Source organism: Triturus cristatus, chromosome 4_1 (genome assembly GCF_964204655.1).
Source record: "Triturus cristatus chromosome 4_1, aTriCri1.1, whole genome shotgun sequence".
NCBI lineage: Eukaryota > Metazoa > Chordata > Amphibia > Caudata > Salamandridae > Triturus > Triturus cristatus.
The window spans coordinates 195,533,503-195,821,860 of NC_140585.1; the positions used below are offsets into that span (position 1 = coordinate 195,533,503).

The 288,358-nt window shown below is 45.4% G+C and overlaps 1 protein-coding gene across 3 annotated transcripts; it reads left to right on the forward strand.

Annotated features, from left to right (window-relative positions):
- Window positions 1-14,669: 14,669 nt before the first annotated feature.
- Window positions 14,670-222,676, forward strand: LOC146854004 (glycine N-acyltransferase-like). Of its 3 annotated transcripts, XM_085651870.1 has the most exons (7): window positions 14,675-14,837; window positions 30,047-30,174; window positions 56,284-56,397; window positions 63,616-63,723; window positions 67,692-67,818; window positions 78,268-78,448; window positions 220,984-222,676. In XM_085651870.1, the coding sequence occupies exons 3-7, from the start codon at window positions 56,317-56,319 to the stop codon at window positions 221,504-221,506; spliced, it is 1,020 nt and encodes a 339-aa protein (XP_085507996.1). In that variant the 5' UTR covers window positions 14,675-14,837; window positions 30,047-30,174; window positions 56,284-56,316; the 3' UTR covers window positions 221,507-222,676. The 3 variants fall into 3 exon arrangements, with proteins under 3 accessions (XP_085507995.1, XP_085507996.1, XP_085507997.1); XM_085651869.1 differs by lacking the exon at window positions 30,047-30,174 and having other exon boundaries at window positions 14,670-14,837; XM_085651871.1 differs by lacking the exons at window positions 14,675-14,837; window positions 30,047-30,174; window positions 56,284-56,397; window positions 63,616-63,723 and adding an exon at window positions 66,062-66,275.
- The last annotated feature ends 65,682 nt before the right edge of the window (window positions 222,677-288,358 follow it).

Below are 288,358 nucleotides of genomic sequence, written 5' to 3' on the forward strand. Positions count from 1 at the left end.
TCTGAGTCATAGTCCCTTACACATTTTCATTTTTGTAGCTTGTTATCCCCCTCAAAGTCACAAAGCCTTTTTTATGGCCTTTTTCAAATTTACAACCAAGTCTAGACTCTCTTAACCCTGTAGTTTTTCAATCTCTTTACTGCCTCTCGATAATGCTTTCATGCATATTTAATCAGGATGCCCAGCAGGTGTTTGGAGTAGCTCCCAGTGCTCTGTGTTTACTCCACAAACATTTTGAAATTATCATTTTGTTGCGATGGTAACAGAAAAATAATCAGTCCTACCAGGATTCTTCTGACTTCCACATATTTTTATTATGTGATTGCCATACTGGGATTTCTTATCTCTGTGTTTTTTCTAGTCATTTGACTTTTTGTTGTGTTGACATGCTGTTGGTTGATGTCTCAAGGGGTGGTGTGTTACCTGCCTGATGCTTCTTCAAACATGTTGATGACAGGTCACACTGCTCTCACCTCAGCCTATTGTCTGGAGCATATCTAGAAAAAGGAGCGACCCGGTGTCCCACAGAACCTGGGTATAAAGTTTATCAAGAAAAATGGGTTCTGTAGGGTGTACAACGTGTTATTTATATGCGTACAAAGTATCGCACACTAGAACTAATCATAAGACATATAGAACGCCACGCCTATACATACATCTATCTTGTTTACGAATAATCACGAAAAGACATTAAATGCATATCCACTCATTTATATCAAAATTAATTCATTCGAATACATATTGGTGAAAAATGGTGCTCTTGTGACATATGTGCTTAAGTAAGTGAACAATTTGTGTAATATATACAGAGTGGTTCAGGGAATATATACAGGGAAAAAGACAAATTATTTATACAGAGGCCAGCATATTAACCATGAGCCCTGGTTGCTAATGATGCTTTTCTTATACAGGGCCGTGGTTTGTCTGAGCCTAGGTGTATCGTCGACGTTTCAACCCAGAAGGTGCTCCTTTCGGTAGTCACAACGGGTCTTTATCAGGACTGTGTGTGGGAGTGGGGTGCCTTGAAGGGCCTAAGGATAAGAGGTAAATGAGTAAAGGCGTGAAATTGCTTTGAGGGGCGAGATGCAGGAGAGGCTGGGTTGAACCACTCATCCAGTCCGGAAGCGATTAATAGCTGTTAGTGTCCCAAAGGTACACTTCTCTCACGGATGCGTCAATAGGTGAATGGCTGTGAATGAAACGGAATAGTATGGGGTAAGGTATAGTAATTATACGCAGCGCCGTGAGTCAAGGCTAGGTGACGGCTTACATGCCCAAGTGGCAACGTGCTGTGAACCAGAAAACAGTTGATTGAGCACCGCAGCACCCTATAGAACCTATTGTCTGGAGCAAGCATGATAGGCATCAGGAACCTCAGCACTGTCTCGGTATGAACAACAGAAAGGATATGTGAGGGAATGGCACCCGAAAGAATCATAAAAGGAATGGGGCTAAGATATAAAGATGGGACCTAGGAGAGGAACGGGTATAAGGCTCTAAAAACACCTCTACAAAGTGAGCAATATAAGAGATCAAAATCAGCAAGCTACTTCCACCTTGACAACACCGCTTGGTCCCACTGTAACTAAGTAGATGCAAATCTACTACACATGCTGTGGGCCTGTCTTACATCAGACTGGCAAGTGTACACCATACATCGATCCACCTGCATGATGTGCCCCTCGCTGCATATTTGGAAAGTCTGTCTTCTGGGCCTACAACACAGTTATAAAAAAAATATAGCGCTGCCTTCCCATTGCATATTTAATTTTTTTAATAGTCCCTAGTAAAATGCACTACACATCCCCAGGGCCTGTAGATTAAATGCTACTAGTGGGCTTCAGCACTTATTGTGCTAACCACTTAAGTAGCCCTCTACACACAGCTAAGGCCTGCCATTGCAAAGCCTATGTGTGCAGTTTACATTGCCATTTCAACCTGGCAAGATAAACTTATGCCAGGTACAAACCTTCCATTTTTACACATATAAGCCATCCCTAAGGTAGGCCTTGGACAACCCAGTGGGCAAGGTACAATGCATGTAAAAGACAAGATATATAGTTTTAGGTTTTACATGTCCTACTAGTAAACAACTCCCAAATTCATTTTTTACTACCGCACAGCCTACCTCTGTCACATGAAAACATTCTGATTACCTTATTCCATTATCTAAGTGTAATTTCCAATTGTGAAGAGAGAGACCTTCCAAGTATGGTGTCTCTGGAATTTCAATTTGAAATCCAAACTTATGGTGAAGTCAGATTTTAATTTACAGTTCTGAAAATGGCACCTTTAGAAATTTGGCATTTTCTTACTTTTCTTTCACCTGCCTGTCTCTGATCACATGTCTGAGGAGGGTGACAATTGGGCTTTGTGTATTCCTCCTAGACTTACACTCACAGTGAGAGTTGAGGGGTGGTTAATGGGCCATCCTGGACAGGATGGGAGTAAGGGACCAGACCCAGCCTCAATTACATCTGAATAGGCTGTGTCCAGTCCCCACACAAATTACTACAGAATCCCCTGTATGAGACTGGAACCAGAGAAGAAAGGGAGGACCTCTGTGCACTACAAAGGCATGTCTTTGAAGTCTCCCCCACTTCAAAGGCACAAGTACTCAACTTCAGACACCACCACTTTGTTACACTTCTGAACCTGAGAAGACTCTACCAGGAGGAAGGCCTGCTGTGCTGCTGTAGGACTGCCACTCTTCAGAACTGCTGATTTGCTGGACTCCTGCCTTGCTGTCCTTCTGCTGCCTGCTGCTCCCTTGCCTGGGTGAGAAGGACATGACCTACATCACTTGAGCCCAGAGTGACTCCTAGCACTAGCTGGCTGGCCTCATGGCCTGAAGTCTCAGGGACATAGAAGACCTCAAACTTACCTACTTTTGCACCTGGACTCTGCCATCTGTGAGTCTGCTCTGCCGATATACATCCACTGTTGAACCTACACATCTCTGCTGCTGAATGCAAAAGAAGGGTTTAAAACTGTGCGGTATGCGATGGCACCTAATCGTGTACGTATATATGTATAGATGATATTAATATCGTACGGTGCTACAGGCGAAGGGATAGCGTTAAAGCCCTCAAACAGACACAAGGCCCTTAGGTTAGTGGTACAGATGCACGTGCACACATTATCATGAAATGCAGAACTAGTACTGCGTAATTTAAGTTCACAAGCTTAAAGCAAAACACTCTTATCAACAAGCGAAAAAAATAATACAATCGCAGAACACTCCGGGTATCTCGTGTCCTTCGTGTTTATTGGAGATCGAAATGCCCAGCCAACATGTGTTTCGTCAAGGTGTAAACCCACGACTTCTTCAGGGCTCCAGGGCTAATACTCGCAATAAATTGATCGCTCTGCCGGTTATACTTCCGTCCCGGCTGATGTGGGAATGTAATATATTCCCAGGGTCAAATCCAGTATACAGGGACTTAGGAATAAACAGTCCGATGTTACTCAGAGTAGTAAAATGTAGAGTTACAGCCCACAAAAGAGAAAAAAGCCAATTTAGGCTCGGTCCAGGTTGAGTTATTCTCCTGGATATCCGTAAGCAAACAGCCGAGTATGCTGCTCAATCTTGCGACTCACGGCGGAAACCGGAAGTGAGTATTAGCCCTGGTGCGCTGAAGAAGGAGATACCTGGAGTGTTCTGCGATTGTATTATTTTTTTCGCTTGTTGATAAGAGTGTTTTGCTTTAAGCTTGTGAACTTAAACTACGCAGTACTAGTTCTGCATTTCATGATAATGTGGGTATGGGCATCTGTACCACATCTCTGCTGCTGCTGCGCAGATCAGAACCAATGCATGGCCTCTGCTGCACGTATCAGAATTGGTGTATCAAACTGATGCATTGCCTTCAAAATCACACTTTGTGACGTGCATCCTAATGCAAGGTCCTTACATCTCCATTGATCACGGCTTCGACAACAACGCCTTAACCTCTACATCTCAGCTCATTGGAGTCAATGCATCAAAGATGCCGTGCGTATCAGGACCAGGGCATCATCACCACTGCGCCGATTGGCACTGACACATCGCCTCGATTGTACCACGTATCCTCAATGTCAACGCACCTAGGGTTAAGATATTTTGGTTCAGCGAGCCCCACTGGTCCCTTTATCTGTACTCGGCCTGAACGTTTGACTTCCTGTGCAACCCAAATAGAGCTTTTTGCTTTTAGGCACAATTTGTGCCTAAAAATGTGAAATACAATATCACAAGTTATTTATCGAATTAAGATATGTTTTTCTAAGCTGGTGAGGAATCTTTTTGTGAGGTTTTCACAGTTTTACTGTTCGAGGAGTTGCACAAATACTTTATGCATTGCCTCTAAGTTAAGCCTGACTGATCAGTGCCAAGCTACCAGAGTGTTAGCACAGGTTAATTTAGACTTTGGCTGTTTCTTACCCTGATTAGGATTTTGGTTGCTGCTTGACTAGGTCTCATACCCCTATCAATTTACAACCCAATTTCTAAAACAATGTAACCCAGAATGAAGAAACCAGAAAAGCCAAAGTGCACGTTTAATTTTCTTCATGTTGTTGTTACCTTTTCTGGGACATTGCTTCTCATTCACTGATGCTGTCAAAAATAATTCTTTCCATTCATTTGTATTGTTAAATTGCACCCAGAACCTTGCAAGGTGAAACATGTGGCAGTGTTCTTCCAGACACAAAGTAGAGGATTATTCTTACGGTTGACATTTGGTCAAATGTAATTGTACACAGCATATTATTTCTCCAAGACTGGAAACTGTCTCTTTTGCAAAATGGGAGGATTCTTCATTTTGTGTGTGAACTGTATGAAATGGCCAGTGTATTAGTGTTTTTATTGCAGTGTTCACCTGCCTGTCTGCCTGCATATTATTTTCTTTTTAACCTGTACCTTGCTGCTTTGTACCAGCTATGTCTTTTGTCAGTTTATACTACAGCTAAACAAAAACTCTATGGAAATGTACATATGCAATATATACAACGAAAAGGTGGGTATCAGATGTTTACTATTCCCAGACAGCTGGTTTCACTGATTTCTCCGAAGATCGCATTTCAGAGATGCAATGCCAGCAGACGTAGAAACTTTGGGGCATATCAACAACAACCGGCGATAATTATCGCTAAGCGCACTTAGCGCTAGAATAATTATCGCCGGCTAGCGTTGATTTTTATCGCTGAGATAGCGTGCTATTAGCAACGCTTATCTCAATAGCGATAAAAATCCTCACGCTAAGTGGCTAACGTGAGATTATCGCTGGACAGATAGGGACAGACAAATTTAGCCATGATATCCTCCTTCCATAGGATATCATGGCTAAGTCAGAAAAATACCAGACCTAAAAAAGCAGCGTTAACCACGGTTAGCGCTGCTTTTTTTGTCTCTAACAGGGTTAGCGATATTCTTGATAATAGGAGAAATGTCACTTAGTGACATTTCTCCTATTATTTTACTCTGGAACGCCCCCTTTGCATCTCATTAGAGATGCAAGGGGAAGTGTAGAGTAAATGGGTGCTAACATGCAAATTTGCATGTTAGCACCCTGTTGTTGATAGGGTGCTAGTTTTATCTCTGCTTTTTTGGCTTTTAAAGCCAAAAAAGCAGAGATAAAGCCCTTGTTGATATGCCCCTTTATGTGTCAAAGTACAAACATCTCTAAGAGACAGATATGCACTGTCGCACCTAACAAGTGACTGCCCGCATTCAGTAAGATTTTAAAACAAGCATTTGCAATGCAATAGGTCTCGCATTTGGGTAAGTTACCACTCTTGGCCGTGAAAATGACAATGTTTTTACCTTTGTCTTCATTTTCAATGGAATAATAATATTTGCATAGCGCTACTGCCATTTGTATGACTATCGCTGGAGAACCTGAAAATCGGTTATGAGGTAAGGGAGACAAGAGTGATATGTTGCCTGGGGAAAAAAAAGGTGACAAAATGCTTGTAAAAAGCAAACATTTATTGTTAATGCAAGACTAAGTAAGGCATGTGAAATGTTAGCAGAAACAGTAAGCTCTTTACAAGGAAACAATTTAGGGGCATATCAACAACAGCCGGCGATAATTATCTCTAAGCGCACTTAGCGCTAGGATAATTATCGCCGGCTAGCGTGAATTTTTATCGCTGAGATAGCGTGCTATTAGCAACGCTTATCTCAATAGCGATAAAAATCCTTACGCTAACAGGCTAACGTGAGATTATCGCTGGAAACCCAGCGATAATCTTACGTTACCTTGTTGATAGGGACAGGCAAACTTAGCCATGATATCCTCATGCCATAGGATATCATGGCTAAGTCAGAAAAATACCAGATGTAAAAAAGCAGCGTTAACCGCGGTTAGCGCTGCTTTTTTTGTCTCTAACAGGATTAGCGACATTCTTGATAATAGGAGAAATGTCGCTTAGCGACATTTCTCCTATTACTTTACTCTGGAACGCCCCCTTTGCATCTCATTAGAGATGCAAGGGGAAGCGTAGAGTAAAAGGGTGCTAACATGCAAATTTGCATGTTAGCACCCTGTTGTTGATAGGGCGCTAGTTTTATCTCTTCTTTTTTGGCTTTTAAAGCCAAAAAAGGAGAGATAAAGCCCTTGTTGATATGCCCCATAGCTCCTTAGATAGTTTCAGAGCATAAAACACATCACGAGTAAAGCGATCAGGCCACCTTGTGTTCACGGCTAACGAGATGGTTGCAACACTGGAGTAGATTGATGGGAAATAAAACGTTTTCCAATCAGTCCAGTCACTCTGAAAGGCTAAAAAAGAAAAGGAAGAGTCAGTGAAAAGAAGATTCAAGAGTGCAGGGGTGGAAGACTAAATTCTGTCGTAGGCGATTGGTTTGCTCCTTTATTCCAGTGTTGTATTTATCTCATGTCCAGCTCCTGCCCTCTTGGTTAACATAGCGTCCTTAAGCAGACAAGCTCAGAAGTGGCAGTACTCGTTGCAGGCAGGGATGGCAAGTCCATTTGTCTGCTCGCCCTTTGCTCGCACGCTGCCTGCATTGAGCACTTCATCCCATGAGTTAAATAGCACTTGTCTAAAAGAACAGCTTTGCTCAAGTCTCTCGTTGCCTTTTCACCATGCACAAATCCGACACTCGGGAAGAATGTGAAAGCATTTCTTCGCGGCTCTGGCAGTTCACATGCTACAGTCCATGCCCTTAAGTATTTATTTACCTGCAGTGACAGAGCATTTACAAACTGCAAATGCCCACACACGCTACTCTTTTGAAAATACAAGTGCTAAAGCTGCGAAGCCCGTACCTTGTAGGTGCCCGCAGGACCTGTGCATGGGGGTGTTGGGAGCGAGAGAGGGGTCGGGCTGAGCAGCAAATGGAAATGTTTTAACACTGTACTTTTTAAAAATATAGATGCCGCGGTGAAGCCCATACCTTGTATGGGGCCCGAGGGACCCGTGCGGAGTGGGGGGAGTGGGGGTAGGGGGTGTTGGGAGTGAGGGAGGAGGTCAGGCAGACCAGGCAATGGCTGTGGGAGGAGGATTGAGGAAGCGTTGCCACTTGATTGAGAAAGGCTCAGTTTATGCTCAGAGGGTGGGGGAGGGCTCATAATGAGAAGCAGGAGTGGGGAAGCAAAAGCAGCTTCAAGGAACATGCCGCGCCTTGCAAAAGGCGGCATGGCTTCAAAAAGTTTGTTTACCCACGCTTCTGGTGTTCACCCGAGTTATAAATAAAGCACTGAATGCATTCTGGGTAGAATAAAATGCTTTTTTTTAAAAGCAGGCGTGGTGTTAAAGATTAAGCATGTGTGTGTTTGGTAAAAACAAATAAAATGTTTCAGCTACGCGATGGGCCCTCGCGTCATGCTGCTTCTTTTGCATGTTGGAAGCTGTATAACTTTAGGCATGCCTGCTGGTATATAAAAAAACATAACTGCGGTTGCCGGAGAGAGTGCCCTGTCTACAACAGCTGGTAGGAGAAGAAAGTAGTTTCAGCAAATAGTGTTCACCAACTAGATAAAGGAGTCAATGTAACAACACAAATAAAAGGTCAAGAGGAATGAAATGCAATGATTTTGACAGGACAGTAAAAGGAGCCGATTGAAAAGAAGGGCTAAAAATGAACAGACTGTGTCCTGGACATCAATATCTGAAAGCTGATTGAGAAGAATGTCTAAGATATGGTGTCAAATGCAGCTGAGAGTTCTAAAAGAATAAGGGCAGCAGCAGCTCCAACATCTAGAACCATTCAGATGTAAATAATAATGTTTCTGTGCTTAAATGTGGTTGCAACCCAGAGTACAAGAAATTTAATAAATAATGTCCTCAATGTAGGACAATAATTGAAGGTTAACAATTTTTCAGTGATTTTGGCGACTAGCGGAAACAAGGAAAATGGCCAATATTTAGACAGCGTAGATGGCTCTGCATTTGTTTTTTACAACAATGGTGCTATTGATGCTTTTTTCCCCCAATGGTCTAGGGCAGTACCGGAAATCAGGACGGAGTTACATAAGGATGCTAGGAAAGGCGATAGAGTAGGTGCAACCCTTTTGATAAGCTTAGCAGGGAAACAGTTTAAAGGGGAAACAAAATTAATTGAGTTGAGATTAGCTGTCATCATATTTTGAATAATCAGAGCAAAGGAGGATTATTTAGGGCATATGTTGTTCGCACCGAGTAGAAATATTAGGACAGGTAGAACAAGAGCTACTGAGATCGGGGCTTACTGAACAAATAAGCGTTACTATCTTGTCATGGAAATAATCAGACTGCTGAAAAAACTCCCGACGGCGGTATGGCACAGGAAGAAACAGCCAAATGGACTAACCATCTAAAAACAGAACAAGACAAGCCCGGCTTCTAAAGTGGTGCGGACGCGAGCGCCCGCCGCGCGAAAGTGAAAGTAAATTTGTCATATGTTTACAATTACGGCGAGACGCGACAGAGCGTGGCGCACGCGCTTGGCGGGGGCGGGGAGCGCATTCCAGGCGGGGGAGCGGACCCTTTGAAGTATGATGCCGAGGCTGTGGCTACACGTGCACGCACCAGTGGGCTGAAGCGCTTCCCCAAACGGATTGCATGGCGGCACGATGCACGTGATTGTGCGCGTGCTCGCCATGCAATCCACTTTTGGGAGCACTTTGAAATGCCTCTCTTACTAGAGTCTCACATAGCGATTGCGTAAACGCAATAGCTAGGCGATACCTAAAAATCACCCATAGTAAGAATTGCATACAAAGAGACTGTATGGCTTCCATAACAATTTACACAACCCAATAGGACCTGAAACTAGTGAAAGAGTGACTAGAAACTAGTGAAAGGGTGTAGAGTTGATTGGAGTAGCTTGTTAGTTTTGAGTATAATATATACATAATAATTCAACCAGGCAAACACTTTTATTTTAGTAGGCTAGACTGGACACTGGAGAGCTACTTACAGGTACCGGAGGGCTACCCGTAGCTCACAAGCTACTCATTGGAGAAGCCTGGACTAGACCAACTGCCCTTGCTTGTAAAATAAAAGCATTTTATCCATGCTTAGAAGTCAAGCTCCACATTTTATATTTAAAATGGATGCTGGTCAAGCTTCATCCTAAATATTTAAGTCCAACCCTTCACACAAAAACAATGCAAAGGAGTTGTTTTGCAAGATGATAAAGCACAAGAGTAACACCTTACAAACATTTTAATGGGGGTGGCGAGGCACTTCTTCGCAAAAGTCTAATAGTTGTATGCCGTTCACAGGCTCAACATCGTCTTCTAGCCAATGACACCCAGCTCATCCTCTCACTCACCAAAGAACACAAGACCACCAGTCACAACTTCCAAGAAAGGATGAAAGCTATTGCAACCTGGATGAACAACAGCTGTCTGAAACTCAACTCAGAGAAAACAGAAGTCCTCATCCTTGGCTCCACCCCTCCACATGGGACGACACCTGGTGTCCCCCCTGCCCTTGGAAACCCAGCCACCCTGACAGACCATGCATATAATCTCTGTATCATACTGGACTCATCTTTCACTACGAATCGCCAGTTCAATGCCGTCTCCTCTGTATACTTCAACACCCTCCGCATACTCTGTAAAACATTCAAATGGATACCCTCCAATTCCAGAAAAACGATCACACACACCCTCATAATCAGCAGACTGGACTAAGGCAATGCACTCTATGCCGGAATCAACAAAAAATTCCTCCGCAAACTCCAGACCATCCAAAACCCCGCAGCTAGACTAATCCTCAACATCCCACGGCACAACCACATCACCTAACACCTCCATGACCTCCATTGGCTCCCCGTCGAGAGAAGAATACCTTTCAAGCTGCTCATGCACGCCTACAAGGCCATCCACAACATAGGACCTCAATATCTAATCAACCGTCTCTCCTTACATGCCCCTTAGAGAAACCTCCGCTCTGTCGGCCTCCCCTCGCCATCCTCACAAGCTTCTACAGGACCAGAGTGGGTGAAAGGTCTTTCTTCTACCTCGCAGACAAGACCTAGAACATCCCCCTTAACTTCTGGCAAAGCATGACTGTGCGCCAACTCAGAAAAGACTTCAAGACCTGGCTCTTCGAATGATCCAACAGAGCTGCTCAAACCCAGCGCCTAAAAACCCTAATAGGTGAGTAGTGAGCTCTACAAATCCCTGATTGATTGATTGACATTAAGAAACACACGTTTTTTATACTGTAATAAACAAGCAGCATGATTTCTATTAAAAACGTTAAAAAAAAGCAAGTCTCTACTATCGTCTCAACCCATTTGTTTCCTCTATTGACAAGCGAGGGACGATCATTTCTTGGAATGTGGCTGGCCTTCAGAAACTGATTAAAAACGACTTGGCCCTAGATTACCTTCAAAGCAGCGATATAAGCTGTCTCCAGGAGACATGGGCAACGTCTACTACAGCTCTTTCCGGGTACTTTGAAATCCATGACCGGCTTCAAGATGCAACATTTTTGGGCGGCCAATGGGCGGCATCTCTGTTTACATCAATCATTCCCGAAGGTTGCAAGTAATCACACTTGCACCTCCCTCACCTGGAATCCAAGTATTACTTATCAATAGAATAAAAAATCATTATAAACTGTTTCGATTGCTATTATTCAACTGCTATGTCAATCTAGTTTTGCATCAGAGAAACCAAGCACTCGATGATCAGGCAGCCATCACTGGAGATCTTCTCATTAAATACCCCTATCATAATCCACTTGTAGTCGGGGACTTTAATAATAGAAGCTTGACAAGACAGGAAAGGAAAATAAACAACCCAAAGAGGTCGCTGTATTACAAGCCTTATTTGACGTCTTTTCTATATCATCCGCTCATAATCTCAAGGAAGCAAAGGATCAAACATGGGCCCCGCTTCCAACATACAGGAATATCTCTACAATTGATTATCTATTCATTGGCAGTACACTAGCTTTACATCTGAATGACTTTGATATTGACAATCGAGTAGAGAGTGACCACAGGCCCCTTAGAGCATCTTTCAGTCTTTCCACTGCTGTATCTTGCAAATTCATACCTGTAGGCAAATCAACGGGCGACGAATGCGATAAAGTCCCGCGCAGAATAAAATGGACCACCAATCTCGGCACAAAATTGTCCGCATGGACAACTAAAAATGAACAATTAAAAACTGCTTTTGGTTGGCAAGCTCTCTTAGACTACTGGCCCATTCTCCTGATGGACCTGCATCGGACGCTGGGGGGAACATTGGACGCTCAACAAAAACAGTGGCCAAACGATCTAAACCAGCACCCAAATAAGGAAACATCGGAAAGCAAATGGAAGCATAAAAATCCCCCAAATGCAAGACAAAGAGGGTAAAAAGCGTTGCAGGGTGCCGTAATTGGATCACTTCGAGCTGTCTATAAGAAACACGCATGGGAACAACGCGCTAAATGAATAGAGGATGCCTGGCTCAAAATTAGTATTAGTATTATTGGCCAGTCTAAGGAGAATGGGGTACCCAAGAACGTCTGGGTGAATCACATCAATCAGCTCTACAGCAGTGGGACAGGGGAGCTGTCAGCCCTCTACCCGCCTCAAGCACCAAATCATGAAAACATCCAGGGTCCAGGAATCTCTGAAGCCGAAGTGATCAAGATCATTAGTCGCATGAGGAATGATGGCGCGCCAGGGCCAGATGGACTACCTGCTACAGTTTTTAAATCAAATCGATCCTTCTGGGCAGAGCTCCTTATACCGCTCTTTAAACAAGCCTTTCTGACAGCTACAATTCCATCCACCTGGCAGGGCTCAATATTACATCCACTTTACAAAAAGGGTAACCGCTCAAATCCGACCAATTATAGGCTAATAGCTTTATTGGACATAAAAGCTAAGGCCTATGCTCGTGTCTTGCTGACAGAACTCGAAAACTGGGTTACAGAACCTAGCTTCCTCCCCAGTACTCAGTCAGGCTTTAGATCAGGCTGCTCCACGACAGATAATATAATAGCGGTGTCCTACCTGTCGTGGAGAGCCACTTTGGCCAATCATCTACCTCTATTCTGCTGTGTTGTCGACTTCAGTGCAGCTTTCGATAGAGTCAATCGAGGGACGTTATAGAACAAATTAAATTCCTGGGGGATACCGTCCACACTTCTCTCTGCACTGATATCACTGCATCAGAAAACCTGGGTGAGGATTAAAACAAGTTCCACAACAGTATCTGCAAAATTGCAAAAAAAAATGCTTTATAACAAGGCTGCGTATTAGCCCCACTACTTTTTAATCTTTATACCGCCGACTTGCCTAAAGAATTGGCAGGTGCAACTTTGGTCGCCTCAAAACTGGGTGGCATACGACTACAGCTCATGCAATATGCTGACGACATTATTATTATGGACCACCCAAAAACAGGTCTACAAAGAGCGCTCACTGACCTTAATACATACAATATAAAAAACAATCTTTTGATGAATGTCAAAAACTAAAGTCATAATCTTTGGGAAATATCAAAAAAAGAAAATCCTGTCTTGGCGATCAGGTGGTCTACATAAAGCGACCTGCACTAGCTATAATTAACTAGGAGTTTGGTTTAACGAAAGAGCAAATCAAGTAGCCCATCTCAAACATCTTCAGCCCAAGGGAGCAGGAGTTATACATAGTCTGAGGCGTTTGAATCGGCATTTGGACAGCCGAGTCAATCTTAAGGGTCATACGCGCCAAACTGCTCCCGGCAGTGTCTTATGGTCACCTGGCTTTCCCTGGTAAAATGGATTCATTTTTAGTGAACTATCAAATATTGGCCTATAAGATAATGTTTTCGGCTCCCCAGCATGCAAGGAGGGCGAGGCTGAGACTTGAGCTGGGCCTGGCAAGTGCAGATCTTCACTGTTTAGGAGACTTAATTAAATTCTACATCTACACTCTGCGTGCACCAACTCAATCCATGAAAGAACAATTGCAATCCGTGTTCACAGACGAACACTCTTTTTGGCACAGACAGCTGCACTTGGCCATTTCCACATTGAAGATTGAAATCATAAACTTCTCTAATCCAATTATTCCCCTGTCAACGTGGAAAAAATGATAAAAAGCCAAATTACTCTAGTGTCATTTGAGAGAGACATTGCTCGGCTTTCGAAAAAACCACTCCTTACAGCTCTGGATGCCTCGTATACTAAGGGGAAAACTCAACCATATTTTAATTACTCTCTCCAATCACAGACTCATAATAAAATTATTTATATGGGGCTGTTAGCCCTTCCAGTTCATGACTTTAACCCGCTGTGGGCTCGGAGGAATGGTCAGAGAACTTGTAGGCTCTGCAATTATCCACATGAGTCCTGGCTACATCTGCTATGTTGTTGCCCCCATCTTGCCAATGATCGCCGACGTCTATTGGTCCCAGTCTATCGGGAAAAGTTACTGAGACATTGCAGGGAAGCATCTGATTTGTGCTTCAGTAATATTTCAGCCCAAGTTCTAGCAAGGGCTGGGAAGTTTGTTAACATTATTTTAATTGCACTGCACAATGCCCAGCACTAAGAAAGAGACACGTTCTATTCTCATTGCACAAATGAACATTGATGAAAGTTAACTATCAGTAATAAGTATTGTGACACTTTTTGTTACTGTCTTTCATACTATACACTTCCCTTTTGTACTAAACGGCTAATAGTGATATATTGCCATCAACCTGAAATGCTGCTTTTGGAACTGACATTTATTTCGAATTGCCAGATTTTAGAAATGTGTATTAAATTTTTAAATCTTAAATTTTATCAAGTATCAATATGATGTTTGTATGTTACCGTTTTAATTAACTGTATAATAAAAGTACTCATGACAAGCGCGATCGATTGTAATTGCCAATGTTTGTTACAAGCGTTTCAAGAATTGCACTTTATTTTTACATTTTCCTCAGCTTTCTCTCAGTTTGTCCACATACACAGAGCCTATTTAAATGCCCTTTAATCAAAACAATTATAAGGAGAAAGAGTGAAGACAAATCACAATTTTTCCTTACAATTTCTTGATGAAAAGCACATTTTAGCAGACTAAATGAGGCCCTCAGTTACAACGTTTCATGGCCTTTTGTTTCATACAACAAAAATCTAAGGAAGCCAAGGACACTCGCCCCGAAGCTGTTCAAGTGTTTGTCAAGAAATATAATTAATCTCTCACGGCGCCTGCTGCATGCTGAGTCAACGAGGACTCTGTGCTGAATTCATAATGTGTCCCGCGCCTCTTGCGCCCTCCCAGGGTGCGACACTCGCTCCTCCAAGGCCTCAGTTCTCAACACCTCAAAGTGAAGAGGCCACGGCCGGGCCTTGAGGCCGGGGAAGGAAGCGGCTGCTTGTAAACAAAGGGGCCGGGGAGTCCATCGGTGCTCAGACGACTCAAGATATCAAAGGTCGGTGATCAGATATATTGAAAATACAATAATCCATTTTGCCCCAGATCTTTCACCCGTTTCATTATCCCTTCCTCCCTTCTACAGGTTCCACCCGCTCTCTCTTCCCTCCATGCATTTCCTATCTCCTACTTCTATTTCCCCCGTCCCCATTTCTCTTTTCCTTTCTTTCCATCTTTGCTACCTTCCTTACTTTGGTTTGCACATCTCCATCAAGTTTCTCTGGCTCTTACTCTAATTCTCTCTGCTTTGTATTTTTGGACTCGTTTACCTGTTCGCCCTTTCCTTTGTCTCCCACTATGTATATTTCCTTATGTCTTTTTTCCTAGCTCCCTGCCGTCCAGCCTCCCGCTTTCCTATCTCTCGCATCCTCTCATCATTTTGTCTCTCATTGCACCTTTTGTCTCTCTCCCTCTTTTTTCTCGTCATATCTCTCTTATGTCGACACCTGTCTTGATTTTTGTATCTTTCTCTTTTCTTGTCTTTTTTCTTTCCTCCATTCCTTTTAGAGAAGGTGATGGTACAGTTTTGCGTCAGAATTTGCATCACTGCACAAGTAAACCAACTTTTGACAGAATATAGGGTTGGCTTTTGCATAGTGGATGTTTGGAGCAAATTAAATATGAAATTTGGGGGCATATTTATTAGGACGGCGATAAATAAACGCAAAGCGCGCTTAGCGCTTGTTTATTTATCGCCGTCTATCACAGGAATTTATCGCCCTGGTAACGCATTATTAACAACGCGTTACTCCAGGGCGATAATATTCCAGGGAAATGGGCCAACATCGCTGGAGAACCAGCGATGTTGCACCCAAAACGGAGAAAGCCTTGGTGATACGACCCTGTGGTCGTATCACCATAATCCACCTCCCATGTTAGCTATGCCTTAGTTAGGAATTTAACAGACGTTAAATTCCTGCGTTAAGGCATAGTTAACGGGATTTAAAATATCTCTAGCCCTCGTTGATGATATCATGAAGCTGGGCTAGCGATATTTTCCCACGGTGTTTTGTCAGGCACGCCTCCTTTGCATCTCATTGGAGATGCAAAGCGAGGCATGAACTAAACGGGAGCTGAAACAAGGAAACACGCGCTAGCGTGTCCTTGCAAATATTGCGATATAATTATCGCCGCTTCTCGGTCCAAAACAGCCGCAAAAGCGGCGATAATTATGTCACCAGCCCTTGATGATATGCCCCTCGGACTTTTAGAGTTTCAAAAAGTGACCATAGTGCTGGGCTTCATATCAATCTTTGAAGCACTCATTTTTTAGGTCGAGCCACCAGCGCTTGCTCTGCAGGATGATCTGTTGTATTTATTTTGTGAGGTCCGAATCCTCCCGCGCTTTGGATTGGCTTTTATTTGTGTTCTTTAAAAATCGTAGCGACTGGTGGATTCATGTCCTACCTTTTCTGGCAAGTTTACTCCCATGGAGTATTGCCTCAGGAATGAGCAGGGACACACACGCTGCTTGCCTGTATTTATCTACTTATTTAACTTTGATGAGATATTTGTTTGAGGGGAAAGCTGACAGCAGTGTACCGTAACTCCCTTAAACGGAGGGCCCACACTATTGGAGTGCTGGACATTGTAACTATTGGGGAATTTCGCTTTATATTTAAACAGCGTGGGAAGGCAAACAGTCTTCATATGCAAGGTGCTGCTAGTGTCCGGCACTATGGGGCATATTAGCAAGAACCTCGTTAAAATTTCGTTTAAAATGCACATCTAACCTGGGCTTCTATTGGAATTCTATAACGCATATTAGCAAGCCCATTATCACCGTTTTAGCGGCAGTTTCCTGCCGCTAAAACGGCGATAATTTTAATGAGGTTCTTGCTAATATGCCCCATTGTTTCTTGGCTGGGCACATGTTGTGTGATAAAGACACATTTCAAATGTCCTGTGTCACTCGCTGAACATGCGCTAGTACTGGGACATTACTTTTTGTTTCCTTATTTGGAAATACTTACCAACATGTTGGGTCTGCCAATCGGCTATCCCTGCAAGGCTGATTAGAAGCCTCCTAAATTCGAAGGTTGACATTGTCCTGGGGAGAAACTGTAAAATTACCATAACTGCAGTATAAGCACAGGAGTTTTCTGCCTTTTGCGATGGCCCCTCCTCCTTTCTGGTTATTGTTTCCCTGCCTCTTTTCGTGTTTTTTTCTCTCTCCCTTTCTATGTTTGCGGGAGGCTTCCTGAGAGAAGCTGGGTGGCAGAGCGAGGTACGAATCCCCCTCAAGAAATCGGAGGATCACAGCACGGTCCGTACCATGCTGCTGATCATGGAGCTGAGGACACCGGTTCAAGTTCCGGCGTCAGCTCAACACCTCTTGGTTAGTATGTGACATGCAGATGGACTGTGGTTTTGCCGTAATTTTCGGGATTGGTTGGGTCAATAATTTTCGGGCTGGTCATTGCTTTTATTGTAGACTTTAGGCCAAAAATCCAACAGATGAAAACAAGAGGCCATGGTGTAATTTAACAGTTTGGCAGATAAATCATGATACATTTGGCACCTCTTCGTGGACAGGTAGAACTGTTGCCTGGCCTGGCATTCTGTTTGCACTGTTCTAGTCGGACTCCGTGCCAAAGTAAAGGTGCATTACAGGCTTCAAGGAGGGTGCAACCATTGGCAGAGTTCATGAGCCGTTGTTCTCCAAGGGCAGTGGTTTACTTCTCTGTGGCATTTCCGGGGTAAACGTAACACGTCCTCCATCCATTTTAGCCTTGGATGGCTGGAATATCATGGTGCGCATGAGACTTGCATAGGAAACTGTGCATTAACTCACTGCAGGAGGGACCATGTTCCTATGGCACATACTTTGCAGTTGGAGCAAATCCTTCCTCCCTTGTGTTTCATGGTCGATCCATTGCTCTTCATCAGTCTGAGGATACAGTGAGCTGAGGTTTCCTTTGTCCTCTTCATGGGAGAAGCTGTGAGGCAGGGAATTCCACCTGTGGCATTAAATGACACAGCATCGACCAGAGGCTTACATAGGGTATTTGCGATCCAAACCTCTGAATTTATGAGATAAAATGATCATCTAAAATAATTTGGAATTTCTCTCTTCTAATCTACCCATCTATACCATGAGGCCTGCAAACTGTGGCACTTGTTTTTCCTTAAAAGTCTGTTGAATCATTTTGTATGAGCAGGTGTGCGACTCTTTTCGTCAGAGTGAGACTCAAACCCAGTAAAAAACACTTTTTCAGAGACACTGTTTGTAGAGTGAGTAATTTAGTTCCTGAGGAAACCTGCTTATCTCAGAGGCAGTGTGTGAAGCATTTGTGGACACATACAGTAATACAGTGAAAACACTACAAATGAACACCACACCAGTTTAGAAAAATAGGTAATCTTTATCTGAACCAAACAGGACCAAACAACAAAATCCACAATACAGTATTAAAAATATGACTTTCAAAAGATAGAAACAGTTCTGTCCATAGCAAACTATGGATGCAACACTTTCAACACAAAGTATCTTGGATGCATCACAGTCACAAACAAAAACAACCACAGGGAAGGTGATGCATTCGTTCCTTATGCCCAGGAAGGGTGATGCATGGGTTCCTTACTTCAGGGGAGGTGATGTGTCGGTTCCTTACTGCCATGCGGGGAGGTGATGCGTCTGTTCCTTACTGACGGGGAGGTGATGCATCGGTTTCTTACTGTGGGGGAGGTGATGCGTCAGTTTCTTCCTGGTGTTCCTGGTGACTTGGCGCCCAAGTGTGATGTGTTGCGCTGCTTTGCGAGGCTTTGCTTCGTCCGGCGTCGATGCTGGGGGCTGCGTGGCAAGGCTTTGCATCACTTGGCGGGACTCGGTGCGGGTTTGTGTCGCCCTGCGCCGGTCCAAAGATGCTTTGCTCCGGTTCTTGCAGAGATCAGCTGCAAAACCCACTTCTGAGGCCTTTACATTTGCAGGAGGCACCTCAGGTAAGGGTAGGACTCACAGATGCAGCACCAGCAAAGTTGCAGTAAGTCTTATGTGTCCCTGAGACTCCTTAACGGGAGGCAAGCTCAATTTCAAGCCCTTGGAGATCTTTTCCTCAAGCAGGTGACAAAGCAAACAGCATAGTTCTTTTCTCCTTTCCTTGGCAGCAAGCAGCCACCACAGTTCACCACCAGACAGCAAACAGCACAGGGGCAGCATTCCTCCTCAGCTTAACGGCTCTTCTCCTTGGCAAAGGTTCCTCTTGATTTTCCAGAAGTGATCTTAAAGTCTGGGGTTTGGGTACCTCTTTTTATACACTAAAATCCTTTGTTCTCTAAAGGCAGAGAGTATCTGTACCCAGCCAAAACCAGTTCTGTGGGGCACTTTGCAAGTGCACAACAGCCTCCTTTGTCACTGAGAGCCCTAGCTTCAGATACACCACAGGGGGGTGGATCCATCATTCTGGAAGGCAGGCACAGCCCTAATCAAGTGAAGATGCTACTCCTCCCACCACTCCAAATGCAGACCAAGCCTATTCAGCCCTGCCCTGACCCGTCAGACTTCTGGAGCCACAGCCCTCCTCCAGCCCCTGTCATCCAAAAGCCAGACATGCAATACAGAATCCTAGCAGAGGCACACTGGATGGATAGGCAAGAAAATGCCCACTGTAGGAGAGTAGGGTCTGCTATCCTATGGTCACCCCAAATTTTTGCTTTTTGCTTCACTGGTTTTTGACATATTGAGGCTGTGGGCCTGCCAATCAGACCCCCAGCCTGCTGTTCTCTCTACTAAATTAAAACTATGCACCCTAGGTGCATAACCAATTGGAAGTGGATCACCCTGTCAGCCCCTGTACCAGTGTACACTAGGTACCCAGGGCATTGGTGTACCCAAGGCCTGCCAGGGGCTGAAGCATGTATTATGCCACCCCAGGCTTGGCCTAACAATTTGACACAACTGGCTGATCACTCAGCTGGGGTAAGTTGGTGTAACCACCTCTTACTTAGGTGTAGTATACCTATACCTAACCTTAAATGGGACACATGGTAACCTATAAGTCACTCCTATGGCAGGCCTTAACAATCCTGAAGGCAGAGTGCTTGGTTCCATGTGAGATGGTGCTCTGGCATGAGCTGAGCCTGTCTGCAGTGGTCGGAACAACTTCCTTCTACTGTTTCCAGATATCGTCATACCATATACTCTTAAGTGCATTATGAACCTCGCGGTTAAATGCTATCTTTGGTTTGGCTTTATCAAAACATGTCGAGTAAGGTGTCATACGAATTGGAATACTAACCCCTCACCAATTCTGGCGACGGGGTTAGCATTCCACCCTTCTAGAGGGACACGACATGTACAGTACCTGAAACCCGGGTAAAATCAGACATAGCCTCAGCTCCACAAAATGGAGGCTGCCACCACAGACACAAGTCTGCCCTCCTGCTGCTGGGAGTCCTTCCAGCTTGGGAGGTGTGGACAAAGGGTTTCCTGCCAGGGGAGGTGCGTGCACCACCCCAGACAGGATTTTGTGTATTGGTCAGGTAGGGCTTGAAAGAAACCAGACATGCCTGTGGCTCACAAGGAGCCTCGGTGCATATGCCAGTTCAAACCGGTCCTGGGGCACACCAGTCCCGGGCCTGGGGCGAGCTGGACAAAGGACTGGGGGTGTAACCACCCCCCTTCCTGGTCCCACCCATAGGGAGGGACCTAGCAGGTAGTCCGGCCCCTAGAATCCGCTTAAAGGTAGGAGCTGTGTCCTAAGACTTCAGACATCCTGGAATCAACTTAACACTAAGAAGAAGACGGGAACTTCGACATTCTGCTGCACAGAAGACTGAAGGAAATCTCCCCTGTGGTCAGGGAGTGACCACCTTGCTAACGCAAGCACCATCCAGCGAATCAACGTCTGCTTTGCCGCTGCCTCCCGCCGGAGCCCGAGCCCAGAGACTGACAAGACCTGGACCTCCAGACCTCTCACCGCCCGATCCACAGTCCCTGAAAAGAGGACACCCGTGGAGGCACCGAGACACGTGGAGCCAGCCATCTTGAAACAACCACGACAAGCTGACAAGTGCAACAACCGAGGCTCCCTCCAAGTTGTGCTTTGGGATCTGAGAAGCCCAACACCCGAGCAGCATCTGCACCAAAGGTGAGCCCTCCAGCATCTCCACGATCTGCGTGGGGCCCTTCTGCATTTTGCCACTCGACGCGCCTAACCGGTTGCTGGCCCGCTGGCTAGTAGCCATCTTGGCGACGAACTTCACGAAATACACCGCTGGTCTGGTTGCTCCAGACTGGCCCTTGCTCCCCTCCAAAGGAGCAGTCTCTCTGACCTTGCTGGTCAGAACCATCAGCTTATTTCATCTCCTACAACAATTGCTTTTGCCAAGGCTTGTTTGCTTTGATCAAGTTGCCGACACCGCCGACAGCGAGAGCCTGCGTGGGACAGCTCGTGAACCGACTCCTGGACGTCGTTGACCTCCAGGGACCACGTGGCTGCAGAGACAAGCTACACCTTTCTTCCTGTTTGCACCCAACATTGCCTGGTACCCACCTGGTGCCACGCCGGTCACTGGCTAGTGACTGTGAACACTGTCCCCTCTGCTTACAGGTCTTCAACATCTCCGATCCACTCTTGGATCCACTGCATCTCTCCCGGACCGACCGCCTGCAGCATCTTTGTCTTCAAGCTCCACGGAACAGATAGAAGAAACCCGACGCACTTCGAGGCCTATGCACCCGCTTCCTGTGGGTGAGGTAAAGCTGGCACACCTGTGCCCAAGTGTAGTATTACATCTCTAGTGCCTGTGTTCCAAATCTTGAGTTCCTAGTCCATCCGGAAGATCCTCTTTGCAGTAACTTTGTACTTTTTACGCACCCATTGAAACCTATGGGAGCACGCGTGTGACTATTTGCTCTGCACACGCCACCCGTGGACCTCCTGGTCACTAACTGAAGTTAGCTCCTTATAGGCCCAGCGATTCTAGAGGCCCTAGGCCTTTTCCCTTTTCTGTTCGTGGTACTTATACCACTATTTTAGTATATAGTTTGAGCGGCCACCAGGGCCTATCCATATAAAGTGCAACTTCTGTGTATTCTACTGTAATCTTGTTTGACGATTTGTGCTCCTGTGCTCATAAAGAGACTAGGGGTTACTTTGAGGAATAAATACATATATATTTTGAATATATATCTGTGTGGTGTCCTTTCATTGGTATAAAAGGGGGTTGCATTTGGTAAAACAGCTGGCTTAACACGCTTCACGAGTTTAGCCTCAAAGACTGCTTAGCCTACGCTACCACTAGGGCAGCTAGTCCGAAAAGGTTGACTTACAACCACACCATAAGGGTTGCTTGGCATGGTACAAGGTGATCACTTTAACTAGTGAGCATCATATACCAGGCCAACTTCTCACACCCACTTTCTAAAAGTGGTATTTTCAAACACAGAATGTAAAAATCACCCTCACTAAAACATGCATCTTAACATTCTAAGTTCAGACATACTAAACTTTATTTTACTATCTAGTTCCTAGGGTCAGTTATGTTCATAAGATGTTATAAATTAACCCCCCATTCTGGCCTATGGGAGCAGATAGCCTTGAAATAGTGGAAAACAAAAGTGGCTGTATTTCACTATCAGGACTTGCCACACACATCAGGGCATGTCCTACCTTTCACATACAATGCACTCTGCCTACAGGGGTACCTTGGGCCTACCTTAGGAGTGACTAACATGTAGAAAAGGGAAGGTTTAGGGACTGGCAAGTGTGTACACTTGCCAAGTCTATATGGCAGTTCCAGGCTGCACACAGGCTCTGCAATGGCAGGCATGAGCCACATTTTACAAGCTGCATCGGTGGGTGGCACAATCAGTGCAGCAAGCCCACCAGCAGCATTTGATTTACAGGCTCTGGACACACATAGTGCACTGTACTAGGGTCTGATAAATAAATCACATAGCCAATCATGGAAACACTAACCCTTAACACAATTTACAAAAGAGAGCATATGCACTTTAGCACTGATCAGCAGTGGTAAAGTGCCCAGAGTCATAAAACCACCAACAACAGGTCAGAAACAAATACAGGAGGAAGGCAAAAGGTTCTGGGATGACACTGCAAAAAGGGCCAAGTCCAACAGCAGGGTACTCTGCTGCAATAAGCAGGCAAATTAAATGCATGTTTAGCGAAGAACTACACATGGAACAAGACCTGTTGATAGGGGTACCACCCTTCAATGACTGCGGGTTAGCCTCCGTTTAATATAGGGCCTGAGTCTGTGTGGGTGCAGCCTATGAGGGGGAATTTCATAGACCCCCAGGGCCAGAATGGTGGTCGGTGTCAGGTACGAGGAGGCGGGTGTCTGCCACTAGCAACCCCTATAGCCAGTGCTAGGATGGTACAGGAGCCCATGGCCATGTCAGCCTGTAATGACCAGGCTCCCACCGCAAATGGCAGAGAGGCCCCCAGTTTCCCATTTTTTGGATTTATCTGCAGTTGGTCTTGTGGAGCACTCCTCATAGAGTCCCTATCAGTTCCTCTATTGACTGTTATGGGCATGGCACATGTCAAATAAGTTTGTGGAATCTCATGTAGAGCATGGTGTATGCCAACAATATTCAGGTGTCAGCCAGCAGGAGGCATGACCGCGGGGGCTTCAAGGGTTTTTTCCATAAATTCAGGCAGTGCAGCCTTTCCTCAATCCAGGCAGTTCAGGCCTTGGCATCCCCTCAACACCACACAGATATACCTGCAAGTGTTTATGGAGTCCGCCATGCCACAGAAGATCACACAGGGCAACCATGTTCCCAGAATGCCACGGTTTGTGGCACATCCCATGCAGCCCTCAGATCAACTGTGAGGCACTTTGATCGAAAGTAAGTCCAGGCAAATCCTCCTGCAAGGGGCAAGGAGGGTTATTTCCCCAAGAGAGAGTGACTGCAGTAAGTACGGAGGGTGATAACTTATTCACACAAGGCCTAGTGCTTTAGGGATAATCAGATCCTCTGGTGGTCACTGTTATTTAGGATACGTTTGTTCCCAGTCTTCCCACCAGTGGCAATGTTGTCTATTGGTTCTAAAGCACAGGAAGATGCAGATAGTGCAGTAAGCCATCATTGTTTCACACAGGTCCAGGTTCTTAAGCAATAATCCTCTTATAAGAAACCAGTTGTCAATTTTGTCCTGTCAGGGTTATCCGGCAACCTTATAAAAATATCATTTCTCTAGCCTATGTACAATACAAATGGTGTTACCAGATGCTGGTAAAAAATGTAAATTTTTTCCACTTGTTAGCCCCAAATATTATTTAGCATGTATATGTGCTGCAAATGTAGGGCTCGAGGTTGCACTGGAAGTTTTGTTTTCTGTTTACTGGACCCCCAGGTAAGGTGGCCCTTCTACCCCGGCTGCCTGCTTAACAATACTGTGTGTATGTGAGTGAAAAAAAATATATATATATATATGTATATATTATCTACTGGCGGTCGGCAGTAGATAGTTATAGTTAGGACCTAGTTTCCAAAGCGTTTTTTGTTTTCCCAATAACTTTGGCGCCGGATGACGAATCTTCGCGAAATTTTCAAAACTCATGGGGCGCTCTGATCAGCTCCGGTCTTGAAAGTTTCGGGGTGATTCGGCAAGCGAGGGGCAAGAAAAAAGGGGGTTCCAAAACATGTTTTCTCCATGTTATTTCCCATAGGAGACTTTAGACACGGCTACAGCCCGAACTCCTGAACGGAATTACACCAAATTTGGCAAAAAGGTAGCCCTTGTTTCAGCAAGAACTCTTTTTGTTAAATGGTGTAAATCCATGCAGTAGTTCCTGAGAAATAAAAAAAAAAATAGGTCACAAAATCAATTTCCTATAGGAAACTTTAGACACGGCTACAGCTTGAACTGCTGAACAGAATTACACTAAATTTGGCATAAAGGTAGCCGTGGTTTCAGAAAGAACTCTTTTTCTTAAATGGTGTAAATCTGTCCAGTAGTTGCTGAGAAAATAAAAAAATAAAAGTTTGATATATAGAGGTGTGGTGGATCCGCGGACCCTCCTGATCACAAGCTTCATTCTAATTAGCTGTCAACACACCAAACCAGGAAGTGTTGGCAGCCATCCAGTGCCTCAGTAGAACAGAGTTAGAAGAAAACAGGAAAACAAAGATGGAAAAAAACAGAAAAGGGGGCAGGGTAGAAACACCCTGACCCCCTAGCACTGCTCAGGGGGTCCCACAAGGACCCCCAGGGCCAAAAAAATCATTTTTTTTTTTTAAACGGCAGAATGCACGATGGGTACGCAGATCCGGACGAAAATGTTTAAAAAAACAAGGGGAAGGCTTCATCGCCTCGTTAATTGTAAGCCCCCAGGTGGGCCAGGTCCCAGGGGGATTTTGGAAAAGAAAAGTGGGGGCCCCCGCAGCCCCGGGGACCGCCAACTCCCCGGGGCTCTCTTCTTTAAATTAAAAATACCTGTGTGGGGGCTCGAGCCTCCCCACATGCCCCGGGGACCACCACCTCCCCGGGGCACTAACTGTTCAAATGTGAGGGTCCATTTTGGACCCCCGAACCCCGGGACCACCACCACCCCGGGGCTTTGGAAAAGTTGGGAGGGGGGGCTGTACAGCCCCACTCCTGGAGCCTTCGATGGCCCTGGGGACTGCCACCCCCCAGGGTCGGCTCCTGCAGTGTCCCAGGGTGCCCGGCACTGAGACACTGCAGTTTGCTACGGTAGGGCGGGAGCACATGTTCTGCCCTACCGTGGCAAACTCTGGTTTGGATTTTGGAAGAGAGAGCAGGGAAACCTGCTCTCTCTTCCAAAATCCAAAGCAGATTGCTTTTCCGCACGGGGAGCTGCATGTCAGCAGCTCCACATGTGGAAAAGCAATGCCGGCTTCCACAGGATGCAGGGAGCTGGCGGGACCGTGGGTGTATTGGAGTTACGCCCATGGACTCCAACGAAGTGACTAGGCCCCATGGTATGGGGTCCCCGGGGTGCATAAAAATTACTGGTAGGGGCCGGATTGTTTTTTTTAAATAAAAATTTGGAGTTGTGTCCCCAGCGCAGCGCTCAGCGTGGCCCCCTGGTGTGAACGCGAGGGGTGCGTGACTTCCAGTGTGGACCCTGGCGTGAACATGAGGGGTGGGTGACTCCCAGCGCTGTCCCCTGGTGTGAACGCGAGGGGTGCGTGACTCCCAGCGAGGCCCCCTGGTGTGAACGTGAGGAGTGTACAACTCCCAGCGCAGCCCCCTGGTGTGAATGCGAGGGGTGCGTGACTCCCAGCGCGGCCCCTGGTGTGAACGCAAGGGGTGCACGACTCCCAGCATGGCCCCTGGTGTGAACGCGAGGGGTGCGTGACTCCCAGCGAGGCCCCCTGGTGTGAACGTGAGGAGTGTACAACTCCCAGCGCAGCCCCCTGGTGTGAATGCGAGGGGTGCGTGACTCCCAGCGCGGCCCCTGGTGTGAACGCAAGGGGTGCACGACTCCCAGCATGGCCCCTGGTGTGAACGCGAGGGGTGCGTGACACCCAGCGCAGACCCTGGTGTGAACACGAGGGGTGCGTGACTCCTAGTGCTGTCCCCTGGTGTGAACGCGAGGGGTGCGCGACTCCCAGCAAGGCCCCCTGGTGTGAACGTGAGGGGTGCACAACTCCCAGCGCAACCCCCTGGTGTGAATGCGAGGGGTGCGTGACTCCCAGCATGGCCCCCTGGTGTGAACGCGAGGGGTGCGCGACTCCTAATCACACTGGGTGCACGACTCCCAGCACAAATTTTTTTGATTTTTTCATTATAAACCTATATTATATGTTAGCATGTTGGGTGGTTCTAAAAAGAGCCCTTGTGTTTATTGGGAGATTTTTGTAGCTACATGTAAGTGCCGATGCAGAGTCTTAAGTTGTTGAGAAGGACTCGGTTTCCCTTATCTGTGAAGTGTACACCATCACTCCGGTAGATATCATCCATATCAAAACGCAGATTGTTATTGTAAATGGACCCCATACTATGGTCCCTGAGATAAGCAGAAACAGCTTTATTAACATTTTTTCTGGAAAATGGCATTTTAGTAAAAGGGGTGAAGATGTCAGTTGAAAAGTGTTATTATCTATGACCAATGGAAATTCGTTTTTCAATTTGAAAATCTTTGGGAAGCAATGCCATATGTGGGTTATGTGTATATGTATGGAAAATTAGAGGGAAACTTTGCCAATACTGGTTTTACTTTGGAAAGTGTGGTTTTCTATGTTGACTGTGTGTAAAAGAAAATCCTGTCTGAGTGTGTGAGATTTTTCATTCAATAGATTTACTTAAAAGGTGAGTTATATATTTTTGAGGTTTAGATTTGACATTATTATAAAATTGTGTTGTTTGAAATATATTATTAAAAGTATAGATGTAAATTAGGATTATATTTTTTGTACTTGAGGTTTGTTTAAAAAACAGCTGTACAGTAATATTTATATATTTAAATATATTGAAAGGTATAATTGAATAATGCCTCTTATTTATTATTAATTGGTTAAATATGCACTAAAAAAATGTATTTTCAAAAATGTTAATATAAGGTATACTTTATTTGGCATGATTATTTCTTCTCTGTAAAAAGGTACAGTTTAATAATATTGCATTATTATAGATAGTTTGGTAAAATGAGGTACAACTATGCTGTTTCCAAAATGATCATCAAAGGTATTAATATTTATGATTCTGGTATTAGTTTGTACAGTTTGAGTGGTTTTAGAAATCCTCATAAAATAGATGTTGTTTATTACTCTTTTTCATTAAGTCTGTTGAGAGGTATAGCTTGATGATGTTGCATATTTCTAAATTCAATGATCAATATATAGCTCAATAGAAAGGCAGTACATTTTACTCTTTCTGGTATGTAGTAGTTATATACTTAAGTACATAGTATGTTATGGCTCATGTATTTGTTTAGATTGTACTTATAGTTGTATGTATATTTACTGAATTAATGAGAGGTGTATGACAGATTAGAGGATTGCAAAGGTAGTGAATATGTGATTTTGTAAGTACATGAGTAGTGATTTAGTGGTTCTATATTGTCTAATATTGTAGCCAAGCATTAAGACATGCAGTCTTACAGTCAAATGTACACAATCTATGCAGTCCACTAACCCAATGCAGACTACTGATTCACTCCTGCAATAATTAAGTTAGTAGGCATGCAGATCAGCAATCACAGTGTCACTCTCTGTCCACTCCTCCTATCATCCTGACAGAACCATGACCCTATCTAATCTCTGTGCCAAAACACAAACACATAAAGTCACCCTGCTGTCATCTACGAGCACTCTTACTATACAGTCACTGTCCATGCACTTGTACAATGCCTCAGGCATTAAGACATGCAGTGCTACAGTCCAATCTACACAATATATCCAGTCCCCTAACCCCATGCAGATTACTGATTCACTCCTTCAGTAATATAGGTAGTAGCCATGCAGATCAGCAATCACAGTGTCACTCTCTGTCCACTCCTCCTATCATCCTGACAGAAACATGACCTTATCTAAACACTGTGCAGAAACACAAGCACTTATAAACTCATCTTCCTGTGAACTACCAGCACTCTAACAATCCAGTCACTGTCCATGCACTTGTAGAATGCCTCAGGCATTAAAACATGCACTGCTACAGTCACATGTACACAATATATGCAGTTCCCTAACCCCATGCAGACTACTGATTCACACCTAGAAATATCCAAGTAGTAACCATATAGTTCAGCAAACACACTGTCACTCTCTGTCCACTCCTCCTATCATCCTGACAAAACCAAGACTTTATTTGATATCTGTGCCAAAACACAAGCCCTTATAAACTCACCCTGCTGTCAACTACCAGCACTCTAACTATCCAGTCACTGTCTATGCACTCGTACAATGCCTCCGGCATTAAGACACGCAGCGCTACAGTCAAATGTACACAATCTATGCACTCCCCTATCCCCATGCAGACTACTGATTCACTCCTTCAAAAATCCAGGTAGTAGCCATGGAGTTCAGTAATCACAGTGTGACTCGCTGTCCACTCCTCTTATTATCCTGACAGAAACATGACCTTATGTAATCTATGTGCCAAAACACAAGCCATTATAAACTCATCCTGCTGTCAACTACCAGCACTCTAACTATCCAGTCACTGTCCATGCACTTGTGCCATGACTCAGGCATTAAGACATTCAGCGCTACAGTCAAATGTACACAATCTATGCAGTCCCCTAACCCCATGCAGACTACTGATTCACTACTGCAATAATCCAGGTAGTAGCCATGGAGTTCAGCAATCACAGTGTGACTCTCTGTCCGCTCCTCCTATCATCCTGACAAAACCAAGACTTTATTTAATATCTGTGCCAAAACACAAGCACTTATAAACTCACCGTGCTGTGAACTACCAGCACTCTCAGCATCCAGTCACTATCCATACACTTGTACAATGCCTCAGGCATTAAGACATGCAGCGCTACAGTCAAATGTACACAATATATGCAGTCCCCTAACCCCATGCAGACTACTGATTCACTCCTGCAAAAATCCAGGTGGTAGCCATGCAGATCAGCAATCACAGTGTCACTCTCTGCCCACTCCTCCTATCATCCTGACAGAACCATGAACTTATCTAATCACTATGCAGAAACACAAGCACTTATAAACTCACCCTGCTGTCAACTACCAGCACTCTAACTACCCAGTCATTGTCCATACATTTGTACAATTCCTCAGTCATTAAGACATGCAGCGCTACAGTCAAATGTACACAATCTATGCAGTCCCCTAACCCCATAGAGAATACCGATTCACACCTAGAAACATCCAGGTAGTAGCTATTAAGTTCAGCAATCACAATGTTACTCTCTGCCCACTTCCATTATCATCCTGACAGAACCATGTCCTTATCTAATCACTGTAAAAAACACAAGCATTAATAATTTGTCCTTTCTCTTTTGATGCTGTACTGTAATCATCCAGTCAGTAGCTATGTACTTATGCAATGACTCAGGTACTAATACTTACAGTGTTACAATAATCTATCCAATATTGATGCAGTCCTTTATACACGTAAATTCTACTTTTTCACCTATTCAGTGCTACAATTATACAATTAGTACCTATATATTGTAGTAAATGGATAGTGATTTAAAAACAGTGTTTAAATGGATTTTATGTAGAACATGTTTGTTTACTACAACAATAGCATATTTTATAGATATATTTTAATGATATTATATGTATAATTTTTTTAACAGATATTGTTCATCATCATTACGAAAAACAGAAAAGAGGAAACAACAAAAAAAGGTCTATTATTTGAAGAAAACACAACAGCAAGAACTAGATGAAAAACAATTTGTGAGGAAAAAGAAACATTCTTCTGGTAAGAGAACAAAAGAATTTAGTATAAAACTTTCAAAGGCTAAAAACAGTGTGCACAATGTGGAAAGTAGAAAGACTTTCCCAACAATAAAGAAGAATAAAAAGAAAAAAGGAGAAGTTAATGGAAAATTGCATTCCCAAGAAACAATCTATGGTAAAAGCAGAAGGAATCAGTTTGAAGAAATAAGAAAGAGAATGTTTTACAATAGAGTTGTCTTTAATTTGTTGAAAGATGTGAAGACATAAAAAAAATCAGCATTTTATAAACAGAGAAACAGATTGAAACTATTGTTGAGAAGGCTTTTGATTTAAAAAGGAAATTATCCATTTTAGTTTTAAACAGAATTTGATCACTAGATAAACCAATACATTTTATGAAGGCTAATAGTAAAAAGAAGAGAGTAATTAAAAGAACAAACTTTTGTGATTTTTTTTGGGTGAATGGAAACACAGTTCTAGTTCAGAACCTTTTTACAATGAAGAAAGCTATTTTCAAACCACTACTTTACTGCATGCAGTTGATACCTCTGGTCGTGCTAATGAGGTTAAAAACGGTTGTCCAATTGAAAAAGAAAAGATGGCTCCCAGAAATGTAGAAGAAGTGATAGCTGATGAAGTTCTAGGGAGACATACTAAAGCCCCAGTGTATACTTGGGATTGTAGTAGTAAATGCAGTATACAACAGGAATCTATTGACATTTTACGGAATTTCTTACGAGAGTATAGTAAAAAAAAGTGTTTAAAAAAAGATTAAGATGTTGCAAGGACCAAGGGGCATATGTATCAAACTCCCATTTAGCGAATCCCAATTTGCGATATTTTGCGATTAGCGAATTGAGATTCGCAAAGCGGGATGTAAAAAATAAATCACAAATATTTTGCGATTTCTTAAAAATCGCAAAGTATTCTTAGAAACCTCATTTGCGATTACTTAATAGCGAAATTCGCAAATTAAGAAATCGCAAAAATGGGAATCTGCAATCCAGGTGCAGCCTGATGACATCACAAACAGGAAACTGGAGTGATTTCCTGCACCTGCTCACCTGAGCCACACCCAGAGGCTGCTTGGAGAGTGTGAGGAGGCATCCCAGGAGAGAGCAACCAGCAATGGCTTCCAACAAACAACAGGAGGGCAAGGAAGCAGAGAAGAGGAAGAGGAAGCACAAGTTTTCAGAAAAGGAGCAGGAGGTCCTCATTGAGGAGATGGTGTGCAGCCATGAGCTCCTTTTTGGCAAGAAGGCACTGCGTGTCCCAGAGTCGAGGAAAAGGAAAATTTGGCTGGACATCCAAAGTAAGGTGAATGCAGTGGGAGTGACCAATCGTACCATTGAAGAATTGCGCAAGCGATGGTATGACATGCGCCAGAGGTCGAAGGAGAGGGTGGCAGCCAGACTAAAGGACGCAAATCAGACTGGAGGAGGACCATCCACAGCAGAACAGCCAACACCCCACGAGGAGCTTGTTGAGTCCACTCTCCTGCCTGAGAGCGTCGGTGGTGTGGCTGACATAGACAGCTCTGACCCTGCATCCAGCAGCCAAGGTAAGATGCATGCAAAATCAATCTGCACTCATCCCCATCCCATGCACACTTCCCCAAATGCGCATAGTAACCTCACAAAATGTCATTCCAGTCCAAGTCTTACAGCACACCCAGCAATGCATCATGGGACTTGTAGTACTATGTCTGACAGTGTGTCCATGAGACAAAGGAAATCTAATGCAACATGTGGGTTGAGGATAAGTGAATGATACAGTGTCAGAGGTTAGCCAAAACAAACTGTAGGAACTTTATTGATTGCCAATTGCAGACAAAGACACAAACTCATGTAGTCCCCTTTACATCCACAGCACAATCCAGGGCACGTGAAGACAGCGCAGAGGGAGAGGAGCCTGCACTGCCTGAGGACTCCAGTGACGAGACTGAGCAGATTCCAATCCAGCGCAGGAAGCGCGCACATGTGCCCTCACTGCCTCCATTTGAGGACGAATTACCGCCCACAGGGGATGACAGTGACAGGAGAGAGGGGAGTCAGGGTGTGTCACACATGCCCATTCAGGACACACCAAGGCCAAGGATTCGAACACAGGACACACGCAGGTCAAGGCCCAGGAGCAGCACTGCGACTGAAGCCGAAGAATCCGTCTTCTCAGGCCTGGAACATAGCATGCTGCAGGAACAGTGTCTGCAAAGCAAATCAGGTCAATCAATAGGCAGCTATGCCGTATCCACAAGGACCAGAAAAACATGGGGGAGGGCATCATGGCCATGGCAGGTGCCATCCGTGACCTATGTGACCCTTTGACACTTTGAGGCACAACCAGGCCGCCAGTGATAGGGCTGGCCGACGTGCCAATGCACGCCTTCACAACTATACAAAGGCCGTGAACCGCCTCAGCACCACCACCAGCACCCTCACACGCAGAAGCGTGACTATGGAGGTCGAAATGGCGCACTGCTGCCAGGATATAGCCTGAGGACTTGCACAGATCACCACTGCTGTGGAGCAGCTGCAGACGGGCAACGCAGGTGGCAGCGCACTCATGGCCTCTGCCGAGAGTGAAGACACCTCCAGTAGGAGCAGCATCACTCCTACATTGCCAGGGGACAGACAACGCAGTGCCAGACAGGGTGCAGGACAAGGGAACACCATGGGGGGCACTCAGCCTGGACGCCAAACACCACCAATGCGTCACCGAAGGAGGTGAACTGTGCGGCGACACTTAAAGCAAACAGGGTGAAGTAACCCTACTATGCTGTGTGCACAGTTACTTGTGCCTTACCTGCACTGTGTGCATAACATGTGCTGGGGACAGCTACAATTTTCATAATTGTGAAGTGTGAATAAACACTGCATACATTATCAAGCTATTTTTGTCTCATGTCATCATTGCTCACCTAGAAGTAGTTTTGTGTGATCTCAGTCCGTCTCTGGCGTCCAGCAGCTGCCCCGACTCCAGATGCAGGTCTGGCAGGGGGAGCAGGGCGCTCGTCATCCGATGTGTCTGTATCGGTCACATCAATTGTGGTGCCTTTCCTCATTGCCATGTTATGTAGCATTGCACAGCTTGCCACGATTTTACAGCAGGTCTCAGGGCTGTATTGCAGTGAGCCTCCACTTTTATGCAGGCACCGGAAGCGGCTCTTCAGGATTCCAAAGGTACGCCCAATGACGCTGCGTGTAGATCTGTGAGCCCTGTTGTAGCTCCTCTCACTTGCATTTGCAGGATCCAGATATGGGGTCAGGATGAAGTCCCGCACTGCATAGGCACTGTCACCTGCAGGGATAGAAACAATAGGTAAGTCAATGCCCCCCCCTCCCTCAAGCGATGTAGTGGATGTATTGATGTGTGCCATGTTTTTACCTAGCAGGTATCCCTCCCCAAACTCTCCAGCAGTCAGACGTCTGTGTATTCCACTGTGTCTAAAGATGAAAGAGTCATGTGTACTGCCGGGGTATTTGGGGACAATGTCAGTGATGATATACTTTGCGTTGCACACCATGTGTATATTGAGGGAATGGTAGCATTTCCGGTTTCTGTAGACATATTCAGTTGCTGATGGGAGTGTGATGGCCACATGGGTCCCATCGATGCAGCCAATGACGTGGGGGAAATGTGCAATCTGGTAGAAGTCAAGTTTTGTTTGTTGTAATGCCTGTTGGGTGGTGGGGAAGTATATGTGCTGTGAGAGCCTCTGTATGTGCTGTGAGAGCCTCTGTAGCATTGCATCCAGAAAGGCATGTAAGAAGCATGAAAGTGCACTCTGTGACACCCCACCAACCTCCGCTATTACCCGTTGAAAACTCCCTGACGCCAGGAGGTGCAGGGAGCACAGGACCTGCACATGTGTGGGAATTGTTTGTGTCCTGCGTGTAGGGTGTTCCAAGTAGGGTTTCAGCTCCTCAATCAGGTCCATTATGGTCTGTGGGTGCAGTCTGTACTTGTCATAGATGTCCTCTTCAGTGTGCTGGAACAGAGTGATGCGCAGCCTGAATATACATTCCTGTCTCATTCTCCTCTGTGCAAGAGCCCGAATACGCAGCCTCCTGGCTATCACAAACATTGCTGCCATTGTGGTTGGGTCTGTTGCATTGTGGGGTGGTTTAAGTACCTTGCACCAGTTTACCACCTGCATGCGATTGGTGTTAATTGCGATTTCTTAATTTGCGAATTTCGTGAAATCGCAATTAGCGACTTTTTCATACATTTGCTAGCGAATTCTTATATTGCGATATCCTTATTGCGAATTTCGCTAAGTCAAAAAAATCGCTATTTAAGAAATCGCAAACATATTCGCAATTTTTCAGTTTCGCAGCCTAAGAAATCGCTAATTTAGCGATTTCTTAATTTTTCCTAGGAATGTGTGTCATACATATGAAATTGCGAAAATTTAGTCGCAAACGCTGTTTTTTGCGATTCGCAGCGTTTGCGACTAAATTTTGGTTTCATACATATGCCCCTACATCCTTGCAGAGTGAGAAACAATATTGGTTTGCAAGTTCATTCTCTGGCTTGCCTTTCTAGAAAAGTATGTCAAAGTGTTTTTCATAATTTTAGAATGTTAGCAGTACATCATTCTCAAATGTGGAAGTTAGTCAGAAGATTGTATTACGCAAAAAGTCCAGTAATATTTTTAAATGACTTAAACAGTGCTCCTTTGCATGGGTCAATATCAGATGTAAAAAAAGTTAGTGTTGAAATAGAGTTTTTGTTACTTTGGTCCTGAAGAAGAGAGTAGACAAAGTGAGACATTGATAGAAGTAGGTGTTGAAGAAAATGTGGAAAATAGTGGTACAGAGAAGTTTGAAGAAAAAATTACAGTTTAAGGTAATTTCGTGTGAAAGGCCAAATTGTACTTTTATTTGCTGTTGACGAACTCACTATAAAAATCATACTAGAAAAGTTGATCTGTATTTAAAAAGTGAAAGAGAAAATAATGATAAGTGCAAGGAATTTGCAACCTATTTGTTGGTAGAGGATTGCTTTGATTTGGGTACTGATCAATGTATTTGTAAATATTGTTATAACAAATTAGATGATAATAAAATGCCAGCTAGAGCTGTTCATAATATTCTAGAGTTGGTAACTATTCCTCCAGAACTGATAGATTTAAACACGTATGAGTCTTTTCTGGTTCAATCTGTGCACCCGTTTCAGGCTATTGTTCGTATGGAGCCTAAAACAGGTAAATTGCCTCCTATAGATTTACAGAGAGTATTAAAAGGAAGAGTTGTATATTTACCTCTAGATTTAAAGAAAAATATTGAAACTATTGGTGTAGAGAAAGAAGAAAGTGAACCACTAATTATTTTAGTTAATGGTGTTCCTACTAAGAGTAAGAAAATCTGGCAGGAATTAGTGGATGTCAGGAAAGTGCAAAAGGCAACCTTGTATCTTATACAAAACAATGATTACTAAAAAAAAATTTATGTGGAAGAAGAAGAAATACTTTTAGGAGAAGATACTGAAATGTCAAATGGTCAAATTGAGAAAGTGGACATGTCCAAAACTGAACAAATGTATGAACATTATAGTGTACATCCACTTCAGTCGAAAGAAGTGATGGGAAATACTTTTGAATTATTCCAAATGAAGAAAGCGAAGGGGACTCCCATGAGTGTTTGGGAAAAAAGTTTGGAAGTTCATTGTTTTTCCCAGCTGTTCCCAACTGGAAAAGGTGGACAATACGATCAGTACAGATTCCTGCATCAGAATATCGGACAACAAGATTGTATGCAGAAGATCAAAGACTTCGACAATGTATCCCATATATATTTCATCTTTTGTTTGAGAGTGACTTGCCTGGACTTTCATTTATAGTCAACCACATATTAAAAACAGGAGTACATCTTCAAAATGTAGCTGCAAAGGAATTTATGGATAAAGTACATCAGAGAGATGATCATTTAGAATCTCAACTGATTAATTTGATGGCTTGTCAGCGTAGTACTAATTAGTATTGGTAATGTCGTCATGGAGAACTTAAATGCATGCTAAGGAACTTAGGAACTCCTATGTGGTTTGTTACCCTAAGCTTGGGCTGATTTACTTGAATTTCTTCAAGAAGCGAATTCAAATATTAAAAACATTGAATTCAAGACTCCTGGAGAATTGTGTTCTTTGGATCCTGTAAATGTATGCAGATATCTCAATCATAGGTTTGAAGCTATGATGTCGTTTTGTTGCGGTCCGCACCTCCCGCAACCTCCTAGGGATGCCACTATGCTAAGGTTAGTGTTTCAGGGTTAATGGCAGAGCTGTGGTGTTCGGGCAGTGTAGGGATCGTGCTGGGGGTGGTGTTTCAGGGTTTAGGGCAGTGCAGTGGTGTTCGGGTAGTGTAGGGGGTAGTGCAGGTGGTGGTGTTTCAGGGTTTAGGGCAGTGCAGTGGTGTTCGGGCAGTGTAGGGGGTCTTGCTGGGGGTGATGGTTCAGGGATTAGGGCAGTGCAGTGGTGTTCGGGCAGTGGAGGGGGTCTTTCTGGGGGTGGTGTTTCAGGGTTTAGGGCAGTGCAGGGGTGTTCGGGCAGTGTAGGGGGTAGTGCAGGTGGTGGTGTTTCAGGGTTTAGGGCAGTGCAGTGGTGTTCGGGCAGTGTAGGGGTCGTGCGGGGGTGGTGTTTCAGGGTTTAGGGCAGTGCAGTGGTGGTGTTTGGGCAGTGTAGGGGGTCATGCTGGGGGTGGTGTTTCAGGGTGAAGGGCAGTAGAGTGGTGTTCGGGCAGTGTAGGGAGTCATACTGGGGCTAGTATTTCGGGGTTTAGGGCAGAGCAGTGGTGTTCGGGCAGTGTAGGGGGTCATGCTGGGGGTAGTGTTTCAGGGTTTAGGGCAGTGCAGTATTGTTCGGTCAGTGTAGGGGATCGTGCTGGGTGTAGTGTTTCAGGGTTTAGGGCAGAGCAGTGGTGTTTGGGCAGTGTAGGGGTCATGCTGGGGGTGGTGTTTCAGAGTTTAGGGCAGTGCAGTTTTGTTCGGGCAGTGTAGGGGGTCTTGCTGGGGGTGATGTTTCAGGGTTTAGAGCAGTACAGTGGTGTTCGGGCAGTGGAGGGGGTCTTTCTGGGGGTGGTTTTTCAGGGTTTAGGACAGTGCAGTGGTGTTAGGGCAGTGTAGGGGGTCTTGCTGGGGGTGATGTTTCAGGGTTTAGGGCAGGGCAGTGGTGTTCGGCAGTGTAGGGGATAGTGCAGGTGGTGGTGTTTCAGGGTTTAGGGCAGTGAGGTGGTGTTTGGGCAGTGTAGGGGGTAGTGCTGGTGGTGCTGTTTCAGGGTTTGGGCAGTGGTTTTCGGGCGGTGTAGGGGGTCTTGCTAGGGTGGTGTTTCAGGGTTTAGGGCAGTGCAGTGGTGTTCGGGCAGTGTAGGGGGTCATGCTGGGGCTGGTGTTTCAGGGTTTAGGGCAGTGCAGTGGTGTTTGGGCAGGGTAGGTGTCTTGCTGGGGGTGGTGTTTCAGGGTTTAGGGCAGTGCAGTGGGGTTCAGGGACTGTAGGGGGTCATGCTGGGGCTGGTGTTTCAGGGTTTAGGGCAGTGCAGTGGTGTTCGGGCAGGGAAGGGAGTCGAGCTGGGGCTGGTGTTTCAGTGCTTTTGGGAGAGCAGTGGTGTTCGGGCAGTTTAGGGGGTCATGCTGAGCGTGGTGTTTCAGGGTTTAGGGCAGTGCAATGGTGTTTGGGCAGTGTAGGGGTTCTTGCTGGGAGTGGTGTTTCAGGGTTTAGGACAGTGCTGTGGTTTTCGGGCAGTTTAGGTGGTCTTGCTGGGGGTGGTTTTTCAGGGTTTAGGGCATTGGTGTTTGGGCAATGTAGGGGGTATGCGGGTGTGGTGTTTCAGGGTTTAGGGCAGTGCAGGGGGGGTTTGGGGACTGTAGGGGGTCATGCTGGGGCTGGTGATTCAGGGTTTAGGGCAGTGCAGTGGTGTTCGGGCAGGGTAGGGAGTCGTGCTGGGGCTGGTGTTTCAGTGCTTTGGGCAGAGCAGTGGTGTTCGGGCAGTTTAGAGGGTCGTGCTGGGCGTGGTGTTTCAGGGTTTAGGGCAGTGCAGTGGTTTTCGGGTAGTGTAGGGGGTCTTGCTGAGGCTGGTGTTTCAGGGTTTAGGGCAGTGCAGTGGTGTTCTGGCAGGGTGGGGGGTCATGCGGGGGGGGGGGTGTTTCAAGTTAAGGGCAGTGCAGTGGTGTTCAGACAGTGTAGGGGTTGTGCTGGGGCTAGTGTATCAGGGTTTAGGGCAGTGCAGTGGTGTTCAGGCAGTGTAGGGATCGTGCTGGGGTTAGTGTTTCAGGGTTTAGGGCAGTGCAGTGGTGTTCGGGCAGTGTAGGGGTTGTGCTGGGTGTGGTGTTTCAGGGTTTAGGGCAGAGCAGTGATGTTCAGGCAGTGTAGAGGTCATGCTGGGGGTGGTGTTTCAGGGTTTAGGTCAGTGCAGTGGTGTTCGGACAGTGTAGGGGGTCGTTCAGGGGATGGTGTTTCAGAGTTTAGGGCAGTACAGTTTTCTTCAGGCAGTGTAGGGGATCTTGATGGGGATGGTGTTTCAGGGTTTAGGGCAGTGCAATGGTGTTCGGGCAGTGTAGGGGTCGTGCTGGGTGTAGTGTTTCAGGGTTTAGGGCAGAGCAGTGGTGTTTGGGCAGTGTAGGGGTTGTGATGGGGGTGGTGTTTCAGAGTTTAGAGCAGTGCAGTTTTGTTCGGGCAGTGTAGGGGGTCTTGCTGGGGGTGATGTTTCAGGGTTTAGAGCAGTACAGTGGTGTTCGGGCAGTGGAGGGCGTCTTTCTTGGGGTGGTGTTTCAGGGTTTAGGGCAGTGCAGTTGTGTTAGGGCAGTGTAGGGGGTCTTGCTGGGGGTGGTGTTTCAGGGTTTAGGGCAGGGCAGTGGTGTTCGGCAGTGTAGGGGGTAGTGCAGGTGGGGGTGTTTCAGGGTTTAGGGCAGTGAGGTGGTGTTTGGGCAGTGTAGGGGGTAGTGCTGGTGGTGCTGTTTCAGGGTTTGGGCAGTGGTTTTCGGGCAGTGTAGGGAGTCTTGCTGGGGTGGTGTTTCAGGGTTTAGGGCAGTGCAGTGGGGTTCGGGGACTGTAGGGGGTCATGCTGGGGCTGGTGTTTCAGGGTTTAGGGCAGTGCAGTGGTGTTCGGGCAGGGTAGGGAGTCGGTCTGGGGCTGGTGTTTCAGTGCTTTGGGCAGAGCAGTGGTGTTCGGGCAGTTTAGGGGGTTGTGCTGGGCGTGGTGTTTCAGGGTTTAGGGCAGTGCAATGGTGTTCAGCCAGTGTAGGGGTTCTTGCTGGCAGTGGTGTTTCAGGGTTTAGGACAGTGCTGTGGTTTTCGGGCAGTTTAGGGGGTCTTGTTGGGGGTGGTTTTTCAGGGTTTAGGGCATTGGTGTTTGGGCAATGTAGGGGGTCATGCGGTGTGATGTTTCAGGGTTTAGGGCAGTACATGGGGTTCGGGGACTGTAGGGGGTCATGCTGGGGCTGGTGTTTCAGGGTTTAGGGCAGTGCAGTGGTGTTCGGGCAGGGTAGGGAGTCGTGCTGGGGCTGGTGTTTCAGTGCTTTGGGCAGAGCAGTGGTGTTCGGGCAGTTTAGGGGTCGTGCTGGGCGTGGTGTTTCAGGGTTTAGGACAGTGCCTTGGTGTTTGGGCAGTGTAGGGGTTCTTGCTGGGAGTGGTGTTTCAGGGTTTAGGGCAGTGCTGTGGTTTTCGGGCAGTGTAGGGGGTCTTGCTGGGGGTGGTGTTTCAGGGTTTAGGGCAGTGGTGTTTGGGCAATGTAGGGGGTCATGCGGGGTGTGGTGTTTCAGGGTTTAGGGCAGTGCAGTGGTGTTCTGGCAGGGTGGGGGGTCATGCGGTGGGTGGTGTTTCAAGTTAAGGGCAGTGCAGTGGTGTTCAGACAGTGTAGGGGTTGTGCTGGGGATAGCGTTTCAGGGTTTAGGGCAGTGCAGTGGTGTTCAGGCAGTGTAGAGATCGTGCTGGGGTTAGTGTTTCAGGGTTTAGGGCAGTGCAGTGGTGTTCGGGCAGTGTAGGGGTCGTGCTGTGTGTGGTGTTTCAGGGTTTAGGGCAAAGCAGTGGTGTTCAGGCAGTGTAGGGGTCATGCTGGGGGTGGTGTTTCAGGATTTAGGGCAGTGCAGTGGTGTTCGGGCAGTGTAGGGGGTCGTTCAGGGGGTGGTGTTTCAGAGTTTAGGGCAGTGCAGTTTTCTTCAGGCAGTGTAGGGGATCTTGATGGGGATGGTGTTTCAGGGTTTAGGGCAGTGCAGTGGTGTTCGGACAGTGTAGGGTGTCTTGCTGGGGGTGGTGTTTCAGAGTTTAGGGCAGTACAGTGGTGTTCGGGCAGTGTAGGGTGTCGTGCTGGGGGTGGTGTTTCAGGGTTTAGGGCAGTGCAGTGGTGTTCGGGCAGTGTAGGGGGTCATGCTGGGGGTAGTGTTTCAGGGTTTAGGGCAGTGCAGTGGTGTTCGGACAGTGTAGGGTGTCTTGCTGGGGGTGGTGTTTCAGAGTTTAGGGCAGTACAGTGGTGTTCGGGCAGTGTAGGGTGTCGTGCTGGGGGTGGTGTTTCAGGGTTTAGGGCAGTGCAGTGGTGTTCGGGCAGTGTAGGGGGTCATGCTGGGGGTAGTGTTTCAGGGTTTAGGGCAGTGCAGTGGTGTTTGGGCAGTGTAGGGGGTCATGCTGGGATAGTGTTTCAGGGTTTAGGGCAGTGCAGTGGTGTTCACGCAGTGTAGGGGTCGTGCTGGGGTAGTGTTTTAGGGTTTGGGGCAGTGCGGTGGTGTTTGTGTAGTGAGTAGCGCATGTGCTGCGTCACTAGGCAAGACCTAAAAAGCATTGCACCAAGATGGCTGCCAACACTTCCTGGATTGAAGTGTTGGCAGCCAATTAGAGCCAAGCTTGTGCTTGTGTAGTTAGGTCCCGCCCAGAGATATATATATAGGTTTTTTTCCTGTAATATCTTGAAAACTACTGAACGGATTTGCACCATTTAAAAAAAAAAGGTTGCTTTATTATCCAAGCACTACATTTGTTCCAAATTTGGTGTAATTCTGTTCAGCAGTTTCAGCTGTAACTATGTCTAAAGTTTCCAACGGGAAATTGATTTTTTGACCTCTATTTTTTTTAATTTCTCAAGAACTACTGAACGGATTTACACCATTTAAAAAAAAGGTCTCTTTCTTACCTTTTTGCCAAATTTGGTGCAGCTCAAAAAGCTTTTTTTACATATATAAAAATGAAGTCGCATATCAAACACAGTCCTACGCATTTTGTAAATGAACCCATTTGTATATTTACTAGTAAAAAATATAGTGAAATTAATAATTTTTGTATATTTTAAGGGTAGAAGTGAACAACTAGAGTAATAAAATGAACATTGAGGTATGCTAAAGGCAATTTAAAAATGAAATTGTGGTATTTTGTGGGTTTGCGAAACTATAGCGCACACTACCAGGTCTACCATATAATTTTCGTAACATGCATTTAAGTTTACCATGACGTCAATACCAATATTCATTGGTGCTACGTTGGCATGCCATCAAATTATTTAACTGAGATTCTACATTTTAATCTCTTTCTGAACTTTGTCCATGAACTCTTTTGCAGAAACATGTTGAAGATGAACTTGTGTTCTAAATATATGGAATACTGCATATGAAAGTGCAAATAAATCACTTTCAAGCAGAAGATTAAATATATATGGAATGCACTACCGAAATATTGGATTGTCACAATACTTTCTTGTTGTTCTGCATTCTGAAGCTGAAATCTGTACAGCTTGCTCATCAAATCGTCCACCTTCAATATCTGTGGAAAACAACAAGCTTCTAAAGTTTTTTACAATACACTCATAGGAACTCCCTTTGCTTCTTTCATTTGAAATAATTCAATACTGTTTCCTTTGATTTCTTTCAAATATAGAGAATGTATAGTATAATGTTCATAAATCTCTTCACTCCTAGATTTGTCCACTGTTTCAATTTGGCCACTTGAGATTACTGTTTCATCTTGTAAGCATATTACTTGTTCATCAAAATTTACATTCTTATAATAAATATTATTCTGTACCAGGTATAATGTAGCCTTTCGAAGTTTATTAACAACTACAATCTCATGCCAGATTTTCAACTCTTTGTTGGTACACCATTTACTAGAATAACTACTGGGTCATGTTCCTCTATGTTAGACCTGTCAGCCCTTTGGGTGGTCCCTCCTCATCATTATTTATTTTGTCCCACTTTTGCCTCAAACCCTGTTTGAATTTTTTCCTTTTTGGGAACCACCAGACTTTTTAGTGTTGCTGCAGATTCAGGGAGCCATTTTAGCTACCCCTGAAACTTCTGTCTGAGGGCCTGGAGCACAAGATGGTGGCCACCTGTGACATCACCAGCATCCACTGGAACCTACCAGCACCTTCCAGAACATTCCAGGAGGTTCCAGAACTCTGTGACAGTTGGAGACCGTTTAGAATGTTGGGAGGATAAGAGAGGCAGTTGGCAGTTGGAGCTGGCAGTTGGCACCTGACTGGTGAAGAGAGAGGAGCACAACAGTGAAGGAGGAAGGAGTGAAGCAGCAGGGGTGGAAACTTGTGCCTGGAGTGGGGTCCATAAACCCACCCTTGATACTTGTCCCTACTGATGGATCCCAGCCTATAGCCCTGTGTGGGAAGAAGACAGAAGAAACTTATCCTAAGGACCTGGACAGCAGGAACAGGCCTTAGAACCAAGAAAACAGCAAGATTCTGACCTGAGAACTGGTTTCCCTGGAGTCCGGCGTCGAGTAGCCTGAAGACCTGGAGCCCGAGGTGGAGAAGCGGCGCTGACTGAAGTAGCAGACGTCGTACCCGGAGCCGCCTGAGGTCGTGAGAGGGCGCCGACGGAGGTCGTGAGGAATACCAGAGGTCGAGGAGGAAGTGAACCGAGGTCGAGCGAGCGGCGTCATCGGAGGAGTGAAGTCCGCCCTCCGGAGTCGTCGGAGACCGAGGTAGAGGAGCACCGGAGGTCGGGAGTGAGGATCGCACTCCGGAGTCGCCCGGAGCCTGTGAGGAGGAGCACCGGAGGTCGGGGGTGAGGATCGCACCCCGGAGTCGCCGGAAGTCGACATCGAGGCCAGGCCGGCCGACGTCATCGGAGCCGAGAGCGCCATCGGACCGGAGCCGCCCGAAGTCGACATCGTGAAGAGACTGCCTGACGCCGTCGAATCGGAGGTCGAGATCGAACCGAGGCCACCGACATCGGACCGGAACCGCCTGCCGGCGTCGTCAAAGAACTGACATTGTGCCGAGGCCGCCGAGACCGAACCGGAACCGCCTCACGGCGTCGACACGACTCCAGCGGCGTCGGAACATCAGAAAAAGGGCAGTAAGTGGAGTAGAGGGCGCCTAAGGCCCTGTGGAGACCTGAGAGACTACTCTAAGGGGCTAGGGAGGTGCTGAAACCAACCTGACTGTGCCTGGGGTGAACTGGGACTAACCTAGAGAGGTTGTGTGGAGAGAGAAAGCCAGGGCACTGGTATTCCCCCCTTTGATCTACCTCAGTTTAGGCCTCAGCCTTGTCCCAGCCAGGGAGTAGCCCCCCTCAAGCCTTCCACAACCCTACAAGCTGTGCCTGGGCCAAATCTGCCCTTAAGAATTGAAGTGTCATCTGATTACATGAGAGTTGCTGTATACTTTTAATTATTTATTGGGGGTACTGTATTTATTGAATTTTTACCTATTTATTGCTGCACTATATTTATAGGTCCACAGGACTTGATGGTGTACAATATTTATTGGTACAGTATTTATTGCCTCAAAGTATTTAATTGTCTGTATATATTGCACTTGTATTTATGCCCTGTTATTTATGATCACCCCTATTTATTTCATCAAACAGCCAATATTTATTTGACCTGCACTAATTGAAACTTGTATATTGTGATTGACCTATTTATTTTTCCAATCAGCAACTAAGAGAAAAAGATAAAGAAAGAATATTTTCATAATTTTTACGGTGTAGAGTCGTTTTTGGAACGGATGCACGCATGGTTATTGTATGGGTATATTGTATGCTTAGCACTGTGCCTGTTTCCTGACCACTCGAGCCAAGCTACCACAGTGTGTCCGGAAGACCACCACCACCCTTTCTAGTGTGGGAGTGGTTTTCCAACATAAATTGGTGTTCAGTGGTGGGATAGAGCTGTGCCTACATATACTCAACAATAACTGTGGGTAGTCCATAGGCCTACACCGGGAGTTTTCTCACAGCGGCCTTCCTAATTGTGGGTTTTTGTTTTTTCCAAATTTACTCTGGTGGTGGGAGGAGGTATTATTAAAGGTACCCCCCTGCATTGTTACTGCACAAAACCTGTCCTCTAACCTGAGTGGGCAAGATGGAGTTTGTACTAGAGAATCTAGAAACGTACACTGTGGCCCAACTCAGGGAGTTTTGCCAGCGGGAGGGGGTGTACTGTCCCCCAGGAGCAAAGAAGGGTGCACTCCAAACCAGCTTAAGGGCTTGGGGGGAGGCACGCCGAGAAAGCAAGGCTGAGGAGGAAGACAGGGATGGAGAGCCTGACCCCGAGGGGGCTGAGATGTACCAACCTGAGGTGGGGAACCTGTCAGCAGGGCCCAGGACACTTTCTAGGAAGGGCAGCACTGTCTCTAGCGGGGGCTTATCCAGCGTGGAGTTAGCAGATCGGAGAGAGAAAAGACAGCTCACATGGGATTTAGCAAAGCTGGAGAAGGAGAAGGAGGAACAGAGGTTGGCTCATGAGACGGAGAAAGAGAGGATGGCTCATGAGATAAGACTGAAAGAGATAGAGCTTCAGATCCTAAGAATTGGGGCACCAACTGTTCCTAATGGTGGCAGCCAAATCCAAGAGTCCACCAGGGAACCCAAACCTTACCTGCCAAAGGACATAGTAGCTAGCTATGGGGCGGGTGACGACATCGCCAAGTGGCTAGCAGCCTATGAGGTCTCGTTGAGGGCCCATGGGGTTCCAGTGAAGTACTGGGGAGGGGGATTGTATAAGTACATGCCTCCAGCTGGTAGGGATGCTTTATTGGCCCTCGAAGAGGATGAGCAGACCCACTACCCCGCCATGAAACTGGCGCTCCTCAGAAAGTTTGGACTAACACCTGAAAAGTACAGACAGAAGTTCAGGGGTAGTCACAAGCTGGGCACACAGAATTGGGTGGACTTCCTGGACTATGCAAAGAAGGCACTGGAAGGTTGGATTCAGGGCAGTGAAGTAAGGAACTACGAGGAGCTGTTTGACCTAGTACTGAAGGAACACCTACTCGAGAAATGTTTCCCTGAACTGCGGCAACACCTGGTGGATAGCAAGCTGACCAGCCCCCGGAAGCTTGCTGAGGAGGCGGACATTTGGGCTAGTACCCGGGTGTCCACAAGGGGGACTGGAGGGGATACTCAAAAGGCCGGACAGGGCGCCCCCCAGAAGAAAGAAGGAGGGGAAAAGAAAAAGGAGTTCTCCAAAGGCCCCCAAAATAACTTCCAAGGGAAGGGAACAGGATTCACCTCTAAGGCTAACCCACCCAGAAACCCTAATCCTGGCCAGAGTCAGCAGCCAAGGGTTGTCCATTGCTATGAGTGCGGTGGCGTTGGACACTATAAAGGAGATCCGAAGTGTCAGAAACGATCACCCCCTCCCACTGGAGGAAAGCCCCCCGGAGTAGCTAGTGTAGTGCTCGGGGAGGAGATGCCCTTAACTAAGGGAAGGGAGTGGGCGGGTGTCACTCTAGTGTCCCTGGGAGAACGGGAGATGGTTCCTAAGATCCAGGTGCCCGCAAATACCGCAAAGTATGGGCAGTGGATCACCATCAACGGCCAAAGAGGGGAGGCTCTGAGAGACACAGGAGCCAGTATGACTATGGTGCGTAGCCAGCTGGTGTCTCCAGAGCAGGTAATTCCCGATGTACTCCACCCAGCCGCGATGGCTGACGGCAGAACAGGTCACTATCCCGTGGCCGAGGTTCCCTTTGAATGGGGGGGGGTTGCAGGTTCACTTCGAGTTGCCGTAAGCCCTGCCGTGCCAGTCGATTGTCTGCTGGGCAATGACATGGAGCACAACGCTTGGAAGGAGGTGGAATACCGGACTCACACCGAGATGCTGGGTACACCTGACTGGGCCTGTGTTAGCACAAGGTCCGCGACTACCCGAAGAGGGAGTTCATTCCGGCTGGAGCCTGGAACAAAGGCCCAGCCAGCTGCCAGTCAAGGGAAGAACCGAGGACAGGAGGAGCCTGCCTCGGCGTCTCCACCCCGTAGGACGGATAGGCCACCGGAGGTGGTGGGCCAGGAGTCTGCGGAGGGGGACGTTACCAACCTGGAGGACTTACCCATCCCGGCCGAGTGGCACGTGGAGGGAGGCCCGTCCAGGGAGGAATTCTGCCAGGGCCAGAGGGAGTGCCCTACCCTTGAGGGGCTGAGGCGACAGGCCGAAGCCCAGGCAGCAGGGAACGTTGAAGGGAACTACAGTGTTTACTGGGAGGATGGCCTCCTCTACAGTGAACCCAAGGCACCCCTACATGGATCGTCACGAGCCTTGGTAGTTCCTCAACGTTATCGAGCCTTCCTTCTGGAGTTGGCTCACGAGATACCATTGGCAGGACACCTGGGGCAAGACAAGACCTTCGCCCGTCTTGTCCCACACTTTTATTGGCCTCAGATGAAAGTGTCGTCCGATACCTACTGCCGGACATGTGTGTCTTGCCAAGCCAGTGGGAAAACAGGGGTGAAGCTGAAAGCTCCCCTGGAACCACTTCCTGTCGTTAGCACCCCCTTTGAAAGGGTGGGCATCGACATTGTGGGTCCATTAGATCCACCAACTACAGCTGGTCACAGGTTTATCCTGGTTCTGGTGGATCATGCCACACGGTACCCAGAGGCAATACCTCTGAGGACCATAACAGCACCTGTTGTGGCAAGGGCCCTGATGGGAATCTTTACCCGAGTGGGTTTTCCCAAGGAAGTTGTGTCCGACAGGGGGACCAACTTCATGTCAGCGTATATGCGGGCAATGTGGAAGGAGTGTGGAGTGACCTACCGGTTCACGACTCCTTACCACCCCCAGACCAATGGTCTGGTGGAGAGGTTTAATAAAACCTTGAAAGGCATGATCAGAAGTCTGCCTGAAAGCCTGCGGAGGAAATGGGACGTCCTCCTACCCTGTTTACTTTTTTCCTACAGGGAAGTGCCACAGAAGGGAGTGGGCTTCAGCCCCTTCGAGCTTCTGTATGGGCACCCTGTACGTGGACCTCTTAACCTGGTGAGAGACGGATGGGAAAGAACTCCCAGAAAGCTTCCCCAGGATGTGGTGAGCTACATGCTGGCCTTCCGGAGCCAAATGGCTAAGTTGTGGAAGCAAGCCTCTGACAACTTGGAAGCCAGCCAAGCAGTGATGAAGGCGTGGTATGACCACAACGCTCACCCGGTGGAGTTGGAGCCTGGCCAGAAGGTGTGGGTGATCGAACCAGGAGAGCTTAGTGCCCTCCAGGATCGCTGGTCAGGACCCTTTGAGGTGTTGGAGAAGAAGGGTAAGGCTACCTACTTGGTGGACCTGAAGACCCCTCGTCAGCCCCTGCGGGTGCTGCATGCCAACCGCCTCAAACCCCACCACGAGAGGCCCGAAGTCATCTTGATGATGGTGACTGACGGAGGAGAGGACGTGGAAAGCGAGCCTCTCCCTGATCTGTTTGCGTCTCAGGAAAAGGATGGGTCGGTGGAGGGAGTGATTCTCTCCCCATCTCTAACTCCTGAACAGCAGGAGGACTGTCGCCAGGCCCTGGGGCAGTACTCTGCGTTGTTCTCCCTTGTCCCGGGTAGGACTCACCTGTGCGTCCATGACGTGGACACAGGAGACAGCCCACCTGTGAAGTCCAAGATCTACCGGATGTCAGACAAGGTGAAGGCCAGCATTCATAGTGAAGTCACTAAGATGCTGGAGCTAGGAGTGATTGAACCTTCTAGCAGCCCCTGGTCCAGTCCAGTGGTGTTAGTACCGAAAGCTGCACCACCGGGTGCCCAACCAGAACTGAGGTTCTGTGTGGACTACCGGGGACTGAATTCAGTGACAAAAACTGATGCTCATCCGATCCCTAGGGCGGATGAATTGATTGACCGGCTGGGAGCTGCCCAATATTTAAGTACCTTTGACCTTACTTCAGGGTACTGGCAGATCTCTTTGACTGATGGAGCAAGGGAAAGGTCAGCCTTCTCCACGCCCAATGGCCACTACCAGTTCTGTGTGATGCCCTTTGGGCTCAAGAACGCACCTGCCACGTTTCAGCGCCTGGTAAACCAGATCCTCACCGGAATGGAGAGTTTCTCTGCTGCTTATCTGGATGACATAGCCGTCTTCAGTAACAGCTGGGAGGATCACTTGCGTCACCTGCAAGCTGTTCTCCAGGCCCTGAGACAAGCTGGATTGACGATCAAGGCCAGCAAGTGCCAGATCGGGCAGGGGTCGGTAGTGTACCTTGGACACTTGGTGGGTAGGGGAACGGTGCAACCCCTCCAGGCGAAGATCGAGGCCATCATGGCCTGGGAACCCCCCAAGACACAGACTGAGGTCCGAGCATTTTTGGGCCTCACGGGATACTATCGCCGCTTCGTGAAGGGGTACGGTACCATCGTAGCCCCTCTCACGGAGCTCACGTCCAAGAAACAACCTCGACGGGTAGTCTGGACGGAGGCTTGTCAGCAAGCCTTTGAGAAATTGAAGAAAGCCATGTGCGAGGCCCCGGTCTTAAGGGCCCCAGACTTTTCCAAGGAGTTCATTGTCCAGACAGATGCATCAGAACATGGCATTGGGGCAGTGTTATCGCAACTCAACGAAGAGGGTCTGGATCAACCCGTGGTCTTCCTATCCCGGAGACTACTTCCCAGGGAACAGAAGTGGAGTGCAATAGAGCGTGAAGCCTTTGCAGTGGTATGGGCTCTGAAGAAGTTGCGGCCATACCTGTTTGGCTCGCACTTCCTTGTTCAGACCGACCACAGACCCCTTCGTTGGCTGATGCAAATGAAGGGGGAGAATCCCAAGTTGTTGAGGTGGTCTATTTCCCTACAGGGGATGGACTTTCAGGTGGAACATCGGCCTGGAGTGGACCACGCCAATGCAGACGGTCTCTCAAGGTATTTCCGCCTTAGTGATGAGAACTCCCAAGGGGTTGGGTAGCTCTCCCCACTTTCAGCTGGGGGGGACGCGTGTTAGACCTGTCAGCCCTTTGGGTGGTCCCTCCTCATCATTATTTATTTTGTCCCACTTTTGCCTCAAACCCTGTTTGAATTTTTTCCTTTTTGGGAACCACCAGACTTTTTAGTGTTGCTGCAGATTCAGGGAGCCATTTTAGCTACCCCTGAAACTTCTGTCTGAGGGCCTGGAGCACAAGATGGTGGCCACCTGTGACATCACCAGCATCCACTGGAACCTACCAGCACCTTCCAGAACATTCCAGGAGGTTCCAGAACTCTGTGACAGTTGGAGACCGTTTAGAATGTTGGGAGGATAAGAGAGGCAGTTGGCAGTTGGAGCTGGCAGTTGGCACCTGACTGGTGAAGAGAGAGGAGCACAACAGTGAAGGAGGAAGGAGTGAAGCAGCAGGGGTGGAAACTTGTGCCTGGAGTGGGGTCCATAAACCCACCCTTGATACTTGTCCCTACTGATGGATCCCAGCCTATAGCCCTGTGTGGGAAGAAGACAGAAGAAACTTATCCTAAGGACCTGGACAGCAGGAACAGGCCTTAGAACCAAGAAAACAGCAAGATTCTGACCTGAGAACTGGTTTCCCTGGAGTCCGGCGTCGAGTAGCCTGAAGACCTGGAGCCCGAGGTGGAGAAGCGGCGCTGACTGAAGTAGCAGACGTCGTACCCGGAGCCGCCTGAGGTCGTGAGAGGGCGCCGACGGAGGTCGTGAGGAATACCAGAGGTCGAGGAGGAAGTGAACCGAGGTCGAGCGAGCGGCGTCATCGGAGGAGTGAAGTCCGCCCTCCGGAGTCGTCGGAGACCGAGGTAGAGGAGCACCGGAGGTCGGGAGTGAGGATCGCACTCCGGAGTCGCCCGGAGCCTGTGAGGAGGAGCACCGGAGGTCGGGGGTGAGGATCGCACCCCGGAGTCGCCGGAAGTCGACATCGAGGCCAGGCCGGCCGACGTCATCGGAGCCGAGAGCGCCATCGGACCGGAGCCGCCCGAAGTCGACATCGTGAAGAGACTGCCTGACGCCGTCGAATCGGAGGTCGAGATCGAACCGAGGCCACCGACATCGGACCGGAACCGCCTGCCGGCGTCGTCAAAGAACTGACATTGTGCCGAGGCCGCCGAGACCGAACCGGAACCGCCTCACGGCGTCGACACGACTCCAGCGGCGTCGGAACATCAGAAAAAGGGCAGTAAGTGGAGTAGAGGGCGCCTAAGGCCCTGTGGAGACCTGAGAGACTACTCTAAGGGGCTAGGGAGGTGCTGAAACCAACCTGACTGTGCCTGGGGTGAACTGGGACTAACCTAGAGAGGTTGTGTGGAGAGAGAAAGCCAGGGCACTGGTATTCCCCCCTTTGATCTACCTCAGTTTAGGCCTCAGCCTTGTCCCAGCCAGGGAGTAGCCCCCCTCAAGCCTTCCACAACCCTACAAGCTGTGCCTGGGCCAAATCTGCCCTTAAGAATTGAAGTGTCATCTGATTACATGAGAGTTGCTGTATACTTTTAATTATTTATTGGGGGTACTGTATTTATTGAATTTTTACCTATTTATTGCTGCACTATATTTATAGGTCCACAGGACTTGATGGTGTACAATATTTATTGGTACAGTATTTATTGCCTCAAAGTATTTAATTGTCTGTATATATTGCACTTGTATTTATGCCCTGTTATTTATGATCACCCCTATTTATTTCATCAAACAGCCAATATTTATTTGACCTGCACTAATTGAAACTTGTATATTGTGATTGACCTATTTATTTTTCCAATCAGCAACTAAGAGAAAAAGATAAAGAAAGAATATTTTCATAATTTTTACGGTGTAGAGTCGTTTTTGGAACGGATGCACGCATGGTTATTGTATGGGTATATTGTATGCTTAGCACTGTGCCTGTTTCCTGACCACTCGAGCCAAGCTACCACAGTGTGTTCGGGGAGGCCACCACCACCCTGCGGAGTGGGAGTGGGCGTTTCCAACACTCTATTTCTACACCAACAGTTTCAATGCTTTTTTTTAATCTAAAGGTAAGTACACAACTCTTCTTTGAGACCTTTCTGTAGATCTGTTGGTGGCAGCTTACCTGTTTTAGGCTCCATATGAACTATGGACTGAAATAGATAGAAAGATTGAATAAGAATAGACTCATATACATTTAAATCTGCCAGTTCCTGAGGAATAGGTACCAACTCTAAGTTGGTATATACTGCTCTAACTGGCATTTTGTTTCCTTCTAATTTCTTGTAACAGTACTTACAAATAACTTGTTCACTAGACAAGTCAAACTGACCTTCTACAAACAAAGATGCAATTGCTGCCACTTATCATTGTTTTCTTTTTCACTTTTTAAATATAAATCAACATTCCCAGTTTGACTTCTATAGTGAGTACATCGACAACAAATACAAATATAGTTTGATTTTGTAGACAAAACTGTGTTAAACTTTGTAAATCTTTGAAATAATACTAATGTCGTTCTCGTGTTCTTCAACACAGCCACTTATCAAATTCTCAGTTTCTTTACACTCCTCTTCTGAACCCAAAAACAAAACTGTATGTCATCACAAACTTTCTGCAACATTGGTTATAGTTCAACCTATGGTTTATATGGATCTAGTCCTTGTAAGATCTTAATCTTCTGTTTAAGACTTTTGTGGGCATGTTCTCGTAAAAAAAAATCTTAATATGTCAATAGAATCCTGTCAAATACTTCAAGTACTGCTACAATCCCAGTTATATACAGGAGCTTGTGTACACCTCCCTTGAACTACTTCAGCTATTACTTCTTCCACATTCCCAGAAAACATTTTTTCCTTTGGAATACGAGAACCATCTTTCACCTCATATCATCGACCACTACTATCAACTGCATGTACTAATGTGTTCTGTTGAAAATAGATTGCTTCATTAATAAAAAGCTCAGTACTGGAAGTGTACTACATTTCACCAGTAAAAGTTTTACAAAAATTACTTCTATTAACAAGTCTTTTTCTTTTGCTTTTCTCCCTCATAAATGCCATTGTTTTATCCAATGTTCTCATTGTCTTCAATATTAATATAAATAATTGTTGTTTTATTTCAAAATCCTTATCTATTACACTTTCAATCTGTTGCTTTTTCTTATAAGCTGCTGAACTTTTTTTATATTTTTCACAATGTTTTAATACATTTTGAATTACTTTTCTTCTAAACATTCTTCTTCTTATATTCCTATACTCTTTTTCTGCCTTCTTGTGAGATGCATTGTTTTTAAATATTTTGAACTTCTTTCAGCATGACAATTTTTGTTTTGTTTCTCCTTTGTTGTAAAACTTTTCTTTTTCTTCTCAACATATTCCACATTTTTCAACCTCAGAAAAAGTGTTTTAAGAAACTGTTTAGTTCTCTTACCAGAAGAGTTTCTTTCCTGTACAACCTTCTAAGAATCATCTAATTTCCTCTTTTCACTTTTCCTTAAGTAGTACTGTTTTTTTGTTCTCCTCTCTTTTTCATGTTTTCTTGCCATCTTTCATTTCTTTTTCCCAAACAAGGTAAATATCTAAAAAACAAAGATTTTCAATAGTGTGTTAATTCAATTAATAATTTAGAAATAATTATATATTATTATTCATAATAATCAATAAGCAGTTGCTTACAAATACATTGGGATTCTCTCCATAACATATAAAAAAATATGTACAATACCTTACTATGCACATTAGCACAGCTGTAAATGGTTGAAACTCTTGAAGAAAACATTTATAAATACTGTACACTTTTATTTTCAAAATGAGTGTACCAGAAGATGTATGCATTACTTTTTGGTCATTCTACAAGGTACTAAGATTTCAAACTCAATATTTCAATGCTTCTATGATCCCTACCTAGGTAAATGATCTGGACTTCCGTGACTGAAGGCTGTAGTAAGACAGAAAACATCTGTCCAGCTGAATCTTAACCTACATAGTTTTTAAGTTAGAGTCACATGCTGCCCAACACATGTCAGAATACAGGTAGAAATAGACATACACCTCAGTCATGATAGCACACAGATATTCTAACTTGACAGAGTGCACTTTCTGTTCAAATCAGACACCTACATTTATATGGCCTACTTCAAGTGTACATTTCTAGACACTCATATGAACTACCATAAAGAATCATTCATCTGCCAACATATTTTAACCCTAACTCTTGCAGCTTCATTATTCACTGTTTACTCACAATGTTAGTCCTAGACAAATATGAAAGACCAACTCTTCTGATATCACTGTTGATTCTCAAGGCATTAGTATGTATGTCTCTGCCTTTATGTAGTGACATGATACATCAAAAGAAGTATACAAATACTAGAATACCTTTATTTAACATCTGAAGCTCTCTAAATTGGTGTGGAAAAGGATTATGTTTTGCTTTCCCCTCCTTATACAGGTCAGGGGGGTATTGAACTCTGTATTGTGAGTTCTTTAGCAGCAAGATTGCACATTAATTTTGATACATATTTAATGCAATTTTACTGCTGGTTTGGGTAACATTTCATGTCAAAGAGGAGAGGTATATAGTGATAAAGTGATTAACAAAAGCTCCATAGTAACACATTCAAAAGGGCTGCGCAGGCAAGTTCATGAGAGCCAATTAAAGAATACTGGGGAGAATATGGCACCCCACAAGGTTTATGTCACAACACACATTACTAGCAGAAAGCCCACCATAGTGCGGCAAAGTGAGGAGATAGAAGTGTGGAGGTAAATTAGAGATCACCATCATTGATAAACCAGGTCTGCCCCTGAGTCAATGCAAAGACAAAACAAGCATTTGCAATGCAATCGGTCTCGCCTTTGGGACCTTATATGTATTTAGCTATACAGCACATTAGCCTGGGTGCTGAAACATCTAATGTTCTTTAACATGGAGGGAAAGTAAGCACCAAACTGCGTGACACGTATGGGAACACATGGAGAGAAATATTGCTTTTAAGCAGGAAATTGTATAGTCCAAAGCACTGTTTTAATATAAAATCAGTACCTCCGGTAGTCATATCACTGAAAATTAAGCCTGGGCGAAGCACTACGCTACGCTCGCGTAGTTTGCGAAGTTCGCGCTACTTCGCACTACGCAAACTGCATGTAGCACAGTGCGAACACGCGTAGCGTAGTGTTGCGTAGTGCTGCGGTCATTTTTTGCTTGCTCGCAGTCCTCAACGTCAAGTTGGCGACCGCGAGCAAGCAAAATGACATCCCGGCGAGACTTTTTCCTTGTTCGCGATCAGCAACATCAAGTTGGCGATCGCGAGCATGGAAAATAAACCTCCCGGCGAGATTCCCAACGCGAGGAGGTCAGGTTTCTCATTGCGAGGGGTCGCGTATGCTCGCGACCGCTCGCGATGAGAAACCACCAGTTCGCGTTGAGAAAGCTGCCGCTCGAGTAAAAATCTACTCGAGCAGCAGAAAACTACAGCTCGCACTGTGCAAGATGCCATTTTCAATGATTGCACAGTGCCGGTTGCTTGTCCGCACTGTGCAATCATTGAAAACAACATCTTGCACAGTGCGAACATGTTACTACGCAGTTCGCGAAGTGCTACGCGTAGCTCGCAAAGTGCGAACTTCACTTTGCGTAGCTCCGCGAAGTGCTACTTCGCGAACTACGCCCACCCCTACTGAAAATACAAGATTTGAAAAAAATATTATTGTCTACGGCTACTCGTGGAAGACAAATTCTATGGACTGGAATCTAGAGAATGTTAAAGTGATTGTGGTATTTTACTGACCTGTGCTGGTCATTTTCTATCAAGACAGTTAAATAGAGGCAGTTGAAGAGAAAAAAAGACCCTAAGCAGAAGCAGACAAGTCCTAAGGCTGATCTCCAGAGCCCATAATGTACATACACATATAAGTATATACTAAAGTATATACAAGAGGTCTTGAATGCTTGACCCAAAAACAAAACTAAGCAAACCCTGTCTGTCTCCCCAAGAGTCTTTTTGAGAGTTATTCCCTTTTTTACATTGAATATCGATGTTTACACCTCCATTTCCTGCCTGGATTCATCTACAGACACATTTGTATCTCCTCTCACTGGAAAAGTATGTCTGGAAAAGTATGTCTGTTGAAGAACCTGGTACAAGATGACTGGGTGCTCCAACGACCATGTTGATGGATGGGAGGGCTCCAACAGACATGTGAAGCTCCAACATAAAAGATGATTGAACAAACCACTACCATCTTACAAGGCATCCTGTCCCACCTGCATATTCAGCTGGAAAATAGCAAACTCTGATCACTTGAATTCAAGTGTAGAATACTGTAAGGCCTATTAATGAACCATTTTGCTTGTTGGACCATAGATTTAGTCTTTAAATTAAATGTACAGCTGCACCTATGTATGGAGTAGGATGTAACAATGTACATAGTAAAATGATAATAACTTCTTCTTATTATCATCATTTTATTTTTATTTTGCACTGTTCAAAGAGCAGTGGGGTGATGTTCCTCCGCCTTAGTGGAGAAGCTGCCACTGTGTAATCTCACTCTGAATCACCCTCTTGACAGTTGATGAGTCAATACCAGAGAGCTATCTTCACTGTTTCATGCTGAACAATATGGCTGAGGTGAAGCCTTGGCCATTCTAGGATGCTACAGAAATACCAAAATAAAATCAAGAAAAAGCTGCTCTCCTCTATGCCCTGCCAAAATTGACAGACTACTTAGCTACAAAACTCACTTTCAAAGTACAGTGAGATAAAGAATATTCTGACTAAATCCATAATGCATCATAATTTAAACTTCCATCTCTTGACTTACAGTCTAAATATAGTGACAAAACCATACCATTCCTCAGTTGCGAAACCACTTAAAATTAACGTGGTCTGTATCATGATGGGTTAAACAACAGTGGTCCCCATAGGGGGAAGCTATTTAGCTTTGTAAAAAATTTGATGGAAGTCCACATATTGTATTGTACTTAGAGTAAATAGGGTCTGAATTTCACATATTTACGTTGGTCTTTAGTGATCTGTCTAAATATTTTTCAGAAACCTTCATTCTGCTGCATTGGTTCCTGAACCATGATGCTGGTTTTAGAGCGCTCTGAGGATCGAAAGAAGCTAGAGGAACTACTGGCCCAAAGTGTCCCTGAGTCTATGAAGGTAAGGCTTTGTTCTCTATTGCTGAACATCCATTTCACTATCATTGAACAGTCAAACAAGTTACCAGATAAGAGCTAGTAGAGTGCAAGGAGACTATGAGGAAGATTGCAGGAAGAAGAAGAAACATCTAGGCTGAGTTGGTGGAAGGGAAAAGGTATCAAGTGAAAAAAGATATTAAGTGAAAGAGAAATACGGCAAGTTGAAAACATGGCCTTAGAAAAGCAGCAAGAGAGCCAGGATAGCCAGAAGGAGGAGATGGCAAGCTGGAAGAAGTAACGCAGTCAAGACGGGAGGCATGGATATTGATACGCTCAAATGCAGTGGGCTAGCGGGAGTGACTTCCATAAACGTTTGACCCCTTATGTTAAAGTAATGTTGATCACGTGCTCTATACTTGGCCCATAAAGGGCCTTATTTTAGCTACACGTCAGCAGGTGAATGAAATTGAAAACTATCTTCTATTCCTTTTGGATGTAAGTTAACACTGAAGTAGGTAATTTCTGTACCTCATAAAAGTTCCTATCCATGCTGCTAATATGTTTGTGAAACACTCAATGAATTCCTTTTAAGGTCTTGCCTATGCAGCGCACATGTGCTGCATAGGCAAACAGACCTTTTGGAATGGCTTCGGCTTTTCAGCCAAAAACGTGCACACGTTCCATTGCCTTCAATGGCAACGCGAGCATGTCTGGGGATTCACTTGCGGGAGCGAGCGGCTGGTGCCATATGTTATCCATTATCTCGGCGCCAGCCGCTCGCTCCCGCAAGTGAATTGCGCAGGCTCCCTCTTCTCTCCCCTCCCCCTGCTGCCACGCGAGGCACGCGCTTTTTTTAACTTTTTTAACTTGAAACTGAGCACCTCGCCGCTTCACGGACACCGAGCTCGGTTTATTGATATATTTCTTAACTTTAGCACTGAGCGCAGCACCCACTTCAAGGACACCGCGCTCAGTGTTGATGTTAAGAAATATATAAAGAAACCGAGCGCGGTGTCCGTGAAGCGGTGCCGCGCTCAGTTTTAAACTTAAGCATTTGCAATGCAATCGGACCGATTACATTGCAAATGCTTGTTCATTCTTACCTTTTACAAGTCCATGCAGACCAGTTCACCTGGCTTAAAGCAGACAATAACAACCAATCGGATACTGGTACTCTGCGATTCAGTAGCGGTGAATTTTTTTGTACAGATAAATTCCTGCAGCTTCACCGTACATCTCACCTCGTATCGATTCAGTATTCGGTTGCATCTACCAATGCTTTAATTACTTATGGTAATAATTGCATTACTCCCAGCACGTTTTCAACATAATTAATTACCCCCCCTCCCGCCCTGGTAGAGCCAGGCCAACTGCATGTTATGCCTAATGGCCAGAGCTGCCCACCTTGGAGCTGGGGTACCAGGTTCGAGCTTGGCGTCCGCTCAACACACTGTGATTCTGGGCAAATCACGTAATCTCCCCGTGCCACCCAAAACATGAAACAGGAGGTCGCAGGGGGCCTTTTCAACTTTTTGGGAAAGAACTAGGTGGGTCCGTGAGATGCGGCGATCTCACTTTTTCGTTAATTAGGGGTGAAAACTGTACTTATTTCTTTTCTTTAGGCTGCCTCATTCCTAGATCCATGACGTACTGCGTCGCAAGGATAGCGGAGGGGTGAATGCTCCTACAGCAAAGATCTGGGTGCGGCAGGTTTTCGCTTTTCAGAGAAAGCTAAAAAGCAGAGTTCAGACATGGCAACGGTAACACTTATAAATTACAGTGGCAACATCCCGTGGCACTGCAGCAACACGCTCTATCCAAAAAACGAACTATTTTTACTTTTGAATTTATACACCGTGGTGTCGACTGCAGTAAGACATTTACTCTCTTCCACTTTCTCTTAAATCCTCTTCATTATCTGGAGCCGCTCCCAAACTCTTCCAATTCTGATAACGCCATCAGTATTACTACGTACTAATTTTACCACAAGCTGCTCAGCAGCTTCCGGTCACAGACGTCACTCGCAGCGGCAGCTGGCTGTCACTCGGAAGGGCTACCAGCACTCTCAGCTGCCTGTCAGCATTTACCTGAGAGCTCTGTGCAGCTTTCTCTGTTCTGTTAGCCAATTAAACAACTGTTTGCACTTGTATGGAACCCGCTTCAAAGCCACAACCTCTTGCCTGCTTTACTCTCCACAGGCGCTTGGGCACTGCACCCTCCAACAGCTGTGTTTTAAATAGCGCCGTGTCAACAGTGGGAGGAGACGGGCTTCCACCCCTGCGGGGAGAGATCCAGGCCCAAGGTCCAGCACACAAAACACTTAACCCACGAGGCACTTTCATCTGGCTGAACACTACAGGGCAGAAGTGATGAAACATTAGAAGATCGGAGATGGGACCTCCAGTGCAAAAGGGACAACGCAACAGATGATAAAGGACAGCCCCTACTACAAACAGGGACGCCTTCTCCTCCATCTCTATCTGTTGTGATAGTAACATTCTGTCATGATGACATCAATGGGGTGGAGGGATTCTGACAGCTTTAGCATGCTATTTTTTGCTGCAGTTTTATATAGCGCAAACTCGACCTGAAGAGTTTGGAGCGCTTTAAATGAGCAACAGTTAAGTTTCACAAGGATACATTCATTTTTGAATAGGCGCAGGGAGATTAAGTGATTTGCCCAAAATCACAGGACGTTAAGCCGACCCCGATAATGGAACCTTCCCCATGTCCAATGTCGGCAGCTCTGACCGTTAAGTCACATGCTGCTCCCGCCACTTGTATGTCAATTTTTGTTTCTAGCTCAAATGGATGTAAGTCACGTAAAACGCAGCGGCACGCGTTGATGCGCTGTGGAAACCCCTTCGCAAATGTTTGCTGGTCACACCTTTCTTTGGCTTATTGCTGTTTTTGAGTATAACTTGTGAGGTTACACCTTTCACCGCATAATGTTGACGTGTAAAAATGACATAATATGCCGCATTATGCCATATAATTTCTTTTCTTGCTACATAATTTTGTAAACTGCTGCATAATTTGGTCCTCTCCGCCGCATACTTCCAGTGGTCCTGTCTATGCCTCCCTTATTTTCTTTGTTACTCTCATAAACTGTCTTTCTATACTCAACCCAGTTCCCCTTCGCCTTCTCCAGGAACTATGGTTTTCCTGTATGCCAGCCCTATAGAGTGGCATAGGAAGGAGGGTATGGGCCGCCCTGAGTGTTATTATTGAGGGGGGTGACAAAATGGCAAAAATATGTGTTTTAAACACATATTTTTGCCATTTTGTCAATCCGGGGGTGAGAAGAAATCACTGAAGGGGTGACAAAGTGGCAAAAATATGTGTTTTAAACCAGGGGTGACAAGAAATTGTCCACACCGGGTACCACCTGACCTTGCTACGCCACTGTCCCTATATCTTAATACTTCTACCCCCTGCCTATAATCTAGTAGAGCAAACTCCTCTATACACTAGTACAGCTTTATTACCTATACACTGGTGTCAGTCCGCCCAATAACTCCTGCTCTCTTGACCTTTCTTGAGCGGTTCTTATCCCTTGATCCATTTTTTATAATGTCTCAAAAATCTGCAATTCGGTATTGCTGTGGTCATAATACGCCCCACGTCTCATTACACTCCCTAAGCTGCGAAGGACCCTGTGCCTCCGTAAACGTGGATATTTACTTGCTCTTTTCATTTTAAGGTACTTTAATCCTAAATAGGAAACACAGAGCAGAACACAACAGAAATTACACAAGCATAGCCAAGAAATACAGCAGGAGGAAGCATAAAGAGAAGTGCTTAATTTGAGCACTCTTCTCTTCATTCCTTAGCCTCTATATCCCGGTGCTACTGCATCTGCTGCACCAAATGAAGCTACTCCCCTGTCCAGAAAGGTTGACCAGGCTCCTCCCTTGTCCAACAATCCCAGCAGTATTGGGTATATTTTACGTCACCTTCCACCACGGGTTGCCCGTCACCACCCTGGCTCTAGGCAACCTCATCCTTTTTCTCCTCCCATTTCTTCCCTTCCTTTTCGTGCACTTCTTTTTTCTTTCTGTCTGTCTCTCCCACCTCTCTTTCCCTCTCTTGCTCCCTCTCTCCCCCTCTCTCGCTCTCTCTATCTCCCCCTCTCTCTCTTTCGCACTCTTTCTCTTTCCCTTTCTCTCTCTATCCCTCCCACCCCCTGCTGGCAACTGTACGTTCATGCTGCCTCTGCTGGTTAATCAGATGTTGCTGGTTGCCCTCTGAGTTCACATCTCTTGCAAAGTGCAGAGAGACGTGTTTCCTTATTTTGTCATTATGAATAGATTTTTATTTTTTGATGGAACGGTTTAATTACGGAATATGTTTGAGCTTGGTTAGAATGTGCTTGTTTGTTTGTAAGTCTGGCCCAACAAACAACGCGTCAGGTCGCTAACAAGGCATCACAAGTGCACATCAAATGCGGAGTCTGCATCTTATGGCATAGACCCAATGGGTACCCACTTGAATACCACTATCATCGTAGGGGTTACTTCTGTGTCTGACTCTGTAGTCCGTTTAGGTGCACCATGTCTCCGGCAGCCATGTGTGTGACAGCGTTGGTTACTATGGCAAAGATCGGCCATTTATACCACATGCACGTGCTCTGCCCAGCTGCTACCAGCTAACAAGCATTGGCATAGCCAATAGGTCTCGCCTTTGGGACCTTATAAGTATTTAGTTATGCAGCACAATATCCTTACTGCGACAACTTTAACTGTTGCATGGCTAAACACTTATAAGGTCCCAAAGGCGAGACCTATTGGCTATGCCAATGCTTGTTTATATAGCAACACAATGCTATTGTTAGATAAACTTGATTTGCATATACATTTGCAGCAGACAATCAAATCAAGCCTTTACACTACAAAGATATGTGCTGCTACAACGTTCTGATAGTGAATTGAATCAGAGGGACCGTATTGCGGACATAGTGCACAATCCCACTCTGCAGCATGGAGCACAGGCTGTGACATTGCATTTATCACAACCAAGCCCCTGTCCGCAGTGCAGTTGCAAATCTGTGCTGCAATGGGGACATGAAGACGGATCGGTTATTTCAAGATGCTGGTCCACCTTTCACGGTACAGGCAGCAGCACAACCTGCTTTTGAAGTGGGCTGAGGTCCCTCTCCAGAGGGGTGCAGGGAATGATTGCACTAGTCCGCAGGGAAATGTTTGTGGGGTATATGGAACTGTATTAATCCACATACAAATGGCGCCTAGGGAGGAATGAGGCACACAGATTGCATGCCACCTCAATCTGGCACAGAGTCAGTGCTCCTGTGCACCTATGTCTATAATACTTTAATACAACAGTAGCAGCCCAAATACCTGTATGCAGGTGTATTATATTATAAATGTGCAATAGCGATTAGAACGAGAACAATCACATTTAAAATTAAGTATTAATCGGAAGATCAATGGATAACAATAGCTAGGAGACCACAATTAAATGTATTAAAAAATCGGGGGGCATATTAACAAGGAACAGGGAAAATTAACTCTAAGGGCGCTTAGCGTTATTTTTTTTAACGCCCACTATTGCTGGATTATATCTCCTGGTTATCACGTTATTAACAAAGCTAACCGCCTAGGCGATAAAAAATCCAGTGATAGCGGCATTTTGGGAGATTATCGCTGGTAATGCAGCGATAAAACTACAAGGATAGGGATATCCTTGTTGATAGCCCATGGTGGACTTAGCCATGTAATCCACCTCCCATTGGATTACATGGCTAAGTTTGAAAATTATCAGACGTAAAAAAGCAGCGTTAACCGTGGTTAGCGCTGCTTTTTTTGTCTCTAACAGGGTTAGCGTGAAGCTTGATAATAGGAGAAATGTCGCTTAGCGACATTTCTCCTATTATTTTGCTCTGGAACGCCCACTTTGCATCTCATTAGAGATGCAAAGGGAAGCGTAGTGAAAAAGGGTGCTAACATGCGATTTTGCATGTTAGCACCCTGTTGTTGATAGGGCGATATTTTTATCTCCAGCCCTTGTTAATATGCCCCATATATTTTTACAATGGTAGTTACCGTCCGGTACATATGTGCTGATTCTTCAGGTGATTACACAGTGAATGCAAAATAAAGAGTGTAATAGTGCGTATGAACGAACAAACAACAGTGGAGCCTGTAAATATTTTCTATAGTAAGTAAAATAATTCAACTCTAAGTGGTACACTCTCCCTAAGATTCACAAAGATGCCAAACACACTCCAGGAAGGACACTTGTATCTGGCAGTGGTCAGTTCTTGAGCTCCTGGGAAGGTATATTGATTGCTTTATCAAAGAGTTTGTGTCAGCCACTGGAGGTTATGCACTTATCAGTGGCAACATGATCAATTAGATTGAAGAAGTGGATTTTGACAGTGAAACTGAGCTATTAGTGTGCTTGGATATCAATGTTGATGACCTCATTTATACTGAATTCTGGATGTGATTGGTCTCAGTCTAACTACAATCGTTCCATGCCGAACCTCTGTTGCACATTTATGCATTTGTAATATGGCACAGACAACACAATGAGGAAATGCACCCCTGAGATAGCTTTGGCACATGAAGCAAGGGTGTGATCTGTATCACAGAAGGAGCCATGCAAGCATTAGCAGGCCTTTATTAAAAACCAAAGTGCCCATAGGGCCATTTTACTTGAAGTCCCCTTGGGGAATTTAGGGGTGGAACGGGCATGTGCCCCTGCTTCCTGCACCCCTTGGCACTTTAGTTTTACCGAATGGGCTGCACACGCGTGAATGTTGCCTTCTCTAAGGCAGTCGATGACAGAGCTCCGTATTACAGATAAAGGCAAAGAGTCAGTCTGGAGGCCACCTCTGTGTGATTCAGTGAGGTGTTCCACAGTCAGCAGTGACCTCTCCGAGTGTGCCCCTTGAAAAGGGGGAAAGTGTCTCTCAACCTTTCACTAATGCATTTTCCAAGTGCAGAGGTGTGTTCACAGCTGCGCTTGGGACAGCACACTTGTTGTAATACAGTGCAATGTCCCACTCTGCTCCAAATGTACAGACTTAAGTGTGCACCACTGCATAGAGTGACAGTATGCCAGTCCATACTGTGGGCAAAGTGCATCTATCCACATGAACTGTCTTCTAGCTCTTGAAATATGTTTTAGAGCTATTTACTATGATTTCGTTTTTTCTATTCCTCCAATGTCTATGAGATAAACTTATTGTATTTACCCTTTTTTCTCTCTATTCCAGGTCTATGGCTCGCTTTTCTATATAAACCGCGGTAACCCTTTAAATATGGAGGTTCTGGTGGATTCCTGGCCTGACTTTAAAACTGTGATTTGCAAAAAACGGCCAGAGGTGAGTAAAAGGATAGAGCTTCTTATGAGTAGGGCCTCACAGTGCCTATTTGTGTTTTAAACATTTATTAGATATGCATTATTGAGAGCTGGTGCCTGTCCCTGTGTGGTAGGTAGTACAGTACACGACCATCAGGCATCTCCTTGCTAGACAATGTGACATGTTTGGACCCCTTAGCTACAACATGGATGACAGAAAACATCATATAGGTACAACATTTTTGGCAGTCTCAATACGGTGTTCTAGGTCAATGGCTGTGACTGATCGCTTCCATCAGACTGGCCCTCAGAGTGATGTCTGATGGTTACTGGGATGTTGTTCCTGATCCTGGGCACATCAATGCAAAAGGCCTGCTGTGTTTTATTTTATTTTGCATGCTTCGTAGTCTGCAGTCAGATGGTGTCCTGGCGGCAGGAGTGCTAAGACCCATTACAGATGGTGAACCTGTCTGCAAGATAAGCGGGTGTGCTGGCCGTGAAGGCTTTATAAATGATGCAGCTGGTTTTGAAGATGATGCTGGCCGGCAAGGGAAACTAATGGATCTCTTGCAGGATAGGTGTGATGTGATCATATATCTTCAAGCCCTGGATGAGGCATGCTATGGCGTGTAGGATATCCTTTGTGGGTGGAAGTGTGGAGTTTAGAAGGCCATGTAGCATGGCGTTACTATCACCCACATGCAACAGTACAAGGGCTTGAAGAGCAGTTCTGAAGCAGAAGAGCCATCCCTTGATGTAGGAGGGGAAGCTCTTGGGAGACTCCTGTCGCTCCCACCCGGCTCTATGGTCCAGGGCATAAGGAGGGAGTTCAGCCTCACAGGTGAAACCTGTTGGCTTTAAGGTCCTTCAATAGACTTTTGGAGGATGACGAATTGGTGAAGATATCCAAACCTTGCTGGGATGAGATTCCAGGCAGTGAAAGAAGGTGGGCAAGGGAAGTAAGGAATAGACTAAGTTGTATTAAGAACCTACATTTCAATCGTGGCACAACTACGTCCTGGTCCCCTTTTCCATGGAAACAAGTATTGAAAGAGTCTGCAACAAAGGTGGCCGGGAATCTTGACCGGGCCTATCTGAGTTAGAAGCCTTCTATCAGTTTTTCCCTATCACCTCTAGGCCAGGACAGTCACCTGATCCCCGCCCACGGAATGACATTTCAAGGGAAAGAGGGCGATGTATTCCGCGTCACTCAGCCTGCTCTTGTTCGGCCAGGGTCCAGGATACCAGCGGCCTCGGCCCCTGCCCCCTGGTGCGACATGTTCTTTACTGCATATATTGATGGACTGTGTTTTTTATCTTTCCAATCACATTGCGAATTCCAGTGGGTGGATGGGTTGGCCGGACAGGCTTAAAATCAATTTGACACTTTAACTGTTTATGTGTATTATGTGTTTTAGAATGTTTGATGAACAATTGTCCAAATAAAAGTATTTTTCTACCCACCATTTTGCTTTTCACGGGCTCACCCCTGGCATAGGTGGAATAGGAGGAACATATTCTGTGATCGCTACAACGGGAGGCAAACTCATGATCTGGCCAGGGGCTTAAATGCATTTGTTGTACCAGACCTCAGTGTACATTGTGGCAGTCTTGGTAGGCCAGAACTGGCCCGTCTTTGCAAGTGTTATTTCATCCACAAATGTTCCATATCCGTGAGTTAATGTGAACTGAACAAGACTGCTTATTCCATGGCACAGTTGGTGGACTGCTCAACCAGCAGCCTTGTGCATTCATGAGGGATTGCTGTCTGGGACAACAACTGGTCTTACTGGTGTGGTGTATCTAGTAATATGTCAGTCCCTTTTCTCACTGGGCAGGCACTGTTCAAGTTCTCTACTATGGATACATCTGTAAAAGGGCACCAGCCACATAATTCCTTTAAGAGAGTTTCCACATGTGATTCGATTGTTTTTTTTTCCTGCCACTGTCAATATGTGAAAAATGTGTCTCCAGATATTCATCTTGGCTTTACCTCAGACAGTTCTCTAATCAACTTGGTCAGCAGTGAGTCATGTGATGTTACTAAGTACTCCATCTCAGAGATCGTGTGTTAAGCCATATCAATTGTTTTAGCCTGCCTGTCCATTCTTCCACTTGGTCGACGCACATTATAAGGAAGTCTATTTTCCCATCAATCATAGAGAGGCTTTATTTTCATCTCAAGGAGTAGGACCTTGATATTCTGTCTAGCGGTGTCACCAGTGGATTCATTTGTTTTGTTGTGGATCTTGGGTTGTTGATCTGGAAGGTTCTATATTTTCTTAAACTGAATGCAATGTAGACTGCCTTTGGCCTCCGTTTTCCATAGCTGCATGTGTTTCTTTGTTTCTCTTTTGCAGTTCAGTCTTCAGCCACCTGATCCTGGTTGCGGGGTAGAGTTATCTCATCCAGGGGTACATGCAATATCCACCCCTGCTGCTGTAGATCCCAGGAAGGTCCAGTAATGCCACTGCAGCTTTGTATGAACAATTGACACACTCGTAGGAGTAGAACTGTTCACTCAGCAGATGGCTGTGACAGCAATCTTCGTCACGCATTAGCAATCAGGAACTGGTATGTGTGTCCAATGCTGCGTCTAATTTATGTGAAGTGCGGTGAGGTGGAAAAGCCTGCTGGACTAGCATGCAATCTACCCAGCCAAGTGTGCAGCATCCTGCCAGGGCAGCCACCACCTGGGCTGCCGACCAAGGATCAGCTGTTGAGTATAGTATCTCCCCTCCCTAGTCTGCACTGGTCTTTCTTTGGTCCAAGCATTACCATGCCTTTGCTCTACCATTTATAAGGGCCCAGCACTCACTAGCCACTTACAGAGTGCAATGCTTCTCCAGGCCCGGGCAGATGCAAAGCCACCTCTGGAGTGACCTCTCCTTCGCCAGCACCTCCTAGGCCAGCCGTAAGTCATCTGCATGGAAATTGCCCTGGAGCCAGCTTTCTCAATCCCCTCCACATGTGCAGTGCAGTGTAAGGTCCTCTCTATTCCCCAGAAGAATGTCCTCCAGTCTGTGTAGTGCAGTTCAGCTCAGCATAAGCCTGCCGATCCACTCCTGCCACGAGTATACCTCTCCACCAGCAGCAGGTCTATTGCTTAATGTAGCAGAGTTGGCAACCCCCTTGTGGCATTTTTATGTCCATAGCTGTTGTGCTGGCCAGACATTATCACTGAAGATCATTTTCAGTGTGCCATCCTGATGATTTGAATGGATTTTCAGCTAAATCAGGGAGCTTGAATCTATGCAGCCATCTTGGGCTGCATTCCTCAAGCAGCTCTTCACTACCCACTCTTTAATGCCCCTAGATTTTAACATGCTTGTTACAATAAATATGACAAGCCTATTGCCTTTATTGTAATTTGCCAAAATAACAAGATCAGGCTTATAGCATTCATCATTGGCAGTGCACCACACTCAACACAGTTCTCTTATATTGAACACAAGCTTTTCCACAAGGCAAAAAGTGCCAGTGAAAGGACACAAGTTCTGCTCAGTCAAATGTTGTAATCATGAAAAGCAACATGTGTCATTTACAAAATGGCCTATTTGTAACCATCCCATCTAACTGCCACAAGTGCAAGAAAGGAACATGTATCCACATATCTGTTCGATGCAGTGCAGAAATGCAGTGCATCATAATTCACAATTGTCAGCTGCCAAGAAAACATTTATGGTCCTCTATCTTTGCTGCTATGTCATAATCATTTCAGAATTTCTGCACCAAAGGGTCAGCTTCTAGCATATCTTTCTTCCACTTTTCCAGTTCTCTAGTTTTTTGTTGTTGTAATTTTAACTAGAAAATGGCAAACTTACTGAACACCCTTTCTTGGAAGGCAACTGCTTATTGGTTGATGCACAAAGTGTCGGTAGCTCCATCGCCGTTGGGGTTGGAGACTCAAAACTTGAAAGTTGATGTTCTCAGGCGCACAGCAGGTGTCAATCACTAAATGCCATTTGTGGTTTTCCAATGTTTGTTTAGGAAATGATGTATGATACTAACATCTACATAAACACCTACAATGTCTTCACCAAAGATCCAGAGAACTTTAGGGCAATGCTATGGACCACTGATGTCATCAACTGGAATCAATGCCTGCTGATACAAGGTAAGTGGAGCTGAACTTGTTAAACTGGATATTATGGACTGCAACGACTATATTGGACATAAATATGTTTTAAGTAACGACCTTAAAAACTGATGTACGTACAATGGATAAATATAAATAGAAATATTAGAAAATGAAAAGAAACAATTTTCACAAACTGTGTCCTGTGCACCACATTCTATTTCCTGTGCTTCCAATATGTATGGATTTTGAAATACCCATCCTGAAGCTCCAAGATCATTAGGTAATTCTGGAGAATTATAAAGGCGTAATGCAGTGTTAACATATGAAAAGTTTTTTTTAAATAACTTCTTTAGGTCAGTAAAGAATGAGGAATAATGATTTCTCCTGGATTTTGGGACCATATTTACCACTCCTTTGAGAAGAAGGAGGAGAATGTCCCATTGACGTTCGCTCAAGTGAAGATGACATTCCTTTTGGGTGGACAGACAGTGGTTTTCTGTAGAAACTCCAGTGTAGGACCTGAATGTACAATATGCCTCAACCGATTTAGGGATTAAAAAGGGAAATTCTGCCCCTTATCCTTTGAGATGAGTTTGCTGGATGGGGTTAGCTGTGAGGAGTTAAGCTTGTTTTGGTTTCCCTCAAGGGATGCATGTGAGGTGCTCCTTTTTCATGCAGAAGATCTACCATATTCTTGTTGTTGGTTCCCATTGAGTGCATAGACCTGGGCTAACCTGAGTTGCTTAGGGGAAAATATGGCCTGCCTGGACCTCATACGGATTGAAGCTTCTCCAGTAAGTCTGGAATCTTCGTGAGACACAAAACATTGTTAAGCCAGGACAACAATACTGCAAGACACCCAGTGATTTTGTCATATCTGAATAGGTTTTAATATTCTACAAGCCATTATTGTGTAAATGAGCCTTTTTAGGGGCCCACCGGTGCAGGGTTCACCCTATCTGTCCACGAGTCCTTAAACCACCAAAGAAGTTGGCACTGAAGCTGAAATATTAAATAACAAGTTTAATAATCTCAAATGAGTGGGACTACGTCAATACGGTACCCTCAGGCCACTGTAGAAGGTAGTCCAAGGAGTACAGAAACCAGGGGTCTTCTATATGCATTAGTTGCATTGTCAGCATGAGACCAAGGGGAGGTACTGGCACATACAAGAATAGTTATTGACTAACATGGGCACACAAATATGTCTTGGTCAGCAAAGTGGGAGGTGAGACATTTCTGTTTGCATCAGTTAAATCAGCCTGACATTTACAAACTAAGACAGGTGCATTCTGGCAGCTACAGGCCTTTCTGAGCATGCGCAAGACTCTGACTCAGTACTGAAGGAGTTAACTATAGTTGATGACTCAAGCAAAATACAAGGGCAGGCAACAGTGAAGACGGAAGAAGCACGTGGGTAGCACATGGCTAACTAAAATGGCTAGCCCATAGCCCATATGATGAAGTATGACACCTAGCTTGCTGGGTGTGTGAGGGCTCTAGTCTCGAAGAGGGGTCTCTCCCTCTCTACCTCTCACCTTGAATCACAGGACTCACACTGTGATTCTGCATATAGAACCTAGTTCACTTTTGACCTTTTGTGTCTTGTTCACCCTTAGGAACTGCATACCCTTCTTTAATACATAACTAAAATGGCTGCCACAACCAAAATGTCTTCAGCTCATGCTAACGGTTATTTCTGTTAGTTTCCACATTATCAGCAAGCATTCCAAGCAGTGCATCTATTATTTTGTTTGGACTTCTGAACAGAAATCTTTAACCCTTAATCACCAGTCACTTAAAATGGCTGCTCTAGCCAAAAAACTGTGATTTAAACATCCATTGCAATGCCAACTATTGTGTCTGTTCATTTTGCACTCTCTTTGATGACGGCTTTATCAGTCTTACTCTTTTCCCTTTGGAATTAGCTTCATTAGTGGAGAGGTGTCACTCCTTCGACCCGACCAAGACCAGCGCCAGGGACCCTGGATTTCCGACCATCCATCGCTACGACCCAGCTGCTTTCCATGCACTCAACCCCGGAAGGAACAACAACTGCCAGCTGTCTCTGCCGAGCACCACCCATGACCAGTTCTCCTGCTCAACCTGCCAACATTCCTTTACCATCCACAGCACCCCCACAACCTCTGCACCCATGCCAGATGTCCACATCAAAGAAGCACTGAAATGCATCCTCCGCAATGTACGCTCCCTGCACAGACACGCCATGGAGATATGAGACCTCCTCAACACCATCTCGCCAGACGTCGCCTTCTTCACGGACACCTAGACAAACGCTGCCTCCTCCTGACATCACCACTGCCACCGCCTTTCCCAACAGCTACAAGATCCAGAGGAAGGACCACCCCGACCGCCTAGGAGGAAGACTAGCCATCACACACAAGAGTGCCCTCCAACTCTCCACCTCCAGCACGAGTGGCTCCCTTTCCAACACCGAACACCTCCACTTCCAGATCCATACCGGCCCCAGAACCACGCTATGGGTCAACCTCGCTTACAGACCCCCTGGGCCCTGCGCCCCTTTCACCACCACCATTGCCGCCCTCACCGCACCCCACGCCATCACCTCCATGGACTGCGCACTCATCAGAGACCTGGACTTCCACCTCAACAACAGCAGTGACCCTGGCTCCACTGCCCTCCTGGACAACCTTGCCAACCTCGGTCTGAAGCAGCTCGTCACCACCTCCACCCACAAAGCCGGACATATCCCAGACCCCATCTTCGTAGGAGGGTCAAACATCCTCTTCAGCCACACCTTGCTGCCACTCTAGACAGACCACCACTGTGTACACACCTCCTTCAGCACCACCACCGCACACAAGCCCACCCCACATCTGCCATGAAGGAACTGAAGCAAGGTCACAGGGGAGCACTGTCTCCCACCGCACTCTTGCCAGATTCCACGACACCGACAAACAGCGAACCGTCCTCGACTGCATGCGCTCCTTTCTTGCTGGCAGAATCCAAAGGATTCCTCTCCCTACCCACAGAGATCAACTGCGGAGTACCCCAAGGATCATCTCTCAGCCCCACACTCTTTAATATCTACATGCCCCCCTCGCCACCATAATCAGACAGCATGGGCTCAGTAGAGTATCCTATGCTGATGACAACCAGCTCCTCCTCTCCCTCACAAAGAACCCCGAAGACACCAGACTCAGCTTCCAGGAAGGTATGAAAGACGCAGTAGCCTGGATGTGCAACAGCTGCCTTAAGCTGAATTTGGAGAAGACAGAGGTCCTCATCCTTGGACCCTCCCCCACCACTTGGAACAACTCCTGGAGGTCCCCAACCTTCGGAATCCAACCCACCCCGACGGACCATGACCGAAACCTCGGTATAATACTGGATTCCTCCCTCAGCATGACTCACCGGATCAACCCAATCGCCTCCACCTGTTACAACTCCCTCCACATCCTCCGCAAGACTTTCAAGTGGATCTCCCTGAAGCCAGAAAGACCGTCACTCACGCACTCATCACTAGCAGACTGGACTATGGAAATGCCCTCAATGCGGTAAGCAACAAATCTCTGCTTCACAAGCTCTAGACCATCCAGAACACCGCAGCCAGACTCGCTGTCGGCACCCCACGACATGAGCACATGACCTGCAAGACCTCCACTGGCTCCCCGTCGAGAAGAGAGTAACTCAAGCTACTCACCCACACCTACAGATCTCTACACAACATCAGACCCCAATACCTCAACAAAAGAATCTCTTTCCATGGACCCAAAAGAAGCCTCTGCTCCGCCGACCTCACCCTAGCCGAAACCCCGCCCATCCGCAGAACCAGACCAGGTAGAAGAGCCTTCTCCGACGTCACAGCCAAGGCCTGGAATGAGCTCCCAGTCAACGTCCACGCTCCCCTACCCTGCACACCTTCAAGAAGAGCCTCAAGGGCTGGATTATCAGCTGACCCAGAACTGCACCCTCCCCCCCAGTGCCTTGAGACCCTCACGGGTTAGTAGAGCACTTTGATAGCCCCCTGATTGATTGATTGATGTCATGACACATCTTGAGATCTTAATGGCCCAAAATTGCCATGGTATGTGCAACTTTGCTTGATGTTGTCACCATGTAACCCACTTTACAGTCAAAATTATCCAAGCACATGCCATCCCTATCTTGAGTGCAGATGATGGTATGATTGGGTTCTTTGATCTGCAATGGTCCACAAACATGATAACAGAATCTCATTTGGAATGGCACGTGAGGCAGGCAGGGGCAGAGTTTGAGGTCCTGTACTTCTTTTCTAAATGGGTCACCACCAATGAAATCGTGGCTAGCATTTCATCAGTTTTACACCTTCTGACCAAACAAAGTACAGTATAGGTATGGACCTAATAGCTTTACTCAGCTACTCATTCAAGTCCCACATGAAGCATTACTGCTCCAGTGAGAGGCTTTTGGAGATTGACTTTTTTTAGCCTGTATTTCCTTCAGTGCATGGAAATGGGGTATGTTGTCCAGATGCGAGTCTGAGTGAACGTGCGATTTTGTCACCTTCCTATGGTATGATATATACATTCAGATCCTCATTACCTCCATCATCTGGTAGTTCACCTTCTTCTTCCAAATCAGAAAACACTGAATCCAATTAATCCTCATTTCCCATCTCCTTGGCAGTTGGTGACACCAGTGGTGGAGTGGAGGTGAAGGGGTGGAGGTGGCAGAGAAGGCATTGAAAGCAGCGGTTGTAGAGGAGGTGAGGCATACAGGTTGGCCGTTGGGCTGCTACTGAGGGAGCAGTCTTTGAAAGGTGTCCATCATCTGTTGTAAGGTTGGCAGAAATGCAACAGAAATCTGCATTTATGAAAGTCTGTGACTGACAGCCATACTCCCTGTAAGGATCCTCTTCATATAATAATACTCCATAAAACTCTAGGACATAACGCACAACCAACTGCATAAGGTCATAGGGAGTCTCAGAGGAGTCCTGGGTGCTGAAATGCCTTTTTAATTCAGAATCCAGAATTTGGGTGGCAAGGCTTGCAGTCGCCTTTATAGATGAAAAAGTGAATGGTATAGAAAAGACCACCTGATGGTGATGTTGCAGACAGGGACGATGGTGGAGGGGTAAGTGTATACGGGGTTGAAGTTGATTACAGGAGTAGACATATCCTTGGTGTTGTTGTTGATGGCGGTCTTGTCAACAAAGGTGCTGTTGCCGTCGACAAAGTCCTGGTTGTTGACATCGACAATGATCTCTTCATAGACATCAATGATACCTGTCTCATAGATTTAAATGGGTGTGCCGACGATGACTGCATTTTTTCTAGGTCATGGGAGATGACAGGGAAGCCACCGTGGGTCTTGAATTAAGTCAGGACATCAAGAGAGCTGGATTTTCATGCAGCGTTTTGTGTAGGCTTGTGTTCCTCCTTTCTAGATCATTTCTCTGAACAAACTCCAATCTTTTTGTGAGGGGTCTGCATGTACCACAGGTTTCTGCTTTAGTGCCGTCTTATTCAAAGTGCTTGGAGGAGCACATTGTACACAATATTCTTCAGATGAGGGGTAAAACTTTGCCGCATGAAGCCTTGTGCGTTGGATATAGGAAATGTATGCATTGCTCATGTAGGTCATCTGTGTAGATCTTTCTCAGGCCATAGGTAGAGCAGAATTTGAAGAGGTTTTTTTTCTCTCCGACAGTCATGATGACAGTTTATGAAAGAGAAGAGCTGACCCTGGTCCCAAAAGCCACAAAATTAGATTTCTGGAAAAGTCACCCCAAAAACTGAAAGCTGAAGGGGCTGGTTAAGTTCCTGGGCAGACCATACAAATATTAGGACAAGGTCAGTGAAAGGTTAGAGAATTGTTACAATTCGCTCCCTGCCCTCTTGTACCAACCACTAGGCGGCCTACTTGTGAGACTTTCCAGTGCTCAAATAAGCTTCCAGACCTCTGAAATTCTCATTCATTCCAGATCCATTCTGACTTTTGTGGAAGTCAGTTTGCTCTTGCTAAAAACTCCAATACCTATTATTCCCTACTCATTGCTTCACCTCCACCCATGCCAAGCATGGGAGGAGGAATTTGGCAAACCTGTGGCTGGCAGGTGTTAACCTGCTCACACCTAAGGCAAATGATCATAGTGACCTCTTTTAAACCCCAGTTTCCTTCAGTCCAGTGCTGATCATTGTGACAGTGCTCCTGTTTCCCGAGCTTTTGATTTGCTTGTTTCTATAGTTCCTAAGCAATAGCTCATCCTTATTTCATGATTCCTGAGTTTTCGCTGATTCCTAGTTCCTTGAAGTAGCACTGTCTGCAGTGCTACCTTGATTCCTGATTTATGAGCCAGCAATATTTTAGTATATCCTTGACTTTTGAACATACTCTCATTTTGTGGTTACCTTTTCCCCAGTCCCTTCTTTTCTTTCCCTTTACCTTAGTTCCAGTTTCCTTTTTGCTACCTTGCTGTTTCTCCTGTCTAATCATCCAGTTCCCTTATATGGTTTGTGGCTGTGTATTTTGTTCTACACCCTTGCTGTTTCTGCCTTACATGTTCCTGTCTGATCACCATGATGCTTTGGCACAAATGACAACCTAATTAGTGTTTATTTTCCACATTTAGTATTGTATTTGAGTTACTTTTACAACATCTCTATAGGTATCAGCTCCACATACCCTTCCTTTGCATGCACATCCTATATGTCCGTATATGCACCAGTATCTGTAACAGCATTGTTGGTGAGGAGCGTTCTGAGCTTCAGTCTTATCATGTGTTGTTCCCAAGAGCTTTACCCACATTCCGATTATTGTTAATGTTGTTATATGTATATTTATATATATGTGTTGCAAGTCTGGCCTGGGTGTTAGTAAGTCTGAATTACCACTTGACTGCCTGTTCTATCTGAGCTTTGACTTTCTTGTTTCCTTGTGCCAGGATCCCCCTTTCTCTCTGACTTCCTGTGTGATGTTGGGCGGCACTGTATCGAAGATTCTGTTTACTTTTTCTCCTCTTCCACCAGTCCTTGTCAGATTTCTTGACAATAAGACCCTTCTCAGGGACTCCCTTGCACATGATATGCAGAAGAATTCTAAGAATATAAGCTATGGTGGCCTCCAGCATGAGTAGGAAAGCTTAACTTTTCCACCTAATTGGTCAAAGATCGCAGTGTTTCAAATGAGGTGAGTGTGCTACTGAACAAATGCTGTTGCTAAGGCTTATAACCACTTTAACCCGTTGCATGCTTATGACGAGCTGAGCTCGTCATGAGTCACAGTGGATCTGTGCTCATGACGAGCTGAGCTCGTCCTAACGGCCGCGGCCCGCCCACGCGCGATTAATTCCCCGCCTGCGCGGGAGAATTAATCAGTGGGCGGGGTCAAGACAAGCTCGGCTCGTCATGAGCACAGCTCCACTGTGAGCCATGACGAGCTGAGCTCGTCACGAGCATAGCGCTGCCGCGGCACCCCCCCTGCACCGCAGGGGAATTACCCCCGCAGGGAAGGGGTTAACATTACTTACTACTATTTATAATTACCAGGGATTTCCAGCACAATGATGGGGAACGAGGTTTGCAAATATTTGAAAGATTCAATGATGAGAACCAGCCTGTTATATAGCAGAATGCACTGCTAACATTTTCACACCTCCATATTGCTTACATGACATTAACTCAAACACATTTACGTTTCCATGTATTCATATTTACATACCACAAACTTAAGCTGTTATGCAACAGAGAGCTGTACATTAAATTAAATTTTGGGGGACGATTGTAGATCGTGTAAATTAGGCGGGGATTATACAAAGTTTTACAAACACATTTTACCCACATGTAGGCATAGGGAGATTAGGTGATTTGCCCTGTATCACATGATGTTGTGCCTAGCATCAAGGCTTGCATTCAAACCTGGCCCCCGGTTCCAGAGGCAGCATCTGGAATTAGAAATCCTGGTAGGATAATGCACGTCTAATGCCCAGTAAAAAAATAGGAACATTTACTGGAAAAGGCAAATAATATTCTGCTGTCCTAGATCCAAGCCAGCATAAAAATGTAAAAATCACGCGAGCTACTGAGCATCAGAAAAATAATAGCGAAGATGGGAATGCAATTATTAGTTGGACAAACTGTACAGTTGAGGTCTATACTATAGTGAAAAACATACATGTCCAAGCCCAAGTGGAAGAAATACATTTTATAAAGTGTCACACAGGTTTATCTTGAGAACTTAAACATGTCCCAGAGAATTCTGAAGACCTAAATGTTGTAAATCAAGGCCCACATTTACTAAAGTTTGTGTGATTGCAGTACAAAGGTTAGTCTCTATCTACTTTCCATTGTAAAGCCTGTGTTGTGCCTTACAAGCGACTGCACAAACTTCTGTAAAGTTGAGGATGAGACTCTGTTACTTATTATGTAGGAAATTAATGCTGTAGCCTTGTTTTACAGGAGTCAACTCCAGAGTGTTGGGATTGGGGTTAATATCCAAGTTTTACTTTTCTTTAGGGATTAGCACTAGTTACAATTTGCTCATGTCCAGATAGTAAACAGGCACCCACTCACATATTGCCAATGAGTATTGACCTTGAGTAAAGCATTCCTTTATGATGTCTACAGAAACAGGAGGCAGCTATTTTCTTGCACATTGTTTGTCAGAATGGTGTGCTCATGTACTGACTCTTCATTGTGGATGATAAGCTAGTCCCACAAACACGAGGTAGCATCTTGAAAATACAATAACAGAGTTACAACGCAAGTATGATCTGTACATGAACCTGCAGCATGAAACAACTATCTGAGAGCTGAGCAAATAAAAGGAGAAAATCAATGACGAAACATCGTGCCAACAAAAGATCACGAATGGAAAGGTGAAAGGACCCATATGAAAGGCAATTTAATTGGCTACAGTATTGGTTTCTGGAGTATGAGTTGTGTCTGTGCTATGAGAGGACAGCCATGCAAGAAACTGACTCAAAATATCTTTGGGTCGGGAGGTCAGAGGCAGGAGCTCCCAATAGCTATTGAAATGTTCTTGGCAAAATGTAACATCTAATATCCAAGAAGTGGTGGTGGTGTTTGCCCCAGTGCATCGCCACGCGCCGCTTGGCCAGGAGTAGTAGCAAAGCCAGCAACTTATGCTGCCCGGGTGTGACAGCTTTAACATAGCCCAAGAGACACAATTGTGGGGTTGGAGAAAGTTGAATGGCAAGAATTTCGTTAATAAAACAAAATATGTCCGACCAATATTTCCCTATTCCCGGACAGCACCAAGCCATGTGCAAAAAGGAGGCATCTGGAGCTGCACATCTCCAACAGTTCACCTCGGGCCATAAACCCATCCGACAGAGCTGCAGTGGTGTCCTATATATACAATGTAATTATTTAAAGTGTATGAGGCAGAGTCTGTAGTTAGGGGAGAGCATTTCCAATTGCCCACAGCAGAACTGCCATTGTGTTTCTGTCAAGGGGTCTAGCAGCTCCTTGTTCCACCCAGCGAGGGCACAAGTGTTTATTGTCGAGGAGGAGCGTTGCATGCTGTTGTAAAGTTTAGTAACCAGTTTGTTTGGCAATCAACTCCAGGGTTGGGAGAGGAGGAGGGGGCGCCGGGAAAGTATCATGTAAGGTGCGACAGGCTCCTCTGATCGAATAAAACAGCAATAGATCAGAAAAGTTAGTGTGACCGCCTGGAGAGGACGCAGGAGGGGCAAGGAACGAGTCACCAGGATATAAATTGTTAAATGTCTCCCATCCAAGAGCATGAGCGCGTGAACTGCTACCCCTGTTGTCCATCACCAGGATTTGTGGGTGGTGTGCGAGTGGGATAGAAAGGGCGTAAAGAACTGAGAGGTGAGCACAATTACATAACTTGTCCCAAACCCATCTCAAGGTATAATAGTTTGATGACGCTTGAAGGGATGATATAGGGCCACCGTCAGTGGCAGCGGATCCACAATTTGGGCTTCCACCGCAACATGTGGCTGGAAGGGAGTTGGAAACAACCAGTGGTGGATGAATTGGACATGTGAGCAGAAGGTATAAATTTCCAAATCAGGAGCACCAAGGCCGCCTTGCGTTAGTGGCTGAGTGGGGACCTCCCAGGCGATGCGGGGTTGTTTTCCGTCCCAGACTAAGGAGATCATAGAGGATCTAAGAGATTTCAAGAACGATTGTGTAAGCTGCAGGGGGAGATTAATGAATAAATATAAAAATATGGGGAGTACAATCTGTTTTGCTATAGCAATACGGCCGGTCAGGGAAATGGGGAGCCTGGACCAGATCGTGATCCTCTCTTCCAGCCAGGACATCAGGTGACCAAAATTTTTCTCCCAAAGCACCTAGCTAGTTCCACATTTTCAGATACATTATAGTTATTGATGTCCTTGCTGTTTTTGAGCAAAGGGCTTGTTGGCTTGATATGTTTATGGTGCAAGAACTTAGAGTAATTGTTGAATATATTTACACTTAATATGAATAATTACTTCATTTCAGTATCATTATTATTTATTTCTAGGACTACAGCAGTGCCTAAATGATGTGATTGTGAGCATTGCTGAATCTAAAGGACTGGAGGTGGAAAGTGAGCCAGGAGTCCTTTTTGTCAGGAAGATACATGCAGGAGTCTGTGAGAAGAGTCCAAAGGTAAACTTGGAAGAGGAGTCCTCTGCAAAAACCAGCAGTCACCTCAAAGCAAGGTGAGTGTATCATGACAACAAGATATGATAGGTGCAGAATGTTACATCAATCTGAGTGATCAATTCCAGTGCTAGCACAGAGGTAAAAACAGAAATGTGTAGGTCCTGGAAGCTGTTGCACTGTTTTTTTCATAACCCACTTCTGGGTTATAAGCTATAGAAAAGGGCCTTCTTCTAAAATATAAGCATTTGATGAATGCCCTTAAGACTGATGCAACTAATTCAAACCAAAGGCGTATGAGAATAATGATATCACTGTGCAATTATATTGATTTATTGTTTACATGGCGCATCATACCACCGTTTTTCTATTCTCTAAGCACTGTAAATTACTGGAGTTACTACTACCCATTTCAATAGTCTTCTAAATATCTTGAAGCTGCTTGATTGACCTGGGAAGCTTGGAAGTTTGAGTTAGTCTTGCTGGAATTCACACATGGAGTAAAAATACAAGAACATGAGTTCAAATGACTGAGGACTGTCTGCTTATGATGGTGGTGTTCAAATGTACTGTGTTGTCTGCAGCTGTGTCTGTAGTCCTGACTGCATAAAGTGTTTATCTAACAGCACCCAAATGCTAAATACTGACAACCACAAAGTGTCCTTATAACATGTTGCATGGTGATTGGTGTTTTTTTTTTGCGATTGACACTGTGTATGTACAGGGCCGCAACCTGTCATCCAATTCCAGTCTGCTTTTCACAAAAAAGCACAGGATTTTCTGACTAGCCTCTGGGTGCATGTTAACTATATGCTTTGTAAAAGTCCTTGAAGCTGTGGTCTATACTCTCAAGCTCTGTCCAATGCCTTTATCTACCAGAGCAAACACTCCCTCCTTAATAACTATCTTCTACTCTCTGAGTATGTACAGGGCCGCAACCTGTCATCCAATTCCAGTCTGCTTTTCACAAAAATGCACAGGATTTTCTGACTAGCCTCTGGGTGCATGTTAACTATATGCTTTGTAAAAGTCCTTGAAGCTGTGGTCTATACTCTCAAGCTCTGTCCAATGCCTTTATCTACCAGAGCAAACACTCCCTCCTTAATAACTATCTTCTACTCTCTGAAAGATCTAGGGCCCCTCCTGAGGCCAAAATAAAAAAAAAAACAGTGATTTTTGCTGCAATCCTGCGGGAGCGCAGCAAAAACATAAAAGAAAAGTAAATGGTGGCCTGGTAGCCATCATTTTATTTATATATATATATATATATATATATATATATTATCTACTGGCGGTCGCCAGTAGATAGTTATAGTTAGGACCGAGTTCCCATAGGAAATCTGAAAATTCTATTTTGAATACCTTTGGCACCGGTTGACTTATCTTTGTGAAATTTTCAAAACTAATGGGGCGCTCCGCTCAGCTCCTACCCTGAAAGTCTCGGGGTGATTCGTCAAGCGGGGGCTGAGAAAAAAGGAGGGTCCCAAAACGCGTTTTCCCCATGCATTTTCCCATAGGACCTTTAGTCGAAGGTACAGCCCGAACGGCTGAACAGAATTATTTGAAATTTGGCAAAGAGGTAGTCCTCAGGTCAGGCACGTGTCTTTTGCATATATGGTGTCAATCTGTTCAGTAGTTCCTGAGAAAATTGCAGTTAAAAGTACATAAATATCTATATGTGCGCACCAAATGTCTGCGAGCGTAATTCTGATTGGTGGTTAGATGTCAGTCAACATTCCAATCGGTCGAAATCAGGAAGTGTCGGACGCCATTTTATGTGTGACAGTGAAAAATAAAGGTGGAGAACGTGAAAAGGGGGCAGGGTAGAGAGTTCCTGACCCCTTAGCCTTTGTCAGGGGGTCCCTAAAGGACCCCGAAGGGTGAAATAAACATTTTATTTTTTTTCAAAAAATCGCGGGGTGCGCGCACGGTGCGCGCACCACCCAGCCACCATTTTGAGTTTTAGAGGCAGAAGAGAGCTAAAAACACAAGTGGAGAATGTGAAAAGGGGGCAGGGTAGAGAGTCCCTGACACCCTAGGCCTTCTCGGGGGGACCATGAAAGACCCCTAAGGTCCCCCCCCCCCAAAAAAAATGTATAATTATTGCGCGGTGCGCGCACGGTGCGCGCACGGCGGCAAAAAATTCATTAAAAAAATAGAATTAAAAATCAAGTTCAAGTGTTTAGATGTTGGTTGGCTCTAAAAAGAGCCGTTGTGTTCATTGAGTGTTTTTTTGTACCTACAAGTAAGTACCGATGCAGAGTCTAAAGTTCAAGAGGAAGACTCTGTTCCCTTTATCTGTGAAATGTACACCGTCTCCTCTATAAATGCCTTGCATGTTGTAAAGCAAGTTGTTGTGGTATAAAGAACCCATACCATAGTCTCTGAGGAAAGCAGAAACAGACTTATTGATGTGCTTTTTTGCTTTCTCAATCTGCGGACAATATTGGTTGGACCAGTTCCACTTTTGCCTTTGGCATATATTAGAATATACAAAGGTAGTTTGTGGAAAAAGTGACATCAATTGCACAAAGGTGTCCTTAACAAGCATTTCCAGACCTACCCCAGTTAAAGTGCCTAGGTCATTTCCACCACAGTGCACAATTATAAGGTCAGACTGTGGGAGATGTAGAAAGGATTTCACCAAAGGCATTAATTGGTGCCACTTTAACCCTCTCTGACCAATCCATTTAATGTCTACATTTGGCAAAGCAAGGTCTTTCGCAATACCTCTTTTTTCCGCATACTTTTCACTCCAGTAGACATAGCCATGGCCTACAATCCACACTGTGAACATCTTTCAATGAGATCTGGATGCACTCAGAAGGTGTCTTTCAGTAGAATGGCAATATGAAAAGAAAGATAGTTGTACAATGGCGGCTTACATACTTTTTTTTTAATAAAAAGAACTCATTGGCTGTTTCAGACCTTTCAACACTAAAAACTAGGCTGTATGTTTAAATTTTTAAAAGCATGTTTTGTATTGGTTCAGAAAAATGTGTTCCCACAGAAGATTACTTTGGATATGCTGTTAGGTTTGAAAAGTCAAGCACTCTTGCTCTTTGGATTAGAAACATTGTGTGCTGAACTTCTGACCTCTCTGCTCACACCAGTGTTCCATGATCTGTTGCTATGGTAGCAGGCAGAAGTCATGTTGGGGGTAGGAATCATTTGGAAAGGGTTGAAATTTGCAACCAATAGAAATGTGTGTTTCCATTTAAAAAAATGTGGGAAGCAATGTGATTTGAAGTTAACATGTATATGTGTGAAAAAAGAGAGGGACATTTTGCCATTTAGTGGTTCTGGTGAGAGGAATACAGCTCAGAGATTCTGGCTCTGATAATCGGCTGTATGAGTGGCACATTTCTTTCTCAACTAACTACTTTTAAAGGTGAGTTATGAATTTGAGAGGGGATGTATGTGGTATATTTTGATATAAATAATAGAAATTTGTTTCTTCTTTTAAAGTTGTGTTTTAAATTTTATGTTTTGGAAGATATTTAACTGCCTTGAACTTGTAAGATATTATGGAGTATGTCTTCACCATAAGTTAAGGTGTACTGGTATCACCCAGGAATACTGTTTTGTGCCTAGAATCACATCATGAGTCTGTGTGCACACAGGAATTGTTGTCAGAGATTTAATTTGTGTTGCTCTTGTTCTGTAAGACTTGCACTCGTAGGAAAAGGGCAGCTTGTTTTCTTGAACTGTGATGGTTAGCATTCAGCACAAATCACTATCTCACAGATGAGAGGCAAATGCTAACACATTTGAAAACAACAGGGTAGATTTTCCTTCCACTCCTGCAATGGGTGAGGTAGTTCCTACATGTTCAAAACTCCAATTAACCCTTACCACAGGTGATCTTACATACATCTCTGCAGTCTTCATGCAGTTGTGCAAGCGTCCATGCAGATCTCTCTTGCACCTGACAATACACAGTCTCCAGAAACACACTCTTAGCACACAGCCAGCTGCTTCTCCTGCACTTCCATGCTTACTATTCAGCACTGTGTGGTATTTCAGATAGCAGTGTGTAACGCTAACACATTCAACATCACCAAGGCTCATTTCCTTTGCTCTAGTCTAATCACTCACCCAGGTTCCACATGGTCATGGTCTCAAGTAGCTGTTAGGACATGTGCTCTTTTCTGCCTCTCTAAACTATAAGGAAAATGTGTCAGGCTGTTACAGTAATTATCACTTGCTCTACCACAGTAGTAAATGCGCTTTGAAATTGCCAATCAAATATCGTTTTCTGCCTAGAATCACACCACGAGTCTGTGTGCACACAGGAATTGTTGTCAGAGATTTAATTTGTGTTGCTCTTGTTCTGAAAGACTTGCACTCGTAGGAAAGGGGCAGCTTGTGTTCTTGAACTGTGATGGTTAGCATACAGCACACATCACCATCTCACAGATGAGAGGCAAATGCTAACACATTTGAAAACAACAGGGTAGATTTTCCTTGCAGTACTGTAATGAGTGAGGCAGTTCCTACATGTTCATAAGCCCAATTAACCCTTACCACATGTGCTCTTACATACATCTCTGCAGTCTTCATGCAGTTGTGCAAGCGTCCATGCAGATCTCTCTTGCACCTGACAATACACAGTCTCCTGAAACACACTCTTAGCACACAGGCAGATGTTTCCCCTGCACTCCCATGCTTACTATTCAGCACTGTGTGGTATTTCAGATAGCAGTGCGTAACGCTGACACACTCAACATCACCAAGGCTCATTTTCTTTGCTCTAGTCTAATCACTCACCCAGGTTCCACATGCTCATGGTCTCAAGTAGCTGTTAGGACATGTGCTCTTTTCTGCCTCTCTAAACTATAAGGAAAATGTGTCCGGCTGGTGCAGTAATTATCACTTGCTCTACCACAGTAGTAAATGTGCTTTGAAATTGCCAATCAAATATCGTTTTCTGCCTAGAATCACACCATGAGTCTGTGTGCACACAGCAATTGTTGTCAGAGATTTAATTTGTGTTGCTCTTGTTCTGTAAGACTTGCACTCGTAGGAAAGGGGCAGTTCATATGATAGGATTTGAAAAGCTAAAAAAAAATATAGTAATATATTTAAATTACATTAAGGTATTTTGTTTTTTAGTTTCCTTTAGGTATTGCTAAACAACACTGAAATAAATTAAACATGCCTATAAAATCAAGAAAGAGAAAAGAACAGCAAAAACATCTATCTGAGGACCACCCCAAGCACAGTTATAAGCAAAAATACAATCCCAACCAAAAGCCCTGCAAAGCATTATGGGACAAGATTAGCAGTGGGCAGTGAATATTATAGTATCCAATATCAAAATAATTCTACACAGAGCTGCAGTTCAACTAGTCGTTACTAGATGTCCCTCCCGAGTCAAATGCAAAAGCATTGAAATTATTGTTACATCAAGCTGCAGTTCCACTCGTCGTTAGTAGATGTCCCTCACGAGTCGACATGAGTCAAATGCAAAAGTTTCATGAAAGGGTTTCAACGCTTTTGCATTTGACTCGTGAGGGACATCTAGTAACGACTAGTGAAACTGCAGCTTGATGTAATAATAATTTCAATGGTTTTGCATTTGACTCGTGAGGGACATCTAGTAACGACTAGTTGAACTGCAGCTCTTTGTAGAATTATTTTGATATTGGACACTATAATATTCACTGCCCACTGCTAGCCTCGTCCCATAATGCTTTGCAGGGCCTTTGGCTGGGATTGTATTTTTGCCCATAACTGTGCTTGGGGTGGTCCTAGGAGGAAGGGACCACCACGGAATTGATCACCAGCATGATATGCTCTTTGTGTTCAAGGCTTCAGCTTGGTCCTCTCCATAGGTTAGGGGGGACCCCAAAATCATCACCTCTCTCATTGCCTAACATTTTTTATTCACAGTTCACGTGTGTGAATTGGTTATAAGATTTCTAGCATGTAAAATTGCTGTAGCAAAGCATTTGTGAGTTATGTTGTTATTACTGCTACGCTATGTGTTGGAGCACAGATTTCTACTGTGCTACGTCCATTTTGCGTAGTGCGTAGTACTGCAAACTTTGCATGCTCTGTCAGTGAAGCGTAGTAATATGCCCAGGCTTACTAATTAAATCAAAAAGGAAAAGAGTAGTAAATAAAAGATTACTTTCGTAATGTGTTCTTAGGAGAATAGAAGCATAGTTCAAATACTGAACCATTTTTTAGTGAAGAGAGTTATCTTCAAAGTAATAGTTTGCTGCATGCAGTTGACACCAGTGGTCGAACTTATGAAGTTAAAGATGGTTGTGTAATGGAAAAGGAGAAAATGGTTCCAAGAAATGAGGAAGAAGTGTTAGCTGATGAGGTTATGGGGAAACGTCCTAAAGCCCCAGTGTACACTTGGAATTGTAGTAGTATTTGTACTGTACAAAAAGAATCTATTTGATAAATTACGTGACTTTCTAAGAGAATATAGTTTAAAAAGTGTTAAACAGAAGATTAAGATGCTTCAAAGACTAGATCCATGCAGAGTGAGAAAGAATACTGGTTTGCAAGGACATTCTCTGGCTTGTCTTTCTAGGAAAGTTTGTCAAAGTGTTTTTCACCATTTTAGGATGCTGGCAGTACATCATACTGAAATGAGAAAGTTTGTGAGAAGATTGTATTTTGCTAAAAGTCCAGCACTAAAGTTAAATGAGCTGAATAGTGCTCTGTTGCGTGGATCTCTATCAGATGTAGAGAAGGTTACTGATGATATTCAGTTTTGTTACTTTGGTCCAGAACAAGAAAGTGCAGGAAATGACACAGTTATTGAAGAAAATGTGGAAGAGAATGTAGAACCTACTGTTAGTAAAAATTTTGAAGATCAAATGACAAAATTTACTATCATCTCTAATGAAAGACCAAATATTACTTGTATTTGTTGCCGGAGAAGCCATTATAAAACTCAAACAAGGAATGTTGATCTCTATAAAAAAAGTGAAAAAGAAAATAATTATGAGTGGAAGGATTTTGCTACATATTTGTTTCTGGAAAATTGTTTTGATTTGGGTGAAGATCAGCGTATTTGTAAATACTGTTATAACAAGTTAGAAGAAAACAAAATGCCAGCTAGAGCTGTACATAATAATTTAGAATTGGTTGATATTCCTGCAGAACTTAGTGATTTAAATACGTATGAGTCTATACTCATTCAATATGTCCATCCGTTTCAGACTATAGTTCGTGTGGAGCCCAAAACAGGTAAATTACCTCCTTCAGATTTACAAAGAGGTTTAAAAGGAAGAGTTGTCTATTTGCCATTATATTTGAAAAAAAATATTGAAACAATTGATGCAAATAGTTTGGAAACTGAACCATTAGTTATTCTGGTTAATGGTGTACCTACAAAGAATAAGAACATTTGGCAGGAGCTAGTAGATGTAAGAAAAGTACAAAGAGCAAATGTATATTTGAAAAGAAATAATAAGTACTATGAATCAATTTATATGGATGAAGATGAAGAAGTTTTACTAGCAGACACAGGAATACCAACTGGGCAAATTGAAAAAGTGGATAAGTCAAAAGAAGAAGAAATTTATGAACATTTCAGCATACATCCTCTTCATTCTAAAGAAGTTATGGGAAACACTATTGATCTGTTTCAGATGAAAAAAGCAAAAGGAACTCCCGTGAGTGTATGGGAGGAGAGCTTGGAAGCTCGTTGTTTTCCCCAGCTGTTTCCTACAGGAAAAGGTGGACGATATGATGAACGCCCAGTACAGATTACTTCTTCTGAGTATCGGACTACAAGATTATATGCAGAAGATCCAAGATTTCGTCAAAGTATTCCTTATTTGTTCCATCTTTTATTTGAAAGTGACTTGTCTGCACTATCTTATGCAGTAAATCACATTTTAAAAACTGGAGTACATCTACATAATGTGTCTGCAAAGGATTTTATGAACAAAGTGCAACAGCAAGATGATCATTTGGAATCTCAATTGATTAATCTGATGGCTTGTCAGCGTGGAACTAATGAATATTGGTACCGACGCCATGGAGAATTGAAATTTATGTTACAGAATTTAGGAACTCCTACATGGTTCCTTACCCTAAGCTGTACCGAGTACGCTTGGGATGATTTACTGGATTTTCTTCGAGAGGCAAATTCAAATATTGAAAACATCCAATACAAGACAGCAGGAGAATTGTGCTCATTGGATCCGGTTAATGTTTGCAGATATTTCAATCATAGATTTGAGGCTATGATGTCCTTCATCTGCAATAAAAAAAATCCACCTCTTGGAGAAGTTGTGGATTTCTTTTGGAGAAAATAGTACCAAGCAAGAGGCGCTCCTCATATTCATATGCTGTTGTGGATCAAGGATGCCCCAAAATTTGGAACAGATTCTGATGATGCAGTTGTATCTTTCATTGAAGAATATGCAACATGTGCTATACCTAAAAGCACAGAAGAAAAAAACTTAAAAGAGCAAGTTTTACGTTTCCAAAGTCATCGGTGTGGAAAATACTGTCGACAAAAGTAAAAGAGTAAAGATAAATTCTACACAAAATGTCGATTTGGATTTCCACGACCTGTTCTTTCAAAAGGAAGAGTAAACATTTTATGTCAGCTGTGCGACATACCATTACAAGAAAATCTCAAAAAAATACCTACAACCTAAGAAGAAAAGAAGAGTCAAAATATATAAATGACTACAACCCAGTCATTTTATCCATGTGGAATGCTAACATGGATATTCAGTATGTAGCTGACAATTCTATTGCTGTTGCTCGGTATGTCACATCTTACATCACTAAATCTGAGAAAACGGAATTGAAAGAAATATGGGAAGAGATTTCTCACGAGACGACTGTCAGTAAAAAGCTATACAGTTTCAGTTTAAAGATGTTATCGCATCGAGAAATTGGGTCATACAAATGCTCAGATAGGTTATCATCTGCAAGTCTGTAATCCAAATCCAGAAGAATAATTTCGGTAAGTTTAGGCCTTGCAGGAATGCAAAATCGGGTACTGAAATCTATTCAAGAAATTGAATATTTAGCAGAGAACGAACCAGAAAGTACAGACATTTTGAAAACAAATATGTTGGACACATTTTACCCAAACAGAAGTCATCATCTTGAGAACATGTGTCTCTATGAAGTGCTGCAGAACTACATTTTTACACGGAATGCCACAGAAGACATCAACAATGGAAAATATAAAGTCATTGGTGAGGAAGGATGTTTGGTGAAACAAACAAAAGGAAGTTTGATTAATCACAGGAAGCTGAGTTGCGACACTACTGACAAAAAGGAATTTTACTACTTAGCACTTCTGCAGCTGTTTAAACCATGGCGTTCAGAGGATGAATTACTTGGAGATTTTCAGAGCTATGAAGATTCCTTTAATGCATGTAAAGATAGCATAGAATGCAGTACTTTCACAAATTATGTACAAATGTTAAATGAAGAAATTGAACAAGAAGCTACAATTGCAGCTGAAGTAGCTAGAGACAGTTCTCAAGACAGTCAAAGTTCTGGTACGCTCAGTCAAGATCCCCTAGGACAACCAATCGTAGAAAATGAAGCTGCAATAGCCATGACTGAAGTGGAAACAGCTATGAATCAAGCTCAGGAAGATTTAATAGACTTACCAAATTTGGAACAACAACAGAATGATGAACAACAACAAATTTATGAAGAAGTCACAAAACAAATTGATCATGGATTACTACATGAAAATAAAGAGTGCTCATGCACATCATTTGAACCAATCAGAATGTATGTGAGTGGACAAGCTGGAACTGGAAAAAGTTTCTTAATTAAAGTAATTAGAAGCTACCTACAGAAAAAAACTGGTTCAACGTTGTCTTGTGTTGTTACTGCTCCAACTGGGTTAGCAGCATATAACATAAGAGGAATTACCTTACATCGTTTGCTAATGTTACCAGTAGAGCATGAGAACAAAATAGAATACCACAAGCTAACAGGAGAAGCATGTTTTGAAGTTTCAAGAGTGTTGAAGAAAATGAAAGTTCTCATTATTGATGAGGTAAGCATGGTATCAAACTTAATGCTTGCCTTTGTGCATTTAAGAATGCAGCAAATTCTAAGGACAGACTATGACGTGTTATTTGGAGGAAAAAATGTTATAGTTTTTGGGGATCTACTGCAGCTCACTCCAGTTAAAGGACAACCAGTATTTAATACTCTTGCACATGAAGACACGAAAAAGTCATTAGGAAGTATAGGTAATGTGAATATTTGGTCATACTTTGAGTAGAAAGAACTCATTACCAATATGCGTCAAGCAAATGATGATGATTATGCAAGTATTCTCAAAGATATCAGAATTGGACTACTCACAGAACATGGCAGAAAAGCTTTACAGAGTCGATTGCTATGTAATTTGTTTCCAACAGAACAAATAGTTCCAGAGAAAATATACAAGAAAATTGCAGAAAAAAATACTGTAATCTGCTTAATGCCAACAATACATGAATGCTCTATATTCAATGAAGAACTTTTGAAATTGGAAAATGAAGAGATTATGAAAATGGAAGCCGTGGATAAAATACAGCATGAAGGAATAACTATTATATTGACAGGCAGATTGAAAACTAAATTGGATTCTCTAGAGAAAAACATATCGAAAACAGCTGGTTTAGAAAAGAATCTTTATGTATGTATGAACTGTCGAGTAATTTTAAGACGTAATTTGAATGTAGAAAAAGGTTTAGTGAATGGAGCCATGGGTAAAGTTGTGGGTTTTGTTAATTACCAGAAAAAAGATGGAATTGAATTTTTAAAAATAAAATTTGATCAGATTGAAGAGGTTAAAGACATTAGTCGTTGTACAGTTCGTTTTTTGCTTGTGAAAGACTTATATGTACGTAGGAAGCAGTTTCCATTTTCTCTAGCATATGCTGTAACTATTCACAAATCTCAAGGATTAACTGTAGATAGTTCTTTTGTAAACATTGGACCTAGTGTGTTTAAAGAAGGTATGGCATATGTTGATTTGTCACGAGTGAAAAAATTATCTGGTTTATTCATGATAGACTTTGATGACTCAAAAGTTAGTGCTGATGCAAATTGTGTAAAGTAGTATAATAGATTAAGAAGCAGCTATGCTCCTCATTTAGGTCAGTATCCTGTGTTTGAAAAACGTGTTGTTTGTCGGAAAAGGAGAATTGAGAATATCTGTAATGAGGATGTACAGAAGAGAAAACAAAAAGAGAGTGATGTGATTGCAAGCAAAAAGAAAAAGGACAATGTTGAAGAGGATGTTGGTTGTCATTTTGAAAATAGCTCTGGTGTCAACTGCTACGCTAATGTAGTGCTGAATGTTGTATTTTATCTTGAAAGTTTGCAAGAGCAGATAATACTAAATCATGAAAAAAGATTTTGTTCTCTGCTGAGTTTCCTTTATGAGAAGTTGAGTAATGATAAAACTAAAATAGAAAGTGCTTCTGATGTTAGAAATCTTTTAGATGTATGTTCTGGATGTACACAGTTTACACAAAATGTCCAGCAAGATGCACAGGAATTCTTAATGTATATGCTTATGGTACTGGAAGATGAAGGGGTAGAAATAGAAAATATGTTTGGTCTCTCATAAATGGGAACATTGTTGTGAAAACTGTATGAACACATGCAGCACTAATGTTGATTGTGAAAGGTTCATACATTTAACATTACCAGAGAGTAAATCAGTGACTTTTAGTAAATTAGTTAAAGATGCAAATCACAACATGGAATGTTCTCAATGTAAATCAGAAATGTTATCAACGTTATTTTTAAAGAAATATGGACAGTATACAATTTTAATGATGCAACGTTGTAGAGCTGATGGAACAAAATTGGACACTTTAATAAAGAAGTTTGTAGGAAATCAATTATCAATATCAGGAAAGACTTTTGTTGCAGTTGTAATAATTTTCCATGATGGACCTTCTATAACTTCTGGTCATTACACAGTTTATCTAAAATATGAAAAAGGCTGGACACTGTGTAATGATTCTCAATTGATTTTCAAGCAACGTTTGACTGCAGAATTACCAAATTCCTACTTAATTTTTCTAAAACCAAAATTTTAGATACAAATTGCAGAATCTGAAGAAACCATTATTTCGATTTTATAGGATTACCATTGGATATTTCACCTAAAAAAGATTTAAAAATTACCATTTGGCCTCATGGAAAGGTAAATGTTTCTATTGTGGACTTCTTTGACAGATAATATTTTGGTGTATGTGCTTAAGCAACAAGATTTACAGACGTTATTTATTGCAAATAGTTATTGTTCTTAGAAGATATTTTTAATATATATGTTACATTTCTATCAAGGTATGTTTTACTGAGGATAGATTCAGGGCTTTTTTAAACAATCTTTCAGATTGTTTATTTTTTTGCCCGCTGTTAAGTGATGAATACAATTGATATCACTATTTTCAGTGAAATTCAATATATTCTGAAAACAGCAAAAAAAGGGCAAAAAACTTACTTTGTTAAATATGAAAATATGTGTACTGTATTCTAAAATGTATTGTTAAATATTACTACTTTTTTTCTTTTTTTTCAGATCTAGAAAGAAAATTTAGGAAATTGAATCCATTTTTCTTGTAATTAAAAAAACCCATTTATTTCTAATTAAGTTATTTTGTTGGTCAGGTAAGTTTAAAATATCTGTATTTCTCACCCCTTCACTTTCATGCTCCCTTTTCTTCACTTCTCCTCACTCTGCTTTTCTCATTCCCCTTCCCTCTCTCTTCTTCCTTTACTGCTCTTTCGTAACTCCCTCACTCCTTCTCTACTACTCCCCTAGGTTTACTGCCTCCATCACTATTTTTTCAACCATGTTTCTCTCCCTGTCTCCATATGTCATTCTAACTGCCTTACTCCTTTTCAGTTCCTTGCTCTCTGTCTCTGTTTCTGTCTCTCTCCCTTTGTCTGTCTTACCCTTAATTTCCTTAACATCTCTGTTTCTACCACTCCTCCTCTCTCCATCACTCATTTTCCATCTATGTTAATTTTTTTAATCTTCTCCGTCATTCTCCTTCCCTCACCTTCCCTAACTGTCACTATCCTTCACTCATAGTCACTCCTATTCTCCTACTTCACTTACTCCTGTCTGTATCTCACACCCCTTCACCTTTTCGCATTCTTTCCTTCACTCTCCCTCACTCTCCTTTGCTCATTGAAATCCTGATTCCCTTTCTCTCACTCCAGATTCCTAAATCCCTCCATCCCCTCACTCCCCATCTCTCACTTTCCCTTACCCCCTTTTCTAATCCTCATACCCCTTATCTCACCATCACTCCACTTCTCTTACTTTCAATCCCTTTACCCTGCTGTACTTCATCCGCTTCATCTGTTACTCCCTTTTCCTATCTCCGTCCCTTACTCCCCTTTTCTCATTCCCCCTCCATCACTCTCCATTACTCACTGCCATTCCCTTACTCATTCAGTCTTTCACTTCCCTTTCATGACTGATCATACTTTCCTTTTCTCACTCATTCTGTCTGTCCTTTCCTCCTCTTCACTCAGTCATTTCAATCATTTCAATCATTCATGTATGCACTACACATTCATTCAATAAAATTACAACACAGTATATTAGGAATATAGCTCTTCTTGGAGAAGTGAAGTGAGTTCTGAAAATAACTGTTTTTTTTGTCTTCTTTGTTTTGTATTTTTTTTTTAGTTTTTTAACAATTTTGTATTTTTTTTTATTTTTTTAGAGCACCAAAAAAAACTGGTAATGAAAAACTGTTCAACAGGAACAAAAACAATAAATGAAAAAAATTATGGGCTGGAGCATGTGTGCTGCTGTACTTTGTTTTCGATCAAGTTAATACTGCTCTCAGCGTAGCAAATAACAGCATTGCACACATTACAATGTATGTGCACCTTCTGGAAAAGTGGGCGGATGTCCAGTGACCTGGTACACGGAGAATCTGCGGCCGCAGATGATGTGCTCGGCTGAGCAGGTGGAGGGTTGTCTCTTAGGGCTCTAGTTGACTCTCGAGCATAAGGTACAGGATGCACTGTCTTGAAGTGTCTCAACATTGAACAAATACTAAACGAGTATTTCTTGGTGGGATCTCCTCTGGATAACACACTTCCACAAAGAGTGCATGTCACCTTCGGGGCATTGACCTTCTTTTGGCCCTCTGGAAAGGTGAAGAATTTCCAGATAAAAGAGTCTTTTTGTTTGGTCTTCCTTGGTGGTACCACAAAGGTCTCCTCCTCACTCCCTGAAGTAGACTGCTGTTCTGCCATTTTCAAGTAAAATTGTACTTGAATAGCTGTTCAGCTCCTTGTCCCAGGAAATAAGAAGAAATAGTGAGAGGAGTGGGTGTGGTGTTTGAAGATTCTGGAACAGAAACTACTATGAACCAATGAAAAGTGTTGTTTCGTAATCACATGACTTGCCGTGCGCGCACGGTGCTCGCACGTATTCGCGCACGGTGCACGCACGCATCAGAAATTAATTACTTTTAATCCGATTTCTAAAACATGAAAAGGAGGCAGGGAAGACACTCCCTGACCCCCTAGACCTTCTCAGGGGGTCCCTAAAGGACCTCGTAAATAAAAAAAAAAAACATTTTGTTTAATAAAAACAATTGCCGGTGTGCGCACGGTGCGCGCACTGTGAAAACCCCTTAAAAAATTTTTTTTTAACTGTTTATAAGTTTATAGAAGATATTAACTATGCAGTTCAACTTTATCCAAATTAAAAAAAAAGAGCTGAGCCATTCCATATTACAGGATACAGTCAATCTATAACTATATACATAGGTAGTTTATTGTAAAATAAATATATAAAAAATATAATAATACATACATAAATTAGCATTTAAAAAACCTTACAAATTCACTAAAAAACCATAGGTTTCACACACGTTATAGTTAGAAATTAGCATTTAAAAAACCTTGCAAATTCACTGAAAAAACCATAGGTTTCACACACGTTATAGTTAGGAATTAGCATTTAAAAAACCTTGCAAATTCACTGAAAAAACCATAGGTTTCACACACGTTATAGTTAGGAATTAGCATTTAAAAAACCTTGCAAATTCACTGAAAAAACCATAGGTTTCTCACGTGTTATAGTTAGCTGGACATTTCACAAGTACAAAACCATTGAAATTCCCCCGGTATAGTTAGTTCAGCTAACAATAACTCGCGCGACCGCAATCCACTGCTGATGACGTCACATATTACATCACTCATGACATGGTCAGTGACATCACTCATGACATCACTGATGACATCTCAAATGACATCACTGATGACATCTTTGATGACATCATCCAGTGAATATGTGTCTTTCTGAAAAATAAATATTTTTTATATATGTATATCTAAAGGTTAATGGAAGAATAAATGGGTAAATAAGTGTCTAAATGGATGTTTTTTTTTTAATTAATTGTATAACTGACTTATTAACAGTATCTTAGTGAATACAAGTATTAGTGAGTAATGTTTAAATATTCAAATATCTGTATCAGTGTCTCATTTTATGTATAAGTGGCTGCATGGGTTGGTGAGTAGCTACATGAGTGTGTATATGGGTTATTAGTTTGTTTTTAGAGCATCAGTATGAGTGTCTGTATGGTTCAGTGGGGGATGTTACTTAGCGTATAGATGCATGAATGAGTGACTCACTGTTTGTATGTGTTTTGAAGACAGTATGTGAGCAGAACAGTATGGGTGGATGAGTGTGTGTATGGGTGAGTAAGAGAGTGAATGACTGTCTCAATAGTGTCTTTATGAGTAAGTCCATATGTTTTAAACTAGTATATGTGAGTATTGATGTATATAAGTGAGGATATATGAGAGTGAGAGATTGGAAGAGTTCCTGTATAAATATGTATGTGTTTCTATAAGTGATTGTTTAAGAGAGTAAGTATGTGTACGTTTCTGTAGAAGTAAGTGTAGTGGTGTGTGTATAGCTGCATATGCAAGTAAATGGATGTTTATTTGCATGTGTGAGTATGTGTGTGAGTAACTCTATGTATGAGTGTAGGTGTGTAACAGGATGTAGAGGTGTATGAGTACATATGATGACTGAGTACATGTATGAGTGACTATATATAAGTGTTGATGAATGAGTGGATCCGTACGCAGATTTTGGAATTACTGAATAGGTTGTTCTAACTGGTATTGGTATCTCTATAGTTTTCAAAACTTTAGTTTGTATTTTTCAATGTGTGTATCAAAGTTTATATTAGGATAAGAGGAGGTCTGCCACTCTTCCACAAGGATGATGTCATCAGTGATGTCTTTTGAGATGTCATAAGTGATGTCATGAGTGATGTCACTGACCATGTCATGAGTGATGTAATATGTGACGTCATCAGCAGTGGATTGCGGTCGCGCGAGTTATAGTTAGCTGAACTAACTATAACGGGGGAACTTCAATGGTTTTGTACGAGTGAAATGTCCAGCCAACTATAACATGTGTGAAACCTATGGTTTTTTCAGTGAATTTGCAAGGTTTTTTAAATGCTAATTCCTAACTATAACGTGTGTGAAACCTATGGTTTTTTCAGTGAATATATATATATATATGTATATATTATCTACTGGCGGTCGCCAGTAGATAGTTATAGTTAGGACCGTGTTTCCATAGGAAATCCGCAACATTCTATTTGGAATAACTTTGGCGCCGGCCGACGAATCCTCGCAAAATTTTCAAAACTAATGGGGCGCTACGCTCCGCTCCTACCCTGAAAGTCTCGGGGGGATTCGTCAAGCGGGGGCTGAGAAAAAAGGGGGGTCCCAAAACACGTTTTCCCCATGCATTTTCCCATAGGACCTTTAGTCCGAGCTACAGCCCGAACGGCTGAACAGAATTACTTGAAATTTGGCAGAGAGGTAGTCCTCAGGTCAAGGATGTGCCTTTTGTAGGTCTGGTGTAAATCTGTTCAGTAGGTCCTGAGAAAATAGCATTTAAATCAATATATATATCTGTAAGCGTTCTCCGTGCGCTTACCGTAAGCTTACCGTACGCGTACGGTGCCGTGCGCGAGCTCAATTCTGATTGGTGGTTACATGACTGTAAACATTCGAATCGGTCGAAATCAGGAAGTGTCGGCCGCCATTTTCTGTATCTCGCACTGAGAAACAAAGGTGGGGAACGTGAAAAGGGGACAAAGAAGAGAGTTGCAGACCCCCTAGTGTTTGTCAGGGGGTCCAAGAAGGACCCAAAAGTACGAAAAATACATTTAATAATTTTTAAAAAAAATCGCGGAGTGCGCGTACCGTACGCGCACGGGAAAAAAAATAAAAAAAAAAATAAAGAAGTAACAATCACATTTATTAAATAAATTAAAGGATCCACAAGGGAGAAAAAAACAGATGTTACTGTGTAAAAAAGAGGCGAGGCGCGCACGGCATGGACTGCGCAACGTGGGCGCTCGGTGTGCGAAGTGCACCGAGCGCCCACAGCGCGCGCACGGTGCGCGAAGCGCACCGTGCGCGCAGGGTGTGCGCACAGTGAAAAACCAGAAAAAAAAATACAAAATAAATACATAACTTAGCATTTAAAAAACCGTACAAATTCACTGAAAAAACCATAGGTTTCACACTTGTTATAGTTAGGAATTATCATTTACAAAACCTTGCAAATTCACTTAAAAAACCATAGGTATCACACATGTTATAGTTAGCTGTACATTTCACTCGTAAAAAACCAATGAAATTCCACGTTATAGTTAGATCAGGTAACTATAACTTGCGCGACCGCAATCCACAATGTGTAATTTCAGATGTCATCATTGATGTCATGAGTGATGTCACTGACCATGTCATGAGTGATGTAATATGTGACGTCATCAGCAGTTTATTGTGGGCGCGCAAGTTATAGTTACCTGATCTAACTATAACGTGGAATTTCATTGGTTTTTTACGAGTGAAATGTACAGCTAACTATAACATGTGTGAAACCTATGGTTTTTTAAGTGAATTTATATATATATATATATATATATATATATATATATATTCACTGAAAAAACCATAGGTTTCACACATGTTATAGTTAGCTGGACATTTTACTGATAAAAAACCAATGAAATTCCCCCGTTATAGTTACTGTAGGCAACTATAACTCACGCGACCGTAATCCTCTGCTGATGACATATGTGTCTTTATGAAAAAAAAATATTTGTAATATATGTATAGCTAAAATTTAATGGAAGAAGATATGGGCAAATAAGTGTCTAAATACAGTATTAGCATCAGCAGAGGATTGCGGTCGCGTGAGTTATAGTTGCCTACAGTAACTATAACGGGGGAATTTCATTGGTTTTTTATCAGTAAAATGTCCAGCTAACTATAACATGTGTGAAACCTATGGTTTTTTCAGTGAATTAGCAAGGTTTTTTAAATGCTATTTCCTAACTATAACGTGTGTGAAACCTATGGTTTTTTCAGTGAATTTGTACGGTTTTTTAAATGCTAAGTTACTTTACGCCATTTGTGGCGTGCGCGCCCACTTAACGCAGTTCGTTCCGTGCACGGTTTTTATCAACTTTAATAAGCCCTGTACATTTGGTGGCCTTCGGCCACCAAAAGCACAGGGGGTGAGGTCAATGTGGATAGTGTTTTTTTTATTTCGATTTTATAATTTCATGTTGCCAAAATTACGTTTTTTTCTCTATTAATAAGCCCTGCACATTTGGTGGCCTGCGGCCACCAGAAGCACAGGGGGTGGGGTAAGTGTGGATAGTGTTTTTTTTATTTTTATTTTTTTACCGTAAGCGTACGGTAAGCTTACGGTAAGCGTACGGTAAGCGTACGGTAAGCGTACCCCGCGAAATTGCCGAAAAAAAAATAAAACCGTTTTTGCTCTTGGGGGATGTTTGGGGACTCCCTCAACATGACTATGTGGGAGGGAGTTGTCAAAACAGCCCCGTAACATGTTTTTGGCCATCATGTTTGATAAACAACACTCAGTGCGAGAGACAAAATGGCGGACGCCGCTTCCTGGTTTCGGCCGATTCGAATGTTTACTAAGATCTAAGAGCCAATCAGAATCGCGCTCGCGCACGCCACCGTAAGCTTACGGTAAGCGTACGGTAAGCGTACGGTAAGCGTACCGTAAGCGGGCTCAGATATATATATTGATTTAAAGGCTATTTTCTCAGAATCTACTGAACAGATTTACACCAAACCTACAAAAGGCACTTCCTTGACCTAGGGACTACCTCTCTGCCAAATTTCTAGTAATTCTGTTCAGCCGTTCGGGCTGTAGCTCGTTCTAAAGGTCCTATGGAAAAATGCATGGGAAAAACGCGTTTTGGGACCCCCCTTTTATCTCAGCCCCCGCTTGACGAATCCCCCCGAGACTTTCAGGGTAGGAGCGGAGCGTAGCGCCCCACCTATTTTGAGAAATTCGCGAGGATTCGTCGACCGGCGCCAAAGTTATTCAAAATAGAATGTTGAGGTTTTCCTATGGAAACGTGGTCCTAACTATAACTACCTACTGGCGACCGCCAGTAGGTAATATATATATATATATATATATATATATTAAGTAAGTAAATCTTTATTCGGTTATAAAAACATTAATAACCATAAAAGTACATTAAACACATATTAAACACAATTTACACAATGTAAAAAAGGAAGTGGGGTATGGATAAAATTTACTTTATCCGAGATTTACTCTGTGTTTAAATATACATTTTAAAAATGTGCTAACAACTTTCGAAATCAGAACAGAATTCAGAAATTGCAAATATAGCATAGCGGGATGACATCTTCTGAAGCCAAGAGTTTTCAACAAGGGGATTAGCCATAACTTGCGATGTTCAGTATAATATTTGCAAAACAAAACGGTGTGCATCGTTGATTGTTCAGACATATCGTCACAGGGCCACACCGTTAAACTCTCATCCCAATTGTGTCCTTTAGGAAAGGCTACAAGCCTGTGGAAAATATTTAATCTGAATCGTGCCAGCAAAAAACGCTCAAATTGTGACTCAACGTATGTCAGATATGGTTCCATTTCCAAGGTGGTTGTTACTACCAAGGAATGTTGAACTGATGGTTTATTTATTTCCTTGCTCAACCGCAGTTCTTCCATGTGACTCAGAGCCCTTATTTTTAGATCTTTCTTTGGGATCTAAGCAATTAATTCGGGGTTAGAATAGTATTTAACCAACCCCAGGTCTGCAAGGAGTTTTTTCACGTATGACAACCACTCAATTTTCCCCACACGTTCCAAAGACATACAGTCCGCCATATATATATATATATATATATCTCCAAAACAAGAGTTGCGTCTGTGAGAATGACCGCCTTGGAGAAAATGCCTCTCTAGTGAGATCTGCAGCTGCTAGATTCTGCTTAAATCTCGCTGGCTCAACGCGTTTCAGAAAAGCCGGAAAGGAAAGAACAACAACCAGAGTAAGTTTACCTGCATGATTTTATTTATTTGCACCTCAGTGGGCGTGTCCTCCCTCATCGCGGGCATTCTGGTATTTGCAGTCCTTTACTCAAATGAAACCCATGTGGGTGTTGTTGTGTGCCCCAAATGTCAACAATATTTCCATATGGACACAAGACAGTAATGTAGTGCTGCCAGTAAAAGTCACTCAAAGTGGGCTAACTCCATGCCTGTTGCACAGCGCCAGACCCTCCTGGCTCTGCAGGTCCGCATCGCGCAGCGGGTCACACTCGCGGCTTAGGCTTCACCGCTACGTATCCAAAACAAGAGTTGCCTCTGTGAGAATGACTGTCTTGGAGAAAATGCCTCTATATATATATATATATATATATATATATACATATAGACATATTATCTACTGGCGGTCGCCAGTAGATAGTTATAGTTAGGACCGTGTTTCCATAGGAAATCTGAAAATTCTATTTTGAATAACTTTGGCGCCGATTGACGAATCCTCGCGAATTTTTCAAAATAGGTGGGGCGCTCCGCTCTGCTCCTACCCTGAAAGTCTCGGGGTGATTAGTCAAGCGGGGGCCGAGAAAAAAGGGGGGTCCCAAAACACGTTTTCCCCATGCATTTTTCATAGGACCTTTAGTCGAAGGTACAGCCCGAACGGCTGAACAGAATTACGTGAAATTTGGCAAAGAGGTAGCCATAAGGTCAAGGAAGTGTAAATCTGTTCAGTATTTCCTGAGAAAATAGCATTTAAAACCATATCAATATCTATACGCGCGCACCGTGCGCGCACTGTGCGCACACCCTGCCGTGCGCGAGCGCAATTCTGATTGGTTGTTAGATGTCAGTAAACATTCGAATCGGTCGAAATCAGGAAGTGGCGGCCGCCATTTTGTCTCTCGCAGTCTGAGGCAGTGAAAAACAAAGGTGGAGAACGTGAAAAGGGGGCAGGGTGGACAGTTCCTGACCCCCTAGCCTTTGTCAGGGGGTCACTGAAGGACGCCCAAGGATGAAAAAAACATTCATTTTTTGTCTTAAATGCGCGTGGTGCACGCACGGAGTGCGCACGGTGCGTGCACGGCACGCACAACGCTTCGTGGGCGCTCGGTGCGCGAAGCGCACCGAGTGCCCACAGCGCGCGCACGGTGAAAAACCTGAAAAAAAACTTACCATTTAAAAAAACGTACAAATTCACTTAAAAAACCATAGGTTTCACACACGTTATAGTTAGGAATTAGCATTTAAAAAACCTTGCAAATTCACTTAAAAAACCATAGGTTTCACACATGTTATAGTTAGCTGGACATTTCCCTCGTAAAAAACCAATGAAATTCCCCCGTTATAGTTAGTGCAGGCAACTATAACTCACGCGACCGCAATCCTCTGCTGATGACGTCAGATATTACGTCACTGATTACATATGTGTCTTTCTGAAAAATAAATATTTGTAATATATGTATAGCTAAAGATAAATGGAAGAAGACATGGGTAAATAGGTGTCTAAATACAGTGATGTAATATCTGACGTCATCAGCAGAGGATTGCGGCCAACAAGCCCACCAGGTACCTCCAGTAAGCGCCATGGAGCTGCGTCGCAGAGTGTTGTAAAAAGGGGCGTGGCCTCTGAACACCTCTCTGCAACCCAGCTCCCTGGTGCATACTGGAGGTACCTGGTGGACTAGTTGGCCCCCAGGGGACCTCAGGATTGAGGAGGAATTAAGTCCCCAACTTAAAACGCGCCACAGGGTGTGTTTGCACACATATCACCTGAGTCCCCGCCCCCTTCCTTCACCATTGTGCAAATATTCCTCTAAAATCAGCCGAACTACGAATTCCGATTTACTCACCTGTTATCAGGAGAGAACCCAGTGCAGCATCTTTTAGCCCAGCACTGACCCTGAAAAGTAATTCAAAGCGTACTTACCAGCAACTTCTATTTCCTTCCATAGGAATCCATTGTGTGGTTTTCAGCAGAAAAGTTTCTGTGTCCATTTTTGAAACGTACAAATATTCCTCTTAAATCAGCCGAACTACGAATTCCGATTTACTCATCTGTTATCAGGAGAGAACCCATCACTCATCTTTTAGCCCAGCACTGACCCTGGAAAGTAATTCTAAGCATACTTACCAGTAACTTGTATTTCCTTCCATAGGAATCCATTGTGTGGTTTTCACCAGAAAAGTTTCTGTCTATTTTCACAAACTAAAAATATTCCTAAAAAATCGTCTGTATGACTTAAACACATTCTTTCAACTGCTTAGAGGAGATTCACCAGTGCTGGATCCAGGATCCACCACTGAGTAAGAAAAAGTAATGATAACACTACTTACCTACTAAGTAAATTTTCTGGCATAGGATAACATTGGTGATTCTATGTGAAAAAATGTCTGTGTCAACTTTTAAAATACAATAATATTCCTTAAAAATCACTACTGTAATCAAAACGCTTTCACTCAACTGTTTACAGGAGATGTCCAAGGACTGAATCTAGGATCCAGTCCTGTGGTTAGAAAAATAATCCATAAAGTAACTAATTGCAGTTGACTAGAAATTCACATTGAGCTCATTGTTGCATTGTGTTTGAAATTGTGTTGCCTATTGCAACAACTGTAACTAATGTACTTAAAAGTCTATTGCCTATTTGCAAAGTATTTAAACTAAAGTAATTCATTCTGAGAAAGTATATTTTGTATTGTAATGTATAATGTAATTATAATGTAATTTAAAAAAAATCTAAAAATAAATAGTTTAAAAAATGTAGTAAATCAGTATAAAAAAAATCAGTATAACAATTAATACATTAAAAAAGGTCATTTACAAAACCTTTGAAATTCACTGAAAAAATCATAGGTTTCAGGCCTGATATAGTTTGGAATTAGCATTTAAAAAACCTTTGAAATTCACTGAAAAAAACATAGGTTTCAGGCCTGATATAGTTAGGAATTAGCATTTAAAAAACCTTAGAAATTCACTGAAAAAACAGTAGGTTTTAGGGGTATTATAGTTAGCTGGACATTTCACTCGAACAAAACCATTGAAATACCTCCGATATAGTTAGTTGTACCGCAATCCACTGCTGATGATGTCACATATTATATCACTCATGACATGGTCAGTGACATCACTGATGACATGACTGATGCCATCATCCACGTGACAATCAGATACACCTCATCATACACTAGTATAACCTTTCATCACTCACTGTAAAATACAGAGTGCCAGATTTAAAAACATTGACACACCAATACAAGTTTCTAAACACCCACTCAGTGATTCCTAGATCTATACACACATCTAATCACTTACTTATAGATTCACTCATACATGCTGTCAATGATCAATAGAACAGTCTCAAATAAACTTATACATCTATATCGACATTACACACCAGCACACATCCTAATCACTTAGGAAGTCATCCTACTCACTTATGCAAACAATGGATCATACTTACTTTTACTTAGCTATGCACTTATAAAAACACCACTTCATCTAGTCATATAGATAATAACTCATACTTAGTGTGTTATAAAAACACTATTACAAGTATACAGTTATCCATACAGTCACTCATACAATCACTGAGTCTTATCTATACTTATTTCTATACAACAACTGACACATACACTGGCTTTTATTTTTCTAGTTTGTTGGACATGTACCATTGAGACATATATTGGCTCATCGCCACACCCATAACGATATTCACTCACCCAAACAACTGTTATAACATGTAGTTTTAACTTTATATACCTACTGAATCAACTATTCACACATCTTTGGGCAGTCACACACCCCCCACTGAACCACATACACATTCACTCTCCCATACAAATACTCAGTTAACGAATCAATAACTAATATAGACTTTCACGTAGCTAGTAACCAACTGGTGCAGCAGTTTACACAACAACTGACAAAGTGATACAGATATTCACACAGTTTAGTCACTATCCAATATATTTAGTGAGACACTACAAATTAGTCAAGTAAACAGTCAATCACACTGCTACTAAATCCTCCATCCAGATATTTATATTTATATTTCCACTCATTCTTCAATGCAGATTGCTATATATGTAATACATATTTAACTAACGAACCAAACCACATTCACTGGATGATGTCATCAGTGATGTCATTTGAGATGTCATCAGTGATGTCACTGACCATGTCATGAATGATGTAATATGTGACATCATCAGCAGTGGATTGCGGCCGTGTGAGATGTAGTTAGTACAATTAACTGTATCGGAGGATTTTCAATGGTTTTCTTCGAGTGAAATGTCCAGCTAACTATAACACCCCTAAAACCTATTGTTTTTTCAGTGAATTTCTAAGGTTTTTTAAATGCTAATTCCTAACTATATCAGGCCTGAAACCTATGTTTTTTTCAGTGAATATATATATATATCTATATATATATATATATATATAAAATATATATATATATTCACTGAAAAAAACATAGGTTTCAGGCCTGATATAGTTAGGAATTAGCATTTAAAAAACCTTAGAAATTCACTGAAAAAAACATAGGTTTCAGGGGCGTTATAGTTAGCTGGATTTTTCACTTGTACAAACCATTGAATTTCCCCCGTTATAGTTAGTTCAGCTAACTATAACTCGCGCGCCCGCAATGCACTGCTGATGACGTCACATATTACATCACTCATGACATGGTCAGTGACATCACTCATGACATCACTGATGACATCTCAAATGACATCACTGATGACATCATCCAGTGAATGTGTGTTTTTCTGAAAATTACGTATGTTTTATATATGTATATCTCAAGGTCGATGGAAGAATAAATGGGTATATAAGTGTCTAAATGGATGATTTGTTTTTGAAAAATTGATTGTATAACTGACTGATTAAGTGTATCTTAGTGAATACATGGCTTAGTGAGTAATGTTTAAATGTGTAAATATCTGTATCAGTCTCTCACTTTGTGTATAAGTGGCTGCATGGGTTGGTGAGTAGCTACATGAGTGTCTATATAGGTTATTAGTTGGTTTTTTGAGTATCAGTATGAGTGTCTGAGTGTCTGTATGGTTCAGTGGGAGTATTACGTAGTGCATAGGTGCATGAATGAGTGACTCACTGTATGTGTTGAAGACAGCATGTGTGCAGGACTGTATGGGTGGATGAGTGTGTGCATGGGTGTGTTAGTGAGTGATAGACTGTCTCAATAGTGTCTTTATGAGTAACTACATATGTTTTAATCTAGTATATGTGACTATTGGTTTATATAAGTGAGTATATGTGAGAGTGAGAGATTGAAAGAGTTCCTGTATGAATAAGTATGTGTTTCTATAAGTGATTGTTTAAAAGACTAAGTATGTGTAAGTTTCTGTAGAAGTAAGTGTGGTGGTGTGTGTATAACTGTATATGCAAGTAAATTGATGTTTGATTCCTTATTAGCATGAGTGACTATGTGTGTGAGTAACTCTATGGATGAGTGGCGTTGTGTAACAGGATGTATAGGTGTGTGAGTACTTATGATGAGTGAGTACATGTATGAGTGAAAGTATAGGACTGTTGGTGAATGAGTGGATGTGTATGTGGATCTTAGAATTACTGAATAGGTTGTTGTAACTGGTATTGGTATGTCCATTGTTTTGAACATTGTAGTTTTTATTTTTAAATGTGTGTATCAAAGGTTATATTAGGGGAAGAGGAGGTCTGCCACTCTATCACAAGGATGATGTCCTCAGTGATGTCATTAGTGATGTCATTTGAGATGTCATCAGTGATGTCATGAGTGATGTCACTGACCATGTCATGAGTGATGTAATATGTGAAGTCATCAGCAGTGCATTGCGGGCGCGCGAGTTATAGTTAGCTGAACTAACTATAACGGGGGAATTTCAATGGTTTTGAACGAGTGAAAAGTCCAGCTAACTATAACGCCCCTGAAACCTATGGTTTTTTTCAGTGAATTTCTAAGGTTTTTTAAATGCTAATTCCTAATGATAACGTGTCTGAAACCTATGGTTTATTCAGTGAATTTCAAAGGTTTTTTAAATGCTAATTTCTAACTATGCCTACAGAGATAGGACATGTGAAGAAAGAAGAAAAAATGCACAGAAAGAAAAAAAAGAAATGCAGAAAGAAGCAACAGAAGTCCTCAAAGACGAAGAAAAGTGCAGGAAGAAGGATAACGTGCAGAAAGAACAAACAGAAGAGCAGAAAGAAGCCTTGTTGCAAAATCATCCTTTACCCTCAACTTTTTCAGACGGATACTGGTGGTAACTGAGTCTGACTAACCAGTCCTAGAGCCAGTGCTATGTTGAAAGACACTCAGAATAAAGTCAAAACACCTACATACACTAGGGAACACTATGCGTTGGGGTCCCCCTGTGATCAGCATGACCTCCTCTGTAAGCCCCTAGTATATAATAGGGCAGGGGATTAAAACTACCTCTTAAAATGCGCCACAGGGCGTGTTTGCACACGTCACCTCAGGCCCCGTCCTCTCACTTCCCCACTGTGTAAACACGCCCTGTGGCCGTTTTAAGTTGAGAGATTAAGTCCCCTTGAATCCTGAGGGTCCCTAGGGTCCAACTAGACCACTAGGTACCTCCAGTAAGCGCCACAGAGCTGCGTAGCAGAGAGATGTAAAAAGGGGCACGGCCTAGACCACCTCTCTGCAACGCAGCGGAGTGGTGCTTACTGGAAGCACCTGGTGGGCTAGTTGGCCCCCAGGGTCCCTCAGGATTGAAGGGGAATTATATCCCCAACTTAAAACGCGCCACAGGGCTTGTTTGCACACGTTAACTCAGGCCCCGTCCCCTCCCTTCACCACTGTGTAATCACGCCCTGTGGCCGTTTTTAGTTGGGAGATTAAGTTAATTTGAATCCTGAGGGTCCCTAGGGTCCAACTAGCCCACTAGGTACCTCCAGTATGTGCCACAGAGCTGCGTTGCAGAGAGGTGTAAAAAGTGGCACGGTCTGGACCACCTCTCTGCATCGGAGCTCAGTGGCGCTTACTGGAAGCACCTGGTGGGCTAGTTAGCCACTAGGGGCCCTCAGGATTGAAGGGGAATTATTTCCCCAACTTAAAACGCGCCATAGGGCGTGTTTGCACACGTCACCTCAGGCCCCGTCCACTTCCTTCCCCACTGTGTAAACATGCCCTGTGGCCGTTTTTTAAGTTGGGAGATTAAGTCCCCTTGAATCCTGAGGATCCCTAGGGGCAAAATAGCCCACTAGGTACGTCCAGTAAGCGCCATTGCAGAGAGGTGTAAAAATGGGCACGGCCTGCACCACCTCTCTGCAACGCAGAGCAGTGGCACTTACTGGAAGCACCTGGTGGGCTAGTTGGCCCCCAGGGTCCCTCAGGATTGAAAGGGAATTATTTCCCCAACTTAAAACGCGCCACAGGGTGTGTTTGCACACGTCACCTCAGGCCCTGTCCCCTCCCTTCACCACTGTGTAAACGCGCCCTGTGGCCGTTCTAAGTTGAGAGATTAAGTCCCCTTGAATCCTAAGGGTCCCTAGGGTCAAACTAGCCCACTAGGTACCTCCAGTAAGCGCCACAGAGCTGTGTTGCATAGAGGTGTAAAAAGGGGCGTGGCCTCAGAACACCTGTCTGCAACACAGCTCCCTGGCGCACACTGGAGATACCTGTTGGGCTAGTTGGCCCTCAGGGACCCTCAGAATTGAAGGGGAATTAATTCCCCAACTTACAACTGGCCAGGGGGCGCGTTTGCAAAGTGCTGCTAGGTGGAGGCGTGGCCTCCAGCGCGATGCCGGTCTTTTATTTATTTAATTTTTTTAAGAAGAAGGGCTGTGTGGCCCCCCTTCTTTTTCTAATTTACTGGCCCTGGGGACCCCATCCCCCAGGGCCTGCACTCTAATTTTTTTTGTTGAAAAAAATAAATGTGGCCCTCCCAAGGCCTTAATTGGCCCCGGGGACCCCAACCCCCGGGTCATGGCCTTTTTTTTATTTAAATTCTTTAGGAGGGGGCTGCGTTGCCCCCCTCCTCAGGCCACTTATGGCTCTGGGGACCCCATCCCCCGGGGCCGGCCTTTGTTTTTTATTATTTTAAAAATATATATATTTATAGAAACACCTATGACATGCTGGATAAACCGTATGTACCTATCACCATGACGATTTGCGTGATATTCATTAAAAGGCGACTATGCATAGAATGAATCCACATGGAATGTATTTACACCGCTAGTGAAGCTCTGACGTGTCTGACACCCTACCGTGCCTAATCCCGGCACCCCCGCCGGTGGGTACTCTCCAAGTAGACACCCTTGTCGTTTATTTATACAAACATGGGTAGCTATTGACGGGCATATTTAATATACACGCACACCAAGCCATTCAAAGGGGATTCGACAAAAATTCGACCAAACTATGCAAGAAACCCCGCTCACGGTTAATGAAAAACACATCCACCGCCGGATGTGTAATACTTTTTATTTTACTCTCTGGAAAGGAGACAAACCTCACTTGAGAGTCACAGCATGCTCCTGGCTGAGCCCAATGCTGTGTTACACCCACCAGTGCCCGCCGATTGCCTCACACCTCTGTGTTGTATTCCGCCAGCTAGTGCGTATGCTATGACACTCTCTAGCCCATGTGCACTGTAACACCACCCCGTGAATATTTCATGCCACACTTGCCTTCGCACGGGTTATATTGCCCCATCTAACGTGCCTTCCTCGATGTGTATGTTATAACACACAGCGCTATGCCATACATATTACAATCTGGGATCCATATCTTTGTCACAGTGCATATGCAACGTTACACTCCCCAGCACATATTTTATATTACAACTTTAGAGACTAGTTATGTTACACAACACTGCCCTGTGCATATTACACTCCAAGGCGCATATCGCATAGCACGCGCTAGTGGCTGTGCTATCTCTCGCTCTCCAATGAATCTGTCATTGAGCACAATGTATTGCAAATTATATTTCACGCCCCGGTTCATCTTATATCACACTTTTTGGTGCATAGTTTATACCATATACTACATCATTTTCAATCGTGCTCTCAGGACCATGTTCTATATAACACTGCGTCCACCTACCCTTTTCACGGGCATTACATTTTGCGATGGGGGTGGAGGGTCAGGGGGTGTTTCTGCCAAGTGAGCCCGGAGTCACAGTCACAAACGTCCTCTTCTTCCTGAATAAAAGTGAGATTATGCTGCATATTTGTTCATATTTTAAGTAGTTCGCACAGACACACATTTTAAAAACAATAAAGTTCCTAATACCCACCTTCTCTGAACAGATAGCTTGCTGCCCCATCCACCTCCTCCCTATCTTCTGTTGTCTGAATCCATGGACTAGCCTCCTCCCTCCTGCCATGCATGGTCTGATGTGCTGCCACTGCCTTCCATTTAGCATGATGTACCAGTCCACTCCTCCTGCCCTCCATTGCCCAATTCTATGCCCTGCTTAGCCTCTGTGCTTAGCTTGCTGCCCCTATTCTCCTTCCCCCTGCCCTCTGATGTCTTTGTGCATGCTCCTGCTCCATCCTTTTTGCCCACCATGTTCCATGGACCTGCCACTCCTATCTACTCTGAGTGTTCTGTTGAGCTGCCACTCCCCTCCCACCTGCCTAGCATTGTCAGATGACTGTAACCTGTCCCTGCCACCTCCACCTTGCCTGTCCACATGCCATGCCCATATCCCCTTCCTCCTGTCCTCCATGGTCCATTTTACTGCCACACCCTTCTGCCCTCCCTGGTCTGTTGTGCTGCAACTGCTCCTCCTGCCTGCCCCGCGCGGTCTGTTGTGAGGCCCCTTCCCCTGAACTTTATTGTCTGTGCCCAGGTCCTGACCCTCCCTTCTATCCTCCATGGTCCTTTGTGGATGCCCCTGCACCCTCCTTCTTGCCCATCATAGCCCTTGTGCTGCCACTAACTCTCCCGCTTGCCATGCATGGTCTTCTGTGCTGCCATGGCCCCTCCCACCTTCCCTGTGTGGTCAGCTAGCTGCCCCTGACCCCTTCCCAGCTTCCCTCCATGGTCTGTGTGTATGCCATCATAGTCTCATTGTTGCTCTCCATGATGCGTCTTGTTTCTAGTGCCCATCCTGCCTGACCTCCATGGTCATCTTGCTGCTCCTGCCCTGCCACCTTGCCCCCAGCCCTCTGTTTCCATGTGCAGACCCCCATTTCCCTCCCACCTGGCTTGTCTGTTCCATTGTAATGCCCCCGATCCGTCCCTCCTGCCCTTTATGGTCTGTTATGCTGCAGCTTTCTCTCCTGTCTGTCCATTATGGTCAGCTAGCTACCATTGCCTCTTTCCCATCTGTTCTCTGTTGTCCATGTGCATGGTCCTGTCCCCTCCCTATTGCTTTCTATGGATTGTTGTGCTGCACTCCCGTCCCGCATGCACTGTGTGGTGTATTGTGCTGCTGCAAACCCTGATGCCTGCCCTGTAGGGTCAGTTTTGTGCACCTCTCCATGTCCCTCCTGTCCTCTGTTATCCGAGTCCATGTCCCTACCCCAATTCCTCCTGCATACCATGATTCAATGTACCATACTTGAGAACATTTTGAACTTGGTAAGAGGGAGATTTTGAAAAAAAACTGGGGTATTGATTTTCCCCTTTGAGTTACATTGACAAAGAGGAGATTGTAGACAGGAGACAGATCAAATAAAGCCCATTTGAGCTTAAAAACATTGGACGTTTCCTGGCTGAAACGGGTCTGTTGGCATGTATGGTTGTACTACCACTGCCTCTTCCTTCTGCCCACAATGGTCTATTATATTGCCACAGCCTCTCTTGCCAGTCCTGTATTGTTGGTTTGTTGCCCCTGCCCCCCTTTCCACTGCCCTCCATAGCCTGTTGTGCTGCCACTGCCCTTCCTGCCTGCCCAGTGTGGTCAAACTGTTGCCTCTGCACTCTCCTACCTGCCTTCAATTTTCAGAGTCCGTGCCCCTGGCCTCTGCCTCTCAACAGTATCGCAATGAACAACTAGATTGCTAACATTCTATATTTATTACAAAAGTGTGGAACGCCTGACGTCATCTTGATGTAATCAAAACTGTAATACCTAGAGTATTTCCTTTAGAAATTACATATATGAGAGGGTCTTATTTGCATCAAAATTATGGTTAGTACTCTAAAAAACTAAAATGAGGACATATTTTCTGAGTTTTCAAATAGCGACAAAGAACTTTTAAATTATTTGTAATCTTTATGTTTTTTTATCCAGTTGACCACTTGATTAAATGTTGCACCTTGGCGAGAGGATGTGGTGTTACTTCCAGAGCTGCAGACTTTGCAACTGGGGAACCAGGTTGGAGTTTCTGCTTCAGCTCAATATTCTGTGATTGTGGTCAAATCACTTAATCTCCCCATGTCTACAACCAAAATGAATTTGATCTTGTGTGATGTAACCAATGCTCATGTAAAGCATTCCAATACCTGACAAGTCTGCACTATATAAAACTGCAAATACACAACAAATAAGTGTTTTGCGCACTTCTGTCATTGGGCTACATGTGGGCTACATCTGGGTGATATTTGTGCTGCATTTAGGTTTTTTTGTGTCTGGTGGCCATCTTGGGAGATTTATTTGTTATGAAGTTTCCTAAGTTCCTCATTTACTGCAGTCTCCTCAGTGGGAATACTTTCAGTTTTTTATTTTGGTTCCATCAAGAAGGCATTCAGATGTGTACCACATTTGCCATAAATTCTGAATGTTCGCACTCTAGTTGCTCGTTAGATCACTGTAGTAAAACTACTGCTCACCAGGGAAGTGTTCTGCTGGTATTCAAAGTGCATGTTTCAGTCTGCATGTCAGAATTTGTTTATGAAATAGAAGAGGATTTGAGAAGTCAAAATGTGCCCTAATTTTTCTTTCTGCAGAACTAATCATAATTTCTATGGCAAAATGAACCCCCTCATTTTGTTCCTTTGTAAATTAAATGTTTTAAGTGTTACCACTTTATTCCAATCAAGATGGCTTCAGGTGTGCCATACTTTTATCATAAGTAAGACTGTTAGCGCTCTAGTTGTTCGTTAGAACACTCTGGGACATTCTGTCATTGGGCTATACTTGGGCTACATCTGGGTGATATTTGGGCTACATTTGGGCTCTTTTGTCTCTGGTGGCCATCTTGGGAGATTTATTTGTTATGAAGTTTCCTAATTTCCTCATTTACTGCAGTCTCCTCAGTAGGAAATACTTTCAGTTTTTTACTTGGTTCCATCAAGAAGGCATTCAGATGTGTCACACATTTGCCATAAATTCTGAATGTTAGCACTCTAGTTGCTCATTAGATCACTGTAGTAAAGCTACTGCTCACCAGGGAATTCTGCTGCTGGTTTTCAAAGTGCATGTTTCAGTCTGCATGTCAGAATTTTTCTATGACATAGAAGAGGATTTGAGAAGTCAAAATGTGCCCTAATTTTTCTTTCTGCATTACTAATCATAATTTCTATAGTAAAATGAATCCCCTCATTGTGTTCCTTTGTAAATTAAATGTTTTAAGTGTTACCACTTTATTCCATTCAAGATGGCTTCAGGTGTGCCATACTTTTGTCATAAGTAAGACTGTTAGCGCTCTAGTTGTTCGTTAGAACACTCTGGGACATTCTGTCATTGGGCTATACTTGGGCTACATCTGGGTGATATTTGTGCTGCATTTAGTTTTTTTTGTCTCTGGTGGCCATCTTGGGAGATTTATTTGTTATGAAGTTTCCTAATTTCCTCATTTACTGCAGTCTCCTCAGTAGGAAATACTTTCAGTTTTTTACTTTGGTTCCATCAAGAAGGCATTCAGATGTGTCACACATTTGCCATAAATTCTGAATGTTAGCACTCTAGTTGCTCATTAGATCACTGTAGTAAAGCTACTGCTCACCAGGCAAGTCTGCTGCTGGTATTGAAAGTGCATGTTTCAGTCTGCATGTCAGAATTTTTTTATAAAATAGAAGAGGATTTAAGAAGTCAAAATGTGCCATCATTTTTTTTTCTGCAGCACTAATCATAATTTCTATGGCAAAATGAACCCCCTCATTTTGTTCCTTTGTAAATTAAATGTTTTAAGTGTTACCACTTTATTCCAATCAAGATGGCTTCAGGTGTGCCATACTTTTGTCATAAGTAAGACTGTTAGCGCTCTAGTTGTTCGTTAGAACACTCTGGGACATTCTGTCATTGGGCTATACTTGGGCTACATTTGGGTGATATTTGGGCTACATTTGGGCTCTTTTGTCTCTGGTGGCCATTTTGGGAGATTTATTTGTTATGAAGTTTCCTAATTTCTTCATTTACTACAGTCTCCTCAGTAGGAAACACTGTCAGTGTTTTACTTTGATTCCATCAAGAAGGCATTCAGATGTGGCACACATTTGCCATAAATTCAGATTGTTAGCACTCTAGTTGCTTATTAGATCACTGTAGTAAAGCTACTGCTCACCAGGGAACACTGCTGCTGGTATTGAAAGTGAATGTTTCAGTCTGCATGTCAGAATTTTTTAATGAAATAGCAGAGGATTTGAGAAGTCACTCAAAATGTGCCCTAAGTTTTTCTTTCTGCAGCACTAATCATACTTTCTATGGCAAAATGAACCCCCTCATTTTGTTCCTTTTTAAATTAAATGTTTTAAGAGTTACCACTTTATTCCAATCAAGATGGCTTCAGGTGTGCCATACGTTTGTCATAAGTAGGACTGTTAGCGCTCTAGTTGTTCTTTAGAACACTCTTGGAAGCTGCAGTAGAACACAAAGGAATCAACTGACAGTCTCTGCCCTTGTTGGATGTACATGTTTTACTGAGAATGTCAGACTTCATTCTCACATGACTGAGAAAGATAATGTGAATTTACAGAAAATATGCTCTCAGTTTAGCTTATGGATCACCTTCCAAACCTCTGTGGGAAAAGCATGAGAAAATAGTTTTCTCTCAAACATGATTCATGATATCACATCAGAAGGCTTTTTCACATGGTAAAATCACCTTAGAACACACCACAATTCCTAAAATGAGTATGGTACCATCAACAAATGATTTATAATGTAACTAAAGTCTTAAAACCTTCTATTAACTGCAATGCTTTTTAATGAGGTGCTATCATGTATATTGGTCCCAAGATGGCTGCCAACACTTCTTGTATGAAGTACTGACAGCCAATCAGATCTCACGATGAGACGTGTGGTTAAGCTCCGCCCAGATATATCTATCTTTTTAACTCTAATTTTCTCAGGAACTACTGAACGGATTTACACCATTTAAGCAAAAGGCACGAGTCTGAACTAAGGACTACTTCTTTGCCAAATTTGGTGTAATTCCGTTCAGCAGTACGGGAAAATACATGGGGAAACTGCGTTTTGGGACCCCCCTTTTTTCTCGGCCCCCGCTTCACGAATCACCATGAAATTTTCAGGATGCTGCCCTGGGGTCCACCACCTCCCTGGGGCATTCATTAATTATGGTTTGGGGGCCTCATGGGCCACCCCAAGCCCTGGGGGCTTTAATTTCCTTAATGTAGTTTGAGGGACTCCTGTCCCCCACACTACCCTGGGGCCACCATCTTCCCAGCGCATTAATTAATTAAATTGAGGCGGTCCGTTGCCGCCCCCTGGCCCTGGGAACCACCACCTCCCCAGGGCTGCACAGAAGATGGGAGGGGGCTTTGCAGCCCCCCTCCAAGAGCCCTCCTAGGCCCTGGGGCCTGACACCCTCCAGGATCGGCTCCAGCAATGTCCCGGTGTATCCACCCCGAGACATTGCAGTTTGGTATGTCATGCAGGAACACTGCTCCCACCATGCCATAGTAAACTTCTGCTTAGCTTCATGGAAGCAAGAGCAGAAAAACTGCTCTCGCTTCCATGAAGCGAAGCAGAATTGCTTTTGGGCAAAGGGAGCATCATGTTAGCATTTACCTTTTTCCAAAAGCCATGCTGGCTCCCGCAGAAGGCGGAGAGCCGGCAGGGACTGCGGAGACATTGGGGCTCCACCCTCGGTCCACAACATTGTGGCCATGCCCCGGGGGATGGGGTTCCCAGGACCCAAAATGGCCCAGGTAGGTGAGCCATGCAGGCTTCCCCATAATAAAAAAAATAACAAAAAGAATTGGGCAAGCCCCAGTGCATGGGGTCCCTGAACCAAAAATGGCCCAGTAGGGGGCAGCCAAGTGGCCCCTCTCCCTTTTTTACATATATATTTTTTTTAAATGGCAGGGCCCCAGGAGATGTGGTCCCTGGGGCCGACATCGGGTAGTGGAACTGGGAGGCATTAATTATATTGTATTTTCTCTTGTGATGAGAGTTGCGACCCTGTAGCGGTTCTCAGTGCGGCCCCCAGTGTAAAGTCGCGGTAGATTCACGGATCCACCTTAAATAAATAATGTAATAGTATATCATTCAGAAGGTAGTGTGGCATTTGTGATTTTCTTATAGAGCTTGTGAGATTAAAGTAAATAATCACATTAAATTTGTTAGAGTTAGAAATGATATAAAAATAAAAAATGTAAAGTGCATTGCAAATTCCCGGTGGGTTCGCAAATCCAGAAAATATTTAGAAAGAGTATGTATGTTGAAAAATAAATAAGATTCACTGTTGGGTTATAGGGTGACTCTAAAAATAGCCGTTGTTTTCATTATGACTTTGTTGGAGCAACATGTAAGTGCGGATGCACAGCCTAAGGTTGTTGAGAAACACTCAGTTCCACTCATCTGTGAAGTGAACTCCATCACTTCTGTAGATGTCATGCATATCAAACCTTAGATTGTTGTAATAGATATAGCCCCTCCTATGGTCTCTGAGGTAAGCAGAAATAGTTTTATTGACATTCTACCTAGCTTTCTAAATCTGTGGACAGAATTGATTTTACCAATTCCATTTCTTTGGCATTTATTAGAGTATTTAGAGTTTGAGGCAAAAGCAACATCAATTGTGCAAAGGTATCCTTCATTAAGATTTAAAGCCCGACCCCAGTCAATGTGCCTCGGTCATTGCCACCACAGTGCACAATCATGAGGTCAGGGGATTGGAGAAAAATGTTTCAACCAAAAGCATAAATTTGTGCCACTTTAATCCTCTCTGTGCAATCCATTTAATATCCACATTTGGAAACTTAGGTCTTTGTTAATACCTCTGTGTTAACACAAGGATACCTTTGTGTTCAGCATACCTTTTGCACCAGAAAACATAGCTGTAGCCTACAATCCATACTGCAAGCATTTTGAAGGGATGTCTGGAAGGAATCAAAAGATGTCTTTAGCTGAGGTAGTCATTTGGAAGAGTGAGAGGTGTCTAAAATGGTGGAGAACATGCTGCTTTTGAGAAAACCAATAACTGATTGGCTGTTCACTAACATTGTGAACTCAGAAATAGGATGCATGTTACCCCATGTGCCTCTTTCTGCACCCCTCTTCCCTCTTCCTGCACTCCTCTTGGCTCTTTCTGCACCTCTGTTGCTTCTTTCTGCACTTCTTTTGTTTCTTTCTGCACATTTCTTGCTTCTTTATGAAGCCCTCTTGCCTCTTTCTCCACCCCTCTTCCCCTTTTTCATCTCAGTTGCTTCCATCTGCACTTCACTTGCCTTTTTCTCCACCCCTCATCCCTCTTTCTGCACCTCTGTTTCTTCTTTCTGCACTTCTTGCGCTTCTTTCTGCACCCCAGTCCCTTCTTTCTGTAACCCTTGAGCATCTTTTGGCACCCCTTTTCCCTCTTTCTGCTCCCCTTTTCCTCTTTCTGCACCTCTGTTCCTTCTTTCTGCACTTCTTTGGTTTCTTTCGGCAACTCTTCTGCTCTTCACAAAGATACCAACATGTACGACTTCTACATGCCCTACGATCCCATATTCAGAGCGGTACGTCTATTCCGGAATACTCCCCGATGGAAGATAGGTTGTTGCTTGACCCCATAACAGAGAAACCCACATCTACGATTTATCGTAAATTAATAAACAAAATACCTGACTCCCTGATCACTCTTAGGGTAGCTTGGGCCAAAGATCTTGGAAGTATAGATGATGAAGACTTTCAAGATGCGTTGCAGAGTCCTAGAGAGATTGCAATCCGTGCAAGGTTCTGACTGGTGCAGCTAAAAATCCTACACCATATCTACTACCCCCGCACACACTTATATGCATGGCGCAGGAGTCAATCGGCATCATGCGTAAGGGGCTGTCAACAAGAGGGCACCTTCTTTCATATCCTATGGGAGTGTCCAGAGATCACCCCCTTCTGGATGAAGGGCACCGACATCTTGTCTAGTGTAGTAGGAGTGACGGTTCCGATGGAGCCAAAGTGGCTTCTATTGATGATTAGAGGGGACTCTGACTGGTCCAGGTATGTAGAAATATGGTTGGCCCTGGCAACGGGAGGGTCCCTGGTAGCCTAGTTGGCCCCCAGGGACCCTCACTAGCAACAGAGACTTAATTCCCCAACACAGAGCATGACAGGAGGCGTGTTTGCAGAGCCATGCAGAGAGGGGACGGGGCCTCCGGCAAGATGACAGGTTCTTTTTAAAAAAATATATATTTTATGGGAGGGGGCCGCATTGCCCCCTTCCCTGTACCACTTTTGGCTGCGGGGGCCCCATCCTCCGGGGCACGCTAAGCCTTTTTTTTATTTTGGAGTCGTCCCACGTAGCCCCCCCTCCTGATACCAATTCAGGCCCCAGAGACCCCCATCCCCGGGGCCAGGCCTTCTTTTAAAAAAAAGAATTGTAAAAAGGGAGGGGGCAGTGTGGCCCCATTCCCCGGGGCTTGGCCATTACTTTTTTTTTTTAAACGGAGGGGGGGGCCAAGCGCCCCCCTCATGGGCCATTTCGGCCCCAAAGACCCCATCTCCCGGGGCTTGGCCATTCCTTTTTTTTTTTATAAACTGAGGGGAGCCCCAGTGCCCCTGCGGTTTCAGCGAGCTCCCCGCCTCCTGCGGGAGCCAGCATTGCTTTTGGACAAGGGGCGCTGCAAACATGCCATGCCATAGCAAACGAAAATGTCCTGGGGGTGGGTCCTAATAGGCATTGCCTATTGGAAGGGAGGGTTCCTAATGGGAGTAAGGGGGCACAGGAGGGTGGGGTGCAATGGGAGAAAAATAAAAATAAAAAAACCTTGTCTCACTTGAAGTATTTAACCACTTGGTTGACTGATCTGGGTCAGGGATTTGTAGGCAGATGGCAGGCGTTGTGACAAAACAAACAAGGATGAGTTTTATCTCTTGGAACATAAATGGGTTGAGATGCCCAAGGAGGCAAAGATTGATAATGAAATACTTGGAGCTCTCTGAGGCACAGGTTTGCCTCCTACAAGAGACGCACTTGACCTCTGGGGAATCTAAACAATTATTTTCCGGTATGCCTTGGGTTAAAAGTTATTGCTCCTCCGAACAAACAATAAATAGCCGTGGAGTCGCAATTTTGATTAAGCAGGGGCTAGCTTGTTCTATAAAATCGACACAGACAGATCAATCTGGGAGGTGGATCATTGCACAATTGGACCTTGGAGGTACAGATTTAATATGTGCTTCCTTTTATGGCCCAAATGTGGATGACCCATCCACTATCTCTAAGTTGCAGTCGCAGTTGATCTTGGAAACCCCTCCTATGATTGTGGGGGGCGATTTTAATGTCCTCTGAGATCCCCTTAAAGACAGGTCAAATCAGGGGCATCATATAAGGGCTCGTGCAATGAAGAATTTGATTCACGACTTGGAGTTGGTGGACGCCTGGAGGGGGAAGATGGGAGACCTAGCCGGTTTCACGTTTCATAGCAAAAAATATTATCATTCATCCAGGATTGATTACCTTTTAGTCAGCAGGAATCTCCTGGATATAACATCTGCGGTCTCCATACTTCCAAGTCATCTCTCGGATCACGCCCCAATCTTGTTTTCGAATAAAAAAAAAACAAATATAACTCAAACAAGATAGACGCTTAACAGGGCTAAGTTAGTAGACCCAGAAATTATTCAGGCCACTAGAATTTCTTCTTTAGAGTTTTTTTATCTAAATATCGGCTCCACGGCCATCGAAGTTTTTGGGATGCCTTTAAGGCCAACCTGAGGGGTCAACTCCATGGCCTCATAAGCTCCAAAAATCGAGCTGAAGCCCGGGAATCAAGACTTAGTGAGGAAAAAATTAAACAGTTAGAAGTTGAAAGCCTCTTGTTAATAGGAGGGAGTCCAGCCAGGTTGGGCAAAGTGCAGGAGGATCTTGAGCGGGCTAAGCAAGAGTTTAGAGGGAAGTTAGATGAGAAGTGTAAGGCTCAATGGCTTAATAAGAATATGGAAAACTATGAATACGGGGAGAAAGCAGATGCTCTGCTGGCCTGGAAGGCCAGAACTGATCGCTCCAAAAACAACATTAGCGAGCTAGTGATAAAAAACAGCAGGGATAAATCTACTTGCATGGAGGATATACAGAATTGCCTCCTCACTTTATTCTCAGATCTCTATAAAGAGAACTTAACCCCTTCAAAACAACAAATACGGGCTTGGTTGAGCAGTAAATCACTACCTTCTTTAACACAGACTAGTCGTGACCTCCTCGACGCCCCGATTTTGTTGGAAGAGATAAAAACTCAAATTAAGCAATTTAAAAATATTAAAGCATCAGGTATGGATGCTCTGCCAAATGAAGTCTACAAACTTCTGTCAGATGAATTAACTCCAGCTTTGGGAACTTTGTTTCATTCAACCTATAGTTTAACAGGTAAAATCCCTAGCTCTTGGAAGGAAGCAACCATCGTCTTAATACTTAAACCTGGGAAAGGCCCTTTAAAAGCAGACTCATATCGCCCGATCTCCCTGCTGAATGCCGATTATAAGATCTTTACGGGTATTTTAGCAGGGAGATTGGCTAAGTTGGTTCCTGGATTAGTTAACATCGACCAGAAAGGCTTTATAACTGGGCGCCATATCCAGGAACAGACGCAGCTGCTTATAGGTAATATTGACCTGGCCATAATAAGATGAGACCCCTTGGCAGTGATCGCTTTAGATGCTGCCAAAGCGTTCGACAGGGTATGTTGGGCCTACCTCTGAGAGGTATTGGAAGTAATGGGTTTTGGTCCCATATTTATAAAAACTTTGAGGAGATGTTACCAGGGAGCGTCAGCAAAAATCTTGATTAATGGATTGCTTACTTCCAGCTTCGAAATTCAGAGGGGGACTAGGCAGGGTTGCCCTATCTCGCCCCTGTTATTTGACCTATACATAGAGCCGCTGGCTCAGGCCATTAGATCAGAAGAGCTAATTCCTCCCTTTAAATCTCAGCAGCATCAATCTAAAATAGCCTTATACGCTGATGATATAATCCTATATACCAGCAACCCATAAGTGACAATCTCGCGGGTTGGAACCCTATTGGAAGAGTTTGGCCTGATTTCTGGTTATCAAGCTAACTCCTCCAAGACGGAGGTGATGTTCTGGAATAATGATCAAGGGGGGATCAACCAGTAAAGAGTTCAAATATTTGGGCATCAATATTGTTAAAGATCTTGAGAAAATCCCCCTCATTAATTTGAAAAAAATCATTAAGGAGATAGATCGTCTTTTTGCAGGGTGGAGGAACCTTCCCTTGACTATCTACGGGAAGGTTAACCTAGTGAAAATGATCATCCTCCCGAAGCTGACCTATTTGTTTAATGCAGTCCCCCTGACTTTCCCCCAACAGTCTATTTCTAAGGTTCAAAGTAAGATCGGGAGCTTTGTTTGGGGGGACAAGGGAGTAAGGCTGTCGTGGAAGGAATTGAGGTGCAGATTAGTCAAAGGCGGGTTAGCTCTTCTAGACATCAGCTGGTATTTAGTTGCATTCCAATTTAAAGCTACACGGATGCTTCTGTCTAAACCAGTGGTAAAGGCTTGGGGAGTGTTGCTTAGTGAATTTGCAATAAATGAAGGCGGGGGAGGTGCAGAGGGGTTTCTTTATAAGTTTGGGTCCCCCAAGTTTTTTAAAAGAGTGTGTTTGAAGGTTCTTAAGACTGCATTAGAAACGTGGTTTAAAGTGAGAACCAGATGTGTGATCGCTTACTACTCCGACTTTGCCCCTATATGGGATTCCCCGGGGACTCCACTTTGTCTCCAGCATGGTCTAGCTGGCCCCATTAAGAGAGCAGGAGTTTTTATATGGTCGGACTTGGGCGATACAAGTGGTATTCATCCGTGGGAACTACTGAGAGCCAGGATTGGGCCCGGGTTTTCCAAGTTTAAGTTTTTACAACTCAAATCCTGGTTTGAGGCAGACATTAGGGGTATAAGGAGTAATTGGGATACAGAGGTCTTGTTTCAAACTGTTCAGTCGTTGAAGAAAGAAATTTCTATCTGGTACATAAAGCTAGTAGACGCTGATGACCTAGGTATCCCACCACAGACATCGGTCTGGAACCAATCCCCATTTGAATCTGGTATTGGTGATCTCTTAGAACCATCTTTAAAATTACTGTACAAGTTTACTAAATCAGCTAGTATAAAGAAAAATAATTTTTTGTGACCAATCGCATCTACTATACGCCAACCAGAATAGCCAAATTCGCCCCATTCCCTGAACCAGGGGTTGGAGACTACCTGTGTAAAAAAATTTAAGTTAACATCGTGGTTAATGGATCCTTAGTTTTTTTCGCTAATGATGGATTCTCCACCTCGGACCTGGTACATACTCATAGAGGGTTCTTATGTTTTATATTGTTGGCCCGTAGGGAGATATGCATAAAATGGAAAGATCCCTTTCCCCCGAAAACAGAGGGCTGGCTTAAATCTGCACTTGCAATGGCTCGTCTTGATCCTGTTGGAACCAGTGATAGCCCAATGAGTTTCTGACAACCTCTTACCAGTATGGGACGAGATTTGAGACTGTTTTGACATCTATGGCTAAACTCATCCGGTCCTATGATTACACCATAACCCAAAAAGGGGTTGGTCGGGCGACCTAAGCAAGTGCATGAAGTCGGAGGGTGCCCAGTCCGATAACGACGGCTTTTTAAGTTCTGCAGTATGCTTATTAGTGAGATGAGGACAAAAAAAAAACACAATAAAAAACAACATGGAAGGTTTTGAACTTCAGAGCGGTTAGATTTGATATACCCACTCTTATTTACACAATAGTAGAGAAAGCATTGAACTTTGTCAGGGGTAGACTGTTAGACCTGGCACCATTGGCGTGGGTTTCCCTTCCATCTTTCACTTTTTTCTCCTCTGTGTTTGCTGGTGTTAGATGCTCTGGGCGCTGTGCCACTGCCATTATTGCCACAGTGCGAATGCTCCCTAGTGTAAAATGATTGTCTAGATTGGTATTCCCCTAACCCCAGCTGACCCAGGGAACATATTTGAAGAATCAAATTTGGTATGCCTGAGCTCAGAATATTAGAGTGCGCCTTTTGGTGGGGATTATTTTTATATTCTGTCCCTTGGAGTGCCACTTTTGAGAAGTGGGTATTTTCTTGCCTAAGTCTTCCCGCGTGCTCCGCTGTTATGTGTATTGGTTATCTGGTTTTGGAGGGACAGGGCAGGCTGAGCCCGACCTGGAATGAACAGATAGATCTGCAGTTGGAGTATGCGGAGGGGTGACCCTTTGATCTGAGCAGGGCTGTGCCTGGCAAGGTGAATGATGGCTCCACCTCCCAATGTGCGTCTGATGGCAGACCCCCTCTTCCTGAAAGGCAGGATGCTGCCTCGTAAATAAAGTGCTCCAGGATGACCCCGAACTGGTTCTGGCTGGGTTCAGTGACTTGTGAATTTTGAGAACAAAGACTTTTGGGGTATAAATATCTGTGCTAAAACCCCTACTCTGTGTGTCACTTCTGGATGTCAAGACGAACCTCTGTCCGTGTAACGAGAGGGAAAGGACTTTGAAACTTCTATCTATCTTGCTGAAGCAACTGCCCAAGGGCCTGAATTGAGCTTGCCTCCTGCCGAAGTCTCAGGGACTTTAGACTTCACCCATCAGCCTTCCGAATTCCCATTGAGGGGGATTTTGCTCACAGGTGAGGTTTCTGTAGAGAATTCCAGAGCCTCTGGGTCTACTGTGGGGAACGCAGGCTGAGAATCATCGCTATCGCTATCGCTATTGTGGGCCACTGCAGCTGAGGAGCTGTTGCCGCTGAGAGCCCGCATTTGCCGTGCTACGAAAATCATCGCTATCGCTATTATGGGCCACTGCAGCTGAGGAGTTGTTGCCGCTGAGAGCCTGAATTTGCCTGTGCTACGAAAATCATCGCTATTGCTATTGTGGGCCGCTGCAGCAGAGGAGCTGTTGCCGCTGAGAGCCCGCATTTGCTCATGCTACGAAAATCAGTGCTATCGCTATTGTGGGTCGCTGCAGCTGAGGAGCTGTTGCCGCTGAGAGCCCGCATTTGTCTGTGCTACGAGAATCAACGCTATCGCGGGCCGTCGCAGCTGAGGAACTGTGCCGCTGAGTGTCCGCCTTCTATCACTGTCTCAGGATCATCGTGAACGCATGCCACGGACCGCCGCAGCTGGGGGCTGTGGCCGCTGCAAGTCCACCCATCATCATTGCGGCTTCCTCACGAAGCTGCGTGCCGTGCCCCCTTTCAACTTCAGGTACATCACCGGGTCGCGTAGACCCCGGCCCTGAACTAAAGTCATTTCACCCGCTTTTGATTGCTTTTTAAGAGACTCTGGGGCATATTTACAAGGCGGCAATAGAAAATTATCGCCGCTTTCGCAGCCGTTTTCGGCCGAAAAGCTACGATAATTTTTTTGCCTAATTATCAAGGTCACGCTAACGTGTGAAACCTTGCATTAGCGCACCTATTCTTAACGCCCAGCTTTGCATCTCTAATGAGATGCAAAGTGGGTGTTCCTGACCTGACATGACAGGAAAAATGTCGCTATGCGACATTTCTCCTATCATTAGGCCCCACGCTATGAAGCATAGCGGCAAGAAAAGTAGCGATAACCCCTGTTATCGCTAATTTCCTTACACCTGCTTCAGGACTGACTTAGCCATGATATCCTATGGAAAGTGGATATCATGGCTAAGTTTGTGAGTCCCTATCAACAAGCTATCGCCACATTTCGTGAGATTATCGCTGGGTTTCCAGCAATAATCCCATGTTAGGCAGTTAGCGCTAGGATTTTTATCGCTTTTGAGATAAGCGTTGCTAATAGCACGCTATCTCAGCGATAAATTATCCTAGCGCCAAGTGCGCTTAGCGATAATTATCACCGGTTGTTGCTGATATGCCCCTCTATATTTACGTGCATTGTGGCTTCTTGATAATTTCTGAGCCGTGTTTTAAGTCTATATAAAGATACCTATTTTTCGATACCTACTGGTGTAGTGTCCCTTTGTAGTGTCGTCACTGCGTTATTGTGTATGGTCATAAATCCTTCACACACTGCCTCTGAGATAGGCCTATCTGCTCGTGCTACGTTACCACAGGGTTGAGCAGGGGTTGTCAAAGGGTGTAGCCCCCTTACTATGACTTAGGAAGAAGGGTCCCTTTTTGGACATTGGCGCCAGCCACTGCCAACTAGAGATCCCTATTTCTAACATAGACTTACTATTAGCACTCCATCCCAAGCAACAGTAGCGAAAGTGTTGGACTTCGGAGATGTTAGATTTACTATTACCTATTAACACTCTAGTCTAAGCAACAGTAGGTAAAGATTTGGACTTCAAAAGGGTTTTTATTTGCATTCCCCAGGCCACTATCTGTAATAGTATCATAAGTGCTGAACTTTGGAGGGGTTAGATTTACTATTCCAACTCAACTGTATGCAACAGTTATGTTGTTAGGCTATGTTTAAGCCTCCTAAATGTGACTCATTATCACACTATCACAACCAACTTCATAGGCTACCTGTGATCGTTTTTAAAGCTTTGATGTTTGCACAATTGTGTCCCTGTAAAGACAGTAAAACAGAGTATCTTAATGAGGCATGTCCTGGACACACACACCATCCACATGATGTATCCAAACAAAATCAGGATGTAATAACTGACATCAAATTGTAAAGGCCCTTCACAATACAGAACACAAACGCCTTGCCTAACAGTAATATCTGCAGAAAGTGGAGACCTGGAAGGCAACAGGGTCGGGACACTGTCAGAGCAATGCCTACCATACACTCACCATAGGCACAGGAAATGTATCATTTGAGTACACAACCTTGAAGGGTATTGGCCTACAGTGGCATGCCACCTGCGGCAAGGGTGTGATTGCAACTAGTCAACCAGATCTATAGAAGGCACAGACATGGGTCCACCACAATCAAGTCAAATACAATTGTACCATTACTTTGCATACATATGTGTGCCAAAGACCACTGCCATGTAGGCAAAGTCAATTTGTATCCAGGTGTGTTGATGAGACAGTAGTCTTTCAGCCCATTACATACAAATGCAGCATGCTTCTCAAAAACGTGTTGTCCTTTGCCACAGTTGCACTATGTTGACATCTATAGGCAGAAACAATGAGGAAGTGTAACTTCAAAAGCAAAGGTTTGTGACTTCATGTCACACTCCTTGACAAAACTAATGTAGACATTGACACCTAGCCAATGTAGTCATAAGAATGTATACCACAACCTAACCAAGTGCTCATACTCAATGAACCACATGCAATCCATGCCATACTACCATCATTGTATACTTACACCACTAATTTCACATGATACAGTTAACTACAAATCAATTTTGGGGATACAGAAATCTGTAAACAAAGATTGGAGCATGCTTTATACAGCATAAAGTGACATTTTTATGAATAGAAAAAGGCCAGTGACCAGTCCAAATGAATCCTGCCCATGATTTGCAAAGTTCTCGGCCAACATTGCTTGCCTGCCCTTCTCTTGCAAAGGTATACCTCCCAATGGAGGGGCATCTAGGGGGTAGGCCATGTACCAAGGGGACAAGACTAAGGAGGAGAGGTATGGGTTTTAGGAGGGATGGAATCAGGAGGGGGGTGGGCCACCTGCAGTGGTGGTGTCAGATTAAGGGGGGTGGGTCAACAGCAGTGAGAGGGTTAGATGGAGGGGGTAGGTCAACTGCAGTGGGAGGGTCAGATGGAGGGGAGGTGGAACAACTGCAATGGGAGGGCTAGATGGAGGGGGGACTGGGCTTCACAAGTTTGGAGGCATTGTAATGGGTAAGGGTCTGCAAGGGAACAGGGAGGGCAGGTGATTTCATGGGGCGGATTTCTTTGGTGTGGAGGTACTGGGCTGGGATGTGGAAGTCAGGGTTTCAGGAGGGTGTTGGGACTTATTGGATGGGGTGATTTTCTTTTGGGAGAAGTTTTGGAGGGTGTTGTTTCTTGGGTGTCTTGGGTGGGTAGGAGGTGGAGGCTGAAGTGAATGGCATGGGCGGCTTGTTTTTTATTTCTTTTTGGGAGGGGGTGGGTTAGTTTTGATAGGGAAGAAGTCAAGGGAAAAGAGGAGTTTCTGGGCAGAGTCAGAACGAGGAAAGGCAGGGGTAGGGGTTGCGGTGGCAGAGGGTTGTGAGGTCTGTGGCATGTTTGTGGGTGCTGGTGTGGTGTCTGCTATCATGTCTGTGGTGATGAGTGTGACGTCTGTCTTGTGAGTTTGCATGAATGTGCGTTTGCCCTTCTGTCTGAATGTTTGTGTGCTGCGTGTGGCTGTTGAGGTAGATGTATGCCTGAGTTTGTGTGTGCTTTGGTCAGGGAGGGTAGTCAGGACTGTAGATGGGAAAGAGGCAGGAGGGGGTGGGACAGCTGGAGCTAGGAAACTGCTGCCATCAAAGTGGAGGCTAGAGCCTGATTGGATCTCTCTATGGCAGTCTTGCCTGAGTAAATGCCCTCCAGGAATCATACCATTTGTGTGAGGTGATTAGTATGCACCTGGGGGAGATTCAGCACTGCTGTCTGCCTCACAGAGATCTGCCTCAGGATATCAGTGGCCTCCACATTTATGGCAGCAGTGAAGACAGATGCAGGGGGTATGTGCCTGGTGCAAAGGGGACGCCTCCCCTTCAAGGGGAGTGGCCATGCACAATTAGCTGTGGAGCAGCTGGGAGGGTGGAGATGGTAGGGGGTGGTGGACTCTGATGTATAGGATCCAGTCCCTGGGTCACCCACCACCACATGGGAGTCCTCACTGGAGCTTGAGCTCGTCATCAAGCAGACAGATGTTACGTCTGAAGTGCCCTCAGTGAGGCTCCCCTCACTCCCCATGACACTGGTTCCCTCTAGCTCAATTTCAGCACCAGAACCACTCTGGCTAGCTGCTTCCCCAAGTGCTGTGGCGCTGTCTCCTCCACTGGCTGGTTCAGATACTGTGAACAAGAAGTAAAATGAATGACATGTGTCGTCCATATGTCCTTGGCACATAAGTTTCATCGAAACTCTTCAAAGATTACACAACTACATCTATTGGACTTGTGGGGGGAATATTTGATACTGTTCCATAAATACCACATGTTAATACTCAAGTAAACCTATGCACCCTCACACATGATGATGCAAGCGACATTGTGTATGGCTAAATCAATTCCCACTAGGGGTGGGCGGAATTTGCGAAATTCACTTTTGCAAACTATCGCGAAAATGTTAAAAATCTCTGCAAATACACGGAAATATCGTGAAGACGCAGAAGCTTTTTCCCGCCCGTTTGCGGTATTTTCTACGTGAACGCGGCTCGCCAACTTACCCATGTGGTTGCTCACGGGCGCGAGATCTCAATCATCTCATACTCTTGCGGTGCATGATCGTGAGAAGAAAGACGTGATCGCGCGACGAATGACGTGATGCGGGTGCGAACTTTCGCGAGTCAGCGCAAATGGCTACCAACAATCCAACATCTCGTGGAGAACGCGACCGGATCAGGAAAACTTGTCAGCGAACGCAGGGATTCAGGTAAAGCGATTGCGCGCACGCGAGAAAGTATCTTTTTACAGCGCAAGCAAGAAAATAAATTCCGGTAAGATGCGGATTGCGGACATTTTGACATTTTCGCGCTCTCCGCGGAACGCGAAAATGTCAAATTATCGCAATTTCCGCGAGCGGAACGGAATTTTAGCCCAGGCCTAATTCCCACACCCTCAATGTTGACTACATCACTATGTACCACCTGATGTATTGCCTTTTGCCACTGATGGCTTTGTGTCATAACATGCCAGTCTCATCTAATGCAAGGGAGTTTAGACCTCACAATAAGAATAGGAGTCACCCATTTGATTTGAGAGATGGTTTCCATTCTGCAATCCCTATTCATCTACTTGGAAACCATTAGGTCTAGTGTTACAGGTCACATAGCTTTCTTGTCATACACCAAACTGGTGTAGTCATTGCATAGGCGATATCACACAGATCATATTGATTGTGCACATCTGTCCTGTAGCTTATGTAGTTGTTTGTCAGGGGACACATGTAACTCGTATCATGGAGACACCAAGGTAGTAGGCATAGCCTGGGTGAAAGTTATGTGGCCCACAGTCTTGTGTCATTTATCAACATGAAGAACCAGAACCTTTTGGACCTGGCGGCGCAGGGTACGCCTTAATCTCCTGGGTTCTCATGCTTAGCTACACAGAGACACGGGGACACTCTGTCGGCGTAAAAGATTAGATTTATTAGCTTCAGCTAGTACAATTGTCCTAGAAGTACACACGGTATGTTCTCAGGAGACTGCCACTTCACTCCGTGGCGCACAATCTTATATAGTATACATGTGACATATACATTAACTGAGAACACACCTAAAACATATAAAAGGAGCCAATAAGGAAAGTTGGAAAACAGAACAGAACCAATAGGAAAGGTTTGAAAATAAAGTATCGAGTAACTCGAAGAAGCCTCTCCTCTAACTGTGTTTGTTACCCCACCCCACGAGCTAATTCATTAACTGACTTGTAGCTGTCTTGCAGGTGACGAGATACGTTTGTGTGTTTTGGAGGATAGTTGTGAAACAAGAGAATACGAGCAGAGGACAGCGAAGGCCAGACGATAAGATAAAATCAGAAGAGAATAGTGTGAACCAATAGATAGTTGAGACAGAGATTAGGAAAACTAGACAGGGATTAGTGTACTCGGCCAGTCTCCGACACCAGCTTTTGTAAACAGAGGCACAAGGTTATTTCGATACACTATTGCAGGAAAAGCAGAAAAAGACTTCGATCGTCGTGCTGCCTGAGTGAGGGCAACACAAAATGGCGGGTCGATACGATCACGATCGAAAATCGAAGTTCCTCAGACCCTCCTTTTGCCAGAACTCAGGCAAGATACACAGACTCACATTAATCTGAGTCAATGTCGATGGCCATGAGGTCATCGAGCTGTTGCTTTAGCATCATTCTGATATTCTCTGCTCTTTGTGACTTGGGTTTAGGGATGCACATAGTAGCACAAAGGTCGCAGATGGCGGGGCCACAGTGCATACAAAGGCAACAAGAGAATACAATGGCTAAAACTACTCCAAGGAATGTCAATACCTTCCAACCCCATTTGGACAGTAGTCCCCAAAGCCACTCCAATAATGACCAATCTCTTTCGTCCTGATGAATCGACTCAGAGATTATATGTAACTTAGAGATAGCTTGGTATACTGTCGGAGCGTCATCAGGTATGAAAATACAGCAACTTTACCCGATCAATTTGCACACTCCACCACGGTCTGCAAGAACAAAGTCTAAGGCAACTCGGTTTTGTAAAGTCATAAGACGATCTGCCTGTAGTTCTGCCGTGATATTACTTAAGGCTCCTACAGTGATGTCTATGGTGGTTTCTACGACACGAACCAGTTGCCTTATATTTCTGCTGTTGGCCATTGGACCCCAAAAAGGAAGAAATCCTTTGAGGAAATCTCCTCCCTCTTGTCCTGCTGTGTCCTTGGAATTAATAATCCCTCTGCCATATCTGGTTCGATGATGATTTGCAGAAGCGGTGTATGTAGGATGAAGAAGGAAAGCTATATAGCAGGTACCAGAAACACAAGTTGGCAACCACGTGTAAGCCCTATTATAACAGATGAAATATGTACCCTGAGATGGTACTAGAGGCGGCGAATTCTGAGAGGAGTAAACGTATGTGTGGGAACAGCTATTTCTTTGTACGGTGTCAGCAGACTGACCATTTATCTGTAGACAAAAATTGCCCTGGTACAGTCCAAATCGGTGAAGATTTTCCTTGTTTAACTTTATCACTAAGGCTAGTGACATAATGGGTGACGTTCCAGTTAGTGTACGCTTTTCTTTCGTCAACGGAGATCTTACTATTTTCCATGATTTTAGCCATAGCTACCATTCCCTTTATTAATGAACTATGACTAAAATCCGGACCACCAATATGTGAACTAACGGATCGTCTGAACTTGCTTTGATAGGCATTGGAGAAGATAACAAAATAAGCCCAAGCAGAACCTTCATAGGAGAACGGAAGAACTAAATATGGCATTCCTTTTTCTAGGGTATGTGGCATAAGTCCACACACCCAACAGTTTGTTGTATCTATCACTAATTGATGTTGATGTAATAACTGGACAAATGAATTGTTGTAATATTCGGTTTTTCTAATGAGTTCATGTTGAGGAAGTGTATGAAATAGATGTGGAGAAACAGTAGAAGAAGAAGAAGAAAAAGAAGGAGAGACAACTTTTTGCTGCAGAGCAATAACAATCCAATTTATACATGCCAAAAGAATACACAATAATATAATAATACATAAAGCAATACCACAACGACTATACATTTCTTTATAATGATTCATTTTATCTTTATTTTCTCTTTTGCCTAATGTAGTCTCCATCTTTCTAAGTGGATGCTCACGGCAATCTTCCTCAATCACTTAATCACGATTGTCTGCTGTCCTATGACACTGCAAGTCGTGCAGGCCTATTGCCACTACTCAGGTCGCAACTAAGACTCCTACCGTGACCCTGCAACCGGGACAGAATACTACATAGGAGAGAAAAAAATCTTAAGTGTTCTTTAGTCTAGGTCTTAGGTTATAGTGTTCTTTATCAGGTACAGTTTGTTCTCGGAACAATGTTCGCGGATTGGTCGTATTCAAGCGACAATGAGGTGGTATTGCCTCCTGAAGAATGTCGTTGTCCTCTTTCTCAGACAATGTTCCATTCAGGCGTGCATCGCTGAAAGGTACAAATCGTGGAATCTTTACGCTCTCAGAGTCTCTAATGCCCTTACGTACCCACTGATCGAACGGAAGAGGCAAAGGCACTTTCTTGCAATGCACACCGTGAATCCAATTTTTCTTTCCTTCGACTTTCACTGCTGTTCTCGTGGTGAGCAAAACCATTCGGGGCTCTCTCCACCTGGGTTCAAAATTTTTCGTCCTTTGGAAGTTCTTTGTGCAGGCCCAGTCACCTGGCCGAATGGAATGACCTGGGTCTGTGGAGACCTCCGGCAAAGCACTCTGAACCTGTTGATGGAGAACACGCAATTTAGTCGTAAGGTCATGCAAGTAGTCAATTAACATTGGATATGGTAAGTCTGAGTATTTCTTAGGGTGAGGGACTCCCCATACATTAGCTGGGCGTCCAAAAACCACTTCGTAAGGGCTAAGTCCCAAACGAGAGTGTACTGCAGTTCTGGTGGACAGAAGAGCCAATGGTAAAGCATCGTGCCAACTAAGTCCTGTACTAGCCTGAACTTTCACTAGTTTTAGCTTTAAAGTTCCATTGTAGCATTCTACTAAACCCGCTGACTGTGGATGATTTGCCGCATGGAACTTTTCCTTGATACCAAGACCCGCACAAACTTTTTGCATGACTTGGCCCACAAATTCGCTCCCATTGTCACTCCAGACAATGCGCTGCAAACCAAACCTGGGGATAAATTCTTTTAGTAGAGCTTTAGCTGTGGATAAGGCTGTGTTGTCTTTTAGAGGGTATGCTTCTATCCATCTAGAAAAGGTGCATACTACCACCAGAATGTATTTGAGGTTGTTGCATCGCTCCATATGAATATAATCGATCTGCAACACCTCAAATGGATATGTCGGAGGAGCAAAGTGACCTGCCGGAGTTGGGGTTCCCTTTCCCGGATTGTACATCAAACAAACAATACAATGTTTCACCACATTGTCTGCACACTTTGGGATTCCTTCATTCTGCCACACTGGAGCCAGAAGCTTGCATATTCCTTTCGCACTTAAGTGGGCTGGACCATGCGCCATAGTGACTACTGGCAGCACATAAACGTCTGGTAACAGCCAACGTTGGTGCTCAGACAATTCCACCCAACATCCCATCTCATCCAACATTCCTGTACTTTCTTTCCACTTGCTCAATTCTTTCTCTGTAGCCTCTTTCTGAATCGATCTTACACTTTCTACTGTATCCTCATACATTCCTCTCTCTCTAACCCAATTCGCAGGACCCGCAACATTCATTCGACTTGTAGCATCTCTCGCTGTCTTTTTCGCTACTTCATCTGCAAATGCTTTTCCTTGACCAACATCGTCAGTAATCTTCTTGTGCGCACTACACTTCACAATTGCTATTTGGGTAGGCAAGGAGAGTGCCTCAAGAAGATCAGTCACCAACTGACCATGTTGTATTTTAGTGCCATGTGAAGTAAGGAAACCCCTCTCTTTCCAAAGACGCCCAAAATTGAACGCCACACCAAAGGCGTATTGACTGTCAGTGTACACATTCACTCTTTTTCCTTTTGACAATACACATGCTCTCGCCAAAGCTATCAGTTCTGCTGCTTGAGCTGAATTGTGTCTGATACGTGCTGTTTCCACAACTGTATGTAAAGTAGTAACAGCATAGGCTGAAACTGTATCTCCATTAGGAAGCTTGAAACAAGAACCATCCACCCATAGAATTCCATCCGGATTTTCTAGCGGTGTATCTTTCAAGTCAATTCTTCCTTTTGTCTCTTCCTCAGTACGGAGGAAACAATCATGTTGTTCTTGGTCATCTTTCTCTACTGGAAGAGGCAACAAAGTAGCTGGATTTAAAGTATTACATCGTTTGATGTGCACGTGACTAGCCAAAAGTGTCAACTCATATCCAGACAAACGAGCACTCGTAAGATGTTGTGTTTTCGTTCGGTTTAATAAGGTATCCACTGCATGCGACACCATAACAATAAGTGTATTATCTAACACTACTCCAGCAGACTGTCGAATAGAAATTGCTGCTGCTGCTGTTGCTTTAAGACAACTAGGTAATGCTTTAGCTACCGGGTCTAACGTAGCCGAAAAATATGCACATGGCTGCTGTTTATCTCCAAAACGCTGCGTTAAAACTGACAACGCACAACCTTCTCTTTCATAAAAGTAGAGCGTGAAAGGCTTACTGTAATCGGGAGTACCCAAAACAGGAGCAGAACACAGAGCAGTACGCAAATCAGTGAAACTCTTCTGACATTCGTCAGTCCATGGAAGGGGCTGAGGCGTATCTTTCAAAGTGAGTGCTAACAGAGGTTTAGCCAATAGAGAAAAGCTCGGAATCCACTGCCTACAATAAGAAGTGATACCCAGAAAAGCACGCACCTCCCTTTGTGTGGATGGCACAGACATTTGCACAATCGCCTGAATTCGTTCTGGGGTTAATCGTCGTCCCACCTCTTATAGGAGATGACCCAAGTAGGTAACCTCTCGACGAACATATTGTAGTTTAGAAGGTGAAACCTTATGATTCAGATTAAACAGATGACGTAACAATGCAGCAGTCACATCTTTACAAATATCTTCTGAATCAGCAGCTATCAACAAGTCGTCCATGTATTGAATAAGAGCAGCACCAGACGGCAAATGAAAAGCATCAAGATGACATTTTAAAGCTTGACTGTAAATAGAGGGACTTTCACAATAGCCATGAGGTGCGCGCTTAAACCGGAAGCTTCGGCCTCCAAGAGAGAAGCCAAAAATATCCCTACTTTCTTCTGCAATGGGAATACTAAAGAAGGCATTCTTTAGATTGATAACAGAAAACCAAGTCGCTGTGGAAGGTATCATCGTCAACAGAGCAGTGATATCTGGAACTACAGGAAATTGTGGTATAACAATTTTGTTTACCTCCCGAAGATCAATTACGAAACGATATACAGGAGGCTGAGAAGGATCAGTGCGTTTAAGAACAGGAAGAATAGGACTATTGCATATGTTACCTCTCGTTTCCTCAACCACACCCTTCTGAATCAAATCATGCATGATTTCCAAAAGCTCTTTTTCACCTTCAGTGGAAATTCTATACTGCGGAATACGTGGCAATTCAACATTAGGCTTAAGAGTGATAACATAAGGTGGAATCTCCAGACAACCCACATCATTCGGACCCGTGGCCCAAAGCGTTGCCGGAAGAGAAAGCAATTCAGGTGGAAACTGATCTTTGGACAAATACATTGGAGAAGTCAGTTTCTGTCCTAAAGTAAGATGTACACCAAAAGGAGAACAATATATCGTAGCATGCATTCTTTTCAATAGGTCTAAACCCAACAGATTTTCACCGCACCCGTTCGTCAAAAGAAGCGGAGCTTCCAAATCATAAGGGCCAACTGAAATAGGCAAAGGGCAAGAAACCGGATTACGAACAGGGGCACCAGAAAATCCTACAGAATCATTCATTAAGCCAGACAAAGGTGCCCCAGGGAGTTTGGAATGAATGATAGAACTTCTCATCGCACTAGTATCTAGGAGAAATGGCTCTGAGACACCCATTTTGGTGACATTAACATAGGGTCCATTCTGATCTACTGGAATCGACACAACTCCCTTACTTTGTCCATGGCTGTCCTAGTTAGCATGAAGACTTTCATTCTCGCCTTCAACATAACAATCCTCATTGTAATACTGTGTAGACCTAACATTTTGCTGATCAAAATAATTCACGGAATTAGGAGGAGGAAGGGAATGCTGTTCTTGAGTCGACATACCTCGACCTCTACCTCTGTTTGCTGACTGGAGGCCACCACGAGCAGATAATGCTCCATTGCGCTGCAATAAAACCGGACAACTATTCTTAAAATGACCTTCTTCTCTACAATAGGCACATTGATTAGGTCCTAACAAAGGTCGCGGAATATATGGCTCAGGTTCTTGATACAACCTCTGAAACTGTGGAGGCTGTTGAAACTGAGGCAGAACATAGCGAGGAGGATAAGCTTGTTGCAAGAGAACCTTTGTTTTCAATTCTTTCGTCTTTTTCTCTTGCTTTTCTCTTTCTTCTTTATCTCTATTTTCATAATATTGTGCAGTAGCCAATATCTGGGCAGAAGAAGAAACAGCCCATGAACTTTCAGAATCTATCAATTTGTGTGACAACTCTGGAAGCAAATTAAATACAAATATGTCCACAAATAATTGCTGACCACCCTCTGTAGCCATATCTTGACCACTGTGATCAATAAATGTCTCCTCGAAACGAGTAAAGAAATCAGAGACACTCATCTTTCTTTTGTTTGCATGCTGCTAATTTATCCCAGTTAACTGTCAAGGCAGGCATCATCGTTTTCATTAATGTAATAATCCTACCAGGGAGTTCTGAAATTAAAGCATCAGGCTTAGCACCACCCACTTGAGCTGCATCCGTGGCAATTATAGCAGCCCAATTACCACCTAATGCTTGAGCATGATCTTCTCTACGAATCTTAGCCCATAAAGCTTGTGGAACTACATTTCCCATTAACATATCGATATCAGCTAGATTCATGATGCAAGCATCAACCGTCTGTGATAATTCTTTATAATAACCCGCAGGATTCTTACGAGGATCCGGTAGAGTCTGTTTAAGAGCTAAAACTTCAGATCGTTTCCAAGGGACATGTACCCATATACGTTGGAAATGAGCAGGAATAGCTGGATTATTACCTTGAGCCGCAACTTCCTCCTTCCAAACTGGAGGAACCTCTCTCATAGGATAATTTTTCAGTGTTAGTCTAACCGACGGATCGGAATCAAGGAAAGTCTGAGAGGACAACAAGGATCTAAAGGAAATAAGTGTCCTTACAGCTTTCTCAACTTAAGAACCCACAACAAGTCCTTTGTCAAAATCAGTCTGAACATCTAACAGATCCTGTGGAATCGAACTCGAATTCACATCCTCCCATTCTTTAATGAGAGTATCACACATTATATTAAAAACATATCTTTGCGTAGGCGCATTCCATTGTGATAAGGTAGACATAATATCAGGCACACTATACTAGGGACCTCTCTTGATCCATTTACGTGCGAGAGAGTCCAACCTTTCTTGTTCTTCAGAATCTGGGAACTGACTACGAGACTGTCTTCGAGCAAAAGCCGGAGACACGTTTAAAGCTTCAAAGAAAGGAGATAGAATACCAGTGACGGTGTCCGTTAGACGCTTACGCACAGACGAAGAATTGGACATAAGAATAGGGGACAAGGTATTAGGCGAACTAGCGGAAGGAGAACCGGTAATTGCAGGAGGAGCAGAAGGCAAAGGAGATCGAAGATCAGGAGATGAGGGCAAAGAAGTTGAAGTTAAAGGCAAAACTGGTAGAGGCGGAGATACTAAAAGGGGCAAAGGCGGAAGAGCTGGAACAGGCGGAGGTACTGCTGGCGGCTGAACAGGCTGTAACAACTGGGGTGTATTAGCACCTTGTGCATAGGGCGGAGGCAACCTCAATAAATGGGACATTAGGGGATCTTCTTCTAAATCTTTCTTATTATCGGAAGGGGAAACAGGCAACACCGGATAACATTTATCTATCGCCATACGATGCTGTCTTTCTGAAATTTCCATCGCATTATTAATTTCATCATCTTTGAATTGTTGGGCAGCCTGTATAATTTTCATACCCTGTGTTTTCCTATCTCGTTTTGCTTGTTTAATTTCTCTCTGTTTGGCTTCCTTACGCCAAAGACGGAAAAAGTCAAACATTGCCGGCCGGGCTTTTCTTTTGAATAAAACTGCTTCCAAATTATCTAGCACATCAGAATCGAAATTACCATTTTCTGGCCATTTTAAAACACCATCTTTCTTCGTGTATCGGGTCCAATGCCTTGTTAAAGGCAATAGGGCCAACACCATGTTTAGAATAGAGCTCATATGTGGGAGTTCCAACCGAAGGAATCGGACAAGAGTCCTCAAGCCGGGAATCCCTATTACAACCAAAGCAACAAAGATTTCCAAACTTAGTCAGACCAGGCATCTCGTGATTTCACCTGACTGTTCACAAACTTCAAGGGGGTAAAGCTCAGTTTACGCAGCACAAATGCACTTACCCTCAGCTTCGGCTATTGCAATAGTCAAATCTAAAGACCAAAGAAACTAAGGAACAAAGAACCAAAATTGTAGGCGTGACCCATGAAATACTTAACGAAGGACGTCTTCTTACGCCAACAGAGGCCCGTCTATCGTCTCGCCTTACCATACATCACCAAAGGAAGGGCCAAGGCAGGGCGGCAGTCAGGGCAGCAGTCGTTAGTAGCTGTCAGGACGGAGTAACCGCGCTGAAAAAGACCTTCGGACCACTTTCGACATACAGGGGTCGCTTGACGTGGCTCGCGATTCCTCCAGAATTTTCTTGAGAGGTTCCTCACGACCTTCGGGCAGAACCGGTACCACTGAAGCCGCCCTACGTTGGGTGCCAGTTGAAGAACCAGAACCTTTTGGACCTGGCGGCGCAGGGTACGCCTTAATCTCCTGGGTTCTCCTGCTAAGCTACACAGAGACACGGGGACACTCTATCGGCGTAAAAGATTAGATTTATTAGCTGCAGCTAGTACAGTTGTCCTAGAAGTACACACGGTATGGTCTCAGGAGACTGCCACTTCACTCCGTGGCGCACAATCTTATATAGTATATATGTGACATATACCTTAACTAAGAACACACCTAAAACATATAAAAGGAGCCAATAAGGAAAGTTGGAAAACAGAACAGAACCAATAGGAAAGGTTTGAAAATAAAGTATCGAGTAACTCGAAGAAGCCTCTCCTCTAACTGTGTTTGTTACCCCACCCCACGAGCTAATTCATTAACTGACTTGTAGCTGTCTTGCAGGTGACGAGATACGTTTGTGTGTTTTGGAGGATAGTTGTGAAACAAGAGAATACGAGCAGAGGACAGCGAAGGCCAGACGATAAGATAAAATCAGAAGAGAATAGTGTGAACCAATAGATAGTTGAGACAGGGATTAGAAAAACCAGACAGGGATTAGTGTACTCGGCCAGTCTCCGACACCAGCTTTTGTAAACAGAGGCACAAGGTTATTTCGATACACTATTGCAGGAAAAGCAGAAAAAGACTTCGATCGTCGTGCTGCCTGAGTGAGGGCAACACAAAATGGCGGGTCGATACGATCACGATCGAAAATCGAAGTTCCTCAAACAGTGTTAGAAAGATGAATCAGAGTGTTGTCAACATTAGAAACATTTCACAAATTTCCCATATAAATATAGGTCAGCACACTGCCAAGTCCAATGACTACCTCTTCCCCATGCTTAATGTGGCTCACTATGCCACTGGGCCATCTGGATGCATCGTCTGTACAGACCTGTACATCTTACTTGTAAATATGTATTCAACACTTCGTCTTATTTTGTCAAGACTGCAGGAGTCCACATTTGTAAAGGGCACGTCTGAATGTCCCTCCCTTATTTTTGCAATCGTTCACACCTTGCACATCTTAAATTATTTTGCTTTGCATCTCATTTGTGTAAATTACTTCCAACTGCTGCTCATGTGACATCTCTGCATCTAACAGTAAGGCAATGGTTTAAAAAGCATCAATAATGACCAGTCAAGAGCATTTACGTACATGAGAACCATTGTGAATATGTTTCTGCCATCATCCCTTACAATCAAAATCCTGTTTTCAGCAGAGAACTACTTTTTTAGCCACTAAATGGAATGTGCTTTCTCTATGACAGAGTCAGAAACATGAAGTGTTACTTTGGAATAGAGAGGATGGAATCAGATAGCCAATCATGTGAAAGGCCAGTGTAAAAGGTGACATGATTTACCAAATCAGTAATGTGCCATGGACTACAATTGAGTACACTACGCACCTTTGCTGGGACCTAACTTTGGCGCACTGACCTATCAGTACTTACCAAGCCCTCAAAATTGACTGTACCTGCTAACTGGATGTATAGCATGGGATTTCACAGCTGAGTGCTCCAACATCACCATACTTCACAGAGTTGGTGTGACCACACAGAGAACAGTCTAGACATTTGTCAAAGTGCTGACACATGTTTAGCACTTACAATAGTTCTGAAGATCATCTCCATGCACATGTTGCTCTCATGCATTTATATTACATTAGCATGTCACAACTGTCAATACCCTGACCATTTTATCCTCTCATGTCCAGATGAAAGGGCCAGAACCATACTTCTACTCATCCTTGTGCATATGTACCTTTTAACACTGAACAGTGGTTTGCTTTGTCTTACAACCTGAAAAAGGGTCCACAGGCTAATATTCTTGCACATGCATGCATCAATATGTTGGGCAACAAGGCACATACTCACCCCCTCCATGTTGCTGCCTGGCTCTCAACTACCCAACCAGGTCAGAGAAGACCACAGCAAGGATGCAAAGCATTAGGGGTGCCAGGGTGCAGCATACGCCCCTCTTGCCTGGAAATGACAGGCCACATGGACACTTACAATTTTCTTGGTCCAGACTCTCAAATCCTGCCTCTGTTTCCTACAGTGGGCACTGCACCAACGGGTAAACCCCATTGAGCGTACCTTCCCGGCGATGGTCCTCCACAGCTTGGCCTTCTGATGGGAGTTGACCTGTAAGGATGACATGGTGACAGGCCCTTCGTTCATAATCAACATGTACATAGACAAAAACTGGAACACATAGGTTATGAGCAGCTTGCCCACACAGTCTAAAGCTCAGCAAAGTGGCATTTTGTGCACTTCACTAGTGTCCACTGATGACTCTCTTCCATGAGAACAGTAGCATGATGTTTGCACTGGTACAGCAGTGTACTTGCCCAGAACAGTTATACTCACACTCACAAAAAAATAACAGTTTACATGCTTGTCCATAGGATTCCTAATGCCAGAAGTGCATGGTTATAGGACATGTTAACTGACAATGCTGTGTGATCATCATTCACCTGGCCCAATGGTCTGCCATAGAGCTTGCTGTAAGAGGCAGGAGAGTGTCCAGCAGCATTTGGTTTTCCTCAACTATGAATGCTTGGGCCCTGCACTCTCCAAAGCGTACCATTGTAGCTCCCAGAGGATGTGGACACCAGCAGAGAGATGGGGAGGTCATGTAATCATGCAGTTAGTGCAGGCAAATGAATGCTCTAGGGAACTGGCAGACATATCTAATCCAACCGCAAAGGATACTGCTCTATCTTGCCTCTTAGTCAAAATGTGTTTTTGGTGTATTCCAAGTACAATATTCACCTAGTCACTGCATCACAGGACAGTGTGACCCAGTGTGCAATCTGTGTGATGTGAGACTGGAAAGGTGGTGCATTACAAGTCCTGGATACTGCATGTTCCGAGGAATGACTACACCGTGACATGAAGCAGTCCCGTTTGCTTAACTCTGATGTTTTAGTTTCTAGTGTATTTATATGTGCTACACTTAAGTGGACAACGGCATGTTATAGAACTTCTGCATAGTGAATGGTTAGTGTATGTGTAAGGCAGAAGTGACAACATAGCAGTGTCCACCCTGTGACAATGGTGTGCATAATTTACATTGTATAAAGCTGTATGTCTGTGCTGTGCCACATTTCATGCCTTACATGAGCCTAATGTGTGTATATATGAATCATGTGATTGTTCACACAAACATGAATCTATTCTTTTTGTCTTGTAAGTTATGGAGTTTGTCCTGCTTGCTTTACATGAACAATCACATACACTATTGAAGTTTACACTACTGTAGTCTAATTGCTGTGTCACCAAACCTTTCACACATGTCATGACCTGCATGATGTAATATGTATCTAAGGTCAACATTGTACATTGAAATGTGTTTTTTCAATGTAGTGTTAGGCGTGGTTATTTTTTCTTTGCTGTTGGTCTAAATAGGTATTGCAGCCTTTCCAGACCTAAAACCATTAGAAAAACAAGACATCATCAGTAAATACCATTTCACAAGGGCAACAATTGATGAGTGTTGCCACCAGTTGTCACCTCATTTGCGGGCTCATTCCACCTATCCGACAGCAATAACCCCCAAGGTGAAGGTGATGGCAGCATTGCATTTCTTTGCCATGGGAACATTACAGTACACAGTCGATACAGATTGTTGAATATCCCAGCCCATGCTCAGCAATGTCCTTCATGATGTATTGCAGGCATTGACCCGTTACATGGACCACTACACCAAATTTCCTAAATGAGGAGGATTGTGTGACATCAAGGGTGATTTCTATGCCTTACGATGGAAACTCCTTGTAATTGGATCTATTGATGGCACATTAACACTTCATCAGTGTCCAGGTGGTGTGGTTGGCTGACATGAGCGTCTCACACGTCTGTGCCTGTTTCCCAAGCTCTGTACATGACGCTTATATTCTGCGCATAGGCATCATCCCCCATTTGATGACCCAACTGCAACCTGACCGGGCCTGGCTTGTTGGTAGTTGATGTTGTTGGTGGATGTTGTAGTGTGTGTTGGTTGTATTTCAGTTTGTAATATATTGTTAGACAACTGAATTATTTTCTGTGTTCAATGAAGGAGACTCTGAATACCCCAACCAGCCATGGTTGCTGATATCACTCCGCCACCCAGTCACCCCATCAAAAGTTCACAGACTTTTGGCCTCCTGAAGTCAAGATTCTGCTGTCTAGATAACACAGTAGGAGCCCTCTAGTATGCCCCAGGGAAGGTGTGCCAGATAATAATGGCTTGCTGCATGCTGTACAATGGAGCAATATGTAAGGGCATACCTCTGATACTCGATGAAGGAGACCAGCAGGTTCCACCAATGGAGGATCCAAGACTGGGTCATGATGACAGTGGTGATGATGATAATGGAGTGAATCGAGCGCTTCCGCCGTGGTCTTGGGGAGAGGTGAGATTTCACAGGTGTTCAGGTAAGTACACAGATTCTGCGCCGGCGGGTCCTGCCCAGAGTACAGAGTGCTATAGAACTTGTGAAAGGCATCTACTATCTGTTCAGCTGCCCTTCTCTCTTCCCCGGTGTGGTGTCTTATCGATCGGATCTGGGTCGCCTGCATCCTGGCTCGTAGCCTGTGGGCCAGCATTTATCGCTACTAAGGTAGAATTTGTGATGGAGGCGCAGAAGGGCATAATCTGCCCTGTCAAGTTCAAGGTGTTTCAACAGGTGCCTGCAGTTCTCTAGTTCCCTCCACACCCTCGCGCCCCAGTGCGTTTGTGGATCGATTCGAGTTCCCCAACCTCTTTCTCGAGCTCAGTGCGTTTCTCTTATCAAAGGGTATTATATGTTGCAGAAATAGCAATATATTGCCCCCTTATTACTAGTTTCAGGGCTTCCCATACGGTCGATAAGGGTGAAGAACCCAAATCATTGAACAGTAAGTAGTCTTCTATCGCCTACTTAATTTGGCGTACTGTATCCTCCGAGTGGAGAAGACTCTCCCGCAGGCGCCATCCAGGGGGGAATTGTCATGACCACTGGGCAGGAATGTGCACCGTGATAAGGGCATGATCCGAGAGAGAGCGGGGCTCTATCGTGGCCGTGTGCAGGCAACGTATTAGGGAAGCAGAGGCCAGAAAGTGATTGAGTCATGCATAAGTCTTGTGGCACACGGAGTAATATGTGTAATCCCGCTCCGCGGGGTGTTGCTTGTGCCAAACGTCGTGTAGCCCGTTGACCCCCAACCACTCCAGGCCCTTTGGGGAGAGTGCTCCTGATGGATGTGTGCGGTGTTCAGACCTGTCCCACTCTGTATCCAATAAAAGATTGAGGTCTCCCCCCACCAAAATTGTCACATCTGGAGAGGTGAGAACTTCTGTGAGGGCTGTGAGGATGAAGGGTTCCTTGTGTGTATTGGGAGCGTAGAGTGACACTATTGTGAGGTGGGTCCCGCCCCATTGCACTCTAATTGCCAAAAAGCGCCCCATTATTTTTGCCACAGTTGCTATGACCTTTCCCGGTAAATATGCCCATAGCAGGATCGCTACTCCATTCTTTTTAGATGGGCCTGTTGACCAGAACTGTTGTGGGAAGTGCCAGTCACGCATGCGCATGGTGTCTCTTGGAGGAGACATATATTGCCCCTGGCATTTTCCAGCAGAGATAAGACTGCTGCCCTCTTCACTGGGTTGTTGAGGCCCCGAACATTGAGGCTGACTGTGTGGTGTGATATCTACGTGGGTCTCCAACTTTCGGTTAAGAGACCCGTGCAGAATTAAGTGCTCCATGCCATCCCACTCAGGGCAAATCGTACGTGCTAACTGGTGTGGAGAACCCCTATGAAAAACCCCAACAATCCCAACCCTCAAACAGAAACTCATTGTCACAACAAGCAGCAAAGGGCAACATGACTAAAGTCCGTCAAAGGTAGCAAAGATCCGGTGGGTCGTGGCTCGAGCAGCCGCCTGGCCCATAGTGGACTGATTCGTACCCACCCGCCTGCGGAGGGGTCGTCAACGATCTTCCTAGGACAATCCCCCCTGTCTCCCCGACACCCATCTAGATGCTCATCTCGCAGAGGTCAGTTGTAAGTCTCACGGGGTGTCCGGACGGTCCGATGTTTGTGACAGTGAGGCGATCACGGCTTCTCTTTCTTTTTCCCTTGTGGCCTGATCAGGCTTTAGGACGGACAACGTCTTTCCGACCTACTGCCAGCATGATGCGCGGCAAGCGCCTCGCTCTCCAGGCTGATCCGCTTGCTCCGCTGGTGTTGCATGCTCCAGACCGAGGACTTCCAGGGCCTCAGCCAGAGAGCGGATCTGCCTCAACTTCCCTTGGTGCTGAAAAACAATGTGAAAGAGATGGCCCCATGAATAGGGGATGTCCTTCTCATGGAGGTGCGTGGTTACCACTTTGAATTCTCGCCGCTTGAGTAGCGTCGAGGCTGCCAAGTCTTGGAAGAGGGCCGGTGTTTGGCCCCGGAACTGTATGGGCTGGATCTTCCTCGCCCTCCGTAGGATGCGTTCCTTCTATTGGAAGTCGTGCACGCATACGAGGATGTCCAGTGGAGGAGCTTTGATGCCCCCAGGGAGACCCACTCTATGATCTCGGTCCATTTTGATGTCTATTGTCTCAGCCTCTCCCAACACCTGCCGAAACAGTGCCTCAACATAGGCCCTGAGGTCATCTGCTTCTTCTTTCCATGTTTCATAAACAATGGGGTGACCCTGTGTCCCTCAGAACCTGGGTATGAATTTAAAATAGTACAATGGTTCTGTCGGGTATGACAACACTATTGCTTTGCATTACAATTAAATTGATACGAAAACCGATTGTATCAATCCACAGAGAAATAATCAAGAAAAACTTGTTCAAATGGAACACATGAAGTAATAAAGATACACAATGTCAATGTCAGAAGTTTTTATAGAGCGCGCATTTCACCCGACGGTCTCAGGGCGCTTTGCAACCAAAGACAAAAGAAAAGTACAGTGACTCCAATGCTCAAGCCTGAAATTGATGGGCAAAAAGCCAAGTTTTAAGTTTTCTACGGAAAAGTAAGTGGTTGGTTATAGACGTTAGTTCCAGAGGAAGTTTGTTCCACAGTAACGGGGCAAGATATGAGAAAGAGCGGCCACCGTTGCGTACCGTCCGGATACGAGGCTGAGCAAGAAAAAATCTAGAGCTAGACCGAAGAGAGCGTCCAGGAACATACCATTGAAGTTTATTGGCAAGATACAATGGACCTGCTCCGTGCATTACCTTGTGGGAGAGACTAAGGATTTTAAAACTCCCTCTTTGGCAGACCGAGAGCCAATGCAAGATTTTAAGAGTAGGGGCAGAGGGAGACCGAGGGGGAAGATTAAGAACCAGTCTGGCGGCAGTATTTTGAAGAATCTGAAGCTTACAAAGCAAATCTTGATTGAGCCCAGTGAACAGGGCGTTGCCGTAGTCTAAACGGCTTATTATAAGACCCTGAACCAAAGGTTTCCTAGCTTCCAAAGGTAGCCACTTAAAGATCTTCCGTAGTATTCGCATAATCCCAAAACAGGTCCCCAATCCCTTGATTTATATGGGTCCTCAGGGTCAAAGAATTATCGATCGTAATGCCCAGATTACGCACTGCTTGCTTAGGCTGGGGCAAATACCCAACTCTTCCGGCCACCAGTCGCTGGACCAAAACTGTTCTGCTTTTCCGAATAAAATGACCTCCGTCTTCCCGCCATTTAGTAGAAGCTTGTTCAGGTTCATCCAATCATTAATCCGGATAATACAGCTTTTAAAACGGACTTGCACATCAGCTTGGTCTGATTTACAGGTGACAAGCAGCTGAGTGTCATCGGCGTAAGAAATTGTTTCAAATCCGTAAGTCCTAATAATGTCAGCTAAAGGGGTTAAGTAGACATTGAATAACATGGGGCTAAGGATGGAGCCCTGAGGAACCCCGACCGTAACTGGGTACGTGTTGGAGGCAATGCCGTTGACAGATACCGTAGTAAAGCGGTCAGCCAGGTAGTTCTCAAACCAATTGAAGGCCTTACCTCTGATACCCACCTCCCACAGACGAAGTTTAAGAATGCTGTGGGAGATGGTATCGAATGCAGCGGACACGTCTAGCAGGACCAAGATTGCAGATTCTTGATGGTCTAATGCTAACCTAATATTATCCACTACTTCGATAACTGCAGTCTCAGTACTATGAGACGCACGAAAGCCAGATTGTGAGGGATCAATTAGCCTATTCGTCTCAAGAAAAACAGTCAAGCGTTTATTCACTAAAAATTCCAAAACCTTCCCAAAGTAGGGGAGCAGGGAAATGGGACAATAGTTGACAGGCAGACTGGGGTCAGCTCGGGGTTTTTTAAGTATAGGCTTAACCAGTGCGTGTTTCCATTTACGTGGGAGAGTGGCTTGATTCAGAGATAGATTAAAAATTATTGTAAGAGCATCCACAAATAGAGGTAAAATTTTAACACAGGCCCGTGGGGAAAAGGATCAGCAGGGGAGCCAGATTTAATCCTTCCTAGACTTTCAGAGACTTCACAACTTGTTATGGGTTCAAATTTAGTAAGAAAAAGAGGACTATTGGATTGCATAGGCAAAGGCAATTCACTGGTATTGATTGTAAGGCAACTGTGGGTGGTATCAGCAGACGGAAATGAAGCATAGATAGCTTTAATCTTATTATCACAAAACAGAGAAATTGAATCAACCCACTCCTGAGTAGGCACACAAGAAGAATATTCAACCGTAGGAATAGTGAATTCCTTTAATATTTTGAACAATTCTTTACTCAAGGGTGCCGCCTTGTTGATGCGCTGAGTGAGGTAAGCCTTTTTTGCGGATTTAATATTGTTGATATAAATTGAGTGGAGCTGTTTATACTTCCTACGGTGTTCATCAGATTTGGATTTCCTCTACTGTCGTTCGGCTGCCCGACTTTGTTGTTTATACCTTTTTAATGAGGCTGAAAACCAAGGTGAGGCATTGTTTTTTATTTGTACCTTGGTAGGTGGAAGGACTATATCCAAGGCTTTTAATATAGAAGTCGCCCAGGTTGCCAGCAGCGGATTCCACCGCATCGGCCTTCTCGCCACGTAATAAGGGCTCAAAATGGGACAAAAAGGTATCCATAGAAAGTTTACGCCAAGGCCGAATCCAAATACTACCTTTAGGGCTCATTTTGCTGGAGGTCTTTACGGTCATGCTAAATTTAAGAATAGAATGGTCAGTCCATAAAACAGGACAGGGGGATTCAATGTTCAAATGCAGAGAGTTAGTAAATACTAAGTCTAAAGTATGGCCTGCTGAATGAGTGGGTCCAATCACCTGCTGTATGAGCCCCAAAGTGAGCATAGCACTGACTAGGAGGGCAGAATCTGAATCTGACAATAATTCTGCGTGATAGTTAAAATCACCAAGTAAAATAAAATAGTCAGCTGCTAATACATAAGGTGCAATAGCTTCTAGCAGCAGGTTGGCAAAATCCGCCTTAGAACCTGGAGGTCGATAAATCAGGGCCCCATTCCAGGATTCCGGACCAGGCGTATCAATAGAAAAAATTAAAATTTCTAGCTTGATAGAGGAAAGGGAATCTAAAACGCGGATCTTTGAAGGGGCCGCTGTGGCAACCGCAATGCCGCTGCCTCTTCCAATTTCCCTATCAAGTCGAGTTAAATGATATTGGGAAGGAAACGCAGTGGCTATACTTGCTGACGAAGAGTCCTGGAGCCAGGTCTCAGTAATAAAACATATCCCCGGTTTCTCTTCATCTAAAAGACTCCAGAGTTCAATTGCATGTTTGGGTAGAGATCTTGCATTCAGATAAAGGGCAGACACAGGGCTTGTACGGGAGTCGATGTCATAGGGCAGAGACTTACCAACTTTCTGAACATGCGTGCTCGAATCTACTCTATTAGTGAGGGCAGGTTCAGAGTTCTTAAGGCGCACAGATGAATGCAAGCACTTTTTGAAAGAGGTAGTTTTATCAGGATTAAAAGATGGAGTTCCCTGCTGGAGTAGCGCAACATAATGACGGGCCAACGTTCACCACTTATTTCAGGGAGTCAGGCCATCAGGTGCCGATCAGGCGCGGACGGGCACAGACGGGCTTGTCTTTGGCACGCCTTCGGCGCCGCTGGTGCGCCGCTGCGACTGAAACGCTAACCAAATTTAGTGACCGGAAGTCGCTCTATGACCCTGAGCGTCTGAAAAAGGCTGAATAGTCCCTCCGCAACAACCGGCACAAGCCGTGGCGGAACGGGGACCAGCCGAGGAGAAGAGTGGTGGGAGCAGCGAATAAAAGCAACAGCAACAGGTATGAAGGATAAAATAATTCTGAATGAGCACAGTCTAAATACACAGCAAGGCAAAATTACACAGCATTAATACAATACAAAATTCTATGATCAGGGCAAAGATTAAAACTTTTTAAAAGGTAAAATGCAAGGGAGAGCAAGCAGTAACAGACCAGGAGAGATGTCTGAGGCTGCGCGCGTCCGCGCCCCGATCCCCGTTAAGAAGGCGGGGTGGGCGTGGCCAGCACGACTAAAACGCTTACCAAATTTAGGGATCGGAAGTCGCTCTATGACCCTGAGCATCCGAAAAAGGCTGAATAGTCCCTCCGCAACAACCGGCACAAGCCGTGGCGGAACGGGGACCAGCCGAGGAGATGAGTGGTGGGAGCAGCGAAAAAAAGCAACAGCAACAGGTATGAAGGATAAAAGAATTCTGAATGAGCACAGTCTAAATATACAGCAAGGCAAAATTACACAGCATTAATACAATACAAAATTCCATGATCAGGGCAAAGATTAAAACTTTTTAAAAGGCGAAATGCAGGGAAGAGCAAGCAGTAACAGACCAGGAGAGATGTCTGACCACAGTAAAATCAGATTTGCTGGGTGGCAAGATATTTTTATATAAATTGCATCATTTATATTCTCACCCATATAATTATTTTTAGCAAAAAAGGCTGCCAAAGTTGTGAAAGTTAAAGTGAATTGTGAATAAGTGACATGGTGAAATGAATGACACAATCAGTGAGTAATATATACAAAGTGATTGAAAAGATATGTACACAATAAAACATGCCAGTATGAAAAAAAGCAATGACACTGCTTCTAGGAGTAACTCAAATTGTTTGCAAGCAAGGTCTTGAACTGGGCCTAGGTGCTGTCGACGTTTCAACCCTATGTATGCGATCTCAAATCGTCATGCGGGTCTTCATCAGGACTAAAATACGGGATGGCAACCTATGGGGGTAAGTAAAGCGCATGTCAAACATAATCATTAATGAGAGAATCACGTGTTCCGAGTACCACTGGATTGTGGTAACAAAGATAGGTGGTAACAACTCACCTAGCGATTGGTATGGGATTTTGCTACAAATAATTATATGGGTGAGAATATAAATGATGCAATTTATATAAAAAATATCTTGCCACCCAGCAAATCTGATTTTACTGTGGTTTGTGTATCTTTATTACTTCATGTGTTCCTTTTGAACAAGTTTTTCTTGATTATTTCTCTGTGGATTGATACAATCGGTTTTCGTATAAATGTAATTGTAATGCAAAGCAATTGTGTGGTCATACCCGACAGAATCATTGTACTTTTTATACTTCTTCTTTCCATGGCTCTCCTCTAATGCACACGTTGTTTCGCCGGGAGCGGTTTCCTAAGTATTAAGCATGGGCCTGAAGATCCAGGTGCTGCTCCCAAAGGCGCAGCATATCCTGCTGCAGTTGGTGGAGGTTGTCTTCTCGGTTGACATCATGCTCCTCAAGCGTGGCCACACGTTCTCCAATCTTGCCCATATCCCTCTGTACCTCTCTGAGATCTGCCACGAGCTGGCCCTTAAGCTCCTGAATGTCTTCCTTAATGGCAGCAATGAGTTCCAGCATGAAAGCTTTGGTGGCAGGGGAGTCATCGAGATCTGTCGTGTCCGGGTTTTTCTCGCCAACCACATTGGTCGATCCCGGCTGTTTCGTGAGCAGCTCCTTCAATGACTTCTCCCTTCTGCCGCGTGCAGCCAACATGTTGTAGAAGCCCGGCCGCCGGCGCTCACTGTAAGCTCGACTTGCAGCAGCAGCTCCAAGTGTCCTTTCTGTGCTCGATGGGGGTGTTGAGCCTGTGGAATCCTCAATTTCCCTCGGCTTTCAGTGGCACAGTGTGCTCGTCTTCCGCTTAAACACTGGTAAAGCTGCCCCAGGGCCTCAGAGCAGTTAAGGCCGCAGACCTCCGCAGCACACAGCTCCAAGGGGGGCCTCCACCACTCACTGCTGGCCAGACTCACTTTTCAGGCGGGCGAGGAGCGCGGCCGACTCTGAGCCATCAGTAGGGACACTGCGCTGGCGGCACACACACAGTGGCGGAACTACCGGCTCCAATCCCTGTTCCGGCACACCAATAGCGGCCGCTGTGTAGACAACTGACTTTCAGTGAATATGAATTGCGTACTAGAGATGGTGATATCCTGGTTGTGTATATCTATCGTAAGTGGTTACCTAGTTTGCTGACACTTTCATCATTGTGATCAGAGGGTGATTACAGTATGTACATTTTAAAAACAAATTCACAACATGAACAACTATTTCTGTGTAAAGTGGTTTATTTTTTTAACAAATGGTTCTAAATAGAAGCCACCCAATGGTGGTGTGCTCGCAACAAAAAAAGCAGATTGGAGTTGACAGTGTTTGTAGATGAAATCTACCGAAGCCAAGCCACGGTTATTCGAGTCAGATGAGCTGATTGGGCTGGGTGGGAGGATGAGTGTTTATTATGACTAAATCTCCCATAAGGCTATGTATTACATACACCTTCCCACCTAGCTCAAACAAGCCACCTGGAACTCTGCTTTCTTCAGAGTGAGTGGGAATGTACTAGCAAGACGGCTGAGTCTTGGGACTGGTGTTCAAAGCATAAGACCTGGATGGGAGTTGTGCTTAACTCAAACACCGTGCACCAGTGTCAGCCATGTTGCTGGTCTATTTCCACTCACTGCAAAAAGATCTATTGATGGACAGAATGCATACAAATGTCATGCCTTTACCTCAGTACAGAGATCTGGGTCTAAATCCATCATTTTTTGCTCCCCATGCCATTCCAGTTTGAACCCAGCCATATGCAAATCAGTCTAGACCCTGCGCCCAATGGCAACAGTCCAGCCAGAACTGCCAGGCCAGGTTCTCCCTGAACTGGAAACAAGCATCCTAGGACCGGTTTGGGGGTTTCACCCGTCATCAGCCAGGATGGCTTGACGCCAGTGCCATGGAGAGTACAGGATCCACGTCTGGGCATACCCGTCTCACTAGGGGTGACAAATGCAAAAAGAACAATTTATTAACAGAATGCAGAACAATGTCATGCATTCACCCCAGTAGAGAGATCTTCACCCTGCGCTCAATGGGAACAGTCCAGCCAGAACTGCCAGGCCAGGATCTCCCTGGACTGGAAACAAGCATGCTAGGACTGGTTTCGGGGTTTCACCCCTCATCAGCCAGGATGGCTTGACTCCAGTGGCATGGAGAGCATGGGACCCACGTCTGGGTATACCTGTCCCACTCAGGGTGACAAATGCAAAAAGAACAATTTATTAACAGAATGCAGAACAATGTCATGCATTCATCACAGTAGGGAGATATGGGCCTAAATCCATCCTTTTTTTGCTCCCCATGCCATTCCAGTTTGAACCCAGCCATATGAAAATCAGTCTTGACCCTGCGCCCAATGGGAACAGACCTGCCCGAACTGCCAGGCCAGGATCTCCCTGGACTGGAAACAAGCATGCTAGGACCGGTTTCAGAGTTTCACCCCTCATCAGCCAGGATGGCTTGACTCCAGTGGCATGGAGAGCACAGGACCCACGTCTGGGTATACCTGTCCCACTCGGGGTGACAAATGCAAAAATAACAATTGATGGACAGAATGCAGTACAATGTCATGCATTCACCACAGTAGGGAGATCTGGGCCTAAATCCATCCTTTTTTTGCTCCCCATGCCATTTCAGTTTGAACCCAGCCATATGAAAATCAGTCTTGACCCTGCGCCCAATTGGAACAGACCAGCCCGAACTGCCAGGCCAGGATCTCCCTGGACTGCAAACAAGCATGCTAGGACCGGTTTCGGGGTTTCACCCCTCATCAGCCAGGATGGCTTGACTCCAGTGGCATGGAGAGCACGGGACCCACGTCTGGGTATACCTGTCCCACTCGGGGTGACAAATGCAAAAATAACAATTGATGGACAGAATGCAGAACAATGTCATACACTCACCCCAGGACAGAGATCTAGGCCTAAATCTATCATTTTTTGTCCCCATGCCATTCCAGTTTGAACCTAGCCATATGCAAATCAGTCTAGACCCTGCGCCCAATGGCAACAGTCCAGCCAGAACTGCCAGGCCAGGTTCTCCCTGAACTGGAAACAAGCATCCTAGGACCGGTTTGGGGTTTCACCCGTCATCAGCCAGGATGGCTTGACGCCAGTGCCATGGAGAGTACAGGATCCACGTCTGGGCATACCCGTCTCACTAGGGGTGACAAATGCAAAAAGAACAATTTATTAACAGAATGCAGAACAATGTCATGCATTCACCCCAGTAGAGAGATCTGGGCCTAAATCCATCTTTTTTTGCCCCCCATGCCATTCCAGTTTGAACCTAGCCATATGAAAATCAGTCTTGACCCTGCGCCCAATGGGAACAGTCCAGACCGAACTGCCAGGCCAGGTTCTCCCTGGACTGGAAACAAGCATCCTAGGACCGGTTTCGGGGTTTCACCCGTCATCAGCCAGGATGGCTTGACGCCAGTGCCATGGAGAGTACAGGATCCACGTCTGGGCATACCCGTCTCACTAGGGGTGACAAATGCAAAAAGAACAATTTATTAACAGAATGCAGAACAATGTCATCCATTCACCCCAGTAGAGAGATCTGGGCCTAAATCCATCTTTTTTTGCCCCCCATGCCATTCCAGTTTGAACCTAGCCATATGAAAATCAGTCTTGACCCTGCGCCCAATGGGAACAGTCCAGACCGAACTGCAAGGCCAGGTTCTCCCTGGACTGGAAACAAGCATCCTAGGACCGGTTTTGGGATTTCACCCCTCATCAGCCAGGATGGCTTGACTCTAGTGGCATGGAGAGCCCAGGACCCACGTCTGGGTATACCCGTCCCACTCAGGGTGACAAATGCAAAAAGAACAATTGATGGACAGAATGCAGAACAATATCATACACTCACCCCAGGACAGAGATCTGGGTCTAAATCCATAGTTTTGTTGCTCCCCATGCCATTCCAGTTTGATCCCAGCCATATAAAAATCAGAATTGAACCTGCACCCAATGGGATCAGTCCAGACCGAACTGCCAGGCCAGGTTTTCCCTGGAGTGAAACAAGCATCTTAGGACCGGTTTCGGGGTTTCACCCCTCATCAGCCAGGATGGCTTGACTCCAGTGGCATGGAGAGCATGGGACCCACGTCTGGGTATACCCATCCAACTTGGGGTGACAAATGCAAAAAGAAAAATGTATGAACAGAATGCAGAACAAAGTCATCCATTCACCCCAGTAGGGAGATCTGGGCCTAAATCCATCGTTTTTTTGCTCCCCTTGCCATTCCAGTTTGAACCCCGCAATATGAAAATCAGCCTTGACCCTTCGCCAAATGGGAACAGTCCAGCCCGAACTGCCAGGTTTTCCTTGGACTGGAAACAAACATCCTCGGACTGGTTTCGGGGTTTCACCCCTCATCAGCATGGATAACATGACTCCAGTGGCATGGGGAGCACGGGACCCATGTCTGGGCATACCTGTCCCACTCGGGGGTGACAAATGCAAAAAGAGCAATTGATGGAAAAAATGCAGAACAATGTCACACATTCACCCCATTATAGAGATATGGGCCCAAATCCATTGTTTTTTTTCTCCACGTGCCATTCCAATTTGAACCCAGCATATGCAAAGCAGTCTTGATTCTAAGCCCTATGGGAACAGTCTGGCCAGAACTGCCAGGCCAGGTTCTCCCTGGACTGGAAATAAGCATCCTAGGACCGGTTTCGGGGTTTCACCCCTCATCAGCCAGGATGGCTTGACTCCAGTGGCATGGAGAGCACGGGACCCACGTCTAGGTATTCCCGTCCCACTCAGGTTGACAAATGCAAAAAGAACAATTGATGGACAGTGTGAGAAGGTGGCCTGATATATGCTGTCCGCTAGTTCTAGTGGGCACCCTGTATCAGTCCAAACAACCCCTTATGGTGATAGGTTAAAGACAACCTTTATTGAAAACTATCCTAGTGGTAGCTATGGAGAGCAGCCTTCAGGCTAAGTCTTGAAGGAATGTAAAGCAGCTTGTTTTACCAGTCTATAATCTCTTGAATGATCAAATGAAAAGACAACCACACCAGGTATATATTCAAAATATATGTATTTAAGGTTAAACACACCCCTCTAGTCTCTTTATGAGTCTGAAGTTTGAAGTACTAAAATTACAAGTGATAAAGCATCAGTAAAAGCACAAATACACGTTTGGTCCCTAGGGGTGCACCAAACCATATACTAAAAAAGTGGTATAAGAACCGTGACTGAGATAGGCACTAGGCCTATTGCCTCTAGAATCGCTGGGATCCCAAGGAAACACCCAAGGTAGTGACACAGGGGACCCACGGGAGCTGTATGCAGTATGGAAACACAACCGCGGGTTCCTATTATCTTCTACGGTCAATGTCGCGGTTGGAATTTTAAAGATTAGGCACACTTCTAATCGAGTCTGGACCAAACCCTTTTGAACTTAAGAAGTTCTAGGGCTAGCCACCAAGAGAGCATCGGAGTACTCGAGTTAACTCACCCCGGGAAGCCGGGTGCATAGGTGTCTTTTGGTATCGGGTCGCGTTGTCGATTTCAATGGAAGTCTGCAAAGAACTGCTGCTGCCGTGAAGAGGAGAAGTGTCCGAAGAGATCCAAGCCTGGATCTAGGATGTAAGGAACCTGAAAGCAGAGGGGACAGAGTCTGGGTCACTTGCCAGTGACCTAGGGCAGGATGGACCAATGCCCACAGATGTCGGGTTCTTCAGGTGAGTTGATGGGTGTCTTGACTCTTCAGCCACGAGGTCCAGGAGGCGTCAACGAAGTCTACGAGCCAGATTCCAGCTGTCCCATGAAGTCTGTCGAGTGCGGCGGTGTCGGCGACCAGAAAGGACCCAACCAGCCTTGGCAACGGTAAGTCACAGGAATGCAGAGAAAAGACTGAGGTGCAGACCAGCAAGGTCTGAGGGACTCACCCAGCAAGGGTAAGCCAGGGCACGTCTGGAGCAACCAAGTAAGCCCAATCAGAAAAGAAGTTGCCTCCATGGGGACCTGCTAGCCAATGGGTTAGTGATCGCGAAGGAGCCTCGAGCGTTCACACTTGAAGCTGGCCCACGGGTCACTCGTGGAGTGGAGGCCAACAATCTTCGGTGCAGGAGGTGCTCAAGGCTGGGGCTACTCGGAGCCGAAAGCACAACTTCGAGGATGACCAGGAAGGTAGTGTTGCTGCCAAAGTTCATGGTGTCCAGGGGTCATGGTTCCACATCACCCACGATAGCCACGGGCCTCAGCTTTGCTGTGGTCTCAGGGTGACCTCGGGGAAGTCTGGAAATCCACCTCTGGGGATGCAGAGAATATGGCGTCCGGCGGGAGCTTCAGAATTGCAGATCGGTCATTTGCTTCTTTGGTGCCTGCCAAGCAGGGGAGTCACTCCTTGACCCCAAGGGAGATTTCTTCTGTCTTCTAGTCGAGATAGAAAGTCGAAGGTCCAGGATATATGTTGCAGAGTTTCGTCCAGGGTAATCTAAAATCCTAGGGACTGGATTCCTATACTTATACTAAGTTTAGGGGATGGACTAACTCTAAGGCCCCACCTATGGGTGGGCCAGGAAAGAGGGGTGGCTGCACCCATTTCCGTTGTCCAGTTTTGCACCAGAACAGGGGCAGGTAGCCCCTGCAACCGGTTTGAACTGGAGTATGCACAGGGACACCAAATGTGCCCCCCGCGCAGGACTTCAAGCACCAGGGAGTGCTCCCACCCAGCCCCAATACACATCAGCCTGTCTGGGGAGGTGGGGACACCTCCCCTCGACAGGAAACCTATTGTCCAGGTCTCCCCTGATGGAATTTCAGTCAGCAGCAGGAGGCCAGACCCGTGTCTGTGGCAGTGGCATCCATTTTGTGATGCTAGGGCTCAGGAAAGTCCTACCGGGTTTGGCCAGTGTGAACATGTCTCTCCCTCTAGAAGGGTGGAATGCTACCCCCGCCACCAGGACTGGCGGGGGGGGTAGTACTCCAAAGCGTTTGACACCAAACACAACATGTTTTGATGCAGCCATCCCAAAGTTAGCATTTACAGCGAGGTTATAATGCACTTAAGAGTATATGGTGTGGCTGTATCGCAGAACAGCCATAAGGAAGTATTTCCGAATGCTGCAGAGGGGCTCAGCTCATGCTTGGGCACCCTCTCACATAAAACCAAGCACTCTGTCTTCAGGATTGTCAAGAACTGGCATAGGAGTGGCTTATAGGTTTATATGTGTCTATATAAGGTAGTGATATAGGTAGACTATACCACAGTAAGGGGTGAAAGCACACCCTTACCCAGGCTGCAGTAGCAGACCTGTGGTGTCATTTTGGAGTGCTTCCCAGGGGTGGCATAATACATGCTGCAACCCCTGGTAGGCCTCTGTGGTACCTATGCCCTAGGTACATAGTATACCATATACTAGGGGCTTATAAGGAACTCCAGAATCCAATTAGATATGTACCTAATGTACATGGAAACCATTTTAGAGAGGAAGCAGCTAGGCTGTGGTCCTGATTAGCAGGGCCACAGCCAGACTAAGGTCGAAAATCAGTGAAACACCAGCAAAAAGTGGGGATACCCATGTGATGTAGATCCTACACTCCTACAGGCAGAATGCAGAACAATGTCATACATTCACCCCAGTACAGAGATCTGGGTCTAAATCCATCGTTTTTTTGCTCCCCATGCCATTCCAGTTTGAACCGCCGCCATATGAAAATCAGCCTTGACCCTTCGCCCAATGGGAAAAGACCAGCCCGAACTTCCAGGCCAGGTTTTCCCTGGAAGAACAATTGATGGATAGAATGTAGAACAATATCATACATTCACCCCAGTACAGAGATCTGGGTCTAAATCCATCATTTTTTTGGTCCCCATGCCATTCCAGTTTGAACCCAGCTATATGCAAATCAGTCTTGGCCTTGCGCCAAATGGGAACAGTCCAGCCCGAACAGCCAGGCCAGGTTCTCCCTGGACTGGAAACAAGCATCCTAGGACCGGTTTCGGTGTTTCACCCCTCATCAGCCAGGATAGCTTCACTCTAGTGGCATGGAGAGCACGAGACCCAAGTCTGGGCATACCCGTCTAGCTTGGGGTGACGAATTCAAAAAGATCAATTGATGGACTGTTAGGTCTGGAAAACCCCATTATTATTATTATATACTTATTCTGTGCCATAGTAGGTTAGCAGTGTGTGGCTAAATGACTTTCCATTTGCAGTCATGTTATGTAACCCACTGAGTTATCCTAATAATGCGCAAACCTCGGTTAGCAAGTGTGACTCCATTTTGTATTTTGCAATCCCAATTAGGCTGTGTCTGAGCTAGGCCTCATTATCCGTATTGCTTGCCTCAGCAGAACACTGTGTTCAGCTATTATTTCCTTCCTTGCTCAAGGTTGGATTCTGACTTACTAATGAATAGGTCATTCTGCCCTTGCATTCCTATCCTTGTGTGTAACTTTGCTCCCACGTTAGGCGACGCCGAGCCTCAGCAAGGCAACCTTGCGACACTGATAGTATGTACTCATCTGGCAGGTGGTAGCCCATCCTTCTGTGCCTGCTTTGTTCACTTTTGGCCTGAACCGGTAGCTTTCCAGTGTGGGTGTGGTTGTAGGTTCTGGGAGGAATGAGTATGTGTTGTGGACTTTTGGGGGGTCAGTCCCTCGGTAGACATCTTAGGATGCAAGTCAGATTGGACTCCTCTGCAGAGTATTGCTAATAAAATGCTTGCTTATATTCTCTACTGTCTGACGGACTCTTCATTACTTGTGAAGGCATAGCAGGTGGTTGTAAGTAACCTGGGTGGCCCCTAAGGGCCACTTCCTTCAGTTGGTGCCTGAACAGGCACCTCGCAAGGTGACCCGACTCATCCGCAATTGGGTTGAATGGTCGGGGTTGTGTCTAGTCGGTCGGGCGGATCGAGGTACCCCACACGATTGAGCTTGGTTCTCGCAGCTGCTCTGCCCTTCTGATCGGGCAACTCCTTGTCTAGTGGTCACCGACTGGGGTGCAGAGAAGGCAAAACCTTAGAGTTGACTGTTTGGTCTGAAGAGTCGGCAGTGGAGAATAACTTGACTCAACCTAAGTGCACCAGGTGAGTGATTTGATTCTTAGAAAAGTGGCGCCATTCTTGAATGGTACAAGCCTACGGACGGTTTCCCGCTACTGTCCCTGGACTGTCTTCTTGAACTTGGTACAGTCTCCCGACTGTCTTGTCTTGAATTTGGGGGGTTTGCGGACCCTTGAAAAGGCACAGAGTGTTTATAAGCAGTCTACCGTGCCAACTGGAGATCTGGTCTATCCTTGAAACGGTCTGAGACTGTTTGCAAGCAATCTGCCTGGCGAGCTGGAAATTTGCTCGAATATTGAAAAGGTCTGGGGCTGAAGCCTGTCTTCTTGTCTTGGTGCAGCCTAGGACTGACTTGTTTTGGTTCAGGCTAGAGCCTGACTTGTTTTGGTTCAGTCTGATGACTGACTTGCCATGGCGCTGTCTGAGGACTGCTATTGAGAGCTCTTTTGTCTGTGAGTGTGTTGTGTGAATAAGGTGCACCATCAGTTTGTTTTTGGTACGGTCTGAGGACTGTCTTTTCTATAAAAAAAAAAAAAAAAAAAGAGAAGGCACTTGCAATTGCTTTGCCAGGCAAAATAATGAATTTGCCTCTTCTTTGGGGGGGTGGGGGTGGGGAAATGCCTGGAATGAGTTTTTTTGTGTTGTCATTGTTTTTCTGCAGAGGCATGATTGGAAGGAAATAAGACGGCGCAAATAATAGCAATAACATAGGTTTGATTTTTGCATAGGATGAATGGTTTGAGAAAGGGCGAAGGAATGTAATGCTGATGAGATGTGTAAGGATTGCTCAAGTAATTAATTTGTGATCGATATTAGTGTGTTGAATGTAGATTTTACCTCATTATAGAATGTGCATTTAATTTGAAAAAAAGTGTTGTGATAATTCAAGGTAGTGTATATTTGTACTGAACAGACACGCATTCTAAAGGTACAGTAGGAGAGGTGAAATAAGGGCTTGTAATTCAGTAGCGCTGAATGTGTTCTGTCTCTTCATGAAAGGGGGCAGGAGTTCTGGAAAGGGAAAAAGGGGGCAGTGTGTTGGTACTTAGAGTCTTCCAGTTTCAAACACGAACTGCATTCTGAAAATTGGCACATAGAAATAAGGTGCTATGCTCAGAAGTTAACTTATGATTGATTCGAGTGGCTGTGTTTCATTTGGTTTTGCCCACAATAGAACGTGTATTTAATTTGGAAAAACAGTTTCAAGCACTCCAGGCAGTGTGTCTTTATGCTGAATAAAAGGATTTTCAAAGTTGAAAAACATAGCTTGTGAATTCAGTGTTTGGCAGGCTTGCTAATTTGCTATCGCCTTCGGTGAGATACGGAAGGAATTCCCAAGTGTGAGAAGTTGGCCTTGTATATGCTGTCCACTAGTTATAGTGGGCACCTTGCACCAGTCCAAACAACCCCTTATTGATGATAGGTTAAAGACAACCTTTATTGAAAGCTATCCCAGTGGTAGCTATGGAGAGCAGCCTTCAGGCTAAGTCTTGAAGGAATGTAAAGCAGCTTGTTTTACCAGTCTATAATCTCTTGAGTGGCTAAATGAAAGGAGACCACACCAGGTATATATATAAAATATATGTATTTATTACTAAATACACCCCTTTAGTCTCTTTATGAGGCTGGAGGCAAAAGCACATAAGTTACACTTCAAATATGACAGTAAAGTAGCACAAATACACGTTAGGCGCTAGGGGCGGACCAAACCATATACTAAAAAAGTGGTATAAGAACCACAACTTAACTAGACACAAGGCCTAGAGCCTGTAGAATCGCTGGGACCCCAAGGAACCACCCAAAGTAGTGACACAGGGGACCCACGAGACTGTGTGCAGTGTGAGAACACAGCCGTGAGCTCCCGTTAGCTTCTATGGGGAAAGTCGCGGTCAGATTTTTAGAGTTAAAGGACACTTAGAAATGGACTGAGACCAAACCCTCTTGGATTTAGACAGTTCTAAGGTCACCACCCATGGGAGCACCGGAGTACTTGAATTACCTCACCCAGGGAAGCCGGGTGCATAGGTGTCAAATGGTGTCGGGTCGCGTCGTCGTTTTCAATGGAAGCTGGTGAAGAAGTGTGTGTGCTGGGAAGATGCGAAGTGTCCTAAGAGATCCAAGCCTGGATCGGAGATGTGAAGAACCTGAAAGCAGAGGGGACAGAGTCTCGGTCACTTGCCAGTGACCAGGGGCACGATAGACAAATCCCCACTGATGTTGGGTGTTTCAGGTGAAAGAGGTGAAGCTTGACTCTTCAGCCACGAGGACCAGGAGGCATTGAGGACATCCAGGAGCTGGATTCAAGCTGTCCCCCAAAGGATGTCGAGTGCTGCAGTGTCGGTGCCTGGATTGGACACAACAAGCCTTGGCAACTGTCACGACAGGAGGCTTTGTACCCTTTGATCCTCAGGAGCGAAGCTAGGTCTCATCTTCCCCGAGAACACTGCAAGTCTCCTGATAGTTATAACAGGAGCCCTGCAAGTATTCCCAGGGAGCGATGAGCAGACTCGGAAACTTCCACGACGTATGTGTAATGCAGGAGGGATCGTGACACCAAGGAGAAGATACTGTGAAAAAAGAGAACAATCAATGTTAGAGACCTAAGCGTAAGGGAGTCTAAATGTGAGGCTAACATGGAATTGTGTGAGATCTCACTTACCAAATATAAGCAACATGAACCAATGGACTCTCAAAAGAATGGTATCCTCTTTCGGAACAATCTTTGTGAGGTTGGAGCAATTCACTAGAGCTGAGAAACCAGTGGGTAATGTCCGATCGTGGAATTGCCAGAAATGAAAAGTTTATATGTAATTCCGTTTCCGAAAGGCAAGGTTGAAAACAAGAATTGTATAGCTCCGTGAGTCCACTGCATCAAAGTTGCCTTGCTTGTAAAATTGTATCACTCCTTGATTTGACAGGAACAGAGTAGTCGTATTGGAATCGTTGTATTTAAGATGAAAAGTCTCTAACACCAAGGTGTACTTCCGGGAATGGTGTGCAGGCAAAACGCCAAGAACGGCCCGCAGGCAGGTGCCTTGGCAGGTAGGCAGGAGAAGCCGGGATCGGCGTGTAAACACACGGGTGCACAGACGAATGCCGAGTCAGGTAAGCAGGAGGACGCCGAGGTCAGCGTGCATACCCAACTCCCAAGCTGGAATACAGGAAACAGAGCCACAGCGGGCAAACTTCGAGACTCGATAGTTCCAACGAGACTGCAGAGGAATTTTGAACAGGCAGGGATGTCCAAACAGATTGGAGAAGCCGAGCAACGAGTGAAGGGGGCGTTTCTCAATTCAAAGGCTGCATGTAATCTAATTGGTTGTTCAACATCACATGACCAAAAGACAGGAGCATTTTGATTCGTTGCCAGGTACTCAGAGACCACACACAATTACCCTAACCCTCCCAATGCATTATGGTACTCGTAGTGTTGAAATAGGTGGTGGTATTAGGGTTGGGAGGTTTTGCGGGTAACAGTTCTCCCCCTCAAAGGTGGTCTAACCGGGCGCGGTTTATCAGGGTGGAGAGCATGAAATCTGCGTATTAGCGTGGGAGCATGCACATGTTCAGCTACTTCCCAGGTTCTCTCATCTGCATTGTAACCCACCCAATCTACCAGGTATTGAAGTTTCCCTTGATGTATTCGGGAATCAATGATTTTCTCAACCTCATACTCTAGTTCTCCTTCTATTGTTATGGGTGGAGGTGGGGGTTCCGGACAAGAAGGCTGAAGGTACGGTTTTAACAAAGAGATGTGAAATACGGGGTGTATTTGCATTTCCGGGGGTAATGCAAGCTTCATCACTACAGGAGAGATAACCTCAACAATTTGGTATGGTCCTATGTATCGGGGTTGCAATTTTCTGGGTCCCGCTGGTCGGAGGTTCTTGGTTGCTAACCATACTTGATCTCCTATGTCATATTTAGGACCTTCTTGTCTATGTTTGTCCACCTGTTTTTTCATCTGTTGTTTTGTTGTTTGTAACTCATTCTTTGCCTGAATCCATATGGTCTGTAAATTTGCATGATGCTCTAGAACAGCAGGGATAGCTACTAGTGGTGGTGGGAGATCTAGCGGTAAGGACTTGGGGTGATACCCATGAGAGAAAAAGAAAGGTGACATCTTGGTGGCTGAGTGCATGGAATTATTGTATGCAAATTCAGCGAGAGCTAAGGCAAAAACCCAATCACTAGACAAAGTACTAAGTAGACACCTAAGATATTGCTCTAGTGTTTGGTTAGTTCTTTCAGTCTGCCCATCTGTTTGAGGATGAAATGCTGTGGACAGACGATGGTCTATATGTAATGCCTGACATAACCCTTGCCAGAATCTGGACACAAATTGGGGACCTCTGTCTGACACAATGATAGAAGGTAATCCGTGTAACCGGACGATTTGTTCAGTAAAAATATTTGCTAGTTCTCGGGCTTTGGGTATCTGAGGCAAGGGAATAAAATGGGACATTTTAGAGAGCATGTCTACCACAACGAGAATTGTGGTATACCCTCGGGATTCAGGCATGTCCGTGATAAAATCAAGGCTGATTGAGTGCCAAGGGGCTGGTGGAATAGGTAATGGTTGGAGAAGGCCAACAGGAGCACTGTGTACTGCTTTTTGTCGAGCGCATGTGGGACATGCCCCTACAAAGGAAGAGACGTCTTGATTCATACCCTTCCACCAAAACCATCTTTTGCATAGTTGAAGGGTCTTTTCTTTACCAGGGTGTCCTACTAAGGGTAGAGCATGACACCATTGAAGGAGGGTCTTACGGAGTTCTTCAGTAGGTACATAGATGCAATTGTCATGAAAGTAGATGCCGTCCTTGATTGTATTGAGAGGATCGTTTAACCACTCTTCAGGCAATAGAGTGGAATATGCAAGGGATAGTTTTGTTAACAATGAATCAGGAACTTTTGGTTTCTTGTCACCTATGGCTGCTATTTTACTGTCAGGAATGAGGGGTACCGGTTTGTCAACATAATGTTTAGACTCAATTCCCATTCGAGATAAGGCATCAGCCTTGCCATGTTTGTTTCCAGGACGGAACGAGATGATAAAATTGTATTCACTAAAGAAAGACACCCATCTCATTTGTCTTGGTGTAAGGGCTCTGGCTGACTTAAAGAATTGTAAATTTCGGTGGTCTGAGTAGATTGTAATCACATGGGGCGAGCCAAGGAGATAATGGCGCCATTCCTGAAAGGCGAGTTTAATTGCTAAGAGCTCGCGTTCGCCAATGGTGTAATTTTGTTCGGCGGGTAGTAAGGTTTTGGAAAAATAAGCAATGGGGTGCATCGTTCCTGTCTTGGTGTCTCTTTGAGAGAGTATTCCCCCTACGGCATATTGTGAAGCGTCAGCCTCGATGAAATACGGTTGATTCTCATCAGCATGACGCATTATGGGGGCGGAGGTAAATCTGTCTTTTAGCTCCTGAAAGGATTTTTCTGCTGTTTCATCCCATAAGAAGGGTATTCCTTTCTTAAGGAGTCTTGTGATTGGACGTACGAGATCAGAGAAATGGTCTATAAACCTCCTATAGAAGTTTGCAAAACCAAGGAAGGATTGTACTTCTTTCACGTTCTTTGGACTAGTCCACTGGAGGATGGCAGATATCTTAGCGGGATCCATTTGTAATCCTTCCTCCGATATCACAAACCCCAAAAAATCTACTTTATTTGCATGAAAAAGGCATTTGCCTAACTTAGCAAATAGATGATTATCTTGGAGACATTGAAGGACTTTCTTAACATGAATAATATGCTCTTGTTCATTCTGAGAGTAAATAAGAATATCATCGATGTATACTATCACGAATACATCGAGATATTCTCTCAATACTTCATTTATGAAGAATTGAAATGCAGCAGGGGCATTGCATAACCCGAATGGCATCACACAATATTCATATAGGCCGAATTTGGTGCGGAAAGCCGTCTTCCACTCATCTCCTTCTCTTACGCATATCAAATGATAGGCGCCACGGAGGTCCAGCTTGGTAAAAATCTTGGCCTTGCGTACCTGATCCAGGAGTGTGGATATGAGTGGAAGAGGGTATCTGTTTTTTATCGTCACCTTATTTAAGGCGCGATAATCCAGGCAAGCTCTCAACCCACCTTCTTGTTTGGGTATGAAAAAGATGGGCGAGGACACTGGAGAGGTCGAGTGTCGGATGAATCCCTTTTTAAGCATATCGTTGAGATATTCCTGTAAGTATTTTGTTTCAGGTTCGGTTAGGGCATAGATTCTGCTAAGGGGTAATTCAGCCCCAGGGACCAGATCTATTCTACAATCATAGGATCTGTGAGGGGGTAGTTCAACAGCCTTAATTTCGTCAAATACAGTGACAAAGTCTTGGTACTCCGCTGGAAGAGTAGAGGGATAAGTAGATCCTGCGCAATATAAAGGGACATGCATATGGATCATATCGTTGTAACAATGTTCTACACAATAAGTTGAATTCAGTGTGACTGTTCGGTTTTCCCAATTTATGTTGGGGTTATGTTGTTGTAACCAGGGTATTCCCACAATTGCTCCAAAAGGAGGAGTATCGATTAAATCAAAAACTATCTTCTCCGTATGACCGTTGTCACAGGTCATAAGTTACTCGGGTGTGTGATAAGTTACCAATCCTGAGGATAAATCGGATCCATCAACAGCTCTTACTTTCTCGGGCTGAGACTTTCTGATAAACTCGATTCCACACGTTTTAGCTAAGGCGATATCTAGGAAATTACCTGTGGCTCCAGAATCTACCATAACAGGTAAGGATTTTCTATGTTGGGGGGATAACAGTAGTACCACTGATATGGTCAGATGTCTGGGTATCAGGGATGAGGTTTTTGCCAAAAAAGGTGAGACCTGTAGACCTGCTGGACTTGGAAGAACGGTCTCGTTACCTTCCAAGTCTAGGCGTTTTCCGAGTGCACCACGGAGATTGCCTTGTTCAGGGGAGGCTTTTTACTTGACCGGGGTTTAACTGGACAATCTTGGGCATAATGCCCTTCCTTCCCACAGTAGAGACATAAATTCATCTTTCGCCTCTTATCCTTTTCTTCTTGCGTTAAAGGTCCTCTAACCCCTCCGATTTGCATCGGCTCACTAGAATCTTTCACTTCCTTTTTGTCATGTTTTGAATTCAGGAATCGTGGATAATCTAATTTCCCCTTTTCCCCTTTTCTTTCGTGTAATCGGTGGTCTAGTTTCACTACTAGGTCTATGAAAGAGGCACAATCTTCAGGGGGGTCGACAATTTGGGACAGGATATCCTTTAATTCGTCTCTTAAACCCCTGTAAAATAATGAGGTTCTTTTAGCCTCAGGCCATTGCGTCTCCGTAACGAGGCGGTTAAATGTCGTAATATATGTTAATAGATCCTTGGATCCTTGTTTTAAACCAAGTAACTCGTTATCGCTGGCCTGCATATAAGAATGTCTGGCAAAGAGATTTCTCATGCTCTCCTTGAACTGAGGTAAATTATATAAGATAGGGTCGTCATTTTCAACTAAGGTAACGGCCCACAGAGCCGCATTCCCTGATAAATATGATATGATAAATGCAACCTTAGCCGCATCGTCAGGAAAAGCTGCTGCCTTACTGAGAAATTGTAAGTGACATTGGTTCATAAAGATGGCGAATTTGTTACTATCACCCGTGAATCTCTCTGGCATGGCTAATGGTGTTTGTGGGGCTGTGACTACAGTGACATTCACCGGGTTGGATGTAGTATTGTCCAGGGATGATGTGCTTGGAAAGGGTGGAACCTGAAAGCGTGCGGGTTGTATGTAGGATTTTTTATATGGGGTACCACTATCCAAACCCATGGATCTTTGACTTCTCAACATATCAACCTCTAAGACTAGTCGCTGATTTTCTGCTTTAACCCCTCGTAATTCTGTTTGTAAAGTGACTAACGCATTGGCGAGATCCGCCATGGTTAGTTCGGAGGCAGCTGCCCCAGTTGCCAGAGTCTCTTTATCCATACTTCGCTCGGGGGATCAATATAAACGTGGGCTCGGCTTTCTGTCACGACAGGAGGCTTTGTACCCTTTGATCCTCAGGAGCGAAGCTAGGTCTCACCTTCCCCGAGAACACTGCAAGTCTCCCGATAGTTATAACAGGAGCCCTGCAAGTATTCCCAGGGAGCGATGAGCAGACTCGGAAACTTCCACGACGTATGTGTAATGCAGGAGGGATCGTGACACCAAGGAGAAGATACTGTGAAAAAAGAGAACAATCAATGTTAGAGACCTAAGAGTAAGGGAGTCTAAATGTGAGGCTAACATGGAATTGTGTGAGATCTCACTTACCAAATATAAGCAACATGAACCAATGGACTCTCAAAAGAATGGTATCCTCTTTCGGAACAATCTTTGTGAGGTTGGAGCAATTCACTAGAGCTGAGAAACCAGTGGGTAATGTCCGATCGTGGAATTGCCAGAAATGAAAAGTTTATATGTAATTCCGTTTCCGAAAGGCAAGGTTGAAAACAAGAATTGTATAGCTCCGTGAGTCCACTGCATCAAAGTTGCCTTGCTTGTAAAATTGTATCACTCCTTGATTTGACAGGAACAGAGTAGTCGTATTGGAATCGTTGTATTTAAGATGAAAAGTCTCTAACACCAAGGTGTACTTCCGGGAATGGTGTGCAGGCAAAACGCCAAGAACGGCCCGCAGGCAGGCGCCTTGGCAGGTAGGCAGGAGAAGCCGGGCTTAATGTACGGATACAAAACCGTGAAAGGAGCACGGAGAAGCACCGAGTCAGTTAGGCAGGAGGACGCCGGGAGCGGCGTGTAAACACACGGGTGCACAGACGAATGCCGAGTCAGGTAGGCAGGAGGACGCCGGGATCGGCGTGTAAACACACGGGTGCACAGACGAATGCCGAGTCAGGTAAGCAGGAGGACGCCGAGGTCAGCGTGCATACCCAACTCCCAAGCTGGAATACAGGAAACAGAGCCACAGCGGGCAAACTTCGAGACTCGATAGTTCCAACGAGACTGCAGAGGAATTTCGAACAGGCAGGGATGTCCAAACAGATTGGAGAAGCCGAGCAACGAGTGAAGGGGGCGTTTCTCAATTCAAAGGCTGCATGTAATCTAATTGGTTGTTCAACATCACATGACCAAAAGACAGGAGCATTTTGATTCGTTGCCAGGTACTCAGAGACCACACACAATTACCCTAACCCTCCCAATGCATTATGGTACTCGCAGTGTTGAAATAGGTGGTTGTATTAGGGTTGGGAGGTTTTGCGGGTAACAGCAACAGCAACCCACCCAGAAAGGAGAAAGATGCTTCGGTGTGGACCAGCAGGGCCCTAGGGACTTCCCTAGTGATGGAGAGTCAGGGAACTTCTGGAGCAACCAGGGAAGCCCAATCAAAGTAAAGTTACCCATCTCAGGGACCCACCAGTCGATGGACAAGGGATCGCGAAGGGACCTCAAGAGGAATCACAAAATGGCAGCCCATGGGTCACTTGGAGTGGGCAGGCCAGCAATCATCAGTGGATTTACTGCTCGGGGTATGGGCTACAAGTAACCCAATGCACAGCCTCAAGGGACATTGAGAAGCTATTGCACTAGCAAATGTGTACAGAATCCAGGGATTCCGGTTCCACGGTACCCACAAGGGCTGTGGGTTTCAACTGTGCTGGGGACTTGGTTCGGCCTCTGGTAAGACTGGAAATCCCCCTCTGGTGTTGCAAAGTCTTCGGCGTGCGGCAGGAGCTTCGGGGATGCAGACAGGACAGATGCGTCTTTGGTGCCTGCCAAGCAGGGAAGTCACTCCTTTACCTCAAGGGAGATTTTTCAGTCATCTGACATTGAACAGATCATCGAAGGTCCAGGATTCAGTTTCAGAGTTTCATCCAGGGATATCAAAAGTTCTGGTTACAGAGGTTCCTTCTTGATACCCTAGGAAGGGGTTGGACTAACTCAGGATACCCACCTATGGGAGGGTTTGGAAAGAGGGGTGGCTACACCCATTTCCTTTGTCCAGTTTCACACAAGAGCAGGGGCTGGCAGCCCCTGAAACCGGTTTGAGCTGGACTATGCACAGGGACACCAAATGTGCCCCCAAGGCAGGACTTCAAAGCACTCTCAGAGTGCACCCACCCAGCCCCAATCCACTAAAGCCTGTCTGGGAGGTGGTAACACCTCCCTGTGACAGGAAACCTATTGTCCAGGCCTCCCCTGCCGGAGTTTCGGTCAGCAGTAGGAGGCCAGACTCGTGTCTGTGGCTGCAGCATCCATTTTGTGATACTAGGGCTCTTTTAAGCTGGTAACAGGTATACCAGTGCTGTCATGTCTCTCCCTCTAGATGGGTGGGATCATACTCCTACACCAGTTACTGGTATGGGGTTATTATTCCAAGCTGTTTGACACCAAACACAACATGTTTCCGTGCAGCCAATCCAAAGTTAGCATTTACCGTTTGGTTATAATGCACTTAAGAGTATATGGTCGGGCTGCATCACAGACAACCCTGGAGAAGAGATTCCGAAGGCTGTAGAGGGGTTCTGCTCATGCATGGACTCCCTCTCACACAAAACCAAGCACCCTGCCTTCAGGATTGATAAGGCCTGCCATAGGGGTTCCTATGTGCAGTGATAGGTGAGATATAGTGAACCTATATCTCAGTAAGGGGTGCATGCACCACCTTACCCAGGCTGTATTAGCAGACCTGTGGTGTCATTTTGGAGGGCTTCCCAGGGGTGGCATAATACATGCTTCAGCCCCTGGAAGGCCTCTAGGGTACCTATGCCCTGGGTACATAGTATACCATATACTAGGGACTTATAAGGGCACCCCATAATCCAATCTGTGGTGTACCCAAGGTACTAGGAATCAATTTAGAGAGGAAGCAACTAGGCTGGGGTCCTGAATAGCAGGCTCCAGCCAGACTAAAGTCTGAAAAACAGTGATACATCAGCAAAAAGTGGGGGTAACCATGAGAAGCAGATCCAACTCTCCTACACCAAGGAGACGGCTCATCGAGGAGAGAGACTCAGAGCAGCAGACAAGAAAAGTGAGACACTGGGGAGAGAGTTCTGTGAAGCCAGAAAGGAAGGTGGGGGCCATGCCCAGCTCCTGACACAGACAGGCAGAGATGCACAGCGTGGAGCCAGACTTTCCTAAAGGGCAGAGTGCCAGCAAAATATGTTAATTGGGTACAGATTAAAAGAACAACATAGGAGCTAAAATATTTAGTTCATGAGTTTTGTGAAAGTGTGTATCTAGAGTTTCCACAACACTGTGGGATAGAATGTCCTGGAGCCAGTGGCATGTGGAAATATGGATTTTTATGGTCGGTTATGTCCCCTATCTTGGACCCCAACGGTTTCATGTATAAGTCACAAGTACATGTATGTTCCCTCCAGTTCCAGTTATGAAGACGCAAATACATGTGCGTCCACCGTCAACATGTCCTCTTTCAGATCCGCCATGAATGGGCCGGATATTCTATTCCTAAGTATGAAAGGCCACCGGCTTTATATGGTTCATTTATCCCATTTTACAGTCCAGGCGAGTAGGCCCTGATTCTGCCACCAAGCCTTTTCCTGCCTTCTGCCTCTGAAAGCTCCAGTCTGAGCTCGCATCTGTATCCATGAACTTTGTCCTACTCCCTGCGCGGCTAACGGTGCCTGACTCGGCCTGTCTGCCTGCCAAAACTGTATTTCACCTTCAAGATTATCTGCTCTGCTCCGCTCCTCATCCGATGCATTCCTGTCTAGTAGTTTAGGTAAACATTCCTCCAGCTACCGTGCAAAGGGCCAGGCCTCGCTGCCCTCATGCAAGTAATTCATAGCCCTGTTACCATGGAATATTCCTACCCCCTCGCATCTAGTGTAGACACTTAGACGCTTGTGCACGCACTAACAGTCAGTATAGTCAGTATAGAATAAGATTCTATCCTAAGAGACCTCTCTTTTTGGATAACACAGTTCTTTAAACATAGGATATTAGATATGATTTGGGATTAGGTTGACATAACCCCAGACTTCTGTCTCCACATGTAGAGCTAAATGTCAAGTCCCATTCTCCCCCTAGTTGCACGTCAAATCACACGTCATGCTGCTGCGCGCACATCTCTGCCAAGTATTTTTGCTGACATTGCGAAATTCTTTCATGGAACCACCCATTTGTGACATCATACCTAATGACGTTCTTTAGTTACGCCTAGTTACACCCATTTTAGTTACGCATGTATGTCTTTATCTCTGTTATCAACTGTTACGCCTCCTGCATCTGTTTCACTGTAATGCATCTTCTATAAAAATGATTACCTGTCAATAATGTATTGTTCCTTCCTTCCTGAACTTTCGTGGTGATGGAATAGAAGGCCCATAATTCGAATTATGTTCCTTTGTATAGGAATAAAGCCCGTTCCGAATCTCTAATACCACGGATTCTGCCTCTTATTTTACTGAGCTATTCTTATTAATTTTCCGCATCAAATTAAGTACCGGTAATTAAATTATTTACCACATATATGGCGCCCGAATAGGGACACTTTCTCATCTCACGCGCCGGAGGTGCGTTGCAGGCCCGGTCTCCTGCCACAGCTGGACGGACAACAACGCGTACCCACAGGATTTCCTGTATCTCCCTCCTGCCGAGCGGGGGTAACTGAGGCTGCGATCAACACCCAGACGAGGCGGTGAGAAGTGCGAAGTATCCCGACCAGAGCCTAGCTGAGAGAGCAAGATCCGAGGTATACAGAGGCCCACCAGGTTCCGAAGTTCCGAAGTTTCGAGTCGAGTCCAGTCCGGTCCGAGTCCAGTTCAGTTCAGTTCCGAGGCCTTCCGTTCCGAGCTACCCGGTGAGTACCATTGCCGGGGAGGCGTTCTGACGTGCACATAGGTTGTGCCGGTCAAGACGGGTTTGGGTACACAAATCCGGTCTGCACTGTTTCAGCAGTGTATCTGTACTGTTTAGCAGTATATCCAGTATGTCTAGTATATAATTCAGAATTACCTAGTTAGTGCCGAGTATTATGCTTAGTGACTAGTTCCCTAAATGGCCATCATTGTTGTTCATTATTATGTTAAATGTTAGATGTTTTAAATACGTTCTGCATATTGTGGTGTGAATGACTGTTCATTATTGTGTTTTGTTGTATTAAACGTGTTCAAAATTAGGTATTAGATCAGTTCTCAATATGCCGCTCGTTTCAAAATTAAGACAGATCAAAACTAGAAAAGGGGTACTCGAAGAAGCTGTTCCCATTCCTCCTAGGGACACTCCAGGGTACTTCATGTATCATAAACATGGCCTAGACGCCATATTATTTCTTGATTTATGGGTAGACTACACCAAGGAATTACCAGAAAGTCAGAGGTGGCCCGCAGCTGGGACCTGGGATGCAGAATGCATCATGAAAGTAGAGGAAGAATTATGGAAAAAGAAAGCTAGACAATCACAGAAAGATGCCATTGAGTTATGGCGTAAAGAATCATATAGACGTACAGAAAAAGCACTCAGACAGGAAGAGAAAAGTAAGGAGAATTCAAATAAAGTCCGAGAAAATTTATTAATTGAAGAAGGTACCCGAGCAAAATCAGAACAAGTAGACAGACAAAGAAATGCCCTTATGAATGGTATGTATCCTCTTCTGGCCGAAGGGTTACCTAAGGCTACTCTGGAGATACCCAAAGACTTGCCACCCCCATTGTTTCCGATAAAAGCACATCCCAAAGGGCATCCCAGAACCGCAGAAGATGTTTTCCTTTCCTCTTATTTAGACGACGCAGCTCCCGAGTATGCAAATACTGCACCACATAGACCGCCTGCCGAGGGGGTTCAACGCCAAGACCCTCCGTCTGTACCTCCGCAACAACAAACTCCGACACAAGTTCCGGCAAGCACATCTGTTTCTACAGCTGTACCCACACCTATGGTTGCTATATCACGTTCAACGAATCCTTTCACATCCAGCACCCCAGGCGGTGCTACAGGAGGTACGACAAACATTTTTTCCACGCCACCCAGAGTAAATAAACTTTCCTTTCAAGAATTAGCCCACCAACGTACGCCCAAACTAGTAACTCCCGACATGCTTAAGGAACTTCTAGTAGATTGTAGATATGACCCTGTGCCCGGCAAAGAGGATGAAATGCTGCTGGCATCATTACGTATCCGACGAGCTGCAATATATTTAGGGAGGCTACCAGGAATGACTACACATTTAGAAAATATATATCACTTTGTCCAGTCAGGGCGAGATTCTGAAAGTATTAATAGAGCCATGGAGTACCAGAAAGTGGAGATACAGGGGGAACTGTTACGTTTCCTCATAAATTGTGTGATCAGAAATCAAGACAGACCAGGGGTAAATCCGGAAGAAATGCGAATTCTTACCACATGGAGTCGGAATATATCAGAGGGGAAACATGATAGACTATTAAGTATAGTAGCTATGTGCCGAAAGATCCGCAAAGAAGTAGAACGAATACACGAAGAAAGATTGGCGGTAGACCAGCATGAGCAAAACGAGGAGGAGGAAGAATTGGAACTGCCCACAGGACAGTTAGAAACCATGGCCTATGTAGGTAGAGGAAGATCTTGTAATAATACTAGATGCTTTACTGATCCGATACGTCCGATACGTCCAGAAAATAACAGAAATTTCCAAACCCCTATAATAAATATAAGGTCCCCCGAACATTCGTTCCAAGCCGCTGACAAATTACTTCGAGAACGAAGGGGTTATCATATACTAGATTCTATGGACGAACAAGAATTAGCCAGGTCAGCCGTTCACTGGGTTGACAGTCCCGGAAAATATAGTGATGATACACTAGCGCACACGTTTTTGAACCTCACCCCAGATGAACAGCGTTTAGCTGGTATCTACATGATTCAACAACTCCTTATATTATATAAAAGCCAACACTCCGATCCTAGTCCCTTACCTGATATATTGACTGAATTACTCACGAATAAATGGAGAGGTTCAGGTACTGAGTTAATTAGAGAAATACTAGAATCCAGAAAGCAGTACATTCTTTTTGTATGCCCCGAACATGTCCCACTGCCCATCAAGTAAAGAACGACGTATTATATGGATAGACAGAATCCCTTACGCGAAGTCCACCCGATAAAAGGTGATGACAATCAGTTTAAACGTGTGTTCGTATACACACCCATATCTAAAATGGAACTATTAGAAATGAAGAAAGTGGTACCCAGTCATGACAAAGACCCAGCGGGTTTCCACCGTGAAATTAAAGACATGTTGCTCATGGGAGAGTATACCTATCCCGACATTATGAAAATATTAAAGGTATTAATGCCTGCGGGCATTTACGAAAAACTCAAAGAAAAGGATTGGGAGGTGGGAGACCAAAAGATAGATTGGACAGCATTAGAAAACGAAGAAACAGCTCGAGGTCCAGGTTTAGGGCTTGGGGAAAAGACCAAAATACTACCAGGTTTATTAGTACAGGTACTGCCACGTTTATTAACTACGAAAAAGGAAGACTGGGGTGCAATCTCAGCCTGTAAACAAAAGCAAGATGAAGACACTAGTGATTTCTATGCCCGATTCGAAAAATGTTTTGGTATAAATAGTGGAATAAAAGCAAGTAGCGAATCGTATCCACATCTGTTTGTGACAAAATTAGTTGAAAATGCCTTGCCCCAAGTTAAGAATAGAGTATTGAAATTCGAGAGTACCTGGCAAGGTAATACTCCGTCACAAATGTTACAAATGCTACAGTACCATCACAATAGAATTAGAGAGGAACAAGAACATGAACAAAGACGCATGAGAGACACGAAAATGAAAATGCTAGTTTCCCAGACAGTTCCAGCTGACGGTCATAAAAAGGGCATGACACAGTCCAGTGTTTCAGCAGGTTCTGTAAAAGGGACGTGCAACTATTGTAAACAGCCAGGTCATTATGTACACGATTGTCCAGTTTTAAAACATAATATCGCCATAGGTAATACAAAAGAAAGACCACGGCCACTTAGACAGGATCAGAACCAACAAGGAGCCCCGCAGCATGCACAGTCCATGCCAGCTCCACAACAGTCTATGCCAGCTCCACCACCGCAGCCTATTGCTGCCACACCAACAACGACACGACAGATGTACCAGACCGCACAGTATGACTACCCTGATTATCAACGATACTCATGAAACAGCCTAGAGAGGGAAGTTGGCTTACCCCTTATCGAGGTCCCTGTAGATCAAGAAGGACCTTATGTACACAGTGAACTATTAGGCCAAGATAGAAAATTTTTACTTGATACAGGGGCAAGCCGAACAACCATAAAACGTAGTGAAGTTCCAGGGGCACCCCTCTCAGGCTCACAGAATATTTCCCTTGGTTTTTCAGGAAAACCTATCATTAACGAAGTATCACAGCCTCTTCCACTTACGATTGGTCCCTTGACACGAACTACAGATTTATTGCTTACTAAATCCTGTCCAGAAAACCTGTTAGGTATAAAAACACTGAAAGCTCTAGGAGCTATAATATGTTGTTCTCCGGAAGGAGTAAGATTGTTTTTACGTGATTTCAAAGGGCACTATGTGTCCCGAGACATGGATCACCGACTGCAGACTTTACCCACACATTTATGGGCACAAGGCCCTACAGATGTTGGTTGCATGAACATTACACCATATCGAGTCACACTAAAGACAGGAGTGGTACTACCACGAATGCGACAATACAAGTTACCCCCAGATGCTGCAGTGGCTTTACTGCAAATCGTTGACGAGCTTATTACCCAAGGAGTGGTTGTGGAAACCGACTCCAATGTATGTAATTCCCCGATAATTCCGATTCTTAAACGAACTGATCCAAAAGCCCCGCCAGTATATCGATTGGTTATTGATCTGCGCGAATTAAATAAATGTATTGTACCACAATACCCCGTAGTCCCAGACATTTCTTCATTACTGAAAGCCATTGATTCCGAAGCAACATTCTTTACTGTAATTGATCTCAAGAATGCCTTTTTCAGCGTCCCAATAGATCCGGAAAGCCAATACTTGTTCGGATTTAGTTTAAATGGACGAAGCTTTAAATTCACACGCGCACCTCAAGGATTCACAGAAAGCCCCAGCATCTATAGCCAAGCACTGAAACGAGAACTTGACAGTATCCACATGCCAGTTAACACTGCCTTGCTTCAATATGTCGATGATCTGCTGATCACCGCTAGAAGCGAAACTGAATGTGAAAAAGCTTCACTGACGGTTTTACAATTTTTGGCCGAAAAGGGGCACAAGGTGTCCCCTTCTAAGCTGCAATTCTGTGTCCAGCGAGTTGTTTACCTTGGGCACTCGCTGTCCAAGGAGGGAAGGCAGCTTACGTCAGATCGCATCCAGTTAATTGCTAACATGCCAATACCCAAGACACAAAAGGAGGTGCGGGCTTTTATAGGCCTCACTTCATATTGTAGGCAGTGGATCCCTCAGTATGCATTTCTAGCAAAACCACTCATTCAGTTGACAACACAGGAGGCGGCCACATCGACTGTCCTCCCTTGGACTCAGGAACATACACAAGCTTTTGAAAGCCTAAAGAAAGCTTTATGTCAAGCACCTGTCCTAGCAACACCATGTTACAGTAAACAGTTTACACTCTTTGTTACAGAACGCGAAGGTACTGCTTTGTCAGTACTCACACAGGAACAAGCAGGATCACACAAACCATGTGCTTATTTTTCTAGTACATTAGATCCCGTAGCTCAGGCTCTGCCTGCGTGCCTGAAATCAGTGGCAGCGACAGCTTTAGCAATCAGACAAAGCGATGCCATAGTGTTAGGACACCAACTGACAGTACAAGTACCACACGCAGTAGAGGTTCTTGTGAACCGAACGCAAACACAACACTTGACTATAGCAAGACTTACCGGTTACGAATTAACATTGTTTCAGCCACACATAGAAATCAGACGTTGTAATACGTTAAATCCTGCCACACTTTTGCCAGTAAACGGAACAGACCCACTAGCACATGATTGTATTGAAGTTATTACTATCACGACGAAACCCAGACAAGACTTGACAGACGTCCCATTGTCAGATCCAGATCTGACGTTGTATGTAGATGGTTCATGTATGAGAACAAGTACAGGACAGCTAGTGGCCGCGTATGCAGTCACAACAGACACTGAAGTCATTGAAACATATTGCATAAATACCTTGTCAGCTCAAGCAGCAGAGCTCATCGCTCTGACACAAGCCTGTATTCAAGCCACAAATAAGAAAGTCAACATATACACTGATTCACGTTATGCATTCGGAGTTGTACATGACTTCGGCGTACTGTGGCGAGAGAGAGGTTATTTAACTTCTCACGGTGCCCACATTCAGCACGGACCCCTCATTCATGCCCTATTAGATGCAATACATCTACCCACTGCAATATCAATTATGAAATGTAAAGCTCATACGAAAGTTACTGATATCATTTCCCAAGGCAATGATCTAGCTGACAGAACAGCTAAACAGACTGCTCAAACTCACACAACTGACATGACAAAGACAATAGTTCCGACACCAACACATTGCATGACGGTTAAGGATCCCGCTCTTGACGTAATTGACATACAGACACATGCTACACCAGATGAAATAAAGAAATGGACTGAATTAGGAGGGATCCAAACGAATCAAGGATGGATGACGAAGGAAAAATCTATATGGTTTCTTCCCGACTCAATGGTCCAAGTCATCATTAACACTATACATAGTCCAGCGCACCTAGGAGAAAAAGCTATGCTAGACAGCATTCAACACATTTGGTTCAATAAACATTTACGAGCCGCAGCTAAACAAAAGGTTCGTACCTGTATGATATGTTGTCAGTTTATACCCAGGTAAAAGCATTCCCGTAGAACAGGGTGGATTTCAGCCTCCTGATCACCCTTTTGAAGTCCTCCAGATGGATTATATCCAGATGGAACGATGTCGAGGATTCAAATATGTTCTCGTAGTTGTTTGTGCTCTTTCCCGTTGGACAGAAGCCTACCCGGTTTCAGATTACACTGCCCCGACTACTGCCAAACAGTTAGTTCGAGAATTCTTCCCACGGTACGGTTTACCACGTGTTGTCTACTCAGATAACGGCCAGCCGTTCTCATCCGAACTAATGAAACACGTTTCACTTTTGTTAGGCTATCAATGGAGATTTCACTGTGTCCGACACCCCGAGGCAGCAGGTCTCGTGGAACGACATAATCAAACTCTGAAAATTAGATTGTCCAAAATATGTAGACAGAAAGGTGTCGATTGGGTAGTAGCCTTACCAGTTGCACTCTTTTACATGAGAATGGTAGCGCACTCTCGAACAGGGCTATCCCCGTATGAGGTGATCTTCGGTAGACCACCAAATATGTGGGGGACGCCTATACCTCGTAAAATAACTGATGTTGACTGTAATATGCTGACAGATTACCTGGCTTCCTTGATGTCTGCACTACAATCTTGTCGTTCACAGGTAGCTGCAGCCTTTCCCGACAACACCGAGGTGAAACCCCATGACGTAGTCCCCGGGGACCTGGTGTTAGTGCGAAATTTTGACCGGAAGACTCAGCTGGATCCTAGGTGGAAATCGCCTCAACTTGTACTGCTCACCACGAGGACAGCCGTGAAGATCGAAGGTCGCAAAGGATGGATACATTCAAGTCATATCAAGAAATTTCATGGACTACCGTCTGATGTAAACGTTACATCTCGCGTGTCTTCACCGATTGACTCAAAGCTTCCTTTGGTTGAGCAATCGAACTCAGAACTATATAGACTAAAATTGAGGTCCAGTCAGTCAGACAATTTGATTGTTTAAGTCCTCTCCAAGGTGAATCGGTTGAATTTGTCTCTGACATGTATCCTCTGGACCGGAATAGAGAAAGAAATAATCAAATGCTGCTCAAGAAGCAAGCGTATTGTAAATCATTTCGTAGTCATTGTACAGTAACATTATTAATTTTGTTTTTTCTAAGTCTTTTGATCATCATTGTCAGCATCCTATTGCACATGTATTACCCTATTCCTAAGCATGCTTATAATATAACTGCAGAACATTCTTTTAGTGAATTTCCTCCGCATGAGTTGTCATATAGATTTGCGCTGCGCAATAACACTTTTATTAGTATGTTACATCATTCCCATCAGACTAGCAATGCTACAAATTGTTGGATATGTGGCCGACTCCCTCCCTATCAGAACTATAAGGGAGTTTTGCCCCTCTTTCCCTATCCGTTCAAACACAATGGCTCCTGTGGAGCATGGTTTAGTTTAATTAATTCCTTAGATTCAAATTCAGTAGTTTATCAAGACAACTGGGTATGGGGAAACCTGAACTTAGTTTTGCTTAAAGTCTGCTACCCTAACAAGGAGGGACTTCCCAAAAGAACAGGAACTGATCTAGAAAATGAAGTATATGGATTAGGTAATTTTACACTTAACCTCATGATCCTGAACGTTGAATCTGAAGCTACACCAATCTTGTCCGCCATGTCCGTGTTCCCAGTAAAAGGGGAACTATGTATAAGAAAGAATGGCTCCATACACATGGGCCATAGTAAATGCACCACTGTAATAAAATTCAGTGATCAAGGCAAGTCTACATTTAGAGCTTCTCGTCATTCCTACTTTATATGTGGCCAGACCGCATATATACGCCTACCTTTAGATTGGGATGGTACCTGTTACATAGCATTCCTTCTACCACCTGTTTTCCTAGCTCCTCCTGATTATCATAGAAATACTCATTTAGTACACAATAGACAGCAGAGAGATCTCCCAATCGTCGATTACACTGAAACAGCATGGGAAAAATACACAGATTTCAATAAAGGTTTCTTTCCTTATATAGGTACAGTCACTAATAGTAAGCTAATACGTAGATTAACCAGAACCCTTGAAGCAGTAGTGAACGAAACTATTTCCGCCTTAGGCAATTTAACAGAAGAACAGTCTGCTATGCGGATTGTTGTGCTTCAAAATCGTCTTGTCCTTGACGTCATCCTGGCCGATAGGGGCGGAGCTTGTAGGGTCATCGGATCAAGTTGTTGCATTTTCATACCAGAAAATTCGCCGTCAGTATATAAAGCCATAACCCGCCTTCATAAGATTGTAAGCCAGATATACCAGAGTCCAGGCACCTGGACTTGGTCCGGTTGGTTCTGGGGCGTGTTGTCAGCCTGGGGATGGAGAATGCTCTCCTTCCTAGGTATTGGCTTTCTCATACTATTCAGTTGCTGCTTATGTCTACAATGTGGGCCAGCGATTTGTGGTCTGTGTGCCACCTCGTGTATCCCACATCCAAGTTTTCGTTCGAGATCCCGGAAGAAGAAAGAAGAACAAATGATGTTATATGAACAGATCGATGGATTGATGAAGATTGATATCTCCTAAGGGCCAGTAGGGGACAAGGAGGGAATGTGGAAATATGGATTTTTATGGTCGGTTATGTCCCCTATCTTGGACCCCAATGGTTTCATGTATAAGTCACAAGTACATGTATGTTCCCTCCAGTTCCAGTTATGAAGACGCAAATACATGTGCGTCCACCGTCAACATGTCCTCTTTCAGATCCGCCATGAATGGGCCGGATATTCTATTCCTAAGTATGAAAGGCCACCGGCTTTATATGGTTCATTTATCCCATTTTACAGTCCAGGCGAGTAGGCCCTGATTCTGCCACCAAGCCTTTTCCTGCCTTCTGCCTCTGAAAGCTCCAGTCTGAGCTCGCATCTGTATCCATGAACTTTGTCCTACTCCCTGCGCGGCTAACGGTGCCTGACTCGGCCTGTCTGCCTGCCAAAACTGTATTTCACCTTCAAGATTATCTGCTCTGCTCCGCTCCTCATCCGATGCATTCCTGTCTAGTAGTTTAGGTAAACATTCCTCCAGCTACCGTGCAAAGGGCCAGGCCTCGCTGCCCTCATGCAAGTAATTCATAGCCCTGTTACCATGGAATATTCCTACCCCCTCGCATCTAGTGTAGACACTTAGACGCTTGTGCACGCACTAACAGTCAGTATAGTCAGTATAGAATAAGATTCTATCCTAAGAGACCTCTCTTTTTGGATAACACAGTTCTTTAAACATAGGATATTAGATATGATTTGGGATTAGGTTGACATAACCCCAGACTTCTGTCTCCACATGTAGAGCTAAATGTCAAGTCCCATTCTCCCCCTAGTTGCACGTCAAATCACACGTCATGCTGCTGCGCGCACATCTCTGCCAAGTATTTTTGCTGACATTGCGAAATTCTTTCATGGAACCACCCATTTGTGACATCATACCTAATGACGTTCTTTAGTTACGCCTAGTTACACCCATTTTAGTTACGCATGTATGTCTTTATCTCTGTTATCAACTGTTACGCCTCCTGCATCTGTTTCACTGTAATGCATCTTCTATAAAAATGATTACCTGTCAATAATGTATTGTTCCTTCCTTCCTGAACTTTCGTGGTGATGGAATAGAAGGCCCATAATTCGAATTATGTTCCTTTGTATAGGAATAAAGCCCGTTCTGAATCTCTAATACCACGGATTCTGCCTCTTATTTTACTGAGCTATTCTTATTAATTTTCCGCATCAAATTAAGTACCGGTAATTAAATTATTTACCACACTCAGTTGGCTATTGGATTAATGTTCTCTGATTAGATTAGTGTGCACGTACAGTAAATATTGGTTTGTTTTCAAAGAAAGTTAATAGATGGTATTCTGAAGGATTAAGGGTACTATGAAGTAGAAAGAGGGGGCCCAGCAGGAGACAGCAGTAGCATTGTTTTCAGAAATGTCAATTTGCAAATATCCCTCCGATTTTATTGCTTTAAACATTCAGCTGTTCTTTTATTTCTGCTGTTCCTATTCCTGGTGTGAAGTTCAGGCTGTTCTGGTTGTTACTGTCAGAGGAAAGATGAGAGAGTGAAGGTGTTATTTAGATTTTAGTGGATAGGATTTGTGTCTTAAAAGGGTAATTTGATTGTTTATTTGCAGATTAGTTTTTATTGTGTTTTTTGCAATAGCGACTTAGTTGTAGATATTGTGAAGTAATTGGTCTATATTGTTTCCTTCTGTTATGTATTTAACATAGTACAGTGCTATGCGTGTATTTGTGGGTGTTTCAGATGTATTCGTTGTAGCACATGTTTTGGGCTCTCTTGCTCTGATTATTGGTCCTTGTTTTAGTGTGAATTTTTCATTTCAGTTAATACCTAGTTGTGGTGAGCATGTGATGGGTTTGGCAGCCTATTATCACTGCTCTCAGGCAGGTGAATGTCTGATGATGGGCCTTAGAGTAAGTAGAGAGTAGTGTTTGTTTTGCGGATGTGCCACCCACTTTGTGGGCAACAGTTGATGTAGAGCTGGGATTCCTACAGATTTCATGAGCCTTGTTGTGTATGATTCCGGATTTGGTTGAGAAAGGTGTTGGTGAGGAGAAGGCTGGTACTTTGTAATAGTCCCACTATTTTGATTGTGTTTACAATTTGTGACTGACCTGTGTGCAGTTCAAAGGAAAAATAAAAATGTGGCCCTTCAGTTCTCTGCTGTTCTGGCTATTAATATGGTTTTTCTGCTGCTCAATATTTTTCAGACGCTGATCTAAAGCGCATTCTTTGGCAGTATTGCTTATAGAATATATATGATAGGTCTTTGTCTGGAATAACATTGGCTGGTAAAAGATATAGGCTCTGCTGCGCCTTTTAGGACCATGCAGAAAGACAGGGCATCTATAAAAAGTTTAAAAATACAAGGTAGTTACTTGCTCATCGTTTTAGACACCGCAAAGCTGTAGGGGCAGTACAGTTGTATGGTGTTAGACATGGCATCCTTGGCATGGTTTCCCCTGACCTTTAGACCTCCTATGCTTTGATGCTGTGCTGGTTTTCATTTTTGTTAGCTTAGATGCTTTGGGTATTTTGTCACTGCTGATCAGTGTCACACTGCGGGTGCTTTCTGAGTAAATTGATTTTGTGATTGGTTCTCCCTGATTGGCACACTAGTTTTACTAGTAGATCCCTAGTGACATGCACTGATTGTGCCAGGGCTGGTAAATAAATAGCTATTAGTAGGCTTGCAGCGCTGAGTGTGCCATCCACATGAGTGGCCGGGAAAAGACGTCTCGGGCCTGCCACCGCAGTGCCTGCGTGCAGTTTGTCAATAGTGCACACCTATGATAGGCCTAGGGCTCCTCCTGGGTGTGGAGCGGTATATATGAGGAGTGGGACATGTGCTGATGTGTGCTAATGTGTGTGGCGTGTCCAGGTGGTGAAAATATGCCATTTTCCTTTTTCACTATTGAAGGGCTGTCCTGCTGATAGGACAGAATGGGAAATTTTTGTAACATTTTACGAATATATCCTTCATAGGGATAAGATAGAAAATAGGCATGAGCTCAGGATTTGATAATACATCCTTTAGTAAGTATGGTTTTTACAGCACTTTTAGGAAGCAGATATTTTCTTGTCCAACTTTTTTGTGCATTTCTGTATTTTTTTGGATTGATTGTCTTGTTTCAGTGTGACAGAGGAAGAGGATGTGTATTTGGTGTAGTGTCCTTTTGTGGTGTCTTCATTGTGTCACTGTGAGTGTTGGTACAAATGCTTTGCACATTGCCTTTCGGATGAGCTTGTCTGCTCGTGCCAAGCTACTAAGTCGGGGTTATCTAAAGTGTATATTCCCCTTACTCTGCCTGGAGGGAAGGGTCCCTGTTTTGACAGAGGCACCTACCTCTGCCAACCAGAGACCCCCATTTCTAACAAATTGTTCTTGTGCTTAGCTCTGTATTGCTAGGGAGTCTGCTTTTTAAAAGGGGTAAGTATTTTCGACAGGAGGTCACCTGCTTAGGTTACACACTGTCGAAGGGGATAGAAAATTAGCTCCTTGGCAAACTAACACAGTAAATGAGGTGTATGAAGTGCATGAAAAAGTCTTTTGGGCAACTAACAAATTGCATTTTCTTTGACTTCTGTGCTTGGTACATATATTGTTGCGTGCTGTTTTGTGTTGTAAGTACACAAGATGGTTTGTCGTGCGCGTTTTCTGTCTTTGACTCTATCACAAGAGCCCACCTGAGCTGTCTAGGAGCAGTCATGACGGTGGCCGTCTCAATAAGACAATCGGTTGGACTCCCTTTACCCACTAATTTCACAGATGTGGCACTCCATGCTGTGAACATGCCCTTGAATAAATAGAGACACAGAACCTCACCAGTGCACGTCTAACTGGCTATACAAAAAGTACTGTTTGGAAAAAGTGTCATGATTAGAAGTGTGTCACCTTGAAATCAGCCATGTTACTGCCCCTCCTTTCTGTAAATTGATGGAATTGAATTGAAAAGGAAGATGAAAGGACGGGTAGACCGGACTGATATTCCCTTATCTGAACCTTAAGGGGAACTATAGGTTGATGGCTCCTGTTTAAATTCCCAGGTGGCAACATCAGTATTGCTCATGTTACCGCAACACTACATACAGTCGCAGAGACATCACAAGTCTGTTATCAGTTAGCCTGTGTAATTAAGCTGACAGCTATTATTAGAGCTGGTGAATTGGTAGGCCAGAAGAGAGAAAAAAAAGAAAAGAAAAATAATTTTGCTAGGTGCCTATGTCTTTCCCCTGGTTATGATGACGCATGGCCCAGTTTGTGTACTGTACAGTGCACATGATGCACAATACTAGGAAGGGTACCTGTATGTCCTCAGTAGTTTTGCAACACACATTTTAGTGGTTAACAGTTTGAAGAGCACATAGCTCAACAGGAACTTGTTTGGAGATACACGTTTTGCTGAAGAATTCACGTACTTGCTACATTATGCTTAATTTGTCAGTTATTTATATAATCAGAGATCTCTTCACCTACCGTAGTAATATCTGAAATGCAAAATGAGATTATGAATAACGAGAGTAGTATCTCGATTTTGTATTGAAATATAGCGGGGCTACGATCCAAATTAAATAACCATCTTTTGCATGAATTTGTGGGGAAATTCAACATTCTGTGCATACAAGAGACGTGGACTGTGAATGAAATTCACATTGATGGCTATAAGATCTGCTAAACCATCTACACACAGGAGGCCGAAGGGAGGACTTAGCATTTATTTTTCAAACTTGGTGCCGATACACAAAATATATTTTGTAACTTCAGAACCTAACTATCAAATTGTAATCCTGACCATAGACAAACGAAATTGTGTTGTCCTGATAAATTTTTATAATAATGCACAGAAGGAACAGTTAGCGGATATGCTGAAACAGTTTAGGAACACTCCACAGGAAATACAGAATGGTAGTACAGAGAATGTGTTATTTGTGTGGGGGGGTGATTTTAATATGGCTTTGTGCGCATCTAATCACAACATCATTTGTGGATTGTCCGACGAAGATAATTGCAATCCACCCTATTTTCCCCACTCTATATATTGGGATTTCCTAAACGAGATTCTATTTGTTCTGGACTTGGGCTTTGCAAATGTACTGTGTTCCCTACCAATACCATTTACCCAGACCTTTAACGGGAGAGGACTGAGTTTGATCATTGATTTTATAGTTATTCCAAACAGATTCGCACACTGCTTATTGAGTTATAAAACGCATAAGAATGCCATAAGCGACCATTTCCCCGAGAGTGTGTCCATATCCCTCCCTTCAAAAACCCATATCCCTAATAGTAAGAGGATATACGTGGCTCAAGGCATGATAATTGATAAATTAAATGGGTACTCCCTAAAGTAGGAAAAAGTAGACCCGCATAGGATCACTAAGAGAGTGGTAGAGAAAAGCTAAGAATCAATCATGAAATGCTTGCACGATTCTGCACCACACAAGGGTATATTGGAGACCAAAGCACACAACCAAAACAATTAGGAATACTTTAAAGGTTTAAATAGAAAAGGGGAATGGGAAAAATAAGGGGTGGTTCGAACAAAATTGCACGAAAGCTTACACAGAACTAAAACACGCACTACATAAAAAAGAAAGAGACAGAATCGAAATCAACCAGTGTAGGAAGGCTTATAATCAGGCCATGAAAAAATGCAAAGGAGAACTAAAAGATAAAACTTGGGCCGATTTACATAAGGCATGCATTAACAAGGATAGTGCAGCGTTCTGGCGCGTGGTAAAATCCCCATTCTTAATGACAGAAGATACCCCCACCACAGAGACCGCCATTGATGAGGAACACTGGATGGAACATTTTGCTAACATCTTCAGACAGGGAGGGAAGGTAGGCGGTATACCCGTAAGTGATGCAGATTTGAGAATACTGCCAACAGACTTCCCAATAGATCTAGCCTTCACCCTAGAGGAGGTACAATGTGCACTAAAAGCCAGTAAGGGGGGAAAGGCCCCGGGGCCAGAAGGCGTACCTGTCAACATCTTTAAACATAATATTGAGCTATTGGGCCCAATAGTAATGCAAGTGCTAGCAGCTTGTTGTACGATCGGACTCATTGAATCCTGGACAGACTCCATCATGGTACCCATTTGTAAAAAAAAGAGGACAGACAGAACCTGGCATGTTATCGCCTTATTTCACTGCTGGATTCCCTGGGCAAAGTGGCAGGCCGCATAGTGCTTAATCGTATCCAACAATGGGCTGAGGACAACAATGTCTTATCAGACATTCAATTTGGTTTTAGGGAGGGGCTGGGCACAATAGAATAGGGCCTTTATTTAACCATCCTTATGGGAAAATATACGAAGGCAAGAAAGGGAAAACTGTATCTGGCCTTCATTGACCTTACGGCCGCATTTGATTGCGTAGATCAAGTAAAATTATGGAACATATTAGCGGCAACGGGGGTGGAGGCTCCTCTAATTCATTTTTTAAGGGAGCTCTATACAAATGCAAGAGCTCGAGTGCGGTTTGGGTGCAACGGAGAGTGCACAGCGTCGTTCCATGTGGAGAGGAGGGTTAGGCAGTGCTGTGTTCTGGCACCTTTCCTGTTTACGCTATATACCGACGGCTTGGAGAAATTCATGTTTTATAGGTGCCGGGACCTACCCCAGCTGTCAAAATGCCCAATACCTGCCCTACTCTACGCGGACGACGCTGTAATCATGGCCTGTACACCAATGGGACTACAACGGGCACTTGACAGCTACAATGAGTTTATGAGAAACCTAGGCCTGAGAATAAATGTTTCTAAAACTTTCATAATGAGCTGTGGGACAGGTGGTAAGAAGCAGAGGGACACCTATATAGAGAATAAAAAGGTGGAACCCACTATAACATACCCTTATTTAGCAATTTTAATCGACCATAAGGGCCTATGGCGTCAGAGACTATTATGACAGCTCTAGTAAATGTTTCAAAAAAGCTAGGAAAGAGACCACCAGCAGAGCTGATCTACATCAACCAAGCCAAGTGCGTCAGTAAGGCCATCTATGGTGCTGGGATATGGGGATACTGCAATGTAAATGAAATTCAGAGGGTGGAGAATGCTTTTTCAAGGTACCTGTTGGCGAGCCCATGAAATGCATCAACCTACATCTGTCATATCGAGCTGGGGCTACCATACATTTCAGATATAATAAAAATACAACCAGTGCTGCTATGGCACCTGATCTGGTCCTCGATTAAAACTAAAATTTAACCGTAATGTTTTAAGTGACAGTCTTAAACTAGAACATGCATTAGAGATCAGGTGACTAAAGTATATTAAAGTTTTTATGACTGACTTAGGACAGCCAGAATATTACCATAATCCCTCTCTGATGGGCTCCATCTCGAGAAAGGCGTTCAAAAAACAATGCATGACCCATATGGAGGTAAATAGATTTGCCATCAAGGCATCACGGCCGTCGGTTCAAACCAACCAAATGATGTGGTCTACCATTGGCATGCAACCATACTTAGCCTATACATTAAGCGGGTACGATAGATTTGTTCTTACACGTCTCAGACTTGATGTGTTTCACTGTTTGGTAAGTTTTCCGGTCATAAATGACTGGTCTAAAAGCTTACCAAACTGTGACCCCCAAACATCAATCCACATAGTCCTGCTCTGTAAATTTTATTTGGAACAGAGGAGAAGGTGGATCAAACCCATTTTGAAACTATGGGGTATTAGGCAATGCCGTCCGGCCTACCTTGCTTTGCAGCTTCGAGATAATGATTGCTTCTTGAGATACATTGCGCTATTTTTGAAGTGTATGATCAAACATAGGAAACATTTGTGAATTTTGCCCTACTTAAAAGATTGCTGCTAGGCCTTAGTTTTTAATTATTTTTATTAGACTTTTTTTAATTTTTATTTTATTGCGTTTTTCAAAAATACACAAAAAGAAAACAACATACACATAAAAAAAACAAGAGGAAAAGAAAACAAATTATGTAACAACAATGTGGGTCACTGAAATCAAATGCAAATATAGGGTTGACAATAGCAATACAATACATGATAACATTTAAAGGAATGTCAGGGGGGAACTATCAAAAGGACCAATAAGGACATAATAAACCAACAATGAAATAATCAGGCGGGTACAAGGCCATGATGAAGGTTGCTGATGAGCCAGAGGATGTGATAAGAAAATACAATCATCCGGAAGATACACTTCAAGACATTGGTGGGACAATGACTTCACACAATCGTATTCTGATCTACTGAGGTGTCAACCTCATTTTGATGAGCAGCATGATATTGAGCAAACATACCCCGAAAACGTTACAGTAAACCATGTCACTCTCCCACTCTGCCACCGTGGGCACAGGACCCCTCATCCAGTGCATTGCCAGCCGACGCTTGTCGAGAAGGAGACCCATTGTCACCAATCTACCTACATCTTTCTTAAGGGTTTTAGTGTATCCCAAGAGCGCTAGTAGGGGGTCCAGAGTAAGGGACAACCCAAGGATATCATTCAGCTTCTGGAAAATGGAATCCCAATAATGTTGTACTTGTGGACAGTGCCATGCTTGATGAAAGAAACCGGCATGTGGTGTATGACATCTCTCACAATTATCAGTGTCCCGCATGCCATACCTAAAGAGGCGTAAGGGGGAACAGTAAATTCTATTCAAAAATTTAAAATGGGCGAGGCGGTGACGGCCACTGATGGATATCCTATGGGTGACCTCGCAACGATAGAACCATATGTCGTCAGTAATGGGGACACCTACGTCTGATTGCCAGGCTTGCCTAACCATGCTGAGGGAGGAAGTCCTCATATCCAGGGCTAAGGCGTACAGCTTGGAGATAATCTTACACGGGGACTGAGCGCTCAGCAGAGCTGTCAAAGGGGGAATAACCAAAGGCTCCTGTAAGTCCTCTCCCAGTATCGCCCGTAACACGTGTCTAGTTCTAAAGAAGTGGAATCTGATGAGGGCTGAATGTTCACTATCTGCACCCACAATCTCCTCACACGTGCCCAACCGTCCCTGCTGGAAAAGGTCACCCATGGTTTGTATGCCTAAATTGTTGAGGGAATCCAAGGCCCCTTTCTCTGAGCTAAGTGCGAACCACTGGCACCACTCAACGTGCATTCTTGGCGAATATAATTGCGCCCCATCATACATTCTCAGTAACGCATTCCACGCATGTACTACGGAATTAATCGAGTCCAATATACCACTATTTCGTGTTGGGGTCTGTGTTAGAAAACGAGGCAAAGAGTGCATGGCAGCAGCAGCACTTTCAATATGGAGATGAGGCAGATCATTAGGCCCATGTACCCAGCTATAGGCATGAGAGGCTTGAGCGGCCCTGTAGTACAATTCAAAATTCGGGGCATTAAGTCCGCCGGCGGTATATGGGAGCATGAGGGTATCAAAGGCGACCCTGGGGGACCTACCAGCCCATGCTAATTTAATCATTAGAGAGCGGAGTTCATGGAACAGGTGCTGAGGGATATTGAGAAATAAAAAAAGCAGGCGGGCAGAAAAACCATTTTCATCAAAGAAACTCTGCCCGCCAAGGACAAAGGGAGTCGTATCCACCTATCTATATCATCCCCAATCTTATCTAGCAATTTACCATAATTAGCTCTAATTACCACATCAGCGTCAGGGTGGACCTGAATACCCAGACAACGCACCGGTTCGGTAGTCCATTGCAGTGGGAAATCTAGCGGAAACTGCACTGTGGAAGGCGTTAGGAGAAACAATATGGATTAGTCCCAATTAATCTTAAGGCCAGAAAGGCCTCCAAAATGAAGCACCTCACGTATCACAGGTGATAGGTGGGTCTCGGAGTCTCTTACATATAATAGTGTGTCATCTGCGTAAGCGGAGGTGATGAGATTATAATGAGGAAAGCGAATGATATTCCCATAGGGCGCGCAACAGAGGCTCAGCAGCAACCGCATACAGCAACGGGGATAGCGGGCACCCCTGCCGCGTGCCTCGCTGGAAAGAGAAAGGGACTGATACCACATCCCCCATACGAACTCTAGCCATTGGAGAGTTATGTAACATCGAAATAATTTGCAGAAACTCCTCACCCACCCCCATGCGGCACAGCACAGCATACATAAATTTCCATTTGATCGAATCGAATGCCTTCTCTGCGTCTAAAAACACTGCGACTGCTTTAACCTCCGGGCGGACATGTTGCAGAGCCCCAAAGACAGTGCAGAGATTCTGCGAGAGCGTGCGGCTCGGAATGAAACCAGCTTGCTCAGGACCAATTAGCTGAGGAAGAAGCGGTGATAAACGATTAGCTAAGATTTACGCATACAGCTTAGTGTCCACGTTGATCAATGAGAGTGGACGATAGGAGGAGCAAATGCGGGGATCTTTATTGGGCTTCAAAAGAGTACTGATCAATGCCTCTCGCATAGATGGGGGAATTATACTATTCGCAGCCATCTCATGGAATAGAGATATTAGATGTGGAATGAGGAGATCACTAAAGGTTTTATAAAATATGACCCTGAGGCCATCAAGCCCGGGGGCGCTACCCTCCCGGATTGAACCCAACACAAAACGAACCTCCGCCACTTCAACTGGACGCATCAAAATCTCCCGTTTCCAGTTCTGCAACCAAGGAAGCTGTATATATTCTAGGTAGTCAGTGATGTCATCGCTAGGGGAAAGTTTAGAGCTATACAACTCTTGATAATAAGCACAAAACTGATCATTAATGGTAGTGGGCAGCGTCAGGGGCGACCCGTCGTCACCCTCCAATTCAACAATACCTCCAGCAGCAAGTCAATGGTGAACCAATGCCGCCAGTATGGAGCCTGGCCGATCTGCCTCACCGTAAGCTCTGGCGGAAGCGTATTTTCCCATATGTTTGATCTTGCTGTCAGCCTCAGCATGGAATTCGGCCAATGTGGCCTTAAGTTGGTCGTGGAGCTCAGGGTTGGTGGTGTGCTGTATGCGTGACTCCAGGTCTGACAGACGAGTCTGTCAAAGAGAGAGATGACCCAACTTGTTCCAGGGAACAGGGTTCTTAGAACAGCTAAGCAAAGTAAAAAATCCCTGGAAAGCCACTCATACACTGAAATATTCACCCAATTGTACTATGGGTTTTGTTGAACCCTCACATTACATTGACCATTCATCACCATTACATCAAACATCCCAAACTAAAATTTTGTATTTGTATTTGTATTGGCATTTGTAAGGCGCATATATCACCCGAAGGTCTCATAGCGTCGGCAGATACTCAGATGATAGACATAGATCACGGAGAATTAGAATAGCCAGGTTTTCAAGAGTTTATGAAATTTCAGGTGGCTGGGTTCAAGTCTAATGTGCAGTGGGAGGGCATTCCAGCTTTCAGGGGCAATTTTGGAGAAGGATCTGTCTCCGTTTCTGACAGTTCGTACCTTAGGGACCACAAGAAGGTGCATGCTGGAGGATCTGAGTGTTCTAGTCGGGCGGTAGTCTGTCAGTTTATTTGCTAGATAGGCTGGGCTTTTGCCGTTCAAAGATTTATGGACTAAACAGCACACTTTGAACTTAATGCGCTTTTTGATGGGGAGCCAGTGAAGCGACTTCAAACAAGGGGCGAAAGGGGTACGAGGGGGGAGATCAAGAGCCATCCTGGCTACAGTATTTTGGAGAACCTGGAGTTTGTTCAAGAGGTTCTCATTTATAGAGGCGAATAGGGCATTGCCGTAGTCCAGGCGACTAATAATAAGTCCCTGCATTAGAGGCAAACGAGAAGAAAGAGGAATCCACTTAAAGATTTTCTTTAGGTTACGCATGAGCCCAAAGCTGGTATGAGAGATGTTGTTGATATGGTCAGCCAAGGTGAGTTTATTATCAAGCATGATCCCTAAATTACGGGCTGCTTCCTTAGGAAGAGGACAAGCTCCCAGCGATGCTGGCCACCACTCGTCTGACCAATGCCTATGAGCGTTGCCAAAGAGCAAGATCTCTGTTTTGGCCGCATTAAGTAAAAGATAATTGCTTGACATCCAGTCCTTTACTGCAAGCATACATTTTTGGAACTTCAGTTTAGAGTTAGTGGGATTGGGTCCCAGAGTGATAAGGATTTGAGTGTCGTCTGCATAGGACACAGTTTCAAATCCGTGAGCTTTGATTAATCTTGCGAGAGGAGAGACGTAAAGATTGAAGAGCGTGGGGCTCAGAATGGAGCCTTGCGGAACACCTTTATCTACTTCCTGATTTGCTGACGAAAATTTGCCAATCTGGACCTTTGAGCTCCGTCCAGTCAGGTAGCTTTTGATCCATGCTAGAGCTGGGCCTTCGACACCAACCTCTGTCAGCCGTTCTATCAGAATGCTGTGTGAGATGGTGTCGAAGGCGGCGGATAGGTCGAGTAGTATTAAAATGGCTGACTGTTTAGCATCCAAAGCTAACCTAATGTTGCCGACCATTTCGTGAAGGGCTGATTCGGTGCTATGGAAAGCCCTAAATCCTGACTGAGATGGGTCTAATAATTTATTAGACTCAAGATGTTTAGTAATAGTCGGTAACTATGTGGTATTGATCATAGGTATAATGGCGCCTCATTAGATTAGCACTTGTGTTTTGTACGCTATTCTATGACGGTGCTAATGGGTGTAGAGGAACCACAAACTCTACAATGAAAAAACAGTAACAATTCTTTTGAATCCCCAGCACACGTAAATGAGTATTTACAACATCATTTTAAATTTCGGAAGTAGACACATTAAATAAGTAATTGCAGAGGACATGAGTCAGATCTTCTTTCTTTCTTTATTTTAGAAGTGTTCCTTAGAAACTCCACAGTCAACACGTGTTTCGTCGTTTTGGGAAGGCTGGTCCCACGACTTTCTCAAGGCTGTACAAGTAAAGAAACAGCAATGAAGAACAATATAGTCTTTCATATATTCCCAAAAGAGGGGTTTCTTAGTGTGTCAAACAAAGTTGTAATGTCTATAGAAATTAAACAACATATGTACATCAGCTCCAACTTCAAGTCAGACAATGAAAATGGAAGAACACACGTGAGTTTAAACAGAACTATGATCCCAAAGGAAGGAGAGAGAAAAGGAAATGATAGACTATGAGTGAGACGATCCTGTAGTACGGGTTCGAAATCGTGATCCGTGTCATACGGGTGAAAAAGTCGAGTGAGTCAGGTGAAAACCGAGCAAAAGAGCAGAACAAAACCGAGTGGAAAGCCCATGAATGGCGCACTTCCAGTAAGCCCTTCCAAACATGCAAGACCGTGAAAAACTCCTGTGATACCACCCTACGTAAAAAATGTGCTTAAATACCTATTCCTTCTCGTATCTTTTGTCTAAAATATGCAGAAATATAAACAAAACCACATCAGAGGAAAATCACATGTGGTATGTCTGTGCCCAAAACCCGTTATGTTATTTTAAGTACATACTCGAAGCGTGGTACAAATTCCGGACCACACGGGGTTCTGTTCGAGGACGGTGTAAATTATATGCACTCTTGTTGATTCCTCCTAAGTGACGAGGTCTGTCAATTATGCTGTAGACAGAAAGGAATACAAACCGCGTTGGTCTCTGTGAAACGCACAACGGCAGCAAATAACAGTGTCAATACACAAACTGCTTAAAATAATGTCCTCCCAAAAGGTGGACTGAACTTAATCAAGTTTCTTGTCAATATCCATTCAAATAACAATCCTCTACTACGCGCCCTTTACACGCAAATATCCTTTTAACACAAAACTGAGTGCGTGTTTCTAGATTCCCTCGATTCTTACCGTTTATCGCAGATTCATTCTCGATTTCCCCAGATACACCGTCCCTTCGATAAAATATGTATGATGGTCGAGCTGAGTGCAGCTAACCTCTTCCCGAGTGTTGACGGCAAATAGTTGTGATCCCGCCAGCCGCATGAAGCCACTCCCTCTTAAAAGCGTCATATCTCGTCAGACATAAGCACAGAAGACAGACTATCAGTAGTCTCCCCCGAAATGCCTAAACGATCTTAGTCTGTCCTAATTCAAAATTTGAACCGGTCATTTAAAAACCCCCGTACTAAATAGAAAACAATCCTTGTCTCGCACGCGGTGTTAAAGTACACGCCAGCCGCGAGAAAATATTAGGTGCTATCTGTAGGTGAAGTGATCTCATTGTATCGATGTGCTGAGTGCGTTTCCGGTGTCACGCCCTTATGTCTCTCCAACAGATGCGGTCATTACAATAAGTCAGTATCAAAACAGCAGTTTATCTCGTATCGGCCTGAAAATCATTGGAAACATTGTGCAAACTATTAAGAACATAGACATTGGACATCAACTTGCAAAGGGTCATTTCGCATTTAAACAGATACAAATCATGGCTGTCCTTTGCAATTCAACTCTTCAATTTCGTATCCCTTGTAGATAGCAGATCTGGTAAGTGGTTGGTAGATATACCACTAAAAGGTCAATTAATCCAACAAAATTATAACCCTATCTGATCTCAGACATCACACCAGGGTTCCCATGCTCATTGTATAAAGACCTGTGAATTCATCTGCCCAAGAAATAGTGCAGCTCCTGATCAATATTCAGGCCGCACTCTGTGCTTCTCATTTTCAATATCCAGAGTGCTTCTCTCTTCCTCAATGTCAGCTCCCTATTTCCACCCCTTGGGTGTCTAGGTATATGGTCAATTCCGTAGAATGTAAAACTTTTTGTCATGGTTTGTTCAGTGCAGATGGATATGTGTGCCGCTAGAGGGTATCTCATATCTCCATTCTTCACTGCCCGTATGTGTTCCCCAATTCTGTCCCGTAGTTGTCTGATGGTACTTCCAATATACTTCTTGCCACATTTACATACAATGGCATATACCACAAACTTGGTCAGACATGTAATGTTCATCCTAATCGTGTAAGTCTTGCCTCCAGGTCCCTGGAAATCCTTTATCTTAGCATTGGACCATTTGCAAGCTATGCAGCGACCACAATCAAAATATTCTTCAGAGAGAGGCCCCGTCTGTAAGTGATATTCTGAACAGAGGATAGACCAGATAAAGAGAGAAGAAACGTTGAAAGATCGGGTGGTAGAAGCAAGGGGTGACGACAAAATTAGACTAGTGACAGGCTTTACTAACTGGTCAGGGACACTCAGAAAGAGTCTAAACAAACACTGGCACCTACTCAAAGCAGATAGATCCCTGAGAGAGGCAATTACAGAGAAACCGAATATCACTTACAGACGGGGCCTCTCTCTGAAGAATATTTTGAGTCCCAGTTACCCGACAACTAGAACTAATGCCAATTGGCTTAGTCAGCACTCATGGGGGTTTTATGGTTGTGGTCGCTGCATAGTTTGCATAGTTTTCTGTCTACAGCATAATTGACAGACCTCGTCACTTAGGAGGAATCAACAAGAGCGCATATAATTTACACCGTCCACGAACAGAACCCCGTGTGGTCCGGAATTTGTACCACGCTTCGAGTATGTACTTAAAATAACATAACGGGTTTTGGGCACAGACATACCACATGTGATTTTCCTCTGATGTGGTTTTGTTTATATTTCTGCATATTTTAGACACAAGATACGAGAAGGAATAGGTATTTAAGCACATTTTTTACTTAGGGTGGTATCACAGGAGTTTTTCACGGTCTTGCATGTTTGGAAGGGCTTACTGGAAGTGCGCCATTCATGGGCTTTCCACTCGGTTTTGTTCTGCTCTTTTGCTCGGTTTTCACCTGACTCACTCGACTTTTTCACCCGTATGACACGGATCACGACTTCGAACCCCTACTACAGGATCGTCTCACTCATAGTCTATCATTTCCTTTTCTCTCTCCTTCCTTTGGGATCATAGTTCTGTTTAAACTCACGTGTGTTCTTCCATTTTCATTGTCTGACTTGAAGTTGGAGCTGATGTACATATGTTGTTTAATTTCTATAGACATTACAACTTTGTTTGACACACTAAGAAACCCCTCTTTTGGGAATATATGAAAGACTATATTGTTCTTCATTGCTGTTTCTTTACTTGTACAGCCTTGAGAAAGTCGTGGGACCAGCCTTCCCAAAACGACGAAACACGTGTTGACTGTGGAGTTTCTAAGGAACACTTCTAAAATAAAGAAAGAAAGAAGATCTGACTCATGTCCTCTGCAATTACTTATTTAATGTGTCTACTTCCGAAATTTAAAATAATGTTGTAAATACTCATTTACGTGTGCTGGGGATTCAAAAGAATTGTTCAAGATGTTTAGTAAGTTGGATGTTAATTAGGGATTCCAATACCTTACCGAACAGCAGGAGAAGGGAAATGGGCCTGTAGTTCAGAGGCTGTGAAGGGTCAGCAGAAGGCTTTTTCAGGATAGGTCTGACGATGGCTTCTTTCCAATGTGAGGGAACCGTCGAGTGAAAAAGTGAGAGATTAAAAATTTTGGTCAGGTGCGGAATCAGGATGGGCGCAATTTTGGACAGAATTAAAGAAGAAGCCGGGTCAGTTGGAGAGCCTGACTTGATTCTATTCATAGTGAGAGTTACTTCATCTTTGGTGAATGGGTGAAATTGATTTAAGATGGCGATGGAACCGGAGTAGGCTGTAATGATGGATTGCTCAAGGGAAGAAGTGATATCGGTGAGATTGGTAAATGTCTTGTAAATATCATTAATTTTATTGTAGAAGAAAGAGGAAAGAATGTTAACCCATTGATCGGAAACATTTGTAGCGGGCTGGCAGGCCGGGGGGTTAGAGAACTCTTTAACTATTTTGTAGAGTTCTCTATGCGAATTAGCAGCCTGGTCTATCCTGTTCCCCAGGTAGACTTTTTGGGCTAGAGCTATATCGTTCATATATTGATGGTGCAATTTTTTGTAGTGGGACCTGTCATTAGGGTCTTTAGTGTGCCGCCATTTGCGTTCATAAGCTCTTACGGCCAGTTTCATAGTCTTAAGTTTTGCAGTATACCATGGGGACAGTTTGTTGGGACATCTGTTTAATTTACTGGGAGCGATGATATCGAGGGTAGTAGTAATAGCTACATCTAAGTTGATCGCCGCTAGGTTAGGATCAGTGAGCGATTCGATGGGTGAAGGGGAGAAGTGAGTGGAAAATGCTTCAAGACTAATTTTGTTCCAAGGTCTGCTCATGTTAGGATCTTTCTTAGATTGTGGTGGAAGTGAGTTGAGCTGAATGTGAAAATTGACCTTGAAATGGTCGGACCAGAGAACGGGTACAGGGCAGTCAATAATTATTTTGTTGGAATTAGTGAATAAAAGATCCAGGGTATGACCGGCAATATGGGTAGGACCGGTCACTAACTGGTCAAGACCTAGCGCATTCATGCTGGTAATCAGTTCAATGGTGTGTGGGTCTTGTGACAGTTCAATGTGATGGTTAAAATCACCTAATAAAAATAAATTTGTCGTGGATAGAGCATGCGGGGCAATGGTTTCGGTAAGTTTATTTACAAAGTTAGTTTTGGTTCCTGGAGGTCTATATAGGAGGGCTCCTTTTCAAGATTCCTTATTCCCCAATGTTACTGTAAAGGTACAGATTTCACCCCACTCGGCAAGAAGTGAATTAACAAGATGAAGCTTGATGTTGGCTTTGTACACAATGGCAATTCCTCCACCTCTTTTGTCTGTCCTGTCCAGTCTTACAATTTTATAATCTTGGGGAAGGGCGATTGCAATGTCTGGCAGTGAGGATTCTGAAAGCCAGGTTTCAGTAATAAAGAAGAGGTCGGGCTTGTCAGAATCTAAGAGTGACCAGATTTCTAAAGAGTGTTTGGGAAGGGATCGAACATTACAGTATGAGCAGGTGAGGTACTTAGGTGTGATGGGCAAGGATCTGATGTTGGTAGAAACGCCTGGAGGGTGTTTTCTCAGGGACGGTAGTCCGATCAGTGGGTTGTTCCTAAAAGGGAGGGAGGTGTTGTCCGGTGTGCTGGTGGCTGAGTTACAGGTGTTCAAGGCGAGAAGCTCCAAACGGGAGTATTTGATGTGAGCCATCAGAGATAGAATACAAGGGGGGTAAAAATGCAAATGGGCAGCGGTCCTGGCGTCTGGCGGCAGTCAGGCACGGACGGGCGCAGACGGGCTTGCCTTTGGCGCGCCGCTGCGCGCGTCCGCGCCCTCAGCCCACTAAAGTAGAGATAATGAGGGGAAACACTAGAATGCACAGCTGCGTTTCCGGCCGAAAACCGGAAGTTGCGCAACCCCTATGCGACCCTCCGTGCAATCGGCACAAGCCGTGACGGACCGGGGTCAGGGGTAAAGTGCTCTAAGGCACTATCAGCTGAAGTAAGCAATATTTAAAAAGTATTCACAAAACACAGAAAGAAATCAATTTAAAAGCACTTAAAAACCATTAAGATCGGTACAAATGTCAAGTGTGCAAAAGGCGCAATAGTGCAAATTGGCATCAGTAGCAGTCATATATTAGAACAAGAACCAGCAGCCGTTACCGTGTAGCCACAGAGCAGAGCTGCGCGCGTCCGTGCCCTCAGCCCACTAAAGTAGAGATAATGAGGGAAAACACTAGAATGCACAGCTGCGTTTCCGGCTGAAAACCGGAAGTTGCGCAACCCCTATGCGACCCTCCGTGCAATCGGCACAAGCCGTGACGGACCGGGGTCAGGGGTAAAGTGTTCTAAGGCACTATCGGCTGAAGTAAGCAATATTTAAAAAGTATTCACAAAACACAGAAAGAAATCAATTTAAAAGCACTGAAAAACCATTAAGATCGGTAAAAATGTCAAGTGTGCAAAAGGCGCAATAGTGCAAATTGGCATCAGTAGCAGTCATATATTAGAACAAGAACCAGCAGCCGTTACCGTGTAGCCACAGAGCAGAGCAACTCAAACTGAAATGTAATGCATACACTATTCTCAGGTTAAAAAAGAGTTTACTGTTCTTTAAAAATATGATTAAAATTTCGGAAATATTCCGAAGATATACAATATAAAAAATACATTTAGTACATTACAATATCATTAAACATGATTCCAAAAACAATCATGAACAACAAACCTATTGCAACCCTACTACAAAACAGTCATTGTTCTCTGTTTGAAAATACATTGGATCCCAGAGCTGAGTATAATCTGTTCAACACTTTTTTGTAGAAAGGATTTCCTTTTTATCTAAAGGTCACTTGCTCTTTAGGATTCTTGAGTTACAGAAGCGTCAACGCGTTTCGGCGGTCTACAAGCTTTAAAAGCTGAACCACCATCCTCAGGAAAAATTGCGATACGGGGGTCACATTTCTTCTTGTTTATACAATTAATATTTATTGTGAAAAAGAAAGAGTATCAACTCACATCCAGATCTATAACAGACATGTATAAAACTCATTTTTTTCCCTCATTGTCTCATCATGATTTCTTATTACAATCTTAGTAAAATCCAATATGCAATATCCTCTTCTTATTTTTAAAAAGAGAAAACGTTTTGCACCACATTTCAACATGAAATCTATAAGCACCCATCTCTCTCTCAGTCAGCCTTATCACTAATTCCTAGTTTAGCATCCATCTTTAATTCACACACATTACATTTATTTTCACCTCCTTTTTCGAGATCTGAACTATTACTGACCGCAGGAAAAGTCTGTCGTATTGCCGCTTTAAGGCTAAGGACAATCCTGCTTGTTATTTTTCAATTGTATGGTCTGCTCCTATAAATATAAAGTAGTTAAGAGTGACCAAATAGCCATTGTCTTGATTCACCTCTATTCCTGCATTTACAACTGACTTATATACCTTAGATTTGTCGCTGCAATCTTATCCTTCTTTTTCCTCATACAATGCTGACACTTTCACCATCTGTTGATCTTGGTGATTTGTGTCCTTGTATTAATCATGTATATTTAAAGGCCACGTATATAGACTGTCAAAAGAAAAAGGAGACATTGTTTTTAGTCCTTTTTCTACCATTTATAGCAAACTTTATTTTATCACATGAATGATTTGGGCTTACCTTGAATAAAATATTATTTAAAATATATGTTATGCGGCACCAATTTATTTACTTATTTTCTTCCTATTTGTGATCTACTAATGTAACGGTCCCTTCTAAAGTGCCTCCTTACTCTGATTACCCCGTTTATCCAATTGTTGTCTTGAGTACTCCCTTTAACACAACTTTTCATATATATGCGCTATATTTCATATATATGCAATAAGTAAATTTAGCACAACTTTTCGAATGAGAGCATAAATAATTAAGAAATTAGAGGTAATTAAGATATATAAGAAGGAAGCTTTTGGCGGGGGTCCTTCTTACATCGAGGAAAAGGGATGACGAATAGCACCGCATAGAAGTAAGGTGAGGACCACTACGGGGAGTGGAGTAAATACAATATCATCAGCTCCCTTATTCTAGTTGAGAATGATCCTAGAGAAAAGTTTAGTACGAAGGAAGGGGGACAGGCGAGAGGGATATAAGGTTTTATTAAGGCTACAACTATTAAGTAATATTGAAAGATAGGAAAAAGAATGTGAAGCATAACGTTCTTACAAGATATATTGTAGCTCTTTATAAATTAACATGATTAAAATATAGCCCATATATATGAAAAGTTGTGTTAAAGGGAGTACTCGAGACAACAATTGGATAAACGGGGTAATCAGAGTAAGGTGGCACTTTAGAAGGGACCGTTACATTAGTAGATCACAAATAGGAAGAAAATAAGTAAATAAATTGGTGCCAATAAGACTATCCTTTTCTCCACAGATTGTTGTTTACCGTCCGGATAGACATATCACGAGTCTACGAGGATATTAAGAAGTGCGGGTAGAAAAACCACTCTCGCTTAACATATATTTTAAATAAGATTTTATTCAAGGTAAGCCCAAATCATTCATGTGATAAAATAAAGTTTGCTATAAATGGTAGAAAAAGGACTAAAAACAATGTCTCCTTTTTCTTTTGACAGTCTATATACGTGGCCTTTAAATATACATTTTTTAACCTGAGAATAGTGTATGCATTACATTTCAGTTTGAATCTGTATTTGAGTTTGGGATGTTTGATGTAATGGTGATGAATGGTCAATGTAATGTGAGGGTTCAACAAAACCCATAGTACAATTGGGTGAATATTTCATTGTATGAGTGGCTTGCCAGGGATTTTTTACTTTGCTTAGCTGACAGACAAGTCTCCAGCACGGCGAGGTGACCACGATTAACGCGGAGAACGTCCACATGTTTACTAATAGCTATTCCTCTAATGAAGACCTTAAATGCCTTTCATACAGTGGTACAGCAATTAACTGATCCAACGTTGGTCTCAAAATACTCGGAAATCGCATCACGCAGCTCCGAACGAAAGACAGAATCTAACCATGAAAAGGCTGGAAGCGCTACAAAAACGAAGGAGGGGAACAAGGGGGCACCGTAACAGCTACCGTGACAGGGGAGTGGTCTGCAAAAGAGCACGCCAGGACTGAGCATTCCAACACCATTGGCAATAGGGATTGTGAGAGCAACCAGTAAACGATACGCATGTGGTTATCGTGCTGCACAGAATAATGTGTATATCCCCGCGGGCACTGGAATGGGACCGCCAAGCATCCGCCAATTGAAGTTGTAAGGCAATGTCTTGTATCGCCCTCACCGAGGCAGAAATGGGACGATCAGGTCCCCTGGAGTGATCGAGAGCAGTGTCCATTACACAATTGAAATCTCCACCCCAGAATATCGGTAGAGTACAGTGATCTTTTAATAAAACAAATAGGGATCGCTAAAACCCAGGATCATCATAGTTCGGGCCGTAGGAATTGACAACCAGAAATTCCCACCTTGGGCTGTAACATTGGGAAATAACATATCTGCCCGCCGAGTCTGCCAGTAAAGGGTCTAATTTGAAACCTGCCTTGGGGTTTAGCCGAATCAAAACACCCCTAGAGTGGGAAGTGAAACAAGCCACATGTGAGATCCATGCGAACCTGTTACCTGTGAGGAGTGCAGAGCCTGGGGGCAGATGTGTCGCCTGGGGGCAGATGTGTCTCCTGAAGCAGGGCCACATCAACCTCCTTGAGTTTCAGATAAGCGATAATTTTCCGCACCTTACGCTGATCATTTAAACCCCAGACATTCCACATCATAAGAGTAACCTTGTGGGGCAAGCGGCTCCCAGTTCAAGTGGAAATAATGTGCTCCACCTCCACAAACCCACCAGTCAAGGCTCCGATCGTGCAACCATCGTTTGTACATGTGACCTAAAAAAAAACATAAAAAACTGACTGAACAATCCCACCTACCCCCTGCACACCCCAACTTATCAAATGCAAACCTCCCACCCAAAGACCTGAAAAAGAACAAAAAACCATGATGCATCCGCAAAAAAAATGTGACAAAAAAACCCCAACACAAAGAGTGACACAGTGGTTAACGCACTAGAGCAGATGTTATCCAGCAACACAAACTGAACCAACCCTCCACTATAACACCGCATGTAGAATATAGAAAAACTCCCCAGCTACCGGACAGTGGACACCAAATCAATACCATATAGCAAAAAAGAAAAAGGCTGTCTCATGTCGGTGTCAGTTTCCCAACCTAATAAACACCTCGATAAAATAAAATAACAATCTATGACCCCTCAATTTGGGGGATGGACCACAGGCAGGAACTGAGATTATTAATAATAAATCGATCTAGAGTGAGCTCACAACCTCATTGACAATGAAATATAATAGCCAACTCAGAGAACATAAGGGGGATGCATGTACAACATTGAAGGAACAAATAAAGCATTCTTGCATACTTAAAAGGCCAACAGTATTTCAGTCATTTTCATCAAGAGTGCCAGGCGCCTCATGCAATACAGGCTATTTCCTTGGTCATTTGCCAGTTTTTTCCCAGTCTCTGAAGGTTATCTGCAGGGACTGCGGATCGTCATACACCCTAGGCTCACCGTCAAATAGGACCTTGAGAAGCGCTGGATATAACTTCGCATACTCAATTTAATGGTCATGTAATTTCCGTTTCAAGGGGATGAATTGTCGCCTGGCCTCCTGCACCTTGAGGGTAAAATCCGGGAACAGAGAGATGGAAGAGCCCTCATAGTGCAAAGTTCCCAGCTCTCATGCCTTACGCAATGCAGCATCTCTGTCCCGGTAGTTTAGAAGTTTTGCTATTATTGGCCGAGGTGGGGCACCAGGCCAGGGGCGAGGACCAAGCGAGCGATGTGCTCTCTCAACGACAAAAAGGTGGGAAAAAGTGTCTGCACCCAGAAGAGTGGTCAATAGTTTTTCAACGAATGTTTCCATATTTCCAGTTGCTGTAGATTTCGCCAGGCTTGTTATACGGAGGTTACTGCGACACGAGCGGGCCTCCAAGTCCTCAGCCCAATCCTGCAGTGAAGCCAAAGTTCATTCGATCCGCTTCCGTGTGCCGTCAGCGTCCGTCTGAGCTTCCTCTACTTCTACAATGCGATGCTCCGCCATGTTTATACGTTCTGAATGTTTATCTACCCTTTTGGACATCCTGTACATTCTGTAGGCCTGCGTATCAATCTTAGAGTCAATGGCCGTGAGCCCCTGCTGCATGGTCACAATGATCTGCTTAATGTCACTCACAGGACCGTCGGCAGGGGTGTCCGAGTCAGGGAACCTATTGTCTGCTGACTCCTCATGGCGCCAGGATTTGAGGTGCTCAAATGTGAGCTTAGGTTGGGATTTTCGGGCTTCCCCATAGCTAGATCCGCACTCCAGAAGAGTCTCCTGGATCAGGTCGCGAGACACATACCGGAGGTGGGGGGAGGCCGAAGAACCAGGCCAGGCAGGGCGACATGAGGTCCACAACTAGCAGATGTGGAGTGTCAGCCAGCTATCAATTGATCCAGCCAGAATGTGAGGGCTGTGTAAGGCCAGCATCCATGCAGGGGCAAAGAGAGGTGTTAAAAGTGGGACAGTGGTACCAGGGATCAGCATGCGACAAATCTAAGAAATGCAGCACTCGCCACCAGTCCCGGGGCGAAGGAGAGAGGGTGCCAGTGCGGCAGAATGGTGCTGACCCCAGGCACAGGGGTAAGCTCGGGTAAAGGGCCGGACCACGCCGCCAAATTGAAGAGAGTCCATGCCTCAGGCAGTCACTGTCCTCAAGTCTGGGGCGAAGTGCAGGAGAGGGGGCGAGCCGCAGGAGGAATCACACAGCAGCCCAGCGAGCAGTCACCAGCCCAGCTTCCCTGCAGTATGGTGTAGGATGTCCCACCTCCGTAGTGGCACCAGGATCTATGACCGCAGGGGAGCACAGATCAGTCCAGTCCCACAGGTGCTCCCCAGGGCCCAGCCCAGCAGTAGCGGCAGCGCCGCTCCCCAGACGCCGATGCGTTTAGCAACCAGGCCGCAACCGTCCACCTCCAAACAGTAGCGCCACAGATCCAGAGTCGCCAGGGGGTCCATTGCGGATCAGTAGCAGGAGCGATGGGGCCACCAGCAATCGTGGGCGAGTCCGGAGCTATCGCCGGCTCCTACACCCCGAACTCGAGTGGCAGGAGAGCCCGCAGGCATCTCTTGCGAGCACACAGGTCACAGGCCGTGCCGCGTCTCATGATGATTTCAGTGGAGCAGACAAAGTTGAAAGTTCTGGTCACAGCCCTGGACAGAGCGAGTGCTCAGAAGGGTAAATCCGTAGGTGCGGTGATGATTTAAGGCGGGGAGTAGCAGGTTTTTCGATGGATTGTGCGGTGTGTGGCAGAGCTCTCGATCAGAGCGGCCATTTTCGAGCAGGGCTAGCTCCGCCCCCCAATTATTTTTAGACTTTTAAAATGTTGTGTCAACTTTTAAATTAAATGTTTATGTACTGTATAATATTGTGAAATATAATTGTAAAACTGTGCTTTTATGGTTTTTCTGTGTTTTAAAATGAAAACCGAATAAAGCTAACTTTTGATTTGATTTGATTTATATAATTAGGATTTCTATTAAATTAGCAATTTTAAATTTTCCTGCCACAACTATAACTTAAGAGCATGGTCACAAATGCAATATTTATGGTGGCTTCCTTGGAAAAATAATTCTAGAGCTGTCTGCAGACCTGCACAGCAGCAAAGGTTCACAAAGTAGAAGCTGTGTTGTGATCTCTATGACTTATTGAACACAAGCTTGCTAAGACAAGAAACACAAACAAGCCATTGCTTTGAAATTCCCTTTTTGAGGTTCTTCAGATGAATAACATAGGAATGGACAGATGCAATGATTCAAAATATGTCCGGATTGTTCTTTCAGAGCTTAGTAAATTAATTAAGGCTTACCCCACTACTTGGTGTTGGGAGAGAAAACAATTAATTGTATAACGTTTTATCCTTGCCAGTTAATTAAAACTCTGCATTCTACCCACTAATAGGTCCAGGACACCCTCCAGTCATAGAAAGAGGGGCCCCGGATGTGGTGCACAGCCTGGCTGCTTGTTATGGAACATCCATGAATATGATTGAGGAGGAGCTGCAGAGCAAAGAAGTGGTGGACGAGGCAGTACCACCGAAAAACAAAACAGAGAGAGGGGCTATCCAGGAGCCCCAGCCTGTTAGTCTACCTGTGCTTGAGTCCTGGCCCATTGAGCCCAGCCTGTGGGCTTGCATGTGTTTGAGTCTCTGTTTCCTGGTCGTCTTGAGTCTGACGCCATTTTTCCTTGACCCCCTTGTGCCCGGAGTATTGAGGCACAATTTGCACTCCCACGGAAGGACAGTGCACAAGAGGGAAAGTTGAATGAGAAGAGATGGACTTCATGGATGAAGAATAGGGTGCAGGTACCCTGTCCAAGGTGCCAGCGATAGAGTAGGGATAAATAGATTGGTGCACTGGCTTGGACAATGGACAGGATTAGTTGAGGGTGTCCTCCAAGGAGGGATGGTGCCCTATCTTGAGTAAAGAGAATTTTTCCGGAAAGAGGTGGACAAGTAGCTCCACCGCCAGTGCTCAACAGCACCTACGCCAGATGAACAATAGGAGCCTGCCAGTGATGGCTCTCTGAAAGACACTGGAAGGAAGAGTTTTGCCCATCCCCCTGTTCCCTGGTTATCAATTCTATTGCATTGCATTTCTCTCCCAATTACCATGGATCCTTTTGGTCGTTCCATTATTGAAGAAGAACACCTCTTTACAGCCCCGCTGACTTATAGCTTGCTTGATAACAAGTTTACCTTGCATCTTACTCTATAATTAGGCTTTCCTATTTTCAGTTTCTATTTTTGGTAAATACTGGTGGGGGTTTGTCAATGTTTTCAAGTGATTTCAATATCTCAAAAAACAGTGGTTATCAGTGGTTACACATTTTTGCGCCATTAAAAACAACAGAAACAGTTTTTTCCAGTGTTTATGGAATGTTTTGCTTTTATTATTGCTTGCTTTCTGCACTGATAGCGCATGGTATATAGACAGCGCACTTATAGTGTATATGAGGTCCAAATAGATTTTTGCAAATTAAACTTATTGCGGTACACCATACAATACTTCTTCAGTGAGTCTTTGGCCATGTGCGCTCACTCTTTCCTTCCCATGTAAGCTTCTGTGAAAAGGCCCGTCTTAAGTGACAATGTTGACACTTAAGATGGGCAACACCAAAATGGCCAGTACACAATTTGTTAACTCTGGCCACTGACATAGCTTTCCATGCCAATACTAGCGTACTTGAATATTGAGATTCTCAGGGCAGGTTCTGCAACATTTGTGTTGAGCCGGGCGCTTATGCCCTCAGAGTTATTGAAACAGTCAAAAATGAAGCAGCACTTTTGAAACTACAGAGGAGATTCACCTTTATGGAAGGGATCAAGAACTTGTATAGAGTACCACGGTGAGGTTTCATTGACCTCAAATGCCATGGTTGGTGAAGTGACATTTCTAGGCATAATTGCAAGCCATTTCTCAAACATTGTAAAATAAAAGTTTGTGAATTGCTTTTCAACATTGCTTTGCTTACCAAGTGGCAAGCACTCTAACATGGAACATGTTGCAGTCCCAAAGTCACTAAAGGTCTCGCCCAGCCTACTGTCACGGAGATGTTTCACATCTACACCAATTACGCTGAACAAGTGGCAGACAAGGGTGTTTCAGACTCTAATTTTTTAGGTCTCGCCTAGACAGCGCTTGCTGTATACACTTTAGTGTAGAAGCTTTGTTTAAGCTCCGCCCACTCTCTGCCCATCATTTTTATTGGCTTAGATCAGTAAATGTTGCCTTCCAATTGGTTTAAGGCTAGTTAGTCCCGCCTCATGACGATTATGTCGTCATTTGTATCCTTATAAGGCTACTGGCCACTTTACTAACGCACTTTGTTATAGCATCACAACGTTACGCACGTGATGACGTGCTCTCTTCCGGGCCGGTGTTCTGTTGTTTCCAGCTCCCCGTCTGTAAGCGCTCCCCCCGCGTGTGTGTGAATGCCCATCATGCTTTTCCCCGGCTCCTCATAGCCCACTCAGTGCCCAACTTGTTCTGGCATGCAGCTTTATCACAACGTCGCACACGCGATGACGTGCTCTCTTCCTGGCTGGTTTTCCATTGTTTACAGCTCCCTTGTCTGTAAGGGCTCCCCACTTGTGTGTGCACATGCCCATCATGCTTTTCCCTGGCTCCTCATAGCTCACTTGGCGCCCAACCCGCTTGGCTGAAGAACAAAATGCAAACAATGGCTGCTTGCTTGGGCCCAGACTCTTGGCTAGTGAACTCGTGACCCTGACGGGGGTGTGGCATTAGTGCCGCTGCTGCTCTGCACTTCCAAATAGCTGTGTCAACAGCCCGTTCCTATTAAGTATGTAAATAGTGACTAATCTCTTGTTTTGTTTTCCTCCTGATAATTGCTTTATTTTTGTTTATGTTAATTTATAGTGTCTTGTTTTCTTTGCTATCCTGCGATGCTCTGGTGCATTAGGAGGCAGGAGACGGTGTGCGCGAGGGGCGGGGTGGGCAGCGCGTGCAGCTTGTTTCCACCTCTATTCCCCACTCCTCTGACCTCCAGCAATATGCCCAATGCTTTGACCGGGCTCCTCGTAGCCCACTCAGCGTCCAACCCGCTTGGGTGAAGAACAAAATGCAAACAACGTCTGCTTGCTGGGGCCTGGACTCTTGGCCAGTGAACTCGCGACCCTAGCAGGGGTGCCGGATTCATACCGCTGCTGCTCTGTCTATGACCTAAAGAGTGCTGCTCGTGTAGATCAATTCAACGTAGCTCCCTCTGTGCCCTCGCCCACACGTTGCGCAGTAGATCTGGCCAGACGGCAACAAACGCACTTCCATATAGCCGTCTCAACAGACAGTTCCAATTAAGTATGTAAACAGTGACTAATCTCTTCTTTTATTAACATTCCAGGCTCGCTTTGTTTTTCTCCTGATAATTGCTTTTGTTTTGTTTGGTAATTTATAGTGCCTTGTTTTCTGTGCTATCCCGCCATGCTCTGGTGCATTAGGCCACGGTGTTATTTTCAATGGACTGGGTCTGACCTTAGGTTAAACGGGTGCATGTAAAGATGATAGAGGGGTGTTCAACTGCCTCTCTCCTAAACTGTCTTTTCGTTTTCTTAGTTTATGCACCCCAATACCCCTTTTCATCTACTGAATCCCATCTACTATCGCAACTTTGGGGCTCCTTTTAACTTATTTTAACTGTCGCCTGCCCAAGATCAGGAAACAGGCATACCCAACCGGTACCTCCTCACCACTTCCTGTCAGTCAACAGCAACCCCCATGCCCGGCGTGCACACAGCTCTACCGACTGCCAGCCTTCCTGCTCCCGCGCGGTTACCCTGCGGTGCTGCCAAATTGGCTACATTCCCCACGTCTGCCCCACAACACGTTGTTCCAGCCATGGAGGTTTCCCACAGCCAGGTGCAGATAATCAGTACAGGGACCCAAAGGTATGTGGCATCGCAGAATAAGAACGGACGGGAGACAGGTAGGCTTTTTTTATTTATTTATTCCTGAGAATCTGTTTTAATCTTCTCAGTCCTCGTCATCCACGTTGTCGGGGTCAGTCTACAAAGAAGCTGCTTATCTCCTGTGGTGCCATATTATTTAAAATATTCCCAGCCCCACTGTAATAGTAGAGACGTGTGTAATAAAACAGTATCTTAAGGGGGACTACAGCTGTTGACTACTTTCTAACTGCCCGTTCCCGTTACTAATGCCAGGTTATGTCGGTACAAGGCTAATGATGAGCGTGTGATGTGGATGTATGGCTAGCAGTGTTACTAGCGCTTCCCGCTCACCCCTTGTCATAACAGACGCTATTTACAGCCCCGGGCCTGTAATCGACTAATTCATTGCTATAGGGTGTTTGAGTCCAATGTAGTGAAAGGAAGCCCAGACTACAGCACCCACAATGCGCTTTATTGTCACAGGAATGTCCACATTTACCAGTTCCAGGCTGGTGTGTCCAGGCCTTCAGATTCTTTGTCCTAGTAAGTTCTTGCCCTGTTTGTTTTTCTGGCGTTGGTATTCCTATTCACAGCTCGACACTTGTAATTTGTGATCGATCTTGAACTACAGATTGTGTCCCCTGGTCCTACTGCATCATCTGCTGTGTTTCCACTGACATTGCTTTCACGCTCGTGAGTTCATTGTTGCTTTTACACTTTTTCAGTGGAGTTCCAGAAACGTGTATCATTTTCTCATGTATTTATGACTACTTCCAGCTGGTGGCTTGCTGCCAAACCACAGTGTGGGTATGGGCAGTGGGTCTTGTGCAGCAGTTGTGATTGTCTGTGGTGTTCATTCAGTTGCATAGATGGGTATGTCGTGGAATGTGTTGTCATCTGCTTCATTAGTTGTTTGGCAGCTTTTCTCTAAACCTAGTTCTTAGTTGAGGAGGGGTTTTAATGAACAGACTACAAAATTCGTAGATCACTTTACTGAAAGCAAGTACGGACTTGTCTGTATCCGCTTATGGACTTCTTTTTTCTCTTTAACTGTCTTGACAATAAACAACCAGTAGAGGTCAGTAAAATAGCAGAATTGCTTTCTGCTGAGGGATTTTATTTTTTTATTTTTCTGGCAAATGCCTCTAATTAACTTTCTTGATAGGAAACGACCAGCAGAGGTCAGTAAAGTACCAGAATCACTTTAGCATTCTCTACATTCCAGTCCATAGAAATTGTCTTCCATGAGCACCCATAGACAATAATATATATTTGCTAAAATCTTGTATTTTCAGTGATATGACCACTGAAGGCCCTGGTTTTATATTAAAATAGAGCTTTGGACTATACCATTTCCCACTAAAAGGCAATATTTCTCTCCATGTGTTCCCATAACAGGCGTGTCACGCAGTTTGGTGCTTACATTTCCTCTGTGTTAAAGAACAGTAGATTTTTCAGCACCCACGCTTATGTGCTAAGCAGCTAAATACATATAAGGTCCCAAAGGTGAGACTGATGCTTCGCAAATGCTTGTTTATTTTGTCCACTACTGCAGTTATGTTTTTCTGTAAAGAATGCAGTAGAGTGTACTTTTTTCAAATCACTATCAATATGTGACTAAAGATCCTCACATTTCTTGCCTTTGGCATCATCACTCAGCAAAAATTCTGTAAATGGTTTCCACATAGTCCAAGCTCTTCCTCCCGGCTACATAATTCATAGGCTAGATCGAACTAGTGGTAAAGGGGGTGGAATTGCTATCATTTAAAAAAACCACCTCATCTGCAGAACCTTTGGGAGCCCTCTTCTAGAATGTGAAAACCTTCATTTCTCAATAGGATTCACACCCACGCTAACTCTATCTGGGATCCTGATTTATCGTCCCCCAGGATCCATAGGCCAATTCTGCAACTCACTCGCAGAAATGGTTCCTAAACTAGCAAGCTTTACTACAAATGTCACCATTCTTGGAGATTTTAATATTCACTTCGATGACTCAACCTCAAAAACTGCAACTGAATTGATCTCAGACTTAGCGGCCTTACAGCTTATTCAAAAAGTACTGTCCGCTACACACTCAAAAGGACACCTCCTAGACCCCATTTTCTCGGGTCTGAAGGAGCTATCCTGTCAAGCCCCAACGCCTATCCCCTGGTCAGATCACTTTCTCATCCCCTTTTCCTGGTCTCCCACCCAGGCCTCTCCCCCAACCCGACTCGTACAAACTAAGTCCCGATGCTGGTCAAAACTTCCATTAGATACCTGGATCTCAACACTCGAGAGATCTAGGCCTGCTCCAGACTCCAATCCAGTAGCAGCCAATGAGAAATTTGGCAACTGGATTAACAGCACACTAGATTTAGTCCTTCCCAAAACAACAATCCAGTTGCATAAAGGACTTAATAAAGCAGCTTGGTATACTCCTAAACTGCGAGAATTAAAACAAATCTGTAAAAAGACAGAGAGAGGCTGGAGAAGGAATTTCTCCCCAGACAAGAAGAAGGAATATAAGGATGCTATTAAAATTTATAAAATTGAAATTAGAAATGCCCAAGCTCTCTACTACGAGGAGATCATAGCTTCTTCGGCCAACTCCCCCATGAAACATTCCAAATTGTCAAGAAACTAATGAATGTTCCCTCTCTCCCCGACTCCTAATCTCAGACCAACGCTGCAATGAAATGGCGGTATTTTTTTTATAACAAAATCAAGACTATTTACGGATCCTTCTCTTCCACCAAAAACCACAATCTCACCCACTGCGATAGGCCATACATAGAGGACAAGGAAACGCGCTTAGTAGCATTTCCTACAATGGATTATGATTGTCTGCTAGCCACTGCTGACCGAGTAAAAAGCGGGTCACCTAACGACCCAGCTCCACTTAGGAGTCTTAAACAAGTAACAGAGACAATTGGCCCGGTCATCCCGGTTATCCTAGACCTGATTAATTCATCCATTTCGTCAGGAGTAGTCCCTCCTCCTGGAAAAAAGCCACAGTCAAAGCTCTCCTGAAGAAATCCACCTTAGACCCTGTCTGCTTGGCCAATTATCGTCCTATTTCCCTTCTCCCGAGAATTAGTAAAATCCTGGAGAAACATGTAAATACCACACTCTCCACCTATCTAGAATGTAATCACCACCTCCGCCCAACTCAAACAGGATTCCGCCCCGGTCACGGCACAGAGACGGCTCTCCTGGCTGTCATGGAAGAATCAAGAAACATTCTCGATTTAGGAGGATCATCTGCCGTGATCCTTCTGGACCTGAGTGCGACCTTCGATACGGTCAATCACCGTATCTTAATCGACTGACTCAGAAATCTGGGTGTGTCTGGATTAGCCCTAACCTGGCTGTTGTCATTTCTGGATGGGCGATCCTTCCAGGTATTTGAGGGTGAAACCACTTCCAAACCTTCGCCACTTCTCTGTGGAGTCCCACAGGGCTCCTCTTTAAGCCCAACGCTCTTTAATGCCTATATGGCTCCACTGGCAGAGATCATACAGCCCTATGGAGTGAATATCGTAACATACGCGGATGATACTCAACTAGTGGTCTCACTCAACCACTTAGATACATCTTCCTCCTGCCTCCGTACTTGCCTTGAAGAAGTGGCCAAATGGATGAACCACTCCTACCTGAAGCTAAATGGCGACAAGACCGAGCTTATGCTCCTTGGTAACACAACGCTTTTTAGACCTAATGCGATGTGGCCGACTGCAATGGGATCAGCACCCATCCCTAAGTCAAACATAAAATGCCTGGGGTTCCGGCTGGATTCAGACCTTATTCTCAAAGTCCAAACCAGAAAGGTAGTCTCCTCCTGCTTTGGCATTCTAAGAATGCTACCTAAAGTACTTCCACTGCTTCCCTTTCAAGCTAAGAAACTCGCAGTCCAAGCGCTTATTTTATTACGCTTGGACTTTAGCAATGCACTTTACCTAGGTGCTCCAGAAGCAGTACTCTCCAAACTTCAAATGATCCAGAACTGCGCGGCAAGAATTCTCATGGGAATTCCCTACCGACAGTCAGCCAAACCTGCCATAGGTATCACCCACAAATTGCTAGAAGGGAATGGACCCAAGATCATCTCCCCCCTGGTCAAACCTTATCGAGCCAACAGACCTTTACGCTCAGATGAACTTCACTTGGCTTTTGTGCCAAGGATCAAAAGAGCCGGAAGCGGAGGTCGGCTCTTTTCTTATAATGCCGCCAAGCTTTGGAACTCTCTCCCCCTTCAGCTGCGAAAAGAGACTCACCACCTGATCTTTTCGCAAGCTGCTGAAAACCTGGCTGTTCCCCAGATGAGTCTCAGAAGCTTCTCCCACTTCTCAGCGCTGGGATGCACAAGGGTAGCCATGCGCTTTACAAATGCTACCTCATTCATTCATTCATTCATTCATTCACATGGATACTCTAGCATTCATAGCCCCTGGGACTGAGAACCATCAGCTAAGAGAAACAGTTGGGATGACTCTTTCCTTGATGCAAAACAAAGCATGAAATGAGAAATATTTACGTTTTAGTTCCTGTGCATAAGAAAACAGTGCACCAGAATGGAATGGAATAAAAAGTCAATCACATTCCTCATTAACCGTGAAGATTGTAAATATGCTTTCAGCATACCATCTAACAAGTGGCAAGGATCTCTTACAGAGTAGCACTTCAGCTCACGTATCAATTTTGACAGGTCATCACACAACTTTTTCATATACGTAGCTGGATCACTACAAATATAAACAATATCACTCCAATCTTTGTTGAATGTGGAAAGAACCATAAGCTAGCCTGGCTGATTAGGGCTGTTAGTCCGAAACCGGTCCCAGGATGCTTGTTTCCAGTCCAGGGAAGACATAGCTTGGCAGTTCGGGCTGGACTGTTCCCATGAGGCACAGATTCAAGACTGATTTGCATATATAGCTGTGTCTGAACTTGGGTGGCAAAATGAGCTAAAGAAGGACGATGGATTCAACGCAGATCCGTGACTGGAGGGGAGTGTCTGAAAAGTTTCAGTGCTCCGTCCGTCATCTCCTTGTGTTTGCTCCATTTCCACTCAGTGTCAGGTCCCAATAGGCCCAGTTTAAGTGGTTGTGCTGTGTTTTGGGAGGAGGAGTGTTTGCTATTGCTCCAACTCCCATCAGGCTCTGCCAGACACACACTCTTCCAATTCAGCCCAAACAGCCCACCTGGAACTCTTCTTTCCTGACAGTGAGTGAAAATGTCCTGGCAAGATGGCTGACACTGAGGACTGGTGTCTCACTTGAAGCCAACTTCCATCATAGCCTTGTGCTTCAAACACCAGTCCCCAGTGTCAGCCACCTTGCCAGTATATTTCCACTCACTGTCAGGAAAGCATTGTTCCTAGTGGGCTTGTTGGGCTGGGTGGTAGGATGAGTGTTTGCAATGACTACATCTCCTATCAGGCCCCGTCCTCCACTGACCTTCCCATCCATTCAAACCAGCCTACCTGGGACTCTGCTTTTCTGACAGTGAGTGGAAAAGTACTGGCAAGATGGCTAACACTGGTGACTGGAGCACAAAGCCTTGATGTGAGTTTGTAAAAAATTGTGTACATGGCAATGGTTTTAATCCTTTTCATTTTTATTGCAGGTATGTGGTTTATATGTATTACATACACATCACATGTTTATTAACTAATAGTTTGTTTGAATAAAAAAACTAACATTTATATTACTGTGACCATTGCAGACATGTCTGCAGAAGTGTAATTGCTAACTTGAGTGGAATGTGGAGTAGCTACTTACCAGACTCCATTCCTTCTGGTATCTCATACATGCTCTCCAGAGGAAGGATGGTACACTCCTTTTCATCCCAGGAGTAAAGTGCACAGGTAGTGCAGGAGGGCCACGACCAGTCCGTTGTGCATTTTCATGTGCTTCTGCATGCAGTTTTTTTACCCTCCTTCTCACATAGTACTACTTTCTCTTCATATCATCCAGAGAGCACAGGACAGGTGCTTCAGCATTCACCTTGTTGACTATCCTGTTCCACATCTTATTTTTCTGGCTGAGGGGGGGTCTGCTAGACTAGGATCCCGAATAAATGTGGCTCTACTTAGAAGATTTCATCTACAAGCACTATCAATTCCTTATCTTAAAAACATGAGAGCTTCTTCTTGGGCATGGTGAGGGATATGTGTGAGGGTGGGTGTGAGGGTGAGTGTGAATGAAAAATCGAGGGTGTGCTTAAGAAAAAGAATTTGAAAAAAGTGATATGTGCAAGTAGTGGTGTGAATGCACTGTGTGAGTGTGTGCAAGGGTGAGAGCAGGGAATGAACAAGGTCTTCTCTCTTGGGCTTCCAGCAGTATTGTGGAAGCAAATGATCATGCAAATTTTTTGGGTCTTTATATGTGTGAATTGGTGGGTGTGCCTACTATTTAAAGTATTTTTTGGGGGGCGCTCTCTATGCTTGTTGTTGTTTCTGATTTTTAGGTCTCGCCTGATCCAGCGCATGCTCTGGTCTGGCCGAGACATTTTGTGTACAGCTTTTTAAAGTGCTGCCTGTGGCCTAAAGCTTGCGTGCACGTGAGCGTGCACGCGCGCAGCGCCATGTGTCTTTCCTCCGCCGCGCTTACAGCGCGCAATCGCGATCACTTTCAATTTCGCGGCGGCCAAAGCTTGTTTATTTTAATACTTTTGTCATTCGCGGCAGCGTCACTATCGCAGCCGCGTGGCCAATACTTGTAATAAATAGCCATCGACCTCTGAATCCGTCCCAGTCCATTTGCACTCTTGCCTCTTGTTTTCCCTTCATTTTCTAACAGCAATGTCAGACTCCATATTTGTCATACTTTCTTTGTGCCCAAAGCTACTGATAAATTGAATTCTCTTTTGTCTTCAAGCTTTATTTAAAACTCTGTCCCGACGTGCTAAATAGGTCCGCTGTCTTTTCTGCTTGAGTAACAAGCCTGCATTTTTTCCTTCTGTTTATTTTGTAACTTTTATTCATATAAAGGCAACCTAAAAACGCAAGCATCAGTACTACGATATGGAAGTTAGGCAATATCTACATGGAGTACATATTTAAATCGTTATTTTTTCAACTTTTATCGTTTCATTTGTTGGAATTATACCAGTATCATATGAACTGTACAGGAAAGGCCTGCAAAAGCAAGCAAAACTATTTACTGGATACAGTGAATGCGCTCGTCATGGCGGTGGGCAAAAAATCAGAGTGAGGACTAGCACAATTAATGAACTCGCTTAGGTCCTCATGCCCCGCCCCCACGGACTACACGATGCATTAGACACACATAGGCCAAGAAACTCTGCATCATCTAGCTTTGTACCCCTGACAGTATCATTTATTTCCCCTTGTCTTCGGGAATGCTGCTCTTGGAACCTCCCGTTGAACATTCAGATTTTTTTTTTAAAACTGTAAATAAATATAATATTTGTTTTTAATAAGCATAAATCATTTTATTTTAAAGATTGGGTCCTTAAATTACAACATCCAGCGAGCTAAAGGTAATAGTTGTGTTATTTTCAGCCTGCATATGAAATCCTTTAAACTTTGCATTTAACCAAAGCGCAGCAATGCAAATTCAGGTAGCGCATGTCACTCCTGAAAAAAAGTAAAAATGTTAAAATTTAAAGTAATGCACAGAGACTGTGCGTCATTTAATGTATAAAGTAATTGCACATCTTTTAAAAGTTAGACTCTGTCAGTGCACCGGCCTGATTGTGCCAGCGCAGCAACGGGAGCTGTTCACAAGCCCTGCTCCTGCAGGTTGGCAAACAATATTGGGGACCGAACTGATGAAATCTAGAGACTCCCAAAGGCATTGGCAATAAGCCCTGGACAACACAATGGTTCTGGCTTTATTGTGCTAACAAATGCACAGACTGGTAAGGAGGATATTAGCGCACACTATTTGTCTCTGTGCCACGTCTTTATATGCCTTCTGTGTCTGTTGCCTGTTTTTCAGCTCCCACCGGTTGCGTGCTACCTGTTTTTAGGTCTCGCTGAGTCTCTTTGAGACATTTTGTAAGTGGGTTTTTAAAGTGCTTCCCCTGGCATAGAGCTACAGTGCACGAGGCGTGCACGCGCGCAAAGCAGCCATATGGCTTTACGTCGCTCTCCCTCGTAGCCCCTCTCCGCCCCCTTCCCTGCTGCTATTTCACACGTTTTCATCAGAACTCCCGCTTCTCTCCCCCACCCCCCCACCATCGCGTCTTGCGCATCCAATGCTTGTTCATTCTCCCCACACCATCGTGTTTTGCGCGGCCAATGCTTTTTGGGCTTCCTTTCACAAACAAGTGCTGGGAAACTGCCCTTCACATGTTCCGTGCAACTGTTCCATCAGACACAAATGCATAATCTCACTAGTGCAAATAAATAAATTACACTTGCAGGGACAGCTAGGCAGGCTACATTTACAGGCCTTCGTTCCTTACAGTGTATTAATAGTGTAAGTGGGTGTGTCGGTGTATTGTTCAAGGTGTGAAGGCCTGTTCCAACCCCTACAGTGACCTTTATTCACTCGTGACCTTTATTCTCTGCTGCAGGCACAGTGCCCCCCTGCGGGCCATTAATTGGCCCCCTTCGTGGCCATTGTCTGTGAACTGACTGCCAAGGGTTGGGCTGTCACTGGCGCAGTTCACACCTCCTTTCGGAAAGGGTGCTTGGCGCCTGTGGGTTGAGGAGAGTGGGGGCGGGGGAGGGGGGCTCAAGGTGAAACATCTGTCCCTCCCCTTCCAAGTGATTGTGGAGCACAGTTCAATGCTGGCCATCATGCATGCCACTGACATGCTTATTTTTTGCAGATTATACAAATGAAAGTAGATCATAGGGCTTGCACGACCAGTCCACTATGTCCTGTGGATGTGCATCTATCTGAATTTATAACTGCGTTTCGCTGAAACAATATCTGTGATATCTATCAGAGCTCTGCACACTAAAAAGAATAACGCAAACGTAAACATGGAAAGTGCGATTCGAAGTGAATGGAACTTCAAAGCACACAGAGCAGCAGTTAGCGCGCCTACACACAAGTCTTCTCAGTGCTGTTTACTGAATCTCTGTTGCACACAGTTGGGAAACGCAGCTGGTGAAAAGACCCTTTTATACCAGCAGCCGTACATGGTAGTCCCATGTCAACCCTTGTTTGGCGCTGATGCGGTTCTTCAGCTGAACAGGCAGCTTGCGCTTCACGAGGGATGTCTGTGAGCCCACGCTGCAGCGGGTTACATTATTAACACGAAAATGTCCCTCTTCTCACAATTGTCCAACACTTGTGAATGTACCGGGGTAACAAGGGGTGTCTTAGAGCCGGAGGACGCTGTCGGAATTCACTGCAGGCCCCTTATGCAGACATTCACAGACTCGGCTTTTGGTTGCGCACAGCACAATGACCCTCGTTGTTTTTGTGTGTGTAGCGCTACATATCGCACCAGTGGTGTCATTGCGCTTCAAACGTTGGTTACTAGGAGAGCAACCTAAAAGTGAGATGTTAGGATAGTGCCAAATTGTTATGAGAGTAGAAGCTTGGTTAATAAGGCGCTGCTTTAATTCGGGTGGATCATGACAAGCTCATTGTGGCATGTTGAAGAGCGCTGTGAAAATTCCACTTCACCAGTAGCGAATGGTTTCAATTGGATTGCACTGCCCTTGTTTAACCCATTGCACTGTATAGTCTAGTGGCAAAAACCTGTATTATGTTACAGCTCAAGCCATTTTTAAATGGACTTTTGGAATTTCTGTCTCGATCTTGCACATTTTCCCACTATCCTTCATGTAAAGTTTACTGATGTCCTTGACTTTAACATGCCTCTTTAAACAAAGGGGAGAACCCAAACTGATAACCCTCTGGCATCTGGGTACGTAAACAATGGAGAAGAAAAAAATAATGCCTCGGGACTAATGCTATACCTTTAATTTGGTGACGAGACAAATGAATTATCTCCTCCCTTGAGTTATATATTTCCTCAGTGTAAACTTAATTGTCATTATTTTATATGATCGTCAACGGCAATTCCAACTCAAGAAAAAATGTATCTTAAACATCTGGGTTACGTATGTCTAAGTCTATTTATTTTTATACTTCAGCACAAATGTATAAAGATTAATCTTTTAGATATATATACATAAACATTTACAATATTTACAATACTATTTTTTAAGGACAAAGAAAAAAATGAACATATACATATCGAACAAGCCCTATTAATCAATTAGGATGTCTATGAAATCAATTTGTTAGAACATTCCTTATTATCGAAGATCACTCCTAAAGAGACACTTAGAGATCTTATAATTATGATCTCCACATTCATTAAAGTACTCTTTAAACTATACTCAAAACCACAAACAATCCAATGAGTGTCTTCAAAATCGTTGTCGACGCGTTTCAGCCAAGAAAATCTTTAGGCCTCATCAGGACTAGGGCACATGTATATATAATCTCATTGAGTTCAATCTATAGGAACAAATTAAATATTCCTATTATCAATTCGTACGTGAGTTCTGATTGTAATATGTCATTATTTACACTATATACACATAGAAACAATGGAGCAGGTCATGTGACTAAGAAACTACATTCAATGCAAAGTACTGAAGTGGCGGGCAAGAACCCAGAATTACAAACTAAATTAAACTAAGAACACCCCATAGTGAACTAACACCATTGTGTACAGGTTCTGCCTTATCTTAAAGGTGGTGAATATATGTGTACATATATTTTAGGACTGTTCCCTTAAGACTAATCTACACTCTTTACATCCAATGAATGGTATAAGATCCCACGACATATATTACCTCTTTTCAATAAACTTTTTCAAGGGTTTCGCCAAGCTACTAAACGAGTACCATATCTTCGTTCCCTCGATCTAAGAGCGCTGTAATCAAAAGAATAATATATTGTAGTAGGCTAACATATAGCAGTCCCGAGCGCATATGTAAAATCTCTTTGACTTACTAGTTGATTTTAACATGGGCAGGAGTTTGTGAGGTTGCTCTTTCCCATTTATTGTTCACTGTTAATGTAGGTCTGAGTTAAAAAAATTAAGACGCTGTGAGCATTAATCGTCATGAGAAATTTCCAAACCCAATGCAAGCATCTTACACTGTATGCAAGTCAGCGTTGTCTTCATTTTGCTCTCTTAGTTACAGATCAACGACATTGGTGAATTTCCAGACATAGCCCCTTAGCCTAGTTTTTATAAGCCTAATGACATTAGGAAAGGGGTTCACAGTGTGTTATGCACTTTAAAAACAAGCATTGGCATAGCCAATAGGTCTCGCCTTTGGGACCATATAAGTGTTTAGCAGTGCAACAGTTGATGTTGTTGCACCAAGGATATTGTGCTGCATAACTAAATACTTATAAGGTCCCAATAGCGAGACCTATTGGCTATGCCAATGCTTGTTTTTTTTAAGTCTTGGCTGGCAATAGCAGTGCATGCGCTGCACTCGCCATGCGAGGGCCTTTTGTGATCGATTCAGCCAAAGCTAAATATGCACGCGTACGGATGAACACAGATGTGCACGCGCACGCTGATGTGGACAGGCCGACACCATTTTGTTTAAATTATAAGCACTAATGCTTGTTAGTCCTGCCCCGTTCATGTTGTCCTTGTTCCCGTTGCCAGCAGTGATTTTGTTTAAAACTAATGCTGGTTTTAAGTGTGCTGTGGCGGGACACCCCAGGACACACTGCAAGATGCTGTAAGCTTCCCTCTGCTTCCTGCTGCCCCTGATAATGGGTGAGTGACGGACAAGCGCGCGGGCGGTGGGGGCTGAGGTGTGCTCCCGGTCCCTGTGAAGTTAGTGCTGACAGATAGCCTCCTGCTGCCTTGTTTCACTTTGATAGAATGTCATAGATCGTGTCCTTGTGCCTGCTCAGTACAAATGAAGTACGTTTATAATTATAGCCGAGAGTTGGCCACGAGCACCATGAATCATTGTTGGTCCAGGGGCTCTCCCTGGCGGGCTTGCCCTTCTTTGTACGTGTGCATGCGCTGTATGTTGTTTGTTGGATTTATAACTGCTCCCGTCTCTGAATAAACGTACGTGTGCCAAGATATCGTGCTCAAGAAAGTAGGCGCGAAGAAGGGCAGCCGCTAGCAACAGCATAAACAAACGGTGAGTGAATGCGGTGAGACGCACCAGTGATGTGGCAAATCTCTTAGTGAGAGGTTAGGCTTGTAGAGACGCATTGCTCTCCGCACATACCTGTGTCAAGTCACGTGGAAACAACTTTTTTTTTCAAGTCATATATGTGTCTACTCTGAGAGGAGGGATTTTGTGAAAATTCCATCCAAGGTGTTCTGATCAGCGGGGTTTGCCACATCCAGACTCCTCGTTTTGATTAACATTCTATAGTGCGATATTATAGTTTTTTTTTTTGTGAAAGGAATGTTTCACTAGTCAGGAATGTGGATGAGCCGTCCAGTCATGTATTTTAAATTATTATTTAAGTACATATGGTGAATCATCATCTACGCAATGTCAAATGCTCCATAAAAGGCAGTCTTTATTCAGTGTGAAATGTATCTTTTTTGTAAGAAAAGTGACAATTTCATTGTGGCGCATTTTCGGGCGACATATTTCATATCTGTAGAAAAATGTCGCGTCCTGGGAGGTGGTTGTGACGCGAGTATTTCCAATATGTATGTGCCACCCAAAGCAAAAGAAATATGTTTGTGTGGGAAATCATTGATTGCTTGAAATAGAGTGAAGATACTTTTAAACTGTAATTTAAAAAAAATTATATTCAGCATAGGACATAGTAAGTGGTGTGGCCTAATGTCTAGGGCGGTCGACCTCGGAGCCGGGGAACTGGGTTTGAGTCTCGGCATGGACGCTCAAGATTCCGTGATTCTCGGCAAATCTCTAAATCTCCCCATGCCTAACAAAAAAAAGCATCGAAAATGCAATAGGTCTCGCCTTTTATTAAGTTAAAGCCATTTGCTTTGCTATACAATACCATTAGCAAAGCAAATGGCTTTAACTAAATCAAAGGCAAGACCTATTGCATTTTCAATGCTTGTTGTATTTTACACTTGCCATGTAAAACAGAAACCGACACAGTTCTGCAACTGCAGCAGATGCATCCTAATCTCTTAGGCAGGATAACCGGAATGCCTATGGGATAACCTTTCAAACCAACTCAGTCGGATCGGCCTGGTTTCCAAACGACACGGTCAGGCAGAATGGTTTCTGACTGACGAGGTCGAAGTTTTACCTGCTGTGGATCATAATACGGCAGTTGGAGAGGTCACAGTTGAGTTGGTTGGAATGTTTCCGAGGACAAGTCGGTGGGACGGCCTTAATCTTTTCCTCAGAAACTTGCGAAGTTGCCAGAACAGCCTGTGAGTAATTTAGCTTTGGACATTTCTGGTCTGTTTGGAGCGAGATGGAGAATACTAAAGAGTGTCATTTTAAAGTTGGATTATTAGTCCAAGAAGGTGCTCGAATTCACGAAACACATCTTAAATTGAGAATTAAATCCTGAGGAATTAGTCACCAGCAATGAACCCAGCTGGTACCTAAAGAGATGGGCAATTATCTTTTTCAATTTGGTGTAAAACATTCAAGAACATTGATTTGCCACCCCAGTAGTAATGGTCTGGTGGAGTACTTTTACAGGTTGGTGAAGGACCGTTTCCAGTTGGCATTAATGAATGATTTGGAGTGTGGGATGGCATGAGGAGTGATCCAGTTGGTAATGTGAACCCTCCTGAGGTTGGTATGGGGAGTCACTCCTTTCATGTTGCTGAGAGGAAAAGTATCTGAGAGTTTGAATTATGAATGACTATAAATGAAATCTGTTGTTCCTGCTATGTTGAGGAACGCCTGTGATGTGTGGAAGGGGATGCAGAGGAAATGGGAGTGTGTGGGGAAGGTGGTTGCTTCAGTTGTTTAACAACCTGCATGCGGATTAGAAGAATGGGTGTAGGGGGTCACAAAGGAAAGGGCGGGTTTCTCGCCTAGAGCAGGTGAAGGAGGTAAAAAGGTATGTAGTAGTATCTCCATCAACTCTACTAGAGTTGTCTACCGTCGAATGACTTTAATTGCACATAACGTATATGGTCATGTTGATTCAATTGACTGAGACTTGTAATACATACTAACTTGGTTGTGGTACGATTCTTGCTCTTCTTAAGTCTCTAAATAAATTATTATTTTTACGTAACAAGGAAGAATATTGATTTGTGATTGACAGCAATGCATGTTGAATTCTCCGTAAATATTACTTTGTCTCTTTTCTGCAGGGATGATCAGCCAGCATTTCAATTTTCTGCATTCAGTGATGCTGAAGCTGAGCTGGTGAATGCCTTCTGGATAAATGGGGGGAATGAGAACAGCCTTAAAATAGTCCGCCAATGCATCCAGAACCTGCCCAACTTGTGCATGCGGGACCCAGGAGGGAAGCCCATCTCCTGGTTCGTCATGGACCAGACAGCAGAAATAAGGATGGGATACACTGTGCCAGCATATCGAGGCAGGGGGATCTTCACTAGTCTCCTCATACCCTTCATTGTCTCTCTCCATCTACAGTGGGATGATTTCCCATATCACCTTATCACCAGCAAGCAGAACGTCCAGATACTCAGTGTGGCACGAAGAGTGGGTTTACGCACAGCCCCTTGTGAATACTTGAAGTGGATTTGTAGGCCTCAAGGGAGGGAAACACATATTTACCACAGGAGAGGTTTTCCTAAAGGTACTCCAACTGTGTCATCTCGCATGTGTTCACAGCTTCCTTTTACCATATTTAGATATTTCTTAAAATAGGATGCTGGGAATCAGACTTCACTGATGGCACTCAGAAGCAGCCTGCAAGCAACAAGTGGTCCCTTGAAAAACATCAATAAAAACATCAATTAATATTTAAATTGTGAAGAATGCCCTTATGAATCAATATTGACTGTCATCCTGTCACCAAAGCAGGACCCCATTAAAAACATAAAGCACATAAGACTGGTATGTCAAAAAGAGTCAATAAGAGGAAATATCAGCTAAATCCGGGTCACTCTGCCATTTTATCCTAAAGGCGAAATCCTGTTGGGGCACACATGAAGACTGCTCGATGCATGAAGACTGCTTGATAAATGCTGGGGCTGCCTTAAAAAGGCTAGTCAGTCCTCTAAGGATTGTGACACATTTCTTTTTCAGGTGTCTCTCCTGCTCCCAAGCAGGCCGACCCTCCCACCCCTGCAAATTGTAGGCAGTGCTGGAGGGGGATGTGTGTGAAGAGGCCTGCTAATGGGTGTGTGTATGTGTGGTGGCTGCTAACATAATCTCATTTGCCCCCTCTTGTGACATATCTAATGCAAGCACCATGACAAAGAATGCAATTTCATAAAACAAATAAGGTCATCTGATTCCAAAGACAGAGACTATGAGTTTTTACTTAGAGACAGGAGTGACAACCCACGAGGCCCATTTTTCTTGCCATAAGGGAAAAGGATACACTGAGAATCCACTGTGATCACTTAGCAGGTAAAAAGACTGTTTTCCTGGAGACCCCTCACCCACCAGGATTGCCCCTAGGTGGCATGCTTCCTCATTGGGGTTCATCCCAATCCCTTACGGATTGAGGCGTGATGTGACTAAACGATTAAGCAGAAGCCTTACTGGTATTGACTAGAAACGGGGGGAGTGGAAAAAAGTAAAGTTAAAAATACCTAACTAGTGGGCTACTATTGTATTCCCGCACCTAGCTGGTAAGGTTAAAAGGAGGGGCTATTACTGAAAACTGAGATTATAATGAGTCTAGTTGTCACAGTAATAGGTAGTCAACATGTTTCGAGCTGTTCCCGTATTGGCTCTGACTCAGGACCACACAGGGACCAGTCCCGTTGGTGCACTCCGAATGAATCCTTAAATAAGGACACTCACATACATACCCACTGTGCATGCACTTAATATACATACAGTTGTCTCAGAATATCCTGTATCTGTAAAAAAAAGGAAAAGGTGTTAAAAAAAACATGCCTGTCAGCATGGCTGACAGGTCACAAAGTCCATCTAGAACCAGGATTGTGTTTCACCCAAATATTGTGGGTGCCCAACAGGTCTAACAAGTAATCACTCTTTAGCATGTATATTGTAGTCAAACTTAGTGGTTGTGAAAAAATACACTCGTTAGACAATATGAGACAAGACAATACATAAAACATAAAGGAAATTAAATAAAGTTAAATACTCCTTCACATACTTAAAATACACTACGCTACAGCGTCATGGTCAAAACCAGGGTCGAGGGGTCTGTAGTCACACCTTGTTGGTAAAGAAATAAATATCTCAATCAAGGAATTGTACCGCAGATGACCGTACAACTGTGTATTTCTAAAACCAGGCTGCCGCCGTTTTTAGGAAAGAATATCCCTTAAAGGCTTCCCGTAACTTACTTTGTCAAGACCGCCTCGGGCAATGCGGCTAATCTCTACCCTCGGGACCACATCATGGCATATTGCTGCCTCGGTCCTTGTTTTATGACATGGATCATGCCTGTGAGGCGCGAGCGTGTCAGGACTCAATGTTTGGAAAAACTAAGAGGCACATTTTCCGCATGGCTGCTACTGGTGGCGTAGCATAGGAGCCCTGTTGGGGGTATGACTTCAGGGGGAAAAAAGAGTGTAAATTAGCTATGCTTCAATCATTTCATGGAAAAATTCTTATGACAGTTGCTTCTTTGAACGACGGGATGCTGAGAAGGATGGACCTTAGGTAATACTATCGATAGTATACGTTGAGCGTTGTTTGACCCGAAGCAAACACTATGTGGTCAGTGATCATTATAAATAATCACTAATTGCTGGCTCATGAGTCAGCCTTATAGTTTTTATTTCTGTGTGTAAAACAGGCAGACCGGATGATTTTGGAAGCATCAACTTTCAGGCTCCTAAGTCCTAATTGCAGGAAACCAGAGTTCCAGTCATATCCAAAAATTAAAAATTAAAAACATAGGGACAGATTTACAAGCCCCTTGCAACACTTTTACGCCGCCGTTGCGTTCTGTCGCAGTGTGGGCGTTATGTCAGAGGAAAGCCTCGATTTCACTCAGTCACTTTACCGACGCAGCTGCGTCAAAACCTTGCGCCTGCTTGAAGCAGGCGTAAGGCGTGATGCAGCATGTTGGCGATTGGCCGGGCTGGAACTGTGCTGGAGTTGCGTCGTGCCCGTGACACGACTCTCGCACTGCGCCAACCTTACACTGGCAGATACGTCACGCATCTGCCTATCAGTGCGCACGGGTAGTTTTGCGTGACGTATCTTTCTTGGCGCATCCCTGCTGATTTACAGGGGTGCGCCAGAAGTTGTAAATCTGCCCCATAGTTGGATATGCCTACTGACTAAGTTTTCTGGATCTAAAACCTTAGAGGCATCAAGTATTGTAGGTGTACTTTTAAAGAAATGACAACAGGTAATTGTCATAATTTTCGTGTGGAAGATGGAGGTTATTTTCAGGAGGTTATGATACCCTTTCTGAATTCAAGTGTATGAGGCTAGGGTTAACTGAAGAGGCCCTACGGGATATTATCATGGAGTCCCTGGGTATATGTTCGGAGCTTAAAAACCCATCGCTGTTCTTTTTCAAGAATGTAAACTGAAACAACCAGGTACAGTATTGCTGTGCATAAATAGTAGACCGCCGATCGAACCTGTTAAGAAAAAAAGACAGACACTCATGTTACCTGCGGCAAAATGCATTAATGATCCTGTAAACAATGTGTTGAGCTTGCATACACCATCAAACCGTCTGTATCTTTTAGATTGGAAAAATTATTACACAAAAGAGACACAAGGCACCACCCACTAATGACCTAATCTGTGGACTGAAAGGGGTGCAATGTTTTTCAGTGCTAGATTTCAATGCAGGCTACCATCAGTAGGGAATGTGGCAGGCTATGTAGAGAGCTCCTAGCCTGCCACACATGCACCTGCATCAGCTTTCACACTGGCCATGTGGTGTATCTGGCCAACTTCTCAGGCACTGAAGGTCCTGTCCTGACTCAGGTCCTGTCCTGACTCAGTGTCTCATCATGCCAAAACAAGAACTCCCAGCCAGTTGCAATTAAATATTGGGCTCCATTTTTGTTAAGTTGTACTGTGGGCTTTGCTCCTCAGGCATTTCTTGTCTCAGGCATATATTACTTAGTCCTGATGATGATCCCTAGATTTTTGAATCGGATCGAAACATCGTCGACCTGTATTACCATAACTATCACAATGTCCTGTTAATTACAATAGCATTGTTGCCTGACTGGATGTGACAGTAACTCTTTACCTAGTCACTAGTTAATGTCTGAGTTGTGTTACCCAATTCATATGGTGTCTTGTGTGTTTCCCATTTTAATTGTTTGTGTTTTCTTTTACTCATTCTCATATTAATTACATTTTGTTATTACTTCATCCAATCAATGTTGTCATAGAAACTATTTGACTTCTATGTTTATGTTTACATAATAATCTGTTGGAAGGGACCTTTTGTTCCCTTTTTAAATAACCATACCTATGGTCCCTGACTTACCTTTGGGTTCCCTTGTTTATGAAAATAAGTTAGCAATCCGAGCACTCAACACGGTGCCAATTGTGCAGACTGGTCCTGTTACTTGGTTCCTAAGGTTACCATGCAATCACTGTTAGTTTTTCTCTTCCTGTTTTGGTGAACGTTTTTTTATTTGGGACTGCTTGGGTTAAACCTAAACCAGTCTATGGGGTGACTGCTGGACCCAGGGGATGAACCTGAGCAGGCCTGCTCCTGTTCTGGCATGCTCATTGACCAGCCAGTCAGTGACTTAACAAAATGATTGTCTCGCGCTGGGCTTGGGAAGAGACTCCATTTGCACGTGCTTGCAGCTCATTTATTATTCTCCCGCTGGACTTTGGTCAGAGGCTCAGTTTGCATGTGGTTGCGGGTTACTCCCTGTTTTCCACCTGTGCTGTCATCAGGCTGTCCTTGTTTCATCTCAGTGGCTTCTTTGTATGGATTGATGCCTTCCATCCATGGCCCAAGTCCTCTCAAGCATGACTTCCAGGCCTGACCACTATTGATACTACTTTCTTCTGGGCTTGGTCGCTCATCAGGGTTCCCAGTGTGAACCGGCAGGTCACAATCCATTCTCCACTTTCTCCTTTGTGCTTTGGCATACACCTTCTTTCTTTCAGTTGAGACTTCTTGTTGTGGGTCTCTTCTTCTGGGTGCAGCGGCCTGCATCTTCTTCAGGTGTCAGCCAACAAGGCCTCTCCATGGTTGACTCTTGCTGTAGTCCGGCCACTGCCCTTTGGTGTTGTGTTGTGCTCCGGCTTGGTGACGATCAGGGCAGATACTGATCCAATTGTCCATGTTTCCATTGGTGTTGTGGTGCGTATGGCGATGTGATGCATACATTCTTGGACCTTTTTGGAGATCCCACTCCTAGTGGATGTGGGTAGCTCACCCTCTGCCTCGAAGGTCTCTCTGCTGACTGACACTTGTTCTCTGGGAAGGTGTGGTGTCATGCCACATGTTGTCATTCCCTACTCAGAGCCATTTTTCTGTGGGCAGCAGGGTTTCACCCGCCTTCCTTTAGGTGGCACATTACTTGTGCCTTGAGGTGTTGATGCTATCAGGCAAGGTTGGTGGAATGTTGCCACATTGTGCCTTGAGCAAGCAGGACAATGTGTTCCTATTGTCTGAACCACAGTCAAATAGTTGTGTGCATTTGTTCACCTTCTGGTCTAGTCTGGCCTTGCTTTTCTTGGACTTTCTCCTGTGTGGGGCTTTGTCCATCTACAAGTTTGGGCAATCAATATGGTGTCTCTGAGGTTCTCAGTCTCTTTAGTGGGTGGAATTCAGTGGGTTGCACCTCGTGATCCAGGTTCCTTCCTAGGATGCTTGCACACCTCTTTCGTGCTAAAGCAGAATCAGAGTGCTAGGCTGACTTTTTGCTGCTTGGCTCACCCGATCCTCGTTTAGGCAACAAGCCAGACTGCTTCTTCTGTGGAGTTGGCTGTCTGGTGGAGATAGAATGCAGTAGTGGTCTTTCCTTCTGGCTCATCACACCACACCTGGTTGTTGCTGGGGCCGATTTCTGCTGTGAGCTCTTGACTGGGATGACTTTGTAGGCCTTGCCATCCTGATTCACTTGTGCTTTCTTTAGTTGGCAGTTTTGGCAGGTGGTGGCTTTATGCTGTGCCACTGTTTAGTTTTATGAATAGCATTTGGTGCTACAGTTGTTTGCCTTGACAGAATGTGTACTGTAGTCAGTTTGTGGACTTTAAGGTATTGGCAGTCTTAATTTTGCTAGGCGTGATCCGCACTGCTCTGTGTGGTGCTGTGTGCCCCTTGTGTTGGGCGTTTGCCTCTGCTTTGCCTTTGAGGTTATCAGGGGTCTGCGATGGACGCGCGGTGCTCTCAGCTCCTGCCATGGACTTCAGTTACTTTCAGTGATACTGAGGGGGCAGGGGGCTACTCCAGCTATCTCATATACTTGGGTTCATTCAAGTGGAGTAAGAATGTGATTACGCCAGATTGTATTCCCTGCTTTCGCTACTACATTTAAGACTAATGGTCTTTTATTTGCTTGCTAAAAGTGGTGGATGGGAGTAAAACAATTCAAGGTTATACTTTCAATTTAGTCATAATCTAAAGGACCACAGACTCTGAAATTCAATTTTGTGGGTTTATTATAGGGCCAAAAATAATTTAGTGCTACTATAACTTGAATAAATGCATCTTAATAATTATAAAGCACTGCGAACGACAATAAATGTGAGTGCGTTTCAACCATGAGTATAGTGCACCCATACAATTTAAAGTGCTGTAAGCGCTCTATCAGTTCCCCCCTCTTATGACCCTTTTTCCCAATGGATATGTATATATACATATACATTTCTTTTTTGGGGGGATTTTTATATAGTGTGAACTCAACCCGAAGGTATCAGAGCGCTTTACATGAGCACCAGTTGCTTTACAGAGGGACACATTTATTTTGTTGGGCACGTGGAGATTTGCCCAGAATTACAGGCAGTTGAACGTACCTGCCAAGACTCGAACCCAGTTCCCCAGCTTCGAGCTCAACGCTCTAACCATTAGGCCATATCCTCTCCCCTAATACAAAAGAATTCATATAAAATAAATGGCCTTATCAAGTGTATATAAAATGAATCAAGGTAACTATAAAAATAAATACAACAGTGGCAAAAAAGTGATTAATGAGCAAAATATTACAAAATTATTGTAACATGTTGATGGTATTCAATAAATCATTTGCATCAAATGATGAAATAAGACTTTTGTAACCAACACTTTCCTTATAACCACGAGCTAAACCAGCCTATCACAAAAGTGCTCATCTGAGTTTCATAGGTGGATTCTAGCCCACATACCTTAGCTGAACAATAGAATTGTTGCAGCTAGTTTCTGTACTTTGAGAAGGTCTAAATTATGATATTCTTGAGTTGCCACAGACTTTCCAGGTTGGACTTTCTGACACAGAAAGCCTGTCGGAAAGTAACTATGGGGGCCCCTTTCAGGGCCCCCTTTTCCCCATGGCCTCTGGTTGGGGGCCAAGGGAGCACACATGGTGCCCCCCTGGTAATCCCAGCACCATGTGGCCAAGCGATGACGGGATTAACAGAAACTCCCATTTCTCTATGCAGCTGCAGCACAAGCTCCCATACAGAAATGGGAGAATGTGACCGCACCATATGCGGTCCCATTGTAATAGCGGTGTCAGTACCGCCGACCAAGACCGCAACAGTGATGTCCACTTGACACCGTAATGAGGCTCTCTGTATGAAATACTCCAGAGGTGCACCAGAAGAATGAGGGTTGGAACAAACAAAAATGGGTGAATTATGCCAAGGAGAGAAGGCTTTTAATCTACAAATTAAAGAAAGCTCAAATTATTGTGATCAGACGAATAAAAAAGGCGGGTCAACAAAAACCAATTGTGCTTGACAACAATACCTGCAGGCAATCAATGCTTCACCGACTGACCCTGAAACTTCATATTCAGGGATTGTGCTTCTTGACAGCATAAGAAGGTACCTTAAAAAAAAGTACCAAGATTTTGGGTAACAGAGTGTTAGGAAGAATTCTAATTTGTTAAATTAGAATGTATAAGATCCAGGGATGACTGCCTTTTAAGTATTACCAACCCCATACAATATGTTATAGAACACTTGCTGCACAAACATAAGGCCAAATTACCTTTTCCAGCTCTATTTTAATGGTCAGAGTCTTGGCAGTCCTCTGTTTGTCAGGTGTTCCTCGCAGTTTAATGGGACTGTTGAACAAATTTACTGCTGAAAGTGACCATAAAAATGATAAAACTATTATACTAGATCATCCTATTATGGTCAAGTAAAACAAATATGGAAAATTGCAACCATGCCTTTGTATTAAACCCTACTGTTCTGTATGTGTGTGGAATGCAGGCCTAGCGGATGTTCCCTGCGTGGAACTGGGGCCTCGCGGGTGTTCCCTGCATGTAACTCGGGAGCAGGGAGGACCGTAGTTGCTGCCAATTGCAAATGCTGGATGGACGTGAATAAAGGAGCGTCTACCTGAACTACGTGTCTGTTTCCTTTTCACTCACGACGAGTGGTCCATCCGTCTTCCATGCGTTCCCGAGCTGGCCTCATCCTTCCTGTGGCGATAGGAGTGTTGATTGGAGCTAGCAGTACCCTCTGTGCTTAGAGGTTCTTGCTGTGCCTTTTCCTGCACTGTTGGACAAGTGACGCGCGCCGCCATTCCTTTCTGTGTCGGCGTGTGTGTGCGTCCCCACCTCAACTGTGCCCGATTTCTCATAGAAATCACATGCAATGCGCGCAACGTGCCGCCATTTTGGATTGGGCCAAAAGTCATTTTTTCTTATCTAGTGGCGAATTAGCACATAATTTCCCGGTGACAAGTACACTATTGCTGTCAAGCCTGCACCTTACCTGCGCAACATCGGTGACAGGCACACCCATCTTGAACCATGTTTATTTTTTGGGAAATTTACACTTTTGTATTTTGCCATACTTTTATACATTGTGTTACTAGTTGTGTGGCAGCAACTCACCCACACAAATTCCCAAAGGATCGAATTTCTGCACCTTTTTGGAAACAACTGGCACTCCCCCTATGATCTGGCAACTATGGAAGGATACTTTTGAGGCTTAATTAGAAGCCATGGACGGTGATAGTTTTAATTAAAAAAAAATGGCACTTTTAGTCTACAATTTGGGTGCTGAAGGCAGGAACATATTGAAAACTTTACCGTTAGAAGTCGTTAGCACCTATCTTACAGGTGGTAATGGCGGCGTTTCCATATTAATTGATGATTATGCATCCATCATCAAAACTCTTGACAAGAGATTCAACCCTAACAAAAATGTTTTGTTGGAACGTCACAAACATTTTGCAAACAGCACAGATTCCTGGGGAATCCATTGATGATTTTGTTGTTTCTTTAATAACGTTGGCCGCTACTTGTAATTACAGGGAGCTCAAAGACTAAATCATTTGTGATCAATTAATTGAAAGAACTTGTAATAAGAAGGTTCAAGAAAAACTACTCTCCCATGAAGATCCTGATCTTGAAACTGCTCTTAGACTTGCCAGGGGTATTGAACATTCACAATTGTACGTGCCGGAGATGAATGATACGGCCAAGTCTGATGAGGTTAAACTCTTAAGTGCCAAACACGTTTCCAAACCTGGTAAGGGAAGCTCTGGTCAACATGCTGAAATAACTCCCAATAAAGCACAGAATCCCGAGAATTTACCCAGTAAGGCCGAATCCAACAGGTCTGAACTAGTGTGTTTTAGATGCAGTAGCAAATCTCATCTCGGAAATGCTAGATTTTGTTTTGTTCTCAATCAGACTTGTTTCAAATGTTGTAAAAAGGGACATCTTGCACGCATGTTTAAAGCGACATCTTCTCACAAGCCCCCATGCTCACTGTCAAAGCCATTGAGAACAGTCTTGACAGTTCAGATGAGGAGAACTTTGAGTTATTAATGTTATCTTCTTCTTCTGTACATGCTGAGGTGGAACTAGGAGTATCTGTTTTGCTGGAATCTCATAGGAGAAAACCTGCAGTTTGTGTGGTTGAAGTTAACAAAAAGAAAATCAACTTTTTAGCTGATTTTGGTTCTCCGTTTACACTGATTAACCAGAAGGATTTTAAGGAGCTGGTAGACATATTGTTACAGCATTCTAGTATAAAGATCTTCTCTTATGGGGGCAGGAGGGTGGATGTTTTAGGGAAATTTAAAGGAAGTTTGATGTTTGAAGGGAATTCTGCCAAGGGATCTGTCTATGTAGTAAAAGAAGGTGCAAATTTGTTAGGGTGAGACGAGCAAGGGGAGTTAGGTATAATTTTGGACCATAACCATCCTGACATGGTATTATGAAAGCAGAGCACAATGGAATCCTGTGGTGTATCCATGCCAACTTCTGCGTCCTTTACGGAGATTGTTGGACATTTGATGGCTGATGATTGGGTCCGTAACTATCCCAAGGTGTTTAGTGAACATTTGGGCAGATTTAAGGGCTTTCAGCACAAAATCATTCTTAAGGATTCTGCTTGTACGATCGCCCATAGAGTGCCGAAAGTGCCTCTAAGTTTGCGTAATGAGTTAAAATTAGAATTTAAAAGGTTGTGAGACAAAGGGATAATTGAGCCAATTGAAGGGTATGAGTGGTTAGCGCCCATAGTTTTGGCACGCAAGGCTGACCAGTCCATGAGACTTAGTGTGACCTCAACTCCAACATTTAGATCGATCGCCAGCCTTGCCAAACATTAACAAAATGTAGGCAACAATGGATGGTGCAAAGTTTTTCACCTCTTTAGATGTTTCCTTAGAGTACCATCAAATCGAGTTTTATAAGGATTCTAGACATCTGGGGCCCGATTCACAGAACTAACTTAAGACAAAATCCTAAACTTACTACCATTTTCGTATTCACAGAAGGCACTTACTCATTTTGGTATTCACAGAAGGCACTTACTCATTTTGGTATTCACAGAAGTTAGGAGTCCTAAGTTTAGGACTCCTAAATGCCTTCTGTGAATACCGAAAGTCTTAAAATTAGGATTTTTCGCAGTTTAGTAGGAGTATAGTTAGGACTCCTAACTTTAGGACTCCTAAATGCCTTCTGTGAAAACCGAAAGTCTTAAAATTAGGATTTTTCTCAATTTAGTAGTAGTAAAGTTAGGACTCCTAACTTTAGGACTCCTAAATACCTTCTGTGAATACCGAAAGCCTTAAAATTAGGATTTTTCTGAGTTTAGTAGTAGTAAAGTTAGGAGTCCTAACTTTAGGACTCCTAAACTGAGAAAAATCCTAATTTTAAGACTTTCGGTATTCACAGAAGGCATTTAGGAGTCCTAAAGTTAAAGTTAGGAAACGGTGGAGGGTGATGCCTTCTTAATTGGTCCACGTCAGTGGATAATCAACATCAAGAGCATTGCTCCTAAAGTTAAGACTCCTAACTTCTGTGAATACCGAAGTGAGTAAGTGTCTTCTGTGAATACCAAAATGAGTAAGTGCCTTCTGTGAATACGAAAATGGTAGTAAGTTTAGGATTTTGTCTTAAGTTAGTTCTGTGAATCGGGCCCCTCATGTCTTTTGTCACGCCTGAAGATGCCTACCGCTACATACGTATGCCTTTCGGCTTGGCATCAACTTCTGCGGTTTTTCAACGCCTAATGGGTATTTTATTTGGAAACATCTTGGGGGTGGTTTTTTTTCAGGTTGACGTTCTGATTTATGGTAAGATGGAAGCTGAAAACAATGACACAGTGAGAGTGTTCTGGACATTGTAAAGTTGAGTGGCCTAACTTTAAGAAGGGATAAGTGTACATTTTTCCAATAAGGTGTTGATTATTTGGGTCATCACATTTCTGCCAAGGGTGTAAACCTAAGATGAAAATTTAAATGTCTTACAGAATGCTCCCAGACCTGTGGATAAGGATCAATTGAGTTCTTTTCTTGGATTGGTCCAATAATATGCCAAATTGTTGGGAACCTCTCTGACAAAGTTGTGTGTTTACGTGAGTTACTCAAAAAGAACAATAGATTCATTTGGAGTGAGGAATGCGAAAATAGGTTTGAATACATCAAAAAGGAGATTGTGTTGGCCCGACCTTTAAAGCCATTTAATATAAACGATGTAACTATTTTGTCTACTGATGCCAGTGGCGTGGGTCTTGGTGCTGTCCTTATGCAGAGAAGACAAGATGGCTCTGAGAAAACCATTGCGTTTGCCTTACATGCTTTGCAAGAAACAGAGAGTACTTACTCTACCATTGAAAGGAAGGCTCTGGCTTTGTGGTGGGGTGTACAACATTTCAAGAATTTTCTTTGGGGGTACATTTTCATCCTCAGAACTGACCACAAGCCCCTTGTGGACCTTTTCACCACTAAAGGAGGTGCTAGAGCTACCCCACGTATTGCCAAGTGGCAGTATAGATTGCAGGAGTTTCACTACAAGCTTGAATATGTGGCTGGTTGTTTATCAAGGTTACCCCAGATCGATACCACTGAAGGGAAAGTGCCTATTGACGATTTGGAAATTGTGTGTCTTGTATCTTCCATACATGATGTTGTCAAGGGTGCTTTGACCGAGCAAGAATGGTTGAGTGCAGTTTATGATGATGTCTAGTTTAAGGCAGTGGAAAATTTTATTTTAATTGGTTGGCCCAATTGCAAGGACACCCCCCGGACCTGATTCCTTGTAGGAGAGTGGGAGAAGAATTGTCAATGGTGGATGCGCAGAGGTGGTTTGTTGGTAGTTCCCTGTTGTTTGTGTAAGAGAATTTTGGACTTTGCCCATGAAGGTCATCTAGGGATTCGGGTCATGAAAAGGAGGGTGAGAGAAGATTTTTGGTGGCCAGGTGTGGACAGAGCCATTGAGCATCACGTGTGTGATTGCTGCATGTGTGTGCTTAGCGATTAGACCCAAGTTACTTGCCCTTCTCCGGTGGATACAGTTATTGTCAAAAATGCCCCACGGTGTAAACCTTCTTTTGACATTGCAGGACCTTTTGGAGACATGGGTTGTTCTCCTAAATATATCTTGGTATTGGTAGATTATATGTCCAAGTGGCCAGAGGTGAAGTTTGTCGATTACGTGATTACTGAGGTTGTGGTCAAATTTCTCAAAGACGTATTTTTCATGGAGGGATTTCATGAGGAATTGGTGACGGACAATGGGACACAACTGGTGTCCAGAGAAATTGAGAATTTTCTTGCAGAGAATAGCATCAGACATGTTCTGACGTCTCTTTACCACCCACATAGTAATGGTTTGGTGGAAGCGCTTGAACCGCATGATCAAGGATCAGTTGCAGTTGGATTTTGTAAATGGGTTGCATTGGAGGCAAGCAATCGAAGATTTGTTATGGGCTTTGAGGACTACATCTCACATCAGTACTGGTATTTCTCCTTACCCTTTTGAGAGGTAGAGTGGATTGATCTAAATTGAACAAGGACTGGATGTCCAGGAAATCTGTAGAGGAAAGGAAGTTGGATGGTGTAGTCGATGTGAGGGCTGCTGTGCAGAAGAAGTACTCCACCAGAGATGTGTGTAGCAGAACATCACCAGTGTATGTTGGCGATTGGATGAAAATTAAAAAACCTGGTTTCATTGGTAAGGGGTTGTCATGTTTCTCTGCACCTGTTCATGTCAGGGAAGTGAAGAATTGTGTGGTCGATTTGGAGAATGGTAAGGTTTGGAGTAAGAGTGTGGTTTCGGTGGTGCCCAGATCTAAGGCTGCCTATGTTAATTTTAAACTGGGTAGACAGGTGGATTCCGGTCAGGCGACTTGTGTGAGTGCGCCGTCCAATGAATATAGATGTATTGACCCTAGCCCTGTGCACTGTAGCAGGGTGTCTTCCAGGGTTAAGTCAACACCTGCTAGATTCAAGGATTATTATAGGTTCTAAGTGTACCATATTTCTTTATTTATTTATTTTTCATTCTTATTTGTTCTGCATTACCTTGTTGTTCTTCCTCATGTTCACTCTTCCATGATTTCTCTTTCCATTATTATAACTTGTTTCTTTCTTTGTTCTGTAAAGGAACGGGGTCTGTTAGGTATGTGCGTGGAATGCAAGGCCTCGCGGGTGTTTCCTGCGTGGAACTGTGGCCTCACGGGTGTTCCCTGCGTGGAACTGGGGCCTCACGGGTGTTCCCTGCGTGGAACTGTGGCCTCACGGGTGTTCCCTGCGTGGAACTGGGGCCTCGCGGATGTTCCCTGCGTGGAACTCGGGAGCGAGGAGGACGGCAGTTGCTGCCGATCGCAAATGCCGGATGGACGTGAATAAAGCAGCGTGTACCTGTACTACGTGTCCGCTTCCTTTTCACCGACCTGAGGTATTTGATAAACGGGTGTTGATGGAAGACTTTAAAACACAACCAGTCCAGCCAAGTGACACACATCTCGGATTGAATAACACATTTCTGGTATTTTTTCCACATTACTGTAATGCCTGAGATTGTCACACAAAAGAAACAGTGTCCTGAAGTGCGATAAAACTGTGCAGTTTCAGTTTTTCACTTTGCTGACATGGAAGCAAGCATAAAAGCTGAGTTCGTTTTTTAAAGGCCACAAGATGGCGGTAGTTTACAACTGGAGGTGTAAGATTCTCAATATATTATGAAGTGCAAATTTCCTGCATTCTCATAAACTCATATGCAAGCCAAATAAACTTCAGAGATTTAAAGACCGAAACACACAACCATAATTAATGTAAAAAAAAGCATCCCCTGCTCAAACCATAGTAGCTCAGCAGCAGGTGGAATAATTGTGTACCTCTATGCGCAATGAATGGCACATTAAGAGAAATTAATCACAGTGCCCAGATGCTGAGATTAAAGACATTTTAAACCATACAAAATTAAAACCATACGAGACAGCCAATCTGAACTCACCTGTTCTTCAAAAAGCTCTAAAACATTATCAATAGGGTCAGGAGGAATGAAACGGAGTGATTCTTTATGTACCTGAATCTAAACTTCCATCACTGCAAATGCCTCAAGAGCCCCTGCAACCTCAGACCCTTTTGTTGATGAACTTTAAAAAATATAAGCAATGGTACAGAAGACCTGCACAAATTCTGCTGAGCAAAATGATTGTTACTAAAGATATAGCCTGCTAGAAAAAGAAAGGAGACTTCCTCTGCAGAGATCAACCTGTTGTAGGTTCCCAGGTGGATGACTTAGTTAAAGGAATCACACACCCTAAAGTGCTATTTGACCAGAGTGAACCAGGAGGCTGGAAGCACTTTCTGCAGGCCTCCACATAACTCAACATTTCTTTTATTGTTCAAGTTAATGCTGAACACTGAAAACCACTTGAAAAATCTATTCCCCAAAAGACACCATCACCTGTTATTTTACAGCCCCGTGTAACCCTGCCGACATTGCTTTTTCCCCCTCACCTATTGCCTATAAGGACCATTGTAGGTTTATATTTGGACCCAAGAAGAAAATATTGAAAATCAAGATGAGACTACCTGTCTATGTTGAACATATCTGTTGGAAAACACTCTGAGAATACCCTCCGACTTATATCAGCCCTACATGACCAGTCTTTAACAGTCTTGGCCTACCAGAGGTAAGGGCAACTCCTTCCAGTAGTCACAGTGTCTCCGACACTAGAAAAAGTGCCTAAGAAGATGTTGCCTCCCAAAAGGATACCACGAAGAGGAAAAAGACCACAGGCAAAAACAAACTCCTAATGGCAGATGAACGTCATCAACAGATGGTATCAACACAGGGTGCCCCCTATATGTTGCTTTCAGGTCTGAGAGAAAGGGTGAGACAAAAAATAACACATCTATACAAAAACTCCCAATGGACCTATATTGCTTTTGTGTAGGCTGACAACAACTCTACTGAGCTATCCACAATAACAGCATGACAGACTTACAATGTCCATATCTTTTATATATTTTTTATTATTTAAAATCTTTTTCTCATAATTTATATCAACATAGAAAAAACATAAATTACATTTTAGAAGAGAATATTGGGGGGAACTTGCACAGATTTCTTTTTATACAAGAGACAACAAATATTTAAACATCCATTAATTACATCCATTGCACAAGGTCAATATGTATATTATTATTTTTAATGGACAGTATTATTTATATCATTTCATTGCAATTATGCAACCCCTGATTATTAACCACACTAGCATACTGGCTGACATGCCAACAACCATTCCCATTCTCTCATCCAACCCTACTATACCCCAACAACATCACATACACTACACGAGTCACAATAGAGACAAATGCACAGCACTCTCTGTGATGATGTTGTGGGTTGGGTATCAAACTACCAGGTCAATGCATGTTTCTGTGGTTATTGTCTCTTTAGGACCACCTTCTTCGGGACCATTGATTCATACAAAATATAGAGGCGCGTGGCAGGGGGAATAATATAGAAATGTTAAACAGATTGCTTTTTTCTTCAGAAAGATGCTCGACAGCAGTGCCAAATTGATATGTTCCCGTAACTTTCTCAGATCAAGGGTATTTAGCACGTGTTCAATTCGTTCTGGTAGTGTGTTTCACCATCAATGCTTGGCTTGAACTGTCAATGCTGTCTTTTAGGAGTGCATGATAAGAGGTCCTTGATTATTAATAACCAACAATGATGCATGTGTCCCTCCAGTCCAAGGGGTCTGCAACAGTAAAGAACTTCAGAGTTGCCTGTGGTCAAAGAGTCCAAGAAGTCAATGGCACACTGTTGTGGGTATCAGTGCCTGCAAGGATTGTCAATGTTTGAAAGACTTCACTAAATGTTGAAGTCGCGACAGATGTGGCGGCTCGCTCCCAGTCCTGGTACCACAATAACGACTCCAGATGGAGGGAAACACAGAAGAATCTGAGAACTTCTGAAACACTACACAGGATTCACAGGAATAGGAGCGGGGAACACACCCACAGGAAGAAAAAGTGTTGCGATGCAGGGAGCAAAAGGAACAATTGCCTTTTATACTGGTGAAACAGGAATTGCATCACAGGAAGATACAGCTGGCATGGTGGATTAAGAAAGAACACTCAAGGCAGGAAGAATCACCATCTTGGTGTGGGTCATGTAAATACTCGGGAGGGTTCTAAGGAAGAAGGACTTGGAATAATGTGGACATGCTGACCGTGTTCTCTCAACCACCTTCCCCAAGGAAGGGAATGGACTCACCAGAGATGGTATCAGATAAATGTCCAGAAGGATTCACGTGGCTACTCGCCGGACTCTCCCTCACTGCTCAGAAGCTGGCGTTCCGCCAACTTAGGATGAGAGCAGAGGGAGCTGCTGTGCAAGAAGACAACACAACAATCTTATGTTACTGTGGGCATAGCCTTGCATAAGTGAATTTTAAATACCAGTGTATATGTGTATATTTCAGAACTACCATTTAAACTTTCCTTTCTGTAGTAAATATTATTTTACTGCATATGTATTGTGAGACCCATTTTGTATGTAAAACCTTTTGATCTTTTAATTTTTGACCCATTGAAAACCACAGGTGGGAACCGTTGTTAAAACTTAATTAGGATGAATATGTAGGCTTAAAATGCAAATAAAAGATTCAGATCGCACATTCAGATATCAAAGTAAGTTTTATTTTTACAGGTACAGCATTACACATCCATTAAGTTCACATTGCTTTAGAATTCAAAATGTATACTGTCAAAATGTATAAATGGTTCTACACACACACATGTTGTAGCACCTGTTATCTTTCACATATTTTAAAACAAGACAGTCATACTTTACTAATTGATTCGAATACAGGTTAAAAACTTGCAAAATTACATACCAGATGCTAATTTACTAATAAAATATATACAATGCAATACTCACCGCATATGAGAGAGAGGGCCTCCTTGACCAGTACTTTGTTACACTCTTTCCTTTTTACAGCTTTTTTTTTAATTCGAGTGTGAAAAATGGGGTGGTTGGTTGAGAGGGATCTGACTCCTGAGGATCACCAAGCAGTTTCAGTCTTCCTTCTCAGCAAGCCGGGCAGGCCTCAAGCAGCAGGGTAGTAGTGAATCCTTTTTCTGTAATATCCACAGGTCTAGGAGTGTACTGAAGAGTGGGTGTGAGGGTCATATATTTATACTGGTCCCCCACTGATGTGGGAGAAGCTTCTGGTGTTTTCCCCTTGCAAAACTGTCAGGAATTTGCTGCCTTCCTGCCCTAGTCCAACCTGCCTGGGGGAACAATAGGCTAGTGTGAAGTCCTTTGTGTGTGAGCTGGTCCAGTGGCTTTGAAATGCAAGTGTGGTAGGTGACAACTCAGCCCCTCCTATCAAGCCAGCATGGCCCATCCTGCCTACGCCCACAACCTTCATGGTGATGTTGTCTGGGAACATTTCACAAAGGTCAACTGCCAACTACACCTAGACATGTGACCTAGGAACAGGCTGCAGGCACCAAATGGTTAGGACATGAAAATGCCAACTTTCTAAAAATAGCATTTTCAGAACGGTGACCCAAAATCTGGTTTTACCATTGCAGAGGGTTTTAAATTAGAATTCCGCAGACACCATCCTACCTGCTCGTAATCAAATATGATCACTTTTTAAATTTAAAAATGTAACTCAATGTTATCCTATGAAAGAGCTAGTCCTACGGGACATGTAAAACTTAAAAGTACATGTACAAGTTATTAAATGAAATGGACCCTGCCCTATGGATGTTTTGGGACTTCCGTAGGGGGTGTCTTAAATGTATTAAAAAGGAAGGTTTGGACTGGCAAAAGGTTTAGTTAAAAGGAGTGAAGGTGAAACGTTTTGAGGTGACCCTGCACAGAAGGCCATGTCCAACAAAAATGTATGATTTGTACAGATATTGTATATGGGGAACACTAAGGTGCCGATTCGGATCCTGGAAAAATTTCCCCTGTCCGAATTGAATCTGGACTTTTTTCCGTCCGAATCGTACAAGTAGCGTACAAACTGCCAAGTACGATTCGCATGGGAAAAACTCCATACGATTCACATCCGGAACATTTCCCCACACGTCCTCGGGTCGGAAATTGTGTCCGACACATCCCCGGACGATTCACCGTACGAATCGGAAAATGAAGTCCGACCACGCAAGTACGATCACTCCCGTCCTTTCGATTTTACATCTGTATGGAGAAAACACCGTACGGACCGAACTCCTATAGCAACCATGGAGACATGTGCCCGCATACGCGCCGAACACCCCACCCCAGACCCCGCATGTACGCGCAAAATGCCCCCCAGCTGTGGATGTACGTGCCGAACCCCCACCAGTGTATGCATGGAGCGTACCCCCACCCATGTATGCATGGAGCGTACCAACTCCCCACCCGTGTATGTACGGACCCTACACCCAGTCCCCCCTGTATGTACGGACCGTACCCCCACCCGTGTATGCATGGAGCGTACCAACTCCCCACCCGTGTATGTACGGACCATACCCCCACCCATGTATGAATGGAGCGTACCAACACCCCACCAGTGTATGTACGGACCGTACCCCCCACCCATGTATGTACGGACCGTACCCCCACCCGTGTATGTACGGACCGTACCCCCACCCCATCCGTGTATGTACGGACCGTACCCCCACCTGTGTATGTACGGACCGTACCCCCACCCCACCCGTGTATGTACGGACCGTACCCCCCACCCGTGTATGTACGGACCGTACCCCCACCCATGTATGTACGGACTGTACCCCCACCCCACCCGTGTATGTACGGACCGTACCCCCACCTGTGTATGCAAGGAGCGTACCAACTCCCCACCTGTGTATGTACGTACCGTACCCCCACCCGTGTATGTACGGACCGTACCCCCACCCCACCCCACTCGTGTATGTATGGACCATACCCCCCACCCGTGTATGTACGGACCGTACCCCCACCCCACCCGTGTATGTACGGATCGTACCCCCCACCCATGTATGTACGGACCGTACCCCCACCCGTGTATGTACGGACCGTACCCCCACCCCACCCATGTATGTACGGACCGAACCCCCACCCATGTATGCATGGAGCGTACCAACTCCCCACCCTTGTATGTACGGACCGTACCCCCACCCCACCAGTGTATGTACGGACCGTACCCCCACCCCACCCGTGTATGTACGGACCGTACCCCCCACCAGTGTATGTACGGACCCTACACCCAGCCCCCCCTGTATGTACGGACCGTACCCCCACCCGTGTATGCATGGAGCATACCCACTCCCCACCCGTGTATGTACGGACCCTACACCCAGCCCCCCCTGTATGTACGGTGCTAAACACCACCACCGATGGACTGTGCGGACCAACACCCTGCCCGTGTTCATACGCACCCTACCCCAGGCCCACACACCAGCACCCTCACCCAACATCGGGCATGTACGAGTCGTACTAAGCCATAGCAAAGGACAGCACTGTACAACAACATGGCCCATGTACGCACCGTACAGATGCAAAAAACACTCCTGCTGAACAGGACAAACCAAAAAAACACAAGGAGAGTCAATTCGAGGCACACAATACCACAAAACATATCCAATAAGGCCAAATACATCCTATACACTGACCTGCAACTGACAAACAGCTAAACAGAGGCCCAAACCACTACCACTCCTTATAACACACCCACCCAAAGTTCAAACACAGCCACACCCACAAATGGACCAATAAAAAGGCCCAACACACACAAACCATGATCCTTTGCAACAGATCCACTGCTGCCAGACCCCAGAGACAACGCACTGCACCATACTTCAACCATCAATACACTTTACACTTGCACTCCTTCACACAACCACCATCACAAACACACCCTCATCACATTCACACACACACACCCACACACCCACAACCATCCACACCCACACCCCCACAACCATCCACACCCACACCCCACACCATTCCCACCAACAAGAATCCAAAGTTCACAAAGGTCGAGCTGGAGGTCCTTGTCGACGAAATCATCAGAGTCGAGCCACAGCTCTTTGGAACATAGGTCAGACGGACCAGCATATCAGAAAAATCAGACATGTGGCAGAGGATAGTCAATTCCGTGAATGCTGTTGGGGCCACCAGACGGACCAGGCATGAGTGCCAAGCCAGGTGGTACGATCTGCGGAGGACGGTCCGCCGCAAAATGACGGACGACCACAACCAGGCCAACATCACTGGAGGAGATCCGTCCCGCAGACCGGTACACTACCATCCCTGGGAGGAGAAGGTGATGGCCACGCTGCCGCCGTTGGGAGTAGACGGACTAGAAGGAGTCCGAGAGCCTGGTGAGTACACAAACAAGTCACCTCACATGGGGGGAACGCCATATACAACCCAAATACCAATCATGCATGCAACCACCCCAAAGCCAGCACCGGACACAACCACACTCCAAAAACACACACATGCCACTAGCGCCTCCATGCCCCATGCCCCAAGCAAGGCCATGCCAAGTCACAGGCCACACAAAACACCAACACAAGACAGGATGTCCCCGATGCCGGGAGGGTAGGCCCCAAAACTAACATAGAGCAACTCTGAAGCACACAACAATGCCCTCAGCCCATATGGCTTAAGGCACAGCCATTCAAACATTGTGTCCCCACACAGTACTGTTTTGCCTGCTAATGGTGGCCGCGTTGCAGGACGACATGGGTATGAAGGCACAATTTGCACATAACAGCAGCTAATGAAGATGCAGCACACTGAAAGAGTGTCAGCACACACCGCCACAGCAGCAGCGCAGACTCAGACACTCCGCCCAATGGGTGCCGGCAGAGAAGAAACAAACCCACATGAACAAGCCAATGGACTTTGAAAGACCTGCAAACTGTGTGTGTCCAGGAAGCTGGGCTGAGGTGACAGAGGGTGACACACAGAGGGAGGGAGAGGGGCAGAGAGAGGGACAGAGACAGAGGTGGACACAGGGAGACAGACAGAGGGAGGGAGGAGGCTGACAGAGGGAGGGAGAAAGGGAGATAGAGGGAGACGGACAGAGGGAGGAGGCTGATAGAGGGAGGGAGAAAGGGAGACGGACAGAGGGAGGAGGCTGACAGAGGGAGGGAGAAAGGGAGACGGACAGAGGGAGGAGGCTGACAGAGGGAGGGAGAAAGGGAGACGGACAGAGGGAGGAGGCTGACAGAGGGAGGGAGAAAGGGAGAAAGGGAGACGGACAGAGGGAGGAGGCTGACAGAGGGAGGGAGAAAGGGAGACAGACAGAGCGAGGAGGCTGACAGAGGGAGGGAGAAAGGGAGACAGAGGGAGACCAAATCACCCTTGGATGGTGTGGCCATGTCCGCTCGTCAGCAGGTGGACTGTGTGCATGTAGACAAGGTTTTGCAGTGCGTGAACCCCCCCTTCAACCTTTGATGAACACTAGGCCATGTGTCAATCTGTGCACGAGTACATCCATGCTGCAGGCCCAAACAGAACCTTACACCCAGTATACACACCCACTGTGTTTGTCAGAACCCTGTCACAAATTGTTAAGTTACCTACCTGCATTCTCAAATAGCATGGAAAAAACAACATTTGGCCACGTACAGTGCAACACGTAAGGCGGCTCTGCATGGCTTGCTACGCCCGCTCACTACACTGCTGACTGCGTTCCCAAAAGATGCATCAACTAAGATTGTGTCACACATAGGTAAAGTGTCGAAAGCTGTGGCCAAGGGAAATACCCATGCACAAGTGCACTGTGAGAGGAATGCTAGCCAAATCCAACCACCCAGAGGAACTGTGCCAAATCAAAAATGAATGAAACATGGATGTCGCATGTAACACAATTAACACTGTCTCTCTCACACACAGGTCAACGTAGTCGATCTCCCCCCAACACTGGGGGGGAAGACTCACAGGACCAGGCTCTGAGTGAAGAGGACCCCACCGGCAGCGATGACTCTCACCACTCCGTGGATGACCCAGACCAACCTGGCCCCTCTGTTGTCCAACCACCTGCAGCACCAGCGTCAGGTACAACTGTGCCAACCACCACCCCCATTCCTGCCACATCCCAGGAGAAACCCAGGAGCCCTGCCCGCACACAACAACGCAGCCAGTCTGTCCAGGAGGGACAAGGTTCTCCGGGCACCCAGGAGGAGGCAGGCGACACCGCAAATGCCATCCCTCAGGGGTCCCGGAGACCCGATGTGCCCACAACTGGGGTGGCAGAGTGGGCGAAAGAACGGTGATGGATTAAACCCAGAGCAGTTGACTGGGGGTGAGTGCTTGCAATGTTCAACACTCCGTCCATCATTTCCTTTGGTTTTTGCTTTGTTCGCCATAAGTTGGCAGGGTATGCTCAGACGTGAGTCCCTTGCTCACTTTGCCACTGGATTCAAGCAAGCCTGGCTGAAGACGGCTGAAATGCCAGAAACCGGTCCTAGGAAGCTTGTTTCCGGTCCAGGGAAGACATGGCTTGGCAGTTTGGGCTGGACTGTTCCCATGAGGCACAGGATCAGACTGATTTGCATATGGCCATGTCTGAACTGGGGTGGCAGAGTGGGCTAAAGAACGGTGATGGATTAAACCCAGATCAGAGTGCTTGCAATGTTCAACACTCCGTCCATCATTTCCTTTGGTTTTTGCACAACGGCAGGGCAGGCGCAAGTGGGCAGGGGTGGTGGGAGTGGAGGACGGCGGAGGCGTGAACCTGCCCAGTTGGTTCAGGACCCGGCTATGTCACACGTCAGAAACATCCTGGACCCAGAGGCATCGACCAGGTAGTGGGGACCCTCAATGAGATGAAGACCATGCAGGTCGAGCATCATGCCAGGATCGAGGCAAGACTGGCAGAGCTCCTGGCGGTGCACAGGGACGTGAGCCAATCACTCCGTCAGATCGCCCAAAGCCTGGCAAACCCTCCCTGTGCCACCAGGCGTAGAGCAGCACCAGAAACAGGGAGGGAGGAGGAGGAGGATTCATCTGACGGAGTGTCCCTGCCATCGTCAAGGCCTGCTTCTGAGGGTCCCCGCAGGAAGGTGGGTCGTCCACGAAAAAGACCGTGAGAGTCAGCGGAACATCACCATCTCCCAGGTCACCTGGCCTGGCACCTGGCCCTCTGGCCCAACAGCAGCACAGCAGCAAAGGAAATTCTCTGCCACATGGCCTTGCTGGTCACTGTCTGACCAATGTTGACAAAGACTGTGGCACAGACGCTGATGACTTTCAATGGCAAGGACACCAACTCCCCCTGTGAACTTTGGATTCTACACTCCCGCCAAGCACCTCTTGTCACCCCCCCAAACACGTACCCCAGCACAAATAAAATTCATCACAATCACAAGATGATGCCGTCATTTTGCATTATTCCACTACATGTGTGTGTTGTAAAGTCAAACCATGCCTGATTTCTGAAGTAACTCCAAACATCCATACCCTGGGGTCTGAGTCTGGTACAGGACACACATGGGTCACAATGTACCATCCAAGACAGACATGGAGCACCATACTCACCCGTGATGGGCCCAACCAACTGAGGGGGTGCCCGCACAACTGTGCCTACATACCTATTTAGAAGAGCAACAGTCATGCGCAGAGGTCAGGGATCATGTGGAGTGTCCTGGGGTGGGAGTCCCAGGTATGTGTAGACACGTGGCAGGACCATGTCCTGCATGCTTGAGTCAGGTGGATGTGGAGAATGGTGGGCCAGCCAAGGTTGGATGCATGGAGATGGCACAATTGGGTGTTGGATCACAGTGCCACAAGGTAGTGTTGTGCTTGTGGGCTGCATCCTGAGTGTGTGCGTGGATTGAGAAGGTCATCCTGCAGCTGGCAGTGATCCACTCCCCCCATCTCTGTTTGACGTTGATGTGGCCTGGTCGCCGGATGTAGTAGCAGAGCTGTGCAGATGCACCCTGGATGTGGACAAGTATCATGGGATTTCTAACGCACATGTCCGTAGAGTGCAGGGTAGGATTAGACACGGATGTCGTAGTTGACCTGGGGGATGGTCTCCCTCTTGCCTTGAGGTGGATGGAACTGGGGATCTTGTGCATAATGCAAAGTGTGCTGCCGCATGAGGCACAGATGCTGCTGATCAGCATAGCACATGTCAGCAAGCAATCCATGATGAACACCAGCTCATTTGCGTGGACACTGGGTGCCCTCGCTGCAGGGCCTGCAGCAGCATGCGCCATGTCAAGGAAACAATGCCACAAGTAGCACACAAAGACAAGGATCTCAGGAAGGAACTATGCAAAAGGTGTATGTCAAGGAAGGAATGTCTGGTTCAACATGGCACACACACACACAATGGATTCACATGCAGCACAGTGGCCGTCCTGGAGACTGACATGCCACAATACCTACACAGCCATGGACATCATGCACAATACAGAATCTAATCCCTGACAAACAGCTTGCATCTTGCTACTCTACACATAGACTCATATGCACCATCTCTGAGAACAATGCCAGACATGCCGCATGCACAGTGGCAACAGACCACCATTGACAGAGATGAGGCACCTTGGAGGCAGAGGGACACCTTTATAACTCATGTGTGTTGGAATGCTAATGCAACTCTGTCAACACATACACAGGTCATGTGGATGAACACGTGGGACCAACACTGGCACCCCCCTTACCACCACAGATGCTGGAAATCCATGGCACTGGCACACAAGTAACGGGTTACAGCTAAACACCCCCTGCTGCTCACGGAGAGGCTGCTATACACCATTGAGCCCCTAATGGGGAATTCACACACCATGTCAACCGGGTGCAACCCGTATGTTTCCGAGGGCAGTGTTACACACATTGATGGCTCCATCACAATCCACAATCCCATTACAGATGACTGTCACCAAGTCTGACCATCAATTTAGGTGAATTCTGCTCCATGTCATGTGCCCCATGGTGATTCTACATGTATGTAAAGTATCCAAACATGGACAGGAGCAGTGCACACACATTCAAAACAAATACCACTCCCAAAAAGCCGTGCTGCATCCCTTACCCGAGGTGATTTCCGAACTTGTCCGTGCATGTAACGCTGATTCAGCACATTTTGCTGTGTTCATGAGGAATAGCAGGAGCACAACAATGCCACCAGCAGACAGCATGCGCAAGTACCTGTGGATGGGAGACACACCAGAAGTCAGCCAAAAGAAGCACATCCGCATGCATGTGCATGTACTCGACACGTATTAGGTTGTCAACATGCTAGGTGACAATGATGACTCTGGAAAAACATTTTTCTATTGCACCATCACCCGAGTGACACATCCAAACACACCTCTGACTCACTTGGAAGACATGCTGATGGACACACACATTGCAACACTGGCCACACACAGCCCAATGCGTGCACACTCAGACACTGGAACTCACCACTAAGCAAAGAAGTCGCGTATGAGCCGACTCCGCATGTCCTCTACCGCCTCCTCCTCCTCCACATCACTTGCCTCGTGACCAAGCCCTTCGTCCTCCACGGGTGGATGGTCCTGCTCATCTGGATCCAGGATGAGTGGCACAGCTTTCTCCACTGCCATGTTGTGCAGCATGCAGCACACGAGGAATATCTTGCAGACCTTCACCGGTGCATATGGGAGTGAGCCACCGGTCTTGTGGAGGCAAGGGAATCGGCTCTTCAGGAGGCCAAACGTCCTCTCTATCACTCGCCTGGTCCGCCCATGGGTGTTGTTGTAGCGGTGATCGGCAGCCGTGCTGGGGTTGCGGAGAGGCGTGATCAGCCATGGCATGTTGGGATAGCCAGCGTCCCCTACATGGAAACATCATGGACAACAGTGGGTCAGGAGAAGCAGTAAGACAGGAAGATGACGTTAAATACAGGACTGCCAGAGTATACCCACCAACAATACATGCTCATTCGTTGCGCAGCTGCAGCATCATTTCAGGCACCCTGCTACGCCTCATGATGTACGCATCGTGTGCTGATCCTGGAAAACGGGCACAGACATGTGAAATCACCATGTTAGCAAGACACACCGCAAGGGCATTAATGGAGTGGTAATGCTTGCAGTTACAGAAGGCTACCTCCTGTGCCTGTGGTGGTACCAAAGCCACATGTGTTCCATCTATGGACCCAATGACATGGGGCATCCCTCCCAGAGCATAGAACTCACGCTTGACAGCTGTCAACTGCTCAGGAATGGGGAATTTAATGAACTCATCCAGGTGCTCCAACATGGCCTCTAAAAAATCATGCAGAACACGGCTGAACATGGTTTGGGACATGCCACCGACATGGGCAATGGTATGTTGAAAGGTACCCGTGGCCAAGAAATGTAGGGCTGCCAACACCTTCATCTTGGGTGTCAGTGCAGTAGGATACCTGTGTAGCGGTTGGAGGTGTGGTGCCAGCCGTGTCGTCAGGTCCTCAATCAAGCGTTGGGGGAAGCGGTAGCGGCGTATACAGTCATTTTCCCGCATGTCAGCCAAGTCCGGAATTGGTAGAAGGAGAGGCGGAGCCCTGCAGTGAATTAGAAGGGACATGAAGAGTGAGTACAGTACACCACCAATGTCAATGTACAGAGCACATGCTCAACAGCCAATACACATATGCTACATACAGAGTCAGGTCTGTGCAATATGCCCTGGACACGTATGCCAGGCATGTGACACTCCTACCAAGAGCCAGCTACAAACATTGATTCTCAACCTCAATATGCCATGCCATGAAACTAGCTGTGGGCCAGTGTAAGTGAGCAGGCAGACGCATTACAGGAGTTACAGACATCCAAATATGTTCAGAAGAAGGATGTTTATTGTACAGACAGGTTGCGGAACACTAGAGGCACAGGTCACATGTCATAGAATAAGGACAGACCACACAACTTGCCATGAAGGATTACATGTCAAGACTGATCACACATACATTGAGAGTATGCAGATATGTCCTTGTTTTGGAACTCCGTGTGGATGCATACATACACACCTAACGTCGGATTACACATGTGTGCTGGTGTGCGTAACAGTGTGCCATGCCCATCTACACACAGACACATGTTGGTTGCAGCAACTGCAGATGCTTTTGACCAAACACCTACAGCAAACCTATGGAAACACATGACACACACATGACATAGCTACAGCGTGCAACGCGGGCATTCACTTGTCAGGGGTAACATTCCGTGTACCTGGCATCAGGGTACATTTGTGGGTGTCGGTGACTGTGCCATGCCAGTGACGCATGGCCCACCAAGTCAGTACTACATGCACACATGTCAAAGGAGGGGAGGGGATGTGTGGCACAAAGGGCACCATCACACGTGACATGTGTACACAGCTCATCATACTGTAATTCGCTTTACAGCTCAGGAGTATGGTGCCACATCACAGCCTGACCCACCTGTGCCCGACACATGTAGTACTGCACCGACAATGCCTTGATGTCCAGCCTTGGCCATGTATGACAGCTCAATTCATTCCTGTGTGCCGCCTGTCACCACTGTCAGGTGTGAATCCCACCGTACATACGCTCCGAGGGCGTGTGTTGGGTCCCTATCACTATGGGGGTGCTGGCGTATGCGTACGCCATAGTGATACGGACCGTAAACGCGTGTGTACGGTCCCTATCACTATGGTGGTGCTGGCGTATGCATACGCCATAGTGATGCGGACCGTACACGCGTGTGTACGGTCCCTATCACTATGGGGGTGCTCGTGTACGTGTACGCCATAGTGATATGGACCGTACACGCGTGTGTAGGGTCCGGACTACTATGGCGTACACATACGCGAGCACCCCCATAGTGATAGGGACCGTACACACGCGTGTGTACGGTCCGGACTACTATGGCGTACACGTACGCGAGCACACCCATAGTGATAGGGACCGTACACACGCGTGTACGGTCCGTATCACTATGGCGTACGCATTCGCCAGCACTCCCATAGTGATGGGGACCGTACACACGCGTGTACGGTCCGTTGCAATGCATTTGGGGTGCCCTAGGGCTGTGGAACGCACCGTACCTGTGTTGTGACATAGGATTGACATAGGGGACACATGAGGGACAAGTATAGGGGCCTAAATGCATGCTGGTTGTCATGGAGACCGAGTTTCTGGTTTGAATTTTGCATCATGTGGCCAGCAGAAGTCGGTTGGAGACAATATACTTTGTTGCAATGTGGTTGTTGACATTACATCATGCTCAATTTTAAAACCATGCAAAGTCTGTCACTGGGGTAGTTTTAAACTGATTGGAGGACACGTAGGATGCAAATGTGACTCAGCCAATCACTCTGTACTCCTGTAAATGAAACAGGGCAGCAAGGAAGATATAATGGAGCCAGGTCCCTTGAGAGAGCACTTGCCTGCACATCCTTACATTCAACAACACTGCTGCTGCTTGTCATTCCTCTGGCACCATGTCCAGGTCTGTGGAGAGGGCCCAGCCATTCACCATGGAGGAGAATATGGCGTTGCTGGATGTGATCCTCCCACAGTACACCATGCTGTATGGTCGACCAGGGGAGCAGGTGAGTGCAGACTCCACTAGCTTAAACTGTGCCCCTTTTTGTGACTGCTGGCATTGTGTCCCGGTGTGACAGACATGCAGGGTTCTTCATAGTGGTTCCCAGGGGGGGGGGAAGGGCTCATGTCTCCCATGCAGAGCATGCTGTAGTTCCTGTGTGCACAACGCACTAGCATGGTGCTTACTGTGACGATCACTGCATGGTGCATGCCGCTTTCGGACTGCCTAATCCTCCTGGAAATGTTGTTTCTACAGTCCTGATGTGAGTCTGTGCTCCCCCCAGGGTGACAGGTGCCAGTACCCACAGATGTGTGTCTGTTCAGTGTACCTGTGGTGAGAGTGTCCAAATGATGTGGTCGTCCCCTGGACATTGGTGTGTGTGTGTGAGTCCCCTGTCATGTGGGTGTGTGCATATGTGGAGTATTGCACCCCAGCTGCATGTGGGATGGATACACCCTGCCCATCTGATGTGTGCAGGGAGCTGTGCTGGATGTCTGCCGTGCTGAGACAGCCCCACATCTGTGACACCCCCAGTCTAGTGGCACATGTGCAGAGTGAGGTTTGTAGCAGCAGTTGCCAATGCCTGGTGATTGTTCAGTGCCTGTGTGTGTCTGTGTACTATGCTGAGGTAGCGTAAGTGGGCTGGGGCATGTGACTGCTTAGGGGTACTGTTCAGATTCCTGTTGTAGCTTGGGATGCACAGTGTGAGCCTGCATCATTGATTGGGTTCCACCCCTAATGCCACCTGTGTACTTTCAATGGCACCTACTGGATTTGCCCATTCCCAGGAGGATGATGTCACTATGACAAAGGTGCAATGAGTTGGCTGCATACTATGGCCAGTTCAAACATGCATGATTTGTAATATGTGTGTCTCTGTATCATTGATAAGGTGGATTGATGTATTGTCACTTTTGCATCCTCACAGGTAGGCGTCTGTGCCAAGGGGGAGATCTGGAAGCAAGCCGTCAGTGCCGTGAGGAGGACGGATGGTCAGAAGCGGCGCCTAGCCCAGGTGAGGAAACGCTGGCAGGACATCCGGTGCTGGACGCGGAGGATCGCACGGGTCCTGCTGGGGGACTCACCTGAGAGCCACAAAAACCGTGGGCGCCGGTGTCTGACCCACATCCATAAGCGTGTGCTGGCGGTGGTCTTCCCCGACTTGAACAGGCGCTTACTGGAGAAGCAGCAGCAGGAAGGGGGTAGGTACATGTGTGTTTGTTGTGTGTGACCAGCTTTTTGAAGTGCGCAGTTGCATGGATACACTGCCAGTGTTTAAATGTGCAGTGCATATCCTGTTCCCCAAAGTAAAGCGGTGCTGTTCTTCCTCCCTTCCCCTCCTTGCCATGTGTTCCCTGGTCTGTGTGTAGTCACTCTTGCACAAGGTCATCTAGGCTGGCAGTTACTCCAAGTGCCCAATGCTTGCAACATCATGTGTGGGGGTGGTGTGTAACAGGTTTTTGCACGTTGCCTGTGCCCTGGCCAGTTCTGTCATTGTGGGGTCCATGTTAGTTGGCACTGATGCTGAGTCCCGACATGGGAGTGTGTGTTTCATGTGTACTGCCTTACTGCCTGCATGTCGAATGTTGTGCCCTCTGACATGATGTGTGTTAGACGGCGACCTCAGAGGAGCCTGGAAGGGGTCCTGACTACCCTGAGACCCACCCTCGAAGTATCGTAGCCGGGCACTGGCGGGAGACTCCCCAGGGGGAGGAATCTCGTATCTAGGATCGTACTTCTGGCACCACACGACACAGAGTGACCACACCGGGTATTCTGAGAAATCAATCTTTATCAAGTAGGTTATCACTGCAAATATGTACAAGGTGAGCACGGGCTCAAGAGTCTCGGAAGGGGTAGGGGGTAGCGGGACAGTCTCTGGTAAAGGTTCAAAGCAGGGACGTATCCGGCGCACAGCTCACAATCCTCGAGCTGGGGGATACGATGTTGTAGTCGGGGTCCGGCGGGACCGTGAGAGTCTGTTGGAGCCGCGAGTCACTCAGCGGGCTCAGGTACAGGTTCGGAGGTCTTACGATCTTCAAGGAGCCGCGAGTCACTCAGCAGGCTCAGGCACAAGTTCGGAGGTCTTACGATCTTCAGGGAGCCGCGAGTCACTCAGCAGGCTCAGGTGCAAGTTCGGAGGTCTTACGATCTTCAGGGAGCCGCGAGTCACTCAGCAGGCTCAGGTACAAGTTCGGAGGTCTTACGATCTTCAGGGAGCCGCGAGTCACTCAGCAGGGCTCAGGAGGGTCCAAGTTCCAGGAGCCGCGACCACGTCGGCAGGCTCTCGTTGTTCCAGCGTCGAATCTCCCGGACAGACCCAGAGCACCCCTTGTTATAGGTCGACCCCTCTTTGATGTCCGGAGTCTGTGCAGGCAGGGGTCTTGTCACCTGGGGGTCGCTTGTCGGGATTTCCTGCTATTGTCTTTTGATCCTTTCAGGGCCGGGTCGGGAGGAGTCCCAGACACCCAGCAGGCACGGAGCCAGCCCTCAGGGAGGCCGGAGGGCCGATCGAAACCCATCGTCCCGGGGGAGTTCAGAGGTGCGATAGAAACTGCTCCTCCCTCTCTCATCCCCTGGAAGCGTGATGTCCTCCCGCCGGAGGGGCGCCTCTAGGCCCGGGTCGCGCTGGGGCCGGGCGGCCATCTTGGTGCATGAAGTGGGCATGCGGGCCCGGGGTGGCCGAAAGGAGAGAGGCCATGGACGGGGATGTCCGGGTCGGTGCGTGTGTCCTGGTGGGGAGGGTCGGCTGGGCCGTGTGCTTGGGCTGCAGGTACCAGGTTTCGGTGGTGCGGGGGCACGGAGGGCCATTCTACGAGGCCGGGTCCAACACGCGTCCCCCCCAGCTGAAAGCCGGAGAGAACTGCCCATCATCTTGGGGGGTTCTCTTCGCTGAGGCGGAAGAACCGGGAGAGGCCGTCAGCATTGGCGTGGTCCGTACCAGGGCGGTGTTCTACGGTGAAATCCATCCCCTGGAGGGAGTTTAACCACCGCAGTAGCTTGGGGTTTTCTCCTCGCATCTGCATGAGCCATCGCAAGGGCCGATGGTCAGTTTGGACTCTGAAATGGGTGCCGAACAGGTAGGGTCGTAGCTTTTTGAGTGCCCAGACCACGGCAAAGGCTTCGCGCTCTATGGTGCTCCATCTCTGTTCTCGGGGCAACAGCCGCCGACTGAGGAAGGCGACGGGCTGGTCTAGGCCATGGTCATTCACTTGGGACAGGACGGCCCCAATGCCATGCTCGGAGGCATCGGTCTGGACTATGAACTCCTTGGCGTAGTCGGGAGCCTGGAGGACGGGGGCAGTACACATGGCTTTTTTTAGGGCATCGAAAGCTTCCTGGCAGGCAGCCGTCCACTGCACTTTCTTTGGCTGTCTTTTAGACGTGAGTTCTGTGAGAGGGCCGACAAGGCTGCCATACCCCCGAATGAATCTTCGGTAGTAGCCCGTGAGTCCCAGAAAGGCTCGGACCTCCGTTTGGGTGATGGGTGGTTCCCAGGCCAGGATGGCGTCGATCTTTGGCTGTAGAGGAGCGACCTGGCCGCTCCCGACCTGGTGCCCCAGGTAGACTACGGATCCTTGCCCGATCTGGCACTTGCTGGCTTTTACTGTGAGGCCTGCCTGGCGCAGGCCGGTTAGCACCCTCCGGAGGTGCTGGAGGTGCTCACTCCACTCTGAACTGAAGACAGCGATGTCGTCCAGATATGCCGCGCTGAACTGCTCTAGCCCGGCCAGGACCCTATTCACCAGTCGCTGGAAAGTGGCCGGGGCATTTTTCATCCCGAAGGGCATTACGCGGAAGCGGTAGTGCCCATCGGGGGTGGAGAAAGCGGACCGCTCCTTGGCCCCTTCGGTGAGCGCAATCTGCCAGTATCCGCAGGTGAGGTCGAATGTGCTGAGGAACCGGGCTGCCCCTAGTCGGTCAATGAGTTCGTCGGCTCGTGGAATGGGGTGGGCATCGGCTCGGGTAACGTCATTGAGCCCCCGGTAGTCCACGCAGAATCGGAGCTCGGGGGCGACACCGGGGGCCGCTGCCTTCGGGACCAGGACCACGGGGCTGGCCCAGGGACTGTCAGAGGGCTCGATCACCCCCAGGGTCAACATCTTCGAGACTTCCGCTTGAATGCAGGACCGGACCCGGTCAGGAACCCGGTAGGCTCGGTGTCTCACCGGCGGGCTGTCCCCGGTGTCCACGTCATGAACACACCAGTTGGTGACCCGGGGGGTCAGGGAGAAGAGGTCGGAAAATTGTCTTAGGAGCTGGCGGCAGTCCGCTTGTTGCTGGGCAGTGAGGGCTGGGGAGAGGTTCACTCCTTCCACGGAGCCATCCTGCTCCTTGACACACAGGAGGTCCGGGAGGGGATCCGACTCATCTTCGGCCCCGTCATCGGTGGCCAGCAGGAGGCTCAGTTCTGTCCGCTCGAAGTGAGGCTTGAGGCGGTTCACGTGCAGGACCCGGAGGGGATCCCGAGGCGACTGGACGTCCACCAAGTATGTGACTTGACTCTTCCGCTCAACCACTTTGTAGGGCCCAGTCCATCGGTCCTGGAGGGCGCCAGGCTTCACGGGGGCCATGACCCACACCTGCTGGCCCGGCTGGAACTCGACCAGAGTGGCATTCTGGTCGTACCAGCGCTTCATCTCTTCTTGACTTGCCTCCAGGTTGGCCTCGGCCAGTTCTCGGAACTTCCTGGTCTGGTTCCAGAGGGCCAGGACGTATTGGAACACATCTCGGGGGGTGGTCTGGGGTGCTGCCTCCCACCCTTCCTTAACCAAACTGAGGGGACCTCGGACGGGGTGTCCATAGAGTAATTCAAACGGGCTGAACCCTAAGGACTTCTGGGGGACCTCCCGGTAAGCGAACAAGAGGCAGGGGAGCAGGACGTCCCACTTACGCCGGAGGGGCTCTTCTAGGCCAGCGATCATCCCTTTCAAAGTCCTATTAAACCTTTCTACTAGGCCGTTCCCTTGGGGATGGTACGGGGTGGTGAACTTATAGGACACCCCACATTGTTGCCACAGGGACGTCATATATTTCGAGATAAAATTAGTGCCGTGATCGCTCACGACCTCGCGGGGAAAACCCACCCTGGAAAAGATCCCCATCAGGGCCCGGCCCACCACGGGGGCCGTAATGGTGCGTAGGGGAATAGCCTCAGGATAGCGGGTGGCGTGGTCCACTAGGACCAAGATGAAACGGTGGCCTTGGGAGGTGGGGGGGTCCAGTGGTCCCACGATGTCGATTCCGACTCATTCAAAAGGGGTACAGACGACCGGGAAGGGTTGGAGGGGAGCCTTGCGCTTCCCCCCACTCTTCCCACTAGCCTGGCACGTGGGGCAGGACTTGCAGTGGGCTTCTACCGCTGCTCTCATTCTAGGCCAGTAAAAATGGGTCACGAGACGGCTGTAGGTCTTGTCCTGACCCAGGTGGCCGGCGAGGGGGACGTCGTGGGCTAAGCCCAGGAGGAAATCTCGGAAGCGGAGGGGTACCACCAGTACCCGTCCGGATCCCAGCTCCACCGACTTCTGCTCACTGTACAAGATGTTATTTTCCCAATAGATTCGGTGCGTCCCGGTCTGGTCACCTGCGGCTTGGCCCTCGGCCTGGCGCCGCAGCCCGACCAGGGAAGGACAAGTGGCTTGCTCCCGGCAAAATTCTTCCCGGGTGGGCCCGCCCTCGTGGCGCCAATGGGCCAACTCGGGTAGATCTCCCAACTCGGGGACCGGGGCGGGGTCGGATGGTGCGGGTTCGTCGCGGGCGACGGACCCTTCTGATGGGGGGACGGGAGGACCCTCGGCGGGGACTGTACTGGTCTCTTCGATCGGGGTGCTCCCGACTTCTCTCCGGGGAGTGAGTCGGGCTGACATAGATCGGGTGGTGGCGCACACCCACTCGGGGAGTCCCATCATTCCTAGGTGGGCCTTGCGCTCGACGTGCTTCCAGGGAGAACTCTCCAGGTCGTTCCCTAAGAGGCAGTCGACCGGCTGGGAGGTTCTTACAGCCACCTTGAGTTTACCTATCACCCCTCCCCACTCAAACGGCACCAGGGCTACCTGACACATACTTTCTCTATTGTCTGCGGATATTACGGGGCAAAAGACGTTGGGGAGGATCTGCTCCTCGGGGACTAGGTGCCTGAGGACACCGGTGATACTGGTCCCGGTGTCCCGCAGGGCCTCTACTTGGTGGCCATTGATCTTGACGAGCTGCCCGTATTTCTGTGTGTTGGAGGGTAGGCGGCTACCAGGGATCATCTCCCTATCTCCCAGGGATACTAGGGCCATTGCTGCGGGTTCCCACTCCTCGGCTTCCTCAACCTCCTCCCCCAGGGCTACGTTGGCTATCTGTCTCGCAGGGGTGGTAGGGGAGACTTGGGTGGCCATGGGGCACTCTGGGTCATTGGCGTAGTGCCCGGGTTTCTGGCAACGGAAACATGTGACGGTCTCCCGGTGTCCCCGTCTCCCAGGGGGCCATGTCACCGGTGGGGGGGGCGCCGGGAAAGGTGGAGGTTGTGTCTTCGGGGGGCTAGGCTGGGACTCTCTCGGCCCTCCCTGGTTCCCTCCCCCTCTCTGGCAGGGTGGTCCCTGACTGGCTCGGGGGTACTCTCCTACCATGCCCCGGGAGACCCGGGTGTTGGTCCAGCGGTCGGCCTCCACAGCCAGCTCCCGGGGATCTGTGAGCTTGCTGTCAAGCAGATGCTGACGTAGTTCTATGAAGCAGTTCGCAGCCAGATGTTCCCACAACATGAGGTCAGTGAGTTCGGCAAGGGTGGTGACTTTGCTGCCCTTGATCCACCCATCGAAGGCCCGACTGAAAAAGTTTACATACTCCACCCAGGTGGTGCCCGGGATCTTCCTGCAGTCCCGGAATCGCTGACGGTACATTTCTGGGGTGAGGCCGTATCTTGTGAGTAGAGCCCCTTTCATGTGGCTGTAGGAGGTCTGCAGGGAGAGGGGTAGGTCGAGCAGGGTGTCCCTTCCTTCGCTCAGAAACCGCCCCCACAACCCCGCCCCCCAGTCCTTCTGCGGGATCCGATGGGAGGTCATGGCGACCTCGTAGGCCCTGAACCATTGCTGAATGTCATCGTTTTTATAATATTCCTTGACCACATCCTTGGGGATGTGGACCTTCTGTTCCGCTGGGGAGGCCGTCTCTCGGTTTCCCGGGGGCCTCCCTTCCTCGTTTCTGGCCTTGAGCTCGAGTTCCTTCAAGCTGCGTTCGTGCTCCAGTTGGAGCTTCCTTCCTTCGTGCTCCCGTTGGAGCTTCTTTTCTTCTAGTTCGCCTTGTACACGCATTTGCTCTACTGCTAGCTTTTTTTCCGCTAACTTCAATTCGCCCTCGATTTTGAGTTTGGCTAACTCGAGTTCATGATTGCGGCTTCTCTCTCTGTCCGCGAGCTCTTCCGGGGATAGGCCCCCGTCTGGTACGATGCCTCGCACCTGATTGCTACTGCTTTCACTTTGGGGGGGTTCGGCTTCGTCAGGGCTCTCCCCCGTGCCTTCCGGGCGGGAGGCCCCGGTCTCCACCCAAGTTTTCAGTGCTTTCTGCAAATCCTCTTTAGTGTTGAGACCAGTGGTAGCGATTTTAAGTTCTTTGCAAAATTGCTTTAGCTCTTTGTGTGTGTATTCTTCTAGATGCTCCACCTGGAACACCCTGTTGGCGTTGGTTTCTGCGGGGCTCACGGCGCTTCCTTCTGCCATCTTTGTCGGTAGTGCTTCCGTTGTTCACGGTACGATCTCTAGGTGATGGGCCCGAATCCGGTCGCTTGCCACCAATGTTAGACGGCGAATTCAGAGGAGCCTGGAAGGGGTCCTGACTACCCTGAGACCCACCCTCGAAGTATCGTAGCCGGGCACTGGCGGGAGACTCCCCAGGGGGAGGAATCTCGTATCTAGGATCGTACTTCTGGCACCACACGACACAGAGTGACCACACCGGGTATTCTGAGAAATCAATCTTTATCAAGTAGGTTATCACTGCAAATATGTACAAGGTGAGCAAGGGCTCAAGAGTCTCGGAAGGGGTAGGGGGTAGCGGGACAGTCTCTGGTAAAGGTTCAAAGCAGGGACGTATCCGGCGCACAGCTCACAATCCTCGAGCTGGGGGATACGATGTTGTAGTCGGGGTCCGGCGGGACCGTGAGAGTCTGTTGGAGCCGCGAGTCACTCAGCGGGCTCAGGTACAGGTTCGGAGGTCTTACGATCTTCAAGGAGCCGCGAGTCACTCAGCAGGCTCAGGCACAAGTTCGGAGGTCTTACGATCTTCAGGGAGCCGCGAGTCACTCAGCAGGCTCAGGTGCAAGTTTGGAAGTCTTACGATCTTCAGGGAGCCGCGAGTCACTCAGCAGGCTCAGGTACAAGTTCGGAGGTCTTACGATCTTCAGGGAGCCGCGAGTCACTCAGCAGGGCTCAGGAGGGTCCAAGTTCCAGGAGCCGCGACCACGTCGGCAGGCTCTCGTTGTTCCAGCGTCGAATCTCCCGGACAGACCCAGAGCACCCCTTGTTATAGGTCGACCCCTCTTTGATGTCCGGAGTCTGTGCAGGCAGGGGTCTTGTCACCTGGGGGTCGCTTGTCGGGATTTCCTGCTATTGTCTTTTGATCCTTTCAGGGCTGGGTCGGGAGGAGTCCCAGACACCCAGCAGGCACGGAGCCAGCCCTCAGGGAGGCCGGAGGGCCGATCGAAACCCATCGTCCCGGGGGAGTTCAGAGGTGCGATAGAAACTGCTCCTCCCTCTCTCATCCCCTGGAAGCGTGATGTCCTCCCGCCGGAGGGGCGCCTCTAGGCCCGGGTCGCGCTGGGGCCGGGCGGCCATCTTGGTGCATGAAGTGGGCACGCGGGCCCGGGGTGGCCGAAAGGAGAGAGGCCATGGACGGGGATGTCCGGGTCGGTGCGTGTGTCCTGGTGGGGAGGGTCGGCTGGGCCGTGTGCTTGGGCTGCAGGTACCAGGTTTCGGTGGTGCGGGGGCACGGAGGGCCATTCTACGAGGCCGGGTCCAACAATGTGCTTGAGTGTGAGATATGCATAGTGCAGGGATGGTGGCTTGTGTTCCAGTCATATCCATCCAGGGCCATGGAGTAGTGTGGCCACTACAGTCCCCTGGGGCACCTTTTCCTAGGTATCATGTGTATCATCTGACAATGTGGACATTCTCTGTGTCTTCAGCATAGTTTGGGCCCTGTGGCATAGTACCCTGGCCTCATTTGTATTCACGTATACTGTGCTACATGTGTCCACTGTACAGGGTGACCTAATTTTGCTGGTGCATACTCACAGGGGCCAGTGCCTGTGTGTCTTGGTACAACTATCTGATGATGGTTGTTTGTCAGTGATATATGTGGACAGGCGCACCAGGGGTAGTTTGTGTGCGATCAGGATTAATTGCAGGCCATGTGTTTTCATCCCAGACTAAGAGGTGTAAGTACTTCCTCTGTCTCAATCACATTGTCTCAGGTAGGGGGGGGGTTGGTGCGGGCAAGGCCTACATGTCCAAACCTGAAGTCTCCTTGCTCGGTCTGGCCAGTGTGTGATGTTTGTGTGGCCAAACACTCAAGGTGCAGTGCCCCAGTCATGTTGGCCATGGTTTTCAGTATTACCTTTGCAGCATGTCCCAAGAGTTGATAGACATGGTTCCTGCTCATCCCTTTCTTGGCGACACTGTGTGTCGCTGATGCTGTGCTAGATTGTCCCCAGAGCCTTGCTCCTCTGTACAATTTGATATCCAGTTATTTGCTATTGTGTCATGCTCTCCATATTTTAACAGTGGCATGGTGGGTCAACAAACTGTGTGTTGCAGGGACTACATATGTACCTTGTATTGTAGATGTTACTCTTGTTGCTTTTCAGGCTATGCACTGTGACCTTTGTAGAGTTGACTCATGTGACATATGTATACAGGTGTCTGATTTCTCCTGTCTCTTCACCTTGCCCACAGCATCGTCGGGGGACTACGAGGGAGACACTGGCACGGACCGTGAGGAGGGAGCGAGCACCAGTGCCAGCAGTGCTGAGTTGGCTGGCACATCGAGTGGCACGGAGGCCGACGGGAGTGCAGCGGAGGACCTGTCCAGTCAAACCACCACCGACTATGACGCAGACGGGTCCGAGGCTGAGCACTCCGAGGGGGCGGAGGCTGCTCCCACAGCTGACACCAGCACTCCATCACTACCCGCCCCCTCCATTCCGATCACCAGCCTCCCACTTGCTCGTGTCCCTGACCGCCGTGCTAGGTCACCACGTGTCTCCTTCTTGCCAGGCACGCACCCCCTGCCCCTGTCTCCACTGCTGCCACCAATGCCGAGTCTGTGGACATCCTGCGGCATTTGCAGGTTGGTCAGACTGCGATGCTTAATGTCCTCCATGACCACAGCCGAGTGCTCAACCAGATGGAGGAATACATGGAGGGCATTTCAGCTGCGCAGTCTGACCAACGCAACTTGCTGAGGTCCATAGACTCGACACTGACTGCAGCAGTGGGTCTCCTGCAGCGCTACGTCCCCCCCTACCCCTGAACCATCCACACTTCCCACTCCCATGCCTGTCCAAAGCACACCCAGACGTCCCCATGCACGCACACCACCAGACACAGGCACCACACCACCATGGAAGGCAAAGCGCACACCTCCTGGCACGCACACACAGGGTGAAGTAGGCACACCCACTGGGTCGGGGGGAAATGGAAGACACGCAGCCAGAGTGGGAGTCCACATTCCTCACGACCACCACCCTCCAAATCCACTCCCCTCAGCTCTCCTGGCCAGGATTCCAGCAAAGACTCCTTCATGGCCGCTCTGTCCCTGAGCCCCAAAGTTACACCACCCCGCAAGCGGTCAAAGGAGTCCCCGGTCAGGGTGGTTGAGTCCCCCCCCTGTCCACACACTCCCCTGGTAGCGCTGCGACCCATCCCTGCGACCCCCCCTCCTCCTTGGGGCCTGTGGTTCCTTCGGGTGCAGGGGAGACGCTGGGCGACCTGGCAGTAGTGTGCAGCGCCGTGCTCGAATCCACCTTTGGCGCTGCCCCACCCCCTGTGTTGGAGTCGTCCGTCCCTGCACCCACAACACCTACCCTTGCCCCTCCTGTCCCTGCGGTGCCTGGTCCTTCCCCCCCACATGATGCCCCCCCCCTGTGGATGACAAGGTAGTCTGAACTGTGCAGGTAAGCTAGGGGACACGCATCCCAATGTGTCCCCCACCTGGATTGGAACTATGGACTGCCCTATTGTCAAGAATTCCTGTCATACAAGGGAAACACGCCCTTATGTAAACAGGAGAGCTGTTACATAACTCAAGGGAAACACGCCCTTATGTTAACAGGAGAGCTGTTACATAACTCAAGGGAAACACGCCCTTATGTAAACAGGAGAGCTGTTACATAACTCAAGGAAAACACGCCCTTATGTAAACAGGAGAGCTGTTACATAACTCAAGGAAAACACGCCCTATAAAGGGAGGAACCGGGAGGTACAAGGCTGTCGGATATTGTGTTTACACCGACGTACCTGCTTCGTGAAGAGCAGTGTTCCGGAGTGGTGCTCCAGTAAGGCAAGAACGGAGGTAGGTCGAGTCGTTACTCCCTGGGCCGTGTCTTGCCCCATCGTCACCTGTGAAGGACCCGGAAGCTCTACCGGTCAACCATTGAGCTTCGCTTTTTGACTCGGCTGAGTCCAAGCGCAGTGGCGCTTTTGCTGGTTGGAGTCGTAACTCCCAGCCCGACCAGAGACACAGGGACTGCCAGCTGTAACGCACACCAGGAGGTGTTTGCCGCGTTACAGACTCGGAAGTCCACAGGATCGATCGAGCGGCTGCTCTCGGTTCAGTCTTCTTGCTTGTGATTGGGGTATCGGTGACGCATCACCAGGAGGTGACTCCGCGTCCCGGTGCAGTCTGAGGAAGAGGTTGAGCGGCTGCTCCCTTCAGGTAGAGACCCCGGCTGGGTGTTTCCCTGACTCCTCGATTCTCCCCAACACTCTTCGTGCCCCTCACAGCCTACCGATTGGCATTGTCGGCCATTTCATTTCTGCCCTCTGTTGGCATACGCCGGGATCGGCGTATATGCAGAGGACGGTTAGGACCATCCGTGCTGTGGGCTGGTAACGTACTTAGCCTGGAGGATTCCAGTGACTATAACTTTTGTTTGTTCTTTGTATTTTATTTGCCTTCATTAAAAGAACTAACCCTTCACAAGTGGTTGCGTCCTCATTGTCGTGTCTGTTAAACAATCCTGAGACGTTCGGGGCGTTACACCTATGGGCCTTGTGCATATGGAACTCTTCATACAATTCATTTTAGAACATTGCTGAATAAAGCTATTTTATTTTCCTTGGCACACTACTGCTTTTCTGGCATTGCTCTTTTACAAAGAGACGGTGCACCAAGGGAAAAGTCTTTTCAAGAATTCCAATTGTTGTTCTTTTATTTTCATTCAACTTTCAGAAAAATCAAACTCAGCCAACGCGTTTCGTTCTCTACGAACTTCGTCAGGGCTGTGAAAGAACATAGATAAAAACATACATATGTATAAAACACATAGAGTACACCATAAAACACAACAAACTACATTACCAATAATACATATAGAAGTGACATTATTATATGTTTCCATACAAAATAGTAGAAACACCACGAAAAACATACAAAATAGATTTTACATATACATATATTACACACAAAATTTATAAAGAATATTTTTAAAACATATTAGTCAGATACATATACATAACAAGAGTTAAAAATATCACAGAAAACACATATATATCCTGCCTAGGTACACACACTGTCCAATGTTTTAAATAGAGAACTACATTTGATGTTTAAAGGAACCCAGAAACCTAATCTACAAGTGAGTTAATTGATAAAGATAAAGAAAAAGGTCTTTGTAGATACCAGAAACAGTGGATAAGGTGACTACTAATCTATTAAGAGAGAGAAAAAGAGAAGAAACTTTTATTCAAATGCCAATTCTTACCATAGATTGTGTCTAAGGAACGACCACCACAAATTTAAAAAATGGCCGACTTCCAAGTGGTATATTTGTTCATATAAAATAGGATACGACCTAGTAAGAATGAATTTTTTAAGAAAAGAGGAATTCTATTATAGCCTCATGTGGGCATAAGAAATCGTAATCAACTGGAATAACAATGCGGTTCATAAGAAAGCGACAATCACCTTACCTCTCCAAATATAGATGCGATCGTAAATGTGTCACCGACTAGTTCAGATATTAGTCGGACTCTTAGTTCAGTCTGTATGTATCACAGATAAAAATAGAACAACCTTGTTGTTGTATATTTAGGCCCAATGTACAGGCTCCATTTTTCTAGAAAAACAACACAAAACGAAAATTGTCATGGGTGTCCATTCTTAATCTTATTCTGTTTCCCAAATATCTATTCATATTCGTATTTCCAGATTTTAAACGTTCCAACCTAATAGCTCCTATCTCCCATTATCCATTTTGTTCACAGGCCAGGACGCAATTTTATCAAGGAACTAATATTGTCTTGTAGCAAGTCTGTCAGTTCGACACAATAGAGACCGAACCCAACGTTCCAAAGCTTTTCGCGCAACGCTGATATATAACAAGTTGTAGGCCGTAAGTATTCCCATTTTACATTGGACAGCTTTAAAAGGGTCCTACTCAGTTACACATAATATTACGGAGCAATCACGTAATGCGCGCTTTATAAAAGAAACGACCAACAAAATTTCTTTGACATGGACATATAGTTGTCCTTGGTTGCCTTACATCATTTAAGACCACAGGGTAGTACTGAGGCGATATCACGATAGTACTCAAACAACGCCCAAGTCGACCAGTTAGCATAGAAACATCCCTTTAATTCGCATCCCAAGCCCCAATGAAGGACTGGGTTTTCTTAAGACCCAGCGGTGCCAGGGGACAACACCTGAAACCTTCGTAGGTTACCTGTTCTGGCGTACAAGACACAGAGACACGGGACACTTCCAGTGACGTCAGAGATCAGCGTTTATTTACTGCAGGGATACAGAAGTCACAAGAAGTACACAGCGTGTAGGTTCTCGGAGACTGCTTCAAATTCATAGAAGTGGGTCGCTCCTTTTATACACGTTTTTGCCATAGCGCAGTATGGCGAACAAAGGTTACAACTCAGTTCCCACAATAAACTTCAAAAAGGGTCGCGTTCATGTTTCAGGAGGCCGGAACATAATTACAACAGTCTTGCCGGTTCCCAACTGTAAAAACATATCCCCTCCGCAATAAACACATTAAGAGGAAGGACGGAAAACAGGATGCGAGGAAGGGATGAGGATGCACAACAGGTTAGAAGAGAATGCTAGAGGCAATAAAGGAAACTCGAGAGAGGGATCAAAGACCTCGTGTCTAATGTATGCGTGACTGAAACAATAGACCGGAGCGGCAAGATGAGCCTCGAGCGGGGCCATCTGCCTTACTCGTGTCATTCCCCTCGTCATAAAAGTCACCTCAAAGAAACACGTGTCCTTCATACTATCTTGACAGTCCCAGGGTCACGAAACGGACAAAAGCCCGTTCGCTGGCTACTTGAGGGCAAGAAAACAAAATGGACGCTGTATCTAAAATGGAACCCGAGGGTTCAAATGAACGAACACAAAAATGAGACGAACCGTACAAGGCTGCATAGCGAAACTTCGCACACCCACTGTACTCGTCATTTGCGGTTCATAGATACCACACTCGTCCATATTCGTCACCACCCAAAAAGTGCCGTCCCGTCTCACACGGAACCTCAGACGCTCCTTTTGCCCTCATGTAGGCAAGCACTAGTCTAGATCAGAATCTATATCGATATTCATCAGATCGTTCAGATGCTGCTGAAACATCATTCTATCCATCAATGTCTCCTTGGTAACAGATGGCCGCCTTATACACGTTGCAGCACATTGGCCACATAAGGCAGGACCACACTGAACACAAAGACAACACGTGAACAGAAACGCTACAACAGCCCCTACAATCATCAGAATACTCCAACCCCAAGTTGACATCAGGCCCCAAAACCATCCTAGAAGCGTCCAATTACCTTCGTCCACGTGTATGGACTCGGAAATCTTATGCAACTGCGAGATGGCTTGATATACAGTCGGAGCATTGTCAGGGATGAAAATGCAACAACTCGAATGGATAATTTTACACACACCCCCTCGATCTGCAAGAACAACGTCTAGAACCATACGGTTCTGCAACGTCATGAGTCTATCCGCCTGTAGTTCCGCTGTTAGATTACCAAGGGCGTTTGCAGTAATATTAGCGGTCGATTCCACCACACGGGTCAACTGTCTTAGGTTCCTACTATTAACCATAGGTCCCCAAAACGGCAGGAAACCCTTAAAGAAGTCTCCTGCTTCTTGACCAGCAGTATCCTCTTTGCTGATTACGCCTCTCACGACTCTGGTTTTGTGATAGTCAGAAGCAACTGTGAAGGTCGGAGGTAAGAGATTCGCAATATAACAGGTACCCGAGAAGTCGCGGGGTAACCATGTATATGCGCGCTCATAACACACAAAATAGGTGCCCTTGGCGGTCAGAAAAACAGGGGAAGAGAGCATCGGTAGAACATACGTTTCAGTGCAAGCACTGTTCCCAAGTTGTGCTCTCGGATTTCGACCCAAACCTTGCAAACAGAAATTACCAAGGTGCGGTACAATCCATATAGGGGACGAGCTCTTCAACTGTCTATCCCCCACTGACGTACCATACTCAGCCTCACTCAGATCCTTATAAGCCTGTACTTCTTCGTCTGGAATGAGTGATACATCGAAAATATCTCTGTCCAGATCTGCTATGGCTATCGCCAGAGGCTTGTGGTACGGACCAGGACCGGACTTGACAGATCGTGGCTCTCGACTAGGGTAAGAGTCTAGTGCACTGCGAAACATGGTTTGGAATGCTCGAGCTGAACCCTGGGAACTGTATGGAAGGACCAAGTACGGAATACCCCTATCCATGGTGTGTGGCATTAACCCACATACCCAACAATTTGTAGTATTCACCACTAACTGATGCTGATGTAGGAGTTGGACAAAAGAATTATTCCTGAATTCCGCACGTCTAACCTGTTCGTGTTGAGGCAAAGGATGAAAAGAATGTGGGGAAACAGTAGTGCGAGAACTTAGGTTAGGAGAAAAGGTAGGCGAAACAGAAGGCAAGAATTTCGATACCCCAAAATACATTCCGCCCACCAATAACATAGATACAGTTAGGAATAACAAAAACACCTGAAACAGAAAACATTTTGTTCGCACGACCCTCCTTAACTCTGATCTCTGTGCCAACACCCTTTCTTCTTCCACCAGCTTAAAGAATGCCATCCTCTACAAACCGTCCGTGACGTTCTTGACGCACTTTGTTCTGAACAGCGATTATCAATTCCCAGGAGTTCCCAGGAATCGACAAAAGTAACCAACCTAGCGTCAGAAACCTGCTAAACAGAAAGAAGTACCCGCACGGCCCTACGGTAACCCGGATGGAGAGGTTCAAATTTATTACAAGTCTCTTAGCAGTGGAAAACACGAAAAACTTAAAAAGAAAGGATGTAATTGTTCATAACATTCATAACGTCAAAACCACTATACTATCAATTTTTATTAGTCTTTGAAGTCCTTGAACGAAGAAAGTATCGACTTCTTCCAGGTTGAGTTTGTTCTACGAACAATTGTTCAGATGGCGCAGCAGTGTTCAATGAAGCAGATGACGAGTCGGACCTTGGGTTTTCTGCTACTGATGACTCCACTTGTGGATAGGGCAATGACGAATCCTCCACAAGTTGAGCGTCGCTGAACGGCACGAAACGCGAGGGAGTCTCAGTCTCTTCGGCCGGAATCCCAGTTCTCACCCAACCGTCAGTTGGTAAGGGGATCGGTACCTTCTTTGTATGACTGGCGTGGACCCAATTCTTCCGGCCCTCCAGTCGAACCGCTGTCCTCGTCGTCAACAAGACTAAGTGGGGTCCAACAAATCTTGGCTCCAAATTACGCTTCCGACCGAAATTTCGGGTGACTACCCAGTCACCTGGCCGGAGCTGATGTCCAGGACCCTCTGTCTGCGCCGGTAGAGCTTCAAAGACCTGTTGATGAATTAATCGTAGTTTAGTGGTCAAATCATACAAATAATCGATCAACATTGGATATTCAAGACTATCAAAAGCCCTAGGTCTCGGGACTCCCCAAATATTTGCAGGGCGACCGAACACAATCTCATATGGGCTGAGCCCTACTCGAGAGTGTACCGTCGCTCTGGTCGATAGGAGAGCCAGAGGCAAGGCATCAGGCCATGACAGACCAGTCGAAGCCTGGATCTTAGCGAGTTTCAGCTTCAGGGTACCATTGTACCCTTCAACCAAACCCGCTGCCTGAGGATGGTTGGCACTGTGGAATTTCTGCTTTATTCCAAGGCCCTTACACACACTCTGCATTACACTTCCCACAAACTCACTTCCATTATCCGACCACACAATCCGCGGCATTCCATACCTAGGGAAGTATTCCTTCAGCAAGATTTTCGCTGTGGACATGGCAGTATTATCCTTAAGAGGATAGGCCTCAATCCATCTGGAGAACGCGCAAACCACAACCAAAACATACTTCAAGTTATTGCATCTCTCCATATGGATGAAGTCCAGCTGGATAACCTCAAAGGGACAGGTAGGAGGAGCGAAATGACCAGGTGGAGTGGGGGTGCCTTTTCCAGGATTGTGCATCAAACACACCATACAATTCTTAACCACTCGTTCGGCACACTTAGCAATACCATCATTCCTCCACACAGGGGACAAGAACTTGCATATTCCTTTCGCACTGATATGTGACAAACCATGAGCCATCGTCACAACAGCTAACACGTATGCATCTGGAAGCATCCACCTCTGACATTCCGTCAGATCAACCCAACATCCATGCATATCCAATTTCCCTGCACTTTCTTTCCACTTGGTCTTTTCAGCTTCAGTAGCTCCATTCTGAATCTCTTTCACACTCTCGACAGTATTTTCACACATACCAGTCTCTTCCGGCCATCTTACTGAACTCGTAACGTACATTCGAGTCGCAAGATTCTTAGCCGTTTCTTTAGCAATCTCATCCGCAAATGCATTACCACGACCAACATCATCCGTCACTTTCCGGTGCGCACTACATTTGACGATCGCCACTTGTTTAGGCAACGTAAGTGCATCCAAAAGATCATTCACTAGTTGTCCGTGTTGAATCTTCGTACCATGCGATGTCATAAATCCTCTCTCTCTCCACAATCTTCCAAAGTTGTGCGCAACGCCAAACGCATACTGGCTGTCGGTAAACACATTCACACGCTTTCCTTTCGACAGAACACACGCTCTCGTTAATGCAATTAATTCTGCCGCTTGTGCTGAATTCTGGTTCAATCTCGCAGTTTCCACAACCATGCTCAATGTCACCACAGCATACGCAGTCGTCACATCGCCATTCGGCAACTTGAAACAAGAGCCATCCACATACAAAGTACCATCGGGATCCGACAAGGGAGTGTTTTTCAGGTCCACACGACCTTTTGTTTCTTCCTCAGTTCGTAAATAACAATCATGGGGCAGCACATTATCTGCTTCTATATTAATCGGCAACAATGTCGCCGGATTCAGTACGTTACAGCGCTTAATCTGAATATGACTTGCCAAAAGGGTAAGCTCATACCCAGACAACCGTGCACTCGTTAGATGTTGAGTCTTTGTCCGATTCAAGAGCGTATCGACTGCATGCGGAACCATTACTATGAGCATATTGTCCATGACCAAACCTGCGGATTGTCGAATAGACGCCGCAGCTGCCGCCGTCGCCCTCAAGCAACTTGGCAACGCTCTAGCTACCGGGTCTAAGGTCGAGGAAAAATATGCACACGGACGCTGCTTATCACCAAATTGTTGCGTTAGGACACTCAACGCACAACCATCCCTCTCATGGACGTATAATGTGAAAGGCTTACTGTAATCAGGAGTACCTAACACAGGAGCCGAACACAGTGCATCACGTAGTTCAGAAAAACTTTTCTGACATTCCTCCGTCCAAGGCAAAGGAGTCGAAACGTCCTTGCACGTGAGAGCTACCAATGGTTTCGCTAACAATGAAAAGTTCGGGATCCACTGTCTGCAGTACGACGTGATACCTAAAAAGGCACGCACATCTCTCTGAGTTGTCGGCACAGTCATTCGAGCAATTGCTGCAATTCTTTCAGGGGTCAACCTTCTTCCAGCCTTTGACAATAAGTGACCGAGGTAGGTTACTTCTTGACAACAATATTGTAGTTTGGAAGGCGACACTTTATGATGCAAGTCGCAAAGGTGCTGTAACAAAGACACTGTAGCGACTTTACAGAGCTGTTCAGTGTCAGCAGCAATTAACAGATCATCAACGTACTGAATCAAGGCTGCACCAGCCGGTAACACAAACGCATCAAGTTGACTCTTAAGAGCTTGGCTGTAGATTGATGGACTCTCACAGTAGCCCTGTGGAGCGCGTTTGAATCTGAAGCTACGCCCACCTAATGAGAAACCAAACAAATCTCTGCTCTCTACAGCAATCGGAATACTGAAGAACGCATTCTTCAGATCGATGACCGAGAACCATGATGCAGTGGCTGGAATCAGAGTCAGTAAAGCTGTAATGTCTGGTACCACAGGAAACTGTGGAACAACAACTTTGTTTACCTCTCGCAAATCGATAACTAAACGATACACGGGAGGCTTGGAGGGATCCGTTCGTTTCAGAATAGGCAACACGGGACTATTGCACACATTACCTCGTGTCTCCTCAATAACATCTTTGCCGATCAGATCGTAAATGATCGCTAACAGTGCCCGTTCGCCATCAAGGGAGATACGATACTGAGGTATACGTGGCAACCGCGCACCCACTTTTAGTTGGACAACATAAGATGGTATATCCAACAGGCCCACATCATTGGGACCTGTTGCCCACAAGGAATCTGGAAGAGACCTCAATTCCGGGGGGAGTCTGTCGATCGACAAATACATAGGGGAAATCACGCTCTTACCCAACGTAAGCTCCACACCCGTAGGAGAACAGTACAGAGTCGCATGTAGCCTCTTCAACAGATCTAAGCCCAAAAGATTCTCACCACAACCAGTAGTCAAAATCAAAGGAGCTTCCAGCTCATGAGACCCAATTGTAAGGGGCAAAGGGCTGGAGACCGGATTGCTAACAGGGGCGCCAGAAAATCCAACGGAGACATTCGTTAAGCCAGACAAAGGCGCGCCAGGGAGTTTAGAATGCATGATGGAACTTTTCGCTGCACCAGTGTCCAACAGAAAAGGCTCAACAACGCCCAAAGTGGCTACTGCAACATAGGGCCCTTTCTGATCAACCGGAACTGATACTTCTCCCCTCCTTTGTCTACGGCTGTCCTAGTAGATACCATCCGCATCAACATCACACTCAACATAATGATCGTCCACATGATACTGTGCAGACCGATCAGACGATGATTCGCGTCGATCGAAACAATTCTGCGAATCCGAAAACGTCGCAAAGCGTTCGGTCTGGTTCTGGGTAACTCCGCGACCTCTACCACGAGAAGTCTGTTGAGGACCACCACGTCCTCCCCGAGCCGACACACCATTTGCCCTATCACGTAAAACCGGACAATCGAACTTAAAATGACCTTCCCCACGACAATATGCGCACTGATTATATCTCAGCACAGTGCGGGGCGCAGGCGAAGCATTGCGCTGCTGTGGTTTAGAAAACTGTGGTTGCGATCTAATTGGCTGCTGCACATCACTAAAATTCGAACGCGGAGGATAAGCTTGCTGCAACAAGACCTTAGTTTTGAGGTCCTTAGTTTTCTTTTCTGCACGCTCACTTTCCTCTTTTTCTCTATTCTCATAATATTGGGCCGTAGCCAATATTTGGGCAGTGGTAGAAACAGCCCACGCACTCTCAGAATTCTTCAACTTGTTGCTCAAGTCGGGCAACAAATTCGATACAAATTTGTCAACGAACAACCGTTGACCACCCTCAGAACCCATATCCTGACCACTATGATCAAGGAACGCCTCTTCGAACCTAGTAAAGAAGTCGGACACACTTTCATCCTTCTTTTGCCTGCATGCTGATAGTTTGTCCCAATTGACGCGCATCGCTGGCATAAGCGTCTTCATGAGGGTAATAATCCTCTGGGGCAAAGCCGCAATAACCTGTTCAGGTTTAGCCCCACCAACCTGCCGGGCATCTGCCGCTGTAAGGGCAGCCCAGTCACCGCCTAACTCGGCGACATGATTCTCATGACGGATTTTCGCCCAAACCGGCTGAGGCACCACATTACCGAACAACATATCAATATCGGCTAGGTTCATAACTGTAGCATCCACCAATTGGGACAGCTCCTTATAATAACCCGCAGGGTTCTTACGAGGATCGGGTAGTGATTGCTTCACTTGCAAAACTTCCGACCGCTTCCAAGGGAGGTGTATCCACACTCTCTGGAAGTGCGGTTGGACAGGAGGGTTAGCAGCAGCATCGCCTGGCATCCATACTGGGGGAACTTCTCGCATTGGATACTGACCAGGTTGTGCCATCCATTCCGTGGTCGCGTCCTTAAACAGTGCGCGTGGTTGCACTGTACATCGAAAGGATAGCAAACGTTCTAAAGCCTCGCGGACTTTATCACCTACAATGACACCCGTGGCAAACCGGAGCTGTAGCTCGGAAACCTCAGGTGGCATATCATCAGCCATATCATCGTCCCACTCCTCTTTTAATGACTTACACAATTCTTCGAACACAAATCGTTGCGTGGGCGCATTGAACTGAGAAAATGTTTCGAACACCACACGTGGGGTGTATCTAACAGGGTTGCGAATCCATCTGCGCGCCGTTTTTACCAATGATTCACGCTCCCTATCATCAGGAAGCTGACTACGTCTTTGAGCAACATCCGAAAGAGTCGAGCCAAGTATCGGCCCAAAGAACGGAGAATAAAGAGAAGCAACAGCAGTCAAGAGACGGCTACGAACAGAAGGGGAGGAGGAAGAAGACGAAGGTGTAGCAGCCATAGGGGCAGAAACAGTAGAGGTAGATGCAGCAGCAGGAGTAGCGGGAACAACAGACTGAGGAGGGACTGGGAAAGGCGCAATAGGGAGAGAAACCGGACCAAGGGGATGTACGATCTGTGGCCCAAGGGGATTCGGGAGTACAGGAGGAACGGCGGGCTGACCAGCAGCCGCCAAAACAGCAGGTTGAGGAAGAGGGGGATTAACAAGACCCATAACATCAGGAGCATAAGGAGGTGGCGATTTCATCAGATAAGACAAAAGCGAATCTTCCACCGATTCTTCTCCTGTCTTATCGATCGTAGAAGGTAGCGTCGGGTAACATTTGTCCACCGACATATGGTGAAGCCGAGCACTAACTTCTTGCTCCTTCTCGTTTCTGTCTAACTGATACCGTTCTGCATTGCGCATCACCGTAATGACACCTTCTCGTTTATTTTTCTTGTTCTGCTTGATTTCTTTCTGCTTGGCCTCTTTCCGCCATAACCGGAAGGAATCAAACATGGCCGGCCTAGCTTTCTTTTTAAACAATTTCGCTTCCAAGTTATCTAAAATGGCAGCCTCAAAACTGCCATGAGGTGGCCAACTAAGGACACCATCCTTTTTAGTATAGCGAACCCAATATTCATTATATACGATAGGACCCACGCCATGGCGACTATAGAGCTCATAAAGCGGAGTTCCAACCGGAGGTATCGGGCAGGAATCCTCCAGCCGGGAATCCATGCTGCAACATTTGAGAAACCCAAACAAAGTACTACGGCCAGGCATCGTGCACACTAACCGAGTATACAAACTTCAAGGGCTATCGAATTACGATGTCCTCGCAAAAATGCAAGACCCTCGGTTTTTGGCAATTGCAATCGTCAAATAAACCCAACAACTAAGAACCAACAACTAAGAACCACAAATGCAATGGAACCATGCAACCAACAAAGCAACACTGGGAGCGACCCACAAATACTTAACTGAGAAAGAGCAATGGCGTCACCAGGAAGGCCCGTCTATCGTCTCGCCGTACAAAGGACTACGCCAGGCACCAAACAGGTCGACAGTCAGGGCATCGGTCCGTCGCAGCCGTCAGGAGGCGGGGATCTTCGCGGAAAGGACGTCGGGCCACTTATTTCGACAACTGGATCGATGAAGCGGGGTGCACCTTCCCTCGGAGATTTCACACGAAGTTCCTCACGATCGTCGGGCTTTGGACCGGTACCGTTGATGTCGCCCCACGTTGGGCGCCAACTGAAGGACTGGGTTTTCTTAAGACCCAGCGGTGCCAGGGGACAACACCTGAAACCTTCGTAGGTTACCTGTTCTGGCGTACAAGACACAGAGACACGGGACACTTCCAGTGACGTCAGAGATCAGCGTTTATTTACTGCAGGGATACAGAAGTCACAAGAAGTACACAGCGTGTAGGTTCTCGGAGACTGCTTCAAATTCATAGAAGTGGGTCGCTCCTTTTATACACGTTTTTGCCATAGCGCAGTATGGCGAACAAAGGTTACAACTCAGTTCCCACAATAAACTTCAAAAAGGGTCGCGTTCATGTTTCAGGAGGCCGGAACATAATTACAACAGTCTTGCCGGTTCCCAACTGTAAAAACATATCCCCTCCGCAATAAACACATTAAGAGGAAGGACGGAAAACAGGATGCGAGGAAGGGATGAGGATGCACAACAGGTTAGAAGAGAATGCTAGAGGCAATAAAGGAAACTCGAGAGAGGGATCAAAGACCTCGTGTCTAATGTATGCGTGACTGAAACAATAGACCGGAGCGGCAAGATGAGCCTCGAGCGGGGCCATCTGCCTTACTCGTGTCATTCCCCTCGTCATAAAAGTCACCTCAAAGAAACACGTGTCCTTCATACTATCTTGACAGTCCCAGGGTCACGAAACGGACAAAAGCCCGTTCGCTGGCTACTTGAGGGCAAGAAAACAAAATGGACGCTGTATCTAAAATGGAACCCGAGGGTTCAAATGAACGAACACAAAAATGAGACGAACCGTACAAGGCTGCATAGCGAAACTTCGCACACCCACTGTACTCGTCATTTGCGGTTCATAGATACCACACTCGTCCATATTCGTCACCACCCAAAAAGTGCCGTCCCGTCTCACACGGAACCTCACCAAGGAGGTATCACGTCAGTAAGATACCTTCCCAAACCACCAAACGACTCTCGTCTTACCTTTCGAAACGGGCGCTATCTCAGGTCACCGGCGAAACCATGTCCCATAGGTCGGACGTCTTAAGTAGGCACAACCCACATGTCACGTGACAAATCACGGCAGTATTAAGATAGCGACTTAGATGTTAATGCTGAGTCTTCAACCTATGGGCGCCATTTCGGAATGGTGTGCTGGTATCAAGTATATAACATCTAATCCCAAGTAAAGTCGAGGTACATCCATATATATCGTTTATAGGAATATACGAGATTAGATTCTAATATCAAGAGTATGTACCCGTCATGTGACGAGTCGCGGAAGTAATGTGCTCGCTATTATAATACTTGGGCTGGATTTCCAACCCATGTGCGCCATTTTGGAATGGTATACCAATGTAATGTGTACAGCGTCCAAATTTACATAAAAACGAGGCGCTTTTGTTTATATCGTATTTAAAACCATTACAATGATATAATTATAATGCTTAGGCTGAATTACCAACCTATGTACGCCATTTTGGAATGGTATACCGATGTGATGTGTACAGTGTCTAGTTTAACATAAAAACGAGGCGCTTTTGTATATATCGTATTTAAAACCATTACACACGATTAGATTCTATTGCTGTATCCATGTATACGTCTCTGAGTGTTTGAATACGTAATCAATAACCAATGTAAGTGACCAATAAAATATCGAGAATTGGGGGGGGCCCGGGGGTGGGGGTGTGCGGGGTTTCCTAAATATAAAAGTGACAAATTGAAATTACATACGGTTTATAAAACTAGTAGGAATAATGGAACGTCGGTAATTAACAAGTAAAAGCGAAACAAGTATGGGCTAGATTTGATCTACGCAAAATGACGTTAAGGCCTTTCCTAATAAGTATACGATCTCTGCCAAAAAGAAAAAATAACACGCAACAATTGCTGGTGTATATATGATTGAATACCCAGTTAAGCTCTGTTGTTAAGGGATATGTTGTCTGTCCAATTGGACATGTAATATCCAGAGACATTGTTGTCCTGCCCACACGGGCTCGGTATATAAAAATTCTTTTACGTTTCAATCCAGTTTTAAACAGTGGAAAACACCACTTTAAGGGAAGGGGAAGGAGACGAAACAAACAGAATAAGGTCAAGTCTCAAACAAAAGATATGAAAGACCTTTAGAGATGTGAAGGCAAATGGTCATTTATTCAAAGTTTTCCTCTGGAGATGCCCTATAAGCAGAATAGGCGAGTTGGTATACCCAGTGGAACTTATAATATGATGACCGCTAATGGATATCTACAGTTTGTCCCGAATTGAAATAAGATAAATAAGGAAAAAACAGGTACAGAGAAGAATGAACTAGTCTAATGGTACAAGTAGATGTAAAGATGCTCATATTTACCAAAATATATTGCAGTATGAGATCGGAACACATGAATTATGTAGATCCCAATGCCCCAAAAATATAGTGCATTATTGGCAAAAGTGTGAGACAATCCAAGGTTAAGTGGAGAGACCAGATGACTTTTGAGGGGACCTGGTATATTAAATGTTATAACCCCCAGGTGTCCCCGCCTATAGGAAATAGTGCATTTCCCCATCCGTGTTATGCCCCAGACTAGTTGCTCTCAGACGGCAGATCCATTTGGCTTCCTTTTGTCTCAGCAACAGATCCCTGTTGCCGCCTCTTTTTGGTTTCGGAACATGTTCAATGGCGTGAAACCAAAATTCCAAATCCTCAGGATGTTCCCTAGCATAATGGTTGGTAATTGGGTATCTAATGTCCTTTGTCTTTATTGCCCTCCTGTGTTCCTGAATCCTGAGTTTTAAGCTACGGATAGTGCTTCCGACGTAGATTATGTCGCATCTACATCCCAAAACATACACCACATAGGTCGTATTGCAGTTTATGAAATTTTCAATCACAAACTGTCTCGAGCTGTTATAGCAGAAAACAAATGTTTTGTTCCTGCCCAAAGGGCAGACATTGCACATTCCGCAGGTGAAGAATCCTTTGGGTTTGTCTGGTAACCACGTTTGTGTTTTTTGATAAGTGGTTATATAGCTAGGACAGAGTGATCTTTTTAAGGAGGTACCCTTTCTGTATGTGATAGATGGTTTATTATTAATCACATCTCTTAAACCTGGAACTCCCATTAAAAGATGCCAATGTTTTCTGAAGATGTTAAAAATAGTATTACTATGGGAGGTATACTGGGTTATAAACCTAACTTTTGTGTCGTTAACAGGCCTTTTTTGTTTATCCTGTAGTGTCGTGTTCCTATTCATCTTACTGACCCTAAGTTCAGCTCTATCCAAAGTGGCCCGATCGTATCCCCTTTTTGAGAATCTGTTCTTAGTGTCACCAATATGTGCATGGAACATGTCTTCCTCGCTGCAATTTCGTCTGACCCTCACCATTTCACCAAAGGGAATGTTTTTCTTTACAGAGTGAGGGTGTGCACTCGTCGCGTGTAACACAGCGTTACACGCAGTCTCCTTCCTGTATAGTGTGCTGTGTATCTGCCCCTGTTTAATATAAAAGGTAATGTCCAGAAAGTTGATGTGTTCCTTATGATACATCATAGTGAATTTGACATTGTACATGTTGGTATTCAGGAAGGATACATATTGATCAAGTTGGTCAATAGACCCAGACCAGAGGCAAATCACGTCATCGATATACCTCCCCCAGTACACGATATAATTGGTCCAGGGGGAGGCATCTCTGTTCCAGGCATGCTCCCTCTCAAACCAACCCATAAATAGGCAAGCGTAAGAGGGAGCAAACCTGGAACCCATGGCATTGCTGTTGGTGGTGCTGCTCCATGATTTGGGGTGGCATAATGTGTTAGGTGTCTGGGATATGTTGTAGTGTGCTGTTCGTGGGGTGGACCCTGTTATCTGTGTGCCATCACACGGTATTTGCTATCAAACTTTGCTCATGTAAGCTGTTACTGCATGGTGACATTGTCCCAAGGTGTGTACCTTCCTCTGTGGACCCTGACATCTTCCCTGCAGGGTGTTGTGAAGACATTTGTGCAGTGCTGTGTCTACATTTGCTGGGTGTGTGACAGACCCCTTCAACTTTGGCCATGCATGCTGGCCAAGGTCTCCACCTGCATCATTTGTGTCAGCCTTGGGGGTCACTGTACTTGTGACTGGAGTATATTGACAGGACTTCATGTGTACATGTTCCCTTTTCCGCACTATGCATGTGTGTACTCCCAGCCTCGCACACATGTGTTTCGTGTTCTGCTGGGTCTTTGAGCACCTGCCTGACAATTGTGGCCATTGTATCTGTGTGTACTCAACCCCTTTCTTTCCATGGGCACAGCTGGGGGGACTCTGCACCCACCCCTCCTGTGTCTGGGCATTGCTGGGAGGACTCTGCACACACCCCTCCTGCGTCTGGGCACTGCTGGGAGGACTCTGCACACACCCCTCCTGTGTCTGGGCACTGCTGGGAGGAATCTGCACACACCCCTCCTGTGTCTGGGCACTGCTGGGAGGACTCTGCACCCACCCCTCCTGCGTTTGGGCACTGCTGGGTGGACTCTGTACACACCCCTCCTGTGTCTGGGCACTGCTGGGTGGACTCAGCACCCACCCCTCCTGCGTCTGGGCACTGCTGGGTGGACTCTGTACACACCCCTCCTGTGTCTGGGCACTGCTGGGAGGACTCTGCACACACCCATCCTGCGTCTGGGCACTGCTGGGAGGACTCAACACACACCCCTCCTGTGTCTGGGCACTACTGGGAGGACTCTGCACACACCCCTCCTGTGTCTGGGCACTGCTGGGAGGACTCTGCACACACCCCTCCTGTGTCTGGGCACTGCTGGGAGGACTCTGCACACACCCCTCCTATGTCTGGGCACTGCTGGGAGTGATAGGCACACACCCCTCCTGTGTCTGGGCACTGCTGGGAGGACTCTGCACCCACCCCTCCTGCGTCTGGGCACTGCTGGGTGGACTCTGTACACACCCCTCCTGTGTCTGGGCACTCCTGGGAGGACTCTGCACCCACCCCTCCTGCGTCTGGGCACTGCTGGGTGGACTCTGTACACACCCCTCCTGTGTCTGGGCACTGCTGGGAGGACTCTGCACCCACCCCTCCTGTGTCTGGGCACTGCTGGGAGGACTCTGCACACACCCCTCCTATGTCTGGGCACTGCTGGGTGGACTCTGTACACACCCCTCCTGTGTCTGGGCACTGCTGGGAGGTCTCTGCACCCACCCCTCCTACGTCTGGGCACTGCTGGGTGGACACTGTACACACCCCTCCTGTGTCTGGGCACTGCTGGGAGGACTCTGCACACACCCCTCCTGTGTCTGGGCACTGCTGGGAGGACTCTGCACACACCCCTCCTATGTCTGGGCACTGCTGGGAGTGATAGGCACACACCCCTCCTGTGTCTGGGCACTGCTGGGAGGACTCTGCACCCACCCCTCCTTTGTCTGGGCACTGCTGGGTGGACTCTGTACACACCCCTCCTGTGTCTGGGCACTGCTGGGAGGACTCTGCACACACCCCTCCTGTGTCTGGGCACTGCTGGGAGGACTCTGCACACACCCCTCCTATGTCTGGGCACTGCTGGGAGTGATAGGCACACACCCCTCCTGTGTCTGGGCACTGCTGGGAGGACTCTGCACCCACCCCTCCTGCATCTGGGCACTGCTGGGTGGACTCTGTACACACCCCTCCTGTGTCTGGGCACTGCTGGGAGGACTCTGCACCCACCCTCCTGCATCTGGGCACTGCTGGGTGGACTCTGTACACACCCCTCCTGTGTCTGGGCACTGCTGGGAGGACTCTGCACCCACCCCTCCTGTGTCTGGGCACTGCTGGGAGGACTCTGTACACACCCCTCCTGTGTCTGGGCACTGCTGGGAGGACTCTGCACCCACCCCTCCTGCATCTGGGCACTGCTGGGTGGACTCTGTACACACCCCTCCTGTGTCTGGGCACTGCTGGGAGGACTCTGCACACACCCCTCCTGTGTCTGGGCACTGCTGGGAGGACTCTGCACACACCCCTCCTATGTCTGGGCACTGCTGGGAGTGATAGGCACACACCCCTCCTGTGTCTGGGCACTGCTGGGAGGACTCTGCACCCACCCCTCCTGAGTCTGGGCACTGCTGGGTGGACTCTGTACACACCCCTCCTGTGTCTGGGCACTGCTGGGAGGACTCTGCACCCACCCCTCCTGCGTCTGGGCACTGCTGGGTGGACTCTGTACACACCCCTCCTGTGTCTGGGCACTGCTGGGAGGACTCTGCACCCACCCCTCCTGTGTCTGGGCACTGCTGGGAGGACTCTGCACACACCCCTCCTGCGTCTGGGCACTGCTGGGTGGACTCTGTACACACCCCTCCTGTGTCTGAGCACTGCTGGGAGGACTCTGCACCCACCCCTCCTGTGTCTGGGCACTGCTGGGAGGACTCTGCACACACCCCTCCTATGTCTGGGCACTGCTGGGAGTGATAGGCACACACCCCTCCTGTGTCTGGGCACTGCTGGGAGGACTCTGCACCCACCCCTCCTGCGTCTGGGCACTGCTGGGTGGACTCTGTACACACCCCTCCTGTGTCTGGGCACTGCTGGGAGGACTCTGCACACACCCCTCCTGTGTCTGGGCACTGCTGGGAGGACTCTGCACACACCCCTCCTATGTCTGGGCACTGCTGGGAGTGATAGGCACACACCCCTCCTGCGTCTGGGCACTGCTGGGTGGACTCTGTACACACCCCTCCTGTGCCTGGGCACTGCTGGGAGGACTCTGCACACACCCCTCCCGCGTCTGGGCACTGCTGGGTGGACTCTGTACATACCCCTCCTGTGTCTGGGCACTGCTGGGAGGACTCTGCACCCACCCCTCCTGCGTCTGGGCATGTGCGGTTGGGACATACACGGGTGTGGGTGTGCTCCATTCATACACGGGTGTGGGTACGCTCCGTACATACACTGGTGGGGTGTGGGTATGCTCCATTTATACACAGGTGGGGGTACGCTCCATTCATACACGGGTGGTGGTACGCTCCATTCATACACGGGTGGGGGTACACTGCGTACATACACTGGTGGGGTGTGGGTACGCTCCATTCATACACGGGTGGGGGTATGCTCCGTACATACACTGGTGGGGTCTGGGTACACTCCATTCATCCACGGGTGTGGGTGCGCTCCATTCATACACGGGTGTGGGTACGCTCCATTCATAAACGGGTGGGGGTACGCTCCATTCATACACGGGTGGTGGTACGCTCCATTCATACACAGGTGTGGGTACGCTCTGTACATACACTGGTGGGGTGTGGGTACGCTCCATTCATACACGGGTGTGGGTACGCTCCGTACATACACTGGTGGGGTGTGGGTACGCTACATTCATACATGGGTGGGGGTACGCTCCATTCATACACGGGTAGGGGTACGCTCCGTACATTCCCGTACCCACGATTTGCAGGCCTGGGTACGTACCGTACCCAGGTTTTAAGAGCGTGGGTACGGGCCGTACCACGCCCACCACTACGTCACCCCAACAATGGCGGTACGGCCCGTACCCACGTTCTAAAGGCCTGGGGACGGGCCGTAGCAGCATTGTTGGGGTGATGTAGGGGTACGCGTGGTACGACCCGTACCAACGCTCTGAGGGCCTGGCTAAGGTGCAGACCCCCAATGGGGTGCCGTAGGGGTACGCACCGTACCCAGCCCTTCAGAGCGTGGGTACGGGTCGTACCACGCGTACCCCTACATCATCCCAACAATGCTGGTACGGCCCGTCCCCAGGCCTTTAGAACGTGTGGACGGGCCGTACCGCCATTGTTGGGGTGACATTGTGGTGGGCGTGGTACGGCCCGTACCCACGCTCTTAAGGCCTGGGTACGGTACGTACCGGTATTGTTGTGTTGCCGGTTCGTGTCAGCATCCACTTCCGTTGTGGCGGACGCTTGCGTTGCTAGACACACCCCCACCCCCTCGAGGTGACCAGGTCCTGCAGGTCAGGTATGTCCTGGGCATGTGTAATTTGTGACTTGTGTGGGGGTTATGTGTCCTGCCCCTGCCCCCCCCTTGCCCCTGGGTGTTATTCTGACCTTCTGCGGCGTCTGTGTTGGTGCCTGTAGAGCAGGTGGACTGCTATGAGGGCTGGGATGACACGTAGGTTCGGGTCCATGGCTGTCCGTCGCGTACAGGTGCTCCTTGTGCGCGTCGTCCTGATTTCCCGGCAGTTTTTGGCAGCCGGAAAATATAATCGTACTTCCTGGTTCATGGACCGCAGCCTGAATGCATCCCGACGTCACGTCGGAGCATTCCCGGATCACATTCGTATGTATATTTACGTCGGTCGATGTTTTTTACGATTCGTACGGAAATGGTGTTTCCGTGGGAATCGTACTTCCATGTATGTAATGTTTATTTCCCGGGTACGAGTCGGACGGAGAAAACGCTCCGACCGACGGTTCGTACCCGGTTTCTCCAGGATCCGAATCGGCACCTAAATCTCTTTCAAACACTATAACCTTGACTTTATCTTAAAATAGAGCTGCCCATTGAGCTCCTTACATATAGTGTGGATTTGTGTTAAAAACAAAAGTGCAAGACCTTTCTGACCTAATTTCAACAGATAGTGTGTCCATTGAAAAAACAGGCAAAATATACTTTCATGAATTTGAAGCGTCCTTTTTTCAAAAGATAATCAAGCTAAGTCTGTCTAATGTGATTGAGTTGGATAACATTGTCAAACACAGAGAATACAACCATATTCACATTCCCACCTAGGGGCTTTTTAAAATCTGTTGCAGCTTTTACATTTCCAATTTGAATTACATTTCAGTGGTTTCTATCTTCCATTTCGGGGCTCAAATAAAATGCAAACAACCTGAACCCGTTCCTATATCCTTCCCATAAATGCTTTTCAAATATTGAATCCAGTCCTATATATTCCCTGACAAAATTACCATCTTTAAAGCTGAATGTTTAAAGTTTTTCAGAATCTCAACCCCTACATGGAACAATGTTGTGTAGGTGATATCGATTCGATAGAGATTTTATTTTGAGGTTCATTGACAAACCTTGACAATATAAAACACTTAAAAAGTATATTACACAAAGAACTGTAAAAGAAGAAAAAAAAGTGGATAGGTCCTTATGATTCCCTCTAACATGACTGACACATAGTACCTAAAAATAAAACTCATGGTCTAGGATCTGTGTTAGTTAGCTTTAAAGCAATATGACTCTTTAAAATCTGTTATAGATATACCAAAGTAAGGATCAGTAAATCATACTAGGGCTGTCTGACACAGACATACTTGTAATATCCAAAGGAAAAAATGGAAAAAAAGAAAATGTAAGATCCACTATAGTTACATTGGATACATTGCAGTTGTTAAAACTCAATTACAAAAAGGTAAGACTAAAGTGCCTAATGTCTATAGCAAAAGAAATGGAAATTGTCAATCGGCAATCATCTCTGGGCTTTGTTGTGTTTTTTCCTTCAGTGCTTTAAAAAATGTGCCTATTCTTGCCAGTTCGAGGGAGACCATTGTGCTAAAAATCCAATTCATGGCATTGTTGCATGTTCTTATGCCATGGATTAAAAACAGTGGCTTTAGTAATGTTCGCCGGAAGTGGCGCAACGTCAGACAGCAGCATAGTAAGTGTGTGAAAGTTTCAAATTTGTAGCTGCATTGTCTGCACTTAATAATAGAGAGCAAAAGCCAGATTGAATTGAAGTGTTTAATTTGTAATGCCAGCATACCAAAATTTGGGTTAGGCAGGTTTACCCGGTTGTACAATTAAGATATGACTGTGCCTGGAGGCCATTATGGCAGTCATTGTTGTATGAGGCTGCCAGGTCCCTTAGAGGCAGTGTGGACATGATGTTTTCCATGTCCGTGATCTTCTAGAGGAATTTTATCTGTTTTTTCAATATGCTTTTTAGGTCTCGCCTGAGACAGCGCTTTAGCGCTGCTCTGGCGAGACTTATAGTAAGCACTTTTGGAAGTGCAAACGAGTGCTTTCAGGCCGCCAACTACAGTGCATGTGCTCCGGGCGCGCGCACCATTTGGCAGCCTGAAAGCACTCGTCTTTCACTTTCGCGGCCGCTCGGCCGCTTTGATGTTTGATCACTTTCACTTTCGCGGCCGCACTTTAACAAGCTCCCGTTATGCAATTTGGCAAGATTCTGTCACTTCGCGGTTAACTTCCTTGTTTTTTTAGCGTATACGTTTTGTACATATTTCTTCGCTTCTATATGACTTGTTCTTCCTTGGACCTCTGTTTTGGCATGAGTTTCTCTTTTTTTCTTAGCCAGCTGGGGTGGATCCCTAGTTCCAGCTTCCCTCTGCTGCATGTCGCAGCTGTGCCCTGCTGCATTTTCAGCGAGGTCCTGATCGTGGCGTAGTGGTAGGAGTCTCTGTTTTTGTAACACAGAATATTTATTTAAATTATTGCCAGATATCACTCGCTGTTGGTGCAGCAGTGTTGTAAGAACAGTATTAAAGTTTGGCAGACCTCTGCTATTCTAGTTTTTCCCATTCTTGTTCATGTTGGTGGAATTCACTATCTGATTGTATCTTCCTGTTCGACCCTACGTGATGCAAGAGGTATTCTTGCTTGTATATACGTGCTAAAATAAAATCTAGGGAATGTATTTTCCCCATTGACGTATACTGAAGCAAACAAAGGCAAGTTAAGGCAGGAGACACCTAAAATAAAGCCATTTGTGGCTTCAAAAATGTTAAGTGAACTTGTCACAATGTATACTTACATCACGCCATTGGTGCCCTTGCTGTTGCACATTGATTTTCGGCAGAGGCTCTATGAACTATACTGGGCATCCTGTGGCCACCATGCTTTATTAGCACACAGATATCTAAGCTACCTGTAGAAGTCCCCGTGCCTTTCCCGGCACGATCATGCTTGTGGATTCTGCCCGCTCCTAGGCTGTCGCTCCCTTGCATGCCTATGGGCTGTGAAGTCTGGTACTCTGTTCAGTTCGGCATCACCTGGTCTTTATTCCAACTAGGTCGATTTTCCAAGAACTTATGCCACAGTTGCCTTGCGTGGGAGCCTCACTGCTGTCACTGCTGTTACTGCCAGGGTGATCTCAGATTGAGATCCATGGAGCTCTGTTTGCCGATGGGTCTGATCTACTGCTGGTCTCCTCTTCAACTAGGTGCTGTTCCACGATTTCAAGGTCTGCAGTGTGGTCGTGTACTCGTCCATGCTCCCCCGACCCCAATTTGGGACCTCTGCCTGTCTTGCCAGCGCCATTCCAGGCACCATCTCCCATGCTTTCTTCTAGAGTGCCTCTTTTTTCGATGAAGGGGTGCTCAGGGTGGTGAGGTTGGTTTCCGGTCTCCATCCTCTTGCTGCCTTTATAGAGTGATGATGTTTGATTCCGTTTTAGGGGACATCAATGTCTGTCCTGGGAAAGAACAAAGGTCTCGTCTGCTGCTTCTTCAGTTGCCTTCATGTTTTTTAGGTCTCGCCTGACCCAGCGCATGCGCTTGAGAGGGCTCCAAAAAGTGCTACCAGGCCAGCCTAGAGCTACAGTGCATGTGCGCGCGTGCGCACATGCTTGTCCGCGATTATTTTCACTTTTGCGGCCGCTTGTTGTATTTGCAGCGCGCTGCTGCACGCCACACACTGCTGCACGCGGCACACTGCTGCACTCCACACACTGCTTTTATGCGAGTTTATGCTACTGACATTGTAAATGACAATGCCTTTTATTTGTTTTAAAACCAAAACATAAATAAAAGGCATTGTAATTTTACAATGCCAATAGCTCAAACTCTTATAAATGCGAGACCTATTGCATTGCAAATGCTTGTTACTTCTGTGTGCAGTCAGATCTATTTGGAGAGTGGCTGCTGCCGCCATTAAATAGGTGGACCAAGGACTGTTTTTAGTTATGAATATGTTCTGAAGGATAAATTTCAAGGTGCATGACGTGGCCCGATGCATCTATAATATTATTTTAGAAAGGATCCCATGCTGGACCATTCAATGTTCTCCCGGCCACATTCAAGTCTCACCAGAGATCCCCTGGTGTAATAAAAACTACTTTGAACACTCTTTTGTAGACTTTTACATGTAGTTTTTCCAAAGTTTTAATGAGTTGGCCCAGGAAGGCCTCGCTGCCGTAGGTGATTGCCGATGGTAAAACAGCCCTGAACACTTTTCGGATTGGGGCTGAGGTGGGGTTTTCGAGGGCTGTGTGCTATTGGCAAAGTCTGGTGACAATTACTGCAGCCTTATCCTTTAAGTGGCACAAGTGTGTTTTAGGTGCGCAATTTGCTGAGAACCACATGCTCAGATAGTTATAGGATTTTGCTACTATTATTTTTAAGTTACAATTTGTTTACTTTTGGATCCTTCTGAATGATATCACCTTTGTTTTGGAAGCGTTTACTATCAACTTGTTTGCCGTGTTGCATGTATAAAGAGCATTTAAGGCTCTCTGGATTCCTATTCTTGAGTTGTCAAGCAGAACAATATCAGCCACATACTGCAATATTGTGATCTTGATTTTTTCTATTTTTGGAGGAATTAGATTGGCGTTGTTTAGTGCCAGAGACATGTCCGCTGTGTGTAGATTAAACAGCATTGGAGCGAGGACGCACCCTTGCTTTAGTCCTTGGTTAGTATTGATCTTCCTGGTTAACGTGGTGTCTGACAGCTTGACCCTCACCCAAGTTGATGAATAAAATGATATGATGGCATTAAACAGGTCGCTTGGTAAGCCCCACACCTAGAGTTTGCTCCATAAAATGCCCCTGTCCACCAGGTCGAACACCAACGAATAGTCCACAAAGCATGCGTAGAGAGCTGAAGACTTCTGGCTGTTCACCTGGTGGACAAGGTAGGATAGAGTAATTATGTTATCCAGTGTGGAGGAGTTAGGTTTGAAGTCTGTTTGACAAAATGGAAATATTGCGTTTGTTGTTGCCCATATCTCAAGGTCTTTTAAAATTGCAAAAGCATAGATCTTGGCATCAATATACAATAGGCAATCAGGAGATACTTAGTAAGGTTGTGTCTGTCTCCGTTTTTTAAAAATCGGATGCAGTATTGATCTTCTCCAGTTGTCGGGCACTTGATGAATTTTGAAGCATGTAGTAAACAGTGAAGAAAGTATTGCAGGCCATAGTGCTGAATCTTCTTTGAGTAGTTGGGCTGGAAGTTCATTTGGGCCAAGTCTGCCTGAAGCCCGTGTTTTACGTACCGCCTTTTGGATTTAATTGGTCATATACTTAGGGACACAGCCATTTGAATTGTCAACAGGGTCTAAGATTTAGGGTGAGAAAACTCTTGATTTTTTGACTACGTATAGCTTTTTTACATGCGAGGTCCACATAGCTTCATTGATGGCATTACTCCTTGTAACATCCTGGCATGTTTTGTTTTTAATGTGCCTCCATAAATTGGCCTGATTGTGCTTGCTCATAATTGAGTAAACATATTGCCAATCTTTGTCCCTCTGCTGGTTTTTAGCCTGATATTCCAATTGTGTATGTTGTTTTCTTGCGCCTTGAAGTTCCAGTTGCAGCACAGCTTTGACTTGCTGGTTCTGGGCTTTTCTTGCTTGCCTTCTTCAGCTTACAGACAAGCCATGAGCTATTCAATATAGATTGATTTTTGTTAGAAGGTTTTGACTGAAATCGCCCATGACCCGGGCAGGAGTCCAGTAATTCATAGTGCTTGCAATTGAAAGGATTTGTGTTATACAGGTTGCTAGTAGTGAGTTTATTGACAGAACTGACTGTAATTAGCTTTGGCAATTGTCCTAAAAATAAATTTTCTTGGTGGGCTAAGCTTGTTCTGGCAGGTATATAGAATATTTTCAGCACAACTCTTTCAAAGGCTTTCTTGTCTTCTGACAGTAGTAAACATCGCCAAGACTGGAATAGTGATCTTCAGGAAAAGCACATCACTCTGAGACTCTACCTACTGGCCAACAGAGCCAGGACCTACACCTACCACTCACACCAAGAACCTCAGGAATATCATCAACAGCAACCTTGACATGACCACCAAAGTCCACTCTTTCACTGCCTCATGCTTCCATACCCTGAAGATGCTGGGGAAGAATTTCAAATGGCTCCCAATCAGCTCCCGGAAACACGTCATGCATGCCTTGGTCACAAGCAAGCTGGATAATGGGAACGCCCTCTATGCTGGGATCAACAAAAAACTCACCAAAAGACTGCAGACCATTCTGAATTTGGCAGCCAGTCTCAACCTCTCACGCTGCACTCCCATCACACCAAACTTGAAGAAGCTCCAATGGCTCCCCCTTACCAAACAAGCACAATTCAAACTCCTCAACCACACTTTTAAGGCACTACACAACACTAGCCCAGCATACCTAAACAATTGTATCAGCTTTCACAATCCTTCCAGACACCTCTGCTCATTCTGACTCCTACTTGTACAAATTCCACACATTCGGAAAACCAAATTTGGTGGTTGAGTCTTCTCCTACATCATTCCTAAAGCCCTCATCCTCCTAGACCTCTCTGCAGCTTTTGACACTGTTTCCCACCGCACACTCGCAGCCAGACGTCAGGATGCAGGGATACAAGGAGCCGCCTTCGACTGGATCGGATCCTTTCTCGCAGACTGAACCCAGAGAATCAGACACCCTCCCTTCGTCTCCAAACCCACCGACATCAACTGCCGGGTACCCCAGGGCTCTTTGCTCAGCCCCACACTCTCACGCTCTTCAACATTTTCCTGCCCCCCCCTCCCCCCCGCTGCCATCGTTCGACAGCACGGGCTCGGCATTGTATCCTACACTGATGACACCCAGCTCATCCTCTCACTCACAAAGAAACCTGAAGACACCAGACTCTGCTTCCAGGAAGGTATGAAGAACGTGGCAGCCAGGATGAAAGGCAGCTGTTTGAAGCTCAACTCAGAGAAGACCGAGGTCCTCATCCTCGGACCCTGCATGTCTGCCTGGC

Coding starts and splice junctions, on each gene's coding strand:
- LOC146854004 (XM_085651869.1), top strand. CDS start 56,317: ATGATGCTGGTTTTAGAGCGCTCTGAGGATCGAAAGAAGCTAGAGGAA. Junction 63,724..67,691: donor TTTGCAAAAAACGGCCAGAG/GTGAGTAAAAGG, acceptor ATGTTTGTTTAG/GAAATGATGTATGATACTAA. Junction 67,819..78,267: donor TCAATGCCTGCTGATACAAG/GTAAGTGGAGCT, acceptor ATTTATTTCTAG/GACTACAGCAGTGCCTAAAT.